Raw genomic sequence first — 226,186 nt, forward strand, 5'->3', positions numbered from 1 at the left:
CGCGGCCCGGCCCCGAAGGCGGGGGGGGGGGGGGGGGGGGGGGGGGCTGGCAGGATATAGAGTACCTTCCCGGTACTTGCCTTTGTCTCACTCAGCCAGCGGCTCCAAGAGTAGAACACCCGTATCTCTAGCCATTCACCATTGGTGTGATCTGCAGATTCCTACGCCGTTGCAATCGGCGGTAGATCTCATCCGCCCCTGCCCTTTTCCCCTTTCCGAGGGCCCGCAGGTCCGGCGTGACGCCGCGTCTACTCTGCTGTGTTGGTTGAGCCGGCTCGGCGGTCGACCGCACCGAGGGCGCTTCTCCTGCCGTCCAAGAAGCCGGTGGGCTGCCGTTGCCTTGGACTTCACCATTCAACCTCGTTTTACCGCCTTGGCACTCAAGGAGGCTGCCTCCTTCACGTTGGCTTGGCTCGTGGGGGCTACCGTCCCCTGCTGGTTGATTCACACTCGCCGCCGGCACTCATCTTCTCGTCTAACGGCATTGGAATGTTGCAGTGCCACTCGCAAATCACCTCTTCGAACAGCACCAGCCACATCCAAAGATTGGGCGCGAGCCACGTGAGCGCCATTATTCAGTATACAGAGGTTGGAGGCTGTTGCTCTTCAGCCACTCGATGTCATGTGCTGGCGATGAACAGGAGATGTGAAGATAGCTCCGATGGAAACAATGAGCTAGAGGGAACTACGCTAATGAGATCGCGAAAGAGTCAAAAGCGTGACTTTCATGGATCGCGAGTCGAGATGCTTTCTTTGACTCGCGTTTGGAAATTCGTCTGAACTCGTTGAGAAGGGCACGCTTACTTTGACTACTAGCATTACTATTTAATAATTCTTAATGAACTCTACTAACATGCGAGATGTTGTTTTCTTAAAATTGTCGCAAGCTTACGATGCAATGCGACCCGGTCAGATGGCTAATTACATTGTGGTGGTGTGGTTCGTATCTTGTGCACACTTATACACCCAAACAGAGCCTTGCTGCTTGCTGCCATACCCAACTTACTTGCCTGACTCATCAATAAGATTACGATGCGCCTTCACTAATGTTGATGCTGAGATCGCTTCTGCGCCTGACTAGATGAAAACTTTGTCTGGAAGACGAAAGAGATACACCCTGATGGCGAGGAGAGCAGGCAGGCGAGCCAATCTTGTTTGGATAAACAATGAGACATCCATACTTGTCTTGACACGATCATAACAGTAGGTGTCTTGTCTTTTCTTAGCCAATACTGTCCTGCACGTTCCAACGGTCTAGGTACAGGAACTCAGCACACGTGGTTCTTCTTCGCGACGTTCCGAGAAAATTTGAATTAACTGCAGCCTTCAACAATGTAGGTTGCAAAAAGACAGCTTGAAATAAAGAAGGATTTGGAAGCCTCGATTTATGTGTAGTGAGACGACTGTCTAATTCGTTTTGCAACTTGATAGCGTCCAGAACTTGGGTAGTAGGACTGACAACACACACATGCATAGGCGAACCTCGTGAAGTTTCTCAAATCTCTCACAACACTCTTCTCCGGCATCAAGGTGTTACATACGTCACGGCCCATGCGAAACATGTACCAGTAGTTCCATGCAGACAAATGCCTCAGAATGGAGAGTCAGTTTGAAAATGAGGAGTTTGGGCTTGGCTTAAAAGTGGAAGAATTGGGCAACAAGGCAGACAAGCTGACAAGCCAATGATGACACTGGCCTGTGCCGTTGGGTTTTTGTGACTGTGATTAATTATTGCACGCCGGTCTACAGACACTACCTACGTAGGATGTGGGGTTCAAGAGGTCCAGTGTTATGTCATATTCTACTGCACGTTGATGCTTCTAAGTTCATTGAGGCCATTGCTCGCGAACCGGATTGGACGTGGGCTTCAGTTCGAGGAAATAGCCAAGATAAGTATGTCAGCCTTCGCAAATCGATCAGAAAGGTTGTCATTAAGCCATGGATACCAAAGCAAGGCGGTTTATGAATACAGCGCATTGTGTACTTGCCTCAACTCACATTAGCTGAGGCATCCAGCCGGCTAGCTGCCCCGCTAAGTGACATGGCCAGCGGCTGCCACATGGGCTGCCAAAATTTGAGATGAGGTGGCAGATACCTGTTACCTTATCCATGATTTTTTTTCTTCTTCTCTCACTCTTTCTTTCTCGGGCTGTGACAAAGAATATTGAATGTTAGGCACACATCTATGGGGGCATATGCATGATAAGGAAAGAAGTAATTGCCTCTGCAAGTGCGATGTGACTGAGGTGATGTCCCGGCCCTCCTGTTTGCTGGTCGGTCCTTCGGTACGTACCGAGGTGGTTGCCTTCTTTCGACCGCGTTCTTTCCAAAAAGTCAAGCGTGTAATGGACCGTGCGCGCACCTCCCCCGCTATCCTTCTTTCTTCTCCGTCCAGCGTCCCGCTTTCACTGTGTCCGGCCGGAATTCCTGGCCAGCCTTACCGCCCGGCAGCCCACTGCTACACAGTGTCCCCGGTCGGCTCTTACTGAGGCGAGGGAGGTTGCTGCCCGCCAAAACATCCCGCCTGCCTGCTCCTGCTTGCCGTCCATCTGCGTCGCCGTCTGGTCTGCACCAACCAATGAGCCAGTACCGCTCCATCTCTCTCCCAACACACGCTCTAGCTGATCGAATGGATGACTGAGGTGGTGCACGCAACACACCACTGGCCCTAGACACCTCTTCAGGCCAGTCCAACCGAGAGTGAAAAAAAAATTTAGGTGCCTCCACGTTTTACACCTGGGAAGAGCTGCCCGCCTTGGAAGCTACCTAATACCTGAGGTGCCTGCCAGACCGGGACCTACGGCGTAGTAGTGCCTCCCACCTCTACCTCTACCTTCCTTGCTATTACGCAAAGGGCCCACTGTAACCGCACCTACCTTTCCATACCGATTTGACATCTGCAACTTCTTTTTCCACCAAACTCTCCAACATCTCATCCCACCTTTCGCCTTCCACCTTTCCTTCCTCCCGCCTCCAACACCCGACACTCGTTGCGATCGACGGCCTGTTCTAGCCTCCTGCTGCTAGCTCGGAATCACCGTCACCTTCCTTGCGACGCGTACCCCGCCAACGATTCAACTGACCGCTCGGCGAAGCTGTTTGTACGGTAGCCCTGCAAGGACGTCCTGCACCTTCGGCCTTGCACCTCTCTGTATCGACCTTACCCGAGCTCTCCCATCATCACCCGGTCGCCTTTTCTCGACTTCACGACTGCAAAACTCTTAACGTCTTCCATAATATCCCTTGACGCCATCCAAAGAGATACCCTTTTTCGCGACCACTCCGTTTGCGCCACCGCCTACGAAATACCCTGTTGCGCGAACGAGACTTCTTTCTACGGCACGGGCTAGCTAGCAAGGCTGCACTTATGAACCTGCGGCTTGGCCGCCCTCGCCCACGATGGGGAAGATAACGAAGCAGATGCAGCCTAAGCATGCCGAGACTTTGGTTAGTTCCCCTCCAACTCGCAGACCTCCCTCATTTGCCCGTCACCTTGCTAACCTCGCCCAGTCTCCATGGCTGAAGGACTTCGTCACGTCGGCATGCTCGACACCCCTGCCCCTCCTCCCAGACCACTTGGCCAAGTTTCCGACGAGATGGCCTTTCCCCAGAGGTGATCTCTACCACTGGATCCCACTTCTCAACCACTTCGACAACATCTTGGACTGCTTCTGCACCACCTACAGCCTCGACCAGGGCCCTCAAGGCCGCGACTTCGCTTGCGAGCTGCTTCTCAACACAGGTACCAAGACCGAATCGTACGGCGACGAGACATGGGATACCGAGCGGCTCTCCAAGTTGGGATACAACCAAGATGGCGACAGGCAACTCATCGAGGCTGTCCTCAACTTCACCCGTGTGCTGCTTGAGCATTGCGGCAACCGGAGCATCTATTCCAGCAGCATGGTCCTGAACAAGCTGCTCAATACCACAGTCTTGTCCATTCTGCTCGCCACCCTTCGCGTCAGCTCCGAGCTGGCTCAGCGGTATCAGGCTTCCGTCAAGCGCATAGGAAACGCTTCGCGCACCGTCAGTACTGCACTTCTGGGTAACCACTACCAGATCGATTTGGATCGTGTCCACACTCTTGCCCTGCCCTTCGCCAAGACTCCTATCGTAAGCCTCTCGGATCCCGTGGCTACTAGCACACCCACATCGGCTTCCAAAGGCAAGGAAAAGGCCCAGGTTTCGAGCCAGAAGAACGCTGCTGTCATGTTCGCCAACGACCTGGGCTCTGTTCTGACGGCAGACAACGCACGTTGGCATGGCTGGGGGGACATCAAGGTCTCTTACACTGCACCTTCAACAACTCGCGAACAGCCCGTTCATGTGCCTGCGGATCGGGTTGCGTCTAGTGTCCCTACTACGCCTACTCCTCTGAGACGCAGCACGACGGCTGGATCTCAACATAACACGCCCAGATCGGCCCGTCAGCCTGGCGCAGACGACACCTCGCCTCTGAGCGTTCGGAGCCCCGGCACTACGAATGATCACGCTAGCTCAAGTCAAAGAATCTTTGACATTCCGCAGTCAGTCGTTGCCTCTAGTTCTATTTACGATCTGCTTTCGAGGTGTCCGGCCGACATGCCGGCTTCTGCCAAGTATGAGGTCCTCAACCGGCTGAGAGTTGCCAAGGCTCTCTTGGGCAGCACCGAGTCAAGGCAGCAAGTCCTAGCCATCAGATTACTTGCGATCAACAATCTCGCGTACATCCATCCAGAGACCACGTTCGTCGAGAAGGTACTGCGTCACGACAACGATGAGACCAGACGTTACCAGCTTGCCTACCAGTTGGCGGAGCTCATTCACCCGCCTGCTGATGGCTCAATCCAAGTACCCCTTTGGCTCCAGTCCATCGTTTTGGCCTTGCTTGAGGCCATCTCGAACTTCGCGGCCCGATACCAGGATGTCTTGTCAGCACTCAATGCCAACGTCAACCATGGCATCCTGCTCTATGTTATTCGCAAGGCAGTTGCTGGAATGAAGACGGATGAGCCCGATCGCGGCATTCAAACAACGGAAGTCGATGAGTGGCGGACAAAGCTGTTCTCTCTGACGACTCACCTTGCCATGTCTACCAGAATTGGTGCTGAGATGGTGACCGCAGGTCTCATGGACATTTTGGTGGAGATCTTGAAGATAAGATCCGACGTTGCCCAGCGCAACCAGATGATGATCCTTTCCTTCATTGACAACCTGATCTGGTCCTACCAGAATGCCTTCCAGAGCTTTTTTAACGGCTCCGGTCTTGATGCCATCTCTGACCTGCTGGTCACCACTGTCGTGGAGGCGAAGCAGTTGGTTGAGGCAGGCAAAGGAAACAAGCCTGAAAACCAGAGCCAAATCGTCGATTATGAGATCCCCTACAACCAGCAGCAGACCCTGAAATGGGTCCTCAAGTTCATTCATCACATCATGACCAACTCTTACAGCTATGGCGGTAACACCGACAGACTCTTGCGCAACCTCGTGGATAAGTCGGAACTGCTCGGAAGCCTCCGAGAGATTATGCAGAATACCATGCGCTTCGGTTCGGTCCTTTGGACTAGCACGGTCACCGTTCTCAGCGATTTTATCAACAATGACCCCACGAGCTTTGCTGCTATTTCCGAGTCTGGCATGATCGTAAGCTACCTCGAGGCAATCACGAGCCAGCCTGTCACCAATCAGCCAGCTGTGCAGCCCCCTCCAGAGTCTGAGGAGCAGGAAGCTGCAAGCCGTGGCGACAACGAGGGCGGCAGCAGTCCCGATTCCTCCGACGCTTCCGTCCATGTTGAATCTGATGACAAGAGACCTCACCCGCCTCCGCAGGACGAACTGGCCTCTTCACACGATCGTCCTTTGGCCCGGGGTATTCTGCCCACATCCGACGCGATCAACGTTGTTCCGCAGGTTCTCAACTCCATCTGCCTTAACAATGCCGGTCTCAAGATGGTGGTGTCCTCGCGAGCTTTCGAGTCGTTCCTGGAAATCTTTGAGAGTCCCGCCCACGTCAACACAATGGAGACCGACCCGCATCTCGCCAGTAATGTCGGTGCTAGCTTCGACGAGCTTGCAAGACATCATCCTCACCTGAGACGCCCGATCTCGAATGCGGTTATTGATATGGTTGCCAGAGTCAGATCCCTCGGCATTTACAAGGCCCAGACTGCGAACTGGGGGGCCAAGCTCCTTTTGAACGATGGAACGCAGAAGCCTGTTGCAGCGGACGAGAGCCTGAGGAGCCGTCTTGATGCCTCTGGGTCAAAAGAAAAGGAGAAGGCCGCACAGACCGACTTGGACGTGGAAATGTCGGATGCGGCTGGGCCATCAGAAAAGGCGGAGAAGCCCGCAGGCAATGAATCGTCCCCGTCTGCTACTGCCTACGACGACATCACTCCCTACGTCTACGCTCTGTCCAGCTTCCTCTCGGCGTACTTCAATAACAACACGCTCAAGACATACTTCGTCAGCAATGGTGGTATTGAGCTGTTGCTGGACATTGCCGAGCTTCCCAGTTTGCCGCATGACTTTTGCGACTCCCATGCTTCTAGAACATTGCATCTCGTCATCTCACAGCTAGTTGAACACTCCCCGGTGCTTGGTCTGCCGTCCCTTCTTAAGCGCGCGCAAGCTTCAGTGGAGATTCTGAGACCGCTTGCCGAGCACAAAAAGGACACTCCCTTCTTCGCCCCATTCCTCAACCCCGACGACAAGTTGACGGTCGAGGAAGTACGCAGCTTCGATGTGGAGACTCAGGACCTCGTCCTACAAGGCACGAAGATGGTCAAGGCTTTGCTTACTGCACAGTCGCTGATCAAGACACTTTACGAGTGCTTTACGTCGTCGCCGCGCTCCAACTCGGTTCAGTTGTACGCTATCAACGTCTTTGACTACTATCTAGACTTGTTGAAGTCACTGGGACCTCTTCTGAAGGCTGTATTGGCCGAGGAAGGTGCTGAGCACAATGTGCTCCCTCAACATTGGTGGGCGAAGCGGCCGGCACCCGGAAGCGATGTTACGGTTCCCCAAGTGACTGCGGAAGTCGACACGGAGAATGGTACCGCGCCAGAGAACAATGCATCTGGTACAGCCGCAACCACCGCTCAAACTGCGAGCCCAAACACTCTTCAGCACAAGGTACCTACCAAGCAGGAGCAAGCCACGTCCAGGTATCGCAACTACGAAACCTTGCGCATTCTTCTTCATTCCATGGTGCCGTCGACATTCCCCTTTTTCCAGCAGCTTGGCAAGGCACTCTTCCCCCGCCGCGAGCGTGACGGCTACTCTCGGCCAAAGCATGTCGATCTTGCTAGGCAAGTTGCCGCAACAATTCTCGACCAGTTGAGGCCCTCTGTCGCCTTGACTGAGCCCACGGCGAAGGAGTATCATTACTGGATTATCATGCTCCACACTCTGACGGAGATGCTGATGGACACGTCCCGATCTTCTGCCGACCGATCTTCGGTTCAGATCATTATGCCGGTATTGATTGCCTTCGTAGAGCAGGGCGGCTTCGAGGTTATCACTTCAATGGTTCGACGTTTCAAGTCAGAGATGTGCAAAGAATCTGGCGATTCCGACGCGGGCACCACTGCCAGTGCCAGGGTTGCCTCTTTCGGACTCGGTAAGATTTTCGAGTTTTTTGCCGCACTCGTCAATGGCAAAAACATTGCAGACTCTACGACGCAATTCTCACTTCTTCCTCGAACATCCGAGAGACGCCCCGAGACGCCAATTTCCCACCAGATTGTCGTTGAGGTTCGCATGGCCGTCCTCCCAGTGATCCGCGAGACTTGGGAGACCACTTTGATCGAGAAGCTGCGGCCTGAGGCGGTGGCCAAAATCATCGAGATCCTCAAAATCATTTCCACCGCCGAAAACGAAGGCTCCTCCCGAGACAAGCCCGTGTCTGAGGTCTTCAAGAAGACTGCAGTTCCCTTTGGCTGGCATAACCACACCGGGCTGATCGACTCCTTGATTGAGGATGGAGCTGATGAAGAACTTGCTCGTGAGGCAGTCTTTAGAGCCAACGGCAATCAATCATGGGCTCTCGAGTACAGCCGCCTTCACAAGGCTGGCAAGGCCGGACGACGCAATTCCATCCCGGCCGAGGATGCGTACGCGCCGCCTACTCGTCCCGAGCCATCGCGATCCTCTAGCCAGCAAGATGCACCAGCCTCTGCGACTCCCACCGACGCAGACGCTATGGCTGTCGATGTCGACCAGGATCTCGCCAGCAGGCCCGGAGCAGTCTTGGACCGTATCCTTGATGATGCAGGGCCGGGTGACCAGGCAGAGCCAGCACCGCCGGCTGAGTGGAGCGCTGCTGATACCGAAAGCCCTGCAGGGGCCGTCGAAACTCAAGCAAGGTCTAGCACCTCTGCGCCAGCAAACCCCCCTGAGGAGACAAAGACAGAGACCCGGTTGACAGCCAAGGAAGAACTCGACAACGAGCGGGCGAAATTGCGAGAAAACCTCATCGACCGATCCCTGGACATCGTCAGAGCACACCCGCAGTCAGCCATTGAGCTCTCGGAGCTCATCAGCGCTATGGTCTTCCGCCAGCAAAATGATGAAGTCCGGGATGAGGTTGGCGCAACCTTGGCCAACGCCCTTACTTCACTATCATTCGATGATACCGAGTCTAAGTCTAACGGAACTAGCATCGCTGCCTATGCTCATCTACTGGCTCTTTTGATGCAAGAAAAGAGCTTTTTCAAGTGCAACATCGACACATTGAGAGAGAAGGTCGACGAGTACGTGTCGTTCCTTAATCTCAAGGTTCTGCCTACTTCAAACGAAGAATTGCCTCCTTGGATCCCATACATTCTCTTGATCGTCGAGTTGCTCCTGTCATACGATGAGCAGCCGATTGAGGCCCAATGGAAACCGCCTGCCAACGAAAATGAGGTTGTCACGCCAGCGGTCCTTCCCCCCCGCAACCCAATCGTCTCGGACAGTCAGCGCAATGACTTGCTGGAGGCTATACTTCGTCTGCTTCCCGTTCTTGGAAAGGAGGAGACACTTGCCACCTCCGTCCTTCGCGTGATTGTCATTCTCACGCGCAAGCCCTCTATCGCGCAGAAGGTTGGAGAAAAGAAGAATCTCCAGCGCTTGTTTGTTATGGCCAAGCAACTTGCAGGGGCAGGTGCCGCTCGTTTGAAAGAGACGAAGACCACTGGCAGCATCATGTCTATCTTGAGACACATTGTCGAGGACGAAGAGACGCTCAAGCAAATCATGCGTGCTGAGGTGCGCAGCCTCTTCGAAAACCCCCAGCGTACTCAGAGAAACCTGGATCTCAGCACCTACTTGCGCAACATGGCACCGCTCGCGCTGCGGTCTCCAGATCTTTTCGTGGAAGTTACTAATGAGCTAACCAAGCTTTCTCGTTATGTTCCGGGAAGCGAGGGCAGTACGCGGGCCCATCAGTTAGCACTCAAGGAAGTTGAGACGGAGGGCAACACCGCTACGACAGTCAAGGACGCGAGCGTGGAGCCTGCTGTACAGGCTACGGAAGACTTGTCTATCCACGATGTCAAGCAGTCAACTGAGATGGACGACAAGGAGATGGCTGATGCACCGAAGCCAGCGGAATCAAAGCGTCCAGTTGTCGAGAACCCCCATGGCATCATCCATTTCCTCCTCTGCGAGCTACTCAACTATCGCGAGGTTGACGACAAGGAGGCAGCACAACCTACGAAGGATCTAAAAGCCACTCCATCTGCAAGCACTTCAACTTCGGAGACCGCATCAAAAGACGTCGCTACTGACAGCCAAGACGTTGCGGACAACAAGGACAAGGACAAGAAATCCCCCAAGCCCGTTTTCAAGGCGGAGGATCATCCCATCTTCATCTACCGCTGTTTCCTGCTTAACTGCATTGCGGAACTTCTCCAAAGCTATAATCAAACAAAGGTTGAGTTCATTAACTTCAAGCGGAGCGCCCCCTTGCAGACGAACACGCCTGTCAAGCCTCGGTCAAGTGTCCTTAACTACCTCATTCACGACCTCCTCTGTCAGGGCAGCCTCAGCGACAGCGGCGATAGCATCCTGTCCAAGAAGAAAGCAGCAACATCTGCCCAGGCCCAACAAGTACTGGTCGCTTTGGTAGCCAAAACTGGAGAAAAGGGCGTCGACAAGAACCGCGACCGTTTCGAGTACGATGATGAGCCTGATTTGCTCTTTGTCCGCAAATTCGTTCTGGACACAATCCTCAAGGCTTACGAGCGTGCCGCTACCCCAGAGGAGCCCATTGACACGCGTTACGCCAAGATGCAGTGTCTTGCCGAATTGATGAACCACATCATCGGTGAGAAGGACAAGGAGTCGACGTCTCAACGTGCGCTGGACTCTCCTCAGGGACGATCGCAAGCCCAGTTGCGCAGGATGATGTATGAGAAGGGCTACCTCGATAAGCTGACTTCTTCCATTGCCGAGGTTGACTTGGGCCACGCCGGCGTAAAGCGTGCCATTAAGTATGTACTCAGAGTGCTGCGCGTGTTGACAGACACTGCGAAGGAACTGAGCCGCTCCCACGTCCTCCCATCGGCATCTCTTCCCGAGACCGCGGACGATGAGATTATCTCTACATCTTCAATGTCCGACATGGATGACGATAGAGAGGAAACGCCAGACCTCTACCGCAACTCCGCTTTGGGCATGCTTGAGCCTCGTGGAAGCGACGACGAGTCGGAAGATGAAGACGGTAAGATCCTGATTGAATCCAGGTAAAATCTAGCTAATATGATTGCAGAGGACGATGATGAAGAGATGTACGACGACGAGTACGGCGACGAGCTCGACTATGGCGACGAAGACGTGTCCGATGACGGTGAAGGTGTCAGCGACGAAGACGAAGAGCTTGGCGAGATGGGTGAGATTGAGGGTCTTCGCGGAGAACCTGGTGTCGTCGAGGTCATTATGGACGAAGACGATGACATGGATGAAGATGACGATGAGATGAGCGAAGACGATGAAATGGACTCTGACGATATGGAGGACATGGAAGATCATCTAGACGTCGTTGAGGAGATTGTTGACGAAGATGGCAACCCCATTGATGACGACGGCGCTTCGGGATGGGAGAGCGAAGAAACAGACGAGGAAGAGGACGATGAAGATGACGATGACGAAGATGTCGATTATGAAGCCGAGATCCAGGATGCTGACGAGGCCCATATGCACGGCATGGAACCTGGAGATATCATTGACAATCTTGCTCGGGCTGTCATGGATCCTGAGGATTACGAAGGCGACGACATGGATGATCTTGGCGATCACTACATTGACGACGGGCGCGATGACGATGGTGAGACCCCGGCCTCCCGTGTAACCTTTGACAACGCTAATGAAAACTACTAGACGAAGACGACGACGAGGACATGGACGAAGACGACCTCATCTACGAAGAAGAATACCCCCACGACCATCCACCTCCTAACCTACCAGCAGCTCTCGGCTGGGATACCTTGGTTGTTGAGCCTTTTGGTGGTCACCCTCATCACGTGCATCGCCACCGTCATGGACACCGAAGCCCATTCCCGCCTGGCTTTATGGTTGGCAGCGGCCGTGATCCACTCGGAGAGTTCAGGAGCTATTTCTCGCCGCGGCACAGGCCCAGCGCTGTGCCTAACAATGTCGACGACGGTGTGAACCCTCTGTTGCGCCGCAACGGTCAAGGCCGAGAGTCGTCCCCTCGACCCCCGCCCGGTTCTGGCATGATTGGGCTGCGTCTGCCTCCCGAGATTTTCGGCCCTGGTGCGCAATTGTCGAACAGTCCTATTGCGATTCTTAACGACCTCGTCGCATCCCTGCCAGTCATGCGCGGACAGCCTGCCGTTCATCTCTCCATCACGCAGAACGGACGTGGAGAGGTGCGTGAGTACCACGTCGCTCCTCGCGAGCCTAGAGCAGACAGTCGCCGTGAGACGACGTATCACGAGCCTCAACAGGCTGTTGCGTTCACCCCGGAGTCGACGTTTGAACGGTATCAAGAAGAAGCCAGAATGGTGTTTGGCGGTGCCCACTTCGTGGAGAAGGCTCAAAAGCTCATCAATCTGCTCCTCTCCAAGCTTGTTCCGCCGGCCATGGAGCTCGAGAAGAAGCTCAAGGCTGAGGAGGAGGAGCGACGCAAGATCCGTGAAGAGGAGCGCAAGAAGATTGAGGAAGAGGCACGACGGCTCAAGGAAGCCAAGGAAGCCGAAGAGAAGGCGGCTCGCGAGAAGAAGGAGGCCGAAGAGCGTGAGGAACAAGAACGCGCCGCTGCCGAAGCTGCCGCTGCCGCTGCCGCCGCTGGCGAACGTGACTCAGCGTCTGCCCAGCAAGCCCAGCAATCCGCAGGTGATCCACATGCTATGGAAGGTGTTGAGACCCAAGAGCCAGCTGTGCCCTCTGCCGACGACGCGGCTGCCGATGCCAACCGTGTTCTCACAACTATCAGGGGTGAGGAAGTCGATGTGACGGAGCTTGGCATTGATCCCGAGTACCTGGCTGCTCTCCCAGAAGAGTTCAGAGAGGAGGTCATCGCTCAAACCGTCAGCACCAGGCGCTCTCAGGCTCGCGAAGATCATGCCGCCGGCGAGCAAGGCGAGGTCTTCCAAGAATTCCTCGATGCCCTCCCTGAGGATCTCCGCCTCGAAATAGTTCAACAAGAGCGACAAGAGGCCCGCCGGCGCGAGCGAGACGAACAGCGCCGCCAGGCAACGACCGCAGGACAAGACCAGATTGCAGTGGACATGGACCCAGCTAGTATCTTGTTGACTTTCCCTCCAGAACTGCGTCAGCAGGTGCTCATGGACCAAGGAGAGGACATCATGGACCACTTGCCTCCTGAAATGGCTGCTCAAGCGCGCCTCCTTGCTCAACAGCATGCCGTTCATCCCGCCGTCACGGGCAGAAGCCCGCCTATAGCCGCACGACGTACTGGTCCGCCGCAGCCTGACTCTGTGGAGAACAACGAGAACAAAGTTCAGCGCAGGACAGTTGTCCAGATGCTCGACAAGCCTGGAGTCGCTACTCTTCTGCGCCTGATGTTCATTTCGCAGATCGGCTCCATCCGCAACTATCTCTTCAGCGTCCTGGCTGATGTTTGTGAAAACCGTCAAAACCGCCTCGAGGTCATCAGCACCATTCTGCTGATTCTCCAAGAAGGCAGCACAGACATGGATGCTGTGGAGCGTAGCTTCAGCCAGCTCTCTCTGAAGGCCAAGAAGCCCAAGGACAAGGATACCGACCCGAGGACGCCTCAGAATCTTAAGCGGACTCTGACATCGCTCATTCCCGCGGGACAACATCAGCCTAACTCAGAAATTTCCCCTCTCATGGTTGTTCACCAGTGCTTGGACCTTTTGCAGGATCTGTCAGCGAAGAACCCGCACATTCCTATGCTGTTTCTCACGGAGCATGAAACGGTTGGGTCCTCTCTCAAGCGCACGCTCAGCCGCAAAGGCAAGACCAAGGACTCTAAGTCTCACAAGTACGCTATCAACTCTCTTCTCACTCTCCTCGACAGAGATTTGGTCATGGAGAGCTCAGTAGTCATGGCATACTTGGCCGATTTGTTGAATAAGATCACTGTGCCCCTGGCAACCATGGAGCGCAGACGCAAGGATGCGCAAGAGAGAGCCGCCCGAGACGCGAAAAGGAAGGCCGCGGAGAACGCAGCAGAGGCTGGCGAAGCATCCACAGAGCACCCGTCAGCTGAGACGGCCACAGAGCCTCCTGCCGGTGTCGACAGCAAAGAACCCAAGGCTGCTGGGGAGGCAGAGAGCACGAAGAGCAACGACAAGTCGGATGCAAGCCAAAAGGGGCCGAAGCAGATGCAAGTCCCGATCATTCCGCCGCACAACTTAACGCTGGTTGTCAAAATCTTCGTGGCTCGTGAATGCAGCTCCAAGACTTTCCAAAACACCATCTCAGCCATCAAGAACTTGTCTGCCATTCCTGGAGCCAAGGCCACCTTCGGACAAGAGTTGGTCCGCCAAGCTCGTCTTCTTAGCGAGAACATTGTCGCGGATCTTGATGAACTTCTTCCTCACATTGAGAAGGCAACCTCAGGAACCGAGATCCAAGGAGTCGCTCTTGCCAAGTTCTCTCCTGGAGCATCTGAGCAGAACAAGCTTCTTCGTGTTCTGACTGCCCTGGACCATCTCTTTGATAGCAAGAAGAAGACCGGTAACGAGGAGGCTGAGGCAAGCAAGACGGAGAAGCAGGACCTCGTTACCTCCCTGTATCACAATTCTACTTTCTCCACCATGTGGGAAAAGCTAAGCGCTTGTCTCAGCGCCATCCGCCAGAGGGAGAACATGGTCAATGTTGCCACGATTCTGCTGCCTCTTATCGAGTCACTCATGGTGGTGTGTAAGAACACCGCCATGAACGACGATCCTCAGGCGCAGGCTCAGTCAAGCAAGGAGATGCTGCTCTCCAGTCCTCCCCCAGAGAACCGCATGGCTGGTCTCTTCTTCACCTTCACAGAGGACCATCGCCGCATCCTCAACGAGCTCGTGCGAAACAGCCCCAAGCTCATGTCGGGAACCTTTGCGCTCCTCGTCAAGAATCCCAAGGTATTGGAGTTCGACAACAAGCGGAACTACTTCAACCGCAGCGTCCACAGCCGGTCCAACAGCAACCAGCGGCCGTCATTCCCCGCGCTCCAGCTTTCCGTCCGTCGCGAACATGTCTTCCATGACTCGTTCAAGTCGCTTTACTTCAAGACTGGCGATGAGATGAAGTACGGCAAACTCAACATTCGCTTCCACAATGAAGAAGGTGTTGACGCTGGAGGTGTGACTCGCGAATGGTTCCAGGTCCTGTCCAGACAGATGTTCGACGCCAACTACGCACTCTTCACTCCCGTCTCCTCCGACCGCACCACGTTCCACCCCAACTCTCTCAGCGGAATCAACGATGAGCATCTCATGTTCTTCAAGTTCATTGGACGCATCATCGGCAAAGCTCTCTACGAGGGCCGAGTCCTCGACTGTTACTTCAGCCGTGCAGTCTACAAGCGCATCCTAGGCAAGTCTGTATCTGTCAAGGATATGGAGTCATTTGACCCAGACTACTACAAGTCGCTCGTATGGATGCTTGACAATGACATCACCGACATCATCACCGAGACCTTCTCTGTTGAAGACGACGAGTTCGGCGTGACTCGCACAATAGACTTGTGCCCCAACGGCCGAGACATTGCCGTAACCGAGGAGAACAAGCACGACTACGTGAGACTGGTGGTGGAGCACAAGCTTCTCTCTTCGGTCCGGGAACAGATGGAGCACTTCCTCAAGGGTTTCCACGACATCATTCCGGCCGACCTCATTTCTATCTTCAACGAGCAGGAGCTTGAACTGCTCATCTCGGGCTTGCCTGACATCGACGTCGATGACTGGAAGAGCAACACGGAGTACCACAACTACACCCCATCTTCTCAGCAAATACAGTGGTTCTGGCGAGCGATTCGGTCATTTGACAAGGAAGAGCGGGCTAAGCTGTTGCAATTCGTCACCGGCACCAGTAAGGTGCCTCTCAATGGATTCAAGGAATTGGAGGGCATGAATGGAATTAACCGTTTCAATATCCATCGGGACTACGGCAATAAGGAGCGCCTTCCCAGCTCTCACACATGCTTCAACCGTCAGTGTTCCCCATAGATGTTACGTTAATGACAGTTGACTAACGGAGTTACACAGAACTTGATCTCCCCGAGTACGAGAGCTACGAGACGCTTCGCGCACAAGTCATGAAGGCCATCACGGCGGGAAGCGACTACTTCGGCTTTGCATAAGACGGGAACGCGCAGACATAGACCATGGTAATTGCGATTACGTGAGCATTTGCATTATTGAGGAAGGGCGACAGAGGACACGGTTACTGGAGTGGATGACTTGTGTGTGTTATTCAGCGGAGATGCATCATCATTGGACCCTGGGCCGCATGTACATATGTTTGAGGCGAAGGCGATCAAGGCCCGATGCTCTCATCATTTCATTTTGTTTCGGTCCCGAACGCGAGATGCTGGCTGTGTCCTTGCGGAGTGCAGGCCGCTTGGAATACAAGGTAGTATTCTTGAGTTTGGTGGCTTAGTATGTAGAGTACTCAATAAGTCCATTAGATGACAATTCTTGGTTCTGTGCTATAGTACATGAAAGTTTGTGACAGAGCTTCGACGGTTGATGCCTGCAGCTAAATTGCTACCCCAAAATCCATCTGAGTGGTCGAAAGCTTGACGACCAGCCCGGCCCTTTCCGAAGAGGAAAGGTCGAAGGGAAAAAGGCATGGATCTGCTGTAAGTGAGCAAGCCATACGAAGGTCAGAATAGAGAACTAGTGGCGTTGCTGATTGGGAACGTGGCTTGTTCTCTCTTCTGTAAATCCCGATTTCTTACCAAGTGCGTTTAGAGTGGTCCATCTAGTACAGAGTTCTTTAGAGAAGACTTTGTGTGAAAGTATGGTGACCACTGACCAGCGCTCATAAGATGGTCAAAGGTGAAGAGAGCCGAGGACCTGGGGACCCTTGCTTGTTCCCCACAGACCATGTTGACCTCTCAGCGATGGCGGAACAATGACGGCAGGACGCTAGTTTTTTTTTTTTCTCTTTTTTTTTTCTCTTCCCTTTCCCTCCCGCAGTATTCTCCGATGACAACCGCAAAGTTCACAATTGACAAGAAAATCTGCAACCTCGTTGTCGGCAACTGAACGCGACCCTCTTATTCTCACACCCCAGAGATCATCTTGCTGTGCTAATCTGGCGCACATTCACCACACGTCTCACAACACTTTCCAAAGACAACTGGGTGCGACTTCAAACGACCGATAGCCATACCCCTCCATCGTGACCCCGCGCTGCGTTTCGATTCGCCGAGCAACTCGACCTTAGCCTGCAAACATCAGCAGGTACTGCAGGCCTTGCCTATTTACGCGACCAGCCGCCCCCTCTCGACCTCTTTTCTTTTTCTCCTCTTCTTCCCGTCGTCACACTTACGACCGACCTCATGGGGGACATGGCGAACGATATCAAGCTGCTGAAGGGCAGCTCCCACGGGGAGCTGTCCCAGAAGGTCGCACAGCGGTTTGTCTCTCCTTCTTCAATTGAACGGCTTGGCGGAAAATGGCTCTTGCTGACCTGCGATTTTGCGCCGCGACAGTCTTGGAATTCCTCTTGCGAAGACTATGAGGTTAGCGATTCCCCTCCTCCCGCCGAGCGATCACGATTCTCCTGCGCGCGCCGACTGCCGCAAACAAACCCGAAAAAAAAAATCTTTGCGTTCCCGATTGTCGCAATTGATTACTGACCGCTGTGCTTCCTTGCAGTCTGAACTACTCCAACCAAGAAACCAGGTTAGCGAACAATCTCTCGACCGACATGGGCGGCTTGAGTTTGGGAGCATTTTTGAACTGACGTCTTTACTGTGTCACCGTTGGCGAGAGCGTCCGCGACGAGGATGTCTTCATTCTGCAATCGAGCGAGCCTGGCAACGTCAACGACGGCCTCATGGAGCTTCTGATCATGATCCACGCCTGCAGAACCGCATCCGCCCGCCGAATCACCGCCGTCATTCGTCAGTACCACCGAAAAGTACATCATGGGGGGTTTGCCTGCTGACGAGGAGATACACAGCTTGCTTTCCTTACGCTAGACAGGACAAGAAGGACAAGAGTCGTGCTCCGATCAGCGCGAAGCTGGTTGCCAACATGCTCCAGGTTTCGGGATGCGTAAGTACTGCTGGTGGGAGAATGGTAAGAAGGACACAATGAGGACTGACGCTCGTCTTTGCGACACGCAGAACCACGTTATCACGATGGACCTTCACGCCTCGCAGATCCAGGGATTCTTCAACATCCCCGTCGACAACCTGTACGCTGAGCCTAGTGTGCTCCAGTGGATCAAGTCCAACATGAGCGTCGAGGACACCGTCATCGTCTCCCCCGACGCCGGCGGTGCCAAGCGAGCCACCGGTATTGCCGATCGCCTCGAGACTGGCTTCGCCCTGATCCACAAGGAGCGCCCTCGCCCCAACGTCGTCGGCCGCATGATTCTCGTCGGAGACGTCAGAGACAAGATCGCCATCCTGGTCGACGACATGGCCGACACCTGCGGTACCCTCGCCAAGTACGTAACCGTGCCACTGACGATGTTTTCGTCTGCTAACTGTTCTGTAGGGCTGCTGAGACTCTCAACAACGCCGGTGCTCGTGAGGGTAGGTTTCCTCCTCATCGATATCGTTCTTTATGCTCACTAGTGTCCCAGTCATCGCCATCGTCACCCACGGCGTCCTCAGCGGCAACGCCGTCGAGACGCTCAACAACAGCTGCCTGTCCCGCATCGTCGTGACCAACACTGTGCCCCTCGGCGACAAGATCGAGCGCTGCCCCAAGCTGCGCGTCATCGACATCAGCCAGGTCCTTGGTGAGGCCATCCGCCGCACCCACAACGGCGAGAGCGTCAGCTACCTCTTCAACCACGTTCCCGTGTAGGAGAAATCGGGATAGTTATTTCCAATGGTTATTTGAGGTTTCTTTCCCAAGGGCCGGCAGTAGCAGCAGCAGTAGCCCAAGATTGGAACAATATCATGGGCATCGTTGTTCTTTTTGTTCTTTCTCAAAAAAGGGGTGGGCGTCACGGCACAAAATAGCATTCAGGCAAGGTTGCTTTTTTCAGGCAGATTACGAACTGCTTTAGATAGAAAATTCAGGTTCATGTGAACTTATACCACGGGGTAGAATAAAAATCGTGTTTCACGTTTTGATACCCATATTGATGTCTACTGAACGTCTAATTTCAACGTCGCCCTCACTTGCTGGGCATCTGTGAAAGCCAAAGGTGGGTCTCAGTCCATGGCTCCAACTGGAGACGGGCGGTGAGTCTGGGGTAAGAAAATTTTAGACCCTGAAGTTGAGCAACGGCCCACGTCAAATGTGTGGATCAGATTTTCTGGAGGCAAAGTCCACGAAGATCTCCCCGGCGAACACACATCTAGTCGATGAGCGTCCTTTGAATGGAGATATTGCGGAGAGCATATCAGGATTACGAGGAAGACGCGAGGGGACATGTCATGAAACATCTCAAACAAAAACTTTTATCGCTGTGGTATTTGCGCGTCAAGAAAGCATTTCCATTTTGAATGCCCTATTACATTCGTGAACTGAGAAAAGAACTCAAGACTGGTCTCATGACACTTAATCCAGTCCCGCATCCTTCTTTCCCCGTCTTTTTTGAAAAAACGTTTCCCGTTCCCGCGCCTGATGCAAGAGAAACCAGAAGGGACCCCAAGTAGTGATTCGTTACCTTTTCACATTTTCCCCACCTGAACCAACGCCATACGCAAGGGTTAGATTTACTTGCGCATGGAGGAGGCACGGCGCTTGCGGGCGTCGGCCTTCTCGGCCTTGCGCTCAGCGACACGCTTGGCGAGGATCTGGGCGTATTCGTTCTGCAGAAGGCAGTCAGCGTCTGTAATCCTGAAGATGAGGAGGGGGAGAAGAAACGTACAGCCTCGTCCTTGACCTTCTCGGCCTGGCGGCGCTTGAGGGCGATGCGGTGGCGCTTGTGCTGGAGACGCTGGGGAGTGACGAGTCTCTGGATCTTGGGGGCCTTGGTGTAAGGCTTCTTGCCCTCGCCCTTGGGCTGGACCTCGCGGCGGATGACGTACTTGCGGACCTATAAGTTACGGCAAAAGAGTGCCTAGGTTAGCAACTGCAGTTTTTGGGTCTGTGATTTGGATAGCAAAAGCCGACGCGTGCTTCCCTTCCCCCTTCTTTCCGTTGGCCCCCCTTCTTCCTCATGTTTGACTGCTCGTTCCCTCGAAGGTCCTCCTCTCTTCGTAACACAAATCTTGAGCTCTCGTGGGCTTCAAAAGTATTCGGGTCGGGAAAAGATTCTGGGTTCCTGAGGAAAAGCAAAGCAACAAAGAGCAAGAAGTGGGGTTTCCGGAGGGAAAAGGGATGGGAAGACACGGTCCCGTCTCTCACACTCTACCCGGTCTGCTGAAATCCTCCACCGCAGCACCGTTGGTAGGCGATGACGAAGTGGCTGATGTTCCCGGAGCGGGGACACTGCGAAAGGAGCACACATACATCGTCATCCTTGGTGAGGCTGAAGAACTTGCGGATCTTGGTGGCGCGCTTGGGGCCGAGGCGCTTGGGGTGGACGACGTCGGTCAGGCCGGGGATGTCGGCCTCGCCCTGCTTGACGATGGAGAGGGCAAGGACGGAGAGGTCCATGCCGACGATGCAGCCGCGGACGGACTTGCGCTTGCGCTCACCGGTGCGGCGGGGGCGGTAGCAGGAGTGGCCGTCGGAGAGGAGGAGGCGGACACGGGTAGGGTGCATGACACCCTGCTTCATGGGGAAACCCTGCTTGTCATTGCCGCCGGTGATCTTGAATATGTAGCCCTTGAACTCGTCGCCGACGGAGTCACCGGGGACCTCAGCGCCCATCTGTTGTGGTTGTTAGTCCATATTTTTGTTGTCTATCGCTTCGACTCGGGTCGTCTGTTCGGCGTCGACGAGGTCTTTCGCGCGAACGAGAGGGGAAAGAACGTACGCGCTTCTCCATGAAGACACGGAGCTTGCGCTCATCCTCGATCTCGATGAGCTTCTGGCTGCCATTGGCAGGGTAGGAGATGTTCAACTGTTTGGGAGAAAATGGTCAGCGCCCGTCAATTTTCTCGAAAGTTTTCCCCGCCGAAATTTTGGCGGTCGCGCGAGGACAGCAGCAAAATTGAATCGACATAATGACAATTCTCTTTCTCTGGTCGTCGTGCTCGTGGGTAGTGGTAATATCCTACCTTCATCTTGCCGGCGGGTTGGGGATGAGGGTCGTGAAGTTGTCGACTGGCTGCGGTTAGTTGGGAAAAAAGAGTGAAAAGTGAAAATGGCCGAAATTCGAGATGTGTGTGTCGCTAGGGGCCTCAGGGCTGGGGAGCTGGCCGGCCAATCAGAATGGACTGAGCCCGGTCCAGGTCTGGCGGCGGCACGTCAACGTGGATCGAGCTTTTTCTCACGTGATTGAGGACTTTGGAAAGTACGTACCTGACCAGACGCTGTTTCTTAGGTAATCTCGACATCTTCAAGTCTTTGGCCATCTCATTGACAAGCTCATCACCAGCTGCGGACATCATACACTCTCGCTGCCTCTGAGAACTTCACACATTGACGCACCTCGAGCGATCACCCGCCATGTCGAAAGTCAAAATCTACCCGCCCAAAAAGGGTTCTCCAGGGTCTGACAACCCTTTGCCGCAAACCATCAAGACCCCATCAGGACTTGCACTACTTGAGATGCAGGGCACTATCAATCTGCCTCATTTCAATGCCGACGGCGAGGGTGATAAGACTGCGCCTGAGGTCCCCGTTGGCAGGATTGTATTTCCGGAACACCAACCTGGAGATGACAGCACAGCTTGGATGAAGCGAGTCTTTCTTTACGTCGGTCAGCACCAGAGACTCAGCGGTGAAGTCAAGAAACTCCCGAAGGCGATGGCCATTGTTCGCCGCAAGGGAGAAGCGAAGACAGGCGCCAACGGCGAGACGGAGGAGGAGCTGGAAATTGCTGAGATTGTCAAGTACAAGATCATGTTTGGGCAGCGGCCTGAGCCTGTCGGGACAGAGCATACTTCATAGGGGAAGTTGTCGTTCACGACGGCTCAAGGTCGTCGAAGCAATTTTTGAGACTTCTGGGCAAAGGCCGAAGCGGTGGGTCTCAAGTGCAACGAGTTGCTCTCTTGGAGGCCTTTGCATGCGCCTGAGATCGCCCAATATTCGATCGCCGAACGAGACCGGGAATGCATCTCTTGGAGGCTGGGTCGGTTTGGTACATTTGCAGCAAGGAAAGTTGAGGCCCGCGGCTGCTCTGTCACTGGCACAGTATCAACATTAGCAGTCAGGACGAGGCATCTTTAGGAACATCACCGGCATGGCAGACAAAAGCGCCGCGACAAAAGGTGCCGGGTTCCGGTATATCACAATACTTGTTATTCGGCTAACGCTGAGTGATGGAGGTCACCAAACTTTTCGCGCAAGAATTGCCCGCACCAGTCGGAAAACCCTTGCCATGTCGCTCAGCCACGAAGCGGCGTACAAACCATGAAGACACGCCGTTCGAAACGATCGAGATTAGCAGCCGACATGACAGAAGGGTAGGCCGGGTGTGAGTCTCTTGGTGGAGAGCGTCGGTCAGAGTATCGACACACCTCTCACACGGAGCGCATGTCAATAAGAGACTAGCAGTTCCCAGGTGTGGAGTCCTATGAACAAAGGTTCACTCCTCACGTGTCTACTTCGTTCATGTGAACCCCAGTCCCAGCCGTCCTGCGGCGCATCCCGTCCGAGCTGGGGGTTCTAAGGACGTGGACGAGGAAGAGGATGACGGCTCCAGAAATATAGACGGCATTTGCGAGAACAACGACAGAACCAGGGCGCTCCCGGGAGGAAAAGTGTCCATCTGCACGTGAGATCGACTGCAAAAAAGGGCCATTATGGTAGCACCAGCCAGTCAAGAGAAGGAAGGCGTCATCAACAGACGAAAACACATTGAAACCAGCCGTTGAATACTTTACCGACCAAAAGACTTGGCACTGGGCCCAATTGACCCAGATTGACCAGGATTCTGCCCCATGGCGATATTATCACTGTTCTGATTTCGGCATTCACCGACAAGTTGCTATCATCAAGGCATCAAGCCAAGAGAGGGAAAAAAAAAATGTTGCCGTCACAACATCAGAGTCAATGGTTCAATTCATGTCCGACAGGGATTCTCCACACCTCCGCGGACTGCGTGAGGGGGAACGTTGGAGACTACCCGAGGTGGCTATTAGGATAAATAGCTGGCGCATCTTGCAATTGCAACTTTAATTTAACCGCAGACAGCCTGATTGACCGGTTCCCCTTCGCCCCAGCCGGAGATGGAGATGTTCATGCCAGGGACGACCCCTGCCACCTGCTAGCCGTGGTCGCGCTATTGGCTCTGTTCAACCGGCACCTCTAAACTTCTGGTTCTCGCCGGAATGAGCTCCTGTTCTGGCGCTCTTGGTTCACAACCCACATCACGGGTATTCCCTTCACCATCTCTCATATGTCTTGAGTCCATCGGGCCAAGCGGCCCTCTGTCTTGTTTACCCAATCAACAAGAATGCTACCCCGGCCTGCAGGTCTTGGGCCCAAGACGGTGGGCGACGCCAGACCAGGTTCTCCTCACTTGGAGGACGTCACCTGGGGCTAGCAATATCACCGGCTTCGCCCCGCCATGTTGGGTGATCCGGAGAGCATTCTCGTCCCGTCGGCTGAGAAATTGGGGTAAAGATGGGGAATGGTGTTGCATTGGACCTTGCATATATGAAATGAGTTGTCTTCCTGTGGACGTGGAGTTGCTGGTCCTGTTCTCCCTCACCTCCCGGTCTCGGTCTCTTGCGAAAGGTCTTCTTCGCTCGGTCTGCGGTTATCATGCATCTCCAGTCTCTCACCGTGCCACTGCTGGCGGCGTCGCTGCCGTTGGCCTCGGCCCAGCTCGAGTCCTACGCCAAGAAAGCCGGCCTGCTTTACTTTGGTGCCGCGACCGACTCTCCGGGACAGCGTGAACGCGCAGGTCTGGAGGCATCCTACACCCAGTACGATGCCATCTTGGATGACATCAATGAGTTAGGCCAGACCACCCCAACCAACGGGCAGAAGGTCAGTCACCAATTCCGTCGAGTGCCTCCTGAATCAACTAACATCACGTCCAGTGGCTCTTCACCGAGCCCGAGCCCGGCGTCTTCAACTACACCGAGGGCGAGATCGTCTCCTCCATCGCCGAGGAGAACGGCCAACTCCTCCGCTGCCACGCGCTCGTCTGGCACAGCCAGCTGGCCCCCTGGGTCGAAAATACCGAGTGGACACCCGAGGAGCTCGAGGAGATAATTGTCCGCCACATTACAAACGTTGCGGGCCATTGGAAGGGCCGCTGCTACGCCTGGGACGTCGTCAACGAGGCGCTCGAGGACGACGGCACATGGCGCCAGTCGGTGTTTTACAAGGTGCTCGGTGAAGACTACATCAAGTTGGCGTTCCGCACGGCGGCCGAGGTCGACCCGGACGCGAAGCTCTACTACAACGACTACAACCTGGAGAGCGTCGGCGCCAAGAGCGAGGCAGCCAGGGGTATCGTCAAGATGCTCCAGGCCGACGGCATCAGGATCGACGGCATCGGCATGCAGGCTCACTTGGTTGCCCACCGCGCGCCGACTCTGGACCAGCAGATTGAGGTCATCAGCAGCTACGCCGAGCTCGGCGTCGAGGTGGCGCTGACTGAGTTGGACGTCAGGATCGAGCTTCCCGTCAACGAGACCAACTTGGAGTGGCAGAAGGAGGCTTATAAGGCGGTAAGCAGAGGACCACAATTCTCGAAAGTTTGCATGACACTAACATGTCAAATAGTCCGTCGGAGCCTGTGTCCAAGTCCCCGCCTGCGTCGGAATCACCATCTGGGACTTCTACGACCCTTTCAGCTGGGTTCCCTACACTTTCGAGGGCGAGGCCGCGGCCCTTCTCTGGTTTGATGACTTCAGCAAGCACCCGGCTTACGACGGTGCGCTAGAGGCACTGAAGAACAAGACTGCTCCCCCTTGCAGAAGGCGACGAGGACTTGACTCTGGCAAGAGCAGGAAGCTGTTTTGAGTACCCAGAGGCTTCATATAATGCATAATGAAAGACACTTTAGCTTTGAGAGACTGCGTAAATACTCAAAAGATATAGTCTAGCACGTCACCTAAGGACGTGCGCGTACATATATAACTATTACTTTCATGACATCGCAAGTCTGACTTCTGTAATTTCTAATGCGCCGTTTGACAGATTGATGTAAGTGACGAGCTTTCCGAGGAAGTCCGGTGGCTACTCCCGATAAGAGTGTCTCGAGTCCCCACTCACAACGACCAAGTCTCACGATTCGGATTGCTTGCCCCTTCAACAACTGAACAACAATGGAAATTCTGGATGCCATACATCTTGAGCGAACAAAGCTGCATCAAACAAAAGATGTTGCATCTGTTCGAGAAGAACAATGTTCAGCATCCGTCACAATTTGGCCCGGACTATGCCCGACTTGCAGATCATCCTGACTAATACTCCCGGATCTATCGGAGGCCCAACGCCTTTCATCTGCCGGAGTCAGGCGGAGCAGCGCCCGTGGGCTCGTCAACGTGTCGGGTATTTTCCCCGGCGATCTTTGACATTTTAGTGATCGTGACAGGGCCCGCTAATTGTCAATGGTTTAGAGCTTGGGCAAGCAGGTGCCTCGAGCCATCTTGTGGGTTTGTCGAACCACCCTTGATCCTGCAGTCTGCAATGGGTTTTTTTGTAAACCAAAATGATTTTGACAAATAACCTTAACAAGTTGGGCTTCAAAGAATGGCGGGGTCCAGCAGTCTTTGATGTCGACGGCGCTCGGCTGAGGCGTTGCCGCTAAGAGCTAGGACGGGTTGAGTGGAAGTCCACCTGGTGGTGCCGTCATCTTGCGCATCTGTTGCGGGCTAGCAGTCGCTCACTAAGCGCACGCGAAGTGAGATCTGCGAGAATTTGAAATATCTCAAATAGCCTATCCAGCATCTGTTTGCTGTCATGTTAAAGGCTAACGATACTCGTTCTCAGGATTGGGCGCAGCGAAGAGCAGTCGAGGCGGAGCAAACTCCACGGGAAGGAGCATGCAGGAGATATGGAATCATTAGATACCACTCACAAAGCGTGTTTACACTCCGAAGCTTCCTTTAAGACACAAAACATTCCAGAAAAAGTGTAGCTTAGTTGCTGCCACGCTAGACGGCTAGTCCAGCTGGGTTAAGTCTAGAACGACAACCAGACCGCGGCCAGGTGCCTGGATGGCTACGGATAGCTTGTCGCAGTTCAAACGGTGAGTTCATTGAGCCCAATTCCATCGATACCGAGGCTTATGGAATGATTGTTGACATCATGCGTGCGCAGGCGGCTGGCCCGGTGGTGATGGGTCCTGACTACGGGTCTGGGGGCTCATCACAATTTGCCTGTCAGCCTGTTGCGGAGAGAAGGACGATGATCGCCGCGTCTCGGCATTTGACGTATATAACCCGCGAGCCTTGTCCATGTCCCAATTCTTGACTGTCTTGGATTATCACGACGCAGCCCAGATCAACTACCGTGAGCATTACATACGACGAAGCGCAACATAATTCATCACAATGGTAAACCTAATTTCAACAACACTACCCCTGGCCTTTGCGGCTCTGGCCTCGGCCAGGATGTGCAAGAACATTACGGTCGAAATCGACATCTCGGCACGGAACGCTGTCTTCGATCTCGAGGCGCCCAAGACGAACGTCGAAGTAACCAACTTCTTGCTTAATCTCTCACAACAAGGGGCCAACTACACCGCGACAGTACTGAAAGATGTAAGTCGATGCGAACCAACACTCTGGAGCTTGCCCACCGACCAGAACCGTCAACTAACACCTCAAACAGTATGCCGACGTCAGTGGAACCTACCAGCTGACCTCGACCTACTGCGAGCCCGACGCCGGCCCGGGTGCCGTCATCCAGATCCTGACCCACGGTATTGGTTTCGATCGTAGCTATTGGGACTTCTCGGCCAAGGGCGGCGAGTACAGCTACGTCGGCCCCGTCGTCGACGACTACGGCTTCTCGACGTTGACCTGGGACCGCCTCGGCATCGCGCAGTCCTCGCACGGCGAGCCCGTCAACGAGATCCAGGCCATGCTCGAGGTCGCCGCCCTCAAGGCGCTCACCGACAAGGTCCGCGACAGCACCCTTCCCGGCCTCGAGGACCGCAAGTTCGCCAAGGTCGTGCACGTCGGCCACAGCTTCGGATCCGCGCACAGCTACGCGCTGACGGCGCTGTACCCGGACGTCTCTGACGGCATCATCCTGACGGGCTTCGCGCAGAACGGGTCGTTCCTGGCGGACTTCATCCTCGGCGGCGCCTTCATCCAGGCGAACCAGGTGCCGGCGCTGAGCGACTACGCGGACGGGTACATAGCGTCCGCGTACGAGGGCGGCGTGCAGGTCAACTTCTTCGGGCCGGACAACTTCGAGCCGGAGATCCTGACGGCCGTGTACGAGGCGGGACAGCCGGTTACGGTGGGCGAGTTGTTGACTGTTGGCGGCGAGGCTGCGTCGCCGAACGCGTTCAAGGGACCTGTTCTCATTGTCACTGGAGGTAAGTCCACGACTGTTGTGAATGTTGTTGTTACAGACAGACTAATGAGGGTGTTTTCTGCAGAGAGGGATATTCCGTTCTGCGGAGGAAACTGCCTCGCAACCGGCAACCCTGATCTGCCCTCGATCCCGGCCTCGTCTGGTATGATTTTCAAGAACGCCAGCGCTTTCGAGGCCTACATCATTCCTAAGGCTGGACACGGTCTGGCTTTCGTAAGTTGTTTCCTTGTATCGTGGGTGTACGCAATGCTAACTACCCGACAGAGCACTTCTCACGTTGAGGTGACGAGCAAGATTTCTGATTTCCTGTACCAGAATGGCCTGGGCTGCCTGATCTAAGCGATTAGCCTGGCATGTAAATATGGAAGTGCATTGCATAAATCCAGTCGTGTGATGGAGCCAGCCATCTACGTCATAATCATAATAGTTAAGAGGACTGTAATTGAAGAATCAAGACCACAACCATTACACGAGAAATGGTTCATGCAATTGGGTGACATAACCATACGCCAGCCAAAGCCCATTCGGATTTGGAGCAATCGATCGCTGCGTTAATTCCGTGGAGCTTCGGCACCGAGGGCGACTTTGAAGACCGCGGACTACGGCGACTAAGGGGGTCTGACGTGAGACATTGCCTTTAAAGAGCGGATGTCGCCCTCTCTAACAAGGACACTTTAGCAACTCGCAGCGAACAACAATCGAGGATCCAAGAGTAAATCAGCAGCAACAATTATCCAAGAGAGATATGCATGAGTGGCAGATAAAAGCAAGAGAGGACGCCGAGAACCAACAAGACGCGCCGTCCTCGCTGCGCGAACTGCTCGGGATGGATTCCGAAACGACCAAGGCACCGATCCCCGTCATCGTCTGCGGCAAGGCGGAGGTCGTCGGCCGTGTCGTCATCGAAGGCCTGAAGCCGGAATACGAAGGTAAGCCCCAGTCGTCTGGCACACCCGGGCTGCATCGATGACGGGCCGATCCGCTCACACCCTTTCCCCCCAAAACGCAGTCGTCCACTTCATCATGACGCCCGCCTCAGGAGCCGCCATAATCCCGGCGATTCTGACGGGACAGACCCCGCCGTCCCACCCGGACTCGAGCGCCATCGGGACGGGGAACTACGCCGTCCCACCCCGCGCCATCATCCTCGGGGCTGCGTTCGACGACGAGGCGCTCGAGACCATCAAGAAGGGCGTCGCTGGGGCTGGAGGCGCAAAGAAGGTTCCCTGGCTCAGGCACGATACCAGCAAGCCCTCGCCGCCGATCGGGCCGGAGTACGGCAAGGCCGTGGTTGCGAGATGCAAGGAGACGTTGGCGCTGTTGGAGAAGGAGGGGAAGCTGGATGGGGAGCACGATGCTGATGAGTGGTACTGAGGCCAAGGACTAGCCACGCAAGGCCAGACCAGGCAGAGACTGCATATCAATGCGATTGACTAAATCGACTTGACTGATGAAAAAGGCGTGTCTCATCTGATGTTGTCATTGACCGCGGGGAAGATGGTCGGGATGGCGACACCAAGTCTACCCCGCTGCAACCCACCGCGAGATAAGCGATAAGGCAAGAAACATGCCGATGAACGGCATCACTCACCTCTTCAACGACAACCTTGACTTTCGTCAAACTTGCATGAACCACCATCAACCTCTGACCTGTGGTCTAGTTTCTTTTGAACGTTGGTTCCCCGCCACGTGGTGTTGTACACTCGCACCCACACCATCTCAGATCCCACCGTTCATGTGTCTCATCCCAGGACAATCCCAGGTCTTAACATATCGTCCCATCTCACTCCCAGACAATGGCGATCGCGGTACGGGCTGCCACAACTTGACACAAGACCACGTGGTGTAGCCGCAACTTTACTGACGTCTTGGCATCACACAGGCTGTCGGCCAGATATGCTCAACCGCGTCGCTGGCGCATAACCTCGAGCAGTGCGTGAAACTAGTCGCCAAGGCCGCTGTTGGTGGCGCAAAGGTACGGTTTTCTTCCTCAAAACACTCGTTCTGAGGCGTCACGAGGGCAGAGACATGGCTTCCCTCGCCCCAAGCGCCTCACAAAAGACGTCCCGCAACAAATACATCCCACTGACACCCGCAAGGTCCTCTTCCTCCCCGAGGCCGCAGACTACATCGCCTCAAGCCCCCAGGAATCTCTCTCCCTCGCCCAGCCCGAGTCCACATCCCCCTTCGTCCTCGGCCTCCAAGAAGCGGCAAAGAAGCACTCGCTCGCCGTCAACGTCGGCATCCACGTCCCGGCCCCGCCCTCGCCAACCTCCCCCGGCGGCGGGCCCCGACTCCTCAACCGCAGCCTCTGGATCGACGCAGACGGCTCCGTCAACGCCGCCGCGACCTACGACAAGCTCCACCTCTTCGACTACGGCGCCCTCCGCGAGTCCGCCACCGTCCAGGCCGGCCCCGCCCTGACGGCCCCGTTCCCCACCGCCGTCGGCCGCATCGGCTCGCTCATCTGCTTCGACCTCCGCTTCCCGGAGCCCGCCCTCGCCCTCACCCACACGGCGCCCCGCAGCCCCTTCCTGCCCGAGAACGGCGGCGCCGGCGTCGCCCAGGTCCTGCTGTACCCGTCCGCCTTCACGCTCAAGACGGGCCGCGCGCACTGGGAGACGCTGCTGCGCGCGCGCGCCATCGAGACGCAGAGCTGGGTCGTCGCCGCGGCGCAGGTCGGCGCGCACAACGCGAAGCGCAGCAGCTACGGCCACAGCATGGTCGTCGATCCCTGGGGCGCCGTCAGGCTGGAGCTCGGCGGTGTGGACGCCGACGGCAGGGCCGAGGAGGGCGCCGAGGGGGCCATTGGCTTCGTCGACGTGGATTTGGATGAGTGGACGAGGATCCGCGAGGGTATGCCGTTGGTCAGACGCACGTGAGTTGTCCTTGCCTTTGCTCCTCCTCTTTGCTGCCCCCGCCACCCTTTTTTTTCTTCTTGTTCCCGGACGACACGTTTTTTTGCTGCACATCGTCACACCGCCTTTGAGCCTCATGTCTCGTGTTTCCATATTGTGAACAGCACAACCGCATCCCCCTCCCCCCCTCCCCTGGAGACGCACACGCCCCCGGTATATCCCACTGATCTTCCTTTCCCCTTCGTCCGGCCCCTCTCTTCTCCATATCGTGAGAGAGAGAAAGGTACCAGCTGGATGGTTTGACTGACGAGAGGAAACAAGCGATGTGTACCCTGGAATCTAGGTGTAAGCCGCCCGCCCACGGCACGCGGCACGCCCCCCCTCCCCCCTTCCCATGTGAGCTGTCACAATCCCGAGGAGCAGGGTCACGCTGGGTACGGCAGATGCAGTGTCCCCGTCATCTTGCAGATGAAAGCGAAAAAAAAGTCCTTCTAGAAAGCCTCGTCGCCGGGGAGGGGAGGCGGTCAGGGTGTACCGGTGTACGGATAGGTTTTGATGATGATGTTGAGCCTGGCACTCGGTAGCACCGTGATAAGAGTTAGAGCGCCCCCGGGGCCCGGGGGACAGACGGAACAGTTAGACAGGGGGACAAGGGATGGAAGAGCGGTAGGACCCAATGACTCGGCACGTCTGCGGGAGTTCTAGAAGGAATTGCAAATGTTCCATGGATGGGGCGCCGGCAAATGAGTGAATATCAGACAAGCAAGGCCCTTCCCTCCACCGCCCGTGTTTGACAGGGCTGGCGAAGATGTCCACATCACCGGTGAGGCCTCACCGAGGCAACGCAACGCAACGCAACGCAGCGGTAGCGGTAGCGGTAGCAAGGTAGATGGGATGGAGATGGGGATGGGACGGTGGATGATGGGTGATGCATGTGCATGTGCGCCGTCCGCCGCGTGCCGTTGGGGACCATTATGCGGTCAAGGACGATGCGGCGGTCAACTAACCGCAGATAACTAAGGTATGACCCGGGGGTGGGCTGGCTCTTCCTTCGCCCCCATGTTTGCCAGTTGTCCATGCCGACGGTAGTGTTAGTTGCGTCTGTTGACCGAGGACGACTGAAAATTTTCTCACAGTGATGGCCCGGTGAGTCAACATCCCCAGGGGGTCGGTGGTTGTTGTCAAAACTGCAATGTGCGTTTGTCTCTCCCTGGGCAGCGGAAAACATTCACCATCGCCCTGGTCGCCGGGGAAGATGATGAGATGAGCCGCCCAGCGCTTGAACGGTAGCGTCAGTGTTAGCGCCCAGCTGTGCCAGCCAGCGCGGTCATCGGTGAAGGGGTGGATTGGCGGTGGTGGTACCCGTCGGCCAGCTAGGCAAGCAAGCACAGCAGCCCAACGGTTTTAAAATTGGGGTTTGCGGTGTGATGGGTGCTGCGCTGGCAGTTCAAGGGGAGGGGTGTTGGGGTGGTAGGTAGTGTAGCGGCCATGGTGCATCGTCCTCTTGCCCGTCCCCGGGGGGCTGGTAAGAAGAAGGTGAAGCCCGTTGTCTGTCTGTTGGTGGAGTTGTGTGTGTTGGGCATGGGCATGGGCATGGGCATTTTGCCCAGACACGGAAGAAGGCGAGAAGAAGGAAAAAGAGGGTCCCGCTAGAAGGAAAATCTGAAATTTGGAAATAACGTGGTAAATTAGGAGCAGAGGCCAAGCGAGAAGAAGCTGTGGATCTGCTTCAGTTGCTTCAGCCGGGGTGGGGGAGGGGTCAACACAGCAACCTCGTCGAGGGTGTGTGTCAATCGTGATTTCCATGGATGATGACAGCGGTGCGGTACGGACCACGGTGCAGGCTTTCGTGGACGGTGTTCATGTCGCCCGGGGCCGTTGTCACTTTCTCTCGCGGCGGGTGGAGACGGCCACCGTCGACGTGGACCGGCAGTGTTTCCCAGTGGATGGAGGCAAAGAGTGGAGATGGTCCGGGTTCGAAGAAGAAGAAAAGAACAAGAGGAGACATTGTTCTCATCATGGCCCCCGGGGACCCGGGATCCATGCCCCGGGATGCCGTTGTCCAGGTCCCGGTCCGCATGGTCCATGAAGGCCCCACCGCTGCGAAAAAAGGGCATTTGGTAACTTGGGACCGGCCGTCCGCCCTGTCTGTCGTCGTTTGCGGGCCTCCGGGGGGGGGGGGGGGCTCCCCTGAACCCGGACCCGGACCATGAACCTGGGCTGGCTCCCTCGCTGGGCTCCTCTGGAAAGAAGGAAAGAAGCCAGAGAGAAGAGTTCCAAAACCACAGCCCCGGGAAATTTGGAGCGTTTGGGAATGAGGACCTTGCTCCTCCTCCTCCTCCCCCCTCACGGCTGGTGACTTTTGTTTTGCTTCCCTTCTCTCACCGTGACGATCCAGGGAGGGGTCTCGCTCAGTGTCTCCCTCTCACCGAATGGACCCCCAATCCCAAACTTCAATCCCACCGAGGACGAGGGCAGGGGGATCGACAGATGGGCAGGAGGTTTTTACCAGGAGGTTGGGGACGCAAAGGAGGGCCCCCATCCTGAGGGAAAAGGTCATGGGGTTTAGACACATAACAGAGATTGTGTGCGCCGAACAGATGGAAAGATGGGATGAAACGTGGGAAGGATGATCTCTGCTGTCAAATGTCCCATCCCCCTCTCCTCTGTCGCTCCTCCTGTGTGGGGTGGGGGGCTCCAAATTCCTCAATGTTTGGCCCATCTTATGCAATCTGGGCGAGACATAGGTGCTGGTGGATTGGTATTTGGGGCTCCCCAAAAGGGGGTTTTCGCCTCCTCGTGACGGACGGTTGGTCCCCGGAGAGAGGAACCGACGGCAAGAGGCGTCGCAACGCGTGGGATGTCAAACTCTACCGAGGCGGGGAGATCACGCTCCAGGAGGCGCTGCGGATGCTGTGAGGTCTCGCTCTCGTTGTGGCGTGTTGAGCCGCATGATCCAAGGCCCCGGTGAGCTGAGGTCTCGAGACTTCCGAAACCCGGTCTTTACTCTGCGGTTCCGGATGTTCTCGCTTCTCGGCCGATGAAGCGTCGCATAGCCTCAGGATGGGGGCCGAACGGGAGGAGTGGAAGAGGTCTATGATCTTTTTGGTCTCGATGGCCGCGTCCCTGGATCCCGCACAATGCGTACCGTCAAACCAGCGAGCCGGGTCGTTAGAGAAGTGTCTGTTGCAGCAGTGGTAGTCGTAGTCGGCGTCGTCGGCGAACGGAGCCGGGCACGTTATCAAAGCATCGCATCACGATGACATGTTTGCTGCTTCCAGTTCCCGCCGCCACCGGGGCGCATGTCCGGAGGATGGATACCTCGTGCGGTGCGGTTTGCGTGTTGGCCATTTGCGTACCTATCTCCATATTTGATAGCCTGGGGAAATATCAAAGTTGCTGCAGCAGGCTCAAGAAGGAAGTGGCGGGTACGTAGCTGGCCACGAGTTCCCAAACATCCGGTTGGCGCCACAGGAAGGCAAGCCAGACTCAGGCACTCGTGGCACTGTACCTGTATTTCCGGATCCGGACGACGTCGCAACTGAGTGTGCCGGACTGCGACTCTGCGTCTGCACTGTGTCGTTTGGATGTAACCCCCCCCCCCAAATAAGATAAGGAGGCCAAGGGAGAATCCCACGGGGGAGAGAGAGTTTGTCGTGACTCGCAACGGACGCGACCAACGGCAATGGTGGATTGAGCCGGCTGCAGATGGTTGGAGGGGGCAATGATAACGGCGGTACCACCCCTGGAGATGATGTTGATCCTATCACATTTCGCATCACCAACAGAGGGCAAACACTCTGGAACGAGGAACCAACAATGGGACATTCAGAAACAACAGCATACTTCCAACCAATAGCTGGTCGACGCACAAACAGCAGGTTGTTGTTGTTGGTGGTTGAGTTGCAAGGGGCCCTGCAAACAGCGAAATGGGAGGGTGACCTCTCGATGCGAAACAAGCGAGACGAAACACATATCACCACCACCATAAATAAAAAGAAAAGAAAAGAAAACGCACAAACACGAATGCATTTCATCCACCAATAGGGACTCTCATCAAAATCAACGATATCTGATTGCTCCAAAAAGTCGATCAATAGGCATTCAAAACTCCAAAAGAAGGGTGACAAACAAGCTGTCGTGTCATCACCCCCTATGTTTCCAGCTGGGTCGTCGTCACCGTCCTCCTCGACGGGGTGAGATAAGGTGTGTCAAGGTGAAGGCCATCCCTCACCTGGGACACACCTTGGACCACACCGAGCCCGAGCTTCAGCTGATGAGGAAGAAGAAAAGAGTGGGACAAGCCACCATCTCGGTCGAAGCGCATGCCCTGATTGGTCGGGGAAATCAGAAACAGCAGGAAAAAAAAAGAAGAAAAAAGAGGGAACCCCTGGCCCACCGCGGGCCACTCCCGATGGGAGGAAAAAAGAATGAGAAAAAAGAAGGTCCCAGCGCTTTGGTTCCCGGGACGCCGCCGGCTGCATTAGCGCAATCAGCCAGCAGAGAGGGAAGCCGAGGAAGCAGCAAGCAGCAGTCAGCTTGTCCCGTCGGTTTTTTCTTTTTGTCTGCCAGCTCACACCACCCCCTTTTTCTTTCTTCCTGTTCCCTGCTGCCCACCATCACCACCACGGCCGTTTCTGATGGCGGCGGCGCCTGGACTGCGCTGCGTGCGAAAGTCGCAAGTGTGCCTGGCTAGCGATATACACACCACAACCACCATCACCCCTTTCTTTTCGCGCAAATCGCTCCCGTCCATCGTCCTGCCCCCAAGTCCTACTAGTGCAGCCGCCATCGTCGACTGGATAGCCCATCACCTGTTTGCTACGCAGTCTAGTCGCGAAAACCTGAAATTCCCGTCCCACTAGCCCTAGGCTGCGTGTACTTACTTACACTAGCCACCTCATTACCGCGCCGTACCCGATCTTTGCCCCTACCCCAAATTAAAGTCTAAATCCCCTTTTTCTTCCTCTGCCTCTTCCGTCCATCGTCGCGCAAAACGGATAGTCTAATGCAAGGCACCATCGCCCCATAGCGAGTAGCGTATTCCGTAGTCTAAAGGGCCACACGCGTCCGACGCGGTGCTCCCGCGCGACCAACGCGCGCTGCGTCTTGTATGCGACGACAATCGTCAGTATCACAGTGACTTAGACCCAAGATGAAGGTCCCGGCGCACCAAGGCCAGCACACAAACACATACACAGCATCAAACCCAGCTAAACCCGTAGTCTCGGAGCCCGTCCATCAAGGAAACCATACCCCCCAGACGGGGAATTGGTTGGACAAGGTACGCGAAAGGAACCAAGAATAAAAATTGAAAAAAGTCGCCCTTCCAACCGGAACGTCTGCAGTATCACATCCGGGCCGGCAACTTTTTTTTTCTGTCGCTCGGTCTTGTGTCTGTTCGCACTGCATTGCGTAGGTTGCGTAGCCCCCCCCCCCAACTTCATTCAGCCTGTCCAGGTATCCGTAGCGCGGTAGGCACTTCATCTCGGGGAACCTACCCAACGTCTCATGGCGTCAGGCGCATCATCTGCGATGGCAAAAACCCTCTCAGCTGCGCTCCTCTCAACCACGTAGTCGGGCCGCAGCTACGCGGCAGGCGACGGTCCGAAGGGGACTGGACTGGCTCTATCGAAACAAAAAATCGCCAAAAGAGTCGAGTCGAGTTCGATCTTCCTACCCTTGTCGTTGCGATTTGCGCTGCGCTGCGCCATTGCCGGCTGGAAGGGGATAAAGCAAATTGTAAAACATCCAATGCGCAAAAATAGCTTTCCCAACGTCGCATTTGTCTCTCTCCCTCTGCACTCACTCTCTCTCTCTCTCTCGACGTGAGTTCGAACGAGACGAGGGTTTGGTGTAGGTCGTAGCACTGCATCGCAACAAGTTACTTCCGTTCAAGGGCCCCCTAACCATGCCCCATGCCATCCGAACCTCAACTGGACTCTAAAATCCGTGATGTGCTATTCTTGCTTTTCTCCTCCAAGGCTTCACCTTGTCCGCTGCCTCGGTCTGCTTTCTTTCTTTCTTTTTAATTCCCTGCATACTGTCCTGCGTATTGATGCGCCTCTGCGGTCACTGAGGAAAGGGGGACGGCCAGCAAGAAAGAAAAGGAAAAAAAAAAAAGGCGCCACAGAATGCATAGTCATCATCATCATCAACACCACCACTACATCCCCCCCATGCAAAACCGTCTTCCCCGGCTGCACACATCCCAAACCCGCATGGCCCGTATGCACGATCTACGACATCCTCCTCTCAGAAAAATAAGAAACCACCTTTGTACCACCACAACCTGGGCCCCCCCCCCCCCCCCCCCCCCCCCTCTGTTGCAAGCTCTTCCGTTTGGAGGATGGCCAACATGTTTCCCTTGCCTCTTTCAGCATGTATAATGGCCTAAAAAAATGATTGCCCGCGCATAAGCGCCGGTCCAGGTCTTACCGTCTTAGCTGAGAATCATGGTCTCTGGATGGACGGCACGGCTGTGTCGATCATCGCGTAGTTTGACTTGTCGTAGTTCGCAGCAGCCACCACTACCACCGCCCACCACCAAGGAAAACCCTCGCTCGTCCTCGACATGTCAGACACATCAAGAACCTCTTCTTAGTCAGGGTCGAGACCCCGTACCGAGTCGGGAAAGGGGAGACAAAAAAGATGGATGGATGGATGGATGGGGGCCCGCCGCCGGCATGTCGCAGTCATGTCAGTTGGGACAAACCGGGGGGCCTTTCTCCAACCAGACCACTCACTCCCGCGCACCGCATCCGCCCCCGGCTTCCGATCCCCCCCCCCCCCCATCATCCATCATCCCCTCCCCCTCCTCCTCAAAAGTCTCACTCTCCCTTCCCTCCCCGGATACATCACCCGTCTAGCCTTTTCGCCTCTGTGAATGAGCAGCATTCAATGACACTCCGTGACTCTCTTTGCTCTGTCAGTTTAGTCTGGCGCTTACGGGTGGTGGTGGTCATCGGTCATCCTCTCGGTGTCTCTCCCTTCGCCGCCTGCCCCCTTGGGTCGTTTGCACCAACCATCATCACCAACGACTCAACAACCCCTCCATTCTACTAATTCGTAAAAGCAAAATCGCCCAGCATACCGATCAGGAATGTTGAAGTCGCCCGCCAGCACGCACGGCACCCCTGTCCGCCCGAGATGCATCCTGCACACACTCGCACCAATCTGACCGATCTGGAATGTGCCCGGCTACGTCACGAATAGAAAGAGAGAGAGAGAGCCCGACAAATGAACACAGACGCGTCAAGGTGTGGTGGTTTTATGTATGTGTGCGTCGCAATATTGAACCAAGTGATGTAATTAGGGCTCCGTTGGTTGATCTAGTCGTGAGAGTGAAGATGCGATGCAAAAGTGTCAAAATTAATCAGATGGTTGAAAACTTGTTGTGATGAAATAAGCTTTTTTGTTTTCATACGATTGAGCGCTGTGTAGCTATCCCAAACTCTTGTAGAGAGAGGCAACTAATAGATACAAGTCTAAAAGAGGGCTAAACCCGCGGGGTATCTTCTTTTTCCTGAGTCCAGCCCAAGCCGCTTCCGATATTAAGGACTCAATACGAGAAAGAATAAAAACAAAACAGTGGCCGCGAAGCCTTTTGGTGGTTCTCGACTACACGTTGGGGAAGAAACAGAAGAGCAAAGCCAAGCAGGGGGGAATAAATGGTGTAAGTGATAGATAAATGTTGTCCTTCGTCGCCATTTTGCCTTGTTCTGACAAGGTCGGGGAATAAAGTAAGGTAATAGGAAAGCGTTGCTGACATGTCCTTGGCGATCTCGCTCTCAGGGGACCCGCGAGGTATCCTAAAGCCTGGAGAGGGGGAAAAGAGAAAAGCCAAACAAAACAAATGGGTAGTGATACAAAGTAAAAAGAAATCCAAAAACAGAGTCTATATGCGAAGCAAGTTCTTTTCCCAGCCCGTATCCCAGAATTTTTTGTAGCCCGTCTCCCAAATCAAGTTGCCTAAAGCAGAAGAGATAGTAAGAAGGAGAAAAAAAAAAAAAAAAAGAAATCCAATCGCCCCAACTCTCGCGTTGCTTTTCGCCCGTGTCCAAAGTGAAAACCCCCCAAGAGTGAATAAAAAAGAAAAATTGTCGTCTCACACCCTGAGCGACGGTTGAGGCGGCTAAGTGCCATGTGCGTCGAGGGTGGTGGTTGCGTTGTTCATGCGTTGCTGCCCGACCATGCTGTCTATGGTGGCTCACCGACAGTTTGGAATGGATCCGCCGGGGATATTGTTGTCGTCGTCGGATTTCGATTCGTAGGACGCTGAAGGGGACCCCAGATGCAGGATGTGAGAGCTGACAGGATGGATAACCCAAAACGAGCCATCCATAGGGCAAAGTCCCAGAAAAACCCAGATCCGTCTATGTTGTAACGCCATGCCGTTTGTGTTTTCCCACCCAAAGTACAGCTGGGATTGTGATCCCAGAAAGATCAAAGAAAAATTTCGATGCCACATCATGAAAACCGTGATTGAGCGTTCCCATTCGCCTTGCTGCTGGGAAGCAAGTTGTGGCTCCGAGCCGGTGTGTTCTAGTCTTCGACAGGAATGCGTATTAAAATGGTTGTATGGTAATGTTGTTGCGAAATCGACCAGGACGTTGTACAGACGAGGTGGTACATTTGGAGAAAAGACCGCCAGTATTAGAAGTGTTGTAGGGGTGTAATGGTGTGCGTATGTTCGAATGAGACGCTGCAGCAGCGGGCAGAAAGCGGGTTGTTGCCCCTGTCCGGTGGCGCGTAGAATGCCAGCGCGTCAGCCGCGAGGCCCGCGGGCGGGAAGATGTGTGTGTCGTTCATCATGCTCATGGCACGTCGGTGGATGTTGCGAGGAAAAACCGGCGTGAAGCAGATTTATCGAGGCTTGGGGCGAGGGGGAGGCTTGGGGACACCAGTCGTGTCGTAGGCGCCGCGGCCCATGTTTGAGGTGCTGGAGATTTCTCTGACAACCATCTTGGAGGAGGATATGTTGATCAAACGGCGAGAGCACGTTCTGATGCGTTGGTTCTGAGCACCGAGCTTGTTAGCCATGTTGTCGGTTTGGTTGATTGGATGAGATGATGAAGAGTGTGGTTTGAATCCTGAGGAAGAAAGAAAGTTTGGGGATAAGGCGACAACTTTATAAGCTGAGCGCGATGTGAGGATGAGATTCGCCAGGCCTCACCGCGGTAAGACACTGGGCAGATGCGCACAAGGGGGTAAATTGGCTAGTGGATGCTGTTGCTGCAGCTCTGACTCACAATTCAGAACGTCGTAGTGCGACGTGTTGGATGAAGACTCTGAGAAAATCGTCTTCTGAGAATGGGATTGGTGAAAGGCGACGGGGGTGAAGAAGCGGTGATGATGCAAGGAGGCCTGGGTTATGTTGCCGAATTGGGCGTAACCGCTGCTGCTGGGGGTGTTTCGCAAGAGCCAAAAAATGATGGAGCTGAGGCAAAACAGGCGGAGCGGAGGAAGCGAGGGATGAGTTATCGGCACCGTTGTTGCATGAGGATATCCTGTGTGCTTTTTGCGCAGTCGCAGACGAAGTATTGAAAGGTGTATTGGCGTTTCTTTGGTCGGACGGTTGCGCAGGTCTCGGAAGCTGGTGGTGAATTTGCTTCTTGTGTCGTGGTGATATTATCGGGTCTCTGAATTAATGGGTTCCCCGGTCCAAGTGATGTCTGATTCCGTCTTGTTCTCGTTTCCCTCCTTGTGTTTCGCTTTCGCGCTGGTCAGGGCCCGGAGCGGTACGGTACGGTGCGTGCGAGACGAGGGTTTGGCTTGCTGCAGGTTCTCTCGCTAAGAAGCTAGGAAGCTGGCAGTCTGCAGGGTGGGTCGCGCGAACAGCTTGTCCTGTGAGGCGAGGAGGCGTGTAGAAGAAGGTTGGCCAAAAGACTGCGGTGAGCTTGCAGGAAAAAGGGGGGCGCGTGTAAGAGGAGCGGATTGCTGGGCTCTTGTTGGGAGCAGTCGGTGTGATGATGATGGATGATGCTGGCGTAGAGAAAAGTAGGTGAAGAAAGACCAAAGCCTGTTATTCGCGCCGGGGAAAGACGGGAAGATGTAGTAGTTGATGTTGTAGGGAGAGGTGAGTGAGGATAGTGAAGTAGGAGCGAGAGATGACGGATGGGAGGGAGAGGATTATGAACTCTTATTATTCCAGACGCCCCGACCGAGAATGGGAAATTTTTTCCCCTAAAAGCAATGTCCAATGTCAATGGTAAGGTATCCGTAGAGAGAGGTAAGGTACAGCCGTCAGGTACCTTGGAGCACTCGCAATGTAATGTCAGGGCGGGAGTGAAGGGAAGGGGGCCATGTAGTGTTCCTCAGGTTTGGTTCCTTTTCCAAAAATTAAAGGGCAAAAAAGGGAACCAGAGTGAAGGGATGGGGGGTCCTGGACCGACTGGGATTGGGGATTTGGGCCGGCTCTCCTCTCCCCCAGCACCAGCAACGGCAGCAGCCAACCCACCACCACAAACCCAGCACACACACCTCACCTCATCAGCGCCGGTAGCTTCAGCGGCGCACCCTACCCCCCCCCCCCCGGCGAGACGGCAAGGCCCCAGGCCCTAGACCAGGCCCCTTCATGTTCTCCAGGGGAGTGTGGAATTAGCCACCACCACACCTCGCCATACCAGGACCATGCCGTGAGGTACCAGCCCATGCCTCTCTGATCCTTGCCCCGTCCCATGCCCATGCCATGCCATGCCAGGTACCCGTACCGCTCCCCCCCCAAAGGAGCCGTCGGGAGCATGGCTACGTACTTTTGTCTCCTTCTGGAGCTGCGTAAGGCGAGGAGGCAAGCCGCAAAGGCACCTTACCCATCCCACCACATCATGCTGCAGCAGATACGCAGCCAGCAAGAGACAGAGGAGCCTCCCGAGAGCCAGCAGCAGCCAAGCAACCGAAACAGACGGGACCTCTCCATCTTGTTGCCGCGCACACACGCAGAAGCCCACGTAAGGCTCCTGCTGCTACCACTTCACCCGCAGTGAGGCGAGGCGGTAGAGACCTGGTCCCGTTCCCCTTATGGCTGTTGAGATGCTGGGAGCTGCGCCAAACAGAGACTAGGGCCGAGTCGTGGCTTCTTGCCGGTGGTGTGCAAGTCTGGTGTGGCAGCAAAGTATGGCTTCTTTTGGCTTCAGGGAGAACCCTAACGTAGGGCCGTGGTCGCTGATGAGAACAGTAGCTTGTGTTCCGAAGCTGCTTACTCGCTATTTTCAGGCACACATAAGTGCCCTCCTGGTCTCCCTCTAGTTCACGTTGTTGCTGATCCTACTTTGCGATGCTTTTCCATCAGTCTGCTCGTCTGTCCGCGTAGATCTGATAATGTCTTTCATGCATCCGGTGAGCAGATCAACCCAGTCGAGCAAAAGAAACAGACCAGACAGATGGTTGAGGAAGGGGGAAAAAGAAGGCAAAATGCCGGTCCACCTGAGCAGCAGAAAGAGTGCTAGGCTCCTCCAGCAGCAGGGAACCTGGCGCCGCGTCGCCGGTACGGTACACTGTGTGCGCATCCATCCACCTGGGCAGATTAGACGTCTGGAAAGTACCTTCCACGCCGCGGCAGAGAGAGAAGATACGGCAGTGAGGTCAGGTCAGGCACCTTAAAAGTCGATGGTATCTACAGGGCAATTGGTAAATGGTGCCCAGCCAGTACGTACCGTACCGCTTCTCACCTCACCTTAGCTCACCGGAACACCACAAATTCATCCCCGTCCCCATCGTGCTAGCAGTTTGTCCGTCTGCTTGTCTCCTGTTGCCCTCTGCACTGACGGTTGTCGCCTCTGCGAGGATCCTCCTTGATTACCACGGCGAGCAGGGGCCGGTGGTGGTGACTTTGGGACCTTCAGGGGTGCAGCTCATCCATCCGTCCATCCATCCATCCACCACTGACCCGTGGACGCACCCTCCCCTGTCGCCATGCTTTGTGTCCGTCTGCTCCAATCCCTCCTTCTCTTCGAATGCTTCCAGTCCCACGTCCGGAAGCTTCCTCCAAACGGGTCTCTGAAATCCTTGTCCTGTCCGATGCCGTCCTGTCAATCTGCTGTGGCCCTTAGCGCTCGCGGTGCTCGTCGCAGCCCGACGCAAAACGTGATGTCGCATCAGAGTTGGCTGGATACTCTGTAACTGCCCTCCCTGCCTTAGTCAGGTAAGTCTGTAAGTGAAGGGCTTCGCTGGAGCTTCGCCCCTTCAGCTCGGCTCAGCCCGACGCGACTAGACACAGCATTGAAGCTGTTGATGCTGTGATTGAGTAAAAATAGCTGAAGGGGGCTGTCGTATAGACTGCAAGACGGAAGAGAGAAGGAAGGAAAACGACTGGTCTTCTCGCAGCTCGATTCCTGGCATGTTTCCACCCTGGCTTATCGAGTCGTTTGCTAAACCACCCACCCCCTTCTGCTGCCCGTTGCTTCTTCTTGACAAGGCACTCCCACCTCTGAATTCTGATGAGAGTTGCGTGTTCAGTCTAGCAATTCAGGCGGGCCGGCGGCGTGAGCTCCGCGGCGGGCCAAACCGAGTGCGCAACGAGAATGAACGGCCGGCCAACGTCGTTGGTCATTCCTTGCGCGCAGCGGGTGATGCTGGCTGGTAAATTTCGGGATGTTCCCGTACGAAGTCCTGTGTCGCGTTCCCTGCGATGCCTCCTCCGGCCTGGCCTGGCCGGGCCCAGGCTGACAACGCGCGCAATGGAGCTATTCAGTTTGACTGCCCAGCCCGACGTGTTGCCAAACGAGCACGTCCACCATCTCGCACATTCCATCCCTTAGCTCCTTGCGCTCTTCTGGCGGGCGACGGCTTGAGGTCCCGGACGGGGCCACCTTCTCCCTGCCGTGCTCCTCACCTCGGAGAGGGAATGGCGAGAGCGATCCGTCGCTCATCATTCACGCCTCCTCCGGGCTGATGTCCCGTCGGTGAGCACACAAGTATCCAGGTGGCTCATCCTAGTTCTTTTCCTCCCCGTCATTTTCGCTTCCGCGCCGACCATCCAAGGTCTGCACGGTGAGAAAGAAAAACTCTACCGAAAACTTTTCTCCATTCCGAATACCCTCTATCGGCTGATCCCTGATGGTGTCAGGATGCAAAGTCGGCGCTTGCTTATCCTCACCGACAGCACATTAAGGCCGAACACGAGGGCAGGCCGCGAAAATGGTCGCCCGTCTACATCTCGTTGGACAGGAACGAGTCGAACAGCAACTGAATTCCCACAAACTTCGGTCAGCAGCCAATCCATGCCATGCGCGAGACTTGGTCCCCCAGGGCCGTTGCTGAGTCTTGTGTGTGACCAATTCGTCGTGCCGCGCGTTGAAGCACTGCATCTGATATTCCATTCCCGTGCCGGGTTGGTGCTTGCAACCCCATCCTGTGTCTGGTCCACGTTTTGCTCCCTTCGAAGCTGCTATTTTCACCCGGGAACACCCCGCCACCTCCTCGGCGCCCTTCGTCGTCCAAAGTCCAACCTAGACTTTCGACCCAGATCGGTGGATTTGTCCGAGGCGCACAACACAGCTACAAATTCAGCAAAGCGAGAGGATGCGTCGTGATCAGGTCGTAGAGCATCACAACCCCCCCGCCAACAGTTTGGTTGACGTCTTACCGAGATTTGACCTGTGCCATGTTCGTCTTGCAGGTTCCAGAAAAGTTTAACGCCGTGTCGTCATTGTCGCGAAATACGAACTCAATGTACCGAGGAAATGACTAAGAAGCGACAGCAGATTCTGCCTCCAAGGTTTCCACGGCGAGCGCGGAGGAACGGGCTGGACGGGTAACCCTCAACCTGAACACACCGGCAACACGGGATTTGCCAATGTTTCTTGAGCGGCACGCAGCTGTGCACCAGCATGTCAACGGATGGCAACTGGCATGCGGTCCAAGATCCGCATAGCCAAGACATTGACCTCCCAACTATCTGACGACTCGTTCAGTCGATGTCTGGCGTGCAAGGCTCGGTGTGGACAGCCGCGTGGTTTGCCTCTTCCTATTTCCGCTCAATCAGAATTTCCCTCGTCCGAACCCCGTTGGCTTGGCTTGACCTGTCTACAAAACTCAGTTGGTGGTCTCCTTCGCGATCGGCTGTCGCCGCCTTCGATCCAGAAATCCTGAGAGACGTTGGGATCCGAGATGGGATGAGCAAGTGTGACGTGCCGTTGATCATGACGGCAGGACATGGTCGGCTTCCTGTTTCTTGCGCACATCTCGGAGAAAGAAACAAGAATTGCGAATGTGCTCATAATCGATTTGATCTGTTTGTCGTTCCCGTGTGGATAAGCAAGCGAGCAGTACTCGGCCAGCGGCCTTCCGTGTCTGTCTGTCAACGCCGAGCAGCGAGTGTACATCGCGCCAGAACGGATTCTCGGCGGATTCCAGACTAAGGCAGCTTTTCCCACCGTGAGGCCCCTCAGACGAAGATCAGTCCGCGGTAAGACTGTTTCATCTAGGAGCGATCGCTGCGGCTTCTACTCTCAATACGGCATGTAACAGACTTGACGGGCAAGCGACCAAACGCTGACCGCTGACCCGAAAGAGACAAGCCGGAGAGGCTTGAGTGCTTGCATGAAGCGAGCGGATCGATCCCGTCCGCTCGCCTGAGTCGCAGATATGGAATTGTACTGGCACACAGAGTCTGAAAGATTGCAGAGACGTCCAACATCTGTCGGCCCCCAGCTAGCGAGATTTATGACAGAAATTCGTTCCCGATCATCAGCATCCGTGGACAATGGCCCGATTCAATGCTGATTGAGGTCTGTTTGTGCCCACCCTGCCGATGGCCCGGCCGTCCGGTCATTCCGCCTCTCTGGATGCGACATATGTGAGGTTATCAGTAGATCGCACTCAATGCCATGTTTCCCCACGGCCCCCAATCAGAGCCCCTGAGCTCCCAGACAAGACAAGGCGCAGTGTTCTCTCACTCTGTCGCAGGAAACACGTTTCCCATCTCGTCCAAAACGAGCGGCGATTGACTTTAGACGTCAGCGATTTCCCTGTCGCGGTAGTATGCCGGGCGCCCGGCGCCACATTTCCGCACACCAAGTGAACCGTTTGGTTGCTGATGTCCTGGACAAACCGCAGCTGCAGTTGCTCCTGCCGCTCTGCGTCCACGTTCAAAGGCCAAGTCAAACGAAAGTCTCCCAATTTTTCGGCTCGGCAGGTTAGACAACGACGGCAAACAACAGGGCTTCCCTTTGTTGTCTCGTCTCGGCGTCCATCTCGCGTAGCAGTGCAGCCTCCGTCGCTCGAAATAGGCGGGCGAGACATGCTGCCCATCAATCAATCCGGAACCCTGCATATGGTTCCCTAGGCAAGGTAGGTAGGCTCAGAGGCCACTTGTCTGTCGCCTTTAGTTGCTCTACCCCCTCTGCTGCCGTCGCTGCAGCTCAAGGCCAAGGATTCCCCCCTGCCTGGAAGCATTCAGGGACCTTTGTTCGCCGCTGGGCTCCGCGGCAGGGCAGTAAGCACTGTCCCTCCAGCGGGCTTCCACTGCATGGAAGCCTTCCAGAAGCTGTGGAAAGGTCGAAGCCTTGAAGCAGTGCTCCCCGGTGCCGCTAACAAATACCGCCGTTGAGGGTGCCCCATTTCGGTGGAGAGTCCACTCAATCGTCCACTGATTTCTATTTGTACCAGGGGCAGTCGAGAGTACTACTCACCGTATGCAATTTCCTGTCAACAGGGTGGTCTGCACTGTAGTCCTTCAGGGGTCAGATGGGATCTTCTTCTCTTGGCCTTCTCGTTGCTGAGCCCTGTCCTCCGGGACTTTGTCACGGCACACCTGGTCAATGCCATGGGCTTCAAGACAGGTACTCTGTATCCGGGCATCTGGTTCTCAGGGGGGACAGCGCTGCTAAGAGGCAGGCGAAGGCCGATTGTGGTGGATTTGTCTAGGATGAATCGACTCTTTTCAACTTTGATGAGCCGCCCCGACTGGCCGGGTATTGATAATCTGCAAAAGGTTGATCTCGTGACAAGCACCCGACCAGCATCGCGAAAAACGCCGCCCCAAAGTCGCGGCTGGCGGATGTCCAGGTGCCCGTTCTGCCGCGGCACCACAATGTCATGGCACACGTGTCAAAAGATGGCGAGGTACGTACCGCACCACGCTCCCGTACCGCCTAAAGTAAGGTAATCAAAACTCTTCGTACCGTCGTTCCTGCATTAGCCCAGTCGCCGGCTTGGGTCCGCTGGGGAAAATATGCGATGAAACAGGGGTAAAATTGTGACCCTCCTCGGCTGGATACCGAGGATCCGGTCAGCCACAGGAGAAGCAGAAGCTCGTGCTTCAACTCAACCACAATCTGGCAAGTCTATCGCTGACATCTGCTGGCCAGAGACTACATGCGACTCGCGGTCTGGGACGATGTTGATGGTGGCACTTCTTTGATAGGACTATTGCAAAGTTTCCCTCTTCAACGGTGTGGCTCCGATGCCTGGTTGCAGAGCGGTCATGATCTTCCGCGCCTGTTGCATCCAATTCAAGTCATGTGACTTCCATTATGCGTTTGCGACGGACGGTCGAATGAGAAGACCCTGAGGTCTCGGTGAGGTTGCACCCTGGTGACAGCCCAATCCAGCCCAACGGCGAAGCTGTCAACAGTCTCATCGGCTCCACCAAGCCATGTATGCGCCTCCATCCGCGATCCCACATGCTGGGCTGGCGGATGAAGCCGTTCTTCTTTGTGTCCACCTTCCGTGCCGTGGCTTGAAAACGCTGCGGCCTCATCACGGCAACGCCAAATCATCCAAGACCGGAAAAATTTCAATGTCAGGGAACCTTGCAGTCAAGGCTTGCGCTGCCGGGAACTTGGGACCGACGGGATCACAGTGAAAACGGCCCTCCTGATGACCCTAGCCATGCTGGCTTTTCGGCAGGGATAGCGAGATAGTCTCAGGAGGGCTGGAATGGACTAGGAGTTTGAGCCAAAATCGGTGAAGTGATCCTGCGAAGGCCTCCCCGGAGCAGGTTCCGATGAATTGTTCACCGCGTGGATACCGCCTCACCAGGGCTGCAGCCTCGCAGGGGATTTTCCTGGGAGGACCAGGTCAATGTTGTCAACAGTTTGAAATGCTCCAGGCTGCGTTCTGGAAGGTCCAAAGAAGGCATGAAGATCCATCGTCTCCATAATTTGGGAAGGGGCCCGGAAAGCATGTCTCTGTTGACGGGTAAAGGAGTCGTGTTCTGGATAATGTTGAGAGACATCTAGGCCATAATGTATAGACACCAAACCGATCGGCAGAGCCTTGATCCTGGTGACGGGTGAGTGTTTGGCACACCGTCAACTGGTTCGGTGTCATGTCAGAGCTTCCTGCAGTCAAGGGCCGACGCTGCAAGAGCCGGACTCATGCTCGAGAGGTTGTGTGCAATCTTCAAAGTTGCGTCCCGCAGCATGCGACAGTCGCAAACGTCAAGTATTGGTCACGCATCCGGCCTATCAGATGTGCCATGCAGCTTCTCGATCTCGCAATTGCAACCTGCACAGCAAGTCCTGAAGTTTGGGCAAAAGCATGCCGACGTTGTCTCATCAGGAGTCATGAAAGTCATGAGAGTTCGATTGTAGCGAGACCATGGAAATGTTCCAGAAGCTTTGGGTCCAAGATTTGAGAGTTCGGAACGACAGGTCATGACTCAGCCCTGCCGTTTGAGCTTAGAGCCCAGGTAAGTTAAATGGCTGGCAAGCATCGGAGGCCGTATCTGCAGAGCTTTGCCGGGTAGGGTTCGGCAGCATTGGCAGCACAGGCCACACGGCATCTTGGAAGTCTAAGCCGGCTGATTGCGACTGGTCCAAAGTGATGAAGATGTTCGGGGGACGAACTCTGTGACGAGTCATTGCGGGCACTGGTGTTTGCTGCAGCGCACGAACGAACGTTTGTTCGCGTGGCGCCTTCGGCCAAGATGCGTGGATATGCCTGCAAAATAACGAGAGATTCGTTTGCAAATGGTGTATTGCCTTGGTCGTCGCCTCCGGGCGCTCTTGGTGGATGAGGGCCACCATCCATGTGCAGCAACGGCCGCAGCTGCCATAGCTGGCATGGCTCAAAATGTGATGCATCTGGCAGGCCCATCTTCGTCTGAGAGTTGGAGGCAAACTGGTAGGATGTATCCGTACTCTGTACAGCACGACAAATCGTGGGCAACTGGCAAGCAACAAGCTCTTTGCTTGCTTACCAGGTTGGCGACTGGCGCTGTGACCTGTCACAGAGGTGTGGTGGAAACCTTCTCGGGGAAGAGATGGGACGAGGGATGGGGATTGACCTCGTGGCACCGGGGAAGGGCTTCCGCTGGCTGAACGGGAACGGGGTCTCTGGAACTACGCTGGAGTGCTGGAGCAGGTCGTAGTGGCCACTGTTCGCAGTGCATCCGTCCGGCCAGGATGGTCTCGCGAATATGTTGGTAATTTTAAAAATTTTCTCGTTTTTTCTGATGTTAATATCCCGGGCAATCCTCAAGGTCCTGGGTGATGTGGAGCTGGTTGTTTGCGTCACCCCAGTCCAACCTTCGAAGGCCATGTGTGTTCGCTTGTCCTTCTGGAAAATAGGATCTGCGGTGTCACCCTGTCGTGTCCGAGGCGATAGGAGAGTGTTTGCGGGGCCGGCGAGAGGGCTCTTGTGTTTGGGAATGATTGTCGCCGTCTGGGGGAAACGAGGAGCCGGGAGGCTTGGAGGATGGGATTTTCGTGGATATCCGTGTTGGTGGCAGGGCGGAAAAGGAGAAGGGGGTGAACAAACGCTGTGACGCTGTCAAAGTAGACTTGTGGAGGTCGACGCTCGAGGAGGAGGACGACGACGACAGCAGCGACGAGGGATGGATGGATGGATGCCCTGGTGGAGAGGACAGGTCCAGCAGTGACGGAGGAGGGCTACGTACCCGGCCTACGTAAGGGACCTACCTACCTGCCTATCCGTACCTGACCTTCCTGCCTCGTCGAGAGTGCAGTTTCAAGAGAAGTCAAAGCAGGGGAAGTCGCGAACCTGGGAAAAGAAAGAACAGTGAGAGTGAGAGTAGGTGCTACCTTGGGTATGCAGCGTGCCTTCCACCCCCCTTCGAGGTGCAATATTCGTATTACTGTACCTACTGGAAGGCACCTCACTTGCGGCGACACGACTGCCCTTCTGAGCTGCTACTCCCGGCCCGTGCCTGCCTGCAGTCGGCTGTTGGCCTCGGTCTACCGAGCATTGGACACCTAAGGTCAATATCCGCAATCCAGTGCCCATCTCTGGGTGGTGCCTCACCGAATTAAGGAGAGACATTGTCCGGGGACGTCATTTCCCACACATTGCCACTCACGCCTTCACCGAGGCTTGACCGACCCCTGGATCGCTGAACTCCACACGGCCTCTGCGATCGCGAGAGCGAAAGAAGCAACGAGAAGAAGCAGCGCATGTGAACGATGCCTGTTTCTTCTTCCGCGGACCCGTCCACCGCCCACTTTGCCTTTTTCGGGAGAAGAAACGGCCTTGAGGTCATCCGGCCGATGTGATGACTGTTGAGTTTACCGGCTAAATTTCCCGTGCCTGTATTCGGTAGCATGAGACTCCACTTCGGTGAACCTGCTCCGCGTCGGCCACAGAAGCAGTCACGTCAGGTGCTGCGTTCCAGTAGATTTTGACGTCAGCTCGGGCTGGAAGGGAGCGGTTCTATCGCCAGAGAATTCTCGAGAGTCCATCTGCTGACCTCTCCAACTGTGTCTTCTCAAAGCAGATAGTCCAAATGGAGTGATAGTGTGGATGACGGGGTAATCGGGCTTTTCGATCGATTAAAAGAAGACTTGGCATAGATCATGCCTGCGTAGGAATAGTAGTATTATCACGTCTCGATTGATGATGACCGAGGAGAAGTCAACAAGTTGAGGCGTGGCGTGAGGACAACACGAATGTTTAGAGATGCGCAACCTGTTGTAATGGTTTGGAAGCAAATATTGGACATCATATGTAGCTCGATCCCTTCCGGGTCCAAACCAATACCCTGCTGCAACTTCACCATGTTTCAACACCTGTGAACGCTCATAGCTCTACTATTCCCCTGTTTGCTGTCCATGGAGTAAATGACGATACAAATCGTGGGTTTACTGTCAGCCCCCTATATCCTCCACCGCGAGATCTTTCTGGGGCGCATACCATGTGCTGGTTGCTGCACAAGTAGCGCGGCTTAGACTTGACGTTGAAGTAGCATTTTAAGAAAGTTCAGGAGTTGTTCCAGGCCAATGAGGTATGAACTTGAAGTCACGACGCGGCCACCCGGAAGACAGACTATGCCAAGCTTATCCGACATACGACTACAGTTTATACAGACCATGCCAGAAATTTAGCTGGTACCACACTGCGATACATGTATCAAAGTGCGGTGGAAGTAGCTAGCTTTTCTAGACCCCTGGTACAGATCCCGATGTGTTTTTGAACATGTCTTTACCAAGTGTTGACAATGTAATGGCAAGGTCCTCAGCTGTAGTCTTGATGGCAATGATATTGCCGAACCAGCTCGCCGATTGTATTACGCAGAGATCACCTCCATAGGAACCTATAAGAGCTCTCAGTGAGGCATTTTAGGAGGCGCTTGCGTAGGTAGCTAATTGTCTACGTCTTGAGACGTGAATTCGACATGTTTGCGAGCAAAGTCTGCAGGCAGTACCCCCATCTCACATCATCGCCATCCGAGTACTTAAAACAGGCACATGAACCCACCTTAGGAGGATCAAAGTTCCCTGGCCCAAAAGTTAGCATCGCCTAATGTGACGCCTCGGCCGGTACGTCGCGGGATGTGCGACCGGCCAGCTGGATGAAGGGTGTCGAGTGTCACTTTCGATGATGCTATCCAGACACTCTTACTTCATCAAGCTAACAACAGTGCCATCGGAAGTTTGGCGCTGATATCAATTGTGCCAGAATAGACATGATATGCTGACGGTCCAGATTTAAAAGATGCCTTCCACTCGAGGCCACCAAGCTTACTGACAAGACTGACAGGCGTGGAAACAAGAGTTGACGTATTGGAACAGCATCAGCATCGAGTAAATGACTTCCAATACCATAGAAACCCAAATATCTTCTCATCCATGCCTATCATCCCCATTGGAACCATGCTGAGCCTGTTCCTCTTAGGTTGCATAGGTTCAGGGACTGTGTCGAATCTTGACAGATGAGACATACTTGGCATAGACACCCACAGAGTCTTCTATAGACCAATCGTAGTTCCCAAGATGAGAGGATAGCTCTTTTTTGCTGCGAGGGCTGTTGGCCACTCCGCACAAATATACCCATACTAGTTGAGCGTCTCAAACCCGTGAAGTCGATGTTAGTTGAGCATAGCCCAAGTCCATGGTTCCCCAAACGAACCAAAGCCTCATCTTTTCTGAATATGCAAGTTCTTCGTCACGGACATATGATGTTTTGGTTGCTCTTGTGCCACGTCATCGTGGTGGAGTTTGAGCCGCTGGTTGTGATGGAGCAGGTACGATCAAGAACATCGGGGGTTACTGCAGATTTCTGAGCACTCCTCGGGCAGGCAGGTGCGAGTGGGCAAATACTGTAGAATCTCGACAAAGGCAAGAACATCCGCCGCCCATACGCTTCCTTGGATAAAAGTTCTGAGGTCGCCCGTCCCGACAACAACAATCCTTGGCCAACGACTTTTGCTTCAACGTCATCTCATCAACATCATCTCGCCAACGTCATCTCGTCAACATCACTTCGGCAACGCCACCCCATCAACATACTCGTCTGCACACTGCAGCTAGAAGCTCAATATGTCGTCTGTACCACCCACCTCAAGAGTATTCGTACACCTATCCTTCAAAGGGAAGCGCCAAGACGACGGTATGAGACTGGGTTGTCTAACTATCCGGTACGTGGAGGCGGAAAAAGAGTTCATCCCCGGATCAATTCTCGGGGAAGATTCCTGGACCGCAGCGTTAGTTCCCTTTCTTGTTCAACCTGAGCAGCTCTCGGACATTGCCAGAGCTGAGATCGCGGAGGCGGAGCGGTACGAAAGAACTCGGGCTTATTATAAGTTCAATGTAATATTCTACGACGAGGCGACCGAGTATCAGTAGCTTAAGATCCACAAGGACATCATTCAGACCCTTAAGGGTTTTACAGTGCGAAAAATGAGCGATCGGCAGCGCGATCTTGAACTCCCTTGGCATCACAAATGCTTTTCGGATCGTCTCCGAGTCTCGACCCTCGAGGGCATGCCCGTCCTGAAGATCTGGGCCAGCCCAGGAGAGTGGGAGCAGCTTCGTCAGAAAACCCAGAGTTTGCCATATATCCCCATGCCGACACCAGAACTCATCAATGCAAGCCTGGAGCAGCTTATCGCGGGAATGGAAGAGGTTAGTGTCTTGTCCAATTCCACACGTAGGCGATTCAACGATGTCATCTGTCTCTACCGTGTATGTGATAGCGTTCCCGAAGGCACCATGCGTGTTTTGCCGCGGTGGATTTAGGATCTCTTTATGATGCCAACGCAGAACGATGGCTGGGGTCAGGATCTCTTTATGGAGCCAACGCAGAACGATGCGCAAAACGATGCGCAAGACGCCGCGTAGGTGGGCAATGTGCCTCTAATGAGACCAAACAAAGTTTTGCGTTTCCTAGGAACGGTCCGTCTGGCTGTCTGCGCAAGACGACGATGTGAAGCAACAGAGGGAGAGTTGCTCAAACTGAAATATGGGATGGATTATGCGTATCAAACCGGGATAGCGCTGTGTTCACAAGGAACATGTGAAGTTTTGCGGGAAAACTTGTGATTGGTACGCATCGAAACTACCCTCAAGCCACCAGATCGAGACATGGGATCTAACATGGACAGGGCTGCAGGAGCTTCGAGTAGGAGGGAGGGGAGGATTCTTCAGACGGCTTCCATGGTTAATGGGGGGAGATTGACTCGAGTTTGGTCTGGCTGGGAGGCCGTGGCTATCCCAAAATTGCATTCCATAACACTCGTTTTAACTGCCTAGTTGACTTTGCTTACGCACACACTGACTGACTATGGGTGTTTTAATACCACGAGACTGCCTATTTCTGCTGTGGCTATACTACACCTTACCGTCGTCGTCCTTGCTACTATCGTCGCTGCTATCATCGTTGTTCACGTTGTTGTTGCCGTTGCTGTTGACCTCGGCCATCGTATTCATCATGTTCACCAAGTACACAGGAGATATAGCCGCCCAGACATAGGAAAACCCGGCGGTCTCTTTGATAACATATGGTTCCGCTTCGCTTTGCAGTGAGATACGCAGAGATGCCACACCTCTCACCCTCATCTTCAGGCATCACCAGGTGACCCAGACAAGCTGGCCGTCGTCGCATCCGGTAATGTGTTGGTGCAGCGTCGGCCAGGAAAAAAAGCTTGACCTCGGGAACCGCAAAGAGCAGACATCGAAAAACCCAAGTGGCGCAGAAGCAGAGCGGGGGAACAGGGAAGAAACATCTGGGGAAGCACACTAAAACCCCGCACCCGTTGGTGCCAATTTCCCCGGCTAACAGCAGCAACACCGCTCCAAGACAACGCCTGGAGGGACTGCGGCACTGCGGCACAGCACCCTTCCAGCGGCACAAGCCCCTGTAAGTGCTGACGTGTGGGGCCTGCCGACGGTAAACACGACGAGAGGCGCACCAATCATGTTCCGCTTCGGCGGGTTCTGACGACATGTTTCCTTGCCTCCTCTGTTCCCCAACTCTGTCCCCCGGCACCTCCGCTCCTTCAACGTCGTCATTGCCTCCAACCCGCCTAATCCCCGGACTTGGCAGTCGAGCTTCACCCGCCATCTATCGTTCTTCTCCTTGTTGGACTGCGAGCTCAACCAACCCTGAGGGTCCCAGACTCCCAAAGGCCTTTCGATCTGGTCCCGCCGTGCGTTCCTGAACAGCCAGCCGGCCATCCCACCATCCAGCCACGCCAATTGGATCCCCCGCTTCATCTCCGAGTCCCATTGGAGAGGGTGTCATCGGGCCTTTGCTGTGTGCCTCTTCTCCTCATCGAACCTGACTAGCCTTGCCCTGCCTCGGAGCTGGCTCCCTGCCCTGCACCGCAACAGCAACTGCATTCGCTCTCTCTCTCTCGCTTTCCAAGCTGCAGCAGAACACCTGCTCCGCACACACTTCCTCCCCAATCCCGGCGTCCTACATCTCGGTTCGACCAACAACATTACGTTCCGTTGACAAAGCAGGCCAAGGTACGAGAGCTTCGCACGCTACGCCTGGCCTGCCTTAGCTCCGAGCTCGCCCACCCGCCTCGAGCTTGTTTCTCGCGTTGTTTGTCTGCCCATCCAGGCTGGCCCTGGACCTAGACCGGTCAAGCGAAAGGATTCCACCACATGTTCGTCTAGACGCTCCAGTCACATCATGCCGTCACAACCAGACCATTGATCGACCCTTGCTACTTCCGCTTCTCGCTGTTTGCTTCTTCCCGATAACCAATTGGCAAAACCCCAACCGAGTGGAGCTGGTTCTCTGCACTCCGCAGCCCTGTCTGTGTTGCCATTGAGCGAGGGCAAGGCCAAGGTCCGGCTGATCCAGTCGTCCCATCGTCCCACCTCTCTTGCCATGCGCAAGTCTCCACGCGCCTCCTCCCCCATGGGGGAAGGAGAGGGGACGGGGACGGGTGCTTTGGGATATAAGCTTCGTCTTCACCCCATCTTCCCCTCACTCAGACCTTGTCGCCCGCCCTCCCGCCACCATCGTCGTCTGTTCTGGTCCACGGTGTTTTGCGCTGCAGTCCTTTGCTTCCTTCTCTGGTCTCCCACCACCACCGCAAACACCTACACGATGCGCTCGTCTCTCCTCTCTGCCGCAGCCGGAGCTGCCCTGCTCCTCCCGGCAGCGACTGCCCAGTTCGTTGGCTCGCCTGGAGGAAACACTTCCACCGTGAAGACGAGCCCCGACGAGGACGGCAAGTACTGGATCTTCAGCGACCACATCAAGGCCGCCTTCATCCCGTACGGCGCCTCCATCTCAAACTTGCTCATCAATGACAAGTACGGTGTCCCCCGCGACATTGTCGGCGGCTTCGACAATGCAAGCTACTACAGCATTGATACCCAGCACCCTCACTTTGGCGGTGTTCCTGGCCGTTACGCGAACCGCATCAAGAACTCCACCTTTGAGATTGACGGCGAGAAGTTCAAGATTGACGCCAACGACAACAATGGCCTCGACACTCTGCACGGTGGCTCTGACGGCTGGGATTGGCGCAACTTCACTGTTGTGTCCCACACCAACAGCAGCATCACCTTCTCCTTCACCGATCCTGACGGAAAGGAGGGCTTCCCCGGCGAGGTCGTCTCGCTCATCACCTACACGGTGAAGGACTGGAACTGGGACTTCAAGATGATTGCCGTTCCGACCACCAAGAAGACTCCCATCATGCTCAGCAGCCACACCTACTGGAACCTCGACGGCTTTGCCAACAATGAGACCAGCACGGCCCTCAACCACACTCTCCACATGCCCTACAACGGCCAGAGAGTGGCAGTTGACAACATCCTCATCCCTACCGGAGAGATCCTCGCCAACGAGAAGGGCTCCGTCAATGACTTCTGGAGCGCGCCGAAGCAGATTGGCGCTGACCTTGGCAAGAAGGAGCTTGAGAACAACTGCGGCTTCAACTGCACTGGTTATGGTGAGTCATATTGCCCCTCTGCGCACCGTTCAATAAGCTAACCTCTAAAGACAACTGCTGGATCGTCAACCGCAACGACCTCGGCTCTTACAACTGGCGCAACGAGGGCTACGTCGCCCGCCTCCAGTCCGCCTGGTCCGGCATTCAGCTCGACGTCTACACCGACCAGGACGCCTTCCAGATGTACAGCTGCAACCAGCAGGACGGCTCCATGGCCCTGAAGAAGACCCAGGGTCTCTTCGACAACAAGGACTTCCCACGCATCATTCCCAAGTACGGATGTCTTGTCCTCGAGGTCCAGGACTGGATCGACGGCATCAACAACCCTTCCTGGGGCCGCGGCAAGAAGCAAATCTTTGAGCCTGGTGGTGACCCGTACGTCCTTCAGGCTAGCTACCGCTTCAGCATCAACTCGACCGTCTCTGCATAGCGGGCGAGAGGAAGTGGGAAAGGAGTGACGGTGAAACAAATGATATTAATGATACCAGGTGCAGTATTAATTAGCGCTACTAGTCGTTGAATATTTAATGGGACAAATGACGCATGCCCCCTGTCTAGTAGACGTGAAATTTCTGGTGATCAAACTCCTTCCCATACGGTGACTTTACCTCTTCTTCTCAATATCAAAAGTCCAGTGGTAATACGCTTGAAAGATTTAGTGTGTGTATGCCAGAAAAAAGGTATCATTTTGCGCTCCCATATATTTCATAACTTTTGATGTCCATATAAACCCAACAAAACCTGTCAGCTTTTGGCTTCCAATGGCGCAGGCTTCACCCGCCCCAGACCCTCCTTGCCGTAGTAGTCCATGGGATAGACCCCTTTGCCCCAGTCATCCCGCACCTCGAGCGCAACCAGCGCCTCGTACGGCGTCAGTAACGGCCTCGGGAACGCATAACCCCAGTCGATACTCAGCCGCGGACACGCCACCTGCACCCAGCACTCGACGTCCGCCATCATAGCCAGCTTGCCGGGGAAGATCTCGCTGAGCAGCAAATTCACCCACGGGATCCCGCGCTCCTTGAGCCTCTTCTCGATCAGCGCCATCGTGTTCGGGTTGCCCTGGCGGCCGAGCGACCCGAGGATCAGGCCCCACTTCCTGGCCGTCTTGGCGGTGCGGATCGCGGTGCGGCGCAGGTCCTGCATCTCGTCGTGGCCGTACGTCTCGCGGGTCAGCTTGCGCGAGTACGGGTCGTAGCGGTACGCGGGGATCTGCGGGTTGTGGATCATGATGCTCTCGAGGTGGAAGCGGCCGTCGCCGAGGTAGAGGATGAGGTCGACCTTGTTGTCCGGGTCGTCGGAGTCGAGGCGCGGGGAGGTGCAGCCGAGGATCTCGCCCTTGCTGAGGGGCGCGATCTGCGGGACGAGGACGCGGAAGCCGGCCTTCTCGAGGGTGCCGCGGACGCCGTGGATGGTGGCGTTGAACTGGATGGTGCCGACGACGGCGATGGTCTTGCCGGAGGCGAAGTTGCGCTCGAGGGAGGCGAGCAGGTGCGAGGTGTCGATGCTGATGTCGACGAAGACGTAGAGCGTCTTGATCTTGGTCACGTCGACGGGGATGAGGCAGCTGTGGGCGTAGTGCACGAGCAGGTCGCAGCCGAGGGCGCGCGCGGTGTAGTCGTCGATGCAGCAGGCGCCGTACGTGACGTCGCCCATGATGAGCGTCTCGATGCCCGGGCAGAACTCGGTGAGGATGTCGGAGATGGTGGTCGCGAAGAGGAGGAGGCCCTCGGGCATCTGGAGCGCGACCTTCTTGGCGCCCGACGTCCGGATGCGGTGGATCGTCTTGGGGATCTCGAAGCTGTAGTTGGAGGGGAGGATGGAGATGGCGGACTTGAGCGCGGGGTCGTTGAGGATTTCGGGGGGCACCTGGTTCAGAAGACGTGGACCTCGTCTTGGTTTGGCGACTGCAGAGAGATGTGAGATGAGTGAGCTGAGCTGAGAGAGGGGGAAGTGAAGATTCGCACCTTGGATGGACTTGCTGTCCTCGATGGACCCGTTGGCCCCGCCATTCTTCACCGCAGCCTCGGCGGCCGTCCTTCGTCCTACGAAGCGCTTCTTCGGTTGCTTCAGCGCCGGCTCGGCGGCGGCGGCTGCTTCTTCGCGATGAGACGCCTCAATGTCTGCGGCGATGCCCAGGTCGGTTTGCGCCCGGTCCTCCTCCATGACTGCGACACTTTCTGCTTCGTTGTCTCTCCGCCCAAAGCCTCGGTTATTTTGCAGGGTTTCCAATTCAGTGATAATTAAGACGTGCCTCGCTGCGCAACTCCGTGTATCGTCAACTGTATCGTGAGAGAGTGACTGAGCCCACTCGCAAATGCCCCGCGATTGTATGTTCTGCTAACTGAATTTTGCGCGGGGCAATTCGGCCGATAAGATAACGTAACTGGCTCTCATGCATGTATTGAGGTTGTCAGAAATGGCGTAACTTTCATTGGTTCAATCTCCAGCTACTCCACATCAACTGAAGTTCGGTGAGGCTCGGTCAAAATTGTATCTTCATTATGCTCAAGACTAGTTGATCAGGTAACGCTTGGCATTCGGCTATGTCTGATGATCTCCCTTTGAGATATTAAAGTAGTGTAAAGCCCTGCGTCGACCGCGTTCCTGTTGTCCTCCAGCTGGTTGGCATCGCCTTTTTCGTCCGAGAGCTAGTATGCAGCCGACCGCCCCCTAACCATGCTGTGTGCGTAACGCCATGCTAAAGGATTAAATAAAAATACAACACAGAGGCAAACGCCTCTAACGAATTCCCAAAAATATTGTTGCGCTCACGGACATGGCTATTTTGGATCAGACGTGTCCATCTTGTCATATGCCGCCTGCATGGCCCTCTGCTCAACTTCGTCACCCTCAAGGGCAGCCACCCAGTCTCTGAGCTGGATGTTCTTCCCCTTCTCTTTGTCTTCACGCCAATTGCCAAGTCGGGCTCTACCCTCGACCGTGAGCGCGTGGTTCGCCGGGGCTGGAGGGCCCGAAGCAGCTGCACCGCCCGCCTTTCCGGGCGTGCCAAGTCTGGGGGTAGTAGCACCGCTACCTCCCGTCATCCACGAGTATGACTTGCCGCCTTTCTTCTTTCCAAATAGGGATCCCGTTTTGGGCATACCGACGAACATGCTGCTCGTAATGTTCTGATTGGCGTGACTGCTGGCCTCAGCCTTCTTGACCGCGTCAAGTTTCTTCTGCTCTTTCTTGGAAATTTGCTTCTCCGAGTCTGGTGCTGAGCCTCCAGGGGTTCCAGGCGCGACTGAGCCTGCGCGTGATGTCGTTGATCCGGCCTCCGCAGTGCCGTCTTTTCTGGCATTGCGTCTTCGCAGCCGTCTCTCCTCCCAGTCTCTCTCAGCCTTACCGACCTCTCTCACAGTGTGACTCATAGTGTTTGTAGCAGCGACCTTCTGAACCTTGTTAGGTTGACTTGAGTGGGCATCCTCGAGAGAACCTGGATAGAAAGTTAGCAAGGTATATACATGGCGAAGCCCGCAACAACTGACGCTTTTGAGGGCGAGGACTGGAGCCGTTTTCAGTCCCCGTCTGTTGCGTCGCGTCGACTTCCTGCGTCTCCATGGCACTCTTTAGGGGTGCGGCTGCTGTCTGCCACTCCTCAGGGACCTCGCCGTGTGACGACTTCTGACGGTTCTTGGCAATCCGGTTGCTATCCTCCATGAGCGTCCTAAGGCGTTGCTTGGTGGCGAGCGACAACAAAGCCAACTGGTCGACCAGATACGCCTCTTGAGGTATCCAGGTGCCAGTCGTGGTTACCATTGTGGCATCGGGCCCGGTCTTGGTGGAGACCGTGACAGATGGGTTGGGAAACTCCTCGGGCAACCGCATCCGCCCCATAGGCTGGTTGTTGTTCTTGATCTCCAAGTTGAGCGACAGTCCCTGCTCCTTCGCGAACTTCTCTGCCTTGCGGAAGATGATGGGGATTTGCAAGAATGCGTTGTTCAGCTCCATAGTTCTAGTAGTAGCCAAGCGCTTCGCAGATTCTTGCCATGCCTTTTCCGCCTCCTGCGCGACGAGCGCATTCTGTGTGGTTACTCCGGCCGGCTGAGCTGGCTGGTTCGCGGGGCCAGCACCGTAGAAGCTTCCCTTATTACCCGGAGGGTATGGGGCATAGCCGGTTCTCTGTCCATCAGGGACATAGAGGTCAGAGAGGTATTGTTCCTCGGCGCGAAGGTCGATGCCTGTTCCAGCAAGCGAATCGGTAGGATCGTAATCGTATTCCTTCTGAGGTCGGTCGGGAGGACGCGAGGGCGGACCCATAGCGCCGGGGGTAGGGGAGGGTTGCTGCATGGCGGGAGTGCCTGGTGTAGCGCCGAGAGTCAATTGCGCGTTGGTGTATGGTAGTGTTGGCGGTGCTGGAGGTTGAGGCGTGGTAACTTGAGGTTGAGGAGTCGGTCGCTGTTCGGGAAGGGCCAACGTGGGAGTGCTGTTGCCGTTTGCGTATGGGGTGGAGTAATTATTCGCAACGGACTGTTGTTGCGGTTGCGCCTGCTGCTGTGGCTGGGCGTTGGGGTAAATCGGCGAGCCTGCGGATGTCGCAGCTGTGGAAGGAGTAACGGGAGCGCCGGGACTCGCGGCGTAAGGCGAAGTAGAGTATGGAGATTCGGGTTGCGGTGTTGCGCCAGGAGAAAGTCGCGGTCGTTTGTTAGGAGGGAGCGCAAAGCCCGGTTGCGTCGCGGCGGGGGAAGGAGAGGGCTGGGGAGGCGAGAACGCTCTCTGGGGCATCTGGGGTTGCGGCTGCGCCATCTTTGCTGTTATTAAAAGAGATAGTGAGATAAAAATTTGGTCAGGTTGAAGTGTCGTTCAGAGGCGCTGCTCCGGTAATTCTGATAGCTCTGCAGGCCGAGAAGCCTAGCGATACCTCACGCGACTCTGCCCATCTGCTGGTTCGCTGTACTTGCGAGATAATCAAAATTCGACTTCGCGCGGGTCGGTCGATATGTTCGCTGCAGCTTGAGGTCGAATTTGACGTTGACGCGGTGTTCTGTGGTTGTGGTAGTTGGGTGACAATAGTCGTGATGGGTGGGTGATATGAGGAGGAAGGAGCTGTCGCCAAAAGGATCTGAGGACCGCGTGAATTTAAAGTCACGTGATGCTTCAGCCTGCTCCCCCGGTTTTGCGCTGCGGTCCGGGCGTCCAGGCAGGACCTATCGCTAGACGTCAGGCACCTTGGCCTCCAACTTTTTACGCGACAGCTGCCGCATGCGCGTCGTTCTCTCCCTCTGGCGCTCCACAACCTTGGCCTCCGTGTCTCTGTCGCGGGGAAACGTCAACGACGATTCATCGCGCACACTGCTTGAACCATTGCGAATGAACTAACTGTTTAGTGACAATCACCAGACACACTGGTGGACTTTCCCCGAATTGACGGCCGGACCGCTATCTCGGCCTTTCATTGACTAGTATGGCTGCGAAACGCAAGGCATCGGCCATGGCGGCCACCGTTGCCGACGAGCCAGTAGATCCTTCCGACGAGCTGATGTTTCTGTGCCTCGGAGGAGGAAACGAAGTCGGTCGGTCATGCCACATCATTCAATACAAGGGGAAGACGGTTATGGTACGCACAATCCCAATCGTTCTGCAGACAACTGCTCACATGCGCCACAGCTTGATGCAGGTCAGCATCCTGCCTACGATGGCCTCGCGGCGCTGCCCTTCTTCGACGACTTTGACCTCAGTACGGTCGACGTCCTCCTGATCAGCCAGTAAGCGCCCCCTCCTATATGCTGTTGGATCACAGGGCAAGGCGGTGAAACGACTTGGAACTATACGGGATCATGCCCAGGCTCGGGACAGCGTCGTCGATGACGATGGTGCCCCTGATGGAGCCTCTTGCTACGTCTCTATGCTATTTCATCATCTCTTGTACACAGAATAATACAAACTTCTTTCCCACCTGCCTTGCTCTGCCATCCTCGTCGTCGTGATAGCTCTCTAGGGGCTGGTAGTGTCCATCCACTCCTATTCAGAACACTAATGGCCCTATAGTTTCCACGTCGACCATGCGGCGTCCTTACCATATGTCCTCTCCAAGACGAACTTCAGGGGCCGCGTCTTCATGACCCATCCCACCAAGGCAATCTACAAATGGCTCATCCAAGACAGTGTTCGCGTCGGCAACACGTCCTCAAACCCGACCTCACAACCAGTCTACACCGAGGCAGACCATCTCAACACATTCCCGCAGATCGAAGCCATCGACTACCACACTACCCACACAATTTCCTCCATCCGCATCACCCCCTATCCAGCCGGCCATGTCCTCGGTGCAGCAATGTTCCTCATCGAGATCGCCGGCCTCAAGATCTTCTTCACGGGAGACTACTCCCGCGAGCAGGATCGTCATCTGGTCTCCGCCGAGGTTCCCAAGGGCGTCAAGATTGACGTCCTCATCACCGAATCGACATACGGTATCGCCTCCCACGTACCCCGTCTCGAGCGCGAACAGGCCCTGATGAAGTCAATCACCGGCATCCTCAACCGTGGCGGCCGCGTCCTGATGCCCGTATTCGCCCTCGGTCGCGCCCAGGAACTCCTTCTCATCCTCGACGAGTACTGGGGAAAGCATGGCGAGTATCAAAAGTTCCCGATCTACTACGCCTCAAACCTCGCCAGGAAGTGTATGGTGGTCTACCAAACCTACGTCGGCGCAATGAACGACAACATCAAGCGCCTCTTCCGCGAGCGTATGGCCGAGGCCGAAGCTTCCGGTGACGGGTCGGGCAAGGGCGGCCCCTGGGACTTCAAGTACATCCGCTCCCTCAAGAACCTCGATCGCTTTGACGACGTCGGCGGCTGCGTTATGCTCGCATCCCCGGGTATGCTGCAGAACGGCGTCAGTCGCGAGCTGCTCGAGCGGTGGGCGCCCAACGAGAAGAACGGCGTCATCATCACCGGTTACAGTGTCGAGGGCACCATGGCCAAGCAGATCATGCAGGAGCCCGACCAAATCCAGGCCGTCATGAGCCGAACCACCGCCGGCGCGCGACGCGGCCCCGGAGGAGAGAGCGAGAAGGTCTTCCTCCCTCGCCGGTGCAGCGTCGCCGAGTACTCCTTCGCCGCCCACGTCGACGGCACTGAGAACCGCGAGTTTATCGAAGAAGTGGCCGCCCCCGTCGTCATCCTCGTCCACGGCGAGCAGCACAACATGATGCGTCTCAAGTCCAAGCTTCTCTCCCTGAACGCGGGCAAGACGACAAAGGTCAAGGTTTTCAGCCCCAAGAACTGCGAGGAGCTCCGCATCCCCTTCAAGCAGGACAAGACGGCCAAGGTCGTCGGCAAGCTCGCAACCATCCCCCCACCCACCTCCCTCACACCCGCGCAGGAACAGCAGCAGCTCGTCACGGGCGTCCTCGTGCAAAACGACTTCAAGCTGTCCTTGATGGCCCCAGAGGACCTGCGCGAGTATGCAGGCCTGAACACGACGACCATCACCTGCAAGCAGCGCCTCCGTCTGACGGCCGCTGGCATTGACCTCGTCCGCTGGGGCTTGGAAGGCGTGTTCGGAAGTGTGGAGGAGCTGCCCGAGATGCGCAAGGGACACCCCGCGCACAAGGAATCCGTCAACGGCAACGGAGACGACACCAAGATGGAAGACGGCGAGCAGCAGGAGGAAGCAGACGAGGAGGTCGCGCGTCTGGTAGCAGCATACCTCGTAATGGGTTGCGTAGCGGTGCGCTATCGCAGTGACGGCGAGGTCGAGCTGGAGTGGGAGGGCAACATGCTCAACGACGGCATCGCCGATGCCGTAATGTCGTGCCTCTTTTCCATCGAAAGCAGTCCCGCCGCGGTAAAACGTACGTTTATCCCCCTTTTCTCGCCTTCTGTCTACCAATTACTAACACTACCTAAAAGGGTCTGCAAGCTCTCACACCCACGACCACGCGCCCCCTCCCCTCCCCAAGAACCCCCACGCAAACGTCCTCCCCGAACAACGCCTCGAGCGCTTCCTCATGTTCCTCGAGGCCCAGTTCGGCGCGGACAACGTCAACCCCGTCGCCGAACCCCGCCTGCCCGCCGAGGACCCCTCCTCCGACGCGCAACCCAAGAAACTCACGGCCGACGGCGAGAGCGACGGCTCCATGGACGTGTCCGAGGACGACGGCAGCGAGGCGGAGCAGGAGAAGAAGCTCGCGGCGCGGCGCAAGGCCGAGATTGAGCGCCTTCACAAGATCGGCATTCCCGTGCCCGGCGTGAAGGTCAAGGTGGACAAGATGGAGGCCGTGGTGTGGCTCGAGGATCTGGAGGTCGAGTGCAGTCACAAGGCGTTTGCCGATCGCGTGAGACGGGTTTGCGAGCACGCGGCTGAGGTGACGGCTCCTCTTTGGGGATAAGGGGATAAGGTGATAAGAATGTGGTTTCCACGGGAATTGATTTGGCTGTCTTTACGTTTGAAAACAAAAGGGCGTTTGCGCTTTGTATAATATAGTCACAAGTTTACGATGGCACCTGAACACTAGAGATGCTGAATAGTCCAGCACTGAGCCATGATACAATGAGACTGAAATCACACAAGATGGGGCCATTACCTTAAGCGAATTGGACTTGCACAACATTAGTCGTATCAATGCTATGCTTGACGGATTTATCAATCAAATACGATGCGGCAGCAGTCTTATGTGCCGAATGTCTAATGCATTGGGCTCCTTATGATACAATGGATAAGTTTACAATGAGCAAAATCAAATGCGATGCAATACCCTACAAGCAAGCACCCGGAGCTCTAATTAACCCAGGTACTCCTTCAGCTCTTCCGTCTCCTCTAACAAGGTGTTGAATGAGAACGGTGCGAAAGGCCAACCAGCGAACTCAGCAAACTTGGAGAAGGACTCGACCCATGCCAATCTGAGAGAGTGCAACATAGCACTGGTACCCTCCATCAGGACGAGAATGGCGATAGCTGGGACCTTGTTAGCAGGCGAAAAAGATGAAACGGATGGCGAACACTCACTAAGGAAGAACCACAGATAGAAACCGATGACAATGGCAATAACACCAAGGACACCAGTCATGGGCAGGACGTTGTTGAGAGTCATGTTCCAGAGCACAACACTGAGCTGCTGGTGGGCAAGCGACAGAGCCCAGAGACGGAGGTAGGAAGCCGTGTGGGAAACACAGTTCAAGCAGAATTCTACATGTGCCGTTAGCATTTTTCTTTCCAAGCAGCAAATGCGATTGACTTACCAATCGTGTGAATAACCTGGTGGATCATCACTTCACTGAACTCAAACTCCTCGTGCTCGCCATCGCCGTGCAGGTCCTGCGTGATCATACCAACGCCTTCGCCGTCTGATTCGAAGCTCGGGCGGCCGTTAAGCGGCTGCGCCTCGTCGTCGTCGTCGCCATCCAGAGCACTAACACGAGAGCTCTCGCCAATACCCCTATAGCCCTTGGCGCGAGCGTGGTTGTGCTCCCAGCGGAGCCAGAAAGGCTTCAGGAACAGGAGAATAGGAACTTGAATGAAAGCAAGCAGCAAAAGAACGACCTGGACGAAGCCCTGGCCGTTGTAAAGCTTCTCGGGGGTTGAACCGGGCGACAGGAACATGTAGATCAACATGTTCAACAGTCCAGGAGGACCCTCCGTGACCGAGGGGTCGTACCAATTGACGGTCCACTTGTAGATGATGCAAAGCACCAGGTAGCCGAAAATGGACTGGAAGAAAATCATGCCGGGAACGAAGTTGCCCCAGATATCGACCTTCTTGTTGAAGTGCTTAGCGTTGACGTAGGAGAAGATAAGAGAGTAGGTCATGTGCGCCCAACCGAGGACGATGGACATTTTCATCTTGTAACTGTTGCTGAAGAGGAGGTCGTTGTCGGTACCGTGCCATCTCCAGTCAAGACCGAAGGGGTAGCGGTAGCCCTTGTCGTTGAGCTTGCCAACAAGCGTTCTGGTCTCAGTGTAGTTGTCACCGGCGTCCCACTCCCAGGCGCTGTCGAACAGCGTCATAGACTTGGAGAAGATATCGTTGTAGATGAGACCAGTGAAGAGCGAGAAGAGACCCATGACCAGGGCGATGTATCTGCCGTAGTACATCATGGCAAACAACTCGAAGCTGACCTTCTTGAGAGGTTTCTCCCAGTAGATCATGGCGAGCGCAGCAAGCGTCATGATGACAGCGTGACCGAAATCACCGAACATGACGGCGAAGAGGAAGGGGAAGGTGACAATGACCGGGAGGGCCGGGTTGACCTCCTGGTAGGTGGGAGTACCGTAAGCGTTAACGATGGTCTGGAAAGCCTCGGTAAACTTGTTGGTCTTGATGTACGTAGGAGGGGTCTTGTTGGTGCGAATCTCGTTGATAATGGAGGGCACCGACAGGCCCGCACGGTTCGTGACGTCTTGCAGGGTCGAGCGAATTCGTGAGAGGTCGTTGGTCGGACACCAACCCTCAGCAATCAGCGTACGACGGGCACGGTCGTACGAGAACAGATTGAGCGTGTTGTAAACCGCCTTCTCCTTGGTGACCAAGACCATCCAGGCGGACAGTGCCTGGCTGATCTGCTGAAGCTCCGCGTTAAGAGTCTGCTGCGTGTTGCGAAGAACGTTCTGGACATCGTTAAGGCGAGCGTTAACCTCGTGGATCTGGTCGCGACGGAGATCGCTGTTCTCGTCGACGTTGTAGACCTCGGCACCCATGGACTCGGAAATCTTGCGAATCTTGGCGAGAATCTCCTTGCCGTGGGCGAAGATCACAAAGACGTTCTTGTTGATCTCCTCGTTGTTGGTCGGGTCGACGAGCGGCTCAGGGATCTCGGACTGGTTCATGTACAAGTTTCCACGGAGGGTTCTCCAGAGGATACGCTCGAAGGAGGCGACGCGGTCGCGGTTGATGACACCGGCAACGAAGCCAATGTTCATGCCGGAGAAGGAGCGCTCGACCTCGGGGGCCGAGTTGTGCTGCTCAACGTCCTGCAGCAGGGGGGCGTCATCGTTATCGGTGGACGCGCGGATCTCCTCAACGTTGCCGTGAGCTCTGTCGAAGAAGCCGCCAGCCTCACGGAGAACCCAGCGCCACTCGGTGAGCTCGACCTCGCGCTTCTTCAAGGTCTCGTAACTGTCATTGAGCTGGTAGACACGCTGCTCCAAGCCCTGGCTGCGCTCAGCCAGCTCGTCGATCTCCGAAGTAGAGGGATTGGCGAGGCGCTCCGCATCGACATCGAACTTGCGGAGAGGAATTCCGGCCTTCTCCATCTGAGCATAGAAGTATCCTGATGATATATGTTAGCTGGGGTCTCGATCGCGTTCGTTCCGGGTCGGGCGCGGCCTGGGGATTGATGACGTACGCAGCTGGCGTTCGACATTGTCGAGTCTTCGAATCTCTTGAGTGAAAGTGCGCTGGAAAGCGCTGACTTCGCCATTGAGCTGTGATGGGGTTTGATGGTTAGCTTCGATGACGCGGATGAGGCTCGGGGGCTGACGACATACATCGCGGAACTGGAGGAGACCAAGCTCTCCAAGTGCAGTGACAACCTCGCGACCTATTTCGTTGGAAATGTACAGCTGCACCATACTCATGTTCGCCGAGCGAAACATGGTATCCTGTGCCGGAGCCATCTTGATGGTGTGGCGGGAGCTCCGAAGCCGTAAGTGGGTGGTTGAGTTCAAGCTTGACGATAGCAAGGGCCAAACACGGAGCTGCCAAGTTGATGTCGTTGCCTCCAAGGGGAATGGGGCTGAGCTGGACACCGGAGCGAGGTTGTTCCGAACTGAGATAGACGAGATGTGGCGCGAACTGAAGGTGGGTCGTGGCGGTGCACTTTCCAAAGAAATATTTTTGGCGATTATCCACTGCAAATTCTCTCAGAACCCTTCCCTCAACAACAACACGAACAGTGATCGCGAACTGTCAGCTGCTTGCTGCCCCCTCGGCGCAATCGATGTTCTTAATTCTGGAAGTCGAAGAGAATCAATTTCTCTGCGCTGTAATGTCGCGCTGTCCTACGTTGTATCTGAAGGACTTGCCAGCGCAGCGCTTATCGCGATTGACAGAGCTCTTGTTCTCTAACCACATGCTTCGTGAACTAATCCCGATTATCACAGTAATGGCGCTTTCGAAGCTTTGTCGGCACCTCAATGGTCGAACAAAGTCAATATGACGCCTAGAGCAAACCCCATATACTCTGCCAAGAGTAGTCTACGTCGTGTTACAAAGTCTTAGCCTTGCAATTAAGATCTTTGCGTCAAATCAAACGAGATACATTCCATCACTGTAGAAGCAATTTTTCTTTTTGCAGAGCCATTCATTATTTTCTAAAATCTCTCCTCGATTCGGGCGGGGTATGTGACCCTTGCTTGGTATCAAAGCTCCTTCTTCTCCTGCTGCGCGGAGGCAGCAGACTCTGACTTCGCGTTTGTGGCTCCGGCGGGTACCTTGACCTTTGCCTTGCCCTGCTGCTGCTGGCCCTGCTTGGCCTTCAGAACGAGCCCCAAAATCGACGTGATCAGCTCCGTGAGGAGGGTGACCATGCCGTTGCACGCCAACTGCCACGACACGATGCTCACGCTGCCCATCGGTGCCTTGGGGAAGGACATGAGCCACTCCGCGTAGTACGGAAACCATCCGTAAGGCAGCCAGAACATGGGCTCCTTGGAGTACCAGAAGGGCAAGCCATATTGGGGAACCTTCGTGACGAGGAGTCGGAAGCCGGTGAGGTAAGTGTCGAACTTGGATTTCGCTCCTTCTTGGGATTGCTCTGTGACAAAATACGTGCGTCAGTGACTACTTTGCAAAGTCGGAGACGCATCTGTATCCGGAGGAAGCGGGGGAGGGCCACGTACTGCTCTTCTCGAGCTGGTCCAACAACTTGTCGTGCGTCCGGCGCAGCTTCGCCCACTTGGCGAACTCGTCCTGGCTGCTAGTCGCATTCAGCTCCTTTCGCACTTTCAGGAACTCTGCCTGTAGCTGTCGGTGCTGCTTCGCCGTCTTGGACGTCGAAACGGGGAGGTAGTTGAGCAACGTCCAGAGCTGGCCAGCGGTCAGTCATGGTCGATCTTTCCGCGACCGGAGCGGCCGTCAAAGCATAAAATGAGACACGAAGGGGGAGAGGGGAAAGATACTCACCAAGCTATTGATGGTGGCAGCTCCAATGGAGTTGACCAAGTGGGAGACCACCTCCAGCACGAAGATGATGACGAGCAGGGAAGGCATTTTGTCGAAAGGTCGGCGGCGCTTGAAAGATTCAGAAACTCGCAAGCGGTCGGTTGCTTATCGGCACATGCTGCGCTGGGGGAGTTTGCGTTGGGCGAGGCTGGTCGATTATTGCAAACGGTGTGTGACGACTTTCCGGAGAAGCCCTTTAGCGGGAGGAAAACGTGGTCCTATGTCATTGCCCCGCTAAAAGCATAGCGGGTTGGCCCAACCATCGAGGTAGCCAATCATCTCCACCACCTTCCTACCTCACCTGGTGCATTCCTCGCAACAAGACAACAACGGCATCAACGCCTAGATCAGCAACTGCATAGTTTCGAGGCTTTCACTTGCATCTGTGGTACTGCGGATATTCGAGAGTTGCTGTTGCATGTGCTTTGTTGCGTGTCATCCCAGACATGCCGTGAGTCAGGCCAGTCACCGCCAACGCCAATGCAATGTCGAGAGCACTGGACAAACATGTCATCGCGGCCTTGAAACAAGGCGATCACCAAAAGATCTTCAACGAAATCGCCGGCCTCTTTGAAAATCCGCACGACGAGCGTCTTCTTGAAATCGAGATCCTAGGCCGCAGCCACCCCATCAGCCCGGAAGAGAACTTCCTAAGAGACGATAACGCCGTCGCCGTTCCCAAACTTCGACTGGTCCAAGCCTTCGTCGTCGCGCGGCAGATTCTGCAGAATAATCTGGCCGATGGCACTGTGGGAGCTGGAAAGCTGCGGCTAGCGACAGGCGCTTTGCTTCTCATGGATCCCGAGCACCTGACGGCTGCCAACACCAGGAAACGTCTTCTCTGGAGCGAGATGTCTGCAGGAGGCGATGTGAGATCGGCATTGATGCAGGAGAAATGGTTTGTTGACAGCTTGCTCACCAGCCGACTTCACCGGCACACAAAGTCACCGACGCTATGGAGTCATCGGCGATGGCTGCTTGAGCGTTTCCGTGAACTGGGACTGCCCGTTGCCATCCAACAGGATGTCGAAGCAGTCATCATGATAGCGGGTGAAAGACACCCACGAAATTACTACGCCTGGGGCCATGCACGATGGTTGACGAAAACTTTCGAAACTGCTTTCAGCAGTGAGGATATCTTCCCGCTCATTCAGAGTGTCAAAAGGTGGTCCTTTAGACACCACACAGACATCTCCGGATGGTCGTTCCTTGCTCATCTCTTGGTTGAGAGCCGGAGCAACTTTGATAATCAAGTCTTCTCATCGGTGTTCAAAGAGACACTTGACCTGGCCGAGTCTTTGCGGTGGGAGAACGAGTCAGTATGGTGGTTTCTGCGCACCACGGCATCCAACACAGCAATGGGGCAGGCTGGCCTAGAAAAGTTTGTCAACGTCCAGGAGAAGCTCTCTGCTGCTGCACCTGTAGACTCTACGGGATTTCGAGTCTTGTCAGCGGCCCGGAAGTGGTGCGATATGTATGGCCCTCATGGCGACGGAGTTATTCCGAGCGCATTAGAACAAAGCTATAAGATTGAAGCTTAAAAACCTCGAATCGCGTGGGTGGCGCTTGCGGCGTTGCCGTTTGAACTGGGAGGCTATTTTGAGGACCCTTGAACCTCATTTGCTTGATGTCGTTCTGGGTTGAGCCCTGAAATTGGTCCCATCGCGTTGGCGGAATACGAGCGAGCCTCGCGACGTTCAAGCGCAAAAAGACACGGCAGAAATGCTCACATTTTCAAGGAATTCCCTGCACCGCAGATGGGAAAGCCGCGTGCAGTCACATTCTTGCTCGCGAATTATGACATCTGCTGCTCAAATTGTCGATAGACTGGCCTTGCTCACGACCGTGGCGCAGCGGTCGTCGTGCATACCTCGGTTTAATTGATGCATTCCTCAGCAAGCCACCCCCAGGATGGTCGGTCGTCGGTGATAAGAGGCTGAAACTTTTTGGCGATGGGCCCCTGTCCATCATGTCCACAAATGGACGCCCCTGCTTCTCTGTCGAAGTCAGCAGCGCGCGAAAAGAATCGGATCTGCGGACAGTGTGATGTGGTCGTGGAACCGCCAGCGGAGGGCAAGGACCCCGGATGGACGGCGCCCAAGGCCTCCGTCATTCTCAACTTTATACGCAGCAAAATGATGTAGTCGATGGGCATGACATCTGCAAATACCCATATGAAGGCTTTGCAAGCCCTCGGCCGTTATTCAAGGCGACAGATAGCATTGGCTTGTTAGTGCATCGGCCTGCAACGAGCCGGCTGGGCTGTCGTTTGTGCAGCGCCATGTTCGGGTCAGGAAGACGCCGGCCGAACAAACGGCTGGGGGATGAGGCATTTGCGACGGCGTTGGAAAGGCCTCGCCAGCCTCGAGGCTGTGGGCGGCCTTGTGACGAGAACCAAACGGCTTAGTGGCGGGGATAGCTGTCAGTTGTAAGATTGACCAGAGGAAATCTTTGGCGCAAGAGGAAAAGGCTGGGAATCGTGTAATTAGCAGTAGGGCTCAGGTGGCTCGAGGCAGATTGAACCCTGGGGGCCAGCGGCGCAGGGTCGACAAGACTGATGGTTTTCACAGCAAATCGAGCCTCTACCACCAATGTCCCCTCTTTTGCGTATGATTGAGTTGGTCGATCTTCTGCCAAACCCCAGACACAAACGCTTCAATGTCGGGCCAATGCAGGCTGAATCAGCTGGGGGCCCTAGAGGATGGAGAGTGGATGCGGAAGTCGAGAGTCGAGGAAGATGAGAGGTGACGAGCGAACGGCCGAAATAGCGAGTCTAGACGACCAGGGAGAAGATGGAGGAGGAGCAGCGGTGGGAGGTAGCGAATGGCTCGAGCGATGAGCAGCAGTGCCAAATCGTAGCCAGTGAGCACAGAGCAGTGGACGACTCGACCTCGAGGAGAGAATTTCCCGAGTATCCATCAGGCGGCAAGGGATTGAAGGGAGATCCAAATGACATGGAAGCACGAGCCAGGCTCAGCGCCCGCCGTCCGTGGGATCGTTTGGTCTGGTTGACGTGGTTATGAGCGGAAAGCAATAGGCCTTGGCCGAGTCCGCCGAGAAATGATGCACGTTCCCGGAGGAGGAGACTATGTTGACAAAGGGTTCGAGATTGCATGCAGCGGCGATGGTACTCGAGGAGTCGAGAGTTGTAGACATGGAACCGACGGTAGGTAAGTTGCGGCTTGCTGTTGAAGTTTCCGAACCCACGGGCAAGGCTTCTGGCTCTCAGCGGGATTGCGAGTGTGAGACAAACGCGCACAGGTTGCGCAGTGTCGAAGTCAATGGGGGAGGTCTCAAATGAGCCGTCGTCCGGTCTGGCTACCAGGGTCGACCTGGAGAAGAAAGCTTGGGAAGGATAGGCGTGGTTGCTTGGGCTGGAGGCGATGGCCCGAAGCAGTATGGAGGGGACATTGGAAGTGGAGAGTCTTTAGAGCAGCGCTCCCTTGCAGCTTGTTTTCCTAGCGCTAAAGCAGGCAAGGCGGCTTTTTCGGTGGCTGCGGCTAGCAGTGAATTGGCTTTCTCTCGCTCGTCGTTTGCCCACGGTAACGGTCAGAGTGCGAGGGAAGAGGCAATTAATCGGTTGGGGCCACGAGGTTGTGGCTTGCTGAGAGTACGTGAACGGCATCGCGAGGAGACGGCCACCTGTATGCCGGGAGTCGAGGCTGAGGGCGATGAGACACGATTGCCGGGCTCGAATATTCGAAGAAGGCCGGGACGTATTGCAGCCGCATGCGAAGGGTTCAGTCGAGTTGCAATTGACTGGCGGGATGATAAGGAAGCACGGCAGCCGAAAGCTTGCGGTCCGTGGGAGCCCGTAGAAAGAATGGGTGATGAGCGGGTGCCCCTGAAGGCAGCGTCCCAAAGAGGAAGGGAGTTGATGTTCGCCAAGGGGGAGCTACGCGTAAAACAGCCCGCCAATCAGGACGGGAGGGGCAAGTGCGGGTTGTCAGTTCATCCCATCACGGGTCCGTCTGTTTTGCATGAAACGTTCAGGCGTTGAACGGCAGCAAAACGCGCTGAACGAGCTTGTCTGCCAGTGAATAAGGTAGCCGCGAAGAGTGACTGTCAGCGCTGTCAGGTCCTTCCCGGTTGACCCGTTGACAGCAGTGTCCAAAGTCTGTCGTACCTGTGAGGTAGGTTGGTGGTGTGTGGTCTGTTCCCTGGGAAGAGATACGTGCATGAAGCCACGGACCAGGCGTCCCCCACCACGGACGCGACCCAGCAGATGCCAGGGCTGTCATTGGTGGCAGGGACTGCCTCGACCCGGGACATGGCTGGATGGCTTTTCGGTGGTAAGACAGAGGCGACAGCTGGGAGAGCCACTCATCATCATCAACCACCTGGACCAGCAGGACGAGTTGCAGAAGGAAGGGGCAGAATTGGTCAGACGGGACTTGTTGCGTAGCATACCTTACGTGCATAGGTAGCTACTAACTCCGTGGTTTGGTAGACTCTAGTGTGAGTGAGGTAAGATGGAAGAAGCACCGGACTCTCAGTTCCCCTGCGCAATTGCATGCATGTGTGCAGATCTGCTGCTAGCAAGCAAGCAGAAACGGGCAGGCTATCCACTTCCACCGGGCTAGCACCTGGCCTCTCTGGCCAATAATCACGACAGACGTCCAATCTCTTTCAGCAGGTCCCTTTCTCTTTCGGACAGACAGCCCTCGGAGCCGTGGCAGCGAGCCAGACTGCCAGCCATGTCTGACCAGTGAGCGGCGTCTCCTGCCTCTTTCCCCCCTGTCACTGGGGACGCCATCACCACTGGACCTTCCCAGACCACGACCAACGTCGCTACCTTCCCCTGCTAGCGGTGGTATTGACGGCAGCGGCCTGCCCACTGGCGTCTCCTCCACCTCCGATTCGCACAGGTGCATCTGCATAACTACTCCCCACGATCCCCTCCCGCCTCGCCTCTCTTCCTCTTGCCTCTCAACCCTCCACCTCCCCTCGCCTTGCCTCGCCAATCCTCTCCACCATTCGGCGGGCATCCTTCTTCTTTTTCTTCTCGAGCCGTCCGGTCTGATCTTGATTTATTTCAAGGTCGCCCATTTTTTTGTGTGTTTTCTTGTCTTGTGTGGTTTGGCACAGATTTAGAACACCCGAAAACCAGAGATCATCGCCATCTATCTCTGCCTGTTCGACCCCAACTCGCTTCCCTTGCAGAGAGTACAGCATCGTCCGCAGCCATCTACGCTTGTCTCATTGTCTTGCATCGTGTCTCTGGCCCTCCTCGCTAGTGGCGCTCGCCGTCACCCGTCCATCAATTCCATTGTCTTGCCCTTGGTTCGACCCGCCAGCGTACAGCATTTTCGCATCCATACGCCAACATCACTCTCAAACATTACGCATTCCTGCTTGTATACCCGCCGCCTCCCCCGAGTCCGAGTCCCGAATTAAAAGAGTCCCCTGACTCTTCGAGACTCATTCCATTAACGTTCCGCTTTACTTGCGCGACAACTAATTCTTAATACCTTAATCTGTCCTCCGCCGCGGAGTCTGGCACCCGCACCAAAGCCCGTCGAAAGCCGATTCTCCCAAAGCCCAGATATCGAGTTCCCGACGTCATTCGCTGCAGTATCTTGGTCCCATCGATCGTGTCTTGCTCAGTTGCCTCTTACCGACCCGGCGACTTCGAATTGAGTGGTATTGACTGATTGACTTCAGTCGACATCACAACTCGTATCGATTACTGCTCAGGACAGCCCGGCCCGTCTCGCTTCCAAGATGCGTTCAACCCAGGTTCTGGCTCACCTCTCGCTATTCCTCTCGTCTGCTCAAGCTTTCTTCCCGTTTGAGGTCGATAGTCACTGTCCATTTGTTGGCGGTTGCGGGTCTTCTGGAGCAAAGGAGACTAGGGATCAAGAAGCGCTTGGAGAAGATGTGGTAAACGCCATCAAGGCCATCAAGAACCCGGCCTTCCATGTCGGTCCCCAGATTACCAAAGACTCGGTAAGTGGAGTGTATTTCGGTTGTTGGACCCGACGATGGAGGCCCATGGTCATATCCAATCACCAATATAAGAAGCTAACCACTCTGTTTGTAGACGGAGGATCCTCAGTCTGACCGAGTTGCACGCGAGGTCGAACGTCTCACTCGCAAGTATGCGAGGTTTCAATCCGCCGAGGTAGTCAGAGAGAGGGCTCGCAATGCCAAGAGACAGAGCCTCTACCGCATCATCACCGCAGCGGACACCACCCTCAAGAATGCCGCCCCTGTCGCTCAGGATGGCACGGACTTCTCTTACTTCGCCCAAGTCAAGTTCGGCTCTCAGCAGAAGGCTTTGTGGATGCTCATCGATACCGGAGCTGGCACTAGCTGGGTGATGGGCTCTTCCTGCAAGTCATCCGCCTGCGAGAAGCATGGCTCCTATGGTCCAACCGACTCCGACTCGTACAAGGACCTTTCTGAAGGCTTCTCTGTGGCCTATGGCTCTGGATCAGTCAAGGGCCAGAAGATTTCAGACACCATCTCATTTGCCGGCATGAACTTTGACTTCCAGTTCGGTGTTGCCAACGAAACCTCCGACGACTTCAACCACTTCCCCTTTGATGGCATCCTGGGTCTCTCGATGGCAGGTGGTGAGACGGAGAACTTCGTTCAGGTTGTCCAGAACTCCAAGCAGCTTGATGCCACCATCTTTTGCGTCTATCTGAACAGAGCCGCTGACGGACCGAACACGAGTGAAATCAGCTTTGGTTCCTGTAACCCCGACAAATACACCGGCAACTTCACTTACACCGCTGTTGGCTCTGAGAACGGCGACTGGGCGATTCCTTTGGACGGCATTGCTTACGACGGTCAGAAGTCCGGTGCGGCTGGCAAGCTTGCCTACATTGACACTGGAACGTCTTACGTCTTTGGACCCCAGACTGACGTAGCCGCATTCCACGCCAATATCCCTGGCTCATCCTCGGAAGATGGCACCACATTCAAGGTGCCGTGTGACAGCAACAAGGACGTTACATACACCTTTTCTGGTACCAGCTATGTCATCTCTGCGAAGGACTGGCGGGGATCTCAGAACAGCGATGGCACTTGTACGAGCAACATCTATGGGCATGAGGTCGTACCAGGAGCCTGGTTGCTGGGTGATGTTTTCCTCAAGAACGTTTACGCGGCCTTTGACAAGGACCAGAAGCGTATTGGTGAGTCTCATCAAAGAAAATAGATACATCGGCCATGTGCTAACCTTTTTACAGGATTTGCAACCAGGAATGATCCCCCGCCAACCACCACTACTACAACGGCTGATGCCACCGCCACACCCGCAGTTGTGAACCAGCCCGGCATCACCACTGTCGTCTCAGCAGGGACGACGGCCACTCTTGGCCTCAGCGGCCATGAGACGTCTGCCGCAGCCGCTACGCAGTCCACAGGCACGCAATCTGGCGCAGCAGCCTTTGCCTCTTTTGCCTGGGTCAACGTCGCTGCCGCTGCGTCCTTCTGCCTCTTCACCACGTTCGGATTCTACTGAGGAGTTGTTGTTTTATTCATCGAGCGCTGCAATCCTTGCACGATCGGGATTACGGAATGGGAAATTGGATGGTCACGTGCACATGATACCCAAAGGGACCGACACAGACGGCCCGCTACAGATGGCCATTGTAGATATTACTTGTAATGTAGATAAAAGCGTTTGTTTCTTACGGCCACATATCTTCTGTTTTCGACGCATGCATTACACTCAGTGATGAATGACAATGTTTCATTTACTAGTATCTATTTTCAGAAAGTTTTTGGGAATATGTGCATATCAAAGACGCTCTTAGTGCTAATAACGCAGGACTTTCATCAAACATGCCGCAGCGTCCAAAACATCCCCATCCCTTCAGTAGTTTAAGGGGTATATCCCAGACAAAAGACCAGCCCCACCTCCATAAGGCCACCCGTCCCGCTTAATTGCATTCAATTCATATGTACATGATATATGCGTCGCTCTCCCATCTTCACCATTCGAGATCGAAAAATGCCGAGTGACATGCCTTTCACCGGCCTCGGGCGCATCCTTAAACTCCCCTCCTCAAGCCTTTTCTCAGATCGACCAAAACCACTGACCTGCTACTTGAAGAGGGGGTAATTCAAGCGGGGCTTACAGGCGGATCTTGGTCCCACGCGCCTACTATACGTGTCTGAGCATGCCCATACGCGAGGCATGAGCCTGAGGATGGGGAGTTTAAGGACACCGCCTCAGTCAGTGTGGAGGCATGTCTACAAAGACGCAGGCTTTCTTTTGCTTATCAAGCCTTGACGCCTGGCGAGGTCTTTCCCCCCCTCCCAGAGACGTGACCTTAAACTCCCCTCCTCAAGCGTTCCCAGACGAACCATACCCGCGACTTGAGGAGGGTTGACTCAAGCCGCGCCACTTTTCGGGTATGGGCGATACCGTCTGAGCATGCGAATCGGGCATGAGCTTGAGGAGGGGAGTTTAAGGTCACGTCTCGGGTGCGTCATCTCGGGAGAGCATACGTCTGTCTTCTTCCCTCGTCCGTGTACAGGAACTTCGTCAGAGCCCCCCCTCCTAGAGCAGATCTCAGGGATTGAGGACGTCTGGCGGCTCACTGCGGTAGCAACCAGCGTCCTGTCCGACCGACTTGGTGAGACCCTGGTCGAACGGTACACTGGCCGGCCTTTAATGCGCCGCTTGACGTCGCAGAAGAGCTGCGCTGGAAAAGGGGGCTCTCAGGAGGCTCCTGTACGCGGACGAAACGACACACAATACCCGGAGAAGCCTGCGGAGTCGTGAAGGGTCGCTCCGTATAATACTTTCTTGCCTCCTTCTCTTTTCACATCTTCATCTCCCCATGTAATCCCGTCGTCGCGGCGGCCCTCACGGCGCCGAGGCCGCCGACGTCGGCCTCGAGCATGCGCAGCGCCTCCCTCGCAAAGGGCGCGGCCTGGGCGCGCACGCGCAGGCTCCAGAGGTACTCCTCGACGCGGTCGGCGTAGTACATGGCCTCGTGGTCGTCGTCGGAGGTGGCCCAGAGCAGGCCGGCGAAGGAGCCGATGCCGGCGAGCTGGGCGGAGGCGGCGAAGCCCCAGAAGGACTGGATGTGCTCCATCTGCAGGTTGGAGATGATGTTGGAGGCGGCGGCGAGGCGGGCGCGGGCGCCGGTGCGGATGGCGGCGCGCAGCTCCGGGGGCGCGTTGGAGGAGATGTTGCGGACGAGTGAGCGGTGGAGGGCGAGGTCTATTGAGATGTAGGAGAGGTGGAGGGAGCCTGTGGGGAGTTAGTGTTTAGAACAGGCAATTACACATGGGGGAAAGGTTGGGACGTACCGTTTGCGGAGAGCTTTTTGAGACGGGTTTCTTGGAGTTGGAGGGCTTCCGGGAGTTTGGCGTACCATTCCCGCAGCATCATTACTATCGGCTTTGCTAGCTCTGCGACGCCAACGGTGCCGATCTGGTCGAGGGTGCCCCCGCGGCGGGTGGCTTTGGCCGTGTAGAAGGTGGCCAGCACGTCGCTCAGGATGAGGGACAGCTCGATCTGACGGAGGAAGAGCTCCCGTCCGACGACGACCTCGGCGCTGCCCTCGGGGTCGTACTCTTCGTCCGCGGCAGTCTCGGGAAAGTCTTCCACGCGACACGGGCGCACGTCCCAGTCCTCGTCTAGACGGATGTGAGAGGGGCGACCGTGGACGAGGGCACCCCATTTGTCCTGCATGAACAGAGCCCACGCCAGCCTGCGCCGCAGCCCCTTCTCCCACTCGGGGATGGCCCAGTCGCTGCAGTCGACGTGGAGGCCGAGGCCCTGGGCGAGGGCGATGAGCTGGGCGGTGAAGGTCCAGGTGTTGTTGCGGAAGCGCTGCTGGATGAGGAGGCCGGCCTGGAGGGTCGAGATCTTTGGGCGCTTCATGTCGTCGCTCATTGTGCGGAGGGCGAGGGCCTCGAGGGCGGCCTGGTCGGGCTGCCATGAGGAGGTGGCGAGGGTGCGGTCGTAGAGGGACCAGTCGAGGGCGATGAGGTAGACGGCGGCGAGGAGGGGCGGGGAGAACTCGTGGTAGGAGCGTGCGTACTTTTCGAGAAAGACCTTTTTGTGGAGGACGGGGAAGCTGGGGTGGACGATGCGGAAGTAGAGGTTGACGAGGGTCGAGCCGAGGGGGTGGACGAGCTTCTCGATGGCGTCGAGGTCGGCTATTCGTTGGGGCTCCGAGGACGTCTCGCGGTCACGGTGGATGAGGAAGACTGTTGAGTCGTCGAGCCGGCGGACGGAGCGGACGGAAGGGTCTGAGGGCCGGTGGAGGTCTAGGAGGGAGGGTTCACGGTAGGATGTGTTGCCGACGTATTCGGAGTTTGTTTTGAGGTGTAGGCCCAGAGTGCCGTCTAAGAGGGAGGGTTGAGGGCTGAAGTGGGCAATGTTCTCGGAGCCGGCTAGTGACGGAGAGAGGGCCTCGAGCAGTTCCGGTGAAGGGTGTCTATTGTGACACGGGTTAGAAGGTTACTCGAGGGGGGTGAGCGAATGAGAGAGGTGGTGAAGGTCGAAAGAGGAAGGACATGACACGAGACCTGGGCACAATGACGTGCCCCTTCAAGACTAGCTTCATACAAGACTGGCGACATGGGCACCTAGCTTCATACAGAAGCAGAAAACAACGATAGGAAAAGACGACAAGAGTGAGAAATTGTAATGAGACTTACGTTATCTCTTCCTGGTGATCCAGCGGCATGGGAGCTGGTGGAGGACCAGCAGCGGCCGCATTGCCGGACCCATTAGTCTGGGGCCGCACCTCCGGGGGATCTGTGGCCTTCCGACGCTTGCGCGGGAGCGGCCCGCGGAGATATGTGCAGGGCTGGCCATGAAATGAACACATGACACACTTGTCGCGGCCCTCTTCGCGAACACAACGCGTCTTGCGTTGGCGGCATATGTCGCAGGGGCGGCTTTGTGCCCCTGTTGCCGACGACGCCACTGCTGCTGCTACCGCCGCTGCTGCCGCCGCCGCCGACGATGATGATGATGAAGGGTGAGATTCATGTGAAGGAGGCGTCGGCGCGGGCGCCGGCATGGTCGTTGGGACTGGGCCGGCGGAGGCGGAGGCGGGGGTGGGAGTTCGTGTGGTGGTGCCGTAGGGCGCTGGTGTTGCGTCCATCGTTCGGCGGGCGGGACCGGGCGAGGGGCCGGCGCGCGGGGGTGGGATGAGATAAGGTGAGTGATGAGTTTGTGTGTGTATGTGTATGTGAGGATGAGATAAGGTAGGCCGATTGTGATTAGTAGGACCTTGGGTGTGTGGTCTGTGGTTCGCGTAAAAGTGGTGACACACATATGAGAGTGAGTGATGAATGAGAATGAAATAAAAAGGGAGCACAGGTCCTCCCCTCCTCTTCCCCGCTGCCGATGACGACTTTTCCTCCTACTTTGCGGGCTGTATCTGCCCGAGGTGAGGCTCCTTTCTGCGCCAACGCTACCAACCGCCTGGGAGGGTGTGGTGTGGGCTACAACGGCATTGAGGCTGGTCAATCAGACTGAGGTGACCTCCAATTGGGAACTGCAAGGGATCGACGGCCCTGGCTTTTTGGGGTTCACTCTGGAAAGTCGCAGAGTCAAGCCTCGCCAAGTGGTTGATGGACCAGGCTGGCTGGTGAGTCGGACGATAGAGTGACTCTCAGCTTCAAAGACTGCTGTAGCAGCTGCTTCTCCCACCTCTGAAGGAGTGTCTCAACTATCAACAGAGCCAATGCAATCCGTTAACACCGGGGCTCTTTCGGGGATTGAGAGGTCGCGACTCGTCTGATTCGGCCTGGGCTGCGTGTGGTGCTGTGCTGTGCTGTGCTGTTATCGCAATACCGTACGTACGGCCTTGTGGGAATTTTTTTCTCTGATAAGTCGCTCACCGTCATTACGCCGAAGCGCTGTGTGGGATAAGTGAAGAGTGAAGGCACCTAGCCTGTTTAGGCAAGTCCACTGATGTAACTTTCCGGCAAGGAGTAGCCGAAGTGATACCTTTCGATACTCCCACTCTCCAGCGCCCAGCTTCTCCACTACGGGCGGGGCCTGGCCTGCCGCGCCCCTGTCGCCGGGTACGCGGACTGCTGACAGCTCCCGGTCCCCTAAAAGTAACAGGAGGTACGTACCTCCACCCGAGAGTTGAGGTCAGCTTGCAGCAACGTCGACTGAACCGACAATAGACGACAGACTCCAAGCTCGCTCTGCACTTGTCTTTCCACGTTTCGCAGCTCACATTCAACACCACTTTTGACTCCCCGTTGAAAAACACGAAACCACGGAACGAACGGCGCATACGCACACACACGACGAGGCCGCCTTCGAACCCCGTCCATCCTCTTTTCCTCCTTTCCTTCCCGCCGGAAAATGACAGCGCAATAACTTACAATGGCCAAGGCCCGTAACCATGGAGCCCGCCGAGACGACTCCCATCCGGGCGCTGCTCCGGGCCCAAGCGAAGAGGACAGAAGCCTCCTCACCGACGACCCCCTCTCCCACGAATACCATCATGATCGCCAGGCCGGCCATTCCGCCGGCCCGCGCGACGACTACTTCGTACCCCCGAAACAACAGTCCGCCGCGCCACTCCGTCAAGCCCTCCGGTCCCCGGGGACGCCACGCACCCCGAACCGCGTCCGCTTCGACCCCATCCCCTCCATCGTCCAGCCCTCGCCGCCCCGGCCCTCGATGACGAACAGCAATGGCTCGCGCCCCAGCCGAGACAGCTTCGACATCGACGACGACGAGATCTTCCAGCACGCGCCGGGTTACGACGACCACGACGACCACCACCGCCTGCCTCTCCTGACGGACATCGAGGCGCCCTCCGTTGCGCTCGCCAACAGCCAGTGGGTCGAGGATGCACACGAGTGGGCAGAGACGGAGCTCAACCGCCCCAAGTCCGGGCTGAAGATGGCCTTCATGAACATGGCGAACTCCATCATCGGGGCCGGCATCATCGGGCAGCCGTACGCGTTCAAGCAGGCGGGCATGCTGGGCGGAATCATACTGCTATTGGGGCTCACGATCGTCGTGGACTGGACGATCTGCTTGATTGTGGTCAACAGCAAGCTTTCCGGGAGCAACAGCTTTCAGGGGACTGTGGAGCACTGTTTCGGACGGACCGGCTTGATCGCCATCTCGGTCGCGCAGTGGGCGTTTGCTTTTGGCGGGATGGTGGCGTTCGGCATCATCGTGGGCGACTCAATACCGCACGTTTTGACAGCCATTTGGCCGGATCTGAGGGAGATGCCCGTGTTGGGTCTCTTGGCGAATAGGCAGGTTGTTATTGTCGTTTTCGTGCTGGGCATCAGCTATCCGTTGACTTTGTACCGGGACATCGCCAAGGTAAGCGCCGAGGAACTCGCAAGTGAAAATGGGCACATCGCTGACTTGAGTTCTGTAGCTGGCTAAGGCGAGCACACTCGCGCTCATCAGCATGGGCGTCATCGTAGCGACGGTCGTGATCCAGGGAGCTCTGACCCCCAAGGCGGACCGAGGCTCATTTACACCTGCTCTCCTGACCGTGAACAGTGGCATTTTCGAGGCCATTGGTGTTATCTCATTCGGTACGCCGCCTCCCTTACTCCTCTTCGCTCCCCAAACTAACAAGCCAAGCCTTTGTCTGCCACCACAACTCCCTCCTAATTTACGGGTCTCTCAAGACCCCCACCATAGACCGCTTCTCGCGGGTGACGCACTACTCGGTCGGCATCTCGACGGTCGCCTGCCTCATCGTCGCGCTCGCCGGCTTCCTCACCTTCGGCGACAAGACGCTCGGCAACGTCCTTAACAACTTCCCCGCCGACAACGTCATGGTCACCATCGCGCGCCTCTGCTTCGGCCTCAACATGCTGACCACCCTACCCCTCGAGGCCTTCGTCTGCCGAGAGGTCATGTTCAACTACTTCTTCCCCGGCGAGCCCTTCAACATGAACCTGCACCTCATTTTCAGCTCTAGCCTGGTCGTCTCCGCCATGATCATGAGCCTGGTGACGTGCGACGTCGGCGCCGTTTTCGAGCTCGTCGGCGCCACCTCGGCGTGCGCCATCGCGTACATCCTGCCGCCGCTGTGCTACATCAAGCTCAGCTCCCGCTCGTGGAAGACGTACGTCGCGGGCGGCATCGTCGTCTTCGGCACCGTGGTGATGGTCATTACCTTGATACAGGCGGTCGCCAAGATGATTAGCAGTGAGTTTTGGCCCTCCCGTCTTTTTCTGTTGTCGAGAATGTTAATGCTAACGTGACATCCAGACGACAGCGGCCCGGCCAAGTGCATGTAAAATATGTATTATTAGAAAGCAAGAGGAGGAGGGTGTGTGGTGGTTTTCAAAGTTGGTATAGAGAAGCGCGGGGAAACTTTGGCGCATTTGAATAGAGTCCTCGCGGTTTGTACAACACGGAGACGAAAGGGGGACGTTTGTTGTTAGGGTTACATACCGAAATGGTATACTGTAGAAGCTCGACAGAAGCTGGTCTTGCAAAAATTTCGAAACAGGCGGCGTTTACACTGTAAATTGCTCTTATTGGGTGTTCGTTGCTGTGATATGCGTGTCTCATTCTTTGGAAAATAGTGGTTTGGGGTCTCGATTCTTGGTCTAACTCTATGAAATAGGCTTCTAAGGTATAAACGCTCAGGGATGTCAAAGAAATCGTAGGCATACTAAAGAACGGTCTACTCCGTCTCGATAATTAGCAAATCGTCATACGGCCCAACAATGTCCCCCTCGGCGACCAACATCTTGGCTACCGTGCCCGTCACCGGACTCTCAATCTTGATCTCCATCTTGTTGGACTCGATCCACACCAGCGCGTCCCCGACTTCCACCTCGTCGCCCACACTGACCTCGCACTTCCAGCATCGACCGGGCATCTGGCTCTTTACCCTCTCCCCGGCAACATCATCTTCCTCGACGGGGCGACGCTCAGTCCCAGGGGGGTGGTACGGCCGGAGAAGTTCCTCCATGAACGGCACTGTCCGGATGGCTTCGGCGCGCGCGGCGCGGGTGGCTTCGATGTCGTCCTTGTTCTCTTCGAGCCAGGCTTCGTATGCGTGGAGATCGAGACACCCCTCTTGAATTTTGATCAAATCTGTCATTTTCCCCTGTGCTATGGCAGCGTCGAGCTCCGATTCAGAGATGGTGTAGAAAGAGATCCGGTCGAAGAGGCGGAAGAGCCAGGGCTGGGTGTCTTGTGAGGCGGCCGAGGCGGCTACGTCGTCCCAGATGGGCACCGTGCGGCCGACGAGCTGGTAGCCGCCGGGGGAGTCCATGCCGTAGATGCACATGTACTGCCCGCCAATGCCGACGGCGCCGCGGGGTGTGAATGAGCGGGAGGGATTGTATTTTGTGCCGAAGAGGCGGTGGCGTGGGTCCAGCGGCACAGCGCAAGGGGCTCCGAGGAAGACGTCACCAAGGCCGAGAACGAGAAACGTTGCGTCCAAAAAGATGCGCTCGACATCCTCGCGGGACCCCAGAGCGTTGAGTTTCTGGAGGAAGTCGATGTTACTGGGTAGCCATGGGGCGGTTGCGCGGATCGTGGCAGCGTAGCGGGCTACTGCGGCGCTAGAGACGGAGTCGTCGAAGGCGAGCGGGAGGCTTATTGTGCGCGACGGGAGGGAAGAGGGGACTGCGGTGCCCAAGGAGGTTTCGTGAGATCGGAGGGCGGAAAGGATTTCCGAGGGGGTCGTGCCTGGTGTGTACTGGATGTGGAGAGTACGAACACCAGGGGAGAGGTCGAGAACGTTCGGGATTGGGGCCTGCTCGTGGCGGTCGATGAAGGAAAAGATTTGGAAGGACTGACGGAGGGAAAAGACGTCCTCTATCCCAAATTCTAGGAGAACTGACGAGTCACCTGCTTGGCGAACAGAGATATGGCGGCCGGCGGTGCCTATATTGCCGAGGAGAGGGTTCAGCTCAGCTGGAATGGGGATGTCGTTCTTGGAAGGCAAAGTAGACTCTAACGGCTTGAGATTGGCGATGGAATCCTCAAGAGCGGCTTCCAGTGCCAACGCATCGTCAACACTGATGGGCCTGAGCTTAACCTTATCGCCTGGGCGCAGCTGTCCTAACTTCCACATCTCAGCCGAAGCAACGACACAAAAGACCACGAAGCCGCCTAGACTTGGGCCGTCGCAAGTGAGAATAACGGCCTCGTCCCCGGTGAAGCTGATGCTGCCGACAGAGTAGGGACTGTCGTGGATATTGGATGGGTGTAGTCCGGCGTCACCCCCGGTCTGCCGAGCCCATCGCGGCTTGGGTCCGTCAAGACGAATACCGACCCGGTTGCTATTGTAGTGAACAATCCACTCTCCGTTGAAAAGTGTGTTGAGGCCCTCTTCGGTAAAGTGCTCAGGTGCTGAGTGCTGCCCTGGGATAACCCCAAGCGTCCAAATCCCGTTCGGCCCCGTTGGCAGAGGAAGTTCGGGACTGACAAAGTCTGAGACCTTTTCTGACACCATACCTCCTCCTGTGGGCAGCAGGTCCCCCGCACGAAGAGCTCGACCATTGTGACCCCCTATTCGTCCCAACGCGAACGTAGAGCGAGAGCCAAATATCTCTGGGACGGGCAGTCCACCTCGGAAAGCAATGTAAGTGTGGTAGCCAGCTTTCGGTGCACCAATGGAGAGCGTCTGCCCCGCACGAATATCGAGAGCCTGTTCCTGGTAGTAAGGCTCGTTGTCCACGAGGATCTCCACAGGCGCACCGGTTACTGCAATCACGCCACCGGAGTGGAATAGGAGACTGGGCCCCTGAAAGGTACACTCCAGACTAGCGGCCCGAGGATGATTCCCTACTAGCTTGTTGGCGAGCCTGAAAGAATAGTCATCAAAGGGGCCGGATGGCGGAATCCCAACGTGCCACAGCCCATTGCGACCGGGGTAGTCTTGAACAGTGGTCAAGGTGCCGGGATCGATGACTTCAACCACGAGCGGGTCGTAGTCGAAGTTGTTTAGTGACGTCGTCGTGAAGTCGCCAGAGTTGAGTAACTCGGAGTCGACGATATCGCGAAGATACTCCAAGTTGGTCTCCACTCCCGTGATCACGGTATTGTCCAGGGCGGTGGCCAGTTGCGTGATGGCCTCCGCTCGGCTCTCGCCGGTTGCGATTATCTTGGCAATGAGAGGGTCATAGGATGATGACATCTCTGTGCCAGCGTCAACCCAAGTGTCAACCCGCACCTCATCGGGGAAGGATACATCCAGCAACCGGCCTGGGCAGGGCCTGAAATTCTGGAGGGGGCTCTCAGCGTAGACACGCGCCTCGATGGAATGACCCTTCACCTCAAAGCCCTCGTGTCTGTTCTCAAAGATGCTCCCGACGTCCCCGGATGCTACACGAATCATACACTCTACCAAGTCAAGCCCCGTCACAGACTCCGTGACTGGGTGCTCAACCTGGAGCCGAGTGTTGACCTCGAGGAAGTAAAACTCCGTGCTATCAACATCGAAGATAAACTCGATCGTTCCCACATTGCGGTACTTCACAGCCGAGGCGAGGTTAACGGCTGCCTTGCGCATTCTCGCTCTCACATCAACCGGTACAAAGATAGCCGGGCTCTCTTCGATGACCTTTTGGTTTCGTCGTTGCAGTGAGCAATCGCGCTCCCCGGCCGCAACAACATTGCCCTTACCATCGCCAACAATTTGCACTTCGATGTGACGCGCATTCTTGATGAAGTGCTCGATAAAAACACCTGCATCACCAAAGTTGGCCTTGGCCAATCTCTGAACACTCTTGAACGCTTCTAAAAGTGACGAAGGCTTATTGCAGCGCTTCAGACCGATCCCTCCGCCACCAGCAGTACTCTTGAGCATCACAGGGTAACGGATGCGCATGGCTTCAGCGAAAGCGTCTTCGGCACTCGTAAGGAGGTGTTTACTACCCGGTACGACAGGAACTCCAGCAGCAATCGCGACATCGCGAGCGAGGTGCTTCAAACCCAGCTGTCGCATCTGGTCAGCCGCAGGGCCGACCCAGATCATACCTTCAGCCTCGACGGCGGAGGCGAAGTCCGCGTTCTCTGCCAGAAATCCATACCCAGGAATGATTGCATCTGCGCCAGCAGTCCTTGCAAGACGGATGATTTGCGGGCCATTCAGGTAAGTCTCCGAGACAGAAGAGCCTTCGAGGAGAAACGAGACGTCTGCATCGCGGACGTGTGGGGAACGAGCATCAAAAGAGGAGTAGATTGCGATAGCCTTCAGGCCCAGGCGGTGCAGCGTACGAACAATTCGGATGGCAATTTCGCCACGGTTGGCAATAAGAACAGACTTTATTCCGCTGATTTGTTGAGTGAATGGAACAGGATTGGTTACGTTGAACTTGGGGCGGTCGAGCGACTGGATGAAGGAACGCCAACCTCCGAATGAGGTGATGTCGGTGGCACCATCCAGTCCATAGGGTTCGCAGACAAACCCAGGGGCCCAGCTTCCGTCCAACAGCTCCACTGAGCCGATGCCGAGGGGCGAAGACACAGTCTTCATGAAACTGGCCATTTCCGCGGTCGGCAAATTCCAGACCTCGACTTGGATGGCACTTCCGTCGACGGGAACACGTTTAAGACCTGGTTTTTTCACTTTTCCGTCGGTGTTGAGAGAGTAAAATTTGTAGTTGGGTGAGGTCGTTGTCGCCGTCTCTAGTGTCGCTCCTCGAGACGTCAGGTCGTTGTTTAAAGGAAAACCCTCCAAGTGAGCACCTACCACCACAAGACGAGTTGTCTTTAGCTCACTCGCGGCGACTGCGTCGGATTTGAGCTTCTCGAGCCTTTCAATCTTGGTTGCACCGAGAAGGCGAGGTGCCGTGGAAAGCCACTCGCGGGCGAAGGCGAGTAACTTGGGCTCCTCCCACGTGGAAGAAATCAGCGTGATGCCGAATGGTAGACCATCCGATCGGAAGCCCGCAGGGATAGAGAGGGCGGTCCAGTCCATGAAATTGACGAAGTTTGTATAAGTGCCAAGGTAGGCGTTCTCCTTGATCGGCTCTCGGACAAGGTCCTCAAGAGTTGGGAAGGTAGGCGCAGTCGGCACCAGAATCGCGTCGAACTCATCAAACGCATCATGAATCTTGCGAGTCAGATCCTGACGAAGATACTCCGACTCGAAGAGGTCTACGGCGTTGAAGTCCTTGGCCTTGAAGATGATTTCCCTAACGATAGGGTCCATGTCATCCTCGTGCGTCTTGATGAAGTCCTTGATCGCAGCATAGCGCTCAGCAACCCAAGGGCCCTCGTACAGGAGACTCGCGAGCTGAAACAACGCTGAGAAGTCCCTAGGCTCGAGAGTCCACCCAAGCGTGCCCACCTTGGTTAGAGCCTTGTCATAGGCAGCGGCTTGCTCTGTCTTGCCAAACCATGGTGGATTGTCGCAGATGGCCATGCGCCGTCCCGTTGAGGCGGCAAGAGTACCCGGTCTGGTCCTCGAGAAGGAATCCTCGGGGTCGAATCTCTCTGCAGCCGACAGCACGGTCTCTGCATCGTCGGATGTGAGAGCAAAAATGGATACGCAATCAAGACTGCGGCACGCAGGGACCACTCTCGTCGTGCTCAGAGCGCCTCTCGTAGGCTTCAAACCGACGATGTTATTCAGGCCTGCAGGCACGCGACCACTGCCTGCGGTATCCGTTCCCAAAGAAAAGGGGACAACGCCCCTGGCAACAACGACGGCGCTTCCGGAGCTGGAACCACCACTGACCCGCAAGGGATCAAAGGAGTTTCCCACGGGGCCATAAGGAGATCTCGTGCCCACAAGACCTGTCGCGAACTGATCGAGATTGGTCTTGCCGAGTACGATAGCGCCGGCCGCCTTTAGACGAGCGATGATAGTGGCATCCTTGCCAACAGGACCGTTAGCGAAGCTGGGGCAGCCAGCGGTCGTAGGAAAGCTGGCAACGTCGATATTATCTTTTGCAGCAAAGGGGACGCCGAAAAGTGGTAGGGTGACACCGGACGAGCGCAGGGATTCGGCATAAGACCATTGCTGCTCGATCTGGGTAGTTGTGGCCAAGGCAATCCAAGCATTAGAGTTGAATCGAGCTTCAGATTCACGCAAAGCTAGGAGTCGGAAAAGACCGTCCCCAGATTCTTGAGCCGATCGCCATTCTGGGATGGTAAGGGGGAAGGTGTCTTGGATTGTGGAGCCTATTGGATGAGGGTGAGTTATTGTTAGTCAGTTCGTCCCAAGCGATCGGGATGCCCAGATGCACGTGTGCAACGTCAGGGCGGTATAGCTACGCACCCATTACGGATTATATGGCTGCAATATGTGTCGAAATGCCAAAAAAGCGCAAAAAAATAAATAAAAAAAATCTCAAAAAATGCTTCAGATGATGCAAGTTGGAATGACAAGCGAACAGTAGTTCTCCTTTTGGTTGCACTCTGGAATTCAGGCCCCTTTATGATCAATCTGCTCCCATCAAGCAGACAGACTCATCAGTGCGGCCGTCGTCCTGCCCAGAGGTACTCTTCGGCAAAGCCTTCGGGCAGTCGTGTAAGTCGCCGGCGGCCTTCAAAACCGTTATCCATTGAGTTCTGTAGGGCTGGCTGAAGTGTCGCGTGGCCGATCCAATGATCGTGGGGTAAGAAGAAAAAAGGGTTATCTCAATGCCAATCTGGAGAGAAGAGTGACGTAGGGAAATCGGAATCGGCCGAGTCGTCAATGCGGCCCCTGAAAGATGTTTAACGGTCGTGGGCGTGCCCGGGATGGGTGAAGTTCTTGGCTTCCTTGGAGATGGTCGGCAGACGAGCGTGCTTCGGGCAGGCCGGCGGCTTTGGAGAAGTGATGGAGGGTCGCCGGCGGGGTGTGAAGTCGGATTTGGAGAGAACGGATGGGGCTCTCTCGCATCGAGTAAGTGTTGGGGCTGACAGCCGGCGTGGGAGCACCTGCCGGCCCCGGTTTGTGGCAGGTGCCCCCGCATCAGATTGGGAAGTGGGGGTCAACTTTATGAAACTTTGCATGATTACCTAATTTTGGTATACTTGGGACGAGGGAGAACACGGGCCAACTCTACTGGGGAGTCTCTGCCCTGCACCGGGGTCAGAGGCTCAGAGCCGATTCAAAATCGTATTCAGGTGGCTTGGCAGCAAAAGAGCCTCCTCAGAGCCTCTTTTTGATCGTCGCTTTTGGGATCGTTCCCCAGCCAGCAGATCCGCCACAACAGTGGCACAGCAGACGCTGCAAATTACCTGGCCTCGGCTGTCGCGTCTCTCGTCTCTCGTCTCCTCGCCTTCGCTTCCCGTACACTTAGTGTCCTGCCCTCTCAGGCTGTCTCGCACAGACGAAAGTGGACCGAAAAAGATGGAGAGATGAGACGAAAGTTCGCTTCCTTCCGACACTCAGCCCGTTCTTTTCCCCATCCTACTCAAACACAGCTTACGCAGTGCCGCCGTCATCCCATCTTAGTGCGGAATGTTTAGCCTTCAACAACGTTTCTTTCGTTTAATTTGAAAGTCTCCGGCAGCCAGACGACGAGCCGGAGTTGGATGTAGGATCCGGACGCATACGCACTCTGTTTCGACCGCCGTCAAAGGAACACTCGGCCGTGGCTTGTGGGATGGCGCCCACCCGGCTTCAGGACTGGACAACGGCGTCTGAATAGCCGCCTCTTTCGCCCCTTCGGCACCGCACCTCGCGCCGATACTGTGTGCTTCAACCAGCGACTGGACGTGACTGCTCGCTCGCTCAGCTGTCGCTCCCCAAGACCATCACATGACTCTTTCGCTGCCACTGCATTCTCACCGTCTTTTTTGCCCCCGGAAATGGCGAGCAATCCTTACTGAAAAATCACCCCGGTCGTTGAACAAATAGACGCCGCTTCGGGCACAAACAGCCGACCAGCGCCTCGCCTTGATTGGCCAATGTGCAGGGATGCGAGTCGACTCGACAGGGGTCCCCTCTGAGCCCGGCGCTTGCGCCTCTTCCCCATCACATCCGGCTGCCCAAAATAGCCAACCAGAACTGGAGACGCCTGAGCCGAGGGTTGTCGAGCTGCGTGCGACACAATCCTTCGTGCCATCGCGGTTATTGTCCTCTACATAGTCACACTGCATTGCATATATGTTTGCTTAGTGGCGCTTCTCCATCTTCCACTATCGACTCGAGACGCCCGCCATCTTGATCAACCTTTGAGACTTTAACCCCTCACTACAACCACACACTGTCACACCATCCACAGCGTTGCAACACGGCCCAATCTATATAGCCGCTGTCCCCTTCTTTTGCCAAACTCTCAACCAACGTTTCCCTCCCTCTTCGATCCGAGTTGCTCGTCTCATCGCCGGTGATTCCACCCCTTTGGGAGGCTAAGAACTTTCTTTGCCTGATCCCGGTTGAAGCAACCCCTCTGCTGGCTGTTAGGAATGAGCCGCAGAACTGCATCTCCCACTAACTTCATCTCCGCTCTTCTGGTCACCTGCATCACGTGGTCATGATGGCTACCCAGACTGGAACTGCCTCAAGGAGGCCGAAGCTGTCCTTGTCCATCAAGACATCGCCGGCTCCTCATACGAGAATCAACAAATCCTTGGCTCTCGTTGACCCCAAGTCCCCAACGACTTTCAACACCCTCTCCAATGTCTACACCACCGCCATTGAGAGGTCGACTCCCGCCATCGCCGACCCCTTGACTGCCATCAACGAAGCCAAGGATCTCGTGACTCCCCAGCTACGGATACAGACCCCGTATACAGTCTGCTATCCCGAGACGCCGCTGACAGCTCACCCTCTCTCACCCGCCGCTGCTATGGAAATCACCTTTCCAAGCACCATGACTGCGACACCGCCGCTGTCAGCAGGCCCCGTAGAAGGTCCTCAAATGTTCGGGTTTTCACCAATCGACGCCCAGACTCCTCTGACGGCTTTGATGAACGACCAACCGACACCCCGATCTCTGCGTAAACGAACCAACCTTACACTGGCTGGCACCAAGCCACCTTACAGCCATCCTCGATCCCTTCACAGCATCCTCCGCAACTCGCCGCTTCCTCCCCCGACAGCCAAGACGCCCACATCACCCCGTCGACAGTCCCTGCGCTTGCAGGAGAAGGCGGCACGCCGGGTAGCTTACAACAGCCCAATCGAGCAAACCATCACAACCAACACGTATACGAAATCTCACATCGACCTGCTCATCGAAGACTCGTCTCCCGCATCTCCCAGGGCACAACAGGACCAGAACACTATTCTAGACCTCGCACTCGCCTTCACAGGCAACGAAACACTCGATGGCGGAATGACGCCCGGACCGTTTGAAGAGATGCGCAGACGAATGGCTGGCCTCGCAGCCAACTCACCGGTGGTATCCAGCCCGGCGGGAGCCAGCCCCTCAGGCGGCATCAGGAAGAAGAAGAGAAAGGAGAAGAAGCGCCGCTGGGTCTGGACGATTGGCAACCAGGAAGAGGACCCGGACAACCTCGGCGGTGCTGTGGCTGCGTTGCGCGCGGCTGAGGCGGCAGCAAACAAAGCAGGAGACGACGGAAAGCAGCAACCTGCGCCTCCCGTCGTGGAGGTGCAAACCTGCGGCGATCTCCCGACGCCTAGCGTCGAGACGTTCGACGAGGCTGGAGACGTTGAAATGTCAGACACGAGTAGCGTCTCGTGCGATCGGGGGCTCACGCCCGGGGACATGGACGTGGACCTCTCGACGCCGACGATCCTGAGGCCGTCCTCGTCGCGCATTGACAGGCTTGGGTCGGCGGGGCTCTTCAACCCGGAAACTGGGAGTAGGAGGGACACGCCCATTCCGCCTGATTTGGTGGTTGCTTGAAGAGAGACACAGCGTTTGGATTTAATTTTCCGGGGAAGCATATGGTTTTGCATGGTGTTGGGGAAAGGGGGGAAAACGGTGGCTCGGCGTTGTAAGATACACATGTACTAGTTAGCATCGTTTAGGATCTAATGAGCACACGCGATACGACCAAGTTCTCGGAATCCCATTATCGATGACAAGTGGACTCATCGTGTCTTGGTGTTAGTCTGGGGAAGAGGAATGCTTAGCGTGCGTTTGGATGTTTGACCGTCTTTGCTAAGGAGCTAGCTAGCCGGCCTTGGGGGACAAGGATGGGCTACAGCGGTCTGGCCAACTTGTGAATTCGATCACAGTTTCCCGTGCAATTCGGTTGATGGTTGATCCGTTACGAGGCGATGAGGTAAGGTATCGTCGTAAGCGGGGCAGAATGGAGAAGTGGACTGACGAGGACAACCTTGGCTTGCGTAAGGGGTGGTGATATTTTCGCCATCCCCTGCAAACGCAATCGTTCATCGGGACTGCGGCAACCCATGTCAACACCGATGAGCCGCACGGAGAGTTTTCGATAGGGCGGATGGCGGCTGACCAGGTCGACGATGCGGTTTTCTCGACAACGTGCAGTGAAAACAACCATCTGGCTATGTCTGGTACCCGTGTCAGCTTAGTCGAACAGCTCCTCATCCTACTGCTGTGCCTCCAAAAACAGCACAGGAACGAGACGACGCAGGCCACAAACTAACAACGGAGCAAACCATCCCACCACAACCGCCCGCCCCTCCAGCTGTCAAAGTCCGCAGCTGAACTACCTAAACATGGAGCCAAGGCACGACGTGAGTTGGGAGCCAGACGGCCTAGCCAGCTCGAGGCCACGAAGGCCAATGAACATGCAGCCAAAACAGCGGCTCCCCCCCAGCCATTTACGCAAGCAAACAGCGATCCCTACTGCAGATCGGCCACAGGTCGTCGCATCGCTGTTGCACAAGCCATCGAAAAGGCCGTAAAAAAACAGGAAAACGTGACGGGAATGCTGAATTCCCGCCTGAAGCCACGCACAAGAAATGATAGGGCCAGTTAGCGTCGCCCTTTCCAGCCACGGTCGCTTCGTCGTAACGCGCCTCTGGTGCTGAAGACTTGGTGCAGGAATGTTTGGCTCGGTCTTCAAATAATGGGCGACGGACAGCCAAAATGCAGTGGCAGCCAGCAGGAAAACGCATGAGCCACGCGATGTACCGGAGACTTGCTCCGTCATAGGTGCTGCAAGGTGCCGGGGGCTGGCCGGGGGTGGGGCCGCACATGCTGTTAGTGGGCTTTGTGGCAGCAAGTCGCAAGACAAGCTACGTCATTGACCATCACAGCTTCCAGCCATGCCAGGCCAGCCCGACCAAACAAGCCAGTCCAGTGAGTGTGTGCAAGCTGCAGCTGAAGGCAGATTGGGGAAAGGGGGATGGATGGGCAGACTAAGGCAGCCCAAACAAGCTGTCACAGCTGGCGCAAGCTGAAGAGGAGCTATGAGGCAATTGGAGGGGTTGCTCCGTTCCTTCTTTCGCTAGTGTAGGTCCTTCTTGGAATTATATTTCCAAGATCCAGCCTCCGCGCTCTCATTCTTGTCCTTCTTAGCTATTCTCCATTTCCTCTGCCGATTGTCCGCCTGCCAATATTTTCGGTGCAGTGCAAGTGCAGTCTGAAGCCCAATTGACTCGGCAAATCGAGCCTGCCTGCGACAGTCAAGTAGTGTGAGCTACGACTGATCTCATATACCCACTCTTATTTTCATCCAAACAGGCGCGCAGGTACAGGTCGCACGCACAGGCTTGTGCATGGCAGCAAGATGAATGTCGACGAGCACCAACTGCCGACCGGCGGCCAGCACTACAGCGGCCGAAACCGAATTCCCAATGTCCACGAGTTTATGGCACAGCTCGACAAGGAGAAGCGCGAGCGAGATGCTGCCCTTGACGCCGAGGACAAGAAGATCAAGCAAGAACAGCGCCAGCACCATCAGAACGGCCACAATGGGGACGCGAAACCCCATGTCCCCGAGAAGGACCACCGTTTTCGCAAGAGGAAGACCAAGACTGTGCGGGACCCCGTGACTGGCAAGGATGTCGAGATTGAAAACGCAAACGACGACTTCAAGGAGGTGGTCGAGAACCCCCAGGTATGCTACTTACAGCCCTCATATGTCGTTTGATTGAGGTTCACTGACAAGCCTGCCCTCAGATTTCTGTGCCAAACGAGAATCTCGGAAAGTCGGCAACCGTTGCCACTTCGTCGAAGCAGTCTGGTGAGGAGTACCGCCAAGCTCAAGATGTCACCGCACCACCCGATCCCGTCGAGCCCGGAAGCACGTCCGACGTACCTATCCACAGTGAAAAGACCAATGTCAACTTCTTCAAGACGCCAAGCGTCAGCTACGAGCCGATGTTCGAGGCTTTAGAACGCAAGGCAAACGTCCTTTGTGCCGGCATTTTCTTCGGCATCGTCATTGTCGGCAAGTTCTTTGGCGGCGCTCTCTATGGACTCATCCCCCTTGGTGCCTGCGTCGCGTCAGGAGTCTTTCTCTGGGTGAAGGATCTCATCACCCAGGGCAGAAACACGGAATGGTCCAGCGAGCAGGAGCGTGGTGAGACGGCCACCATCAACCTCGTCCCTGAATCTGTCGAGGTAAGAAGATCGAGTGCAAATGATGGTGATGGCGCGCTAACGAATCACAGTGGATGAACACCGCTCTGGGCATCATGTGGAACTTGATCAACCCCGAGATGTTCGCCGGTGTCGCTGACACTCTGGAGGACGTCATGGTTGCCTCTGTCCCTGGCGTTATTGAGAACGTCCGCGTCGCCGATATTTCGCAGGGCAGCAACCCGCTACGCATCCTCAGCTTGCGAGCTTTGCCAGACTCCCACGTCAAAGATATCAAAGATGAAGCCCACAAGCAGAATCAGAAGAACACTGACCCCAATGAGCTGGCCGCTATGGAGCAGGCTGGGTCTTTCTACAACCTTGAGGCATCAGTCGCTTACCATGCTAAGCCCTCTGGAGCTGATATCTCCTCCAAGGCGCGCAATATGGGAATGCAACTGGTCTTTTACCTTGGTGTTCGCGGCCTCTTTGGAGTCCCCTTGCCGATCTGTGAGTAAGGCCACTTGTCCGACCATAATGTCGTCTAACATTCTCTAGGGGTCGAACTTCAAGGTCTTGTTGCTACAGCACGCATTCGTCTCCAACTTACGCCTGAGCCACCGTTCCTGAAGACTTTGACTTTTACGCTCATGGGTATTCCCAAGGTCCAGGCCGGCTGCACTCCCATGATTGAAAAGGGAGTCAACATCCTGAACCTGCCCTTGATTTCCAACTTCGTCAACTGGGCCATTGGCACCGCTGCTTCCATGGTAAGTAGTACTCTCACATACGCTTTCACCCTAGCTAACCAGGATTTAGTATGTTGCTCCCAAGAGCATGACCCTGGACTTGAGCAAGATGCTCCAGGGCGACGACATCAAGAAGGAGACCCTTGCTCTTGGTCTGCTCTACATTCGCATTCACAAGGCCGTCGGTCTGAGCAAGCAGGACCGCCGCGGCAGCCAGGGTGGTGGCTCGGACCCGTATATCACCGTTGCGTGGAGCAAGTTCTCGAAGCCTCAGTTCTGCACTCGCGTCATTCAGGATGACTTGAACCCCGTCTTTGAGGAGAGCTGCGGGCTGTTGGTTACCGCGGACCTGATCAAGGCTGACGAACAGCTGTCAGTCGAGCTGTGGGACAGCGATCGCTCTTCTGCAGATGACGTTGTCGGCAAGGTCGAACTCAGCATCCAAAAGCTCATTCAGCACCCTGGAAAGATGTTCCCTCAGGTTTCCAAGTTGGCCGGCGTTAAGGCCGACAGTACTATGCCTGGCGAACTCCACTGGGAGGTTGGCTTCTTTGGAAAGACTCAATTCCGCAAGGCTCTTCGCACTGACGGTAAGGACGTCAACCTTCCTCCTGAGTTGAAGGACAAGAAGGAGCTTCAGGACGAGAAGGGCACCATCGAGAACGCCGAGGAAGATGCGGTTGTTCACACTCCTCCCGACCCACTTTGGCCCTCTGGTATTCTTAGCATTGTCGTGCACCAAATCGTCGGACTCGAACTGGCGAACGTCAAGGGCTCCAACGGAAAGCGCAAAGGACGTGAGTATGAGCCGGCCCGTCTCGATGCTGGCGATGTCAAGGAAGAGGAAGGTAGCAAGTTGCCCAGTTCCTACTGCACTATTCTTGTCAACGACGAGCTTGTTTACAAGACGCGTACAAAGGCTGTCTCATCTCAGCCCATCTTCAACGCCGGTACCGAGAAGTTCATCCGCGATTGGCGATCGTGCATCACCACCATCACCGTTCGCGATTCCCGCAACAGACAACACGATCCCATTATTGGTGTTGTGCCTCTGAAGCTCTCCGACATTATGCAGACGGGAAGTGAGGCCACCCGATGGTACCCTCTAGACGGAGGTATCGGATACGGAAGGATCAGAATCTCTTTGCTCTTCAGATCCGTCGAACTGCGCCTGCCGCCCCCTCAGCTGGGTTGGGAAGTCGGAACTTTCGAGTTTACTTCCAACAGTATGAACGCTACGAACTACGGACACTTGAAGACAAAGATTCGCATTCGCACTGGCGGAAGCTCCGTGAGCGTGAAGCGTGATACTTGCCAAAAGCTGGAGGAGACGGAAGGATACTCTTGGGACATCAGCGGTGAGAACAACCACGAAAAGATCCGTCTTCCCGTCCGTTATCGATACAGGTCTCCTGTCTTCTTCGAGTTTTACCCTCCCGGAAAGCGTCATGCCGATGCCTATGCATCTTTGTGGCTGCAATCGCTGCCCGACCAGGAAGAGCAGGACTTTGACATCCCGATTTGGAAGTGCGACAGAGGTCTCCGCCTCTCTCAGAACTACATCACCGAAGACAATTACAAGGACATCCCCGACATCGAGATTGAAGAGATTGGACGCCTCAAGTTCCGTGGCCGCTTCTCCACCGGTACCGACCGTGACCACATCAAGTTCGTCACTAGCAACGACTCTCGTGAGACGATTGAAACCTGGGAAGCCTGCTTTGCTGAAGGTGTCCGTGGCGAGGAGGTGACGCCTGAGGTGCCTCCTGCGGTCCAAAAGCTCCACGACGAGTCTTTGACTCATGGCCGCGACGTTCTGGCTCAAGCAAACCCCAAGGAGAAGGAGAAGTGGATGGCCAAGGACGGAACGGACTGGAGTGGAGCTTTCGGCAAGGACCCTACGGCACCCATGGATGGCGAACAGGAGGACTTGAACGACGAATCACGCGACACTTTCGACTCGGATGATGACAGCAGCGATATCGATCTTGGACTTACGGATGCTAGCACCAACCAAGGCAGCACCAACCAAGGAAGTGATGATGCTCGCAAGTCCGTCGATAGCGCCAATAGCGACGCGTCATCCAGCGTCTCGAAGAAAAACAGCAACGGCCCTGTCCAGGCTTACAAGGACTACCAGAGCAGGAGCAGAGACTTGCATCGCCAGCACAGAGGCCTGATGCAGTGGCGTCCGATGCGTAACGTGCAGTTCGCCAAGGATGAAGCCAAGTACGCTGTGCGAAAGATTACGAAGCTCGGATCTCTGAACGGACGCAAGCCCGATGTCGAGACGGAGGTTTAATGATAGTTTCCTTTATTCACCACAGGAACAGAAGGGAAGCAAGGGAATGGGATATGGATAACGGTCTTTTGTTTTCGCAAGTCTTCTGTAATGTCTACGAAGCATATCTAAATGACGCAAATTGCGATGATGGGGGCGTTAGGAAATGTATTTGTAGTCAAAGCAGGCAAATGAAGTTTTGAATCAGTCGACGTTCTTGTTGAAGCATGTGCCCTTGAGTTGAGTATATTGTAAACTTATAATGTTGGCCAGATTTGGGCTTTCTTCGACCCAGGAACAGGAAACACGGAAAGAATCGGAAACCACAAAAGAAACACAATAAGTCCATGTATGCATGAATAAAACTAGTTACCCCTAAACTCTATCGGCCTCTAAATCTGAAAGTCTCATTCCAACCAGCCTTCACCGGCTCTGACTCTGACATACGGGCCCGTATTCCCTCAGCCAAATCCTTCTCAATCTTGCATCGACCATTTTCTCCCGCCTTTCGATACCAATCAGCCAACATGAGTCTTATTTGCAAAGCTCTAGTTTGGCATTTGCGGTCTCCATCTCGAAGCCTCTTTGCAAGAGCACCCAAGCTGACCATCCAACATTGCCCTTTGCCTTCATCTCTATTGATACGCGCCAGAAGCTTGCAAGCAAGCACATGAGCATAAGTTTCCCTTCCCCAAGTAGGCTTATTACCAAGCCTATCCGTCCTTTCCTTGAGATTTGTAGCTAGCTTAAAGATCAATGAGCTGTCTTGGCCATGATAATTGGCCATGTACATGTACTCTGTAAGCAAAGAAATTGTACGTTCATCACACAACCCAAATTCCACCTCAGCGCTCTTGACGACCTTGTCGTAGCTTGGCAGAACGTGCTCCCCCAGCTTTCCTGGCCAGTACTTCAAAAAGTGGCCCGTCATTGACAGAACCACGGGATGAAAGTTGCCCAGGTAGCCCATGAAAAGGTCAATGCAAAGCTGGTAGACTCGTTCTACTGGCAACTTAATGTCTTGAAGACAGAAGAAACGTAGTGACTCGAGAGCGTATACCATAGGATCTTCTGCGTCGAGGCTTATCTTGATGAGTCCTATGATGCCCGTCAAAAAATTCCCAACTAGATGGTCGTCTCGATTCCGCGCCAGGACTAAAGAAGAGACCTCCGTTTTTCTGGGTTCAAGTCGGAATGCGATACCTCTCATGTAGAGAATTATCCTCCATATATAGACAAGCATCCATGGATCCTTCTTCTGAAGTAACTTGTCAAAGAGGGACAGCGCCTTGTGAAGGGTCTTCTGGCATTTCCCGTTGGTATCGTCTTGCCGCGTCACCAAAATAGAGGCACCGTGGCATTGGTCGGACACAGCCTTCCAATCGCCCGAAGAGTCGCAATAGCCTTTCGGGGGATTGAGACTGAAGAAGTCGCCAGTCCATCCACTGACTCCATCTGATCCGCGGTCGAACACCCGCATGAAATAACCCCACACATTGAAAAGCATTTTTTCCAGCTGGGCGAGCCTCGGATCATCTGGTGCCAGCAGAGAAAGATGTTTATCGAGTCGATATGCAAGTTTCTCAGAATCTTGGAACTGCTTCTGGGGAAGACTTTGTGCAGATCGTGCTCTGCCTGACGTCCCAGAGAGGACCTGTGTGATTGAATCAACTGGTCGGCATTGTGATTGGTTTTTGAAGAATCCCCATGCTGCGAACTTCTTCTTGTACATGTTCTCACTGACGTCCGGCTCTCAATTAGCTCACGAAGAAAATGCTTGGCTTGGGGACTTACGATGCCTTAAAGCCATGCGCATTATCCATTACCTTCGAGACCGCGCTGAGAGATTTGGCTTCGTCTAGGTAGAGGGTTTTGAGTATCTGCTTCTTCGACAACCATTCTCGTTCGTCGTGCTCTGCTTTTCTCCCGGGGCGCCCCTTTTTCAACGCTGTTTGGGGCTTGCTGGTCGATGGTAAAGCTGACGAGACTGCGTCGTGAGATGTTGACTGTTGCGACTGAGAAGGCGTGGGGCTGAGAGTTTGAGTCTCCTCCCGTACCCGTGTCGGAATGGCACGTCTCTGATCTATGAACGGCGTCTCTGGTTGATATGCAGCGGGTTCGAATGACGGCGGGGACACTTCGCTTGACTCAGCAGTGCTCTGAAGGCAGATCCAAGTCTCATAGAACTCGGAATGCTGGTCAAGTTCCATCGAATCCATTACAGAAGAGTTTCTGGAGCAATACGAACCGAGTATGAATGATTTTGAGGTTTTTCGAAAGGGAGAAATTTCAAAAAGATGTTTAGCGTGATGGGATTCTCAGAGGCCGACGGAGTTGGGGGATCACAGTAGGCCCGAGACGGACACTTCGCCATCCATGGAATCAATGCCTGTCAGGAAGTTCGCAGTGACAACTTATCTAAGGTCAGTGGAGGCTCATTTTTGGGCCATCAAGTTCCAGACTCTTCACCCCACGCTCATACTGCTTGTCGTTGGTTAACGACCATATCCCCGTAGTACTTCCGGCCAATTGCTACTCTCGCGACCGAGTGGCACAATGACTTATGGTGTACTGCTAGCTGCATGATCTGATTGGACATATCAATACAGACTGCATTGAAGTCCTTTTAAGTTGATTGGCTAAAGCGGTATCACCGCTTGGTCGGGACAAGACACACTGCATGTACCGTTGGGTCTGGTGGTTGGTGAACATTAATGCCATTGGTAGTTGCTGTGGCCAGCCCGGTACTCTGCAGGAATCATGGATGGGCTCCTACGTTCTCAAGAAGCAACGCGGACAAGCTTGCAATGATATGCGTTGGACTTGCAGAAGAGATGCATATTGATTTTCAGTTGAGCCAGGCAACCATGAGCAGGCTCGCTAGTCACTTTGTCCACGTCGACGCCCTGGTATCAATTCGAATCTCCGTTGGGGGTGGGGTGTGAAATGGTCCTGCATGCAAGTCATCGACCGCGCCGTCTTTGGCATTTCATGGTGCTCGTGACCGTCCGGGCGAGAGACAAGTGATACGTACGGTATCCGATTCCAGTTTACATGCATCTTAGGAACTTTAGGGAAAGGATGGACATCTGAACCCTGGGCAAACGTTTTCACAAGTATAAGTAGGCCTGAAAGCTCCCCGTACAGCGGTGGTCAATCTAGATAGATCAGGCACATACATACATACAAGCTCTATCTCTGTCTTTATTTCTTTCTTGAGATCTTTTTATCCACAAAATCACGTTCTCTCGCACAACATGTGGTCAGACAATTCTTCCACCGTAACCGACTTCTCCGCGGTCTCTGAGTACGACGAGCATGCCATTAAGCTCGAAGTAGACTCCATGCTTTCGATGATTCAAGAGGACATGAAAAAATTCAAGGAGCAGTCGGATGAATCGAAGACCAGACTCAAGAGACCAACAAAAGCCAAACACAGAGTCTTTGTTGCGGTTTGCAGCCCGCACAGTGTATCTCGCCTCTCAAATAAGTGTCAGAGTCTTCAAAAACCGGCTTTCCGTTTCTTCAGAAGTAAGCTTATATCTCTTGCGTTACTATCATCTCCTATCATCAGGGCAGCTGTGATCTGACGCGTTGGAAAGGGAAGCGCTCTTCAGTGGTTGTCACCACTGATTTCGCACTCGATTCGATCATCCGTGACTTAGCGAAGAGCCATGAGTGTGATGAGCTTGTTCTCGTTGTGAGTGGCCATCTTGAAGTCATAGACTTCGACGTTCCGTCAAACTTTCGAGTGCTGATGGTGCTCCGTTGTGGCTTCGGCTCCAATGCGGAAAAGTACCTGCACCTTGACGGGGCCTCGACTTTTGGTGGCAGTATGATCCAGCGGTGGGCACAGAAGGACCGAAGACGCCGTTTGTTTTTTGGGCCCGCGGTGCTGATTGACATCGACCCCGAGGAGAAGTCTTGGGCAAATGCCGAACAGGCGTTCAAGCAAAATCTCAGCAGCCGAGAGAAAACAAGGATCAGGCGTCACGTGGAGAAGATGAAGAAGACGTCTGTGGACGACGGCGAGTGGTGGAAGAGATGGAGAGGGAGCCTTGCTTCCATCTTGGGCACCCTAGCTTGCGGTGCGAAACTCGCCGTCTCGATTAAGGCCTCTGCAGGAGGTGCACTGTTTCAGTTCCAATATGGCTTGCTCAATATCAAGGTTGGGGCAGCATATGCTGGGGCTTCCGCATTCATGACTGCCGCCGGTCCTGCCGTTCTCATTGGTGTTGGGGTTGCTGCAGCAGTATACTACGTGCCCTGGGACGCGATCCTCGAATGGCTTGGGGGTATTCTGTCTTGGCTTTCAGACGGTTTTATAGCGATCTGGGAGATGTTCAAGGATTGGATGGCCAGCGGGAACCAGAGTCACAATGACTATCAAAGACGCCGGGAGAGAAAGGGGAACTCTAGAGTACCGAGACCGATGGATTTCTCCTTCTAACGCCTCACTACGTATGCTCTCGCACTACGGCACCTATCCCTTGTGGAAGACGTTGACCATTCGTGCCAGCTTTACTTCTTAATCTTTTGCTCAACCGTTGCCACATTGATCGCTATAGCTAGAATCATTTGACGAATCGCAGTTGATGGATCGAGTCTAAGGGTGAGGCTGCGGAAACGGGACGCCTCGAGTGAGGACTAGCTGGATGATGAAGAGTCGCATTTACAAACTATGGTACACGAATGATAAGGCGCATAAGACTGTCTTGAGTCCTTTATAATTCCGCAGGATACTCTCATCCAGAGTACCCAGTGCCGTGTCCACGGCCGCTTCCCTGTCGGTTCGTGGTGCAGTCAGGACGAACGACAACGTCAGGCGCATAAACCGGCAAGTCAGACGGGTTGCTCGGGATGGTGACCTCGTCAGTCACAACACTAACGAGCAGGTTGCCCGCGTTCTGCCTGTCCTGCACCTCGCCGTTGACCAGGGCGACGCGCCAGTGGAGATTCTTCTGCAGGTAAGGGATCACATCCGCGGGGGCTAGGCTGTCGACCATGCCGGCGAGGTAGCGCTCGACGAGGGCCAGGGTGATGGGGATCTGGCCAGTGATCTGCTGTCCGCGGGCGCGGCCCTCCTGGCAGTTCCGGCAGGCCGTGTTCTCGTTCTGGCCGAAGGTGGCGAAGACGCCGACGTGGGAGTGCTGCGTGGGGTAGAGCAGGGGCGAGGCGTCGTCGACGTCGCCGAGGAAGACGTGGACGACGTAGTTGCCGCCGAGCTGCGCCTTTTCGGCCTTGATGTTGACCAGCCACTCGAGGTACTTGTTCTCGGCGCCAACGAGCTTCTTCAGCTCGCGCTCCTTGGGGAGGTGAACGCCGTTGGTCTGGGCCAGGGGCGCTTGCTCTACGGAGGCTGCCGCAAGTTGTCCGCGCTCGGCCTTGATGTGGTTCTTGGCGCGCTGCTGGAGTTCCTGGGTGGCGTTGTCGAGGTCGGCGCTGCTGCTGCGCATGATGTTGGCAAAGGTGGCCATCTTGCCGTAGAGACGATCCAGCTCGTTGATGACGTCCTTGGGGGTCGGGAACCTCGCCTTCTGAGTCTCGGGGTACGCGTAGCCAAAGACCTCGGTGGTGCGGACGCCCTCCGAAGTCCAGAACTTCTGCTCGGTGCCGTTGCTGGACTGGGCAAAGGGGGCCAGCGGGGTGTCGATGCCCTCTGGGTCGCCGGCCTTGACGATGAAGTTACCCCAGTTCGCATCGGAGGGTTTGGTCGTCACGTAGGTGAGGGGATCCGAGGGCTTGTCGTGGATGGCCTGCCAGATGGCGAACAGGCGGTCGATGTTGGCGTGGTGGAGCCAGAAGATGGGGTCGAAGGAGGAGATCTCGGGGTTGGCCATGTGGCCGCCGCGGCCGCCGGTGTAGTTGTGGACGGCGTTGTGGACGTCCTCGATGCTCCCCCAGCCGCGGAAGTCGATGTTGCTGGGCTTCTGCGCCTCGAAGCGGTTGCTCGACGCCGTGGCGAACTCGGTGTAGGACTGCAGGATGAAGTTGACGCGCTCCGTGAGGTTCTTGCCCTTGGGGCTGCCCTGCTCGCCCTGGAAGAAGGCCAGCAGCTGGCGGTTGATCTCGCCGTCGCCGTCGCGGATGTTGGGGTAGCGCACCGTGGCTCCGACGCGGGGGACCTAAGATGCGGATGTCAGTTTGTTGGCCGGCAGAGGGGAATGGGACTCTACGTACGGTGTTGATGTCCCGCAGGGATGCGGACTCTCTGAAGGTGTAGTTCGAAAGGGGGTTGATCTCGGACTTGCCCGACAACGCCTTAGGTCTGACGACTTTGTTGAGGGCTGCGGAGGCGGCTTGAGGAGGGAAGACGCCGAGGTCGGGACGGGCCCAATCCCAGTACGGCATGCGGAAGGTCTTTGCTGCCTTGACGTAGTCGGCCTTGCGCTCGTCCTCGGTGTAGGCGTTTGCAATGAAGTTAACGTGCTTGTAGAGCTCGGTCTGACCGTGGGTGTGGTTAGTCTTTTTTGCACCGTACATGACGCTTTCAGGGGTAGAAGCCTCACCTCGAAGATGGCGAGATAGGGGCGGTGCCAAGTGAGGAAGAGGATGGAGCTGTGGGTGCAGAAGCCTCCGAAGTCGTTGTCAACGCGGACCATGTTGTTCCATGGCTTGTCTGGCCACTTCTTGTAAGGCAATCCGTGGATGGCTAGCTTTCATGTTAGGTGCGCGTTGGAGCAGAGGTGGAGGACGGCAACTTGCCAGCGAGTTCGAAAAAGGAGAGGGGCATTCCCTCTGGCACATTTTCCTTGAATCTCTCCAGACCAAGGAGGTAGAGGTTCCACTGGTCCGGCTGGTCCTTGATCATGTCCCGAACCTCCAAACGAACGGGAGGGTTCTCTGTGAGGTGTTAGCAATTGAATTGAAGGGAGACTTGCAAGTTACCTACGAGGATCATCGGCTGGGATGCCATGAACAAGGATAGGGCCACTGGTGCCGTCAGAAGACATGTTGACGAGATGGTTTGTGGTAGTGTTGCAAAATAGAGTGTAGAGAGCGAAGGTAGTGAGGTGAGAATCCTCTTGTCATACCGACTTCTAGAGGTCAGCAGATTAAGCTTATATACTTTGTCTCTCACAGTCGGAACTCCTACTTACACTCCATCGCCGCGGGATTCTCTCCCGCTCACCGAACGGCTGCGAAAACGCCGGTACCTCGGGACCTCGTTCAGCCCTACTCAGCAAGGGGCTGTCTCACATCCGGGCCGCTGGGCATATCCCGTCACACCGGCCGCGCGCCGCGGTGCGGGGATGATCTCCAGCCAGCCATGTCAGCTCGGGCGCGCGGCTCAGCCGCAGCAAACACTCGGCATGTCAGCATGAACCAAGCCAATGAGCGACTCTGCACCATCTCACCGACTTGCGAGACATCACGACATCGTCCACTTCTGGTCGTATAAATCAGATTGTGGCTTGAAGGGGAGGGGGTGACCCCCCCGTTTCCCGTGACGAAATCTTTGTCTCGCGGTTGCGTGGGTGCGTGCTGGGCATGCCGTCAGCTACGGTCAGCAAATACGCCTTCCGGCGACTTTTGAGCGTTGGATGCCTTGTCGTTGAGAGTCTCGGTCGGGAGCGAATCACGCGTGGTCTTGGTCTGGAGATCCCTGTCTTGGCGTCTATGAGGCGGAGGCTGAAAGGCTATTCGGTTGGTTTGTGGAAGCCTTGAGATGTAGTGGTCAGGGGTACCGCGACTTTCTGACTACGGTTTTGAGCTACAGGTGCAACTAGGAGAGACATGATCACGCTGACGTTCTGGCATGGCAGTTTGAGCTGAGGGTATGTTGATGTTGATGGAGACATACACAATTCGAATCACACAATTTTCCGCGCATCACCAACATGAAACCAGCGGAAATCTGTGTCAAATCTGCGACAAACTTTCTCTATTGCGAATACTGCTACCTCTCGATTCCCTCTTTCTTTTTTGTTTCTCCTTTTGTCGTTCCTGATGCCATAGCCCTCAATGTTTTGACACTTCGCATACCAGTACTTCTGCATGGTGCGGAATCCGAACATGGTTCCCTGAATCCCGGAAACCGAAAAGTCGGAAGAACATGAACCAGATCGTCTCTTCAAATTCCCACGCTGTCATGAGTTTGCACCCGCTGTGAACGCGTCCCATTTCCCTTGGAGAGTATGTGAGGCTTCCGATTTCGTCTGAACTGGCTTGTGTTAAAGTAAAACCGCAGCCGGAGAAAGTGGTCCGGTTTTCTCGTCGGTGGTCGAAATTCGGCTTCTGCGATGTGCCGTACTGAATGAGATAAGTCTTGGATTTAATCCGGCCGTCGTATCTTGCCATCAAAAGGCTCAGAAATAGAGCGCGGGGGCCTGGGGCCTGCATCATTCGAGTGAGCATGCCAGCGGTGTAATCACGACCCTCAGGCCCAGCCCTCAAACCTAGCGACATGTCGTAGTTGAAGGACCAGAATGCAAAATATTCGAACGCAATCGGCTCGTCGAATGCAACGCCCAGACCCAATTTCGTAGATCCTAGGTCTCTAATCACCTTGTTCACGTCCCATGTGTTGCGGGATACTGCTTGGAAGACTGTCAAGTCTTTCTGCGGAAGCACACCGAAGCTGGCATCCGCAATCCATGCGTCTGTACTGAGATACGTTCTCGCATATTCATCGGCTCTCGAACACGTCTTGGAACTGTCTGCAAGTCGTCTGTAACGACGTGTACCGAATATGACTGGCGCAGATCCCTCGGTCCGAGGGAAACGACTTTTGAACGCTCTCTGCACGACGCATCTCGACTCCTTGCAAGCTGTCCATAACCCAGAATCTTCTCCCATGAGGAGGATCTTGTCCATTTCGCCCAGCAGGTACCGATCCGGGTGTCGATCTATGGGCAACGTGGTAAAGTATTTCCCGCCACCGTCGTCGTCCTCTCTGTCTATCATGAAGTAGTGAATACTCGGCAGAAGAGGACGAACGGCGAGCTCCCATATCAGAAGTCTCAATTCAGGAGGGAGCTCCATCAACTGAGTAAACATGATTAGCTGAGATTTGAGCAGCTTCAGAGGGCAGACGTGAGGGCGTGTAGGAGGGAGGGTTCGTAGGTGGCGCTGAGGGCGTGGGGGCGTGGGGGCGTGAGAGCAGAATGCCAGAAAGGCAAGCAAGAGGGCAGGTGTCTTAGGAAGGAGGGCTACGCTTCGGTGGTAGCGTTGGGACGCTGGAAAATTGCCGCGTCAGGGCTCATCTCTTAAAAATAAAAAGATAGAGGTACCCACCAGTACATACTGTCACCTGTCCCTCGCTGTGCATCCCATATTTCTATCTCCGTTGCCGTCTTTTTAGGTTCTCTTTTCTGTCGTCCGTCTTCCCTCCTGTTGTCGGCTCCTGTCAATCCTGGCATATTTGGCGAAGGAAGCTTTTGCTTTTCCGTGCCCTTGAATAACGCAAGTGTACTAGGTAGATATTCGGAGGAACCTCCAGGTAGCTTTATCCATCTACCCGGATAGACAATCCTAGAAGAATGTACGCTAGAGGCATAGTTTTCAGCACTATGGGATAAACCTAATGTGTATTTGAACGACAGCTACATAGTTACGAACTCTGGGATAGTGCACTTTACGCACTCGATTATCCATGTGTCCTCATTCTTCGAGAGACACGAGCGATATTCACAAGCAAGAGCGAGGCCCTTTCGAAAACGGAGATATGAGGTTAGGGTTTGAAGAGGTGTTCTCATAGGAACCTTGGAAGTACCGCTCTATCTATGTCTGTTTTTGGGAGCCCTTTCCGCGCCCACCAAAGCCCCAGCCAATCTGGTTTGCCATCTTGACATTGACTCCAAGTTCGTCAGCATACGAATACACCAAACCTGGGTTCTTCTGGAACCAACGTCCGCACATGATGACGTCCAAACCAGACTGGAGAAACCCCTCTGCCATGGCACCCGTGCTGATTCCGCCGACCGCAGAAACAACCAACCTATCTCCGACTGCCCTCTTGATCTCCTTGGCAAAAGGTGCCTGGTAGCCAGGTCCAGACTTGATGCTCGTAGATTGCAGAGGATGGATACCACCGGAACTGACGTCGAGAAAGTCGACACCTTTCCCGGCCAGAATCGTTGCTAATTTGCAAGAGTCTGCAACAGTCCAGCTCTCGGGAAATTCTTCCTTCATGTTATCAAACCAATCCGTTGCGCTGATTCGAACGAAAAGGGGCATATCCTCTGGAATGGAGGCTCGTACAAGATCTGTGATCTCAAGGACTAGCCTCACTCTGTTCTCCCAGCTTCCGCCGTATTCATCTGTGCGCTGATTGCTGATGGGACTCAAAAATTGATGAATGAGGTAGCCGTGAGCGGCGTGGATCTCGACCACGTCGAAGCCAGCCCTGACGGCCCTCTTTGCCGCGTCCACGAAAGCCTTCTTGAACTCCTGGATTTGCTCAACCGTCATTGCTCTCGGCTGCGGATAGGCATCGTTGAAGCGCAGCGCCGAAGGCGCATACACCTCGTCAGGCCATCCACCAACCTCCGCGCTTGCAGTAGCGTTCATGTGCAGAAAGGGCGCCACGGTGCTGGACTTGCGACCGGCGTGGCTGAGCTGGATGCCGATCTTCTGGCCTTGACTGTGAGCAAACTCGATGATGCGTTTCAGCGGCTCGATTTGTCCGTCTTCCCACAAACCGATGTCTTGAGGTGTAATGCGTCCTTCCCGCTGAACTGCAGTAGACTCCATCAGGGCGAGACCAGGTCCGCGCTGGATGATGCCACCAAGATGTGTCAGATGCCAGTCAGTTGCGTATCCTTCCTGTGCTGAATACTGGCAGAGGGGCGCCAAGAAGAGTCGGTTTTGAAAGGTGACGCCACGGACGGTCAGCGGCGTGAAGAGTTTAGGAATAAGGGCGCCGGTGGTTGTGCTGATTGCGGTGCCGGAGAATGGATCTTGGAGCGGAGTGTAATACGAGACATCTTTTGCCGCTGGGTTGTCTATAGCTGGAAATTGAAGGGCCTCCGCGGCTCCGTTGATCTGTGACATCTTGAAAAGAAGGTAACGAGGAGCTGACAGTGACGAATCTGAATAGCTCCCGATACATTCAGTAGATCAGGGTTGACATTTATGAAGAGTCTGTATGATTTATACGGTTTTAAGATAGTCGTCAAAGCTCTCTGACTTAGTCAAATTCTCATTAGGCATCCTACGCATTCCATCTCGAAGCCGATGATACTCGGCGCATGCGTCCCGTCACCGAGCCGGCCGGATTGTGGGGTCTCGGCCAGCTCATCCGTGGTGCGAGCGACAGAATCACAGTGGAATTTCTGGAGTATGACCAATGGTCAGAAACTCTATCCGTATCTATCAGAAGAAGCAGAGATTCATTTACCACCGTAGCTAACAAATGCATGTCTGGGGGCTGAAGGGCACCGAGTAATGGGCTCGGTATAATGTCTGTTTTCGCCGACGGTCAAATGGACCCCTTGCCGAGGCATTGGGATAAGAGAAACCACTGGCCATCCATAATGGCTTCGATAGGCGCCTCACAGAATTGAATACTTGTTGTATTCGTCTTCTATGAATTGGCGTGAATGATCTATTGCTATTAATCCATTATTACTACTTCATCGTGTGCGTGGTGAAGTATAAGTCTAATGCACAGACTTACAGACAGTTGCTACATATACAGAAAGAAACAGCAGACATTATCTGAGACTCATCACGCTAGCTCAACAGGGCGAACTGTTCCCTCTACTTCTGCAGCACGAGTTTGTGATGATAATTCGACTGGGGGCGGTGATGTCTTGCTCAGCTCTATGGTCTCATGGGTGTGATCCCCTGAGAGTTCCTGCTTGTTATCGTAGCCATGTTGGTGAATGTTTCTCTCTCCAGCTGCAATCTGCGAGATTCTTGCTTCTCTTTTTTGCTTCCTTTTGCGCAGGCATACGAACAGCCCGCCACCGACGAGAGCGAGCACTACAATTATGACGCCAACCGCTGTCCCGGCGATCGCTCCTGTTGATAGCCCAGAGGCTTCTGTTTTGTTGTCTTGAGTCGGAACGCGCACCTCGAGCGGAAAGACGGGGTGATGGACTTCAATAGGGCCTTGATTTGGGAGATCTGTTAAAGGCACCTTCGTCCAAGACGTCGTAATAGTACTATCGCTCCGTCCCGTCGTCACGATGGGATAGAACCAGATGTCGGTCGGCGTACTGACAATGCTGTAGCAATCACGGGTGTCGGCTTTTCCTGTAGGTGGGTCGTAGCAGTTCCAACCGGGCGGGCAGCACCATACTTGGACGTATCGTTGTGAGCTTGTGAGGTCCAAGGTCTTGGTGCACGCCGCCGTCCAGTCGCTGATGCAAGCTGTACCTGGGTAGGCTAAACTGGTCACGTCATCTGAGATCAAAGACTTGTCAGCCACTTCTTTGTATCATTTCCATAGCCTGGTCTTTCTCACCGAAGTCGTCGAAAGGTTTGAAGATATTGGTGTAGGTTTTCGGGAAACATTGTGCCGGGAACGACGTTGTTGTTTCCTCCACGAACTGAAGGCCCCAGCAAATCGTCCGTGGCGTTACTTCGTTTGCTTTTCCTTCGCACCGAATTCCCTTGGGAATGATAGAACAGACGCTGTCTGTGGCAGAAAAGGGTGTCGTTTGGGGCGCCAACTCATAGACCCTCGACAGTTTTTGTCCTTTCGTAACCGACCAATGTGTCGTTGTCGCTGTGGTATAGACCTGCGTTGAACTCGCCATGACTTCGCGGCAAATTCTTTTTTTTTTGTGGATGTTTACATGAAATGAGGCGACCAAACCATGACCGTTGAAATAAAATCGCAAGACTGAAGGGCACAAGCTTTCAAAATGAATGCCGGGAGAATAACTTGACTTGAAGTGGAAAGGCCGAAGTATGTGCCCCGGGTCAGCGCTTACTGTTCTACAAATGTAACACCTCGAGAGACGTTGTCTGCAAAAGTTTTCGCATGTTGTGACCAGTCTTACTCAGCCAAGGACGTTGTTTTCTAGTCGCATATGTTGTGTACTATTGCAGCTGAATCAACGCAAATATTTGGGCAGTCTTTCGAGAACACCCGCCATGTCCTTCGGCTACCGAGATCGTGATCCTACGAAGCATCCCCGAGCCTTACAGCCTCTGCGCGGTAGAATGCTGGGGATGTATAGAAGAGGCCTGTAAGACTGCCATGTTATTGGATATGTATCAGAAACACGTTTATGGGGGTAGAGTCAGTAAATAAAGAGAAGGGAGCAACAAAACGTAAGTCTAAATGTCGCATTGTATGCTAAACCAAGCCGTAAATCACCTACCAAATACAGGCCCATTCCCCTAAACCAGAACCTTGGCCTCACTCTTCGGCCCCCTCTCTCCGAAAATCGTGCTTCCAACTCTGACCTCCCCGCTCCCCAGTCGAACGGCTCCCTCAAAATCCTCACTCATACCCATACTCAGCTCCAGCTCCCTGTCGAGCCCCAGCTCCTTGGTAACCAGATCCCTCTGCTCCCTCAGACACAAAAAGTCCTCGTTCTCGTTCTCGGGCGTCGTCGCCTTGCTCCGCGCGATGGCGCCGATAGTCATCAGACCCAAGAGCCTCAGCGACGGGCAGTCGTTCTCGACGGCGCGGCAGAGGGCGACCGTCTCCTCGCCGGGGGATGCGCCGGACTTGGACTCCTCGCCCGAGGTGTTGACCTGGACGTGGATGCCGAGAGGCGCAGCGTCCGGGCTGGAGGCAATGAGCTCTGCGCGGGAGGTGTTGAGGAGCTGGGCCTTCTTGAGCGTGTCGACGGACGAGACGCAGAAGAGGTTTGTAATCTTGGCGAGCTTCTTGGCGTGGGCTATTGCGCTGTGTCAGTCCCTCTCATTTATTCTCACTCTTCCTTTCACGTCTGCTTTGGAAGAAGTCGCCTCCTTATGAGAGATAACGAGGTGCTCTTCACGGGAATTTGGTCAACGTACTAGACTGCAAGCCGCCGATGAAGTGCCACTGGATACTCCTCGGCAAAAGCTCTGCCTTCTGCCCCAGTTCCTGCGCGTAGTTCTCTCCAAAGTGAAGCTGCGGCGGCGTGGCGTGGTGAAGCGCGAGGACGTCGTTTGCCGGCTTCAACTTGGATACGGCCACTAAGCGGACCTTGTCATCGTCTCGTCAGCGACTTTTCATTCATGGTTTGGTGGGGGATATGACACCCCGCGGGAAACTCACATTGCGGCCCGCTGCAACGGCAGTGACGCGCTCCTGCACGGCCTGCAGCTGCGAAACGAGCGCCTTTGCTCTGGCGGGATCGATCTTCATTTCGGGCTGGGCGTCTGTCATTGCAGGGGTGCGGGTTTTGAGGAAGTTGTTGACGAGGTTCAAGTTAGCGACGAGTGAGGTTGGCGCAGAGTCATGGATTTCCAGTGTCTTCCAACAGAGGCTATTAATGGTCTAACAATTGTGGGGCAACGGGACGGCAAATTTGGCAGAGATATGCCGGGTCTGTGTTAGGGCATTCTCTCAACTTCAAAAATGCCCTTTAAGTTACACGTCCGGCAGGACTTGACACTGAAAATGAATCCAGCGTTTAGAATTTTGCTTAATGCATTGAAGAAAATATGGATTCAGACATTACTATGTGTGAGATCTAACGCCGACGTGGGACAAACCCAGACGACGAAGATTCACGATGGGTGGTTTCAGTTGTTAATATTAATTGATTAGAAAGATGGCGGCGGACATCATAACTATACGAAGTAAACCTCTATTACAGGTTCAATTCAACTTGCAGCATATCTGCTCACAGCAGAGTACTATGCCTCACCGTTCCACCCCTCAAGAAGATATGTTGCTTCCCTAGTCTCAACGTCGATTGGATCCAGCCAGTTCAGTTGGGTAGTTGACGCTGGCCGACGAAACTTCTTGGGGTTCACGCGTTCCAGAGAGCTCCGTCATGGGTGACCGATGCTCGTCGATCGGAGATGGATATGACGGCGGGGGCGTATGCCGACGCACCGGGCTGACGGGGCTTATGTTGCTGACTTGATGCGATAGATGAGAAGATCCGTGGGGGTTATGGGCCTGGAACATGTGGTCTGCCGAGGAGTTTGGGCTTGCGTAGGCCGAGTCGTGACGCATCGCAGGTGCTATATGATGGCGGACATCGTCGTGGCTGGAATGAGAGCGTCCCTTCCGGAGCCAGAGCCACCACACCGCAAGTACCACAAGCGCGCCGACTGCGAATGATCCAATGGCAATACCAGCAACAGCGCCTATGGACAGGTTGGCTGAAGAGGCCTTGGCCTCTGTTTCTGCCTTGCTCTTGATGACGAAACCCCTGCTTTGAAGTTCGTTGTCGATGAAGCCCGGAGGACCGCCCGTCTTGGTGTAGTTCCCGGTCGGATCGACGATCCTCAGCGCAAAGTTTGGGTTATTCTTTATTGATCCTTCCCTGAGACCGTCGCTCTCTCCGACAAACCAAGTGTAGTAACCCTGGTTGCGGTTGTTGGCTGCTGTGTGTTAGCCGAAAGGAAAACGAAAAAGGTAAAAATAACTTACTTATGAATGAAGCCACTGGAACGCCCTCATCCTTTCCCCAGTGCACCAAAACAAGAGATATGTACGGCACATTCGGAACAACCCAAGTCAGTTGGACCTTTTGGCCAAGCGTGTATGTCGTATTGAGGTTCTGCGTGGTGATTTGGGCCCCCGTCTGGTCGAGTTCGAAGCTCGCGGGGTTAGTGAAGTAGTCACCGCGAGTGGGAGTTATGCAGAAACACAGCAGGCCCAGCAGCACTTGGCCGAGCCAGTGCTGGCGATGCGACAGCATGGTGGACGATTCCTGAGAGAAGGAAAACAATCAAGAGGATCAAGAGAGGGGCGGATCGGGCCTCATACATATGGTGCAGATTAGGCCCTCGCGGGGGGTTTTAAGCTCATCTCCTGTCTGCCTTGACTAGACCCAAAGAAGACACCATTCCAGAGACACAGGATATTTGGCATGGGTTTAGAAGCGAGGGTTGCATCCAACGATGGCCTGCCAGGGCCGGTCAATGGCTAAAAACCGTGCTGGACTGAAATTGGATGCTGTGCCGCTGAACTACAGCAACACGAACTTAACCGCTAGGGCCAATGTAGACAATACGAGAAGTTCTCGTCTGTAGCGGAAGATTAGAGTGGCAGGGCGAGGCGCAGTCATGTTGAGTTGCATCGTCTCTGACGGTGATATCGAGGAGTTCCCAAGCACTTCTGGTGATGTGGAGGTGAGATGGAGACCAAAAGGAACGAACACTCCCACGCCAGTTCCCCCAGACGATCCAACAGCCACAATGTGCCTGAGCCACGAGCCACTGACCCGCCCTTATCGGGAAGCTACGCAAGCTGTAAAGCCACACCACACGACTAAGGTAGGTACAGATCCCTACAGGCACTGAAAACGCGCCCAGACCTTTGGGGCGCGGGATGACGGATGACACTTTTGCCCAGCAGCTCCTTGGTTGGTTGGTTCAGATAGATGCTGTGCCGAGTGCCCCTTGCCGCCTACCGTGTCCAGACTCCAGTGCCTTGCCGTCGTCAGCGACGGGACCCCCAGCCCGAAAAAAAGGGATGAAAGGACGTTTATCGATGATAAGTCGTCAGCTCAATTTTCTCACGATCGCGTGCCTTCGCTCCTCCTCCTCCTCCTCCAAGCTCCCTTCGAGGCTCCCTTTTCTTTCGTTTAAGCTTTTTTTGCGTTTTCTCTTCTTTCCCAAACCAGCCAATTAGCCTTCGTATTTCTTTGCCATCCGCAGAAGCCAATTGTCCGTCTCATTGGCTTGGCCCTCATCAGAGCTCCCTGTCAATGTCCACCTCTTTTCCCAACTAAGCTTGGCCCTCTCCGACCCGAGTCGACCGGCCGACGATAGCCTCAATCGAACCTACCATCCCACCGGGTCCCGGCGCTCTGCCAAGCTCACTTTCTCACCGCCGCCGCTTCCGCCGCTGAGTCGGCCGCGAGACCTCGCCCATCATGCCGAAGCAACACATGATATTCGGCCGTCCCCTCCCCCGCTTCGGCACACGACGCATCTCATTCCTCCTCGTCTCAATCTCCATCTTCGCCGTCTTCTCCCTCCTCTTCACCCTGCCGAGCACCATCCCCTCCGGCCCGAGCCTGAGCAAGTACACCGATCACAAGTTCTCCATCCCGGCCGCCATCAAGAACCCCTTCTCCGCCACCAGCCGCCTCAATCCCTTCCGCACACCATCCCACGCACCCCCGCGCCAGCAGAACGACACCTATGGCGAGTCCTCCTGGTGGGCCGATTGGAAGTGGCTCTCCGTTCCCTTCTCCTCCTCCCTGACCCTCGACGAGGAGCGCTCTCTCCTTCCGCCCCTCAAGACCCGCCCGCCAATCTACTGCTACTATGATACCACCATCAAGAAGCCTGCCGATGCGAAGGATGCCGAGAGCGAGCTCCTCCTCACCTGGCGCCATGCCTGGTGGGCCCGTGGCTTCAAACCCGTCATCCTCTCCGCTGCCGAGGCCATGAAGAACCCCCTCTACGACGAACTCCAGCGCAATAAGGAGATGGACGCCGATCTCAAGACCGACATGATGCGCTGGCTTGCCTGGGACAACATGCGCGGCGGCCTGCTCGCATATCACACCACCCTTCCTATGGGCTCCCACGAGGATCCCCTCATCGCCTACCTCCGCCGCGGCGAGTACCCCCAGCTCACCCGCTGGAACAACCTGGGCAACGGCCTCTTCGCCGGCGCTGAGAAGGACGTCACTGCCGCCATCAAAGCCACCATGGCCAGCTCCAAGCTCAAGGAGACCAAGGACTTCGTCGCTGCTGCGTCCGAGGACACCTTCAAGATCGACAACTTCCCCAAAGCCATCGCCTACTACGACGTCGACATCATTCAAGACAAATACCCCAAGGTCGCCGAGGCCATCGCCGGTGACCGCGCCGCCGGTCTCAGGGGCCTGAAACAGCTCATCAACGCCCACCTGCACACGACCTGGCAGAACGTCTTCTCCGACGGCATCGCCGTCCTCAAGCCCCTGCCGCAGCACATGACACACCTCATCGACAATGCTTGGCATCTCGCCGACGACCTCTCCATGTGCCCCGAGTCCCCGATGCCCGGCTCCTGCCCGCCCAACAACCCCAAGTGCAAGCCCTGCGTGCCGGCCCAGTCCATGCACATCGCCACGCCCCCGCGCTACCGCAACACGACAACCCTCTACACGATCGGCACCGTCCCGCACCCATACACCACCGTCCTCCTCACGAACCTCAACGACAACATCGAGATCCCCTGGATCCGCCGCAAGTCGGACCGCGACGCCTGGCTGACCGCCATCACGACCGAGCTGATGGGCGTCGGTATCGGCTCCGAGCCCCGCATCCTGCGCTTCAAGGAAGCCGTCGCCGGCGAGTTCGCTACGGCCCACTCCCTCTGGCTGACCGCCGAGAAGGACCTGCCCAAGGACCTCGACTGGCACTTTGGCTTCGCCATCCCCCACAACGCCACCGACGGCACCTCCGAGACCCCCGTCCCCGGCCCCGAGCGCCGTCCGCAGCCCAAGCACGACGCGGCCGATGGCCCCGTCGCCTCCGAGGAGGAGCTCGAGAAGGAGCCGCCTTTGCTCAAGCGCGCGCGCGACATGGGCAAGACCAAGGACCCCAAGGACCTCGCCGTGCGTAGCGCCATCGAGGCGTGGAACTTGGCGGACACGGAGGCGTGGAAGTTTGCGAGGGCGTTCCTGGCGCGGAGGATCGTGGAGAGGAAGGAGTGGGAGGATAGCGAGAGCCAGTATGCCGGAGGCGTTGGCAGCGAGAAGGGACGGAGGCAGAGTTTGGGAGACCGCTGGCTTGATCGCGACTAAGATTGCCAAAGGGCCGTCGCGTCACCTGAGCGAATGAAAAGAGAGAAAATGAGACAGTGTTGATGATTACGCTGTCGTCGATTTCGTCGATTGTAGTAGTACGGTAGTACAGGCGTCAGGGGTGCCAGGATCGCGTGTGATGCTGTTTTTTTTGTCCCAGTTGGTTTCTGGTCGGGCGTATCACTGGAGTTTTAGAGTGTCATTTTCTCGTGTAGAATCGAGTCAAGAAATCCAGAAAAATCACGGACCAATGCCTCTGCAGCAATGTGTCGAATGGGGGCTGATGACTGTATTGTTTTAAATCATCCTCTGTTTTGTCCCCATTTTCTACGATTTTCTAACCCAGCCCATCTCGTCTTCGGTTCCTAAATTCAATTGACATCGTTTTAGATATGAGAAGCGAGATGTTGAATTCGCGCAAGGAAAGAGAAACACGGGGGAAATGTTCATTTCAGATCGAGTGTGCGCAAGACAAGTTGAGTTGCCTCCCCACGCTTTCTGCGGGCCACCTTTCCGCTACCGGCCCGCATCTACGCAGTCGTGTCACCACCCAACTCGCCGCCCAGCTCTCGAGCACTCGCCCCGTTCCTGCTGCCATTGGCCTTGGATCCGTTGGCGCCGTTCTTGATCGCCTGCGCCTGCTGCGGGGCGTTATTGCCACCGGCGGAGGATGACTCGGTGTAGGTCCTCAGAGCGGAGCGGGCTGCCTCGACGACGCGCTCAGCAGCCTTGAGCGCGTCTCTCAGCGCTTGGGCGGTCGGGTCGTCATTTCCAGAGCGACCAGAGTCGCGCTCGTCGAGGAGCTCGCGGATGTGGCCGTTGAGCCAGAGGCCTTCGAGCTGAGCGCGGGGCATGTCGCGTGCGCCGGCGATGCGGCCGCGGCAAGACGGGGTGCCGCAGAAGCAGTCGAAGGGCTGGGCCATGTGCCACTCCGTAGAGGGGTAGAAGAACTGTGGTCCGGTTAGTACGGAAGTGATGACCAGGTATATGAGTGAGGTTCTGGTTTCGCGGGACGAGGGGTTTTTCTCGGTCTCGGGATAGAATGTGGCGGATGTCAATCAAACTCACAGTCAGTTCGTCGCCTGGCTGGAGTCCTTTCGGGCCAGCCAGAACGTTAAAGTTGCCCGTGTCGAAGATCTATAAATAGCACCTGTCAATCTCACATATTCCCAGGATGACCCTGCCTGTCCGTGCTCGCGGTTCTGGGGACCTGGCGGGAGGGCCCAGGAAGATGACTGACTAGAGACGGTTCGCAGGAGTGGTTGATGTACAGCAGGTCGCTGTTGAGGTTGAGGTGTTTGTCCTTGCCGCACTGGACGGTCGCGTATGTTGGCTCATCTGCCAAGTTGCAAGGCGGGAAAGACATCTTTGCATAGACTGCAAAGGGCGGCAGAGCCACCTTGGAGAAGCTCTTGGTGAGAAACTCAGTTTCGCTCGCCTTGATAACATCCTGGATGTCCGGGTGGGACGGCTGGGTCCAATGGGGCGTGAGTGGTGCCATGGTTGTGAAAGATTTTGAAGTTGAAGTCGAGGCCGGTCGTCAGTCGTCTCGTCTACTAGATGTCGAACGAACAGGGTGCGGTCGCTCGGACTGTGGTTCCTGATTGTTGGGTCAGTCGTGTCGTCACATGTTGAGGGTGGGACATCACCAACGTGGGGGTCTGGTCCGAAGAATGCAAAACACTGGATGAAAATGTGTGAAAAAGAAATGTTAGGGATCAAAACAAAGCTTTTTGTGTCCCCAAAGCTAAGGTGTATATTACAAGTAGAAAGGCTGGTGTGTCGAGTGGTCAGACCGTCAGTTCGCACTAATTGGTCGGGGTGGTTGGTGGTTGTGGTTGTGAAGAGAGAAAAGAGAGTGTACCAGAACAAGCGAAGCATCGGGGACAACTCCAGGTGTTCTTGTACGGAAGAGGAGGGGTAAGCCGTCTGACATCAACATGTGCCGAGCTTCCCAAGGTTGTCCAAGGTTTCACGAGCATCATGTTGAGGGCCGCAGCCAGTCAGGAGGCTCAATTGTTGCTGGATCGCTCAATCTTCTTCCTCCCTCACATGCATTTGTGCATTGGGTTGCGGGGTGCCCGCTGGTGTTCTGGCGTTGCGGGGCAAGGGATGGGGATGAGCATTGAATTGAGAATCGGGTGCAAGCAATCCAAGACTTGTGAAATCCGTCGGTCCAGTGTCTCCGGCGCTGCACAAGGTCGTACAGCGAGAACAGAAGTGACTCCGGCGCGGACTGGCTCTCGCGGGTAAAAGAGAGGCTCCTTGAAGCCGGCCAATGACAAGAGCCCCGGCGACGAATCCGGTCAAAAGCGGCCCCTCTCCAGCCCCTGACGGTGCAGGTCATGTACGCTGTACACAGCCTGACTAGACCACGGTTAGCCTAGCTGCAAGTCATGATACAGGGTCGGAACGGGGGCCACGGGGTGTGGTTGCTTGAGGGATGCTCAATGTCTGCAGCGCCCCGAATACCCCTCATTGATTCTCAAAGATATCCCGTCTTGCCCCTCTTTGTGCGTTCTGCTGGTGCATCCAAACTAGTGTCTTCCTAGTGCTCCCAGAAGAGAGTGGGGGTCCCGGCTGTACTGAGTGGCAGTAAAATGGGTGCGGAGTACATTGGCGTCCATTTCCCCCTTTCTCCTAGCTTGTTTGGCCCGACGGCCGAGGATGATGGCCATTGATGACGAAGACCCTACTTGTTCGAGGTGGATTCTCCCGTCGCCGAAGCTTCCACCCTATGCCCCATGCCAGCAGAAGAGGCAGTGGTGGCATGCACGCTAGAAACAGAATTCCCGTCGACGAAGGCTGGGCTATTTGACTTTGCCTATTGCCGGCCTTTGCATTTGCGTCGTTTAGCTAGGCATCGTCAAGATCTCCGGCACTTGGAAGCCTGTCCCTAAGGTACCCAGGATGTGCAAGCCGTGTGTGTTTCGACGTTGCACTTCCCCATTCCTTTGAGGTAGTGTTCGACCCAAATGGCACGGTAAGGGTATGATCTTGGTACACAGACGGCCATGTTTGCCGCTGGTGGCCCGTATCGCGGAACACTCCTCCATTCCGGTTCTCCCGATATCTAAAGGCTGCAGTCGACCCTGGCAGAGAGTGGTGGTGAATACGTTAAGCCATTGTCCAGCTGCCAATTTATTGGCATGCCCCCTTGTACAACAACAAGAGTGTCCCATCCCACCAACACCAGCCAGACTGATGTGACGGTCACGCGTCCACCGCTCGGGCCGCCCTCACATCCCGTCCTCGCGTGCTCCATTACTGCGCCCGACTCCATCATCGATCGACGACAACCGTAGGACTGCCAGACCTCATCGACCGATTGAGATGATTTCGTTCGTCATGGACTGGTTTTCAACGTATCTCCGGCATCAATGGCGTGACGGTGGTGTCTGCTGCAAGCGGAAAGGATTTGTTCTCGGCGGAGGCAACATGTGAAGTCGGTAAGTGCGAGCAAAAAGACGGGGGGGTTGCGACGCGCGTGGGCGGCCTTTCGCCGGGTACACTGACCGGAACGGAGCTGCGGACTGTGACTCTCGGGCCAAGTTACCGCATGCAAGACCCGCCGAATCGGCTCGGTTCTAGCCAGGGAGACAACAATCGGTCTTGCGGCAGCATGGCTCTCCCTCAATAAGTCGTAGACGAGTCTCGAATGACGGGCATCCCGGTTTCACTCAGTTTCCCCCATATCAGAGAGCGTAAAGCGGATGGGTCGATGTCGTCCCGTTCAGGCAGTTGTCGTCCATTTCACGGGCCGCTCAATCCCAACTAGGATCCCTGTCGCCGTTTTCATGTCCCTGTCGTTTCAGGACGTAAAGCTTGATGACAGGCTCCAGTTGAGGGGCGGGAATGGCGAGCAGCTTCCAGCGAAGCTCAGCTCCAGCGGATAAACACCTGTCAAAACCGCAAATTCCTGTCCAATCTGTCCAATTTCCGGCACATCTCCCGCGGCGCAGGACTGCCCTGCCGAAGCCCAACGTTCAGTGGCCCCGCCCTAGTCGATCTGCCGCTCACCGAACCCAACCTTGACGGCCTGCCTGGTCTAATACGTTCCCACGCTGCGCCCTAGCGTTCGTTTTGAGCTGATGCCAGCGGGGCAGTCGTCTGTTGTGATACAAGAACCCCTAATGAAGCGCGTGCGCAGGCCGCATGGGCGGCAGAGTCGAGCTCGACACGCCATCTGGACTGACCGTCTTGTGTTCCGCCGTCTTTCATTATTTGGTCCCGTGTTTGGTCATCGTCAGCTGGACGGACCAAGCAGGTTTTGTATCCCTGTCCGTACCCATGATCCTCCGTGATATGTCCCTGATATATAAAAAGAAAGTGTGACAGGTGAGAGCCTGTGCGTAGCTCGACTCCTAGTAGACTTCAGGTCGGGGCCTGTCATGTCGGCAAGACTATGAGGGGTTCCTGGGAGGCGCCCGCCAGCAGCCCACCGCCGCCCGCCGATTGTCTTTTGCTCGCCTTCGAAGCTCATCCTGGTGATCAAAGTATCAAGAGGTTTCATTGCTGCGAGCCACGTGCTCCTTCGGCAGAGACTCCCATAGGAGAACCAAGAAAACATCCTTCCCGTCCCTACCGTCGGGTAACTTGGAAGCTTGGGAGGGCCTCCGAAAGGGCTGTGAGCTCCGCATCCAATCCCTCCCACCGCTCGAGCGTCTTGGGCTCGCGAAGGTGGGGTGGGGTGGCATGGCAAGGTAAGGCAGGGCCCTAAGAAGCCCTTTAAAAAGATGCAGATTGTCATCCTCCCTGCCTTGATGGCGGTCTGTATTATCCCGTTTGTCTTTGTTTTCTCGATCATTCGGCTGTTGCAGTATTGAACCAACGCTCGTCCGCACCGGGTCTCTGTCTCGCTTTCGTATGGCGCCTCTTCAACGTTACTACCCAAGAACATATTTAGACTGGTGCTGGCTGGACAACCAGACGCAGCAAATCATGGGTATCAGCGGCCTTCTCCAAGATATCTCCCGCAACATGCAGACGGCATCAGCATTTGCTCCACTGCAGGAGGGCGACAAGCCACGCCCCAAGCCCCAACCTGATCCTCCGGTGCCTGTCCCCGACAATCCAGACGACAGACAGCGGGTCTAGGATCCAACTATGGACCAACAATTCTGGGTGGTAGTGTCGATTCAGCTCTGTGCCGTCCTTCTGGATGCCGATTAGGATAGTACAGAGTTGGGTCATCTCCCACAGCTCCGTCTTCTTGCGCTGTACGACAAGGATCGACTATACGGCGCTTCGTCTCTGGTTTCGGTGTTTCCAACTCGTACGATACGACATGCCAGCACACAGAGCAGTCTCAAATCCAAATAGCAAAGCCATATGGCATTTTGACGGAATTGCGGCAGGCTCACATGGGGACGTCAACCTCCTCTGGGATGCTTATGCTTGCCAGCTCAGTTGGGCCAGTTTGTGAGACATCCCTGCGAGGATCTGCCGACTACTGCGCAGGGTAGCATGCACGGCATCCACCTATTTCCTATTCAGCAACAAGAACCAATGTGGTCACTGCCCGTTGGCGTTTTTCTGGGTGTTCGAATTTTTACTCACAAGGATCTGGTATCTGGGCTCGCAGCCGAGGATGAATGCGCGGTTTCCATGTCTCTCTTTGGATAAATCGACTCGATATGGACAAAAGATATTCAACAGTAGTGATTTCCCACCCTATCGGACTGTACGCGTGGAGTGGGGAGAGGAGGTTGATGTAATGGCAGAAACTGAAGCAGGCTTGGGGTGTCGATGTTGCCGTGCGGAAGGACGGCAAAGCTGGAGGCTACCTTATACCTACCTAGGTAGATAAGGTAGCGAATGGAGCAGCTATGGCAAGATGCGTTGGCAGAAGCGGAAGGAGTATTCCTAATGGCAGCTCATGTTTTCTCGCTTATCGATCCATCTACCTAAGGTACATAATGGCAAGGGCACTGCAAATTTCCCGTGCCTTCCCTTAGCCAACGCAACGTCGTCGCCTAAGTAGGCCACCACCTTCCTTGTCTTCCGTGTTTGTCGATCTGAATTAGTGGGTAACACCTTATATTGACTTCGTGGTTCCTCCCTCCCATTGACTCCAGGTCTGGGACCTAAAGCTTCCCATGCCTTTCTTCCGTGCATCTGAAGAGGCAGTTGCTTCAACAGCTTCTCCAGTTGACTGGATCTCTTGATGTCTTGTTGAGACTGCTGATTACTTTGGGTAATCGTATGCTAGTGAATAGTGTGTGTGTTAGCTTCCCAACAACTAAATCAGTCTTGAGCAGTCTAGAAAGAATATTCATCGATGACACAAAGGAGTGCTGCAAAGATCGTTGTCCCCAACCCTCACAAGCTATAGTGCTGCAGAAGTCTACGCCTTTGAAAGACCTTCGTGCAATTGGTGCCAGTTGACGTTGTCGTATTGGATCACAGAATGTCTCATTTCATCTGTTGTTTCTGTGCCAGAAGGCTGGGTGCTATTTAGTGAAAGCGTTTGCAGCATCCAGCCCTGTGTCATCTTAGGTGCAATTAATAGAAAGAAGTTAGTCACAGTAAGTCCATAACTTCACTATTAAGCCGGTCCAGCTGACTCCTTTCACCCTCCTTCCAGACCGGCGCGCCAAGTAGGCACAATTCACTCCTTCCTTCACTTGTCCAAACAGTAGCAAGAAAGACCACGAAATATACGGTTGTGCTTGCCCTGTCGGCCAGGTTCTCGTTCCTCTTGCCCTCAACGATATCTGTTGAAAATTCTTCACTCTCAGCCTGGCATCACACCTTCCCACCTCGTTCTTTCTTTCTCACCCGCACCTTCGCTTCTGGAGAGGACTTGCTGCCCTCTCACCTGTCTGATTGATCGTTCAAAGTCCCCAAATCTCCTCGCGTACTTCTTCTCCTCCCCTCACCCTCACCCACTCCCAGTCTTCTCCCAACACCACCCACCTCGACCCTCACCGTCGGCCTCACTTTGCTTCACCTCAATTTTGGAACGCGGCAGCTTGCCGGAGAGACCATTGCTCGGTCGACCTTGGTAAGTCTATTCGTTTCCTGTTGTCGCTGGCATCTTCTTTGCCTCTGTCAATTTCCATTCCAAGCTGCCCCCGTCGTCATCCATCGTTACATTTCACTATTTACCTGGACGGCGCTCTTCCTTGTTTCTTATCTTGCTCATTCGTCTTGCCGCATCATTCTCATAAGCTTACCTGGCAGATCAACCAATTTCGCTCACTGTAACGCCCGTCGTTGTCACCATCGTCCTTGTTGCCGTAGCTCGGCTTCACCCATCTTCGTCCTCTGTCGTCCGGAGATACTGATGGCTTCCCGAAAGTACACCGTCGACCAGCTCTTGGCCTTAAAGGGCTCCAAGCAGGAGCTGTCCATGGAGAAAGCGTTGTTCGAGACAACCAAAGACAGCCAAGTCCTCTGTGCGTACCTATCGCTGTCATTTGTTGCTATTATGCAAACTGACCGAAGTTTGCAGCCCACATCATGAACCACAGAGTTCGCTACAGAAGAGGCCTGCCTTCCTTGTCCAGAGCAGCCAATGCCGAGGCCCGCAAGTCGTCTTCTACGGAATCGGAGACTGTGCCCATTGTCAAGACACAGGCTCCTCCTCAACTCCCCGAGCAAGCCTTTGTCGCCACTGTCGCCGCTGCTGATGCCAACCAGCTCGATGGTCAGGGCAGCCGCCAACTCGACGGACAAGATGCCGAGCCCGAGATTCTGGCCCCCGAGCCAGTATCACAGCGACCGACCCTGCCTGACCAGAAGCGGAAAGGTTTCGAGCAGTTCTACGAGGCCGTACGATCTCCTACGCATGTCCGCGTGACTGCTGGCGGAAGAATTGTACCCAACACTCTTGATCCCTCCCACTCATCGCCCACTGGCAAGGGCAGCAAGGAGAGACTTACAGAGAACAATGGTCAGTTGCCTTTCGGTCAGGCTCAAGCTCCCAACATGCCATTCCTTCCTGGTCACCCGATGATGGCTCCCATGCAGCCTGGTATGCCGGCGATGCCGATGCCTATGCACCCCGGCTACCTCATGACACCTCCCTTTGGCGGCCAATGGTTCTTCCCTCCTCACCCCATGATGCCTATGGGCATGCCGTTCCCTGGCCCAATCATGGGCCCTCTTGGCCCTGTTTATCAGCAGCAGCCTCCCCCTACGCCCATGACGGCCGGCATTCCCCAGACCGCTCCCACCCCGACCCCCACCTCTGGTGACGCCACTTCTGACCAGTACCTCTCGAGCATTCGACCTAGTATCATCACAAAGAACCAGCTCGCAGGCCTCCGCACCAGTCTCAAGAAAGCTGAGGCACAGCTGGCATACAATCGTCACCAAATCGATGAGCGACACATGGAGGAGTACGCACGCCAGCTTCGGGGGGATATTCAGCACTTCGAGCTCAAGCTCAAGGGGGAGCTGGCTCGCGAGGCCGGCAACAACTTGGGTCGTGAATACTCGGCGGACAAGACTGAGGACAGCGCCGACGCCAAGACCAAGAGCGACAGCGATGACAAGCCGAAGCCTCGCAAGAGGGAGAAGGTCAAGCTAACTGTCGACACCTCTTTCAAGCCTTCTCTGCTGCCCTCTGCGGCTCTGGCTCCCGTCTTCCAGCCGCAGGCTGAGAGTATCCGTGAGACTAGCGTATCGATCCAGCGAAAGACAGTTCAAGACAAGCCCAAGGATGCCTTCAACGGTGGTAGGTACCACGGCCCCATTCCCGCCAATTTGGAGGAGAGCCGCTATCTTTCCATGCCCCCTACGCCAGCCGACGACGCGTTCTCCAATTTCGCCCGTGATAACGCGGGCCTGGGACTGCCCTATCTTGTTGGGGAGGTGCCTTTCGGACTGGACCCTAGCCCTGATCTTCGCGACTACATCTACCATCGCTCTCTTACGCAAGACGAGGAGATGGCCAAACACCTCTTTTGGACCGATGCCCCCGTGCACCTGCGCAAGAAGTTCCCCAAGTTCGATGGCAAGGACTTCTACCCAGTCTCTCCCGAGAAGCAGCCCCGGCCCGAAGGAAATGTCGTCGAGAAGCTGCCCACGGGAAGACCCGAGAAGGACTACGGTTTCTCGCTGCCTGCCGCTACTGACCTGGATCCGTTCGCGCCTCTGGAGCCATACCGCAATGTGTTGAAGACCAGAACCGTGTCGGCCCGCGAGCGCGACCAGAAGCGAGCTACAAAGTCGGATAATGTGACTTCTCCCATGAAGCCTCGCAGTGGCAACAAGCTTCGCCCGGTAGCTTACTTTAACAGCCAAGGTGTCGAGTCGAAGGATAGTTCCGGCTCGTCTGACCAGATTGGCGAGACGGAGTCAGAACGGGCGTACTTCAACTCTTGGTAAGTCAGCTGTCATTGTCTCTCATCACCACTTCATTTGGCCTTTCCTGTGCCTTCTGTCGTCTCTCTGTCTTCTATCACCTCCGTCTATCTTCGTCGAGATTATCGCTGACACATTGAAGCGTTCGCGCCTGGTCTGAGCGAGTGACTGCCACTGCGGCCGCTCTTCCCGGCGCCGTCACGTCAGAGAATGCCCAGGGTTACCTTCCGCAATACTCCATCGGCCACGCTGCCGCTTCACTTTCTCCTGCCATTGTCAAGGCCGCAGGACAGCCTGTCCGCTTGTCTCCTGCTAAGGCAAATGACAATGACAATCTTCATGCGGCGCTTAGCCGCCTGGCTATCTCAGCCGATGGTCGGCCCGAGAACCAGCCTCCTCATCGTTCCATTGTAAGTTGTTTGTGGATAGACCACATCGAGAAAGACACTGACCGTCGCGCACAGCAAATCAAGTAAGCGCATCACATCGAACGTTGCGAGAAATTGCTATCCAATGTATGATTATGAAGTGCGTTCAGAAGCCCAGATCAAGGCATGATTTCAAGTATTCAGGGGTGTAATGACGAATTATGGTATGAATACGATCAAAACGAATGGCAGAAGGACAAAAACAGATGCAATAGAGAATTGATATACTACACGGTCAAAAATGCCTTGTTCGTAGAGTGTCAGAGGCCAAAAGCCAACTTTGCTTGGTATTCAGGAATGGTGAATGAACCCGTCCATCAATTGTGATTACGATGTTGCTCGAGCGCAAGCCGGTTGATGGGACAGTGCGAAGGTAGGGAATCTGCCCGAGATACGACGAAATGCACTGTATACATTTGCGATAAGCGAGGGGCGGGGTGTGCTACGATAAGGATTTTTTTTTTGCGCCTGGGAAAAAAATTTGGGTGGGAATCGCTCTTGGAAGCATCGGTCCCATCGTCTTCCACAGTTGGTCCCGACGGATTGGAACACGACAAGCACAATGTCGACTCCAACTCTTGCCGAGAAGCTGGACAAGATCCGGTCCCCCGGCCTTCAGAGCCAGAAGAGGGTATGTTTTGCTCGGGTCATTCTTTTCTTGAGGGTATGTCACTGACCGACGTCAAGACCGCAGTAGTCCTCGAGGCGGTCGACACGACATTGAAGGAGCAGAAAACTGAGCCTACACCGACCGGCTACTTCGCCGCCCTTTTGGCCCTTCTCACACAAGCCGTCGAGAGCGGCAACGTTGCCTCCGAAACAACGACCTCCGTTGTCTACCTGCTCGATACCGTTACCCCGTTTGCGCCCCAACCAATCCTCCGAGCGAAGTTCACCCAGATCCTCACTTCCCTCGCCCCCGTCCTCCTCCTCGAAGATGCCGAAGCCCTACTTCTCAGGTCCTCCATGGGCTGCCTGGAGTCTCTGCTGCTCGCGCAGGATTCCGCCGCCTGGGAGCTGGGCATCACCCAAATCGGCCCCCGAAGAGCCGTTGCTGGTCTGCTGAACCTTGCCCTCGACCATCGCCCGAAGATCCGAAAGAGGGCGCAAGAGGCCCTACGCAAGGTTCTGACGAACCCGCCTCCGAGTCCTTCGCTAGATCACCCGGCCGCCGACATGTGCGCGCACACCGCTCTTGCGAACCTAGAAGATTTGGCCACCAAGGCTGCGCAGGCCAGGAAGCAGAAGAATGGAGCCGAGTCAGCGCACGATCCCGCTCTGATCCACGCCCTCCAGCTCATCAAGACCGTCGCGTCCTCCAGCGGTGGTTGGCCCAGCAAGAAGATTGAGTCTCTGTGCGAGCTGCTCCTGGGTATTTCCAGATCAGGCAACGAGTACATGACTATGGCCTCTTTTGAGATCTTTGAGATGATTTTCGAGGGCATGGCCGATGAGGTTGCTTCGGCCAAGCTCCCCCGACTTATGGAGATCATTTCCGAATTGCGCCCTGCTGCAAACGACACCCAGCTTATTCCGCCATGGCTCGCAATTCTTTCAAGGGGCTACGACGTTTCTGCGCAGCTTGAGCCCGAGGATGTGTTTCAGAACTTGCCCGAGATCTTCTCCATGGTCGCCCAGTACCTGGAGTCTTCCGCCCACAACATCCGTGTCTCTGCGTCTGAGTGCCTAGTCTCATTTCTTGCAAACTGCGTTCCTAAGCAAGTCATCCTCGAACCATCCATCTACGACGAGAAGACTCTGGACAAGATTGCCAAGATTGCAGAGACCCTTCTTAGCGTAAAGTATCAGCAGGCTTGGATGGAGAGCTTCAATGTGTTCGGAGCCATGTTTGATTCCCTGAGGTGGCGCGCTCACCCCATGATGCTCAACATCACCAAGGCCGTTGGCGATCTTCGTGGTAGCGATTCTTTCCAGGGCAAAAAGGAGGCCGATGAGGTCATTGGAAAGGCCGTCCGCGCCATGGGCCCTGAGGCGGTGCTCTCTATCCTTCCCTTGAACCTGGCCAAGCCTGTGAAGGGCCAGCAGGGTCGTGCGTGGATGTTCCCCATCCTCCGCGACTACGTCAGTAACACCAACCTTGCTCACTTCCGCCGCGAGATGGTTCCTCTGAGTGAGCTCATGTTCCAAAGGGTCCTGGACCATGGTAAGGCGGAGAAGACGATGGAGGTCAAGATCTTCGAGACCCTCGTGCAACAAATTTGGGCGACTCTGCCGGGATACTGCGACCTTCCCCTCGACCTGACTGAGGCATTTGACCAGGGTTTTGCCGAGCTTCTGGCCAACATTTTGTACAAGCAGGTTGAGTTGCGCCTGGAGGTTTGCCGTGCGCTCAAGATCCTTGTTGAGTCGAACCAGGCCATCGCCTCTATTGAGGACGCTGAGGAAGACCTCGTCCTTCAGAGCCGTGTCTCCAGGGCCACAGCGAAGAAGAACCTGGAGCACTTGGGCGGGTTTGCGGCCAATATGCTGGCTGTCCTCTTCAACGTCTACACGCAGACCCTGCCCCAGTCAAGGGGACCTATCCTACTTACTATCAACGCTTTCCTGAGCGTCACTCCCGAGAAGGAGCTTGTTGAGACCTTTGATCGCGTCAGCAAAATGCTCGCAGCGGAACTGCAGCAGACTGCCGAGCAAGAGAAGCCCAAGCAGCAGCAGAAGTCCTCGGAACAAATGCCGTCAACAAGCAACACGCTTATGGACCTGATCATCACTATCTCGGTCTACCTGCCCCGTGAGAGCTTCTCTGCTCTTTTCGAGATCGCCGCCGTCATCATTTTCAAGGAAAACGAGCCGCAATTGCAGAAGAAGGCCTACAAGCTGGTTCCTCGTCTGGCCGAGTCCGAGACTGGCAAGCTCGCCCTCCAAGAGCGCACCGAAGAGCTGCAACAAATGTTCCTCAACAGTGCTGAGAAGGTCTCCGCTCCAGCTCGCCGTGAGCGTCTGGGCGCCCTCTCATCTCTCCTCGCCTTCATCCCCGACACCTCTCTTCACTTCATTCCCGCAATCCTTAGCGAGGTCGTCATCTGCTGCAAGGAGAACAACGAGCGCGCCAGAGAAGCAGCCTATGACCTTCTCGTCCAGATGGGCCAGCGCATGGAGGCCGCCAACAACGCCACCATTGACAACTCCAAGGTCCCGCACATGCCCGCCGACGCACCCGCCGGCAAGGCCAACATCGAGGAGTTCCTCACCATGGTCAGCGCCGGTCTCGTCGGCAGCACGCCGCACATGATCTCCGCCTCCATCACGGCCCTCAGCCGCGTTCTCTACGAGTTCCGTCGTTCCTTCAGCACAAACACCCTCGCCGACCTCGTGCAAACAATGGACCTCTTCCTGACCTCCAACAACCGCGAGATCGTCAAGAGCGTCCTGGGCTTCGTCAAGATCTGCGTCGTCAGCCTGCCCTCGGAGCTCGTCATCCCTCGCCTGTCGAGCCTGATCCCCAATCTCATCATCTGGGGCCACGAGCACAAGGGCCACTTCAAGAGCAAGGTCCGCCATATCCTCGAGCGCATGGTCCGCAAGTTCGGCTACGAGCTTGTCAACCAGAACTGCCCCGAGTCCGACCGCAAGCTCATCAACAACATCCGCAAGACCAAGGAGCGCAGCAAGAAGAAGAAGGAGACCGCCCGCCAGGCCGGCGAGGAGAGCGACGACGACGGCGACGCCCGCCACGGCCGCAAGTTCGACAACGAGCTCGACCAGGCCCTCTACAGCAGCGACTCGGACGGCTCTGATGACGATGATTCCGACGACGGCGAGGGCGCCGCCGCTTTCAAGGCCAAGCGCGGCAACCGCAAGGGCGGAAACACGTACATTGTCGAGGACGAGGACGAGCCTCTCGACCTGCTCGACCGCAACGCCCTCGCCAACATCTCCTCGACCAAGCCTGTCAAGATGCGCAAGCCGGCACGATCCAAGGCGAAGATGGACCTTGACGGCAAGCTCATCCTCGGCAAGGACAGCGACGACGAAATGGAGGTCGACGGCGGCGCCGGCGAAGGCTCCGGCGTCAACGCCTACGTCGCGGCGCTCAAGGGTAAGGACGTCGCGCGCAAGGGCCGCGGCGGCAAGCTCAAGTTCAGCAACAAGCGCGGCCAGGACGACGAGGACATGGAGGACATGGACGAGGGCGACGCGGCTGCGGTCAAGGCGCAGGTCGATAGGAACAGAGGCGGCGCCGGTGGCAGGCCTTTCCGCGGCGGTCGTGGTGGCCGTGGCGGTGGTGCGCGTGGCGGACGTGGTGGCAGGGGCGGTATCGCCGCCGGACGCAAGGGGCTTGGTGAGGAGAGGAGACGGGGCCCGATGTCTGGTGGTGGTGTGAACAAGGGCCGCGGCAGAGGTGGTGGCCGAAGGTAGTGGATACGTCTGGTATATATGTGTGTTTTTTCTTTGGGATGTACAGTCTGATTATACCCGTCTAAATGAGGTAAAAAGCGATCCCTCTTTTTCGAAAAGGGTCTTTCACGTGGCGTCTTAACGGCAGGTAGAGAAAAAGAAGAACGAAATTGGTATTTACAAACGAACGACTCGTGATCCCATCTATTGCATGCATGACTTGCAAGTTTGTGTTTTATCGTAGCACGGTTTGATTAGAATAAAAGAGAGAGATAGAGATTGAGAGAAAGAAGTCTCTGTTGCGACTTGCGGCCGGCTCAAAACCCAGACCAGGGGCTTCATCTTTTCACATCGTTATATAACATGCATTGAAGCCCATTCTCTTTGCATAAAACACGCGGGGGGACACATAATACAACAACCCCACGAAGCTCCCGAGAAACCAAAGGCACATCGTGATTCTAAACGTACAACCCAAAACTCCGAACCCAGTGGGTGGCTGCTGCTGCCGATGCTGCTGCTTCACCTGAACTTGCTGAAAATAACGGCGACAATAAGGAGAACGAGGATCGTGATGATGGAGATGGTAATCACCCGATTGGTAGCCATCCTACAGCGTACCGGCGTTAGCATTTCGCAATCATTCCACTGCAGTAGATGGGGAAAAGGACGATATTTACCTACGGGCCATCCCCCGCAGTGTCTTGACACTGCGGTCCACGTATCCCTCGCTCTCAAGGAGGCGGTCATGGGTGTGCTGGATGGTTTCGCGCTGGCGGTGCAGGTCAGCGAGGGTACTGGCGCCGATGGACTCCGTCTCGTTGGCCAGAGCCTGGGAGGCCTTGAGGCGCTGAGTGGAGCGGTCGAGACGGTCGGTGCCGTTGAGCAGCTGCTGGCGCTGCTCGAGCTGAACGTCTTGGCCGGAGCCTGATGGGTTGTCGGTATAGCGAGCACCGAAGAGGGCGGCGCGGTCGTCGGCAAGGGAGCGGAGCTTGCGCTTCTGGGAGTCGATGTCGGATTCGTGGTTGCGGAAGCGGGCGTTGATCTTGGAGCGGAGGGTCGTGGGGATGTTTGCCTTTTCGAGGCGCATCTGGGCGAGCTGTGATATGTCACTGTTAGCACCCTCAGGACCGACTTGCTTAGGGTTATGGGGTTCGCAATTACAAGCTCATCTGCCTCCTCGAGGGCGCGCTCTGCGGAGCTGAGAGCTGCTTTGCGCGGCTCACCCGAGAGCTCGGGGATCTGGTCGAGCTTCTGGACCAGGTCGGCCTGGACGAGCTTGAGCTCGGCTTCGTAGTCGCTGAAGCGCTCAGAGCCGGGCTCGGTCTCGAGAGGGTTGGACATCTTGGGCGAGTGCTGCGTCGAAGTCGGCGGTTTCGAGGATGATCAGAGGGCTCGGCCAAGCAAGCGGGAGAGATGGTGTTCGCCCTCGACGGCGATTAGGAGACGGCGGGTACCCGGGATGGAGAGCGGAGCGCCTCCTTTATGGACTTCTGCGTGTAGTCTAACGGCGAATGCGGATGTCGTTTCGTCGGAAGTTGAGTTGCAAAAACAGAAAGGGTTGTCGGGAACGTTGGTGTTGTAGGAGCGCTGGAACGGCCGGATGCGATCAAAGGGTGGGATGGGGGGCGAGCGATTGCGTTGTTGGAAGGTCGAAGGTCGCAAGTAGCATGCGTAAGTCTGGACCGGCCTTGGCGACATCATGCTCCCGAGTGGCTGGTGCTCCAATGGGGTCTGACGAGGCGCTCAGGTCCACAGTGGCTAGTGTCCAGCCGGTGCCTGGAGAAGAACGAAGCCAGAAACACGTGACCAATCTGGACCGTGCACCGGCTGCTGGCCCCATCCGCTGCAGGCTTTTAATGGCAGTTTGGCGGCGCAAACGAAGTTTACCCCTTTCTCTTCTTTTTCCTTCAAGTTGATTATACCCCCGGTTCGAGGAAAACCGGCTCTGCGTCGACTGGCATTTCGGTGCCTGACGGACGTCGAGTTGAACTTAAGCCGGGCAGAAGGATGGTGGGTGTCTCCTTTCGGGGGGATGCTTCGTCACGTCGCTTTTAAGAATTGGGAACTCGATCTCACGTTTTCCGATCCCGTTGAGTGCTCGACATTTTTCATCGTAGACAATTGTTTGAAGTCTCCAAATGATTTGTGCCTCGTAGACAAGCGACATGGACGCTGCTACGGTAGAGGAACTGCCGCGTACGGCTCGCTCTTGGCCTGAAGTTCCCGCGGTGACCTATGTTTGTATGGGTATTCCGCTGGTGCAGATCCCAAGCATAAGGTAACCGCAACATGGAAACTTCCCCGTTGAGACGATGAACTTATTGCCAAGAATCACAAGACAAAGTTGATGTTTCGGCATACAGATTTCCTGAAAGTCATTCTCAAGTACCTATGCCGGGTGTAAGAATATCTATCTGCCTGATGTCCGACGCAATGCCACGTCTTAAGACAGGGACTCAATATTGCGTGTCCGTCTCGTGAGTTACAATGTAGGCAGACCGACTGCTTCTTGAAATTTTCATGTGAAAGTTATCCACTATCGTCCATGTGGGTCAACCAGGCATCGAGAGGACTGGAGGCATCTCGAGAAATTTCTGATGGTAGAGGCGTTGGATGTGACGGGATTTTCAGCAGACGCTTTCTGCGCGCTTACCAGGCGCATCGATCATCTGTCATGCGCCACGACACAGAACCTCGTTCGCAACATAACACACCTGCCTAAATGCAGTCGAATGGTTGGAACCTGCCTTCGCCCACAAAGACCACTTTGGATCGACTCTCTCCCTCACTTTCCGTGGTTTGCAAAGACAAGTTCTGCCATCAGCAACATGTCGAACCGAAAAAGCGGCAATATAAAGGCGGTCACCCGCCTCTTTTCAAAAATTTGCGCCGTCGTCGCCCACCGCAGGCAGAAATCCCCACATAAAAGTCCACTGGCCCGTGCGTCTTGGCCGTCCGCCCGAGATCTATAAAACGGCGACCTCTCGCCGCGAATTTTAGGCTTTTCTTCTTCTTTTTTTCCTTATGTCGACAATACTTCAGAGAATCATTTCTATAGTATTCGACCTATTCTTGGTTCCCTACAGGAGCCACAGATCCCACCCTGGTTGATGAATGATATCCTCGACACCCTAGAGTGAAGAACTCTGGTTGCTTTCGCACTCTCCGTTCTGGAGGGCGGCTCTTGCCCTTGAGGCTTGGGCTGTATAGAAGGCGGTGATGATCTCGTCCCTGACTGTGGTCTTGCCCTTGGGCGCATGGTCAGGGTGGGTGTCGATGGACGTCTGACAGGCGTGTCTTTCTTCTCTTTTTCATTGCTGTCTGGGGCTTGCCCTGGTTGCGAAGAAGAAGCTGTCAATTCGTCTGTGTCGCGTGCGTTTTTTATTAAAGCAGTGACGCGTCTCAATTTACAGTCACCCTTTACTCGACGGACCGCTCGCTCCTGCTGATTCTGCAAGTCACCGCTCGAATTTTTTCTCTTGAGGAACAGATGCCAAATGTCAGGGGTCTCGTGATGCAATAGCTTGGAAAATGTGAGGCTGCAGACGCTGGCGATAGTCAACGCCCTTGAGACGGTTATTGGGCTGCGATATGCAAGACGTCTCACCCTTTCGGTGTTCAGCTGTCGCGCGGACTCGTCAGATATCAAATAAAGCAGATGCACTATCAAACGTTGTTCCACATATCAGCCTCCATCAGTCTTCGTTCGACAAGTGTGTGGTCAAGAAAATCGGCCAGCCACCTTGTGGCGTCGGGATCGTGAACAGTCGAAAAGCAGGTCGCGACAAGGAGGGGCTGGGGAGCGCTGGGGACTTCTAAAGATCAGGCGCGCAGGTTGCAGGGATTGTCAATGCAAGCGTCATTGCGCCTGGGAGCTCCGGCAGCAGAGTTTCGTTTCATCGCATCGTGATCCGCGGCCGAACCGAACGCTCCCTTTCCCGACACACATCTGCATACCGTCTCTCCTCCTCCTCGTACCCTTCTCCCTCGTCGCTGTCAAAACTTATCTTAAAAACATCGGAGGACGCACCCGTTGCAGCTTGTTGGTAGCCACGTGTCGATCGCTCTACTGTCCAGTCCTCTGAGGGATACCCATATCGGATCCATACCGGAAACCCACGAAACGGAGCAGGAATGGCGCCAGGTCAGCCGCTGTAAGTTGTTCGTTCTGTTGTTCCCTGTCTATCTGCACGTCTTCCTGCCAGTGGATTTTCATCCTTTTCCCGTACAAACGCTTTCCCACATGCTCGTCCACCAAGTATCTGCATGTTACCACCGCTGCCGCACTCTCCTCCCCCCCCGAACCCGTCCGTCACCTGCGCAAGTTGCAGCACTAGGTGCATTGGTCCACAGCCCGGTGTGTGCGGTGTGTGCAACCATGCCCACCACGTTCGCCTCCTCAGACTCCTCAGACTCCCAGAGACTCTCGAGACTTTGTTCTTCTCCAAAAACCCAAGTTTGGGATGAGCGGTGGCGCGGGGTTGGCATGTGCGAAACCCGTCCATCCCATTGTTCTTCTTCCCCAAATCGACGCCCGTGGCTTGCACCTTGGACCCCGCCATTCCAAGACATTTCGGGCTGAGAGCTGCGCAAGCTGCGAAGCTTACCGGCCTCCTCGATTCCTGTCTCTTTCTTCTGCCCGCTCTTGCCTTTTATACACCTTATGTTCCTGTAACATCGCAAAATCTCTTTTCAACCTGCACCCACGAGACGTGGCTTGGCCAAACTTCAGGCTCTGCATTGTTCGTACCGTTTGCAGGTGTCTCAGTGATGTCTACTGCTTCAATAATGCCCCGTCGACCTCCGTCGTTGGAATCCGTGGGTTCTGTGGGCTCCCCCATTGACCCGAAGCTTAGGAAAAAGGTCGCCGTCGTCGGCAGTGGATGTGCCGGCATTGCTGCCCTCTGGGCGTTGAATCGAAGCTATCATGATGTCTACATGTATGAGGCCGCGTCAAGGCTCGGCGGACACACGAATACCGTAACTTGGAAGAATGGAAAGTATGAGACGAGGGTCGACACAGGATTCATCGTCCTCAACGCGGCGACGTACCGTGAGTTCACCATGCTGGCTAGATGAGGGCTTCTACTCACACGGTGAACAGCAAACTTCATCAACTTTCTGAAGAGGGTCAAGGTGGATACGGTCCCGACGGAGATGACGTTCGGTGTAACGCGAGATCACGGCTTATTCGAATGGGCCGGCACGAGCTTGGACGCCCTCTTTTCCCAGCGCAAGAACATCTTTTCGCTGCGCATGTGGAGGATGATCTTCGACATTATCCGCTTCAATCAGTTCGCCCTGGACTTGTTGATGGCCGATGATGAGAATGATGCCGCCGCGATGAATGGGTACAGCAAGGGAGCAAGGCGGGAGGAGACGATTGGCGAATACCTCGACAGGGAAGGCTACTCGGACGCCTTCAGGGACGACTACCTTATTCCCATGACCGCTGCGGTGTGGAGCACGAGCCCGGACAAGTGCACACTCGATTTCCCAGCTGTCACCCTCGTTCGTTTCATGTAAGTGTTTCCCGCTGATGGACAATTATTGATGCTGACATCAGAGCAGGTGGAATCACCATCTCCTGTCAACCATTTCGACCAGACCGCAGTGGCTGACCCTGAAGAAGTGTGGAAAGTCATACATCGACGCCGTGATGCACGGATTCCCTTCAAACCACCTCTTCCTTAACACGCAAGTCACCCAGGTCACGAGTGAGGAGGACGGCAGAGTACGAGTCCACACCCACAACGGAAAGTCCGATGTATACGACCATGTCATATTGGCAACTCATGGAGACCAGGCCCTCAGGATAATTGGATCATCCGCAACGCCAGAGGAGAAGGAGATTCTGTCTGCGTTCAAGACGTCAGAGAACTCAGTCGTGCTGCACTCCGACCTCTCACACATGCCAGCCTCAGAGAAGGCCTGGTCGAGCTGGAACTACCTCACTCTCTCATCACCCTCAACTGGGAAGCAGAACATTGACCAGGTCTCCTTGACGTACAACATGAATATTCTGCAGCATATCCCTCGCGAGACCTTCGGCGATGTCCTCGTCACGATGAACCCCCTGCACCAGCCGAACCCGGACACGATCCAGGGCTCTTTCACTTACCGCCACCCCCTCTACACCCCGGAGGCCGTTCGCGCACAGAAGCTATTGCCACGCATTCAGAACAAGCGTGGAATCAGTTACGCCGGAGCATGGACGAAGTACGGCTTTCATGAGGACGGCTTCAGCAGCGGTCTGCACATTGCACAGGATCACCTCTACGCGAAGCTGCCGTTCCAGTTTGTCGATTCCACGTACAGCCGAGGGAGGAAGCCCTCACTGGGACTTGCTGATTTGTTTGTGAGACTCATCATTCTGATAATTCAGGTGTTTGTTGTGAGAGTGTTGGAGAGAGCCATTGGCGCAGCGATGAGGGTCGTTACTCCGCGTGCAAACCGCCTGAAAAGGGCCGTCAAGAACGGGAAGGCTGCATGAGGCAGCTTACAGGCTGGCAACCCACCGTAAATAGATACCTACCTTTCAAATCCCCATCACCCAAAGCAAGGTCGATACCACGCAGATATGCAGGTGTCGTGTCGATGCATGCAAGTCAGTTGTCGTCCAGTGAGTGAAGCACATGCCCCAGGGACCTACAGCGGGATGTCCACTCAGCCCCTCAGCGCAAGGACCCCTAAAAACCGCTGAAGTCAAAGCCCGGTGGTGCGGAACAAACCCCACCCGTCCCGGTAACTTCGGCGTCTGCCGGCGCAGCAGCTCAACCCATCTCACCTCGAATTCCCGAATGGCGTGATACCCAAACTCTTCATCCTCAAACCGCGAAAACCCCCGCGATCATGAACGCCTTACCGCGCCTCCCATGGCGCCAATCGGCACAGAGATGGAGTTGCTTCTTTTGCCAACACGCCCGCCCGTCGCCTCGAAACCTCTCCTCTCCCGCCGCCCGCCGCGCCGCATCAACCACACCTTCGCCGAGGCAGCAAACCGGTCCTAGCTTCGGCGGCGCTCCGTCCATGGAGCAGGTGCATGCCCATTATAGACGGAAGAACGCTACGACAGCGTAGGAACATATACATTTTCAATTGGGCCTCGAAACGGTTGCTAAGAGAGTACGCAGGTACTACACCCTCAGCGTCATTCTTGGTACAGTCGCACTGTCATACGGCTCCGTCCCTCTCTACAAAATGGTGCGCATTCCCTTCTCCCTCTGCAGATATGCAATCAGCAAAGCTGACCCCTCTGTTCTAGATCTGCCAAACAACAGGCTGGGGTGGCCAACCCATCCGTGCCCACGGCCCCGATGTCGACTACAGCGAAGACGGCCTCGCCTCGCGCCTGGTCCCCGTGACCTCGGCCAACCGCATCCGCGTCACATTCAGCTCCTCCGTCTCCGACGTGCTTCCTTGGAAGTTCATGCCGCAGCAGAGAGAGGTACGCGTGCTCCCCGGCGAGACGGCGCTGGCGTTTTACACGGCGACGAACACCTCCGACACGGACATCATCGGCGTGGCGACTTACAGCGTGACTCCTGGGCAGGTGGCGCCGTACTTTAGCAAGATCCAATGCTTTTGTTTTGAAGAGCAGCGGTTGAATGCGGGCGAGACAGTCGACATGCCCGTGTTTTTCTACCTTGATCCGGATATCGTGAACGACGTCAACATGCGCGGTATCGAGACTGTGACGTTGAATTATACATTCTTCAGTACGTTTTGTTGGTTCGTATAATATTGGATTGTCGCTAATGAGTTGAACAGAGGCCAAGTACGACGACAATGGCAGGTTCAAGGCACCTGTGCCGATTGAGCAGAAGTAACCTATGATCTGAACGAATCCGCACTGCGGGATATCGCCACTCCAACACCAACCACCGAAACACTACTGTACAAAAAGATTGTGCTTCTACACCCGTATCATACTAAGAAGCCATAGCATTTCAGAAGGAGGGGCATTTTGACAGGCGTTTACAGGCTACAAGCATCCGAGGACATGAATTAAGCGATATGTAGGTGGACATCTGTAGGATATCATTCCGGCAATGGTCAGAAAATACCGCAGGCCTGTGAACGTTGCACAGGCAATTGAGAGTATTGAAGCTTGAATGGCAACGCAATATTGTATCCAGGTGGTCCGTGAAAAGCTCACTCTAGGAAAGGAATGAGCGCATGATCTCATTGTCTGGACTCGTCCCATGGTAAATACACTGGCGACATGCGAGCTGAGATTCGTTATCTTATCGCCGATGCGGCGGACCTCGAAAGTTTCGCCAGGTACAGAAGCTTGGACCACCTTTCGGGAACCATCACGTGGACCACCTAGGGCAGTTTTTGGTCACGTGTCAGCTGCAGCCGAATTTCGTGTGGGCGTGCAAAATCGACCATGGCCTGTCGGAACTTTTTTTCGACTTTCCTTTGGACATTCCGCTCTCCGACAACCATCAAGAACTCATTCCCGCCCAACGACGTTCCTACTAACGCCCAGCCAAAATGACCAAGGTTAACAAGAGTACGTTCCGCTACTACTCTTGCGATCAATTGACAAAAATGCTGACTTTCTCGCAAAGTGGTTCACTCCAGCCGCCGCAAGTCGCGCGCTGCCCACTTCGGTGCCCCCTCCAGCACCCGTCGCTTCATCATGAGCGCTCCCCTCTCCAAGGAGCTCCGTGAGAAGTACAACGTACGTCAACCCGCCGCGATGGCCTCCCAACCGACAGACACTGACCCCCACAAAGGTCCGCAGCATCCCCATCCGCAAGGACGACGAGGTCACCATCGTCCGCGGCACCAACAAGGGCCGTGAGGGCAAGATCACCTCCGTCTACCGCCTCAAGTACGTTGTCCACGTCGAGCGCGTCGTCCGCGACAAGGCCTCCGGCCAGTCCGTCCCTCTGGGCATCCACCCCTCCAACGTCGTCATCACCAAGCTCAAGCTCGACAAGGACCGTGAGTCCATCCTTGAGCGCATCAAGGTCGGCCGCGAGCTCCGCGTCAAGTCCACCGCCTCCGCCTAAATTTTCCCCAACATCAATGATGACGACCATCCCAGCCTGAGCAGGGTTTGAAAAAGTTCTGTCTCTGGCTGGGATTCACCCAACGATCAGCGGCAATTCAAGGGACAACACAAAACGGTATTACTCAAAAGCACGGCGGCGGGAATGACATACTACGATATCCATCGACGGCGTTTTGCGATGACGACGCAACACCTTGAACGCGTTTTGGCAATGGCATTGCCTGGAATGGGAAAGGACATGAGGGAATCTTAAGGCTAAAAAGCAAAAAAGTTTCTAGAAAATCAAATGAGAAATGCTCTTTCTCAATGGCCACTTCCACGTCTTCCGTGAAGTGCTCCATGGGAGGTTCTCCCGAAGCCACCATCGCCCGCCCCTGCGGGGGCGATGCTGTCTTGGGGCCACACTCCCCTCTTTGCTACACACAAGTTGTGACCTGCTGACCTGACCACAGCACTGCTTGCGAAGAGGATACTCGTTCCCTTACATGAAATTGGAATGCCTCTCAATGGTAGGTCCGTCGTAGAAGTTCGTGTGCATGTACGCTAGGATATCTCCGCGTTAACCAACAAGATCCATGGTTTTCGAGGTATACGACTGGCGAAGAGTAACCCGGTAGGAGGGACTTTTCCAATTGGAATCACCACTCTCCTGCTCTCGCCCGAAGATTTTCACTGAGCTTTGTCTATGAGGTCGGAAATTTGATGGTGAGGTACATACTTTCTCCTTTCGTTTTGTCTTTTGGCATGAACCCCGATTGTCTTGTAAAGATCCAACGCAACTGCTGTGAGGTAGCCCAAGGTGCTGCGCACACAGCTGGTAGATAGGTTACAGGACCAATACACACAAGTTTCAGCACCCTCGTTTCCCTGCTTCATACCTGCCGCCCTTGGGCGCTACTAAAGCGTCGCCAATCACACTTCGAAACGGTCTTGAATCCAAGTGATGCTGCCAGAGGCGCTCAATTCACGGGAATTTCTCGGGAATGATGGCTTGATCGCAACATTTCGTTCTTTGGTCAATCCTCTCGCTCAGTCCCGCGTTTTCCCCTGGCGGGCCGTGTAAGTCGGCGGAACAGTCGTAGTCGCTACTTGAGACTGAAGCCAAAGCAAGCCATCAGGGAATCAGCAATATATTGGTTTATCATTCATATCTATTGCATTTTCTATGGAGGAAGGAAGAGGAGGTTGGCTAGGGTTGACATCTTACAAGTGCACGGCCTTAATACATCAGTACATGCATTTGCTCACGTTCAACCTTATTGCGCGATACCATTCTCCTCGAGCTGGACTGCGTCCTGGTTCAATCTTACTTTGGTCAAATGCGAAACAGCAGCAAAGCACAAACGGAAATGTTTTGTTAGTCATTTTCCGACTGTCTGTCTCATGATTGAGCAGCGCAACGGAGGTCATCTCCGTCCGGTGACGCGATCGGAGGTCAGCGACAACGGCCATCAGGCGAACGCCGGTCGCCCATTATGCATATAACCTCATTGTCTAACCCAGGCCGGTTGATACAGGAGACCAAATTCAAACAGCCCCATTGATACGGTACTCTTCTTGCGCTCAAACGATGTCTCGCGATCCAAATCGGCCAAATATCGTCCTAGCTCTAGCCGACAATCTGGGATGGGGAGAGCTGGGATGTTACGGCGGAGGCGCTCTCCGGGGCGCCGCGACTCCCCGAATCGACAAGCTCGCCACCGAGGGTCTCCTCCTGCACAACTTCAACGTCGAAAGCGACTGCGTGCCCACGCGGTCCGCGTTGATGACGGGGCGCCACCCCATCCGCACAGGGTGTCGACAATCGGTCCCGGCCGGCTTCCCGCAAGGTCTCACCCCGTGGGAGAAGACGCTCGCCGAGTGCCTCAAGGACAACCACTACGCCACCGCACACCATGGGAAGTGGCATTTGGGCGACGTCCCCGGGCGATACCCGTCTGATCGCGGTTTCGACGAGTGGTTCGGGATCCCGAGGACCACGGACGAGACGCAGTTCACCTCGGCCATCGGGTACACGCCCGAGGTCGCGGAGCTTCCGTACATCATGAAGGGTGTAGCTGGAGAAGATTCGGAGAATGTTCGCATTTACGACCTTGAGGCTCGACGGCTGATTGACGAGATGCTGGTGGAACGATCAAAGGACTGGCTTACACGGCAGGTGGAGGCAGAGAAGCCCTTCTTCCTCTACCATCCTCTCGTCCACCTTCACTTCCCGACTCTGCCTCACAAAGACTTCTCTGGGAAGACGGGGCAGGGTGACTTTGCGGACTCGATGGCCGAGATGGACTACCGCGTCGGCGAGCTGCTGGATCATGTCGATTCCTTGGGGGTCAGGGACAACACCATCTTCATATTCGCCTCGGACAACGGACCCGAGTTCAGAGAGCCGTACCGTGGCACCGCCGGTCCTTGGTCCGGGACGTATCACACGGCCATGGAGGGCAGTCTGCGCGTGCCGTTCATCATTCGCTGGCCTGGCCAGGTCCCGGAGGGTGTGACGTCCAACGAGATCGTCCACGTCACGGACATCTTCACGACCGTACTGGCCATGACCGGGTCCAAGTTGCCAAAGGACCGGCCAGTTGACGGCATCGATCAGACGGCCTTCTTCAAGCAGCCAAGCACGGTCAAGTCCGAGAGGGAGGGGTTCCTCTTCTACATCAAGGAGGAGCTGCGGGCCGTCAAATGGAAGGACTGGAAGCTGCACCTGGTGTGGGAGCCCAAGGTCAACCAGTCCTCGGGCCATCTCGAGTCGCCGTACTTGTTCAACACAGTGAGGGATCCAAAGGAAGAGACGGACATCTTGGCTTTCAACACGTGGGTCTTGCAGCCGATGATGAGGTTGAGGACAGAATTTCAGAAGAGTTTGACGAAGGACCCGGCGCCCCCTGATCCGTTGAAGGACTTCTTCCGATAGGAGCTCAAGCATATTTTGAGCTTCTATTAGACTATGAACAAATATCTTAGACGTCCAACGCGCATTTGTCGATCCAAGGCTGAAGCTGACGGTTCTAGACGATTTCCAAAGTCTCACCTTGGACAGTAGTGAGAACAGTCGTGGAACCCTGTCTTACTGTGAACAGCTATCCCCCGATACACGACTTATGCAACTAGATAATTCAATTCTCGTCTCAAGTGTGACCGAAAACATAGACTAGCCCCATTCTGTGAAACTGTGAGTGCAAGTATCAATGTCATGGTAGTCAAGATCTCGTGAAACAGCCCACCTGCATAAAGCCTGGGACGTGGTCCCTGTCCCGGGGATCTGGATGCGAGTTTCAATGTGATTGTTTCTCTGATTGACATGGCTCGTTGTTCTCCCTTGAAACCCGCCAACCCAAATCAAGCTTCAAGCTAGGTACTCAAGAAGTTATGGGATCTTCAACAACTACCTACCAGACGTTGTTGCAAACAGTCTTTTACGATTCAGAGGGCTACTCGTCTTTACAGAGAACCTTTGCACTTCCGCCGCAAACCGTGGCTTTTACTCCCCCAGCCAGCACATGCACCAATTTCCCCAGGTCCATCTTATGCAACGAAGTAAAGACTGAGAGCATCACTCGCGGAGTCAGCTGCTGGGCCGACAAATTCATTACTTCTTCAGCAGCTTCTTTCCCTGAAGAATGTTTTCCAACGACTTACAAAGGTGTGCAGTCCCCAGCGGGCGATGATTTCAGTACGTTCACCTCGGCTCATCCATGGTGACTCCCGCTTTGATTAAGAAAGGGTAATTCCGCTGACAATGTTCTGAATGTAGGTGAAGCGTTCACTTTAGGATACCCGGGCACAGCATGTATCAGCGGCTGGACACCGGCATGTACGACTTCCCTTACCTACAACGTCCCCACTGGCAAATACGTCCAAACTTGGTGTTGTCCCCCAGGAGGGTGGAATTGTCTAACAGCTTCCATCGGCCCACCGTGGCGGGATTGTACGAGTCTTCTTCAGACGCCAACAGAGGTCTGGATCAGGGCTTCTGAAAGCGGAGGAAAAACGATTTATGACTCTTACAGAAGGCCTCTGGCCACTTGCTGTGATTTTTACTTGGAACCTGTACTGCAACAACCTCCGACTTGCCCCTTCAGCTAACGGCCTACTGGTCACGTGATTTCCTGTAGATCGCCCTTTATTCCTATTTCCCCCCACGCGCGTAGTTACATGCGCTATCTATCAGACAATCTTATTACTTTTAACGTTACTTTAATAATAACTTCACAGCTTTAACTGAGTTTAATTACTATAGCAGACTTTCTTTAACCTTTTAACCTTTCTTCTAACTCTTATATACACCTTCTATTAACTTAGCTATCTTCTTTATAGCTTATATTTAGTCTAAGCCTTCTATTAATTAAGCTAATATCTTTATAGTTCTTTAGTTATTAGTAATATCCTTAATATTATAGTTAAGCTTAGTTAACTTACTAGCTATACTACCTTATTAAGAATATTATTAAAGTAGGTATAATAGCTAGAATTAGTAGTAAATATAGCTACCTCCTCTAGTAAGATTTACTAAAGTAAATAGGTATAAGCTATAACTATAACGTTAGTTTTTAGGACTATAAAGTAGGATATAGCTATAGTTATCCTATTTATAAAGCTTTATATATTAAAAAGTATTATTTTATTAATTATAATAAAGCTAGTTTTATAAATAGTATTAATTTTAGTATCTCAATATATACTTTAAGTAAAGCTTTATAGTATAAAACTTTATAGATTAAATAGGATAGAATATATTATAAAGTTATAGAAATTTAAGTAGTTTATTTAAATCTAAGTAGTTTATATTAGCAGTATTAACTTAAAATTAAGGATAAGAAATAAGCTTATGGCTTAGTATAAATAGTAGTATCTTAAGTATATAGCTAAGATAAGCTTTTACGTAGCTAACTTTATAAAGCTATCTCTATATAATAAGTTACATAGGTAAAGCTATTAACCTTACTAGTAATAAAGTTATTATTAATATAATACTAAGAGCTATAATAATATATACGTCTAGCCTAGATACTTTCGCTTATACATAAGCAGCTATAGTCAGGTTTGGCGCAGGTAGTTATTCCAGGCCCCTAGGTATATACTACAATCTTCTTACTGGACGAATCACCGGCCGAAGTGCTCTTACTGGATTTATCTACTGTGGACCCTCTTATAGGGTGGGCTATGAAACTTCCTCAACATGACTCTTACAGAAAAGTTCCGGTATCGGATCCGTCGAGTTCGGGGCCAATCTATGTCACTCATCCGGTGTTCCCGCTCTACGGCAAGGATGTTGATTTCGACACTCAAAGCGGAGGAGGAAAGGGTTTGTCGCCGGGAGCTATAGCCGAAATTGTTGTAGGGATAGTTGTTGGACTTCTTGCTCTGGTTGGAGGTGTCTTGTTCGTCGGCTTGCGAAAGAGGAGACAGAAAAGGGACGAACGTTTTTCTCAGTCTGAGGTTACTCCTACAGAAGGAAATCACAACTACCAAGGTGTGACTTATGATAGCAAGCACGGTGTTCCGGGCTATGTCCCTGAAGACAGAGAGATGGAAATTATGTACCCGACGCCGATTGAGCTATCCTCAAATACAAGGGCGGCAGAGGTAGAAGGGAACAGTCGTCCCATTGAAGTAGCATCGTAAGAGTGTCTCGAAGTAATTGATATGGAAGCCTTTCGCCGCTCAAGAGACGTGTCCCGGCTACCAATTGTCGTCACTTTGTGATGTTTCCTACGGTTTGTCAAGATCCGTCCGAGGCCTTGTGAGATTGTTCAGTCATTGTGATGATCTCCTGCGTAACGACAGCCGACAACAATACAGGGATATCTCTTCGCGGACACTCGAATTTTCCGATATCGAGGAAGTTGGGAGCTCATTCAGTAGAGGGTTACGCGGCAGGGGTCTTCCGATTCTTCCAGACAGTCACCACCAGAGACTCATCATCATATCACATCAAATTACAGATACGGAACCAAAATGTGATAACGAAGTTGTATTGTGCGTTATCAATCGCCCCTACAAAGCCCTATCGTTCTCCTTGTAGTATGTGGATCGAGCCCTGTGGAGTGAATCAGGCTATGTAGTCACATCAACCTTGCTGTTCCTTCCCTCTCCCTTGTCTCGTTCCGTCTCTCATCGTCCCTCGTCGTCTCTCATCGTCCCTCGTCGTCTCGCTCCGTCCCTCGTCGTCCCTCTTCGTCCCTCTTCGTCCCTCTCATCTCGGTCTCGCTTGTCTCCTAGGCGGCTTTGAGTTTGTCGACATGGCCAACGAGACTTGTGACAAGATCGCTATTGTCAGCGATATAGCTGAATTGGACCTTCATATCGGTGTCGATTTGACTGAAAGGGGTCTGCGACTCTCTGACCGTGCGCAAGGAAATCTCGGCGTCCCCAAAATGGTCTTCATCATCCATCAGGACGTGAAGGTATCGGCCCAACATCCTGACGAGTTCCTTGGTCTTTCCGACACATTGGTTGACCGTTTTGCGCATTTTGGCAAGGTTGTTTTCGATGCCTTCGAGGTCTAATTGTAGACCGGCGAGCGCGTCCAGGCGAACACACGCCTGAGCCCTTTGCTCATATTGGGGTGTCAGGTGCTGTTGTGTGACGGCGTAAAACAAGACGCTGTTACCGGGAAGGCCCTGTGAGAGCTGGCTCCTGATCATGGGAATCTTGTCGTTCAGCTTGCCCTGGTCGTTCGCGATGTTTATGCTGTAGATCAGGATCAGCAGATCTGCCAGGTACTTCTTGCATCCCTCGACGGTTCGAAGGAGCTTGTCCCGGTTGGTTTCCCTCGTGCGCTTATCGGTCGTCCGGCCCATGTCGCAAGACAAGCCATCCTTCACGCACTTGAGGCAAGCATTGCGGCGGTCCTCATCTGGTGTGCAACGGAGCTTCGAGGTTCTGCAATTAGAGCAGCTTTTACTGCTCACTTTTCTTTTGGTGGCAGCCTGCTTTTTCACCCTGTTGCCCGCGGTGTTGGGCTTGAGGGCTTCAGGGACGATGAGAGGCTGAGGTGGGGCCCCCACCCCGAAGTTGTTGTTGCTGCTGCCCTTGTCGTTGCCGTTGCCCTCGTTGTTGCCGTTGCCGTTGCCGTTGTTGGAGATCGGGGCCGGTCCCGGCCACATGCTCTCCATGAGTCTTGGGTCAATGTTCTGGGCGGCGGGGACGCGGGACGGCTGGGGAACGGAGGGGAGCTGTGGGTAGGCTTGGGAGAGGAAGGGGGTCTGTCCGTTGTTCACTCTCATGTCTCCCTCGAAGCCCAAGAGGTTGTTGGGGCCCAAAATGTCGCGACTGTAGGCGTCCATCTCTTCTCGGGAGAGGCGGCGGGAAATGTCGTCGTAGTTGGCCTGGGGGCGCGCTTGTGAGTAGAAGGAAGCCTGTTCATTGTTCGCCTCGTCGGTAGCGACGGCTACCATGTCTTGCTCGGCGTCCAAGAGGTTGTTGGGTGGCGACTGGGCGTCAATTCGGAGTGCTTCGGTGAGCCTCTCGTAGAAGAATACATCCTCCTCTTCTACGTGGAAGTTAAAAAATTCCTCGTGGGTGGCCGGGGGGAAGGCCTGGGGGTGGATTTCATTGTTAGAACTAACAACGTCGTCCGAACCCGCTTGGGTGACGCCCCTCTCCATAAATTGCTCGTTTTGACTCTGGTAATCCATTGGTTCGATATGTCGATAGAGTCAGGGGGTGTATGTAGTATTGCCCGCTGATTAGGCCACACGGGGTAACAGGGGGGAGGGGTAGAAGTGGGAGTGTATACGATGAAGCCGACCACGTGTATACAGGTTATTCAGGCGAATAGAAGGGCAGTGATTTATCGTGACGATGATGGAAGACGAGAGAGAATCTGACCTATCGTTACGATGATGCAGAGAAGGAAAGAAACGAGGCAGACTCCTCGAGCTGCGAGATTTTCTCTATATACTATGGCACTAGGAACCTCTCGAGCTTTTGGCATGTAGGTATACAGACCTTTCAACTCTCGACAGCCATTTCACACCTGTAAGTTGTCTGGTGATTCCACCGATGACTCTGGCTAGTTGCCACCCCATTTGGGTTGACCACATTGCACCTTCTATGTTCACGACTTGAGGCTTCACGACGCCGCCCAGTTGAGTTTACAGTCCGTATTGAAGAAGATCAAAGGGGTTTTGAAGCTCGATGAGAATGTGGCATTGGCAGCTGCGCACCAATGACGAGGGCACGACCTGCTCCATAGCCATCCATGCGCGTCTATCCTCTGGAGTACTTCATCTGTAGCCGGCTGAAAAATACCAAATGGCCCCAGATATCTGATTTCAGAAGATATTTTGTTCGGGACCTGCGTAGACAATAATACGGGCGAGTGAGTAAGTCTTGAGCCTGTTGGCCATGAGTTGGGGCATTGCTGGCGAGCGAGACAGTGTAAGCAACACGATAAGATGCTGAAGGTTTGTAGGGGAAAGCTTGACGACGCCAGAGAAGCAAAAAGAAGCGCTGAAGAGGTGTTCTGCCGGTGTGGATGGGTAAGAAATGCAGAAAATGACGGTGTTATGCGCATATCAAGTCGACTTACACGCCTGCCCAGGCACCAGGGTTTACCGAATTGTCAGGGTGGACAGGCAATTTTTCGGGTTCCGTCATAATTCTCAAAAACTTCACTACAGACTCGATTGGAATGCTATCAGTTTGGTTCAAATTGGATGCGCAGTCGCGAGCAATTGAGAACATCCCGCGATTTCTGCTGAGCGATGTCGTCAAAATTATCGGGGCGCTGCGCTTACATTGGAATCAGGGGCAGTCAGGCACTGGTAACGAGAGCCAGGGGAGCGATTAACCTGATTGGGCTGCTGGACGCCCTCGCACGGGTGTTCCTGGAAAAATCGGGGACATGTGCGTCCGCGGAAAATTTTAAGGTTCCCCGCAAGCCATCTCCGCCAGGTACCCTTGTCCGTAAAACAACGACAAGTGATTTACGAACCAGCGGGATAGGAGTGTAAGTGGCCGTAAATGAGCGTCGAGCGCCGCCCACGGCCATCAATTGGCGAAGAAAACGTCACAATGTGAGTCAAGTGCGCATCTGAATCTTTTCCGGCAAGGTATACAGCACGAGCTTGATGGCGGTGCTTTGCTTTGGCCCTCCTGCTCTGACCGCCCAGAACGCTCTCCGGGTGTGAAGGGGCCAAAATTTTATGCCTGGGAGACGATTTCAACCCTTTTGGTGTTTTTCTCATAATCACCCTGTAGTACTACATGGGTCATCGAAGAAGCATCTGGAAAAGAGAGAGAGAGAGAGAGAGCACATCCGGGTTAGTGCTGCGCTACCGAAGACGGGGCGCCCTCTCCTCTACCCTTCCCTACCTTTCGAGACTGAGAAGAGAGACTGGGAAGAGAGACTGAGAAATATGAATTGGTAGACAGATAGTGGACATGAAAAGGACAAGGTAGAATATGCGTCGGTCGCGATCAAGGAATGGGCAAGACGGCTGTTGGACGATGGCTGGGTGTCTGCAGACTCTCAGGGGGCGTTCATATCCTGCTAGCTTGACCACGAGTTTCTTCTAAAAGAGAGCAGTGCATCAATAGTTTTGATACTCGCATGATTGCATCTTGATGGCAAGCGTCTGGACGGCCGTCAATTGCAACACCTGCGTTGGATCAATGCGAACGAAGGATCCAAGGAGTCGCTGCCCAGCCAGGTTAAGCGACCCACCCAATTGACAAACTGACGCTGTGTATCTGTCGCTGGTGTTTTTTTGTTACTATTGAAGAGGTCGTGCTATGGGAGGAGGTGGGGCTTCAGTCAACCAGTGTCTGTTTATGTGGGATGCAATCACAGCAGTTGATTTTCAGGGGTGGATATCACAACATAAGTGAGGCTCACGCCCATTTAGATATCAGCACAAATAATAGATCTAACGCAGTACATCTCAAACTCAATTACCGCGAAACAAATAAAATGCGATAGCAATATCAAAGGTCAAAATAGCAAAAGAGTTCACCCATCGGTGTGGGCTAATCTCTGGTGCACATGCTGGGAATTTTCGATCGATCGGTATTTTTTGCCTGTCGTCGCGTAGGCTCGAACCCATATCCTCCACACCACCCTCCTTGATCCTAGACCTCATACCATTGTGCCAGCGGTCAAGGCGTCCCTTGGCCGCTGACGAACGAGTTGGTCTTGCGTTGATCTAAATGCCCCCGGGTCCTGCTTTTGCTGTAGTTCGTATAGTTCGTTGTGCTCGTGGTTGACGCGATTTTTTGTGTTATGCCCTCACCTTACGCGACTGCCTGGCCGGGGGCCCACGTCCTCTCTCAGCTGCCACGTGAGGCGATAGCGCAGCTGCGAGTATTGTAGCATTCTCTGCTGGTTTCTCTGTATTAATTGAAGCTGACGATATTATCCTCCCTCTTCGGCCTGAAGTTTTCCTTCTCGCGCATTTTCATCTCACTACAACGCCGGGCCATTTACTTGCCATTGCTCCTACTCTTTGCTTGGGAATCACCCACGCCCCGAGAGAAAACAACAACTAGACACAGCCCCAAAATTCACCTGGAAACCGATCTTCATTCATCCGACCCAATCTTTCTGCCCATCTCACTCACCCTTGTGAATTTGAGTCTATCGTGACAGCTCCTCACACGTCCCCTTTCGCAGTCCCCCTTCCCTCTCTGCCACCCCTGCCCCTCGCCCACCCCCCTGCCTGTCAAGTTTCTCCCACACGCCCCTGAACTTACACCCCACCCTACCTACCTGTTGGCTCCTGTACAGTCTACCTTGCCTCACTTTAGTTGCGCACACCCTGCGCACACCCTTCCTTCCTTCCAAGTGTCCGTAGCAATGTGAACAAAAGTCAAATGGACAATTGCTCGACAGTCGGAACCCAGTGGCCCTCGCCCTGAGCTGTTGCTGGAAGTGAATCATCCACCTGAGGTACGTAGGTACTATGGTCAGAGGAGCCGTGACTGCCTCAAGTCTGAAAATCTCGCTCCTTCCTGGCTTCATCCTGGCCCCTTCCCAGCACCGCGCTGACAATGAGAGGACGCAAGAAGGGCCTTGCTGCTCACCAACCGGGTTGACACCAAGGTCATGTACGCAAAAGATTCGCTATCAGCAAAGTGTGGTGGCCTGTGGAGAGAGAAGGTGGGTTGGGCAAGTACCTGCTGCGTACGGTTCTTTCCGATAACTTCCACGGACCATCTTCACCCGGCCTACACCGAAAGATCTGAACTCTATACATGGGTGAAAATTTGTTCTTACTCAGCGGTAGACTTGAGAACTTTCTAGAGGTACCTGGCAAAGCTGGTCCGGATACGGAAGCATACGGCAGCGCTCCAGGTGCTTCGTATGAGTGGCATTCCCGAGGTTTCCGTTGCGACGAAGTTTCAGTACCATACCTAGGCACCTAGCAAACGAGGTGAGGTGTTTGAGAAATGCCATTGCCCGAGAAACTAGGTGGGCGACAGTTTTGCTGCCACAGGTCACCGAACTCCATACCGATAGCGGGAGGCACTTGAAGAAAGACATCGTCTTCGTATTTCGTGCTGCGACTTAGGTAGCTGATCAATTGGTGCCCAAATGTCGCCAAATTCTGTCCTTAGGGAATGGATAGTGTGTTGCAAAAGTACGAGCCATGCAGAAGGAGCCGATGCCTCCAGAACAGCAGCGGCAGCAAACCTAAATGGCACAGCCAAAGCACCAGCCGCTCTATAGGGGATGTTCAGCCTCGGAATCGTAGCCGCACCATCTATGACCTTCGTTTGGCGAGGAAAGGTACCGGTATCGGTGGCTGTGATACCAGGGCGGGTACCTGAGAAGCTGCTGGGTGAAGAGGTGGTGCCTCGGTACATCAGGCGAGGGCGAAGACAACCCCTGGCGGAGGCACCTTGCCAGCTTGACTTGCCCAGCCCACTGTATGGTTTATCAAGGAGTGAGTCGCTCGCCCTTCCGAATCCCAGATAACTAGCTCGCAGTTACTGGGCGTGCATGGCTGAACACGTTAATCTCTAAGTGCAAAATCCTATGTTGGGTTTTCATAGGATTGACCCAGGGCCCTGGCTTCGATCCGAACTTTTTGACCTTTTTTCGTTTTCTTTTTTCTTGTTACTTTTTCACCGATTCTTTTTGCTGATTCCAGGTCGATAGACAGCGATTGTGAACTGAGAGGTAAGAGCACTTAGGAGCCCATCGTTTGGACGGACGTCTGGGCAGACAATCTGGCTCTGACGAGCGGGAATACGCTTCTAACAAGCTGCGCAAGCAGTACGGAGTTTGCAGGACGAGTATGACCTGGATCTTCATTAGCCCACATCCCTTACTTTTCACCTAAAGGTGACTTACAGCCACGGTCTGATGAGGCCACTCGTAGTACAGAGTGTAACTCAAGAAGTGATTCCCAGTTCTGAAGGCTTGAGTGACGCTGGAATGACACTTACTGAGCTCGCGTGTGCCGCAGTTTTCGCACTTGCTAGCTCACCCATGGTGAGAAAGAAGGCAGAGAGCAAAAAGGGTTGATGAGAGGCTGACTTCCCGATCTGAAGACAAGCAGATCTCGTGAAACAGAAGGAAGGATCTGTCTGGGTACAGAAAAGTGGTCGCCTAAAGCATGTTACTCAAAGGCTACATGCTCTACATGCTGTCAGTGAGCGACTCGATATCCCGGAAACAAGTACACGGTAGGTAGCATGGTAGCTGAGTAAGAAGAGAGACATATGGCCATAAAGTTCCGAGAAAGCAGAGTAAATTGTGCTGGTTTCAGTCTGTGCCCAGCTCTGTTTGCTGTGCCATTCGGCTGCATCCTTGGGATGGTGTTGAACTGTGCAGTACGCTAGCTAGAGCAGATGTTCAAGAGCTACCGAGTACTTTCATGCAACTTGAAACGCTTTTGTTCGGTGGTTGAAGTTTGGAATGCCATGAATGTCATCTCAACGAATAGGCACCTCGCCTCATCCCCAAGAGTTGTGTACTGTGGTGAGCTTCATGAAGCTATCACGAGAAATATGGGTCAACAGCGTTGATGGAGTTGCGGGAGTCGGTCCGCGAAGACGCAGGGATGCAGATAGTTGGCATTGAGTGGCGCCAGGCGGTGCCACCTGGGTCATACCGAGGTCCATCGAAGACTGATGGAAGCCGACGATATGCGGCCAAGCTCTTGGGCCCCAGCTCTTGGAGTCGCTTTTTGATCTGTTGCCAACCGACCCCTCGTTGGCTTTTGACGACAATTCAACTCCCAAAATGTTTTCCATCCGTCCAGCAGTCTGTCGGGCGTGCAGAAGGACGCAGCTCCGTCCTCTACGAACCTTTGCGACCGCTACCGGTCCGATCCAGCAGCCTCCCCGCGACAACTACGTCAAGCTCGTCGAGGTCGGCCCACGCGATGGCCTGCAGAACGAGAAGAAGACAATTCCCCTCGCCACCAAAATCGAGCTGATCGAGAAGCTCGCCAGGACGGGCTTGTCGACGATTGAGGGTGGCTCTTTCGTCGCACCCAAATGGGTTCCCCAGGTGAGCTCTTGAAATAGCCTAACCGCACTTACGGCTAGAGCTTCCTTGCTAATACCGGATGCCTGTAGATGGCCAATTCGAACGATATCCTCGAGCACATCCTCACGAAAAAGATCTCTTCGCCCTCTCAAATATCGTACTCCTTCCTCGCACCGAATACCAAGGGCCTGCAGAACGCCCAGGCGCTGCTGGCCAAGTATCCCGGCGCCTTCGCTTCGCAGCTCCAGCCCTCGGCCGATCCGTCGACGCCCGCGGTCGAGGTCGCGGTCTTTGCGGCTGCTACCGAGTCGTTCTCCAAGAAGAACCTGAACTGCGACATTGCGACATCGTTGGACCGCTTCCGTGAGGTGATCCGCGACGCAAAGGCTGCCGGCCTCCGCGTCCGCGCCTACGTCTCGGTCGTCCTCGGCTGCCCGTTCGAGGGCTACGACGTGGACCCGCACAAGGTGGCCGAGATCGCGACGGACCTGCTCGAGTCTGGCGCCGACGAGATCTCGCTGGGCGACACTACTGGCATGGGAACCGCGCCGCGGACGAAGGAGCTCCTGAGCTGCATGCGGTCGGCGGGTATCAGGAACGAGGATATTGCGATGCACTTTCACGATACGTACGGCCAGGCGCTGGTCAACACCGCCATATCCCTGGAGCATGGCATTCGCACCTTTGACAGCAGTGTTGGTGGACTTGGCGGGTGCCCTTACAGCCCTGGTGCGACTGGTAACGTGGCTACGGAGAACATGATCTACTTCATTGAGAGTCTGGGGATGGAGACTGGCATTGACCTGGACGCCATGTCTGATATTGGCGCGTGGATCACGGGGGAGCTGAGCAAGTCCAACGACAGCACCGTTGGAAAGGCGGTGTTGGGAGCCAGAGCCCGTGAGGCGTCGGCCGCTTAATTTGTAGTCAAGCGATTTCAATTCAATTACCTAGTTCAAAGCAGTACATGCCTCGCCATGTTTCCTACTTGCGCTGGAATGCATCCGTTGACACTTCCTTCATCCGTTTGCAGACGTCCATTGGAACGGGCAGCAGGCGGGGGGGAGGCAGGTGCCAGTCATGTGATGTCACTGCCACAATGCACCTCAGCGCCCAAAGTTCATGCTGACACTGGGAGCTCCAGGCCCGCGCGCTGGCCTGCACCAGGGATCTTATCGGCGCCACTGTGACCAGCTTACCGAACAGGCTCCACCGAGACGAAGCAAGCTCCAGTCCAGTGCATCGCTGTAGACGACACTCGCCTGCCAACCTCCTTCAGCTACCTTACCGGTGCATCACCAACCGTCGCTCAACCATCCGCCCGACCACGCCCTTCCTATCGACCCCTTCGCCCCCTCCATCCGCACATTTCTTATAATCGGGCGCTGTGTCATTGACTGTCGACGCAATGAGTGACCCGCGCGAGCCCTCCTACTCGATTGTGCCGAGAATTCGGTACAACACCGTCGGCGGTGTCAACGGACCCCTCGTCATTCTCGAGAATGTGCGTGTCGCCCCCCCCAGGCTGCGACTTCGCGGAAGAACACTGTCGAAAACGGGCGCTGACTTGAACGCAGGTCAAATTCCCCAGATACAACGAGATTGTCTCCCTGACCCTTCCCGATGGAACCAACAGACAGGGCCAGGTCCTCGAGGCTCGAGGTATTTACCCATCCAACCCGCATCCAACTCGACCCGTGTGCTGACAATAACCATAGGTGACCGAGCCGTTGTTCAGGTATGCGAAGCGAAGCGATCGTTCGAATAACACCGATTAACGATGGAAATAGGTCTTTGAGGGAACGTCAGGCATCGATGTTAAGAAGGTATGAGATCATCGCCATCTCTATGCTGGGTGACGTGCGCTAAATAGACGACAGACGAAAGTCGAGTTCACGGGCGAGAGCTTGAAGCTCGGTGTGTCGGAGGACATGCTTGGTCGTATCTTTGATGGTTCCGGACGAGCTATCGACAAGGGCCCCAAGGTCCTCGCCGAGGACTACCTCGACATCAACGGCAGTCCCATCAACCCCTTCTCCCGTGTATGTTACACCTCCCCAGACCACGGTCGCATTCGGAATGCTAACGGCAGCTAGGAATACCCCGAAGAAATGATCTCGACCGGTATCTCTGCCATCGACACCATGAACTCCATCGCCCGTGGCCAAAAGATCCCCATTTTCTCTTCGTCTGGTCTGCCGCACAACGAAATCGCCGCCCAGATTTGCCGACAGGCTGGTCTCGTCCAGCAGAAGGGTGTCACCAACAAGGGTGTTCACGACGGCCACGAGGAGAACTTCTCCATCGTTTTCGGTGCCATGGGTGTCAACTTGGAGACTGCCAGATTCTTCACCCGCGATTTCGAGGAGAACGGTTCCTTGGAGCGTGTCACTCTTTTCCTCAACCTGGCCAACGATCCTACGTGAGTTCACCCAACATCTCTTGAAAAACCTTTGACTGACAGCCCGCAGTATCGAGCGCATTATTACTCCCCGTCTGGCCCTTACTACCGCCGAATACTACGCCTACCAGCTCGAGAAGCACGTCCTCGTTATTCTGACCGATCTGTCGGCCTACTGCGACGCTCTGCGTGAGGTTTCTGCCGCACGTGAAGAAGTCCCGGGTCGTCGTGGTTACCCCGGTTACATGTACACTGATTTGTCCACCATTTACGAGCGAGCCGGTCGTGTGGCTGGTCGCAACGGATCCATCACCCAGGTCCCTATTTTGACCATGCCCAACGAGGATATCACTCACCCCATTCCCGATTTGACGGGCTACATCACGGAGGGCCAGATTTTCGTCGACAGAGGTCTGTACAACCGTGGTATCTACCCGCCCATCAACGTCTTGCCGTCGCTCTCTCGTCTCATGAAGTCTGCCATCGGCGAAGGCATGACCCGCAAGGACCACGGTGATGTTTCCAACCAGCTGTACGCCAAGTACGCCATCGGTCGTGACGCCGCTGCCATGAAGGCTGTCGTCGGTGAGGAGGCTCTGTCTGCCGAGGACAAGCTTTCCCTCGAGTTCCTCGAGAAGTTCGAGCGCCAGTTCATCAACCAGGGCCAGTACGAGTCGCGTAGCATTTTCGAGTCTCTCGACCTCGCGTGGAGCTTGCTCCGTCTCTACCCCAAGGAGTTGCTCAACCGTATTCCCGGAAAGGTCCTCAACGAGTTCTACCAGCGTGCGGCGAAGGAGGCCAAGGACAAGGGCAAGCAGAGGCAGCAGGTGCAGCAGAACGAGGAGAACTTGATTGACGCATAAGCATAAGCGGAAGACGCCGTACGTGCGGTGGCATGATATCCTCGAGGGCCGACAGCGGAGGGATCGTCGGCCTCCTCTTGTGTATACATATGAGGGGCCCGGGAGTGTGGGCGACTTTTGGACCTAGACAGTGGCATGCAATTAGTAGTTCCTATCATGTCGCGGTTCAAGTGCAATGTTTGTCATGTTTTGCTTTGGAATTCAATATAATTAGTTGATCTAAATGGTTTGCCCAAGGTTGTAATCGTTTTCTACGACGGGGATGTCTTTATGCGGCGCATATGTACCGGAAGCTGATCTGCAGCGGGCTTTGATATTGGCTGCGGATTCATATACCGCACGGACCAACTTCGTCAACCAGCCGCACCGCCTCGTCGAACCCCACACCCTCCACACCATGTCCAAGCCAACTCCCCACCATCGGCTGCGGCTACCTTACCTCGACCTTACGCAAGGCACGATTCCCGAGCAAACCCACGACACGCCGACCGCCAATTCCACAGAGCGAGCGACGACAACGGCAGACTTCCGACACAGCTAGTCTTGTAACACGATCACTCTAACCCTGTCACATCACCTACCACAACACACTTCGAAGCTTCGAATCCACCGAGGTCGCCGCCACAATGTCCATCATCCAGCAGCACACGTCTGCTACGCTCAGCGACGCCTGGCGCACCATCAACATCGATGCCCTGCAGGAGGACTCGCCGCACAACTTTGACACCTCCACGCTGCACCCGCCTCAGCCCGAGATCGACGAGTCCGAGGTCCGCGGGCTGGCTGGGCAGGTCAGGCAGCTGTTGAGGGGCGGTGATGCGGAGGGTGCGTTGAGGGGTTGCTTGGAGTTTCCGGTGTACAACGGCGCTGATGCCGCCAAGGTAAGTTTTACTTGAATCTTGAGGGCATGGCATGTTGTTCAAGGTTGCTAAATGATTGCGTGTATTGCAGGATGCCCACCTCCAGACCATCACCGAGGTCCTCCAGTCCATTAAAGCCTCCGAGATGACGCCGCTGCTCAAGTCCATCTACGGATCCCCCGGCGGCCCCGAGCTGCTCGACGTCCTCATGAAGTACATCTACAAGGGCATGGCGGGTTCCGCTGGTGGTTCGTCGGGACTGAGGTCGCCGCCGCCGCAGGCTGCGCCCGGTGGGTTCAGCCAGATTGGCGGACGGCCCGGCGGTACGAACGAGAATGTTGGTAGCGCGATGAGCGTGCTGCTCAGCTGGCACGAGAAGGTTGTCGATGTTGCTGGGCTGGGATCTATCGGTCGTGTCATGACGGATTGGAGACGGGTTTAAGGGGGATGTGGAAGTAGTGTCTGTGTGGAGATAATGACGTTCATGACGAGCGGGCATGGGCCTTTGGTCAAAAGTGGTAGACAGATTGGGCGTGCCGACAATGAAAGCCATAGATTTTGTTCGTTTTTTACGAATTTGTTTTTACATTATTTGTTACAACGAATGTGGGAGTGTCTAGCTGGACTCGAGCACGTCCTTGAGGTTGATCTCTCCGGATCCTCTGGGTAGCGGCTTGGGCTGCTCGCCGCCCTCGTGCCACCCGATCATGTAGATGACTCTAAATGTGGCGGGAATGCTGCCGTCCTCGTTGCCGTGCAGCTCCCTGTAGATGCCCTCGTTCGCCAACAGCACGTCTCTCCTGATGGCACCCATCTCGCGGCCGAGGATGGCGTTGCCCTCGCCCATGGCCTGCAGGTCCTGCATCAGGGAAAAGGTGTCTGGGTAGTCGACGATGATGTCGTCGACGTCGACGGTGAGCATCTTGAAGCCGGCGCGCTGCATGAGACCGCCGACGTCGCGGACATCCGCCAATGGCGAGACGTGGGGGGATATGCCGCCGCGGCGCTCCTGCTCCGCAAGCTGGAGGGAGGTGCGCAGCTCGAAGAGGCTATCGCCGCCGAGCATGGCGCCAATGAAGGGGGAGTCCGGCTTGAGGACGTTGTTGATCTGGGTGAGGACGCCGGGGAGGTCGTTGATCCAGTGGAGGCTGAGGGAGCTGAGGACGAGGTCGAAGGAGGCGGGCTCGAAGGGGACGTGCTCCTCGTCGACGAGGACCTGGCGGGAGATGTTGATGTCGGCGTTGAAGGGGAGGTCGGCGTCGCGGTGGAGGAGGGAGTGGGAGGACTCGGCGGCGACGAGCTCCTCAATGCGGGTGGCGAGGGGCGGGGAGATTGGTTTCGAGGGGTCCGGGTCCGGGTTCTCGCGGGTGAGGGCGCGGGCTATGTTGCAGGAGTTTGCGCCGAGGTCGAGGACGCGGGGGAAGGAGCGTTTGATGTCCTGAGAGTGAGGTTCGTGTTAGTGTGTGTCCATTGGAGCTTTATAGAAGGGAGATTTACGAGTAACCTCTCGCATAGACGTGAGGCGACTTCGTCTTTGAGGTAATCAGCCTGTCTGCTGGCCTCGGGATTTGAGGCTGCGCGCTCCTTCTGCAGCCATTTTGTGCGGCGGTTGAAGACCTGGAAGGTCGGGGCGCCGGCGGCTGTGAAGGCTGACCGGCAGGAGACAGCGGCAGGGCCTCCCCGGAGAAGCCCGGAGACGGCGCCGGTGGGAAGCCGGGGGTTCGGGGCCGCGAGGCACAGGCGTTTGAATGCGTGGTTCATTGGGCGGCGCAATGCATTTCTGGCGGACATGGAGGATGTAGTGTGTAAACGTGTCAGTACCTCAGCTGCGGAGAAGGCAGAGAAGGGTCTGTGGGAGTAAGGAACTGGCAAAAAAAGAAGGTTTTTCTTCTTTTAGATCTGTACGAGGGGAAGCTTGCCGCCGCCGCAACTTTCCAATGGGAATTTTGGGACTTCGATGATGCAGGACGGCAGAGCAGCGTCGTTTAGCGTGTTGAGGGTACGTACCTGGCATGAGCTGCCTGCACCACCTTGGGTCACTACAATGACGGGGTGTGTGATAGGCTGACTGTTTGCAGTGGCACACGCCGAGCAGTCCCCTACGACGACGAGGGCGACGACGGCAGCTCCCCTCCACGTTCCGCCCAGGCCAGGGCAGCTGCACAGGCCGCCCGTCCCGTCCTCGTGCTGCGAAATTGGTTTGGCCTCGGAAAGCAGCACCATCGCCGGGGTGGACAGGTTCAGGTTCAGACCGTTTTAGAGAGCACGCGCCCTACACTGCCCGGCGCTCGGGGGAAGTACCTTGCAACGCCTGACGCGCCCAGTCTTCAAGCAACAAGCAAACTACCTGCATCTCACACGGGGTGCTCTACGCGGCGTGGAAAGCACATGTACGGCACCTGAAGGCTGGCGGCAGCTCTGACATTGACCTTGCAGCGGCTTAGTGCCCGTGAGTTCTTTTGACAGGCGGACCAGATAGACGTACCTACCTAGGTACCTACAGATACAGTTGCTGTTGTTGTCCCGGACTGGACGCTGCCCATCTCCACACAGCCCGAAAGTAGGTAGACGGAACACTAAGTATTCCACTGGACCTCTCTACTGTCCCAAGCCTTGCGGGGCCTCCACTGTCTTGCTCTAAAGTGTCGTTTCCCGCCGCGGGTCCCTCTTCTCACCCACACGCCCCCCCTCGAACCCCTTTCCCTGGTCTTGCTGCTGCTTTTTCGCTCTTTTGGAATTTCATTTTCCCAGTGCAACGTCGGAAGTCGACATAACTGCCTGGCTTCTACAACGAATCGTCAGAAACTCACCAACCCTGCGGTCAAGTCGACAAGAGGAGGCAAAAAAAAAGAAACAGACACCGCGTTCAGTTCTCACATTTCCGCACGCCAACGGGGAAACGCATTGTTAAGCGGCACTTGCCGGCCGGTTTCGAGTTCGATTCGCCCGAGTCCACCATCCAACCGACCGATCAGTTTCCTACCCAAAAAGCCGCCCACTCTGCCACGCGAAAGCTGCTGGGTGCCCGATCAGAACCTCGACGACCTCCTCGCGCGCATGGAGTGATCGTCCCCACGCTCGTCGAAGAGCATCAGCAGCAGCAGCAAACAAAACGTTCCCTCATCGAACCGAAGAGAGAGGAACATCCTCCCCCCGCCCTCCGAGCACCGAGTTCAGACCGCGCTCAAGCCCGCGACGTGGCGACACCGACGACGCCAGTCCGGCTGACGAACTTCCCGACCCATCGGCAAGACGCGAGGAGAGAGAGCAGATAGGATTGGAACTCCCCGACGAACCCGACACCAACCGCAGCCATGTCGTCCGGAGGCAGCGGCTTTCTCGGCCGCTCGACGAGCAACAACTCCAACATGCGAGGCTTGGTGCAGTTCATTGCCGATTTAAGAAACGCAAGAGCGAGGGAATTGGAAGAGAAGCGTATCAACAAGGAGCTGGCCAACATTCGGTGAGTGTGCCCCGCGTCCGGAGATGGCGGTCTCGTGATGGTTTGCTGACAGAGCTGGCTTGCAGTCAAAAGTTCAAGGGTGAGAACCGATTGCGGACGGGCGGCGTGGTGTAGCGGCACTAACGACAGAGCAGATGGAAACCTCAGCGGATACCACAAGAAGAAATACGTGTGCAAGGTACGGACGGCCCTCCGATGTTTGGCAAGGCGTTTGCGCTGACGGACTGCGAAGCTACTCTACATTTACATTCTCGGATGGAACGTCGACTTCGGCCACCTCGAGGCGGTCAACCTCATCTCGGCGAACAAGTACTCGGAGAAGCAGATTGGTTACCTGGCCATGACCCTCTTCCTGCACGAGAAGCACGAGCTGCTGCACTTGGTCGTCAACAGTATACGAAAGGACTTGCTCGATCACAATGAGCTGTTCAACTGCTTGGCTCTCCACGCGATTGCCAACGTTGGTGGCAGGGAAATGGGAGAGGCTCTGAGTGGAGAGGTTCACAGGCTTTTGATCTCGCCGTATGTGCAGCCGTACTACGATGGAGAGCTCTAGCTAACAAGACGCAGGACATCTAAGGCATTCGTCAAGAAGAAGGCCTCGCTGACCCTCCTCCGATTGTACCGCAAGAACCCCGATATCGTCCAGCCGCAATGGGCCGAGCGCATCATCTCTCTGATGGACGACGTGGACATTGGCGTGGCGCTATCAGTCACATCACTCGTCATGACGCTCGCCCAGGACAACCTCAACCAGTACAAGGGCGCATATGCGAAGGCCGCTGCGAGGTTGAAGAGGATACTGATTGACGGAGAGTACACGCCCGATTACCTCTACTACAAGGTTCCGTGCCCGTGGATCCAGGTTAAGCTTCTGCGTTTGCTGCAGTACTTCCCTCCCTCAGGTGAGTTGCTTGGTTTCGAGTCAGGTGTGAGACGTGCTGACTGTAGCAGACGACACACACGTTCGGGACATGATCCGTGAGTCGCTGCAGAAGATCCTGAACCTCGCCATGGAGCAGACCAAGAACGTGCAGCAGAACAACGCCCAAAACGCCGTTCTATTCGAGGCCATCAACTTGATTATTCACCTGGACAATGAGAATGCGCTGCTCAAGCAAATCTCATCTCGCCTCGGTCGCTTCTTGACCTCAAGAGAGACGAACGTTCGCTACTTGGGATTGGAGGCGATGACGCATCTGGCGGCCCGCATCGACACCCTGGAGCCCATCAAGCAGCACCAAGATGTCATCATCGGGTCTCTCAAGGACAGGGATATCAGTGTGCGGAGGAAAGGTCTCGACCTCCTTTACAGCATGTGCGACTCATCAAACGCCCAGGTCATTGTCGGCGAGCTGCTGCACTACCTCCAAAACGCCGACTTCGCGATCCGTGAGGAGATGGTGCTCAAGATTGCCATTCTGACCGAGCGATACGCCACCGATGTTCAGTGGTACGTGGACATCTCACTTCGTCTGATCGCCATGGCTGGCGATCACGTAAGCGATGAGGTGTGGCAGCGTGTCATCCAAATTGTGACGAATAACGAGGAGTTGCAAGTTTACGCGGCCCAGCACTCCCTGCATTACGTTAAATCCGATCACTGCCACGAGACGCTGGTCAAGATCGGGGCATACATCTTGGGAGAGTTTGGTCATCTTATCGCAGACCAGCCCAAGTGCAGCCCAATTGAGCAATTCATGGCTCTCCAAAGCAAGGTTGCCGCTTGCTCGTCAAGTACACGGGCCATGATCCTATCTTGCTACGTCAAATACGTCAACCTGTTCCCCGAAATCAAGCCCCAACTCCTGAAGGCTTTCCAGGTGTTTAGCCACACTCTCGACTCTGAGCTCCAGCAAAGAGCATGTGAGTACTTGACACTAGCGACGATGCCGACAGACGACCTACTCCGGACTGTATGCGACGAGATGCCGCCATTCCCCGAGAGACAATCCGCACTGCTTGCTAGAGTGCATCAGAAGCATGCCAACACCAGTGATAAGAGAACTTGGGTTGTGGGCGGCAAGGATGCCAACGCGGACGTGGCAGAGCTCAAGATGGCCAAGGACGGTGGTCTTAAGCGGACCTTCAGCACCAACGGCAAACCCCCAGCAAACGGCGCCAACGGCACGAATGGTCATGGCAACGGCGCGACCGACTTGGCCGGCATCGACATGTTGAACATCGGTCCTGCAGAGCCGAAGACGAAGACCCCTAACCTGGCGAGTGCAGCTCACTTGTCTCCTAACTGGGAGGTCGGATACAACAAGTTGCTCCTCAAGGGTGAGGGCGTCTTATACGAAGATGGCCAGATCCAGATCGGAGTGCGGTCCGAGTATAGAGGCCAGATGGCTTGTCTCATCCTTTACTTCAAGAACAAGATTCCCACGGCCCTCAGCTCTTTCACGACAACACTGGACCTCGACGAAGCGGAAAAGGGCAAGCTTACGTGGGATGTGAAGAACCTGCCGGAAAGCACAATCTATCAGGCTGGACAATCTCAGCAGGTCATCATGTTTGAGTGCAAGAGAGTATTCGACAAGAGCCCCACGATACGTATCAGCTACCTCGCCGGTGCCTTGCAGGCTGTCACCCTCAAGTTGCCTCTCTCTGCCCACAAGTTTATGGACCCCGCCGATCTTACCGCCGAAGACTTTTTCAAGCGCTGGAAGCAGATTGGCGGTGCGCCCCGTGAGGCTCAGGGCATCTTTGGCCTGTCGCCCGGTAAAGGTGACAGATCGATCAATGAGTTCTTCATCAGACAGACGGTCGAAGGTTTCAGATGGCGCATTCTGGACGGCGTTGACCCCAACGCGAAGAACTTTGTCGGTGCTAGTGTTTTGCATACCTCTGAATCTGGCAAGTTTGGTTGCCTGATGCGCCTGGAGCCGAACTACGGAACTCAGGTTTGTTCCCCTCCGCATTCCCTCTCACCACTGTTACTAACAAAGTGTAGATGATCCGTCTCACCATCCGAGCCACTGACGAGAGCGTCCCCGCAGCTCTGCTGAAGTTGATGCAGGAGCGCCTCGCCGCTGGATACACGCAAGAAAAGTTCCAAGCCCCGACCCCGAGTGAGATCTCGGATGCTTTCAGCAACATCTTGGTCACATAGCGCACGCACTTGCCACCTCGATGTAATACACTCCTCCCCCCGTAATGACATACCCCCTTTTTTGATGTAGTTGCTGTTGAGTCTTTCTTCAAGCCACAAAAACTTCACTTTTTTTTTATACTGGTGTCTTCCATCTTTTTATTTTATCATCACCTGTTTTGCATGGCAAAGCTACTGGGGTGGCGTCGGGTGGCATCTTGGTAGCAGTCGTTCCCTGTAACTTCTTCGTGGATGTGTGGGAGGAGGTATAATGAAAAATTATATATTGGTCTACCCGATTATCTTTCCCGATGGGGAACACACGCCATCTACTCGTTCCCGTCTAAATGTCCCTTTTCAAGACCCGAAAGCTGGTTGGTTTTGTCCGTCAAATCTTCCACCCTCAACACTCCTGAACTATCCGCTTTCTTACTTCCCAACATACCCCACCTGAACCAGCTGCGGTAGCGTCCAAATAATACCCCCTCCCCCTTTGCCTTGAAATAGGGGACCCGGCTTCTCGCGACTGCCTCAGTTCCAGCAGATCAATCACCAACGACTCTTGAAATTGTAAGATGCGGCGGAGCCGGTGGGTGATCAGACTGCACTGCACTCGCGCTCTCCGCAACACCAAATACCTGTACATCGGCGCTTTTGTCGATGGCGGCAGCTCTGGCTTGGTTGGTACGCCCGCTCTCCTGTATGCGATACTTCTAGCGTGATATCACGCCCTCTCCCTGATCACAATGTAACATCGACTCCATACAAAGCCCCGATCTTGGACTCATCTAAGAATGTTATTGTTGACTATTGTTTCCCCTGCAAAAGACGGGTATGCGGGCCAGACTTACGCATGGATCCTACTGTTCTCTACAGGTTGCTCCGCAAAAGGCCGCCTTGTCATCATGATCAAAGCACTAATCTAGCGGCAATACGGCACCATCCAGATGACCGTTTAAATGCGTCGAGCTGAGGACTTCCACGGTGCCGCTAGACATGACTGTGGTTTTGGAAGACCATAGGCCATCTTTCGCGGAAATGAAGGTGCACTCGTCTCGCATCGTCCGCTATATTGAATGGGCCTTGACGAGAACTCTGATCCCGCATTCTTATGGCATGAACATCAGTGCTCGATAATTTGTTGTGATGAACGCCGTTGAGCCAGCACCGGCGGAAGTCACAAATGCTTTTAGTCGCGAACTGATTGGTGGTGACCTGGCCGAATTTTGCTTTTTTTTTGTAAGACCAGAGCGTCTTATGCTTCCTTCGACCACCTCCTCATTATCTCTCTGAAATTGTTCCCAGAGGCCTTCGTCGGCCAGCTGGTTGCTTCCCGCAGTCCCTAACATGAGCCAGGTGAACATCAAAATCAGCGAAGGGCTGGCTACATATGCAGATATACACTCCATCTGGAGCATCCCTTCGTCTACACGAATTACTAAGGTGTCGCAAGTAGTTGCTCTTACGCGTGACCTGATAACTGCATTTGCAGATGTAAGTAGGGTCTGAATCCGATCGATGCACCTCCGCCAAGTGTCGTCTCAACTGTCTTGCGTCGCCAAGTGACCTCAAACACACTGAGCATTGATTCGTGTCCCCTAAACTCGAGTTGATAGCAGACATTGCACTGGTCGCATCCCATCCACTAGAGGAGTGGCCCCATATCGAATCGGCAGACGTCATAGTAGTTGACTCCCGTGCTGATCTTTCGTCCCACATCGATGAACTTGCTGCCGTCGACGAAGCGTTGTCCGAAAGAGGCACTTTTCCGACACCAAAATTCAACCCGGCAGCTGGAGTTGAGTAGTCGAGGTATTTATATTCTGTACGGGGCATAGCAAGTAGTGCTAGCTCCCGCTGATGCTTTCCAACGTGATTGCTGTAGGGTTCGAGCGAAGTCAGAGTCTCCAAGCAGAACGGACACTTGGAATACGCTTCCAGCCATGTGATATGAGCACCCTGACGAATACTCTCGGAAACTTGGCTCCCTACCATTTTGTAGTCGTGTACTCCATTTTCGAGATGCTGTCTGTACTCTGCCGCAGAGTTGAAGTGATCACCACAGCCGTGTGTGCAATGGTAAACGGTCATGTGGTGATGCGACATGTGTTGCATCCACTCCGTTGCCGTCGCAAACTCTTGTTCTGGCCCCATACAGATTTTGGCAACACAATTGTAAGGCCTCAGATCTTCTAATATATGCCGCCTTTGATCGTGAGTCAATCTTCGCATCTAATTCAAGGGACTGCACTTACTCCCACGAGTCCTTGTTGTCAACAACAACCCGTCGCAAGCAATACGGGCACTGGAACAGGCGTTTGTAGAGTTCTGTCGGTATAGATGGAATCTCTAGATCATCCTGCGAGACGTCTAGAGGCTCTGGATCTGATTCGACGCCTTCGTCTCCATAGGTATTGGATAGTGTAGACCACTCCGCGCTCTCGGTCTCGTCCGGACATGGCCGTAAGTAGAACCCCCCAACAAGATTTAAATGACAAGATTGGTTGGTCTTGAGATAATGTCGACGTCTAGACATTGCCCCACCCAGGCGTTCCAATAAGTAGTCATCAATTCCGTCAAACTTTGCCCGCACTACCAAGACGTCGGGTTCTTCAGCGACCTCATTCGCAGTGGAATAAACCACAAAGCGATCAAGAGGTGTCGGCTTCTTTGTCGATATATCAAGCTGAAGAAGACAATCAATCACATCGGTGACTTCTGAGATAGTCCATTCCTGCTCAGCATCATCTCCCTCCATTTCTTTTGCCCCTAACATATCTTGATCGGTGTTTTCTTTCGATTGTGTATTCCCAACTAGGAGGACCGAAACCGCGTGAACCGCCTGACTCAAGTCTTCGAGGAGCCTCAAAACTTATTGCTGTAAACCAGATGCGTCGTGAAGTCGGTATTTCAGGGACCCAAGCCCCGTTCTGTGTGCGCCGTTGTTTCCCACCCACACCTTGAATCGGGTGAAGTCGTTCTGCAATGTCGGAAATTTAGAAAAATAGGCAGAGCTGGTCTCTAGCGATTGAGTCATGCTTTCTAGCACTTCGAAAGTGGTACTGGCAATCGTTTGCTTAATGGTAACGGGCGATGATTGATTATAATGAGGCTTGTAATTTGTAGGCCCGTCGAGATATGTCGAGGTCGGTTGCTGGGGGTTCAGTGAAGAGACACTAGAAGGATTGAAGCCAAACAAATCCCCAGCATCTACCATCTCCACATCGACACCATCCATGTCAACATCGCCGGCCAGACTCCAAGGGGACAGATCCGGGGGGAGGTTGAATTCAAAGACTGACGTCCGGCTATAACCTGGCCCATAGTCGCCTGTAGATTCGGCTGGAACTGCACTGCTGGTCTCGGGCACCTGGCCCGTATCATTTCGTCCATCTTGACGTGAGACGCGAAATGATCATCAAGTCGGTCGTTTTGAGGTTACGCTGGGAGTGTCCCAGGCTGAGGCAGATTTGGGCAGCCAGATCCATGTACCGCTAGTCTCTCCATTTGGGGCCAGGCCCGAGAACCTTTGATCGTGAGGGATTTTTTTCTCTCGCAACAGATTATCAGTATGATTCGTATTGAAATTTCAAGGGCCACATGCGCGCGTGTAGTAACGTGCCCCGCAACAAGTGCGAATCAAGACTCGTCCGGAAGGACTCTGCATGCCTGTCACCTGATCAAGTGGAGTGGCCGATGAGGCTGGCATTGGTTGTTGGCTATCTTGCCATCATCAGCATTACTGACTGCTCAACGCCTCGAGATTTAAGCAAAGCAAACAACAATTATGTCGGGATTTGAAATTGCGGGAATTGTTTTGGGAGCACTTCCCTTCCTCATTGACGCACTGAAGAAAACCAACAGCGGCATCCAAGAATGGCGTTATTACCAATCCACACTAGACCGACTGATTCGCAATCTTTCTACGGAGCAGATAAACATCGAAAACATTTGCATAAGACTGCTGGAGAAGTTGGTTTCGCCAGCAAGAATACCCCTCCTGATTGATAATCGCCCGGACATGATCGCCGCTTGGAGAGACGAGAGCCTGCGCCAGAAGATCGAGTATCTGCTAGACTCGACTTTCGACCTATTCAAGGGTACCTTGGAAGAGATCCAAAAGTCAGCTGATGAGCTCAAGACGAAACTCGGTATTCGGGATGGTCAGGTAAGAGGGGCCTCCCTACCCATCATCTCGAAGCCCAGCACTCATCGTCATCGTAAATTTAGCAATCGCGGCTGACTATCATCGGGCCATTGAGGGATTGAAGCGCGTACATTTCATTGTCAAAAAGACAGAATATTTTGAAATCATCGATAAAATACGCGAGGGCGTAACCAACTTGAATGCATTGCTCAATTTCGCTATCGCTGAGGAGCCAAGAAGAAGGAAGAGATCACAGGGACGATTGGTAAATCTGGTACGCGATGCATCTAACAGCATCTATCGCGCACTCAGATCGAACTTTTCATGTGGCTCGGGCTGCACTCACCAGGTACATCTCGGCCTAGAATCGCGCTCCTCCAGCATTATGGAGATGGGCAATACGAAGTCGCAAAGTCTTTCATTCCAGCTGGCTGTAAACTACAGAGCGATTGACACAGCAACCAAGAAAGAAGACAGCTCAAATGATCAGCTGCTATGGAAAGGACTACTTATGCAGACGCTTCAGTCCAATTTCACATTCGGAACCGTTCCGATACGATGTCAACCAGACAACAACCAAGCAGGCCAGAAGACGGAATCACTAGTCAAAGAAACACAGGAGTACCCTGCCCAAATGAGGTTGTATGGCGGGCAAACCACCACTATAGAGCTTCAGAGTTCCAATCGTGCTTCGACTCGTCCAGCGATCAATCTGTGCAAGGAGATCCGTGCAGGCCCCAAGTCGAAAGACATCGCCTGCTATGGAATCATTGCGGACAGCTTGTCAAAGTCTGCAGAATTCGAAGTCTTTCCGCAAACGGATTTGGATGGGGCAAATTGCTTGACTGTATCACTGCATCAAATTCTTCAAGCGCGGGGCAATGGATTGCCATACATATTCAAGTTGCGCTTGGCGGCTAAAATCTCCTCGAGCTTTTTTCAACTCCACTCGACACCTTGGCTCCCGGGAAACCTGAGCAGCCGGCAGATTCTCTTTATCAAAACGGGCGAGTTTATCAACTTCGAGAAGGCGTTTGTGATGAGGAGCTTTCCTGAGTCAGACTCTGGGTCTACTGGCCCTGCTTCCATGGACCATGGGGCTGCCCTACGGTGCCTCGGGGTAGTTCTTCTTGAGCTCGAATATGAAGAGACCATCGAGAGCCTGCGGCGCACGCACAACACCACACCGCGTTCGATTTATTCTGCTGAGATAGAGGGGATGCTGAGACTGTATGGGGATGCTACGATAGACAGGCTGATTCGGACGAGAAATTGGGTCGGGAACTACGGCAGGGTAGTTAACCTATGTATGAACGGTCACCATGGAACCATCGATCTGAATGATAAGGAGCTCCGGCAAGAGATCTATGAGATTATCGTTCAGCCTTTGGAGGTTGACTGGAACCTTAGCACATTTAGAATTCCTAAATTGAATTCATAGGTGTACATGAAATGAGACAACGCCAAAGTATGACGCCCAGCAAGGACCATGGGAATCTGATGTTTGATTTGAGATGAATTCCCCAACAATCTTGAAAGACATCACATAAGTATCGCACGATGCCAACGAAATCAAGAGCGGTGCCTATTTTGCAAGGCTTATTTGATCATCTACCATGCGACTTATGCGACAGATGAACATGTTGCAGAGACTCGCTGTGTCCAGTTGTTTGCTTGAGCGACGAAAGGCAGCTCATCGTTCAAGATACTGGAACCTCCTATGGTAGTTCTCGCCTTTTTTGCATCCCACACTTGATCTGCCACGTCACAACGGGATACTCAAACAACCACATAACAGATGTGGTCGGCATAAACAAGCATGTGGCGTAAAAATAAATGGAGACAACGTCATGGCCGAATATTTAAGGATGCTTGAAGCCGCAACCGAGCCCTTCTTTTCGGCAGTGGCCGTATATAACCACGTTCCGGCAAAGTGTTTGTGATTGGCGGTCGGCCTTGGCGTTCACGACCCTGGATTCACTCGAGGTGGCCTTGATCTGCGTTTCTATCCCGGCATGTGCCTCGTTCCCCACAGAACGCTTTACATCTTTATCGTCTTTGAGTGTTTCCCCAGAGCGGGATGTCTGCTGTGAAGGCCTCTCTCGAAGACGAATAGGCAAGAGTTGCTCTTTAGTCGTCGAGGGTGAAGGTGTCCAGACAGGGGCACTTGGATTGAGTGCCTGTTCTCCCGTGGATCGCCCCGGGCTGGCGGCCGTTCGAAGACTTCCTTCGTCGAAAGTGAAAGAGAACGTTTGCTGTGGTTCTGAGGTGATAAATTCGCCTCGGTTCCCGGAATGGCCTCTTCAGGCGGTCTCGACCCCTCAGAAGAAGCAGTAACACCACCTTCCAACTTCAATTTTGTGTCCATCTCTTTAGTCAGTGCTTCCATGACGTTGGATATCTGGGAAGCCTCTTCATTCGGCCTCTCGGAAGACGCAACCCCGTCTTCCGGCGTAGCATCGAGACCTGAAAAGCGGTAGGGTTTCCCGGAGTCCGGCCGCTGCGGTACGGGGTCTGATTGAGGCTTCGAATCGCTTTCAGGGACCTCTTCCAACTTCAGTTTCCCATCTTATTGTCTGCTTAGTTCTTCCATGATGACGGATTGTAGCGAACGTGGTAATGATGTGTATGATGCTGGTTCTGCTGAAAACCTTGTTCGAGTCAAACATTGGAGTTGTCTGATAAAGGGGATCCTGGGCCATCTCTTGCCAGGGGCTGCCACTCTCTACCAGCTGGCACGCCAGAATCTCATAATGCTTCTGGTTAAGGTAGTTTATCATGGGCGTCTCCGTAAAACCAGATCATCCACGATTCTTGAAGCTGAAGGCCGCTGTGGAGTTCGAGCATCATGTGGGTATGCAGTGGCCGAGATCTCTGTATCAGGGAACTAGAGAACATTTTCGTTGTTGGGCAGTTATTAGCGATTGGTTCATTCTCTGGGTATTGAGCAACAGACTTGAGCCTCCCCCTGTGTAATGCCCTCCTCTAAAACTTTCTCTTATAAGTTGTACATCTTCTCAGACGCATCCTCTATATTCTCTTCCACTGCGTCTATGGGTGCCGTAAACTCGTTGCTAGGAAAGCCCTCAATGGCCGATCTTGTAATGCTGTGCTCCAACCTATCTTGTTAGTTTCAAGTATCTTGCTTTTCGTTCAAACATCTGCGTCCTAATTTAGCCAGACACTTGAAGTTTGGGAGGAAATCGGTTTCCGTTGGGTCGAGGTCCTATACTTTTGAGTGGTTTCTCGGCGGTACTTGACAGTCCTTCCTCTTGACGAGGGGTTCTGCACACTGGTATATTCTAAATCTTTGCCTCTTTGAGCAGCTGAACCGCGATCCGTTCGTTTACATCACATGCTTCATTTGAATCATTGATATTGGGCCCCGGTATGTGTACTTATTACTGACTAAAAGAAAGGTGGCTTGGCTTGAGGCACGTATTCATCTTCACCATCCTGATTACGACCATCCCGTGAATTACTGCGGGCCCGGACAGGCAACGGTCGTGCTACCCTTCGGCTCGGTGGACTTTCACCACGATCAGAACGGCTTGGCTGGGCGATGATGCTTCCGCTACGACCAGGGCTGCTATCTCGTTTAATTTTGATTTCACCGCCGTCCTGGCACTGGATTTCGGCGCCGCCGATCTTGAGGACTGCACTACCAGTTACTTTGATGGTGAAATCCTCGTCATCGAAAACACTACCTCGCGTTGCCCGCGTCGAGGTGCTCTGTCGGTAATCCCTCTCGGAACGGCCACCATCGCTGGAGAAGCTTGTATGGTATCTCTGAGACCTTTTGAGGGTTTCGGCAGTTAAGGGCTCGACAGAGCCTGCATCATAAGAATCTCGGAATGATTGTGGCTTCTGAAACCTATTTGCGAGGTGAGGTTTGAACTGGGCTGAAGAGTCGAATTTTGGAGCCTCGAAATAGGAAGCTTGTTGTGAATATTGTGCTGGCAAAGGCTCTCTGCCTCGACCTCGTCGCGAAACGTCCTCGCTGAACCTTTTCAATGCGTCTCTCCATATGGGCCCACGCGCTGACTCGACGGGCGCTCGAGGCCTGAAACCCTTTGCATCATTAGCAATTGATGGTGTTCTGTAGGTGGGGGGTCTCGTCATTGTGTGCTGAAAGTGTTGCGGCTGCGGGATTTTCTCCTCTAAAACAGCTTCGTCGACTTCAGCTGCGGAAATACCTGAACGACTCTGTCTTTCTGGCTTCTCTTGGGCTTCTGGAATCTCTTCTGCGTGATTGCTTTCATCGGAAGATTGTTCATTTGTAGCAGCCGTCTGCTCTTCGACGTAAGCAGTAGGTATCCAGGCAGGCCCCGGCTTCTTGTCGTTCATCGCCAATGACCAACCTAAATGAGTTAGTTCCCACCAATTACAACGATGAAATGAGATCCTACCTTTGTCACCCTGATGCAGGATGTCGACAAGATCGTTGCTTTCCACCGTGAGCTCGTTCGGTGTCTTTCCAATGAAATCGTAGAGCACCTTTGCTTTTGTGCGTTTGTCGTCTGCCTCTGTGTCTTCTCCCAATGCCTCTGCTGATGGGACTTGAGAGCTTCCAGCTTTGGTTTCGCTCGTTACAGGCTCCGATTTGAGGGACGCGGAGTCAAGGACATTGTCTGCGTCCGGCGGAGAGGATGCTCGACGCTTGTTACCAGGGCCAGCATCGATGCTGAGAGAATTCAAACGGTCTTCTGTGAATCCCCTTGAAGTACCAATGTCGATGCCAGACGAGTCGTCGCTCGCCCTTCTCAATGTCTCTTGAGCTAGTCTTTTCCCTTTATCACTGTCAAAGGAGTGTTGTCTCTGCAAGCTCGGTATTACAGAGTTGAATTGTTTCTCATCGTTGGTGGGGAAATCACTCTTCTCTCTAAAGTCTTTCCAGGACGGCTCCTCGTACGACGCAGAGGCAGACAAAGACTGGGATGTTGTGATAATCCCCATGGCCGAACTTGGACGGTTCCGCTCCAGAGCTTGACCGTGTTCCTGTGATCGCCGTTCCGATGACACAAAGTAGTCCAAGACATCTGCGCCAAAAGCGGTCGACTTCTTGTCGAAAAGAGACGAAGGACTCATGATTCCAAGCGCTGACTGGTTGGGGGATCTTCGAGCGGCGGGCTTGATCTGCTTCGGCTCGAAATCGTCGATGGCTTGGGCGTCGTGAGAGCTCTCGTACGACGTAACGTTCTCGATATTTTCATCTTCCTCTGCTTCTCTTCCATTCTGTCCCGCTAAGTCACGGACGATATTTGCTTTCTGCAGGCTGGTGTCGATGTCTGTACCGCGTCCCACAGAGTTGAATGCGTGGCCATCCTCGGCGGGAATGTCGCCCGAGAACTCAATGGAGTGAGAAGACTCGACGTCCGAGGAAGTCCTGTATATTGCTGCGTTTTTCTCGGAAGTAGAGAACAGTGCTTCTACATTCTTGCCCGAATCGAATCCCTCCGGAATCTTGGCATGTGGAACTTTGGCTTTTGCCAAGTCATCTTGATACTCCAGTAGATACGTTGCGTAAGTGCGTTTGACAGTATTCTCTTCATCATTGTCTACACCGAGGGATGCACAAACGTCATTCCAAAGGTCGTTCTTCGTCACTGTCGCATACCCACCCTTTTCTTGGACGCATTTGGAAAGGTCGTCTAAGTCGAAAAATCGATCGCTGGCCTTTGCTTTTACAGAACCAAGCTCTGTGATGGGATTCTCGAGTCCGCCAACAATATGGCCGGAGCCAGACCCATGGTGCTTAAAATCGTCTTGTAGCGACGTCTTGTCAAGTGTTTCTCGCTCTAGAACGCGAACGCTCAAACTTGTACCAGATTCGCTTCGTGAAAGACCCTCTTGAGTATCATCGTTATCACAGTCGGCGTGGGGCAAGACAAATAGAGCGAGGTCTTGTTGGTGATTTCCGACATGTCGCCGATATTGATTCAGCGTCTTTAACTTTGCCGGACAGAATGGGCAATTCGTATGAGCATCTTGTGCGAGGGGATGAGAGCTCAACTCCACGATGTCATCGACTTTGCTTTCAGGAACTGCTCCATTGTGGACTCTCAGCAGATGGCCTCTAGACTCCGCTGCAGAGGGAAAGTTGTCTGGACAACCGTATGGACAGCGATACACTCGTAAATGATCTTGCAACATATGTTGCATCCACTCGTTTCGTCCTGAGAACTCTCGATCTGGTGCCGTGCAATGCAGGGCCAGACAGTTGTAAGGTCGAAGGTCGCGAAACACGTGTTTCCTGAGTTTCGTGAGTGAGCCGGGGTAATCCAAGAGATAAACGTACGAGTTGGCTTACTTCCAGGCCCTAGTATCTTGCACAGAAATAATGAGATAGCAAAAGGGACACATGAACGGTCCTTTTAGGGCGTGTTCAGGCATTGGTGGAACTTTCAGTGTCTTTGGGCCTGAGACAGACGTGGCGAAAGACGTCGCTGAGGCTCTTCCATCTGATTGAGTATCGTCTCCTGAAAATTCGACGAGAGCCCCTTGCTTCATCTGGAGAGGTATGGATGAAGCAAGGGTGCTTGGAGCGGGAAGTGTTGGCTCCGTTTTGTTTGTGTCCCCGTGGCGGTCCAAACCGTGTGAAAGCTTCTGATGATGGGCCTCCCTGTACTTGAAGTACTGGCGCCTTCGAGACATGGCTTTGCCCAGACGCTGTGCAAGGCCTTCGTCAATGTCTTGGAACTTGGCTTGAACGTGTTGAATATCGAAGTCTTCATACGCGGATGCGTCTGTAAAAGTGGAAGACATGAAGCGATCATGAGGTGCCGGGTTCTGGATAGAGACGCTGAGACGGAGGAGGCAGTCGACTAGCTCTGTAATATCCAGCGTAATTTGCTCCATTTCTGTCTCCATCTCAAGATCATCCAGGGGCTCTTCGTCGTCTTCCATCTCCTCCCACGGAGTTGCTTTTCCGTTCATGATGTCTGCTGCGTCTTCGAGAGAATCCTTGAGGCCACTCAGGAGCCTGAGGACCTGTTGTCGAACATGAGACGCTTCGCGAAGGCGGTGCTCGAGAGAAGCTCGCCCATTTCGATGCGCGCCGCTATTTCCGGCCCAGACTTTGAATCGAGCCAGCTCATCGTCGATCTTCGGAGGGAGTGATGTTCGAAGCGAGGCGTCGTCGGACTCTTGTATACTTTTGGAAAGGCGATTGAAGCCGGTAAGCACCCCAACGACCACGTCCTTGATACCTTCGTTCATCTTCGGGTGATTTTAGACATGGCCTGCTCTTCAGATCGTCAAATGATTCTGGAACCGACCTAAGTGCCCTCGGTCGACTGGCCGAGCCGAAGCTACAAGTCAGCGGCAGTATTTAATGACCCGGACTAGTCTCTGAAATGAAGAGGTCCAAATTATTGAAAACAAAGCAACATGAACAGAGGGGACTCTTGGAGGCAACACTGAGTGAAATTATGTATCACGTTAGTGGGGGTTACTTGCGAACATTGATAACCCCCGCAGGATGAACGAATCAAGAGCCGTCAGCATGCAGGGGACTGGATCAGGCTGCCGCTTACTGTTGAACCAACTTTTCAGCTGAGGGGTCAATACTCCGCCGTAGCGAGACTAACGTCGTCTGAATTACCTCAGGACGTCCAAATTTGACGCGCCCGCGATGTCCGGCTTCGAGGTGGCAGGCGTCGTCTTGGGAACCATTCCCTTGGTCATCTCGGCACTTGAACACTACAAGCAGGGCATCTCGACGATCCGCACTTGGCGCAACTATAACAGAGAGCTTCGCATCCTGATCCTGAGTCTAGAAACCGAGCGGGTTAGATTTCAGGACGTTTGCGAAAAGCTTCTTGTTGGGCTGGTTTCGCCCTGTCAGATTGAATCCATGATCGAGGATCCATTTGGTCCAGCATGGCAGGAAGACGTAATCCAAGCCAAAATCAAGGCTAGGCTGTGGAGGTCCTTCAGCATTTTTGAGGACATCGTCACAGACATGGAAGAAGCGACCAAGGAAATGATGAAAAAGCTCGACCTTCAACCGGATGGCAAGGTAAGTACCTTGTCAATGGGAGACTCTGGTTTCTAACTCGTCTCGTAGATCAAATGGCAAGAGGCCACTTTTGTCATAAGAGAGTTCAAGCGCGCCTCATTCGTTCTGAAGAGATCAGACCATGCAGAGCAGATGACGACGATCAAGGATGGAATCACAAGCTTGGAGTCATTGATTGATCGCAACATCAAGATGGAACCAGAGAGAAAACTAAGATCTCAAGGTCGACTCATGAGACTTGTCCGGGAGTTATCGGCCAGCGTATACCGTGCATTACGGTCGAGCTTTCAATGCAGCTGCGCCCACGAGGTTCATCTTGGTCTGGTTTCACGTTCAGTCGAGCTCGCGCAGAAGGATGAAGATGAGGATGTCATTCAGAAACTCGCTTTTCAATTGGCTTTGACTTACGACAAGATCGAAAAAACGGCAAACGACGAGAAGGAACCTTGTGAACGGGTGGCGTGGGAGGAAGTCCGCGTTCAGGCGCTTCCAAAGGCGACAGCTCAGACTTTAACATCCGTCGGGAGGACTTCGAAGACAAAGATGCCTGGTATGGGAAAGAGCAAGAGCGTCAGCTTCACCATGTCTCACTCAGCAACTGCCACTACAACTTGCATTGGGCAGACTTCGACTATGGTTGTCCAGCAGTCCTTCTCGTCTCTGAGTATCAGCTCTTCAAATTTGGGGTTGCATGATCACATTAATCTCTGCGAACGCATTCGTCGGAGTCAGAAACAGCTCGCTTTCGATTGCTATGGGATGATCAGAGATCGCAGTGGTCAGATGTGCCGAGACTTTGGCGTCTACCCAACATTTGGCTCAGATCGCGAGCAGTGGTCAGTAATCTCACTGACAGAGGTCCTAGAGAGACCGCTGGAGTTCCCACATATGTCGGTGTCAGCGAAGCTACATCTGGCAGCTATGATAGCTTCCAGCTTTCTTCAACTACACCAAACGCCATGGCTTCCAGAAATCCTGACAAGCCGCGATATTTTGTTCTTCAAGAGAGGGGAGGAGCTTCAGTACGAGCACGCCTTCGTCATGAAAGGCCTACAAGAAAGGCTAGAAGACAAACAGAAGGGGAACAACTCGGCACCCAGCAGTCGCTGCCCCGCTCTGCTCGCTCTCGGGATCTTGCTGCTGGAGCTGAACCTGGGACGCACGATTGAGTCGCTTCGAATCCAGTATGAGACACCTCCGCCTGGGGCTCCCAGGTTAATGTACGACTCCATGACGGCGCAGAGGCTGCTGCAGGAGAGGCAGATGGACAGCCTGAATTACAAGAGTGCCGTGCAACGGTGCATTGGGGGAGAATTTGCGCGGCCGAAGCTCGACTTGAATGATGAGGACTTTCGGCAAGAGATATACGAAAAGGTTGTGGCATTGTTGGAGACGGATTTGAAGAACGCGACGTGGTCTTACGATGTGGGCATTTAATAGGCGTTGTCATAAGGCGTTGATATAGCATGACATTGGTTTGTGTTGACCGTATTTGGAAAATAATAACCTTCAACTATATGAGTCGTGAATAGCGTGATCATGGGAGTGAGTTGAATTGAAGTCCACCTCAATCCGCGGAAGAAGGCCTAACCAAGGCTTTCGGACCCGGAGCCGGTCTTCGGTAGGTGTGGGGCCGACTGCACCGATGGCCTGTGCATTACCCGTCAGTGAGACAGCAAGGTGAGATTTGAGTGAAAATTGACAGATTGCTCCCACACCAAGACCAAATTCACCTATATCTCAACGCAGCAACGCACGGGCTCTGTCAGATTTTGTCAGAATGGGAATGCGTGTGGGCGGGCGCTTTCCAAAAATACACAACACAAGTTGCCTTGCCTCTGCCTTCTCCCAAAATCGCAAAACTCCCCCAATCTTCACACAAAAAGCTCAACATGATCAGGAAGCATCAAAACATCAAGAAGAAACATCACCAGGTGCTCCAAAGAGCAAAAGAAATGACCCCAACCCGATTTGAACGGATAACCTTTCGATATCATGTCAGAAACGGTCGAAAGACCGGCTCTGGAGTCGAACGCGCTACCGTTGCGCCATAGGGCCTCTTGTTGTAGGAGAAGCTGGCAGAAATGGCGCATAAGAACCTTCAAAAGCGCGAAATGCGGGGTCCGAGACCCACGTACACTTTGGAAAGAGCGGCAACCTTATCCAGCACGTGGGCGAATCTTGAGCTCAACGGCGACCACCAGTTCGTCTCTGATGGGACCGCCCCCCGCTCTCCGGTTTAAACGTGCAGAATGCGAGTTTCCGGTGAATCTTATCAATCTGGTTTACCTGAAAAAGCCGACGTATCCGGTTGGATGTGTGTTGTTTTGATTGAATCTTCGATCTCTCTTTAGACTCGTGTGTGTGCATGCGCGCGCGGTGCCGTGACTCGTGTGCGGCCCATCCCGCCTCAAAGGTTCCCTTCCCACGGACCAAGCCCGAGGCTCTTGTAAAGTACCAGTTCGTGCCGTGACGAGAAGTGATCGGCGGTCAATTTGTGCTCTAATTCAAGCGCTTAGATCGGGCTGTCGAAATCACATGGGATAAGCTTTTCCATGATTCTCCAACTTTTCCATGTAAGCTTACATCGGAGGTATGTTGCCATGTTCGGCAGGCGACAAGCAACACCAGTGAGGGGTTGGGAATTTGGTGTGTGAGTATTGGAGAACCGCATAAACGGCACTGCCAGGAGCTGAACAGCAACGGCCACCCTGTTGCGCTGAAGTGGTGTGGGCGTCATTTATGCTTTGCTGGTTAGCGGGACTGCCCGCAAAAAATAAGTCTTAGCTTCTTCTCATTTATATTGGGAAAGCAAACGATTGAGAATTGAGTTTGCGGGCTCTCTCGGCCGGATTGACGGTTCGGGGAAGTCGGATTCCAAGAGATTGTGATTGCCTTGATGTGCGCTGTTCCTGGGCGATCCGCGTGTTAGTGGCCTTCGTATGCTCGGGTTCGCAGATCACTCCTGTCGCATCACAACACATCGCAATTCATGAAGCCTCGAGTTCAAGATATCAATATGGTTATGTATTAAGGAGCCGTCGTCAGAGGAAACCCAGTCCTCGCTCCATACTAAGAAGTTATGTGCATGAAAGTCATCCCTGAGGCCGGACCAAGTAGTCGCGTGCCTCCCGATTAAAATAGTAGAATATCATCATCCCATCATTCCCCTTACTACCAAGGCAAGCAAGCTTACAAAGCAGCCTTGCCGAGGTTGCTGTTGAAGTTGGCCTCCTTCATGGGCACGTTGGCGCTGCCAAAGTCGGTGTTCTCGAGCGCGGTGCGGGCGGCGTCGGTGAGGGACTCCCAGGCGATGAGGGGCTGCTGGCCGCCCTGGTCGCTGGTGAAGATCATCTGGTGGTTGACGGGCCAGATGCTCTGGTAGCCGACGCGGGGGTGCGTGGTGTCGGTCCAGCTGATGCCGGAGGTCTTGGTGTCGTACTCGCCGTGCGCAGAGACCGCGACGCCGAGGACGGTAGCGGAGTCGGAGGCGGCGGAGAGCCAGACGACGGTGTTCTCCCAGTCGTGGCGGTGGCCGAGGCCGGACGAGGGGGAGTCCTTGGGCATGTAGTAGGAGTACATGATGGCGTAGGCGCCGTTGTAGGAGCCGCCGCGGGCGTAGACCTGGCCGGTGGAGGAGGAGCAGCCCCCGTTGGAGGAGCCGGAGGTGGCAAGGCCGCCGCTGGAAGGTGTTAGTGTTCTGGGTGAGACGTGAAATGGGAGTGAGAGAGCATACCCAGTGTTGCCGGCGGCGTCGACGGCAGGGAAGGGAACACAGCCGTTCACGACCTTGAGGTAAGGCTTGTACTTGAGGTACAGAGCACCGACGGTGCCTGAGGGCACGGTCTCAGCAAAGCCAACGACGGCATCGTGGTCGATGACGGCACGAGCCTGGATGGGGGCCGCGGAGACGAAGCTGGCGGCGGCAGCAAGCCACGAGGCGAGGCGGAGGACGGAAGGAGCCATTGTGACTTTTGGGGATGACTTGTCGAAAGTCAAGCTTGATGTGAAGAAGGGATCGGGTTGGAGCTGCCGGATGTGCGGTACTAGATAAGAAGATCTCTGAGACGAACTGGGGGATCGTCTCTACATATGTCTATCTGATCTTCTGAAACTGTAACCACTGCAGCTGACGGGAGTGACGTGTGGGAGGGGGCAATAATGACTCGGTGAGGCAAAGCAGGCAAGCCAACTTGGATGTTGTTCAAGAAGGGCCTGTTCCTGCGTCCGATCAGCGTCGTCTTGCATATCTTATAGTCACATTTCGTTTCTTGTCTCGTCCTCTCAGGACATGCAAATCATCCACGAGACACTCGAAAAGCGTTGCTGGGGTCCCATCACGCCCCTCTCGACGAACCAGAGATCAATATTTCCCACCAGGCTAGGTAACAATCATCTCCGAGGGCCATCACATCCTCCTCTCGCCCAGAGGAAAAGGGTCTGAGAATCGGTCACATTGGTGCCCTCTCGACCCCGCCCGTGGCACGGCGTAGTGTCGCGATTGGGCCAGGCCATGTTTGCAAGTGCCGTTTGCCGATGGTGCTAATGAAGCGTTTCCCGCTGTCGAATATGGGCCTGAGCAAGCCCCTGGCGGGATGCCGAGACGATATCGTGGGATTCTAGTGAGCAGCCTAGAGGGAGCTTGCGCAGCTGCCGCCTTTAGCACGGCGATTGGGGGCCATTGAGGAGAAACAGGAGGGTGGTCGGGCCCAAGGGTCACCGTCTGGCAGGGGAGCATTCGCTGCTAGATGCATTTAGGTACCGAGCTGATCCCTGTCGCTGTGCCTGCATCTGGCATCTTGGTCCGGTGCCAGTGAGGGAGCCATGTAACCTCGATATCCAACTCCTGTCGTTCCCCGCCCGAGCTTCTCCTCGTGGTCTCGTTGTCTGGTCTCCAAGCGGTCTGACGGATATGCGTCGTCGGACATGGTGCGATTTGAGTTGTGTGGGGATGTCGCATGCTTGCAAGTTGCAGCTTGGGTGCTTGGGAAGACGAAAATGCGGTCTTTTTTCTGTTTCTTCACCGAATTGCGCATTCTCCCCGAGCTCTCGCGGGAACGACACAAGGGTGATGGCTGAATTGATCTGCGTCATCGACAGCGGTCGGGAGGCGAGCATGAAAGATCGCTTGACACATCCCGCCTCAGCTGGCGGCGAGGTTATGCGCCCGCGAATCAGGCGCGACCGCAGCCGCTGAGGAACATGGCCGACGGTCGTGACGGAACTGGGTTGTTTGCCTCTCTGGCGTCGCAGCGTGGGCTGAGCGATGGGGTCCCGTTTTAGTTCTACAACAGTTTCGCGCGCTCGCCATGCTCTTGGGGACCGTTTTTGTCGGGGCCCCATGTGGCGAGAGATATATATCGCAGCTACGTATATGCGAAAGAGTCGTATTTGGGGTGGGGTCTGCAAACGTCTTTATTGAAGCTCCTTTGGGCTATTGTGGACAAGCTTTGGAGTCCACATGGCAATCGGGTGGCCTTCTGGTCACTCGGCCGAAGACAAAATGTTCGTGTCAAGGCTGTCGCCTGTAGGTGAGAGGTTGGCTGGCGTGGCCCCGGCGTCCTCTTTTTCAATATTTCAATCTGCCCGAGTCAGTTGTCGGCAGCATCCGGATCCGGGGTTCCAGATGAGCTCTTTCAATGGGTCCCAACAGTGTGGATGGGCCAAAAGACTCGGGACCAGGCGATGGGAAATTGCGTTGGTGGATGCTGGCCCAGGTCTTTATCGCGTAGAAGAAATGAAGACGACAAGTCAATTGCTCGTGTCTGGGCAAAAATGTCCCGAACAAACAGACCAACACCTAAAGAGCAGGTGCAATGAATGCTGCGAGTCATCGACATGGTGTTATTACATATCTAGATCCCGTAGAGGAATTGAGATGGGTATCAAGCTTTCCGAACATCGTAAACACGATCCGTAACAGATCATCGCCCTCCGAAATCAAGCCCTTGGTGGGCTATCCCTTCCTGGCTTTCCAGGTAAACGGCCATTAAATCAGAAAAATCAAACTGTGCGCCAAATCTTAGCTAAAGTCCCACGACTCTCCCCACAACTCGTTCAAATTCAATCCCAGAGCTTCAAGACTAAAGTCGGGATTGAACGACTGCTGCTGCGTCTTTGCCGCCAACACACTGTCAGCAACGAGTGCTGGGGAGAAGTCTTCGTGAAGACTCACCTGCGGATCCATGGATGATGACATCCAAGGTAGCGGTTGAGGCAGCAGTCCGTCGACCGTGTTGTGAGACGACGGGTACCCCTGGAAGGAGAAGGGCGTGACGGACTTGAGCGGTTCAGTCAGTAAGTGTTCGTTTGTGCGGAACTGATTGCGGAAGATGCTCACCTTTGGTCTTTCGGGAACCTCCAGGCCGGGGATCTTGGAGAGCTCCGATTGCTGGCTCGATACCGGCGGCTCCTGGTTCGCCAGCAGCTTGTAGTGCAAGTTGACAAAGCGTTCCGCGGACGACGCCTTCGCTTGCTCCGTCGTCTTCGTGCCCAGATGGGCCTCGAGCAGGCCGAGGGATGAGCACATGATGGAATAACCCCATGGCTCGTTGTTGCCGGTCCGCAGCAGCCTATCCTCCTTCATCAAAAGGCACTTCTCGAGCAACTTCACCGTGTGCTGGGAGTTGATCATGATCATGTTGGTCGAGCCGCGGGGCTGCAGCATCGTGACACTGCAGAGGTTGACGGCCGTGGTGAGGGTGTCTTCGCGAAGGAAGTTGAGGCAGCGGATGCCCTGCTCATAGAGCTTGTCGTGCAGGAGCACGATGTCTCGGGCGGCGTTGTAGTAGATGATTTCGGAGTACTGGTATTTGGCATTCGACTTTCGCAGCTTGAGGAATGGTTGGTGGAGAGGAATGATGTACTGGCGGAGCTGGACGTGGAGGAGGGTGTAGGCGAGGAGCGGACGCTTGCCGCCGTGGGTGTTGTTGTTGTTGTGCTCCCAAGATGGCAGAGAGTCGATCTCGTGGGTGATGTCGTTAGTATACCTGATGACTTGATCGTAGTCGATCTCCCCAGGTGGACCACACAATAGCCTGCTCAACTCCATGCGGAGGGGCAGACTCTGGCGAGCGAGATTCTGGTAGGAGGAGAAAGTGTACTCCTTTCCGTGCTTCGAGGGGGGCAGCTGAGTGGTGTCCTCGTCAAAGTCCTCGTCGTCCAAATTCCTCGGGGGCTGCACGTCGTAGTGCAGTTGGCTAACAAGCGTTGGCAGACCGTGGTCGAAGGAGGCCTGCATGTCGAATTCCTGCACCGTTGCCCATATCCTCCTCCTCATTTCCTGGTTGTAGACTGAGATCTTGCCGGACATGTGGCTGGGCTCACGATGGAGACCGACTGAAATTCCATCCTGGATAAGAGCTCCCGAGTTCGTCCAGAAGCGCTTCTTCTTGACCGTGTTGACGCGCTTGCCAAGATACAGGAGGCATGCAATTTGGTAGTGGATGAGCTTTCGGTGCTTCACGCTCTGCTTGTCCTGCCAATCCTCAACGGCTTTGATGTACTTCTCGGCGGTTGTCTGGGCATTGGAGATCATGCCCGTGAACCTCATAGACTCGTGAGTGTGGATGCAGTTTGCAACCGCGATGATGGCCAAGACAAGGGCGGTGAAGGCGGCATAGCGGGACTCGGCAGGGTTCTCCCAGAATTCCGAGTACTCTCTCCTGAAGGTGGGGATGTGAATGATGCGGTGCATTTGCTCGAACTGGTCGATGTAGACCTCAACCAGGGCATCGACTTGCTCCTTGGGCGGCAGAAGAGCCTCCAGCCGGGGGTCAGGCTGAGCGTAAAACTTGTCGCGGTCCTCCTTGCGCTTCTTACGATCCTTGCGGTCATGAGCCTTCACCGGTTTCAGCCATTCATCTGCTGTCTCCTTCATAAAGGGACACAGGCCAGTCAACTGGAATGAAGTCAGATAAATGTCCTCCATTAAATCATTGAGGCTCCCGGAGGAGCTCGATAGACCTACCTCGATGAACGCCATCGTGGCGTTGTGAGGACCGAAATACCTCGTCCTGAATTCCTTGCCTCTGAAAAAGCGGAGCTCTGAATTGGCGCCACCGTCGCTGTATTGATGCCAGCACTTCTCCATTTGGTGAGTGTTGGCGCATGGATCATTGGCGGGCGTGTCGGTGGACTCATCCTTCTGAGTGTGCGGTGAGTTGGTGCCGGCAACTGTGCTGCCATCGAAGCTGGACATGGCCTGTCGGGTGAGTTGAGTCTTGAGCTGAGCGACTTCCAGCTCGAGACGGCGGATGCGGTCGTGGTCCTTGGCCGCCTCCCGGACCAGGGACATGTCGGTTTCCTTGGTGCCGCCCATGGCCAGTTCACCGTTCCTCCGAGAGTCCAGCTGGGCAAACGCGGGGGGGACTCCTGAGCTGGCGTTCAGAACGACGCCAGACTTGGTCTCGTAGGTGCAGCGGTCAGGAGTGCCGCTCTTCAAGCACCGCTGGCACGGATAGCCACGGTCACAAGAGAGCTTTCTTCGGCGGCACTCTAGACAGCTGAGACGCACACGCTGGCGTTTGCGGGGGTGTTGGCTGTTCTCGTCGTCATCTCCCCGGGAGTTGGTGGGAGAGAGACTGTCGTTGTCGTCTACTGAGGGGGGCGACATTTTGTCCTCGTTGGGCATTTTTTTTCTTTCTTGATGCGGGCTTATCGATTGCAACGCAGCGAAGAAGAATGATCAAAAACGAGGGAAAAGTGTGCCGCGCGCAACACTTGCCACCAGCATGGTTATAACAAAAGTACAGAGTGACAAACTCAAGTCAGGCTCCGGTCCGGAGCGTTCTTTTTCACCTGCCGTTTGCTGTCAAGATGTACTGGAGAGGCCAAGGGAAGAAACTTGCCCCTGTCAGGCAGTTCGAGTTAGAGCCGAGGCTGCGACGCGTGAGGCTTAACAGCGTGCAACCTATTTTTAGGTGCACGATTGTTAGAGGGCGCCCAGAAAGCTTACCTAAGACCGATGTCTCCGAGCACCGAGGTGGTATAACCGAGCAGCGCCGAGCCAGAATTTCCACTAATAAGTGGGGCATCTGATAAGATTAGATCGGGCCTTCCCCCCAATTGTTCTCCATCTCTTGACTCACACTGCAGGGATCTCCATCAGATAATTTGCTCTCTGCAACCCACAAACCGAGCGAAATACCACGCAGTAAGCCGACGCAAGACGCGCGGTTCCCACCAGCTTGACATAAATCGAGATGGCATGCCCTGGATTGCCATCATCCTCGTCGATTGTGTTGTAACGTCGTGATGGGGGGATTGCGAGGGCATTGAGTAACCCCACGACGCGGCCTCGTTAGACCGGACGAAGGAAGCCATACAGACTACACAACACACAAGGACAAGGCCAGACACTCGCCGGACGACGCCTCTTGATCCTTCTGTCGTCTAGTCGGCAACGCGGCCGTCAAAGCAGCCCAAACACTGCCATCATCTGTTGGAGTCATACATCCTCAAGTGGCATGGCGACATCTCAGTTTTTCCCCTCTCAAAGTCCGCCTCCGTCTCTCCAGGGATGCGATGCATGCACGACGCTACTTTGCCCGTACCGACGGGTGTGAAAAAAAGCACCTGTAGCGGAGGAGTGTCAGGCTGTGCCACACCGATTGACACTAGGCGCTGCCGACCATTCCGGGTTCGTGATGCCCCCGTCTCCATCAATGGATCTTTTTTGTCATTCGAACCTACGGTGAACCCTTGGCAGTGCCATTCGCATTGGGTCACGAAATGATCACCGGCATGCGAAGCGAGAACTTTTGATTCTCGTAAACAGGTTCCCGCCACGACCGATGGTATGCTGCATCAGTCAGAATTCATGCATCCCATCCTGTCAAAGATGACAGAACGGGATCTGCTGGCATCGATGCTGCCAGCGGACAAAGACTGATGCGATGACCCCAACACCAACCCCAACATCGACGTGGAAGGACGGACCGCATACCTCGGGACCCGAAAATCGTCGTCTGCAAAAATTTCACCTCGAAGCCCAACCCAGCTGCTCAAGGAACAAGGGGGCCAGGCACGCGAGCGAGCGGTTAAACACGAGTGGGGTCATAGTTTGCAATTGCAGGAATGCATCACGAAAGAGACTGATCTTTCCGACCACTCATATCGCGCAGCAGCTGCAGGCGGAATGGATCCCTCCCCGTCCCAGCAGACACGAACACCCCACAAGTTTCCGAAAAAGCTTTTCGAAGACCCGACGGGCTCCAGCCTGGTGTGATCGCCCGCAGCGGCTACGCAAACACGCAGGCCTCCTCACCAAGTTTTTTTTTCTTCAGTCCACATTTAAAGTTATCAGATCAAAATCCTTGTCGATGGCGGATCAGCACTCCGAGATCGGTGCAGGGTCCCTATTCGTGCCTTGGTCCGGTCACAGCCACAAGGAGGCTTCGGGAGGCTTTGGCAGGCTTTCGTAGGCTGGCAGGCAGATGGCAGATGGGAGCTGGCAATGGCCACGCTGGAAGCGTTTCAAGGGGATCGACGTCAAACGCTGCACGGGATGCTGGCTTGCCTGCGCGTGCTGCGCGACACTCCTCGGCCGCCATGGCCCCGGTGAACTGTAGCATTGTGAGACACGTACCGGAGCGGAAGCGAGCTCGTGGCGACACAATGTGTTTGCTTTGCTGCGATTATGGCATTTCGCCGCGAAAGCCGTGGCCTCTGGCCCCCAGAACAAAACAAAACAAAACAGCTTCCTCTTGAGAGATTCGATCTTTCCAATATCACCGAATGACGACTGCAATGCAATAGCAGACGCCAAGAACCCACGATGCGCCTCTCTCTCGCCTTGCTCTCGGGATTTCTCGCGATCTCTCAAGCCAATCATATCCCCGGTAGGAGCTTCGATCGATTGATTTCCATCTGGCTGGAAAACCAGGTATGCAGCCCACATTCCTCCGCCCGCAGCACCCCTTGCTGATATTAGCCGTCCACAGGACTTTGCCAAAGTAGTCAAGGATTCCCACATTGGCGACCTGAAGAAGGAAGGGATTCTGTTAACCAATTATTACGCCCAAACCCACCCAAGCCAGCCGAACTACATTGCAGCTCTTGCAGGCGACTACTTTGGCCTGAACCACGACGAACGCATACGCCTGCCAATAAATGTCTCTACCATCGTGGATCTGCTCGACTGGCGGGGCGTGTCATGGAAGGCATACATGGAGGATTTGCCTGGTCCGGGCTACTTGGCCGATGCCAGTGATGGCCAGACGGGCGGCGGCAAGTGGGACTACGTCCGAAAGCACAAGTTGGTTGGCCTGTTGATGAAGTTTGCTTCTGTGGAAACTGATATTCGCGCAGCCCCTTTGTCTCCTTCGACTCCATTAATCTCAACGGAACCCGGCTGCTCAACATCCAGGATTTCCAAGAGTGGAAGACTGACTTCGAGGCCAAGCAAGTACCCCAGTACGTTTTCATGACTCCCAACATGATGAACGACGGTCACAATACCACCCTCGAGTACGCCACCAAGTGGGCCCGCGACTTTTTGAAGCCCATGTTGGCCGAAGACGCTTTCAAGGAGAGGACTCTCATCCTCTTGACCTACGACGAGTCCGAAGACAAGGGCAAGCCGAACCAGATCGTGTCACTCCTGATGGGAAGTGCAATTCCCAAGAACCTGAAAGGGACAGAGGACAAGACTTTCTACTCGCACTACTCGATGATGTCGACGGTCGAGTTCAACTGGGAGCTTCCGAACCTCGGGAGGTATGATGTTGGAGCCAACATCTACCAGTTTGCGCAGAACCTCGGAAGCAAAGTTCTCGTATCAAACAAGGACCCGCCTAACATGGCGGACGTGAACAATTCCGAATCGTACCCTGGAGCCTTGAACAACGACACTGGCAAGTTCCGTCCCTATCCGCCTCCGAATCTTGGACTCAACGGGTCGAGCGGGCTGCCAATTCTGGAGCACATTCGCTTGCAATGGATTTTCCATAAGGAGGAAACACCGTATGATGGAAAAGGCACTCTCTATGATGCCAGATTCCAGCCAAAGTATATACCGCAGGTTCCTGTCAGGCATGGGGCTTGAGCATCGAGAACTTAGACAACTTCGAAAGCTTGCGCCCCGCCGGGATATGCCGAAGTCTGATCGAGCATCTTATGCATATGAAGCTTTGGCGATTTCCAGCCTCCTTTGATTGCAAATCACAAAGTTATCCTGAGCCTTCTCATACCGCTGCGTGGGCTTCAAGAGCTTGAGAGGACGCTGTCGGCCTTGCGCGGCACAAAAGGGGCACTTCCAATTGCGGTACGGCAACTTGATCGGAAGTTACGTTGCGCAGAGGTAAAGCGCATGGGCTGATCTTGTGCGTAAGTGCTTGACCAGCTCGTGATAGCGTCCGCCCTTCAGATGGAAGGTTGAACGAACACATTGGGCGCATTCTGACCATCGCCGGCTTCAACGGATATTAATGGTGACACCACTGTTATCCGTTGAATCCAGGCCAGTACATGTGCTGCCAAGCGTCGAACATTCTGGCGTGACTTCTGGAATCCGTCGGACGTTGGCAGCATGAGGAAACACCCAGCTACCACCCGGCTATCGCTAGCCTCGGAGGCGGATCGCGCATGTGCCACATGGCAGCAACGGACATTGCTTTGGTGCGTCCTGCCCCAGACCGCACAGCGAAGCCGCCTTTTCGCCGTTTTTCGCAGGTTTGGGTCGCCTGTTGCGGACACTTCACGACTCAATGACGGAGCAAAGTGGTGTCTTCGGCGAGAGCGAAGCATCGCGTGAGTCCCACAGAACCGGCCTATCGCAGCTTCATGATGTATGTGTACTGTACGACACAATCATATGCAGCACGTCACATGCTAGGGGTCGCACGAGATGATATAATATAGACAAGATCTGATGCCAATATAATGAATGGGCCTCTATGCAGCAAACGGCACTCTAGGGTATCAATCAATTATGACACGCCGTTCCACATCCGGTATTGTAGCTTTTGGGAAGCAAGACGGGCCGGATGCATACCGGTAAATTTGACGAACGGCGCGGTTGACGCGCATCGTACGTAAGGGTAACTTTATCTGAAGCTATTCCCGAAGCATGCATCATCACACCTAGTTCATGAGCAAATGCCGACATTTTGACTCTACCTAGCATACTGGCCAATGCCGAGATCGTTAAAAAGTCCTCGATTAGAAGTTGCGACCTGTCATGGCAATGTCGACATCTATCTAGATTCGCTCACTCACAGGATCGATCAGACTGATCGTTACTACGTTGTTGTCAGTGCCAGAATCTAGACCACGTTCCTGCCTGCCAGTATGACTTGCATGTAAGATTCGCAGTCCGAGAGTCGTCTCACCAAAGCCAGCCCTAGCAAATCTCCATGACTCGAAGACAAGCCACCATTTCTGCTCCGCCGCGTCTTTCAACATCGGCCCCGAAGCGCGGCAATTCCTTCTAGACGCAATTCTCAAAGCCGTTCCGGCCACGACTTTCTGACATTGAACAGGAGACTAGGAACGCTGTTGCGAGGCTAATGACACAGAAGAACGGACTCCTCCTGCGCCACGCCAGCCGCGAGGATTCCTCATTCGCTAGACGTTAATGCGACCGCGGCGACTCTAAGAGCGGGCCTCGTCGTGAGGCCGTCGCCGCGCTTGTGGCATTAGCGCCAGGGCGAAGGCACGCGGCGCTACCGCCAGTGCCTATTGTTCCCTTGCATGTCTCACATCTGTCAATAGACACGCCAGGAAGAGTGCGCCAGGAAGGAGACTGCACGACAGAATCCCCCTTGCTGGACAATATTTTCCCAATGAGTGCCATTGCTCCGGGTGGCTGGCGACGATGGCAGCATCAGCCATCACGACAGCTATCGGGAGGCGTGCGTCCCCCCACTTTTGGGGCTTGTTTCCAGTTGCTGTCTTCGACGTCACCTTTGCAACTCTCAGGGTCGCAATCTCAACCGGACTGTGACTCTGTGTAACAAGACATTTTCCCCTCCGTCTCCCGCGCCGTTGGGGTATTCCATATCCCGTGACGCCCAGCAGAGAAGAGAGAAGAAAAAAAGAGCAACCCGATCATCTTGCGACCGGGAGGCCATGCGGATACCCGCAAAAGAGCTGGCCAAGATGCAACCTCTCGCGACGAGAAACACTCCTGGTGTAACGCGAGAGGATCTCCGTGGGAAGATATGTGGATTCCCCAGTCCCGCTCCGTTCGAACGCCAGGTCTGTACTACTGTTTCGCATCACGACTCTTGCCCTTCCGTCGTCCTACGATGAATGGCCCCCGTCGGCCGCTGGCATCCGCAGCGCCGTGCCAAGGTTGTGAGGCTTTCCTCCCCCGCTTGGACGTCCGTTGAGACTTCCGGTCTCTTGCGTCGAGCTGCTCGACCGGACCGTTGGCGGGGCGGTGCTCGGTCTGGCTTCCTAGAGGACAATTGTCCTCCTCCTGGACAATGGGACAAGACGGATCTCATTTGTGCAGGAAGCTCGTCCTACTCCTTGCATCCGTCGTCCTGGCGTCGAACCCAAGGATCGTGTTCTTGTTCGATTGAGGGGGAACTGAGAGATGACCTGCATGGATCGGCCTTGCATGGCGATAACATCATTCTTCACCGCACGGGCCTCCGGCGTGTTCATGGCTCTGGGACTGGTGAGTGGTCTACTATTGTTCTCTCTTCCCAGCAATTGGCCCAGCAATTGGATGGGGAAAATGTGGGAAAACAGGAGGAAACAAGGAGATCTCCGCAGTGGGGAGCTAAGCTCAAGCTGCTGGTCACCGCGTGGCTCTCCCTCCTCTCCTCCCACCTGAGCTTCACGCAACGCCGTCTGGTTGGCCCGCACCTTACCTTACTCAGGTCAACAAGGTCAAATTTCTCCGCAGCTCGGATGAAACTAGCAAAAGTACACTGTGACAAAAAGGCAAACATGATTCAGTCCTCCCAGCCCTAGGCATATTGAGCGAGCATATTCCGGGAGGAGGAACCACGGAAGGACATGGCTACTACTCATGAAGACTCACTCCCAGAGCCTTTGCCTGAGTTGGGATTGCCTCACGGCAGTTGGAAACAACGAATACGCAGGGAAAAGCAAAAAAGGAGGAAGCCATGAGAAGTCACCAACCGGGGTGGCGCTCAACGTGACACGGGAAACATGCACGAAACCGTTCACGCCCAGCAAATGGCTCATGTCACCCAGATCATTCCCTACCTTAGGCCGGATCAAGGATCCACTGCCACGAGGGCTTCATTCGATTGTCTGTTCCATTGACTCTTGCGCGAAATGTGTTTCTGCTAGTCACTTACGGTGAAGCAAAGTCACACCCGAGAGACGATACCGCTCCGCTCCTTCACATAATCTAGCCTGACTGACACACCCTGATCCCGTCCCGAACCGCTCAAACCTCCCCTTCCCCTCCCTCCCATCCCGTCCCGGCTTGCCCGTCCAGCAATCTTCATTGAGACCTTCGATGCGTGTGAAGGCTCATTGGACAGGCCTACTCCGTTTCCCTACCTTACGTGATTAGTTGGGACACGGCTCTCGAGCCATGTGGAGAGCACGAAAGCTTACCTGCAAAGGGCATGCATCCGGGCCACACTTCCCGCTAAAGGGACGGGACGGATCAGTCCAACCAGAGTTTGGGCGGTCTCTCTCGTACACCACTCTTTTTTTCACTCTGCCGTCTCTACACACACCAGCTGATAGTGTGTAGTCCATCTCCCGTGCTAGTTTCCTCCCTACCTCCCCTGAGCGAAAAGGAAAAAGCAAGCGCAAACCTCCCTTGCTCGGACGGCAGTCCGCAGCTTATATCGCAGCTGCATCTCCCCCCTCCGTCCCCCCACCCCTCCCCATCAAGGATGACATTGACAAGCAAGCTGTCTGTGGTCGTCCGCGAATTCCATAACGGGGAGATTCGTCCCTTTTGATACGATCCAAGGGCACAACATCTGTTCAAGCTGCCCCTTTTTCTTCCATTCCATCATTTTATCGCCTTCGGTTATAGGCTTTTACACGGCAGCACATCTACATTTGAACGAGAGGGAAGGCGAGATGAGGTGGATGCAGGCCGGTCTGGCGGCTGCGGTCGCCTTCTTTGGGGTATCACAGGGTGCGCTCACCGACTTCGTCGGCCAACTGCCGCCATGCGGAGTGAGTAATTTTCGGAATGCTTCATTATGGTGGCTTCTTCTTGAAGAATATTGACTTACTTTTGGGTGGTGTAGTTGACTTGCATTATCAACGCGATACCAGCGTCAGCGTGCCATTCCGTCGACAACGACACCTGCATATGTAGCAATGAAGACTTGAAGACGCAGGTGCAGGTATGTCTCCTCGCAAATTGTACGAGGATAGAAGCTTTAGGTCCGTCCTTTCCCTTCAAAATTTGCTTGAGAAGCACACTAACACGCCAATAGATGTCGCAAGGATAGAGGCCGAAGCATGCAATAGACCAACACGCGAGCGCAAGGTGGACATTCTGGCGCCGTTGGCCATTCAGATTACTGGCTTCTTGATGGTTCCGTTGCGGTTATACGCGCGATGGACGACGATGCACCATTTTGCTCCGGACGATTGGATCATGCTGTTCACAGGGGTATGTCAACTCACGAGGGATGTAGATGGCTGCGATCTGACAAGTGACAGCTCATGTTTGCCGTTTTTGTCGTGCTTGGACAAATTGGTAAGCGCAGAAGACTCCGCTATCAAGTTCTCTACTAACTAGACTTAGCCGGTGCCGTTGCCTTTGGAGAAGATGTATGGATGGTTAGGCCGGACGAACTGACATTCGGCCTCAAAGTTAGTCACCCTTCTGTTGTCATCAGTATTGCATCTAACCGGACCAGGTATTCTATGTTGACGAGAGCCTTTACCTAGCCTGCCTAGGCCTAACCAAGATATCAGTGTTATTCTTTTACCTCCGAATCTTTCCCAACAAACCATTCCGCTGGGCAACGTACGGAACGATGGGTTACATCATCATCTCGACGACAGTTCTACTCTTCATGCAAATCTTCCAGTGCATCCCTTTCGAGTTCAACTGGGTAGGCTGGCGCGGCGACTACGGCCCGCACCACTGTCTCGACATCAACACCCTCGCCTTTGTCGCCGGCGGGCTGAGTATCAGTCACGACATCATCATCATATTGTTACCGCTCCCACTGCTCTACAAGCTCAACATGTCCAGGCGCAAGAAGGCGGGCATCTTCTTCATGTTCAGCCTCGGCGTCTTCATCCTCATCACATCGTGCGTGCGACTGCAGTACATCGTCCTCTTCACGCGATCGCTCAACCCGACGTGGGACTTTACAGACCCGTTGATCTGGTCCGGGGTGGAGGTGTCCGTGTCCATGATCGTGGTGTGCTTGCCGGCGGTGCGGACGCTGCTCAACCGCATCTTGCCGAGCATATTTGGGTCGACGGCAGCGACGGAGATCACGCCGAACCGCAAGGCGTCCGCCGGGTCTGGGTTCAGGTCCATTGACAGCAACCGGCAGTACCAGGGCCGGTTCGACTACGAGGAGGAGAGGAGGGAGGTGGCGCGGGCGGCGAGGCTGGTGGAGAAGAGGCGCAAGTTCTTTTCGTTCATACCGAAGGCCAGGGAGCCGAACGAGAGCGAGCTGGAGCTGGGGGACAAGTCGAAAGGAGAAGTGAGGACGGATATTAGGCATGCGGATGGTGGTGAGGCTGCTGAGACGAGGCGGAGCTCGATGGAGAGCGGGATTCACGTGAGCACTACGACTACGTTTGAGGACCCTCTTGGGAGAGGACAGAGGGACAAGGCTACATTCTAAGGAGAACTTGGGGTCACGAATGCAGACGCACGAAGGCAGTCGATGGACCGGAGTCGCGATTCGGCGCCAGCTCGGGTTCACAGCACTGAGTCACTGTTTTGGGGATAACAGGATACTACTGGTTGGGGCATGGGATCTGTGATACCATTTGCATGGAAGGGCGTTGGTTTGACGGGCAAATACGTAAAACGAACTGAACAGTGTAAAAGTAATAGTATTATTTGAACCTTCATCAAAACTTCCTCGTGAAGATGGATGCATGGTGGGGCTTGTCCGAACCACTGACTTGGACGTGCCCATGGCCGGGTTGCTCGCAGCTGGAGCATCAGCCCACGATATCAGCCCAAACCGGGGCTCAACTCAATCGAAAAGCCAAGTCTGAATAAGAATGCGCCACGTGCTGGAAACAAAGATCCAGAAACCAAGGGTCCAGGCCTAAAATATCTTGACCTTACGGGAGACATTTACTCTCTACACGAGAGGCATATCGCCCGCAGACCTCGTCGCGGCTTCGCGTCGTGGGATAAGGTTTGCATCCCCATCTCAAAAGTGGCGTGATTCCAGACCACCTGGAAGAAGTGCCGTTCATTTTCGACGTGGAAGATCACCAATCATCGGGCGCGCGGGGGCAGGTATGGAGGGAGCTTGATCGGAGCTTAATCTGTGTGAGTGCGTGTTACCAGGGTGAAGGGGGTAATTGATTGTGTAGAACTCTCTTATTGCTGCGCGGGGTTCTCCGCCTGAAGTGGCCGTCTGAAACTGCAAGACCACCTCTTTGAGCGGTTTCGTGGCTTGGGTGTGGTGAGCTGGGGAGCCTAGAAGGATGGTGGAAGAAGTATGTTTGGGATGGGGCATGTTGTGGCGGTTCGGGAAACGCGGGTGGGGGCTGGAATGGTGGGATTCAGGGACCGGACCCTTGATTGGAGTGATCCGTCAAGTGCGGAGCTGTCCGGCCAATTTTCCCACGATGGCCCCGAAAGGGAACAAGGTAGTGGCTTTATTGGGAAGGGTTGCCGACCAGGAAAAAGGGATCCCGACATGGCAACCGGGCTCCGATGTCCGCTCCGTGATACGGCCGGAGAGGACCGGCAACCGTACCCACACCGGAGTGACCCACAATCGCAACGGCCTTTGTGCACCTAGTTGTGCAACCACCGGGAATTAGATGGTGCTCAAACGTCGTCCTACCGCATTGCTGCATCTCGATAACCCCGCTCACCTCACCGGTCTCCCCTCACTGCTACGGTGTGGGTGACGTCATGTCTTGCAACTACCATGCAGCCCAGCCAAAACGGACAGGAACGCACGTATGGGGAAAATCGTATACTGGACTCAGCTCAATATCCGACCTGTTCCTGCAATGTGGCTGGCTGGATATGGCGATGGTCGAAACAGCACAATTGAGACCATTGACTCGCCTCCACCCAGCCCGATGCCATTTCTCTGCACGCTTCAGGCGCGGGCGAAAGGATCGCAGATGATGGATTTGGTAAGTCGTACGGATATAAGCCCGATAATCCGTTGAAAGGTTACGCATAGCAAGTCGTGCAACACACCGCATCGTCAAAGTCTGCTCCTCCGCATCAGATCTTCACGACAATCAGCCTCTCGCGGCCGCCTATACCCCTGTGTTATCATGGGTCTCCTTCAACCAACTCTCGACCGTTTGCGTGCTGCCGATCTTGCAGTCATATCCCGCCAAATTCTGCAATCCCGATCATTCAGAAAACCCCTGGGCATCCTAGCTGCCTTCAGCCTCATCTACACCCTCAACAAGGCCCTCGCGCGCTGGTACCTCCGCACATCCTCGCCCTGGGACTGGTCCAAAGAGATGGTCCTCATAACTGGCGGAAGCAGCGGCATCGGCGCCCTCCTCGTGCGCAACCTCGCCGCGCGCGACATCAAAGTCGTCACCGTCGACATCCAGCCCCCGCTCACCCCTCTCCCGCCCAACGCGCGCTTCTACCAGCTCGACGTGACATCCCCCGCCGCCGTGCGGTCCGTCGCGCAGCGCATGCGCGAGGATCTAGGCGGCAACCCGACCGTGCTGGTCAACAACGCGGGCGTCGGGACGGGCAAGCCGCTGCTCGCGGAGACGGACGAGCAGGTGCGCCGGACGTTTGACGTGAACATTGTGGCGCAGTTCTGGATGGTCAGGGAGTTTCTGCCGGCCATGGTGAAGGCGGATCATGGGCATGTGGTGACGGTCGCGAGCATGGCGAGCTTCCTGACGCTGGCGTCCAATGTGGGGTATTCGTGCTCCAAAGCGGCTGCGTTGTCGCTGCATGAGGGGTTGACGCAGGAGTTGAGGTATCGGTATAATGCGAGGAATGTGTGTACGAGGTATGTGATGTTCTCTCTCATGATTGAAAGGTGAAGGCAATGGTCTGATGTGGGGAGCAGCATCATCCACCCAATGTTCACTCGCACGCCTCTGATACAGCTTGCGACGGCCAAGGGGGACTTTCCGGCGGACCTGCTCGACCCGGAAGACGTTGCGGATGCCATCACGAAGCAGATCCTCCGTGGTAGAAGCGGGTCGGTTTTCTTGCCTGGGTGGTGCAGCCTGATCTCCGGGATTCAGGGGTTCCCGACAATATTGCAGGAGTTGATAAGAGGGTCCAAGGCCCATGTGTTGGACGGCCGGTCTTTTGCTGCTTGATATCGATGGGTTCGAGTATGATACCAATCTGGTTGCAGTGATACTGGAGGAAGTTCTGCTGAGCGTCGGTCATCATAGCATCAAATGCATGGATACACAAGCGATGCCGGGCTAACACTCCATCTTTGGAGCTGTCTTCTCACTGTTTCAAATCTCTACTGTTGGGCGCAACGTAGCTCGTGCAAGAACGACACGATTGGTGTTTCCACCGGGGTGCTTCTACGCTTCGTGAACACCTTTTCGGAGGATATTCGTGGCTCCCTTGGGCGAATACTTGCCTACTCAAAGTAAGTCTACGTACTAAATGCGATATAATCAATGGGATTCACAACCACAATAGTTGATTAAACCAGTTCCGCGAGTATATATGCGCTGATCTTCTTGCCATGACGAGGACCGCATTCATTGACGGTATGGCCGCAATGCTGATGGTTCCGGGCGCCAATGGCAGCTCGGTGGCATCTAGTCCCGCCAGGGAAAAGACGGGGCTGAACGACGCGTTGTAGACCAGCTAATTCCAGCCAGACCGTGAAGACTGACTGGACATCCCGCCCGTCATTCCCCACTGGCCGGCCCGGACCCGGGCCGGCGGCTGTCCCTTCGGAACTAAGAGTTGACGGAACAGCACCTACACAGATCTTGCCGACGGTCGGCCCAGAATTTGACCTCTTCAATCGCGTGGAGAAGGCTTGGTAATCCGATTGGATGCCGTTTACTGGAGAATCAGAGACCACTCGGCCGGTACGTGAAGCGCTTTGATTTCGATCAGTGGAGTGGCTCAAGGGCAGATCTGGGAGGCAGAGCGCCCTGCTGTCTGGCCGACATATAAAGATAGGCACTCAGAGCTCTCTGGCACACCATCTCAGCCGCTCAAGCGCCCGGACGGCAAGCGCCCGTTATTTTTTCCCCAAGATGAAACTTGGACTTTCTTCTTCGATCTCCCGGCAACCAACAGCGACGCTGGAAATCAGCCATCAACGGCCTCGCTAGGTCGGAATAGGCGTGGCGCCCAGCCACGCCATCTTAGTCTTGCCAGCCCTGCTAGGCTCCAGCATTGGCAAGACCAGGTCGCAATTGAGCGTCGAGCACACAGTCCTGGGAGGGAAGGGGCTATATATACAGGAGCTGCCCTGAACGGGCATGCCCCTGGGTTCAAGAGCAGCGTTCGACTCTCTCCGATTCACCAACCCGAGGATTGACACCATGCACCCCTGGCCATTCCTGTGTGTGGCCCTCGCGTTCGCTCAGAATGCCCTCGCCGTGAACCAGTTCCGACGACCTGCCGCCGATGGACCCACAGGTGACTACAGCGGAGAACCCAGCCTACGAGGTCGGCAAGGACATTACGTTTCTGTGGGACACGGATTTTGACCAGATTGATCTGGTTGTGTGGAGCGACGCGTCGGATAAGCTCAAGACGTCTCTGTATAAGAGGCTCGCAGGTAGGCCTCCAAGGAGCAACGAGGTGATGGGATGTTGACAAGACTCACGATGACTGACTTTCTACCAGTGAATCTGTCGAGCAGGGCGTATACTTGGAAGCCCAGTTTCGATGGATTTCCTGCCGAGGCGAAGACGCTGGGGGTCTTTTACCTGACCTTCTATCAGGCGGGAACCGTGAAGCAGGCTGCCCAGTCGCATTACTTCAATATCACCGATACGTCGGCCGCTTCGGCTTCGGCATCGGCTTCAGCTCCAGCGCCGACTTCAGAGGTGACATCGACATCTGTGCCGACTTCTGCAGGCACGGCGACGACACCAACAGCGTACTCGCCACCCTCATCAACATCATCGCCTTCAGCATCCACCGATGCCGCGGTGCAGCAAGATGGAAGTGACAGCAGCGGAAGCGGTCTTTCTGCTGGCGCTGTGGCTGGCATCGCCATCGGGGCAGCCCTGGGGACATTACTTGCTGCTGGTGCTGCAGCATTCCTGGCATGGAAACGGCATCAAAAGAAGAGCGGAGCCGACAAATCAGGCCCTGGTTCAAGAGGCAGCGCAGCATTCGGTGATGCTGCGGCTCAGGGATACTACGCGCCATCCGGGTACGCGCCCTCAGGCCAGTACACGTCGCCTGCATCGTATACATCGCCCTCGCAGTATGGCGGGTACTCCGCAGAGTGGAAGCGCCCGACGGTGCAGCCCGTCGAGCTGGCAACGGACAGAACTCCTGAGCTTGGGGGTGGGACCGAACATGTGGAGGAGCTGTCGACGAACAGGCGCAGCGCGATGAGTTAATAGAGTTGTAGCAGATTTCCAAATGTCAACGAAAGTCGACGTTCAAACCGTTCCAGCTCCCAATGATGCTAAACCAGTCGAAGAGTTGCTGAGATAAGCGGACTTCATCCCGCTCTCGAGATTGAAACGTCGGAAAGCTTATTTCGCAAAGAGAAGCAATTGCCGAAAGTTGCCGTTCTCTGAGAATTGGGGGAAAAGGGCACGGGTTCCGAGTTCCCCGAAGGCTCGAGCTTCACAAAGTCAGGTCGTTAGCAGAGCCTCATAACCAACCTCGGGACACGGATTCCTGTCAAAACTGTCTCGTTTTTCCTTCGAATCAAATCATGTCGTCAGTTGTCAGAAAAAGCAACAAAAGAGCTTGTTGGTGGCCGTCTCCAACCAGAAGCTGTGGCACCGGACGGGCGGTGGAGAAGAGCGCGACGGCCGCCCCACTCACCGCCTGAGACAAGGATCGCACGGACCACTTGCCGCAATTTTGGTCTGGGTTTTGTTGGTTGGAACTCCTGCTCGAGTGTCCTGAGCGTTTCCTTTCCACGTCCCAACCTCACTCACCAACGCTTTATCTGCCCTTCCCCCCTCTCTCCCCTCCACACCTGAGAGGGAAATTCCAGTTCTCACTCAAACGCGAACTCTTGAAGGTTTCCCAGCGCCTGCTTTAAGCTTCTCAGCTTCGACCCGGCGGCGCGGTCCAGAACTCTGCCGGAAAACCTTTCCGCCACTTGCGGGCCGCTTCTTATTGGACACCTGTCTCACCAGCCACTTGCCGAACGAACCATAACCACAACATGGCACGCCAGGCCAACGTCGCCGCCTCCTCGGGAGCTGCCGCCTCAGCCGGCGGCGCCGGTGCCATTGACCCCCGCGATCGCATCATGTCGCACATGAACCGCGACCACAAGCGCGAACTTTCCTACTACCTGCAGCACTTCGCTGGTCTTGGACGCAGCGCTGCCTCGTCTCCGTGGATGAAGGACGTCTCTTTTGAGGGCATGACCATTGCTGCTGGTGGCCTTGGCGGGAAAGAGTACTTTGTTGCCTTTAACCCGGCCTTGACCTCGTGGGAGGAGGTGCGCCCTGCCGTCGTCGGCATGGCGCGTGTGTCGAGGGAGGCCCTTGGCTACAGCGACATTACCGTCTCGCACTTTGAGGCCTCTTCGGGATTCGCCTTGATCGTAGGCATTTCGGTCGCCTTCTATTTCGTCTGCTACCTGACGCTGGGCTTCGTCTTGCCCGGCCGACCGATTTGGGGTTTCCTGCAGACGGTGTTTCCCGGTGGCCCGTTGTTTTACCGCTGGCTCGTCAAGACCATCTTCTTTCCTGTCTTGGGCATCCATCTCACCGAGTGCTGGTGGTTCCACAGGACTCGTCTGGTGAAGCACGGCATCGAGCCTGGCTCCAGTGTTTGGTGGCAGTGGGTTAGCAGCCTGTTTTTTGAGGGTTACCCTGGCTTCCAGAGGTTTGATGCCCTCGTCGCAGCGAAGAGGAAGGAGCAGGCGGAGTCGGGCAAGAGCCACTGAGGGCTAGGTCCGAGATAAATCGATGTTGGTTTGGGCCGAGACCACAGTCGACGGAGCAGGCGACGTGGGAAGAGTGAACCGGGCGTATGGTGAACAGAAGCGACGGCCATGCGTCAAAGAGCGACTCTGTTCGGACCCGACACTGGCTGCCGCTGGCAAACCGCACTCAGCAACAGGTTACCGACGCTGGTCGGGTCATTCGATACCCAGGTTTCGGAACCGATCTTTGTTTGCAGAGACGAGTGACGTGTAGAGTGCCCTGGGTCGAAGAGAAAGCATAGCCCTCCAGGATACTTCTCGCCGAGTACTTCTGAGGGTCGGTTAGCCATTGTAGTTGATACGAAAGTAATGGTAATGAAAAAAAGCTTGCGTTCACAATGGTTCGTTTCCGGGTGGAGGCAATCGTGTCTGGTGCTGCCCTCATGGTCAAGGGAGACAAGAGTTGCTGCTCGGTTACCAGTTGTCTGATGCGCCTTCGCAGGTATTGCCTTCTTGAAATTGCGTCTGACGTGGCGTTGGCTGCATTCATTTCGGGTGCAGGAAAGAGGTACCTGCCAAGCGAGGGCATCACACCGCAGTGTGTGATGGAAACCGGGGCTTCTGGAAGCTATCAACTGCCGCGCACGACTAGTCCTTCTGCCTTATTCCTCATTCCGTAGTAGGCGCGAAGCCTAAGGTAGCGTACCTAGCCAAAAGATCGACCCGACGTTGCTGCATGTTTCAATTGTCAGAACGCTGATCGGTTGTTGACGGCAAGTGGCAGCTTGGGTAGCTAGGTCCTCCCTCAACGCTGTTTGGCGCCGTCTGCCGGAACGGGCTAGTGCATTGAGCGGGACCCCACCTCGGCTACCCGTTTCCCACTGAAAAGTATCGACCCGGCTCCTCTTTCCGACCTTTCACTTCCTTCGCTTGCCGCCTTCCGTCTCCTTCTAGGTAGTGCAGCAATATTCTCACCCATGGCCGACGACGACACATCATCAAGGTCGCACCGAGTGTCGGCATTTTCAGTCAATGCATGCTTCGCGGCACATCTGTCTTTGACGTTCCCATGCCTCGGCTCGCTTGCTTTTCGATGGAACGTAGTTTCCTCGGGACATCTCCAACCTTGTGCACCGCAAACCAGCAGACAAGCTTAGCCAAGGCGAACCTAACGACTGGTGCTTCGTCAGCTGCAAGATCTCCATCATAAGGCAGAATATCTCCATATTTTCCCGCGTCAGTCCAGCCTTTCCCCGTCGAGGCAAGCTTGCGAGCCTTTCCAGTCCTTAGTGGCGTCTGCACCCACCCGCTTTAGACCACTTCGTGTGGTCACATCAACATTCAAGTCTTTGTCTGCGCGGGACGTCGATCAACACGAGGGCGAATATCTCTGCCAAGTATCGAAAGTGGCTTTAAGAGTCCAATCGCATTTCAAGAGCATCAAGATCGATGATTCTGCACCCGATGCCCATGAGCAATATATCGCAGTCTAGGCCCTTGGGCCCTCGCCGCATATCTGGGGACAAACATTATGTTTGCACCAACCACCGCCTCTGAACCATCCCGACGTAGATGTGTCTTTGTCTGCCGACATTCAAGCGAGGTAACATGGCTCACCCCTGGCGAGCTGAGCTGGAGTTCACTTCCTCGAGGGGCCCATTCAAGCCTCTCGAAAACGAGGTAGCTATTTTTGTCTCGAAACTGGCATCGAAATCAATCAAATCTCTTCAGCCATTGCTGAGTGCTTGCAAAGCCGGAGATATTGAGCATCAGAGGCGCAGTCGGTATTGCCGTCGCGGATGAGCTCGAAAAGCAAACTCGACTTGGTGGTTGTCGGCATCACGGGCCGAAGTTGGGATCTTTGTCTTTCAACGTTGGTTGCGATCCTCTTCCAGTTGCCGATGAGCCATTCTCAACAAACGCGGGTGACTCCCAAACACAATCAATCCTGCATGGCGGCAATCATGAAGATCGTCGGGCTCGCCTTCACTTAAACGACCTTTGCGGGACACCGCCGTCACAGGTGCCTGCCTACCGCCATGCATTACATGCACAAGCTCCGAAGCAAGCGGGGGTTGCCGTCCTCACGGACACGAGACGGTTGGCCAGCTTTTTCCGAACCTCTCCCTCTACCCGGAGCACTCCCCGGAGCTGTCTTTAGTTTGCGGATGCAGCTGGAGAACCTCGTCGTGCCGGGTCCTTAGCGCAGCCGAGGCACGCCAAACTACAACGTTATTTGCACTAGCTCACTCTAGTGGTCGATACAAACGTCATACAAGTGATGGAGGAAGTTGCCGATTGAGACCACTAAGAACGAGCCAAGGGAGCGTATTCGGCAGCCCGATCTCCTACTGGAGGAGTGTTTTGGCCATCATGGAAGTTCCGATTGTCACCACATTTAGTATGAACGCGTGGCCATTTCACCGCGGAAGGATCACTATTCATGTTTGTCTTATCAGGTTTATTCGATGACTCTAGGCCTTCTCAATGGCTCGCTTCCATCCAATCTACATGGCGCAGCCCTGGCGTACCTTTCGTCTGGTTGATGCCGAAGTCAATTCAGCACGGAATCGACGGTATGGTCGCGCTGTGCCTGGATTGAAGCGAAGAATTTTACGCTCGGTCTCGCTCTACTGCAAGGGCCATTACCGCATTCGGGACTTTTTCATCCAATGCTGAGTATCTGGCTTTGCTGCGTAGTCGAGCATTGACAACGGAAAAGTCAAACAGCCTCAATGCCGGCGGGGTTGAGTTGCTAACTTTGTAGCTAAATCATGAGCCCCCGCTCCCTAAGGCGTCATCCTCGCCTGTGACTGGCACGACTGGGAGCTTGGCTGCGGGAGTACGATGAGATCACTAATATGCTACCGTGATATCGGCAGCCGTTTAAACTCGCGAAGGGGCCCATGTTGGGGAAGGCTTAGAATTTGTCGTGGACGGCCATGGAAGCATGCATTCTACCAACCATCGTCGACAGAAACTCACCGACAATCTGGAGGGTCCGAAAAGAAGAATACGGCCGGCCCAATACGGCGGCGCAATTGCAATGCCGCGCCGGCGGCTGACCCCGCTCGTACTCTGACTTTTCGCCCGCACCACTCGCCGGGTTGACCGCTGCTGGGACCCCTATGCAAGGCGATGGGGTTGGCACACTTTGCCCGGCCACTGTCAATTGAACAGTTGATTCATGTCACATCCCAAAGGACGGCCGAGTTGCATATGATATGCAGGTTTGTCATTCTGCAATATGAATTCGCTAGCCGCACGTGGCTGGAAAAACGAAAAACTGGACCATTGTGGGCATCGAGGTTGGATCGCTGCGAGCTGAGAGGGGCAAACAGGGCTCCCCAATTCGGACACTCTTGCGAACCTACCCACAATCCGTCCTGCCCCGGCTAGTTGGCTCTGAGGCTCTATCGATGAACCCTCCAACTGCCCTGTCATCCGCACATCTGGGTGCCGACGACACTCGTATGAGATGGGTCCCCTGCAATAAACAGGTGGGTGGCCCATGCGACGCCCGTCTAGCCTCATCACTCTCACCTGAGTGCGGGCTGGCTATCCGGGGTATCCATCACGACCATGGGACGATTGCGGGAGACATTGCCCATTCTCGGACCCAAACACTAAGAGCAGGCCCGGGGAGATGGAGATGGTCTCCTCGGCAAGCATGGCCCACCGTGGTTACGGCAGAGTTCGTTGACATATTAAAGACAGGGCCCAATCTCCATTATCATTGATGGATCACCGCCGGCGCTTCTCTTAATCTCAGCGACTGACAGCTGTGAGGCCACTCGTTTCCGTCGCAGGTCTCTTGGTCTCTAGCCCCCCACGCCAACCCCAGGTCTTTGATATCCGTCACCTTGGTTGAGTGATCGATATCCACCATGAGGGCCCAAACCACCATCAGCAACGTCCTGAGGGCAGTGGTCATCGTCTCTGGTCTCACAACTGCCACCCCCCTCCTCCGTCGATGGACTGTTGGTCAGACTGTCAACACCACTGGCGGATTGGTCAATGGTCATGCCGCCCCCGACGTGGACCAGGTTCGCTCACTACACTGATGTTGAAGAGCTTAGCTAACTGGGGCAGGTTTCTGAGTATCTGGGTATTCCGTACGCTGAGCCGCCCGTCGGTAGCTTGCGCTTTCAGCCTCCCGTCAAGTTCACCGGCACCAAAGCTATTAACGGCTCCGCTTTCGTAAGTTTCAAGGCTTCGGGGAAGCTTGCCTGGCAATGCTCTCAAAATTTTCCACACGCTTCTGAACTTGAGACTAACGAGCATTGACCAGGGCCATCAATGCATGCAACCAGCCGGCAGCAGCACCTCTCTCGACGCCATCAAGAAGCTTGGTGTTCCAGCCTCAGCTGCGGTAGTTCTCACCGCACTCACCGACACCGGCTCTCAGAGTGAAGACTGCTTGACTCTGAATGTGTGGTCGAAGCAACAAGCCGGTGATGCCAAGAAGGCTGTGTTGGTCTGGATTCACGGAGGCGCCTTCACAACAGGTAACCGAGCGACCGTCCGAAGTTTTCGGCAAACCGGCCACTGACTCAGTCGCAGGAAGCTCCCGAACCGCCGCCTACAACGGAAGGTTCATTGCGGACGAGAATGACGTTGTGGTCGTGTCCATGAAGTGAGTTTCTTCCGGAATTCGGATTTAAGGGCAACTCAACTAACACGGGTCTCCCCGACAGCTACCGCCTCAACGTCTTCGGCTTTCCTGGAAATCCCGCTACGGCACCTAACCTTGGACTTCTCGACATCCGCATGGCCCTTCAATGGGTCCGGGACAACGTTGGCAGGTTTGGAGGCGACTCTCAGCGCATTACAATCTTCGGCCAGAGTGCTGGTGGGTCGCTCGTGGACTACTACTCGTATGCCTACGCGTCCGATCCGATTGCCAATGGCTTCATCCCGATGAGCGGAGTCGCCACGGGCTTTGGTGTCTTCACCAACGAAACCGTTAATGCCAAGTGGTTCAACGTTACCAGCAACGTCGGTTGCGGCGGCAACACAACAGACCCCAAGACCGTGTCTGAGTGCATGCTCAGCAAGACTGCTGAAGAGATCATTGGTAAGGGATTGTCTGCCAGCGACGCCGGATTGGGCTCCGCGAACGGTCTCTCCTTTGCACCAACGGTCGACGATGCGCTTGTGTTTGCCGACTACAGCGGCCGCCCATCGGCCGATGGCGGCTACGTGATCGGCAACCTGGAAAATGAGGCCGGTCTGTTTAAGCTCGGGAGCCCGGACACCAACGAAACGTACTGGCTCGGACTCAACAACGTAGCCTTCACCTGCCCGGCTGGCAGACGAGCGGCACGAGCCGTCACTGCTGGCCATCCCACCTGGAGATACCGCTACTTTGGCGATTTCCCCAACCTTGCCATCACCACGACGCCTGCTAGCGGTGCATGGCATGCATCTGAGGTCAGTTGTGCTTTCTTCTCTTTTTTTCTCTGCCCGCTTTGATATGAGACCTTGCAGCTGACAGCGTTTAGCTCCCTGTTCTTTTCAACACCGTGCCCCAGTCAGCGATTAACAGCACCGTACAAGAAGTGGCCGTCGGCAAGTACCTTCGCGGCGCCTGGGCTGCTTTTGCCAAGAACACCAAGACGGGGCTGATCGACTACGACTGCCACGGCATGTGGCCGATGTACAAGCTCGACGACGAGAAAACCATGAACCGCATCTCGTTCGCCAATGGCACCGGCAGCAACCTAGTCGCCGGCGGTTCTTACGACGGCTTGTGCGCGATACTGGGCGTGCCCGTCAACTGAAAAGGCTAGACAAGATCAGCAGAAACTCTGACAAATATACACATAAACCTACCATAATTGAATAATTAGACACACATACACACCATCTTGACGTATTTGTTATCATGCCCTGCCAACTTGGCGCAGCTTTCTGGCGCAGTTTCCAGGCTCTTCGGGCTTGCTGAAGGGCCCGTTCCCGTTGACCTGACTTTCAGCAGAAGCGAGATATGATATCGTCTCCTTTCCCCGGACGTCTTCTCTCTTTTCGCTCTCGGTCGTTTCAGATTCTCGAATGATTCCCAAGATTACGATCAACGGCTAGGAGGCGGGAGTCCACGTGCTTGAGCGAAGCGAGGCCCCTGAAAAGGCAGGTGGACGGGGTGACAATTTCATCAATTAGCGACACTCAGCACTGCAAAAAGTACGTACAGGCGCTGATTCCTCAGGACAACAGGCCGACAAGTCGGCTGTGCACGCTCCAAACTCTAAATGGACCTCTTGTGCGACGTCCGTCGTCGTTTGCGTCTCTCTTCGAATTCAAACAAATACCAACGCTTTTTCCGAGCCGTTCAAACCCAAAAACCACGGAAGATCCAACTGATACAGACCACCAACATGTTGTACACACCCCCTAGCGACTCCCACGACAAGTGAGCCACACCGCCGCCGCTATAGCCGGGTACTGTTTCCACCATTACCACCACCAGCCTGCTTGAGCTGCTGCAGCAGTGCGTCGACTTGCTGGGTCTTCTCCCGCAGGCGGTCTGTCGACGCCGAGGACGCTGCGGCAGAACCGCTGCCGCTGCCGCTAGCCACGACGGCCAATGTCTCCGTGACGGTCGAGTCTCTGCTGGCGAGGTACTTAGCCAGCATAACGGCGTCCTCTCTGGGTACCGGCTGTCTGCGAACGGATTAGCACCCGCATCATCCCGCGCGAAAGGTCGTCTCCGAGGATTGCCCCTCCCCCTCCCTCTCCTCCTTCTCTCGACGTGGCACGCTGTGATCCATACCTTTCACCGGAAACTGCCATCGATGGACCTTCTGATTCCAGAGCCATTGGGTCGCTGCTACAGCCCGGCGATGTCCGAGATGGCGTTCTTGTCTGAGTCCTTGCCGGATTGAGCACCGTTCTCAACTTCCGTGTAACGATATCTGGGTTACCGTCAGTCTCAATTGAGGTATTTGGCTGAATCATTCGGGGTACTTACGATATGGGCGGGATTCGCTTCGACGGGTCTCAAGCTCATCAATTGGGTCAAAGTTGGCATCAATTGAGATCCTCTTCAACCTGGAACAGCTTCTGGGGTGTCACCACACCTTTCTTTATATGCCACCGAATCTTCTTCGCAGGTGAAGCCATCGCAGCCTACGCGGTTGCGCGTACTTTGCAACGCGACGACTCTGCCCTGCGAGCGGGTCACGCAAGGAGGGACATCTGCGCGACATTGCGCGCAATCGTACCGTTTTGATGGCATGACGGACAGCTCAGCTGCTCCCCAGACAGATCGGGATCTTCATCATGCTTTCCTCCGAACAATCCGGGGCGTCCAATCGTTCTTATCTGCAAATCGTCATTGGATTGCGAAGTGAGGCGGCCTCACTGACACGTTGCTCCCCCTCTTTTCGTCCATGGTCGTCAAAAGAGTCTCACGCAAATGCGTAGACTGCGCGCGCGCATTTACGGGCTGACCGCGAGGCAACCTGGAAAGGTCAGCGCAGGCGACACGATATATAAGAAGGCTAGCAGTTCGTTGCCTGATTATCGTGTTCTTCCATTCGGCACCAACGCAGATCCAGAATTCGCAAGTTCGTGGCATTATTCTCTTCCTTGGGCACATCCTCAGGCACAGCCTCAAAGTCCTTCTTCGTTGTAGCATCGCGATTCAATATCAAGGAGAGCATCAACATGTCCCAACAGTAGCTCTTGCGTGCACTCGAGAAGAATGCCCGCAGCAGTAGCCAGACATTTTCAAGCGTCTTATCCATTCAACTTATTTCGTCGCTCTCAACTCAAGAAACGCACCAAACGCTGCCCGCCGAAGATCGACTTCTCTCCTCTGCTATCCCGTTGGTTCAAGGCTCACCGTTTCAGTCGACCGAGCACTTGCCTAACGGACATGCCTGAGAATCATCAAGAACCCACTCCCAATCCAAAGAAGTCCTCCGACACTCTACTTGCAGTGAGACAAGCCTCAGTGAGTCTTCGCGTCATCCAAAACTTACGATCTCAAGCCTGACTCTCGCAGGGAACATCAACCAACGGATCCAGTCGCTCCCGTATTCAACATCGCGGGGGAGGAAGCGAGCAACACTCTTCGACTCCGCCGCCACCACGACACTCGGCCTCTGCTTCAGAGTCAACCTCAAGCCGAGCCAAGACAAGTCCTCCGGCTAACAAGTCCATTGACAGCTACCTTGAGTGGCGCAAGGCCATATTCATAAATATCTTTATGGCGAAACTCGAAGACTTCCTTGACGACGCTATCTGTACCCTTGAGGAAGCAAAGGATTACGAGGGGCAGGGTCATAACGACACCAAGTCTACGCGGGCTAGAGGGGTCAAGAGGTCTGCGAGCGCTGGCAAGCTGAATCCAGTAGCGAAGCGACAGCATCGTGAAAGTGGTGAAGAACCCAATGAGTCTGATGACGAGGACAACGATGAGCACAATCGCGTGCAGAAGAAACGCACAAAGACAGGCGACGGACGAAAGTTTGCTTGCCCCTTCTACAAGTTCGATTCTGAAAGATGGAAGAACGAGCGCACTTGCTGCGGTCCTGGTTGGTATGAAATACATCGTCTCAAGTAAGTACAAGCTACACCTACCTACGGTGATTAAGTCTTGGCCGACATGTTGACTAACACGACCCAGGGAGCATCTCTATCGGACCCATCTCCTCGTTACTTGTACCCGGTGCTTTGGACACTTCAAGTCTGAGAAACTTCTTCAAACGCACCAGAGAACAAAGGACGAATGCGTCTGGCAGGATGAGAGCTCCTGCGTCATAGACGTAGGAGCGGGAATAGATTCCAAGAAGGAGAAGCTGCTGAAGGCTAGGAGCAAGGCAGAAGACGGCGTCGGCAAATGGTATGAGATATACCACATCTTGTTCCCGTGCAAGATCGCCGCCAAGGACCTCCCGACCCCTTGTAAGTGCTCCGTGATACCATATAGTGTAGTGTTTACCGGGTGTTGACCTGGGATTTAGATTACGACGCTCCAAATGGCAAGAATGGGCTTTCAAACGATGACGACCTGAAGCGCAAGTATGAGTGCTTCCTCCGACGTGAGATCCCGAAGATGATTCATCAGCAACTGGTGGCCGACGTCGAGAAGGAGTTCCAGGATCTCGGAGCGACGGTCCAAGGTCGCTTGGGTTCGTGGATCAAGATCGCGGCTGAAAAATGCGCGACTGTGTTCCAGTCTATTCCGACACCCACCGAGGCGGCGGCGCTGCCGAATCCCGATACGCGGCCAAGCTCACGTGCGGCCTCACCGGCGGCAGCTGACGTTTGTGGTCCTTCTATCTTGGACACCTTTGACCCGTACGCGTATGAGCTTGGGCTTCCGCTTCCAGAAAACTTCATCCTCAACTTCGACTCAGAGATTGACAGGTTTCAACCTCTGGAATGTATGCCAAACTACGACTCGGCTTACGGCACGGGGAGCTACGGGCTCGACGGCTCCTCGGAGACCTGGCATGCTGAGCCAGAGGCTCACTGATGAGCACCTCACATACGTTACTTCCGATCCACACCTTCATTTACGTCACCTTGGTATCAGAAGGCGCTGATCTTCAAGTCACACAGTCATTACAACTCTGTATCACCTCTATCCACACTCTTTTGACAAACTATTCCTCTCCTTTGTTCGTATACTTCTTGTGTGTTTGAGTAAAACTACCAGTCGGGCGGAGGGAGAATCTTGGTAACTAGGAAGGAGGCCTTGAGGGTACGAGTAATCAGTTGGTCAAGGGGTTTCATGTATGAATTATGTCGCCTACGCTCGCTTTCCCAATATCGAATGCACTTCCTCTTGCGTTTGCTATTGTCGCAGATGTTGACCACGATCCATCCCGCGTGACATGAGCAAGAGATGTTTCAAGGGTTCAACTCCGTCAAAGCCCATCCGCACTGCGCAGCCTACTGTCCGCCGATTTCGAGGCATCTTGTTGGAAGTCGTTGTTTCGCACGTGTTCAGACACGTGGAGCGACTGACAAAGATCGATTGGTCAATCACAAGCAATGATGGGTATGAGGGTGAGCAACGTTGAATGGGCTTACAGCATCACCCCCTATCGCTCATAGTCAGCATTCACTTAGGACTGCGGGGACTATTCAAGGCAATCCACTTACACATGTAGCCTTGATCATGACAGGTAGTGGTCGTACAGTCAATGCGGATGCGCTGGGTCGTTTGCTCGCGGCAGAAGCACTGGACCTCTTGCTACTTAGACGAGAGAGTTTAGAGAGTTTAGACGAGAGAGCTTGCTGCGAACGTGCCTCAGCCTTCAAGGTACTATGCTTGAGCACGACGTAACCGGCCAATTTCGAGGCGAAAATTCTCCAAAAAATGAAGAAAATTTAGGCCGGGAAGAAGTATTTCATTGACGACAATCTACCTAGCCTGGGGAAATATGGGCTTGAATGTTAGGCTGCCCCTGTTGCTTCAGGTGGTCTACTTATGATCCGTCAAGAAAATTGCTCCTCCGAGCGTCTGACATGTCTCCCAACGTAGTACATGAAGCTATTCAGAGAAGCCAAACCAGACCGTTTCATTGGACCTGTCTTGGCAGTTGCCAGTTGTCAGATGAACCGTCGGAATAGCCTTCTGATTACAGTTGGTGCTACTGGGACTTCCCGACGCCTTGTTGGTCTTGAAAACTTGAACGGCAAGCCGCGAGTCTAATTCTGCCGAGATACGGGCTGTTGAACCTTCTAAGCCGACTACCGAACTCTGAAGAAGCTTTGTGGATTATCTGATTCTGTCCTACGTCGTCTACAGCGATACACAACGAACTCTAAAGAAGCACAGCCAACTTACATTCGAGTATAAACTATGAAAGTCAGTCTGCGGAAGCTTGATGTGCACGTGCTGTATCGGCAGGGCTATCTGACCGGATCGGCGGTGCGGATCATGCAGAGACGTGGTGAGCAGCAACTTTCCATATTGATCTACCCGATTTGACGCATCTCTATTCCTCCGAGTGACCGCAGGTACATCTTTTGCAGCTGCTGCCTTCTCCCGTAGCATGAAACACGACTACTCTTAGCTTGCATCCCGAAAGAGCCTTTCTGCCAGACTAATAAGCTCATGATATCTATCAATTTCGGGCGAATGGGGGTTCCGCTTTTGCGAGTCTACGAGGGATTCTAAGCAACGCAAATCTTCCTCTAGTGTTATTAAGTTAGTTATCGGGCAATTATTTTGCAGGAACCACTGGCAGCCTCAACTTACCTACAAACTCACTCGACTCAAGCAACTCTCTGCCCATCAGCGCCGCAACGCCATCGTCAATACGCCGAGGACACAGACCGAGAAACATAAACACCATCGGCACACGAAAGCGTCGATTGGTAAAACGCCCCGCAAGGGGTATCGCCCGACGTACGTCTTCCGCCTCCATCCCCGTCGACGAGGACCCGAGCTCCATCCGCAGAATGAGCACGGCGCCGCACCACGTCGCCGGCAGGTCCCGGTACCACAGCGCCGGAAACAAGCTCCTCAGCCCAGCCTCGCTCAACGCCTGCAAACTCACGCGATCGCACAGCTCGGAATCGAGCGGGAGCCTGCCCTGCGAGAGGTACTCCCCAAAATAGGCGTTGCCGCTCCGCCACCGCCACAATCTCTGCAGCCCGTCCTTGTCGGGGGGTATGCGCGAGTAGCCCCTGAACGCGTCGATGGCATCGAGGTCGCGGATGAAGGCGCCTTCAGGGAACTGAGTCGTGTCGACGATGAGGAGGTACAGGTCCTGCGGGCTTTCGCCGGTGTAATGTCTGTGCACGGCGTAGTGGAGCGCGAAGAGGAGCGAGCTGGTCCAGGAGACGAGGTTGGAGTCGAAGTCGTAGAGGCTGAGGAGGTGGTCTTGGAGCTTGTGGGCGATGAGCGCTGGGGAGAAGGGTGGGGTGGAGAAGAGGTCGTGGTGGCGGGTCGGGGAATTGTTGAGCCAGGCGCGGGAGGAGACTGATGTTGTGGAGGTTTCACCGGCGCTGAGGGGGCCTGTGAGGCGGAATAGGAAGCGTGGGATGTTGGTTGTGCATTGTTTTAGAATGGCTTGCTGTGGAAAGTCTTGGAGATGGATTGCACCGGGTCGGAAGACGATTGGGCCTGTTTCTGAGCCTTCTAGAGACATTATTGACTGTAGATCACATTCAGAATGAAATTGGGAGGAGGGGAATGTCCAAAGTTCAGTGACATCGGTGAAATGCCGGTAGAGAACCGATGGATAGAGTTTCCGTCGCTGAACAATGCTTAAGCTTTGACAGTAGTTCGGATGAAGTTCTGATCAGCTATTTAGGCGAGAATGGTGTTACAACCAACAGGTCTGTAATCTCAAAGAAAGGCTCAAGAGACTATGAAATTTCCGAGTCTTTGCTGTCAGCAAAATTCATGGTAGAATGCGGTGAGAGATCTATTTGAACACTGCAGCTTTCATAGGTTTTCCTACGAAAGTTAGTCACTCGGAAAAAGAGTTCGATGTAAGGAGGCAAGGCCGCCATTTCACATGGCCCAGTTGCACACTAGAGCTATGTTGGAACTTTTTGCTACATTCATCAGACGTCAGTCGCTGAGACCAGACTACGGTGTGAACCATCTGTAATCACTCATAACTTCCAGCAGTCTCTGCAATAGCAGTCTCCAAAATGCTATGCCAAGTGCAATTTCAACCATCCCAGCGCGCCTTGGGCAATGTGACAAGGCAAGAGGTCGCATCACAGAAATCTGGGGGCAGTACCAGGCCAATTCAACTGCAACGTACCGCGATGAAGTTGTCAAGTAGCTCCGAAGATAGAACACAGTCTTCTTAATTGGAAGTACAAGTTTGAAGACCGGTTCCGTTGAGTGTGTTGACAGTTGTAATCAATATTTTCTACGTCACAATATGCAAATAACCAACAATCTTGGCTGCATGAACCGCGTACGTTTTCCCGCTGGGAGTGCCTAAGAACGAACCCTAGTCTGACTGACAAATTGCCCTGCTAGTTTTCATCAAAAAGTGACAAGAGTATCAACCCCTCCAGTGATCATCCCTACGAGATTGTTTGCGCACATCTGCAACTCGAAGTTGAAGTCGACAAGCGCTGGTAAGCACATCGCTGCGAGTGATTTCCACGGTGAACATCATTAATCGATGCTCAACATCGGATTTATCTGGTGTTCTAATGTTGCTCACCAGAAATGCCCACGGCCTCTGTAGTTTCAGTCTCCAGTTTTGCCATGCCAATTGCAAATTCACATATATCAGCCTGTCCTAGGCAATGTTAGAAGATGGTCGTGCATACCGCCCCATCGCAACTCTTAAGTCCCCTCTTAAGACCCCAAACCCCCATATCGACGGCGCGGATCGTTGCACCTCCGAGCAGTCCAAGCTTCTAGAAAAAACGTCAGCGGGCCCCCTGTCTCATGGGAGGCGATAAACGTGTCAAATATGAATACATTCTTCGCATGACAAAACGCGGAGCTCAACAAGCTTATACTGGCGATCAAACCTTGCTTGTAGGCGGGATCAGCGGTGCCCAGGGGGGACTCATACGCGTCGTTTTATGAGAATCCCCGCGGATCAATTTCTTGTGTGGACGTCCAAGAAACTTATCGGGATGCGGGCGTGATCTGCCAACGTTGCTTCCGTCCGGGGCTCAGACTCGCTCTCCCTCACACCGTGACGACGATGGTGGTCTTGGTGGTGGTGGTATTGATGGAGTTGTTGCAAGAGTGTGATGGGGTGTCAGGGCAGCTTCAGAATTGCGGCTTTGCGGTTACCCGATCGGGGCAACACGAGAATTACGTCGCGCGCACCAATACCACCACCAACAAGTCCAAAACACTTCAGATGACGAAATGGCAGAATCCCAGCCACACCAACTCGGAAAAAGCGGCGCAGGATGGGTGAAGCGAACTGCCCTTTCTGTAAAGCACCGCGTTATCGCTATCAGTTTTTAGTGTGTATCCAATTCCACGTGAAAAGGGTTCCCGCATTTTCCTTCTCGGTGAGGTAAACTAGGCCGACTGGTGCTCCGCAAAACCAATCCCCCGGTTGCGAGACATGTTAAATTTCCCGAACTTGAGATATGACAGGTTCGCCACGGAGGAAACCAGGCACCGCCAACCCGTGGTACAACAAATTACCGTTCGAAATTGGACAGGAAATGTTTATATAAATCAGGTGGACAGCAATTCGTCCGAACAAAACATCGCCTTGGCGCACATGTCAGGCACGGGTCGCACAAGCTCCTGCGACAGAAATCACCCGAGAACGAAATAGGGGGGAAGAGGGAGAGACTCTGTTTGGCTTTCTGGTCGTCACCCCAACTGACTCGGAGGGTTTCTTATGTCATGGCCAACTCCTGTCGCAGATGTGCAGGTCTCAACCCTGAACCACTGGGACAGGGGTGGATGTCACTTATTTGACAGTTTGCGTCACACCAGTTGGCGACAGATTATCATCCCTCGCGGGGTGGCTTCGTTTCAACCTGTGCTCAGCCTCATGTGGGTGACCTCAAATGGGAGAACAAGGATACGAGATAAGCAGGTCGCAGTCGCAAAGACAAGTGTGTGCAGGTGATCGATGATCCCGTGAATCCCAAAAGGTATTCCAGTAACGAATGGACTGGAAAATTAACTATGTACTGATTGGAAGGATATTTTGATGCCCAATCGCAAAAGTAAATACACTCAAGTTTCGCTGCCAAACAACAACGCGTGATAATATACAGGGCTTTTGTTTCGCCAAATGTGATGATGTGAACACACGCACACACCTCCACACCCTTCCCGTTACCGAGAATCCCAAGCTCCGTCCCATCCATGAACTCCGTTCTTCTCATATCCGGATGAGCTTCGTGTGTATTCCCCCCAAACGGGTTACGTCGTCGATCGCGACCGTGGTCGTCTCGGCGAACCGTCCGGGCGAGATATGTGTGTGAGCAACAAAAGGGAGGGAAGTGAGGTAAGGCTAGGATAAGCCGAGTCGATGGTTCCTTGTGGAGTGGTGCCTGTACCAAGGTACAGCCTAGAAACCTGACTTTTTCGTGATCCCTTTTGTCGGTCGGAGGAAGGGGGTGCGTAGGTAGCGTAGCGGGTGAAGGTGGTGGATGTAGTAGGTAATGACGGTAGAGGTTTCTTTCGTTGCACACGTTTCTATCTCTTAATTCGAAGCATTTCATCCTCTCTGCTGCAAAGAGTTCTGTCGAGTTCATGTCCGACGTATTGGATGGGCGAAGTGGTTGGGTCCTCCTCGGTTTCCGCCTATTCTTCTCAATTCTGTTGACCAATTTCCTAATCATCGCTAAGGAAACCTGCGAGGCGGGGGTGGCGAAAGCCCTTGTACGGGCGCTGCTTCGATGTCGACATCGAGGTGGGAGACGGCAGATCGCGGGCCGTTGTTGTCGTCGTCAAAGTCCAAACTCTTGCCCGAGTGCGAGCCCTTGCTCAGGTCGGGTCCTTCGCTGCCTGATAACGGCCACATGTCGGGTAACGGCGCGGTCGGTGGTCTCGGCTTGTAGTCGGTGTCTGACGGCGACGAGGAGCCGCGGCTGGCGGGGTCTTTCCAGTTCCATGACTCGGCAGGCTCTTCGGGGATCTCGCGGAGGGCGATGCGTTCGTTGCCCTGCTTGTCGAGGCCGGCGGACGGGGGCCCGTTGCCGTGGATGGTGGCGGAGATGCGCTTGCCGCTGCTCATCTTGCTGCCGAAGGTCGTGCTGCGGCCGTCGGCGGTGGACTCGAGCTTCTTGGAGGTGAGGGAGGTGTGGATCTCACGAAGGATGGGGCGGAGGATCGGGATGCACTGGACGATGATGGTGCCGGTGATTTCGGATGAGTACCTTTGTGGGGATTAGTATACTGGTTTGTGCAGGCTGTGTTGAGCACAATTCATCTCGCCAAAAATCACTTACCAGACTTGGGACATGCCATTTCGGTCTGTAGGGGTTCTGTTAGTCAAGAGATCGGGTAGCCGGCACGATGGATGGGGCGACTCACAGATGTACCACGCGTCACGGTCGTTACCCTCGTCCTTCCAGCTCACTCTGATGGCCGCAACAATGGCGACGCTGTAAAAGCGTTAGTTTCCATGGCAAGTGCAGATGGACCTAAGTTGATACTCACATCATTCCCAAGCTCATCGTAATGCAAAGGCCGACCTTTTCGGCGCGCCTCATTTCCAGCGACCGGGTAATCAGCCACGGGAAACTGGCGAAGATAAAGTCCATAATAATGTTGTAAACTGAGACTCGTTAGCCATGTCCTTTATCGCAGTTTCCGTCTCACTCACCATTTCCGCCCTCCTTGAAGTCGTTGCGGAAGTGCTTCTCAAGGCAAATGTCGAGGCGCCAGTCAACGTCGTAGCTCTTGCTGCCGCAGACCTTGGCCCACTGGAAGACGACCTTGACGACCATGTAAATGTTCATGGTGATGATGCAGAACCACAGGATACCCTTCTGCCAACGGTTGCTCATGCGCAGCAACGTGACTCCAAAAGCCGTCTTAGACCATGCCTGACCGATCAAAGTGCCACATGATGAGACGTTGATCAAGATGTGCATGCGGTCGTCCCATTGCTGCGACGAATCCTTGAGAACGTAGCCGGTTGCAAATTCGTATATAATCAAAGTGTTGTTTGCCAGTAGTAGCGTCTATTCGGGGGTTAGTTTAATGAAAATGAAATGTCATGTCGAATCGTTCTCATCCGCTGCACCGTATTCTTTTTCTTCGGTGGGCGGAAAAGACGGCTCGATGGACCAAACTTACCCAGGTTACCACAAGAATGTAATCATCGTACCACAACCCGTGTCGCCTCGTAACCTTGCACCAAAGTCTCAATGCCAAAAACACAGTCGCGCCAGCGAAAAGCGACCACAGTCCAGCATTCAATTCGACAAACGGGTTGACAAAGGGGTGAATGTCGACGGTGGAGGAGTCATCGTCGGAGCTCATTGTGACATTCTGGGCCGGGCGCCGGCCGGTAAACGTATGGGTTGTGCTGCTGTCTGTCGTCGGGGATGTCGTCGAGTAATATCGGGCGGCTAACTTTTTTTTTTTTTTTACTTTTGCTTGTTTGGCGGCGGCGACGAAAGACGGAAACGGGTGGAACACACGCAGCGCAACGCACACGGCACGGACGGGGTCGAGAGAGGTTCAAATGAGAGTAGGAGGTGGCCGGCAGTAAAGAGAATGAGAGCAGCGAAACAAAAGACGAACCAAAAGAATGCAAAAGCGACCAGGCGCAGGGTGGGAAACAAGGAAGGCCAGAAGGCAAAAAAGGTAAATGTAAATGAGTGACTAGATTGAACAGCGCTTGCAGGAAGAGAGATGAGGAGAAAGTGGGAGTGCGGCACAGCGGCAATATGCGAAGAAGGGAAGGGAAACCCAGTTGAGTCTAGTCTGGCTCGCTCGATATACAAGCACCGGGCCCAACACGCAGGACATGGAATGCTGGTACAGAAAGCAGGCAAGCAAGGCAAGGCAGCAGAGCAGAGCAGAGCAGAGCAGAGAGAGCAAGCAAGCAAAAACCCGACTGCTTCCAACGTGAGATTCTAGACTTGGCGGACCCCGCGAAGGCGACGACTCCTGGAAATATATGAATGTGCCGGGGTTGCAGACATTAGTGTGCAGCCTTCTCCACCAACACACGCCAGCACCGTCGGGTGATTGGCCATATGAGTGAGGTGTTTCCCGGCAAAGTATATGTCGATATTAAATGCGTGCGAACGGTACCTTGCGCAGTCGGCTGGTGCCAAGCACGCTTATGCAGTCAACGGCGATGGGCTGAACCACACACCCATCTCTTGTCCTTCTCGGAGGGCAGGGCACCAGACGGGCAGGTGTGTGTGTCGCACTGCGGCGGCGGAAGTACTGAATCCACTGATGATAGCCCTGTCTGCTGCGTACGCAGTCACCCAGCTGCTGGATGGCTGACGATGGCGGTGTTGTTGGTGGACACATAGCCACCCACCTCCCCCCGGAAGAGCGAGAGTTGCTGTTCACTTGTGCTACACGAGGTGTTCCTCTGGCCGAGAAGCTGCGGTGGTGCTACTCCGTGAAACCGGGCTGTTACAAGGAGCGAAAGATTGTCCTATCTATTGTGTCTTCATTCATGACTAGCAACTCTCAGCCGGTCGAGTCAAGAGGATGCTATCTGGGGAAGCAAACGGGCTGTGCAGTCTCCAGCGTCGAGAGAGCGTTTCTGCCCACATCCACAACACCAAGGCCGGCCGGTGATCACTGAACCCGTGCAGCGGCCAGCGTTCTGAGTTTCTGCTCACAGTTAGGGTTGAACCACACTAACGGGACTCCGTATGTATGGTACATACCTACCTAGTATACGAATTTGTTTGACTTGTGGTTTCAAGCGGATGGCCTTGGCGTCACCATTTCTGGTGTCTTGGTCCGCCCGCCCTCTTCGCGATGGCATCGATGCCCCCGGCCGAAAGAACTGGATCTGTCGACTCAAGTTGGGCGATATAGATGAGACATGCAACCCATGTCCCGGGGGGAGCACTGGTGTCCACCACCACCTCCGTATCCCGGCAGATCGTTTCTCTCGTGCCCACCGACCCGTACGGCTTCTGGACGGCCTTAACGGGATTGGGCTCTGGCGCCCTCGTCAGGTCTGGGCTGGGTGCGTGACCAACCTTGCAGCGTGCGGTGCGGCTTGCATCCGCGAGACGCACCTCGATCCCCAACCAGCAGGCCCCCTTCTGCTCCATTTCCGAGCCAGTGGCATCGTCTGGTTGGTGTTCCCAACTGCACTTACGTGCATCGATAATCGTATACATGGCCGCAGACGGGAGAGGGGCGAAGAGAGAGAGAGCGAGATTCGCTCAAGATGGACATGGGGGTTTTCATCATCCATCTCGCGATTTCGGGTGCATGGGGGGAGAGGCCAGAGAGGGGCTGCTCATTCGAATTGTGGCGTCTGGCTCTATCTTGGGGTTGCACTTTGACCTCTTTTTTTTCACTATTTTTTTTTCTGCTTACATTGGATACTAGTATCTCCTCTCTCTCACTCGTTCTCGCGTGAATAACCCCGGCATAGGGGGGCTGACTTATTCATCCTATACGTGGTACAATTTTCCCACATCCCGGGTCTAACCTCAATCCGTGCGGCCACGTGGAAAGAGTAGTGCGAAAATGCAGCCTCAAAGGACCGTGGACGGAACCCGCGAACGCGTTCTTGTTCCAGAAAACCCGCCTCGGCTTTGGTTCATCAGCCTACAGTCCTGCGGATAAGCTCGGTGGTAGTAGTAAGGATGCTGCTGGCGGGTACCAGCGTCGCAATGTTGCAACCGTCACGGTCGCGCAAGGCGCAACAACCATACCATAGTGGCATACCATCCCATCCCCATCCCATCCGTCGCATGCGTTATCCGACGCCGTCTCGTTCGTCAATCGTCGCTTCTTTCTCGCGCAGCCGCTGCTGGCCTTACGACGCCACGCCGTCCGGCGGCTGTCAGTTGTCCGGCGTGCGTGCCGTCCCATGATCCCACGCTTTCTTTTTTGACACTTTTGATGTGACCATTAAGCAAGATAAATACGGACAGGGAACCAGGGGACGGGAGTTCCGACAAAACCGCGCCAATGAGTCGATGGGACCAATCAGAAACCGCGCCCTCGCCGAACTGTTCTTTTCTCGTTCGATCAGCAAGATTATATCCAAAGTCGGCCGACCGTTGGTTGACGTGTGTCGCAGCGACTCTAAAGAGGGCCAAGACCGAGAGTTGTTCCTTGGGGGCCTTTGTCCTTGGATGTCTCTTGTTGGCTTCCCGCTCATGTGCGTGCGTGCGTGCGTGTGGTGCGTGGACGTGGTAGCGGCCCATGATTCGGCCGAATGTTCCAACAATGATTCAATGAGCGCCGTCTGTCACAAGCAAGGCGGGGGGTCGGACAATTATTCCAGGTGACATGTGTCTGCGGTGGACCGCAGTCTCAGGATGCTGGGGCTGGAGGAAACGTTCGGGAGTTTTTCGTACGTTTTCTTCCTTCTGGCAGCTGCTTATTCCTTTTTCGCCTTGGTTTCTACGCCCGCCTTCCTTGGCGATTGGTTGTGTTTTTCACGATGATTGGAGTTGGAGGGGAGAGGATCCGGCAATGGTCCTGGCACCCCGATCGGGGCCCCGAACGAGTCCGCACGCCGTAACAATTTTCATATAACTTCAATATCGCCGCCTGCCGTCGAAAGCGGGCCTCAACGCAGATGCGGGAGGGCTCGGCCATTCCCAGGTGATCTTGGCGGCTCCGCGTATGAGTCGTATTAGGGGTCACGTCGTCGCAAGAAAAACAGGAGGCTCCTCCCTAAGAGAAAGCGAGCAGAGGTTGCAACATTGATGGGTCGAACTCTCAACAGCAAACGTCGCGTGGAAGCCACGGAAGCAACCCGACCTCTTCACGATCCATATCCATACCCAGAAAAGCAAAACACATACGATCGAACTTTTTCGGTCGTCAGGAGATCGAGGACTGCGAGGAGGAGCCCTCCCAGGTTCCAACAGGGCCCGGCACCGGTGCACCACCACGTGTGGGAGAAACCCGCCCAGCCCTTAAGCGGAATAGCCGGTGGGGATCCCTTTTGGGCTGCGAATGGAAAAACCGGTCCACGATGTTTCGGTTTTGCGAGATTCCAGGAGTATGGATTCCGGTACGGAGATTGATGGGCACTGCGGGACGTCCCAGCCAGCCCAACCAGAACCAGCCCAGTAACACTGGCCGCCGCTCTGCCGCTCTGACGCCACGCGAAAGAGGAGGACTGTCTACGACGCAAATTACACCTATAATTGACCATATAATACAGCCCTTTTTCACTGGATTTTTTGCGCCCTCTCGTTGCCTCCGGCACCGAGCTACCGAGGTCGTACGGGCGGACTGCGACCGTTCAATCACCCCCAAACGATAGGCGAGAATGGCTCGTCACCTTGTGACGCAACGCCCCAACCGCGTCGTTCCTTTTTGCTGCCGTTTTTTGCGCTCCGCGCCGGAGATGCCTGCCCGAAAGACGCGAGGTCTCCGGACATGGACACACAAGGCGTAACTGCGCTCGCGTGTGTGTGTGCCTGTCGTCGGCCGAGCCTCCTGGGTGCGTGAGGTGTTTTTAGTGCAAGCTGACAAGTGATGAAAAATGTGACCCGGCCTGCCTTGGCTCCAACGGGTTCTAGCAGCGCACCCGAACTTGGGGAATGAGCTTATGCCTTCTAGTGTGCGTTCTTGGCCCCCTTTCCCGGGGAAGCTAACGGGGTTCTTCTCCGATCAAGGAAAGGAGCGGCGGCGCCATCCAGCCACTGTGGCTTCATTGAAGACAGCGGTCTGTTTTTTTCGAGCTGACTGGGGGGGACTTTTGCCAAGGCCCGTTTCTCGTCTCCGAGGAACGTTGAAGGTTTGTCACATGGAGGTGGCGCTGTTTGGCGGGTTTCTTCTAGAACTATTTTGCTACCTTAACTCCACCTCTCATGCCCCCTGAGCCATAATTATTGTTCTGGCCACGAAGGCCTTCTCTCTTCACGTCGCACAGAACTAAAGCTGAAGAGCGTGGCGCCCGGCAGTTAAAACCAACATTCATATCGGGACGCAAGATTGAGAGGAGGGTGTGCGTGTGTGCGTGTGCGCTGTCAAAAGAAGCAAAGATGCATTGCCACTTCATGTGCCGATGCAGAATCCCGATTAATCAGGATTGCTAAGGCCTCCAGTCAGCTTGCGGTTTGCATTGACGTCGTCACGCGGGTCGATATGGGCATCAAAGTAGGTTCAATGATGTGCAAATTGGATGGGGCCCGCGCAAGTCATCCAGCTTCTTGGGGGAGCCAACCTGGCGGCAAACACTCTTCCGCCAATGGGGACGCCGAAGGCCGAGCGGAGTAATAGCCCAGCCGCGTTATCATGGAAAATCAGTGGCCGGGGGGTGGTATATGTGATGGGTGGGTGGTGTGACGGAACGGGGGAGCCCGCTTTGCGGGGTTTATCTGAGCGATGACTTGATGGAGGCTGAAATCTGACAACATCGTGGAAACGGGTGGTGACTGCAATGGCTCACGAGACCGATCTGTTCATATTTTAATCCGTGAATCAGAAGAAGCTGTTCATGGGAAATTTAGTATCAGTATATACAGAGCATAGAATCGCGAGAAGTCTATGCACGAACAACATCTCGCATTGCCCAGAGCAGGATGAGAAGGTTGAGATGGCAGTCGGTTACGTTCCCTCAAAAGCCACATAAGGTGGTAACAAGTAACAGTCATCATGGATCAATAGCGATGGGGGATTCTAAGCATGCTGGAAGGTTTCTGGTCAAGCTTGAATGGCGTTCCGTAGGATAAATTTAATAAAATTTCGAGACTCTGCCATCCAGCTTTTTCAAAAGAGCCTTGTTTTTCCCGAGTGGCAAAGACTCGATCAGGATGTGAAGATGCAAAGTGATTTAATCTGGTAGCATGCTATCGACATTGCGATATATCCTCTGCTGTTCTTAGTTGTATCTCGCTGGTTTCTTGTTTCTTTTCTTTGAATCCTTGCATCAAAAGCCAAAGGAATTCCGCGGAGACGAAAAGTCCCTGGAGTATGAAGCCAAGTGCAACGCAGGACAGGCTAATGACGAACAACATGTCGACGAAAACAAAAACCACCATTGATTCGCCTGTGGTTAAGATAACCACCAATGTTATCAAGATGGACTGTCTCGTCATCCCTCCCAATCGTTGTATTTGAAGCCGATAGTACATGTATTGCTGTATGAAGCACGGTAATAAAGCCAACATCTTCGCACAAGACACCAAATGATCCGTTGGCCGGTACGCTTCATCAGGATCGAGGAATATGAAGCGGGAAACGGGAAGAAGTCGGAGGACGGCAAGAATAAATGGGCCGCTCATGATGAAGATCATCGATTTAGTCCATGCCTGCTCATAGGCAGAGGTGCTTTCATGGAGCCGACGCTCAATTCTGATTTTCATAATACAATTCAGCTGTTCACTGTCATTCTTGAGGTGGCAGACGTTAATTGATGTTGTTTCAATGTTCGAAGTTGACGAAATAGCTTGATCTGTTGTGCGGAAACATCTCATGAGCCACTTCCCGAGATATTGTGATGTTGCCATTTACTTGTATTCGAGTAATTCAGACTTTGATTTTGACAGTGTAAATACAAAGGCCGGAGTTGCAGGCCTTTTTGGGAATTGTAATCGTCTGAATGAGGTGGATTTCCATTATTGCGTGTTTGAATCTGGAGGATGCAGTCTCTTGAATCTTCAATCACTGCTGGTGTGTTGTCATGTGATTTAGTATCAGTTGAAGCAACTTCGTAAGAAGCATGTAAGGAACTACCCCGCGAAGCAATATCTGTATCATCGTGTCCTGGATTAAGAAGTCAGTGCGAAGACACTAGAGGAAGCATTGAAAGCAGTACGTAGATGCTTGGCCTCGAAACTGAATATGTAAAGCAGCTCGAATATTGGGAGCAACGAGGATGACAATAGAGCAATTGCTATTATTTGCCCAAAGGTCCAGTCGTTTTCCTCGTACAGATCAGAACCACCGAGATCTTTCATTTCGTTGATGCTCAGTGTGCCCCAAATCGCGGATAGTAGAACAGTGAAAACCTAGAATATCGAATGTTAGCTGGTCCTATGTGCCTACCTATGTTTGAGGGCGCAAATTTCATCAAACATACCTCAGCGAACATTGATGTGTAAAGGTGTAGAAACACTCGAAAAGTGCAGTAAGCAGATGTCTGTACAGGAAGTAAACACATTCCTGCAATGGTTGACACCGATGTACGGCTGAGCCAACGCGCCCATCTTTGCATCCATCTGTCGTATCTCCGATCGAGCACGCTCTGAATCCGTTGAGATATGAGCTTACTAGAACTCTCAAATGTCTTAGAGGCTCTTATCAGGTAGCTATATACCAAAAGAAGGATAGATGATGTCATTGACACACAGGCATCGTTTGAAGTCCTCATGCCCACCTTGAAAAAACAAATGGCAGGGGATTCATAAAGAACCGCAACCTCTGTTGAGCGTTTCGTACCCGTAGATTCGATATTTTCCCTGATTCGAAGATATTTCTCCCGATAGAAGTTGAAGGTACCGGAAGCGATACTGGACTGAAAAATCTGTTTACCTGTTATCGTACAATTCGCCGGACCAATCGTGCCATTCTTCAATAATTTGGCGTCCAAATGCGTCAAGTTTTAAGCCGAACCTACGGATCGGTAGAAAGAGTAGGGATCGTCAGCCGTGCAAATAAGTCGGCCGTCATAGCAATGATAGTCGTCAGCCGTGCAAACAAGTCGGTCGGCATAGTAGTGACTCTTGTCAAGGTCTTCACAACCTCGAGGATATATTGAATGGCCTAGGTCGATGTACTTGGAGTACTCGATTTGGTTGGCTCCGGGATCTAATTGGCCGTACTCGGGAGATGACTGGTGGTTGATAAGTTGGCTGCCAAGGAAGTTAAAGTGACCTGTCGGTATCAAACCGACTAGAAGAAGAACCAAAAGTATCAGCATCATGATGAGTCGCCAGAAACGTCTTCTTGGGTGTTTTGCGAGATAGCTTCTCAAGAAAGACAGTGCTGAAAGGTGAGTCACGCTCGAAAACCAAGCCAGAGATATAACCATTTTCCAATGGTACGCACTCAGTCCCTGGCCATGCTTCAGAGACATATATCCGCTCACAAGAATTGATATTCCAGTGATAAGCTGCGCGTCGGCAAGGGAGAGAATGCACTTCGATATGTAAACAAGGCAAGCATCTGTTTATGGCGCCCGCATTGACTGACCTTGTGAAAAGCTTCCTCTGCCAAACTCCCCCTAAAACTCTTGCGAATCCGTACGTATCTGGTGTACTTTACTAGAAACACATCGAGCGGGTTTGGATCATAAGGCCCATTCGAATCTGGGCTTGAGAAAGGATTTGTATGCGGATTGAACGCAAAGACATAGTATGCGACAAGGATCAAAACCGTCAGCCATGCGCTGATAACGAACGAAAGGACAACCTGTAAAGCATTTGAATGTGTTAGCAATGCCCATATTTAGTGCTGAGTCTATGATTTGACTTACCCCTAGCCCTGCGACGTCTCCGTAAGGTTCGAGAAGCTCGGGAATACGGCTGCATACTTCGTATGAGAATCCCATCGTAGATGCGTTCCAATTGTGACCATTCAAACAGGCCAGAATTTGGTCGAACGTGGGGCTGAAGCCTGATCGGGGCTTTCCAACGTCGACAGACTCCTGGTTTTAAAGGAAGCCTTCAGTCAGGCCGATGTCCCAATGTCTCATGCAGTCAGCTGCACAACTACGTCACGCCCGCAACCGAGTCGCTGAAAATAGACGCTCATGGCAGCGCTGAACTTCCGACTTATCCAATTCAGGATCTAGCGGAATTCTATGCCCAACCAATCAAGCTTTTGAGAGGTCGGTGACAACAGTTGGGAACATATGCAAGCGGCCTTTGTTGGAGCTGACACATTCAGCGCAGGCCCTAGCTTGACAAGTACAGATATCTCAAATGGCATGCTGAATCTCAAATTGGGATATGCCGAATGAAAAAAGTGCTATTCTCCATAGCCTAAGAACCCGGTTGTTGTTGTTGTTGTTGTATTTAACGCCGAGGCGGCAAGGGCGCCACCGCCCTTGCGGCCGACCTCCCGAAGGGTATATGGCGTGAAGGGCCGCAGGCTCAAGCTATATACTCTAAAGTACACTCCTCTTCCTAACGTCCTCCAAATCCTGCCCGTGAGCTGCTGTGTGTTCTGTCCGTCCCTAGT

At 54.5% G+C, this 226,186-nt stretch overlaps 54 protein-coding genes and 1 non-coding gene across 55 annotated transcripts; 33 read left to right on the forward strand and 22 right to left on the reverse strand.

Annotated features, from left to right (window-relative positions):
* Positions 1–3,399: 3,399 nt before the first annotated feature.
* Positions 3,400–10,716, forward strand: COL26b_008491 (uncharacterized protein; the record flags this gene model as incomplete). The annotated part of the gene is made up of 2 exons (XM_053181249.1): positions 3,400–3,447; positions 3,511–10,716. The coding sequence occupies 2 exons, from the start codon at positions 3,400–3,402 to the stop codon at positions 10,714–10,716; spliced, it is 7,254 nt and encodes a 2,417-aa protein (XP_053034753.1).
* Positions 10,717–10,728: 12 nt separating this feature from the next.
* Positions 10,729–15,769, forward strand: COL26b_008492 (uncharacterized protein; the record flags this gene model as incomplete). The annotated part of the gene is made up of 3 exons (XM_053181250.1): positions 10,729–11,293; positions 11,347–15,618; positions 15,675–15,769. 3 exons carry the CDS (start codon positions 10,729–10,731, stop codon positions 15,767–15,769), a joined length of 4,932 nt encoding a protein of 1,643 aa, XP_053034754.1.
* A 1,206-nt stretch (positions 15,770–16,975) lies between these two features.
* On the forward strand, positions 16,976–18,458 carry COL26b_008493 (uncharacterized protein; the record flags this gene model as incomplete). The annotated part of the gene is made up of 6 exons (XM_053181251.1): positions 16,976–17,052; positions 17,412–17,559; positions 17,625–17,696; positions 17,768–18,093; positions 18,144–18,181; positions 18,232–18,458. 6 exons carry the CDS (start codon positions 16,976–16,978, stop codon positions 18,456–18,458), a joined length of 888 nt encoding a protein of 295 aa, XP_053034755.1.
* An 860-nt stretch (positions 18,459–19,318) lies between these two features.
* COL26b_008494 (uncharacterized protein) lies at positions 19,319–20,776 on the reverse strand (the record flags this gene model as incomplete). The annotated part of the gene is made up of 5 exons (XM_053181252.1): positions 19,319–19,414; positions 19,474–19,641; positions 20,058–20,420; positions 20,527–20,613; positions 20,771–20,776. 5 exons carry the CDS (start codon positions 20,774–20,776, stop codon positions 19,319–19,321), a joined length of 720 nt encoding a protein of 239 aa, XP_053034756.1.
* Positions 20,777–21,161: 385 nt separating this feature from the next.
* On the forward strand, positions 21,162–21,605 carry COL26b_008495 (uncharacterized protein; the record flags this gene model as incomplete). Its single annotated transcript, XM_053181253.1, has 1 exon — positions 21,162–21,605. The coding sequence occupies one exon, from the start codon at positions 21,162–21,164 to the stop codon at positions 21,603–21,605; it is 444 nt and encodes a 147-aa protein (XP_053034757.1).
* Positions 21,606–23,423: 1,818 nt separating this feature from the next.
* COL26b_008496 (uncharacterized protein) lies at positions 23,424–24,635 on the forward strand (the record flags this gene model as incomplete). Its single annotated transcript, XM_053181254.1, has 3 exons — positions 23,424–23,651; positions 23,705–24,340; positions 24,396–24,635. The coding sequence occupies 3 exons, from the start codon at positions 23,424–23,426 to the stop codon at positions 24,633–24,635; spliced, it is 1,104 nt and encodes a 367-aa protein (XP_053034758.1).
* Positions 24,636–26,170: 1,535 nt separating this feature from the next.
* COL26b_008497 (uncharacterized protein) lies at positions 26,171–27,503 on the forward strand (the record flags this gene model as incomplete). The annotated part of the gene is made up of 4 exons (XM_053181255.1): positions 26,171–26,380; positions 26,451–27,165; positions 27,229–27,377; positions 27,429–27,503. The coding sequence occupies 4 exons, from the start codon at positions 26,171–26,173 to the stop codon at positions 27,501–27,503; spliced, it is 1,149 nt and encodes a 382-aa protein (XP_053034759.1).
* Positions 27,504–27,909: 406 nt separating this feature from the next.
* COL26b_008498 (uncharacterized protein) lies at positions 27,910–28,538 on the forward strand (the record flags this gene model as incomplete). The annotated part of the gene is made up of 2 exons (XM_053181256.1): positions 27,910–28,093; positions 28,174–28,538. The coding sequence occupies 2 exons, from the start codon at positions 27,910–27,912 to the stop codon at positions 28,536–28,538; spliced, it is 549 nt and encodes a 182-aa protein (XP_053034760.1).
* A 422-nt stretch (positions 28,539–28,960) lies between these two features.
* Positions 28,961–30,046, forward strand: COL26b_008499 (uncharacterized protein; the record flags this gene model as incomplete). Its single annotated transcript, XM_053181257.1, has 3 exons — positions 28,961–28,972; positions 29,047–29,139; positions 29,264–30,046. The coding sequence occupies 3 exons, from the start codon at positions 28,961–28,963 to the stop codon at positions 30,044–30,046; spliced, it is 888 nt and encodes a 295-aa protein (XP_053034761.1).
* A 24,717-nt stretch (positions 30,047–54,763) lies between these two features.
* Positions 54,764–56,046, forward strand: COL26b_008500 (uncharacterized protein; the record flags this gene model as incomplete). The annotated part of the gene is made up of 2 exons (XM_053181258.1): positions 54,764–55,616; positions 55,667–56,046. The coding sequence occupies 2 exons, from the start codon at positions 54,764–54,766 to the stop codon at positions 56,044–56,046; spliced, it is 1,233 nt and encodes a 410-aa protein (XP_053034762.1).
* A 314-nt stretch (positions 56,047–56,360) lies between these two features.
* On the reverse strand, positions 56,361–57,782 carry DPH1 (Diphthamide biosynthesis protein 1; the record flags this gene model as incomplete). The annotated part of the gene is made up of 2 exons (XM_053181259.1): positions 56,361–57,523; positions 57,584–57,782. 2 exons carry the CDS (start codon positions 57,780–57,782, stop codon positions 56,361–56,363), a joined length of 1,362 nt encoding a protein of 453 aa, XP_053034763.1.
* Positions 57,783–58,399: 617 nt separating this feature from the next.
* Positions 58,400–60,365, reverse strand: COL26b_008502 (uncharacterized protein; the record flags this gene model as incomplete). Its single annotated transcript, XM_053181260.1, has 2 exons — positions 58,400–59,055; positions 59,108–60,365. 2 exons carry the CDS (start codon positions 60,363–60,365, stop codon positions 58,400–58,402), a joined length of 1,914 nt encoding a protein of 637 aa, XP_053034764.1.
* Positions 60,366–61,023: 658 nt separating this feature from the next.
* Positions 61,024–63,952, forward strand: YSH1 (endoribonuclease ysh1; the record flags this gene model as incomplete). Its single annotated transcript, XM_053181261.1, has 4 exons — positions 61,024–61,176; positions 61,227–61,324; positions 61,608–63,415; positions 63,474–63,952. 4 exons carry the CDS (start codon positions 61,024–61,026, stop codon positions 63,950–63,952), a joined length of 2,538 nt encoding a protein of 845 aa, XP_053034765.1.
* Positions 63,953–64,345: 393 nt separating this feature from the next.
* On the reverse strand, positions 64,346–67,176 carry VPH1 (H(+)-transporting V0 sector ATPase subunit a; the record flags this gene model as incomplete). Its single annotated transcript, XM_053181262.1, has 5 exons — positions 64,346–64,518; positions 64,570–64,749; positions 64,803–66,830; positions 66,906–66,984; positions 67,048–67,176. The coding sequence occupies 5 exons, from the start codon at positions 67,174–67,176 to the stop codon at positions 64,346–64,348; spliced, it is 2,589 nt and encodes an 862-aa protein (XP_053034766.1).
* Positions 67,177–67,920: 744 nt separating this feature from the next.
* On the reverse strand, positions 67,921–68,770 carry GET1 (GET complex subunit get1; the record flags this gene model as incomplete). Its single annotated transcript, XM_053181263.1, has 3 exons — positions 67,921–68,315; positions 68,401–68,587; positions 68,684–68,770. 3 exons carry the CDS (start codon positions 68,768–68,770, stop codon positions 67,921–67,923), a joined length of 669 nt encoding a protein of 222 aa, XP_053034767.1.
* Positions 68,771–69,207: 437 nt separating this feature from the next.
* On the forward strand, positions 69,208–69,766 carry COL26b_008506 (uncharacterized protein; the record flags this gene model as incomplete). Its single annotated transcript, XM_053181264.1, has 2 exons — positions 69,208–69,620; positions 69,745–69,766. 2 exons carry the CDS (start codon positions 69,208–69,210, stop codon positions 69,764–69,766), a joined length of 435 nt encoding a protein of 144 aa, XP_053034768.1.
* Positions 69,767–74,446: 4,680 nt separating this feature from the next.
* Positions 74,447–76,196, forward strand: COL26b_008507 (uncharacterized protein; the record flags this gene model as incomplete). The annotated part of the gene is made up of 3 exons (XM_053181265.1): positions 74,447–74,671; positions 74,766–75,867; positions 75,922–76,196. The coding sequence occupies 3 exons, from the start codon at positions 74,447–74,449 to the stop codon at positions 76,194–76,196; spliced, it is 1,602 nt and encodes a 533-aa protein (XP_053034769.1).
* A 1,309-nt stretch (positions 76,197–77,505) lies between these two features.
* COL26b_008508 (uncharacterized protein) lies at positions 77,506–79,386 on the reverse strand (the record flags this gene model as incomplete). Its single annotated transcript, XM_053181266.1, has 3 exons — positions 77,506–77,939; positions 77,999–79,134; positions 79,358–79,386. 3 exons carry the CDS (start codon positions 79,384–79,386, stop codon positions 77,506–77,508), a joined length of 1,599 nt encoding a protein of 532 aa, XP_053034770.1.
* A 1,664-nt stretch (positions 79,387–81,050) lies between these two features.
* COL26b_008509 (uncharacterized protein) lies at positions 81,051–82,945 on the forward strand (the record flags this gene model as incomplete). Its single annotated transcript, XM_053181267.1, has 4 exons — positions 81,051–82,010; positions 82,069–82,231; positions 82,341–82,853; positions 82,917–82,945. The coding sequence occupies 4 exons, from the start codon at positions 81,051–81,053 to the stop codon at positions 82,943–82,945; spliced, it is 1,665 nt and encodes a 554-aa protein (XP_053034771.1).
* Positions 82,946–83,337: 392 nt separating this feature from the next.
* COL26b_008510 (uncharacterized protein) lies at positions 83,338–88,900 on the reverse strand (the record flags this gene model as incomplete). Its single annotated transcript, XM_053181268.1, has 2 exons — positions 83,338–88,799; positions 88,897–88,900. 2 exons carry the CDS (start codon positions 88,898–88,900, stop codon positions 83,338–83,340), a joined length of 5,466 nt encoding a protein of 1,821 aa, XP_053034772.1.
* Positions 88,901–91,087: 2,187 nt separating this feature from the next.
* Positions 91,088–92,422, forward strand: COL26b_008511 (uncharacterized protein; the record flags this gene model as incomplete). Its single annotated transcript, XM_053181269.1, has 1 exon — positions 91,088–92,422. One exon carries the CDS (start codon positions 91,088–91,090, stop codon positions 92,420–92,422), a length of 1,335 nt encoding a protein of 444 aa, XP_053034773.1.
* Positions 92,423–94,232: 1,810 nt separating this feature from the next.
* Positions 94,233–98,077, forward strand: COL26b_008512 (uncharacterized protein; the record flags this gene model as incomplete). The annotated part of the gene is made up of 5 exons (XM_053181270.1): positions 94,233–94,562; positions 94,625–95,068; positions 95,119–95,536; positions 95,585–95,796; positions 95,846–98,077. 5 exons carry the CDS (start codon positions 94,233–94,235, stop codon positions 98,075–98,077), a joined length of 3,636 nt encoding a protein of 1,211 aa, XP_053034774.1.
* Positions 98,078–102,801: 4,724 nt separating this feature from the next.
* COL26b_008513 (uncharacterized protein) lies at positions 102,802–105,009 on the reverse strand (the record flags this gene model as incomplete). Its single annotated transcript, XM_053181271.1, has 5 exons — positions 102,802–104,181; positions 104,237–104,500; positions 104,566–104,708; positions 104,825–104,899; positions 104,949–105,009. 5 exons carry the CDS (start codon positions 105,007–105,009, stop codon positions 102,802–102,804), a joined length of 1,923 nt encoding a protein of 640 aa, XP_053034775.1.
* Positions 105,010–107,779: 2,770 nt separating this feature from the next.
* Positions 107,780–109,051, reverse strand: COL26b_008514 (uncharacterized protein; the record flags this gene model as incomplete). Its single annotated transcript, XM_053181272.1, has 1 exon — positions 107,780–109,051. One exon carries the CDS (start codon positions 109,049–109,051, stop codon positions 107,780–107,782), a length of 1,272 nt encoding a protein of 423 aa, XP_053034776.1.
* Positions 109,052–111,352: 2,301 nt separating this feature from the next.
* Positions 111,353–112,334, reverse strand: COL26b_008515 (uncharacterized protein; the record flags this gene model as incomplete). Its single annotated transcript, XM_053181273.1, has 3 exons — positions 111,353–111,858; positions 111,980–112,151; positions 112,224–112,334. 3 exons carry the CDS (start codon positions 112,332–112,334, stop codon positions 111,353–111,355), a joined length of 789 nt encoding a protein of 262 aa, XP_053034777.1.
* Positions 112,335–112,856: 522 nt separating this feature from the next.
* Positions 112,857–113,823, reverse strand: COL26b_008516 (uncharacterized protein; the record flags this gene model as incomplete). The annotated part of the gene is made up of 2 exons (XM_053181274.1): positions 112,857–113,503; positions 113,553–113,823. 2 exons carry the CDS (start codon positions 113,821–113,823, stop codon positions 112,857–112,859), a joined length of 918 nt encoding a protein of 305 aa, XP_053034778.1.
* A 1,179-nt stretch (positions 113,824–115,002) lies between these two features.
* COL26b_008517 (uncharacterized protein) lies at positions 115,003–116,871 on the forward strand (the record flags this gene model as incomplete). Its single annotated transcript, XM_053181275.1, has 1 exon — positions 115,003–116,871. The coding sequence occupies one exon, from the start codon at positions 115,003–115,005 to the stop codon at positions 116,869–116,871; it is 1,869 nt and encodes a 622-aa protein (XP_053034779.1).
* Positions 116,872–117,401: 530 nt separating this feature from the next.
* COL26b_008518 (uncharacterized protein) lies at positions 117,402–118,372 on the reverse strand (the record flags this gene model as incomplete). The annotated part of the gene is made up of 3 exons (XM_053181276.1): positions 117,402–117,821; positions 117,940–118,008; positions 118,112–118,372. 3 exons carry the CDS (start codon positions 118,370–118,372, stop codon positions 117,402–117,404), a joined length of 750 nt encoding a protein of 249 aa, XP_053034780.1.
* Positions 118,373–124,159: 5,787 nt separating this feature from the next.
* Positions 124,160–126,741, forward strand: COL26b_008519 (uncharacterized protein; the record flags this gene model as incomplete). Its single annotated transcript, XM_053181277.1, has 4 exons — positions 124,160–124,271; positions 124,328–126,203; positions 126,326–126,593; positions 126,730–126,741. The coding sequence occupies 4 exons, from the start codon at positions 124,160–124,162 to the stop codon at positions 126,739–126,741; spliced, it is 2,268 nt and encodes a 755-aa protein (XP_053034781.1).
* Positions 126,742–127,173: 432 nt separating this feature from the next.
* On the forward strand, positions 127,174–130,991 carry COL26b_008520 (uncharacterized protein; the record flags this gene model as incomplete). Its single annotated transcript, XM_053181278.1, has 2 exons — positions 127,174–127,242; positions 127,299–130,991. The coding sequence occupies 2 exons, from the start codon at positions 127,174–127,176 to the stop codon at positions 130,989–130,991; spliced, it is 3,762 nt and encodes a 1,253-aa protein (XP_053034782.1).
* A 501-nt stretch (positions 130,992–131,492) lies between these two features.
* On the reverse strand, positions 131,493–132,314 carry COL26b_008521 (uncharacterized protein; the record flags this gene model as incomplete). Its single annotated transcript, XM_053181279.1, has 3 exons — positions 131,493–131,580; positions 131,651–132,069; positions 132,135–132,314. The coding sequence occupies 3 exons, from the start codon at positions 132,312–132,314 to the stop codon at positions 131,493–131,495; spliced, it is 687 nt and encodes a 228-aa protein (XP_053034783.1).
* Positions 132,315–135,761: 3,447 nt separating this feature from the next.
* COL26b_008522 (uncharacterized protein) lies at positions 135,762–138,802 on the forward strand (the record flags this gene model as incomplete). The annotated part of the gene is made up of 5 exons (XM_053181280.1): positions 135,762–136,026; positions 136,078–136,495; positions 136,545–137,419; positions 138,254–138,691; positions 138,744–138,802. 5 exons carry the CDS (start codon positions 135,762–135,764, stop codon positions 138,800–138,802), a joined length of 2,055 nt encoding a protein of 684 aa, XP_053034784.1.
* Positions 138,803–139,472: 670 nt separating this feature from the next.
* Positions 139,473–139,996, forward strand: RPL26A (60S ribosomal protein L26A; the record flags this gene model as incomplete). The annotated part of the gene is made up of 3 exons (XM_053181281.1): positions 139,473–139,491; positions 139,550–139,662; positions 139,718–139,996. 3 exons carry the CDS (start codon positions 139,473–139,475, stop codon positions 139,994–139,996), a joined length of 411 nt encoding a protein of 136 aa, XP_053034785.1.
* A 1,572-nt stretch (positions 139,997–141,568) lies between these two features.
* COL26b_008524 (uncharacterized protein) lies at positions 141,569–142,915 on the forward strand (the record flags this gene model as incomplete). Its single annotated transcript, XM_053181282.1, has 1 exon — positions 141,569–142,915. One exon carries the CDS (start codon positions 141,569–141,571, stop codon positions 142,913–142,915), a length of 1,347 nt encoding a protein of 448 aa, XP_053034786.1.
* Positions 142,916–146,219: 3,304 nt separating this feature from the next.
* On the reverse strand, positions 146,220–147,641 carry COL26b_008525 (uncharacterized protein; the record flags this gene model as incomplete). The annotated part of the gene is made up of 1 exon (XM_053181283.1): positions 146,220–147,641. One exon carries the CDS (start codon positions 147,639–147,641, stop codon positions 146,220–146,222), a length of 1,422 nt encoding a protein of 473 aa, XP_053034787.1.
* Positions 147,642–153,196: 5,555 nt separating this feature from the next.
* COL26b_008526 (uncharacterized protein) lies at positions 153,197–154,365 on the forward strand (the record flags this gene model as incomplete). Its single annotated transcript, XM_053181284.1, has 2 exons — positions 153,197–153,466; positions 153,535–154,365. The coding sequence occupies 2 exons, from the start codon at positions 153,197–153,199 to the stop codon at positions 154,363–154,365; spliced, it is 1,101 nt and encodes a 366-aa protein (XP_053034788.1).
* A 488-nt stretch (positions 154,366–154,853) lies between these two features.
* Positions 154,854–156,709, forward strand: VMA2 (Vacuolar ATP synthase subunit B; the record flags this gene model as incomplete). Its single annotated transcript, XM_053181285.1, has 7 exons — positions 154,854–154,949; positions 155,023–155,107; positions 155,164–155,183; positions 155,236–155,271; positions 155,326–155,487; positions 155,542–155,867; positions 155,917–156,709. The coding sequence occupies 7 exons, from the start codon at positions 154,854–154,856 to the stop codon at positions 156,707–156,709; spliced, it is 1,518 nt and encodes a 505-aa protein (XP_053034789.1).
* A 626-nt stretch (positions 156,710–157,335) lies between these two features.
* COL26b_008528 (uncharacterized protein) lies at positions 157,336–158,011 on the forward strand (the record flags this gene model as incomplete). The annotated part of the gene is made up of 2 exons (XM_053181286.1): positions 157,336–157,590; positions 157,661–158,011. The coding sequence occupies 2 exons, from the start codon at positions 157,336–157,338 to the stop codon at positions 158,009–158,011; spliced, it is 606 nt and encodes a 201-aa protein (XP_053034790.1).
* Positions 158,012–158,185: 174 nt separating this feature from the next.
* COL26b_008529 (uncharacterized protein) lies at positions 158,186–159,360 on the reverse strand (the record flags this gene model as incomplete). Its single annotated transcript, XM_053181287.1, has 2 exons — positions 158,186–159,007; positions 159,067–159,360. The coding sequence occupies 2 exons, from the start codon at positions 159,358–159,360 to the stop codon at positions 158,186–158,188; spliced, it is 1,116 nt and encodes a 371-aa protein (XP_053034791.1).
* Positions 159,361–160,883: 1,523 nt separating this feature from the next.
* On the forward strand, positions 160,884–164,147 carry COL26b_008530 (uncharacterized protein; the record flags this gene model as incomplete). Its single annotated transcript, XM_053181288.1, has 6 exons — positions 160,884–161,032; positions 161,162–161,210; positions 161,265–161,554; positions 161,603–161,937; positions 161,987–163,938; positions 163,989–164,147. The coding sequence occupies 6 exons, from the start codon at positions 160,884–160,886 to the stop codon at positions 164,145–164,147; spliced, it is 2,934 nt and encodes a 977-aa protein (XP_053034792.1).
* An 8,136-nt stretch (positions 164,148–172,283) lies between these two features.
* On the reverse strand, positions 172,284–175,491 carry COL26b_008531 (uncharacterized protein; the record flags this gene model as incomplete). The annotated part of the gene is made up of 4 exons (XM_053181289.1): positions 172,284–172,336; positions 172,470–172,634; positions 172,683–173,771; positions 174,867–175,491. The coding sequence occupies 4 exons, from the start codon at positions 175,489–175,491 to the stop codon at positions 172,284–172,286; spliced, it is 1,932 nt and encodes a 643-aa protein (XP_053034793.1).
* Positions 175,492–175,906: 415 nt separating this feature from the next.
* COL26b_008532 (uncharacterized protein) lies at positions 175,907–177,730 on the forward strand (the record flags this gene model as incomplete). The annotated part of the gene is made up of 2 exons (XM_053181290.1): positions 175,907–176,293; positions 176,342–177,730. The coding sequence occupies 2 exons, from the start codon at positions 175,907–175,909 to the stop codon at positions 177,728–177,730; spliced, it is 1,776 nt and encodes a 591-aa protein (XP_053034794.1).
* A 519-nt stretch (positions 177,731–178,249) lies between these two features.
* On the reverse strand, positions 178,250–178,351 carry COL26b_008533. The gene has a single exon. It is a non-coding gene; the product is annotated as a tRNA-Trp (tRNA).
* A 1,134-nt stretch (positions 178,352–179,485) lies between these two features.
* Positions 179,486–180,259, reverse strand: COL26b_008534 (uncharacterized protein; the record flags this gene model as incomplete). Its single annotated transcript, XM_053181291.1, has 2 exons — positions 179,486–179,975; positions 180,030–180,259. The coding sequence occupies 2 exons, from the start codon at positions 180,257–180,259 to the stop codon at positions 179,486–179,488; spliced, it is 720 nt and encodes a 239-aa protein (XP_053034795.1).
* Positions 180,260–182,315: 2,056 nt separating this feature from the next.
* COL26b_008535 (uncharacterized protein) lies at positions 182,316–184,907 on the reverse strand (the record flags this gene model as incomplete). Its single annotated transcript, XM_053181292.1, has 1 exon — positions 182,316–184,907. One exon carries the CDS (start codon positions 184,905–184,907, stop codon positions 182,316–182,318), a length of 2,592 nt encoding a protein of 863 aa, XP_053034796.1.
* Positions 184,908–187,070: 2,163 nt separating this feature from the next.
* COL26b_008536 (uncharacterized protein) lies at positions 187,071–188,339 on the forward strand (the record flags this gene model as incomplete). The annotated part of the gene is made up of 3 exons (XM_053181293.1): positions 187,071–187,178; positions 187,237–187,550; positions 187,604–188,339. 3 exons carry the CDS (start codon positions 187,071–187,073, stop codon positions 188,337–188,339), a joined length of 1,158 nt encoding a protein of 385 aa, XP_053034797.1.
* A 4,466-nt stretch (positions 188,340–192,805) lies between these two features.
* Positions 192,806–194,058, forward strand: COL26b_008537 (uncharacterized protein; the record flags this gene model as incomplete). The annotated part of the gene is made up of 2 exons (XM_053181294.1): positions 192,806–192,860; positions 193,259–194,058. The coding sequence occupies 2 exons, from the start codon at positions 192,806–192,808 to the stop codon at positions 194,056–194,058; spliced, it is 855 nt and encodes a 284-aa protein (XP_053034798.1).
* Positions 194,059–195,694: 1,636 nt separating this feature from the next.
* Positions 195,695–196,670, forward strand: COL26b_008538 (uncharacterized protein; the record flags this gene model as incomplete). The annotated part of the gene is made up of 3 exons (XM_053181295.1): positions 195,695–196,401; positions 196,462–196,596; positions 196,664–196,670. 3 exons carry the CDS (start codon positions 195,695–195,697, stop codon positions 196,668–196,670), a joined length of 849 nt encoding a protein of 282 aa, XP_053034799.1.
* A 1,338-nt stretch (positions 196,671–198,008) lies between these two features.
* COL26b_008539 (uncharacterized protein) lies at positions 198,009–198,958 on the forward strand (the record flags this gene model as incomplete). The annotated part of the gene is made up of 2 exons (XM_053181296.1): positions 198,009–198,162; positions 198,231–198,958. The coding sequence occupies 2 exons, from the start codon at positions 198,009–198,011 to the stop codon at positions 198,956–198,958; spliced, it is 882 nt and encodes a 293-aa protein (XP_053034800.1).
* A 785-nt stretch (positions 198,959–199,743) lies between these two features.
* COL26b_008540 (uncharacterized protein) lies at positions 199,744–200,475 on the forward strand (the record flags this gene model as incomplete). The annotated part of the gene is made up of 1 exon (XM_053181297.1): positions 199,744–200,475. The coding sequence occupies one exon, from the start codon at positions 199,744–199,746 to the stop codon at positions 200,473–200,475; it is 732 nt and encodes a 243-aa protein (XP_053034801.1).
* A 3,866-nt stretch (positions 200,476–204,341) lies between these two features.
* Positions 204,342–206,237, forward strand: COL26b_008541 (uncharacterized protein; the record flags this gene model as incomplete). Its single annotated transcript, XM_053181298.1, has 6 exons — positions 204,342–204,500; positions 204,547–204,654; positions 204,746–204,962; positions 205,018–205,090; positions 205,152–205,887; positions 205,959–206,237. 6 exons carry the CDS (start codon positions 204,342–204,344, stop codon positions 206,235–206,237), a joined length of 1,572 nt encoding a protein of 523 aa, XP_053034802.1.
* A 648-nt stretch (positions 206,238–206,885) lies between these two features.
* COL26b_008542 (uncharacterized protein) lies at positions 206,886–207,273 on the reverse strand (the record flags this gene model as incomplete). Its single annotated transcript, XM_053181299.1, has 2 exons — positions 206,886–207,117; positions 207,227–207,273. 2 exons carry the CDS (start codon positions 207,271–207,273, stop codon positions 206,886–206,888), a joined length of 279 nt encoding a protein of 92 aa, XP_053034803.1.
* Positions 207,274–208,666: 1,393 nt separating this feature from the next.
* On the forward strand, positions 208,667–209,938 carry COL26b_008543 (uncharacterized protein; the record flags this gene model as incomplete). The annotated part of the gene is made up of 3 exons (XM_053181300.1): positions 208,667–208,994; positions 209,224–209,364; positions 209,424–209,938. 3 exons carry the CDS (start codon positions 208,667–208,669, stop codon positions 209,936–209,938), a joined length of 984 nt encoding a protein of 327 aa, XP_053034804.1.
* Positions 209,939–211,587: 1,649 nt separating this feature from the next.
* Positions 211,588–212,567, reverse strand: COL26b_008544 (uncharacterized protein; the record flags this gene model as incomplete). Its single annotated transcript, XM_053181301.1, has 2 exons — positions 211,588–211,608; positions 211,827–212,567. 2 exons carry the CDS (start codon positions 212,565–212,567, stop codon positions 211,588–211,590), a joined length of 762 nt encoding a protein of 253 aa, XP_053034805.1.
* A 3,153-nt stretch (positions 212,568–215,720) lies between these two features.
* COL26b_008545 (uncharacterized protein) lies at positions 215,721–217,366 on the reverse strand (the record flags this gene model as incomplete). The annotated part of the gene is made up of 6 exons (XM_053181302.1): positions 215,721–216,255; positions 216,328–216,352; positions 216,413–216,483; positions 216,539–216,656; positions 216,705–217,065; positions 217,181–217,366. 6 exons carry the CDS (start codon positions 217,364–217,366, stop codon positions 215,721–215,723), a joined length of 1,296 nt encoding a protein of 431 aa, XP_053034806.1.
* Positions 217,367–226,186: the final 8,820 nt, after the last annotated feature.

This window comes from Colletotrichum chrysophilum, assembly GCF_026319265.1.
Source record: "Colletotrichum chrysophilum strain AFK26 chromosome Unknown scaffold_75, whole genome shotgun sequence".
In the NCBI taxonomy this organism is placed as follows: Eukaryota; Fungi; Ascomycota; class Sordariomycetes; order Glomerellales; family Glomerellaceae; genus Colletotrichum; species Colletotrichum chrysophilum.